This window comes from Athene noctua, chromosome 5 (genome assembly GCF_965140245.1).
Source record: "Athene noctua chromosome 5, bAthNoc1.hap1.1, whole genome shotgun sequence".
Taxonomy (NCBI): domain Eukaryota; kingdom Metazoa; phylum Chordata; class Aves; order Strigiformes; family Strigidae; genus Athene; species Athene noctua.
The window spans coordinates 13,212,045-13,500,402 of record NC_134041.1 but is presented as its reverse complement, the minus strand read 5'-3'; the positions used below and the strand labels follow the sequence as shown (position 1 = coordinate 13,500,402).

General features: G+C 38.1%; 1 protein-coding gene across 1 annotated transcript; it reads right to left on the bottom strand.

The window, feature by feature from the left end:
* Positions 1 to 64,929: 64,929 nt before the first annotated feature.
* On the bottom strand, positions 64,930 to 284,533 carry ST6GALNAC3 (ST6 N-acetylgalactosaminide alpha-2,6-sialyltransferase 3). Its single transcript, XM_074906404.1, has 5 exons — positions 284,393 to 284,533; positions 181,826 to 182,020; positions 135,385 to 135,794; positions 66,825 to 66,932; positions 64,930 to 65,232 (listed from the first exon to the last, which is right to left on the bottom strand). Exons 1-5 carry the CDS (start codon positions 284,408 to 284,410, stop codon positions 65,046 to 65,048), a joined length of 918 nt encoding a protein of 305 aa, XP_074762505.1. The 5' UTR covers positions 284,411 to 284,533; the 3' UTR covers positions 64,930 to 65,045.
* Positions 284,534 to 288,358: the final 3,825 nt, after the last annotated feature.

The following is a 288,358-nucleotide window of genomic DNA, read 5'->3' as shown; positions in this document are numbered from 1 at the left end:
GTACTCTTGTTTCCCAGGGAAGTCAATAAGAATTGAAGGAGGGTCTCTGCATTCTGGTGAGCTGCCTGTTAAAGACAGTGTTGGTTCCAGCCATTTGCAGATTCAGACGGGGATAGATTTCTACTAGGAGATAGCAGAGATCATGGGCCCAGGGTGCAGTCATTTTAAAGGTATGGAGATAGTGAGCACGTTTATGTGGCTTGCTTAGTTAATTGCAATCGAACATGGAATCTGTATCTACAAAAGAGTACAGAATGGCTATAAAAATATTTCCTATGTCTGAATCTGGTACTGCAAACTACCCTAGACAACTATTCTAGACAGGATGAATAAGCGTTGTAGGAACTAGCCTGAAACTGTGGGAGTTTCTTCACTGCAATAGATACCTAACTGAATGCTTCAAACCAGCTGCTAGAACAGATGGATTGTCTTCCTTTGCGATGTGCCGGGTCCTTGTTTAAACATTTCTGACATATTATTGATATTTGTCACTCTTAAACAAATACAGAAAACAAGTCTTCCCTGTTTCATACAGGACAGATATCTTGGGTGTCTACTGGCATCCTCAGATCATGGATTAGAGCAAATCCATGGCTATATACACTCATTTTTCTTTCTTACACTTCAGGGCAGAGGACCAAGTTCAGCTCAGCTGCAGAGCTGGATCCAACATTTCCTGCAGCAGCTGTACTCTCCTTTATTTGAACTGCTATTAATACTTGTTATCACATTTCCTAGCCTTTGTCACCACCACCACCTGCCTCATGCTTTTGATTCAAGTGACAGAACTTTAAAAAATCCTGTACTTTTCCCAATCATGGTAAACATTTTATTCACAGTGATGATTATATATCTATTCTCTCCCATAAACTACAGTGCCAGGAACATACTGACTCAAGTTTTGCTGCAGTACTTTTACTGCCTTCTAATGATTTCCTTGGTGGGAATTGCATTTGGCCTTTTATTTTGCTGAATTTCTCCAGCAACCAAAGCATTCTTATCAAACACTCATATTCATCTAAATGCTTTATTTTTTCCTTTTTGTTTCTGATTTATTTCAGTTTAGAAGTGATTTTTTGATGTCTTCTTTCTGTACAATAGGGTTTTTTTTATTTGTTACAAAAAGCCCCCAAATTCTATAAGGTTTGTTCAGTTTTTCTTGTGATCAGTGCTTGAAATGTGAAGCTAAGCTCTGTAGGGCATGTGCTGTTTCTGTCCTGAGTTCAAATAAATGAGGCCTTAGGCCATTTATGGTTTAGACCATAAATTCAGATGTCAAAGGAACAGGTGGTAACGTGACACAAGCTGTTCTTGCTCATTGTATGAGTTTCCTCTGCTCAGTCTCCTACTGCTTCATCTCTGTCACAATCCCGAATCACTCTCCAACAATGGCTACTCCATTTTGGCGGGTTCAGTTTCTGTCCATTGATAAATGAGAGCTTCTCTGCTTCTAAACAATATCAGTCAGGAAATTGTGGAGCTTGGAATCTAAAAGCGTGTCTATACTGGCACATTAACTCAGGCACAGAACCGCATTACTGTGAATAAAACCTTCTGGGATAAAGCTGGCTCACATCGCCCAGCTTGAAGCCTGTGCTCAGGTCCATCTGCACATCAGCTCTGACTCACTAGCAGTTTGCTAGGTTGAAGCACTGTGGGTTGTAGCTCAAGAACTTGCAAATAGTAAAGAAGAACAAAGCTTACCAAAGAAGTGAAAACAATGGGCATGATCCATTAGTACAAAATAATGAAATAGTTGCTCAATGTTTATTCAGTCACTATTTTGGAGATTTTTTTTGTGTATTATTTGATATCCTGCTGGTGAGCAAGTGTAGACAGTGTTGGACTTTCTTCCTAAGTGAGGAGAGAAGGAATTATCTGCTAGTCTTATTTGGGTAGCTGGCTCAATTATTTTAGTCAAAGAAACTGGTGACTTTGTCAATTTCTTTATGATCCTCAAAAAATTTTATTGTAAGCACTATTTGTCTTCAAGCATTGTCTACACACTAACTAGTCCTCACAAAATCCATGTGGCTTCATCACTACTTTCAGAAGATAGTTGTGTAGTGAAGAAAAGGAATGCTGCTCACTCAACCTATGAATATTTAGTGCCTTGAATACTGAAGCCCACAAAGCCTAAAGCTGGGCACTGAAAATTAGAAGCCTCTTTTGGAAATCTGAACCTTCTTCTCAAAACCATGAGTTCTTATTTCTCAGCATCACTTGAGGATTGCTGCAATAGCAACATCTCCCATCTCAGCTTGTAGTTAAAAAAGTTTCAAGCAGAATTGCACAGAAAGTGACCTCATACAAATGCTGGCTTGGAACATGACTTGATTCTCTGATTCTGCACATTTCTAGCTACCATAAGTTATGGAACATGACAGTTTCTCCTGAATTACCATCAGCAGTTATCAAAAGCCGATGAGACACATTGGAGACTAATGGGTCATTGGAAAAAAAATGTGTTCTCTTCAGTCTTCCCCAAAAGGCAAAGATGGACTATGCACAGGCTCATTTCATGAGAAACTGGGCCAGCCTCTCTTAGCATATATGCTAGACATATGGTCCAACCCTGATTTTCAGTTTCCTTTTCTCATCTTCTGCAGGGGACTTTGCTCAGCCCTTTTTGCTTTGCACTACCTCTCTAGCCAGCAAGGCACAAGGACCTACAAGAAACTACACAGAGCTGAACCAGGACTGTACAGGAGCCTATGGTCACTGCAGTACTTTCAGATTACTCTGTACTGATTGTCCTGACACATTACACCTGCAACTAACACCTGACACAAACTTTCTCAAATCTCCCTACTCTCATCTTGAACTAGAACCATGTGCATTCATTTTTTTGTTTGTTTGTTTTAACTGTCTCTTTTCCAGCCACTGAGTATCTAGACTGGGTCCTCCCTGGCTACTCTTTCACACCACCTACTCCTCCATATACTTACCCGGTCCATGCAGAGCTCCAGGAGGTAGCTAATGATGGGGCTGCTTGGCAAGCTGCTTTTCAACAGAGCACTGGGTGATTGCTAGCACAGCTACTTATCTGTAGCTATATTATTACAGCATGGGTTTTTTAATTAATTAAAAATGCATCACTGTAAGTTTTGGTTTCACAGTCTGGATATTAGCAACTAACATGCAGAAGAAAGTGTCATTTTTTCAGCTTTACATATCTGAAGGTGAGAGAGGAAGGGGAAGGGATTAGAGGGAGGCAGAAAGAGTATATGCAGCAAATATAGGTACAGTGCAGGGTGGGAAGCACTTTGGGGGGGTATGTCAGGAATAAAAAAGGTGTTAAGACATCATCACAGATAGTCAATAAGTCAAAAGAGATACTAAGAAAAATATTGTCTGATCTGCATGGTTGCACTCACACAAACAGAAAAGAAAGGTTTGGGGCCTAAAGGCTGCTGACATTTCAAGCCAGCTAATTAGGATTTAGCAAGGGAAGTAGAAGACAGTACACAGAGAAAGCATGGTATGCAATGGCTGCTCTCTGAACATACCAAATATAAGAGAAACATAATTTCTGAAATTTAATAAAGAAGTTGTGTAAAGGGCAATAACATCTCTGCCTCACTTTGTTTGGAGCTCAAGATCTATGAAGAGGGAGACTATGTATTCAAATCTGGGTGATTATAAAATATATTCCTAAACTCAAACCTAAATATTTCTGTATAAGGATGTTACTTCTTAGAATTCTGTGCTGTCTTGAAAATAGAGCTCTGGATCTAAGCTGGATCTTCGTCTTATCTTTCATCTCGCCCAAAGCTGCTTAGTCTTTGTGTACATGTGGACTGACCTTTAGCTTTTCCAGTCTGTTGCTATTGAATTGTTCATAAATCTTGTAATCATTACACAAGGTTGGCCTTCATATTTCAGAAAGAGAACTTTTTTTTTTTGCAAGCTGATGTTGACTGTTTTTTGCATCTTTGTAACAGTAGGTTATGCAAACCAGGTGCTGACCCAGAGATACTTCACTGACTGTAGGGTGCTGATTGTGACAACACTGAAACAGACTAAAACACATAGAAATATGGGTTACATAGATCCATTTTATTTCTAAATGCAGGTATTAACAAATTGGCAAAGTTATTGGCCAATTGACTCAAAGTATAAGCATTAAAATAATTCATCCTGAACAATGCGTGGGTTTATTTTATGTTTAGTACAGTAGGCTCACCTGCATGAATTTGCTGTGCTTATTTAATATCCTCTTTAAGATGAAAAATGATGCCAGTCCTGTGGTAATAGCATCTTTTGACGCTGAGAAAGCGTTTCACTGGATTGAATGGCAGTTTCTCTTTACTATGATGGAAATTTTAACATTTGCTGTAAATATATTGCATCAGTTATGCTATTCTGAGCAAGGATGCATACTAATGTCACAATACTATCTCAATTTTGACTTCTGAGGGAGACTAGTCAAGGGTGCCCACTTTCAGTGCTATTTTTGCTAATGGAAGCAAACCAGTCTTTAAAAGACTAGGGAGATTGGGTGGAGACTCTAAAATAGAATGCATTAGAGCCGAGAGCTTATATTTGCAGAACTGCCCTTAAAACGGTGTCCCATTTTGTTATACATTAGTCACCATTTGGAGACTCTAAAACAGATTCTGCAGGGAGCTACAGTTTCTAAACAACCTCCCAGATATGCAGGCAATTAGGATTCAGTCAAAGATTTTGGAGCTGAAGTGATGATAGCTGTGGAACCGCTGTGAGTCACTTGTTAGTCATTAAACTGAAAACTCACAAGTCTGAGGACCTTCACAGTGGCCTGCATGGGGTACAGTGGGGCTTCAAATGAAAAAACACTTTACTCCAGGTTTGGATTTTCACATGATTTTAGGAAGGAAGAATTCCTCAGAAGCACTATGGACTGTTCTCCCATGCTGTGACCACTGGGGTGATGTAAGGAAGAAGTGTCTCCTGCCCTTGCAGCAAAGCACGTCATTACGAAGAAAAGGAGAAAATCCTTATGAATTCTCTGAAGGCTATACAATTTCTTTATTACTTTTCCTCAGTGTTCTGAAAGAGTCAGACAGAAGTATGCCAAGCAGTATTTGAATGAAGCCTTTGCCTCTACAAACAGAAAGAAAATACCTTCAGTCAAACCAGGCATCGTGTTAGCAAATGTGGTACAAACTCTTGCTCCATTTCCTGCCTTCCTGCTTCCCTCACATGAAGTATCAGAACCCTCTTCTATGATATTTTAGACGTTTCTTGTACTGCTTTGCTGCATTATGTTCACATTAATAATGCTGAGAGAACATCCTCCTACACTGGTGCACACATCAACCCTTACTTGAGTCTTTCCCATCCCTAGTTTCTGTTACTGTTCTCTCATGCACCAGATGAGTTTGGAGCTTCTTGCAGATTGGTGTTGGCAAAGATCCTTCCACTGCCAGCTCACTCAAAGCTGTAACCTGTAACCTCCACACCAGTCTCAATGCTACAGATTTGGAAAGCTAGAATTAATCCCTATAGCAACAGAGAAATCAGCAAAGGACAGGTTAAATGGTGAGAGGTACCCGATGAAACTAACTAAACAGCTGGTTCCAATTTGTCACAGGCTTCTGCAATTAAGTGTAATCAGATCATCATTCCCACTATGATAAAGATTGTAAATACTGCATGGCCAATGAAATAAATTTCTTGGGTGGAATGTGATCCTTATGGTAAGACACAGGAGTGTCTTACTAGTGAAGGTGATGAGATATTTAGTTGTCCCTGAAATCGGCAATATGTAACTGCCATTAGTTCTTGGCAACCCTTGCCTTTCAGCAACATGGTAGACTGAGGTATCTACAGAGGGAAAACTAATCTAAAATCCTTAAATACGAATTTTCCATTCTTACACCTGAAAGAATGTTGCAACTGAAGGAACTCTTTGGAAATTCATTACTCTTATTCTCCTCTTAAGTTATTTGTAATTATAGACTTGTAACAGGTTTAAGTATGTGGTGATGTAAATTAAATGCACATCAAATCAAACATTTAGAAATAAAGCTCTCTAGTTACAAAAACTGAGATTTCACTAAGTGCTTAAAGTTAAATACAACATCAGTAAATAAAGTTTAACAAAGGTAAATTGAAAGGCAAAATGAACTCACTCTGATGAGTTAATGTAATTCCCTTATGGAATGCTAGTTTCCCTACTATAATTAATTTTAAACGCTAAACCAGTATGTCTGTTTTTTGATAATTATAAAAATGCATTCATCCATGTCCTTGCAAATTATTAATGTTTATCATAAGGAATATCTGTAGACATTAAGAATCAAGGGAGACACGAGTTTTTAGCAAATTCTTACACTTTACTAAAACAATAATGGAGTTTTACATACCTATGAGTCCAAAGCAGAGAGACACACAGGGCTAAGTCCTCAAGCCTCCTTCCTAGCATCTACCTCACAAACCACTCAGACAAAACTTGCACTGAACCTCAGAATCAAAGATTTCAGGACTGCAAGTGTGTGAGACTGCCAAGTATCCTATCTTACGTGCCTACTTCATTCGAGTTCCACTCCTGGGAGCCAAGAGTATCAAGTGTTCTAAAAGGATGAAGCCATAATGATGTTATAAAAAGATTATGAAAGCCCCTGTAGTTCTCCTCCATTTCAGGGATAACTTCAGTGATAAGGAAGTTGCCTCATGACACTTTTGAGTTACGTCTGTGACATTTCAGCAACACTGATTATCAGTACTTCTGTTCATGGATATTTTAAAGCCTCCCAGCACATTTGGACCTAAAGCTTCACACTTGTAGGAACTCAGACTCATCATCAATAGCAATAAGAAGCTTCCCTTAAGCAGGAGTCAGTGAGGATTCTGCTTGCATATAAGCTGCTGAATCAGATGCATGTGATCTAGTTATATGTTGGCTTACTGGTTATGATAAACATGAAAAGCAGAAAGTGGAACCAAATATGAGGCATAACATTTTGCAGTTTCAAAAATTAGGTTTCACCTAACTTTTTTTTCCATCAAAAAAACCAAACCCCACATATCTCACTAATTTCTGAAATGAAATTTGACCAGAATGTGCAAAATATACCCCAATTCAGAGGTAGGAAACAGAGTAAATTCATAGAATAACTGATTTTAACATACACGTGTGTGTGTATTTATACACACATGAGTATACACATTAAAACTTCCTTTGGTGATAGGTTAGCTTTTAAGCTTTAGATAATCTAATTTGTTTGAGTGAGGAAGCAGAAACTCACCCACAGTAGCAGCAAGAATTACAACCAGATCAGTAAAAACCACTGTCCCCTTCCAAAATTATAAGCAAATATCAGCTTACATGTTCATGAATTAGTGGACAAGTATCATCTTCACAGATTAGGAAAAGGGAGCTGAACTTTGGTGAGAATATCAGAAAGTATTGGTAACCTTTTTGTGGCTAGTTCCTGCAACAGACTGAAGGAGCTGGGTTTTCAGAAGATACCCTGAATTTTTCTTTTTTCATTTTGCTGAAGCAGAGCAGCTCAGCTCTATTTGTGATAGGGATTGTGAAAACACAAAGGAGAAGATGAGACAGAGCCAGATAAGAAAAGACGTGTATTTCTTGCCCTATCTCTACTCAATAACTAAAGGAGGCAGGAACCATAGCAATGTCAGTACTGGCAGATGTGCATTACTCCCCATGCAGAGTGATGATGCAACAACATGTGCTCTTACAATGCAAATTAACTTACTACTGTTTCATATACCGATAGAAAGACTTAAACCAGCAATTTAGGTAACATGCTAAATATACCTATAGGCTGACCAAAAAAATTATTAGATTTAGACTAATCCAAAAGTATCAGAAGTATACAGGACAACCATCGTAGCGTAAGACAGATGGGACAGGTAATGATGTTTTAAGGATGAATAGTTCTCACCTCTGAAAATGAAGAGTTTTGTGCTCTCAAACTTTGATCTGACATTCCCAATTTTGTTCACCTTGCTGACCACCGAGAGGAGTGAAGAGACTTAAGAGTGTGTGATTGTAGGGTTCTATTTTTTATGTCAGCATTCTTCATTATTGAGTTGGCTGTTTATGCTGCTGATGTGTAATGTTGTGAAGCAGATGAGCTGGTAAAGTATGAAGGGTATTCTATAACCTTTGCTATACTTTCAATTACCTTACAGTAACTTAGAATTCAGGAAGGCTTCTCTGAGCAAAATCAAAATACAATAAGATAAACTCCATTAGGAACTGAAGCACTAGGGCTGTTGTTGAAGGAGGGCAAAATGGTCTAATTAATAGTTATTGCATCAAACTCACGCAGCAGTTGCAGTAATGACACTGATGATATTGATGGCATTGAAGATGGAGTTTAGTTCAGAATGGAAATGAGCAGAGTATTCATCTTCAACTGCATATTGCTGTAGGCAGTGGAAGGCCTCAGAGCTTCTTTGTTTTGTTGTTCTGTTGTTCAGCTGGTTTTCTTTGATAGTGAAGCTCCAAGCGATTAATATATATATTTACACAAGACGGAGCACATTCATTTCATTGGAGCCCCATGGCTGACACTTGGCCATACTGAAGAATAAGCATTTATTGGTTTTTATTCCTGCTGTCTGGTTTTTCAGTGACAGCTACATGTAGGTGGATAGTTATCTAAGGGGGTCTCCCAACTTCTTTATAAATTTTATAAAACATTTTTCTCTCTTCTTTGGTTTGTGAAAGCTGTTGGCAGCAGGGAATGCCAGCTCCTGCATCCTGAGATAAGGTTTCATTCTCATCAGTATTTGGTTTCCGTTCAGACTCCTGTTGATATGTTTTCTTTATTTCACTTTACTGATGTATCTGTTTGGCTTGTATTATTGTTCAGAAATAAACACATCACAAAGTCTTCCAGTAAGCAAACTGATTTATGTAAGTAGATGAGGTCTTCATCAAGTGTCAGGGTCAGTGAAGCTCCTACCCATTCTGATATTAATGCCCACTGTCTTGCAAACACAGTTTATTAATATGAAACGCCAAATCCCAGAACTGGAACAAAAATCAGTGAATAAGACCAAAAGCTAACAAGGGAACCCAGAGCTTGGAATATACCTCAGGAATTCATCACAATAACTGATGCCCGTAACAGTAGCACTTTGATTCTGAATGGGTCATGCCATATAACTAAGCTCAAGAGAGCCCTGTGATCAAAAGAAGAGAGCCAGTTACATATACTGGATAAAATATTTTTCCAGTACCATTGAATTTGATGGCAAAATTATTCCTGACTTCAGCAGAGAGAAAGATTTATATCCTTGCCTCTGTCCAGATTTCACTCAGCTGCCATGTAAACTGGGTTGCAAGTGCAATCCCAGGTGGGACAGGTGCAGCCAAGCATCCTAGGAGTTTACTCAGGTAAGCAATGCTCAAATGCCCAGATGGACAAAAGCCTACCACATAAAGAGCATGCCAGGCCTCCAGATACACTGTGCAAAGCAGCTATAGCACCTGTTTAGCTAGACACCTGCAGGTTCTGCTAATTAAAGAATAGTCCTCTGGTGAAGATCTAGTGTAACAGCTCTGAACTACCCACTACGAAAGAACCTCTTAAGAAAATGGTATTCACTCTAAATACCTCCCTGGCTTCAGGAATGGCCACTTGTGATAGAGGCCAGCCCTCTGGCTGTGTACCTTACCTTCTGCCTCCCTCAGCAGCAGTAAAATGCTGGGTCACTTGGTGTTGAAACTTCTCCAAGCGAGTCTTATCTGTTGCCTCAGGAGCAGACTTACTACTTGCTTTCTTTATGTTTTAATTTACTTTCCCTAAAGATAATGTTTCAAAGCCGCAGCTAATGTTCTGTAACCTCTTTACTGGTCCATCTTAACACCTGTTCATTCATTTACAAAGAGAAACTCTGTCTGTGCAGGAGGAGGAATGTAAATATAGGAAGTATTGTAGAGGCCTGGACATATTCCCAGGTTTTACTATTAATTTGTATGTTTAGCATTAGGAACAATTGTAGGTTTCAGTCATTCTAAGTTGTGAATTTGTACAATGCCTCAAATGAGTTATACAACTTGTTCTTGATGCTGCACATCATGAAAACTCCACAATCCTTTAGTCCAGAGCTGCTGATAGCACAGCAAACTGCTCCATTTAACAGGTATACATGTGACAGAGCCTGAAAATTCACCTTTCCCAGGAACTCTCTCTGTCATTCCCTGGCTTTTGTCATGAAAATGTTTTCTTGCAAGGTTTGTCCAACCATTGGCATAGATCAAAAGCAGTTATGACTGTTGCTGAGAACCTAACACAGCAGTAGAAGCAGAGACACAGAAAACGTTCATTTCCACATAGCCATGATTTCCATGGTTGTCTTGGTTTGTAACATCCAGTCCCAAATTACTGAGTACAGGAGAACCTCTATCTCAGACTCTCAGCAAATGTCAATTCCCATAAGGCCATCAACCCCAGAGCAGCGAACCATAGAGAGGATTTTGCTCTTAACTTTCACAAGAATAGAGAAGGCTTGTTTTTCAACAGCATTTCTGTTAGTACCTCGTCTCAGCATATATAGTCTTACACTGATGTGTTAGTATGCGGTCATCTGTTCAGCATTTGGATTAGGAGTGGCTGGCAGGTGTCCAGTCTGGATTCCCCCATTCCTACTGAGAAAATGTTATAGGCTTTGTTGTTCTACTAGGTAAGAAGGACATGGACCTGTTGGAGCGAGTCCAGAGGAGGCCACGAAGATGATCACGGGGCCAGAGCACCTCCCTGTGAGGACAGGCTGAGAGAGTTGGGGTTCAGCCTGGAGAAGAGAAGGCTCTGGGCAGACCTTACAGTGGCCTTCTAGTACCTAAGGGGGGCTACAGGGAAGATGGGGAGGGACTCTTTGTCAGGGAGTATAGTGATAGGACTAGGGGTAATGGTTTTAAACTAAGAGAGGGTAGATTTTGATTAGATATAAGGAAGAAACTCTCTACTGTGAGGGTGGTGAGACACTGGCACAGGTTGCCCAGAGAAGCTGTGGCTGCCCCCTCCCTGGCAGTGTTCAAGGCCAGGTTGGACGGGGCTTTGAGCAGCCTGGGCTAGTGGAAGGTGTCCCTACCCATGGCAGGGGGGTTGGAACTAGGTGATCTTTAAGGTCCCTTCCAACCCAAACCGTTCCATGACTCTATGAAACCAAAATCAGACCTGGATCCAGGGAGTTTTATTGTCTCCAATCAACAAGTAATGAACAGGGCTAATATTGTTCATGTGATATAGGCACAATATGTCCATAGGATATGGGAACAGCATTCAAACAAGGGGTCCAAACGTAGTTTACTTTCATTTCCTTACCTAATTTCATTTCCTAAGGAAACACTGAACCGGGACTGAAGAGATTCTGTTCAGTTCTTCAGCTCAACCAAACATCTAGTATCTGAGTGGTGACAAATTCTCTCACCTGACCTGCATAAATGGGAATGATATTTTGCTTGGTACAGGTTTTACAGAATAATACCTTATACTGGCTAAGGCAAAGTTTATGAAAGCCAAAGAAGTATTTAATAGATAATGTTAGACCTTTATAGATCTATGTTCTCCCTCAAGACCTGAGCAGAAGAGGTGCTGAAATTTGGCCTCCTGCCCTAACATGTTATGACTGAAGTGACCTTCAAACTCTCCAAAGCTTCCTCTTATGTGGGACTCAGCAGAAGAGTACCTTTTTAACAGAAAGTCTCATTACATTAATTTTATTAACTGATTACTAAATAGCTTGCACTAACCCTTCTTTTCAAGTCTACATCTGCTCCCATTTATTGCCATTTCTTAGTATTTTATGCAGTATTTACTTTCCTTTTTTTTAGTGGGTATCCAACACACCTAAGGCTATTTTGCTGTACACACTCCTGCTTCACTGTTTTTTCCCTTTCTGTGAACTACAGAACATTTGTTTGCAGAATAAGCTTCATGGGTGAGTTGCCGCATTCAACAATATTTTTCCCCTCTCTTCTGCTACCACACGCAGGGTGGCCATTCTGTCTGGCCAAAGTAAATGCAGCAAAGCCAAGGCTGCCAGCTAGCAATTTGTGTTTCGTTTGGCACTGCTGGAGCAAGTGGTGATGTGTGTTATCTACATATTAAGAGCACCTTCAGGGTCAAAAACTGGCTGTTAGAAAGCAAGGATGAGTAAGAATGAACAAAAGTTATCCCAAAGTCAAATGTTTTCTAAAACTGCATCAGCTTTAATAAGAAATGTCAGCTCCAGGCACCACACACGTATTTTTATACTGTCAAACATAAATGCACATGATTAGCAAGTAGCACCACCAGATCTGCCAAGAAATTTGTGCATCTGGCCAAATAAAGGCTGGTACAGTTAGGCAGTACAGACACTGACTCTGGCCCTTGGCACCTCTGAGCAGTAAACCTTTGTCCTGCTAATAATTGGTAAAGCACAATGGCATTTTGGTTCACCAGCATACAGTCAGGAGCAGCAATATCTCAAGTCCTTGAAAAGAAGACTCACTCCTCTTTTTACTTCTCCATTCTTCTCCAGTATTTCCATCACTTTTTAGAAAAATAATTTCATGTTCTTCTCCCTACCCAGCTAGTAGTATACTCCTCTGTTACCAGTCATGAGCGATATTCTGTGCACTGGAGTGCACAACCCGTTTTAATGAGCTTTGGCAGAACATCAGATTCATTCCCCCTCCCCCTGTCTAATTACAGTGTGCCATTTGTGTCATTCTGGTTCAGGATCTATTAGCAGATCTATTAGAAACACCTATTTCTAGGGATTTATAAATAAGCAAAAATAATGGGCTTAAAAATGATTGAAGAATGGTATGCAGCTGCAATATTTTTGGATCCTTTTTACACTGTTTACCCAGTTGGTTTAATATGTTTTTGAGGTCTTACAGCCCTGTGTAAAGAGCGAAGTTTCCTGCAATTAACACATGCTGTACATTAAATCATTTTGGTACTTGAAGGTGTTTCATAAACTCTTGTAAAACAATTCAGTGATAAAACTGAATTTGCGAAGTTTCACCCATGGTTCAAAGCCCTCATCCTGCAAGGACAAATACACATATTTTACTTTCTGAAATTTAGCAGACATGTTTATATCTAAAGATGACTGATGTGCTTAGACTCAAGCCTGGCAAAAGTCTTCAGCAGACATAGATCTGCAGTAACAGGCTGAAGCTACTTTTGGCCCTTAAATATCGATAAATTACTTTAGAACAAAGCATTTGAAAATTACTTTTAGTTTTACTCATTTGCCAGCCTTGGTTTTCTCAGGCCTCAGATCCTGGCAGAAAGATAAAGGATATATCTAAGAGTCTTGCACGTGGACCAGCCAGGGACATAAATTGCTGCAGTGCAATGTTTGATATTCTGGTGATTAAGGACAAAACTTAGCCATCGTTTCTCAGTTCAGGAATTTTGCTTGAATAAAATCTGCATACAAGCTGATCAACATGGTGCTCAAGCTGCTTTTGAATTTTCTTAAGTTTTATGGATTGAAATACGTACACAGACACACAGATGTGTGTACAAAAAATTGCTGGTTTGATTTTTCTAAGCTGTTAGTCATTCTCTAGTAACTGTAGACTGTAATTCAGGACAAGTCAGAACAAACCCTTCCTGCCTATAGAGATGGATCCTAAAGTTTTTTAGCGTTATAGAGTCATCAGCTTACACACTAATCAGATCTTACAATTTTTACTGTCTGCTTAGTAAGATTGATTTAGGGTCCATTTAAGAGATTTGGCAAATAAAGGTATCTATCTTCAGAGTTGTTTTCTTGCTTTAATACAGGAATTGTCTGGATGGTCCCACTCAAAGAGTTGTGGTCAACAGCTCAATGTTCAAGTGGAGAGCAGTGATGAGTGGCGTATTGGGACTGGCGCTGTTTAACATCTTTGTTGGCGATGTGGACAGTGGGGCTGAGCGCACCCTCAGTGAGCTTCTTGACAACACCAGGCTCTGTGGTGCGGTCGACGCTGGAGGGAAGGGATGTGCCATCCAGAGGGACCTGGACAGGCTTGAGAGGTGAGCCTGTGCAAACCTCATGAAGTTCAACAAGGCCAAGTGCAAGGTCCTGAACATGAGCCGAGGCAATCCCATGCACAAATACAGACTGGGCGATGAGTGGATTGAGAGCAGCCCTGAGGAGAAGGACTTGGGGATATTAGTGGATGGAAAACTGACTGTGAGCCAGCAATGTGTGCTCACAGCCCAGAAAGCCAACCTCATCCTGGGCTGCATCAAGAGAAGTGTGACCAGGAGGTCAGGAAGGTGATTCACCCTCTCTACTCCGTTCTCATGAGACCCCACCTGCAGTGCTGTGTCCAGCTCTGGGGCCCCCAACATAAGAGGGACATGGACCTGCTCCAGCAGGTCCAGAGGAGGCCATGAAGATGATCACGGGGCCAGAGCACCTCCCCTGTGAGGACAGGCTGAGAGAGTTGGGGTTGTTCAGCCTGGAGAAGAGAAGGCTCTGGGCAGACCTTACAGTGGCCTTCTAGTACCTAAGGGGGGCTACAGGGAAGATGGGAAGGGAGAGTTTATCAGGGAGTGTAGGGATAGGACGAGGGGTCATGGTTTTAAACTGAGAGAGGGTAGATTTTGATTAGATATAAGGAAGAAACTCTCTACTGTGAGGGGTGGTGAGACAGAGAAACAGGCTGCTCAGAGAAGCTGTGGCTGCCCCCTCCCTGGCAGTGTTCAAGGCCAGGTTGGACGGGGCTTTGAGCAACCTGGGCTAGTGGAAGGTGTCCCTGCCCATGGCAGGGGGGCATTTTAAGGTCTCTTCCAACCCAAACCATTCTGTGAGTCTGTGGATGAGTCCAGTACTTTGCCCATCCTTGTTGTATGATACATGTTCAACTTTCCTATAAATCAGTCTTAACTTCACCTAGTGACTAAGCAGGCAACTGCAATATCTTTTTTATTAGTCCACTTTCATGACAATTCTGAAATCTGAACTCCAATCTGGAGCTCCCATCAGGCCCCAGGAAGGAAACTCAGCTGTGAAGTATGATATCTAGCCTGGCTCCTTAGAAAAAAGTCACTGGGTGATCTACAGAGCTCACAAGCTGTAGATCTGGAAAGAACAGGTCAAACATAGCTGTGAGGATGGTCAGAAAAGTGTCACTCCCCATCAGATCCTTCACCCGATTTCATGACCCAGCTAAATGTAAGTTAATGTTTTCACAAATAATTTGTTTCTGCCTGGGATCTCCTTCCAGTGTGCTGAACAACTTCAGGGTTGAGAATACAAAAAAAGATAATAGCTAAAATGAATGGCCAAGACAGAGTGTTATAATAGAGACAGAGGCCTAAGGCTTGGGGAGTAAGACAGGAATAGGAAAAAGAGAACTCCTTAAACCCAGATGTATAGTATTCCCTGTGACCATACTGAAACAATCCACATGTTATGTGGTTCCATGCTCCATCATTCCTGTGTAGCTCCCTGAGCATCTGAAAGGCTCCATGGAAAGTGACTCTATATCCACTCTGTATCCCTTTACCCTTCCAATGCAAAACCTAGAGGGATCTCTGCACTAGCTCCCCATGTCACTGTACATGAAATCACTTTAATTTAAAAATAACAGGAACCCATGGGCTCTACATTTAGCCTTAGATGGTTCTGAATTTGTAATATACTAAGAATCAGTTCTCATCTTCAGACACCTGATATTTCAGTCATATGTATGACTGAACAGATAAAACATGTAAGAGCTAATGCAGATCTGCAGTTCCTACTACCCACTCATGTCTGGCTTGACTGGATGGTCTAAGTATCATTGCAATGCAAAGAAAAATAAATGCAATAGTTCATTTAAACATACCTGTTCCTTCCTTCCTGTTACACTGAGTGCACAAGAAAGACAGCGGTTTCTCTTTTTTCCTTCTACACACAGAATTATCAATACAGCAAAGTGGATAATCTGAAGAAAGAGGTACTCTATAGGAGGTCACAAATGCACAGCAATTTTTATTACTGCAGGTTCACTTAACTGCATACAACTATTTAACATGCTTTTTGCTTTGTTGCTGTATTGCATTTTCCAGTCTCAGCTTTGTCCTCTGAACGCTGAATGTCATGGCTCATGGGCTGACTTTGTCATCCTTTGCCCACTATCTCCTGCTTTCATCTACATAGCTCTTTCTGGCCGCATTATCTGTAACGTGTTTCTCAAGAGCTAGTTTAAAAGTGGATGATGAGGTATTACTTCCCTTATCCAACACACATGGATTTTCCCATAGGACAATGCACAAGCAGTACCTTTCCCGTTTGCCACTCTTTCTTTGCTTTTGTAAAGCAAGAATGTAATACAGTTCATAGTTTTTGCCTTGTATGCCTATTTACATTTCTACAGTTAAATAACTTCCATAAATCAAAGGGTCCGGGGGGCATTTTGAAGGCTGACGAGTTCCAAAAGTGGCTACTGTCCTACAAGTGAAGGCTGCAACAGCTGTAAAATCCCAAGAAGTACTACATCTATTAAGTTTGCAGACAATGGTATAATGGTAAACACAAATGTGGTAAGAAGTATGTAAAAAGCAAAGCAGAGCAGCTCCATCCAGTACCTGATGACATATACCTCTGCATCTTATAGTTTCACCTTTCCTGCTGCCTGTCTTTTCACAGATCCCTAGGGAAAGTAAAAACTTTACTCTCTAAACCACTCAGTCATGAGTATCTACAGTTCCAATAAATTGCAGGTTTTATTAGCTGGGACTATGTCCCGTTTTCTGCAGACTGACTGACATTGTTTCATAAAAGGGACAGCAGGTGCTAAAAAGGTGGTGTTTCAAAACGAAGTTAAAGACATTCAGAATGTGTTGATTTTGTCAACCTTCATTTTTCAGTTTCGTTACAATTATCAGTAGAAGCCACCTGTTGCTTCTTGTGGGGATGGAAGTAGGACTCACAGTCGCCACATCCAATTAAATGTTTTTGTTGTATTTAAAAGTTACTTAATTTAATTCCATCTTGAGGTATTTTAACTCTCAATAATCTGGAGTAAGATGTATTAGATAAGTCGTCACTTTGTGACTGTAAGTTAGGGTTCCTATAGACCTGGGATTTGCTGCAGAACTTTATGACTTTAAGCATGACATTTATCTGGCACTCAGGTTTTCTATTTAGAAAGCAGTAACAGTGGCTTCATGAGAATGGTGTGTGGATAGACAAATTTAATGGCTGTGAGACACTCCAGTACTTTTGAGAGGTGGCCACAGAAGAATTCAGGTAAAATCTATACTGGAGTGATCCAGGGAGGGTTATGGTAACGATATACGTAAACACTTCAAGCTGGCCAAACACTTCCGGATGACTGGTGCAAATTAATGACCAGCCTTGGTTCTCCATTTGGTTCTCTGATTTCTCTTTATTGGAGAAAATTAATGTGAAAAATGCAAAGAGGGGTTCACACTTTCTCTGTTTGGTAGCTGGCTGAGGGCTATTTCTTCATACTGCTTTAACCTGAATCTTATTACCCACATCAACAAAATAGTGACAGTTAAAATGACCTGCAGTGTGGTTTTAGAATATCTCTCTCCTGACCTTCTCTATTTACAGGTAATATTTTCTAGGGCTTGGTTATAGTTCCTGAATATATATATAAGGATATATAAAGCCTGGATATAGCTCCTTTGTATTTGCAAGGTGGCAAAAATAATTAAAAAACTGGCCTCATGGAGTTTCACTCTAAATCTGAAAATTAAATTATACAAAACACAATTTCATGAGTCATAAAAGTAAAGATTCCAGACAAAGGATGTTCATCATGGATCTAACTTTCACTACAATAGTTTTTCATGCTATGAACTGGTTTTAAATAATAGGGAATGCTCCCTGGTAGTGTCCATTAGTCCTTTGGTGCATGCTAAAGAATGGATTCATGGAGTGGTAAGATATTGAAGTTCAAGGATGCTTTTTAACACAAAAATGCAAGAAGCTCTCAGACTCCTGAAAGGTATCAGAATGCAATATAATCCTGCTGATAAAGAAAGGAAAATGCCAAGCAGACAGTACAACTTCCCAAATGTCTACTCAAAGAATGAAGGGCAGAGAGAATGTTCTGGAAATGGAGAGTTATATATAAATGAGCAGAGCTGGACAAAGATAAGAGCAACCAAAAGTGCACTGAGGTAATTTTAGTTAAAGAAGAAACAGTGAATAAAAGATTTGAAGACATCAAGAAGAAAAAAATACGTTAATGAGAAATCAGACCAGTTAATGAATGATCAGGAGGATTACCTTACTAATGATTCAAAAAATTACTAAGCTGCCTGCACTGTGGGTTTGGTTTGATTTAAAATTTGGTCTGTAAAAAAGATAAATAAGAAAAGGTGGTATGGATAGTTAGTAACAAAGAAAACTGTTCTCTCCATGTGTCTGGCTGAAGAGCCCAAGGCTTTGCCACGCATCTCTAGACCAGATTCACCTGGAGGCAGGCATGTCTTCCCCAGGTCTCTACCTTCAATTCAGGGAAAGTTTGCTGAACCCAAAAAGTTTCAATGAATTCTTATCAATGAAATTTGACTTCACTGTTTGTCTACAACAAGCTACACTAACATTTGCAAGAGGGGTCTTGAGCCTGGCTGGGTCATAAAATAGAGTTTGTATCAAGTCAGACCTCTCTGACAGTTTGTATTGCTTTAATCCTGAAGGTGGGAACAGAACTGTGCATAGAGAAATATGAAGATATGGAGCTAGACACGGCTCAAGGAGGAGTTCTCCTTGTATTGAAACAGGATCAGGAATAGTTAGCTTATTTTCCTTTTTCCAAAATTTTCTGGGAAAAGCTTGCACAACTTTCATAGGTAGCCTGCTCCCAACCTTTCATTCTATAAATTGAAAGGTTTTTCTAATATCAGAACAACACTATGTAAGTAGTCACAGGGAAATAAAAGACCTGTATCACTGTCCTCTTCATTACATTTCTCACAGTTGATTATTACATTCAGCTGCCTTTTTTAGCAATTAGCTCTATCAACCTTTCATTTCTAAACCTTGTATTTTTCTTGTTAGCATTTCCTCTCAGCTTTCTCAGAATTGTCCACATGTTTTAAGTGTGAAATTGCAAATGGAGTACAGTGGTCCTGGAGAGCCCTAGCAGTACTAAATTCATGGTGTAATTAGATCACACTCCTGTTCCACACTTCAGAATGGCATTTGTTTTTTTTCATCCAGCACCACATTTGTGACTCCTATTCAGTTTATGGCCAGATAATTATCTGCAGTGATTTTGCATAGCTAATCATTTCACAGTGTGTTGGTGTTTCCATCTAGAGATCGGTCTGTACTGGATGTCACTTTACTGATTTCAGAATGCTTTCCAATTTATCATCACCATTTTCAGTTCTAATCTTCCCCTTGCAGATCCTCCCAACATTTTGGCCTCATCTAAATTTTTTTTTTTTTTTTACCCTGTTTCACAATCTCAATCAATAGTGAAATGCTTATACAACCAGACATAGGAAAGATCCTTGTGGGATCCCATTTGTTATGTCTTTGGAGCTCGATATACCAACAGACTTAGCAAAACACCTCTCACAAAATCTTATTAAAAATGTATTGAAATTATCTTCGATATGATCACTGTCTTAGCAACAGGATGCAAGCAAAAATTGTTATGAACAGGAGGCTAGCATGCTTTATCTACAAGAGTGACAATTTAAAGGAAGTAGAAAACACATTTCATATATCAGCATATCATTTAATAATAAATTTGGCACTTTTATATTCTAGTCAATGACAGAGAAATCATACAAAAGACTCTTAAATGTTAGAAATAAAAGTAAAAATAATAAGAATTAAATTCTTCATCCAAAAATAAAAGTCATGCTTTGTTATGCTTTGAAGCAGTGCAATTCTATAAAGAACATAGTGGAAAGTCCAGAGAGACAGACAAGCATGGAAAATGAAACCTTACAGTCAAGAGCTGAAGCAGCCAAAACAGCAACTGGCTCTGGGTTGTAGAAATACTGTAACACAGCCCAATGAGGTGATCATCTTTCTCCTTGTGTCTTTGGTGGGACTGCATGTAGAATTCTGTACATAGCATCTGGCACTCTAATACTGGAAAGGTGTCAGTGAAACAAACATAATTCAGAAAAAAGTCTGAGAGATTATGTGTAGACTAGAGAGCATACTGTTGAAGAAGGATTAAAATAATAAATTAAGATTGCTAAGGAATGACTATAGGGAATATTATAACATCTGCAAATATTTGACAAGGAACAAGTGAATTTTTTCAGAGTTATACAACAGATCACAATAATGAGTTACAAAATGAAGTCAAAAAAGTAAATGTAACCAGAATACTAGGAGAAGCTTCCTAAATCCGTGGCCAAGATACACATCTACCAGGAATTAATGAAACCCCCTTTAGCAGCAGTAGCAGAACTTCCTCGAGGAACTTGACAAAAGCCAGGAAATGGATGTCACCTTAATGAACTTTCTGAGCATATGACAGAGTGTTATTTAACTTCCATCTAACTTTCTATCTCACTTAACCATATCAGAAACTAGACTCCAGATTCAATTTGGAGTATGGAGTCTGAAAAATAGGATCTCTTAGTAAACCTTTCCATAAGGCAGCGAAAGATGATCGAGTCAGGCAAAACTGCTGTTTAAGATGTCTCTCAGACTTAATGAATAATCATTACTCACTACCGTTAAGAGACAAATGGAATGTTTGGTTCTGTTCTTGTCTGAGCAACTGATCAGCAAAGGAAGTTACTAAAGGAAAAAAAAGAGTGTCCTGGTCACATGCATGACAAGACAAGATCACATTCAGTTAGATTACTGGGAATCATGGAAAGATCATGATCCCTCTCTTAGATGACTCCCACAGCTGCATTCATAGTAATGATCCTGCTTTTTAGACTTCACTGAGAATTTCTCTTAACTCCATCCTTCTTTAGGAGATTTACTATTTTCAAAATGTCTTATTTATCTGGAACTACAATATACACTGCTAACAAGCATGATGTGGCAACAGAACTAAAACCTGCTGGAATTTCTACATACAGAATTATATGTTTAGCTTGTGAAATATTCTGCTTGAGGCAAAAGCTACAAACGGTACTTTCACTGGAAGATAACAAGTTCATACTTGTATCAGGTGAGCTCAGATACTTCAACCTGAAATAAAGAACATCCTACCAAATAAATGAGAAATGGAATTTTAAATCTACGGATTATACCCCTTTCCTTCTCCATAAGTGATCCTCCCTTTGTAAGTGAGATGGAGGTCAACCGGTGCATGTCATTGTATTTGGTATCCATTATGTCTTTAATTACTGCACCCTAAGAGTGTCAGGTGCTTTGTAAACAAATAAGGGGACAAGACCTGAGGAACTGACAATCTAAACAGGTTACAACTGTTAACATGATCCCTAGCAAAGCAGCCTGAGGTGCTAAGTAGAGGGATTGACCACAGCTGATAGAACACAAGAGCCCAGTTGATTTTAAGAAGAGAAAGAATGGACTTTTCACGAGTATGCATTTAGTATCACTCATTTTAGTCTGGGTAACAGGGTGCAACCTGTTGGACCACTCTCATTGGGAATACAACATTTGCAAGTTTAAGTTTGCATGTTAAAGGCATAGGAGCAGGCCACATGCTGAAAGTCAAGCCAGTGGGGAAGATGAACAGATAATCTGTCTGAAACTCAGGAAAAAAGGAGAGTTTGCAACCTTTGGAAGAAGGGGCAACTCAGGAAGACTGCAAGAATCTTTTGAGGTTATGCAGGGAGAAAGTTAGAAGGGCCAACTAGAACTTAATGTGGCTACTGCTTTAAAAGGCAATGAAAAATGTTTCTATAATGCATTAGCAGCAAAAGGAGGGCTAAGAGAATCTTCATCCTTTACTGGATGCAGGTGGAAACACAGTGATAGAGGATGAGGAAAAGGCTGAGGTAACTAGTGCCTTCTTTGCCTCAGTCCTTAATAGTAAGGCCAGTTGTTCTCCAGGTATCCAGCCTCCTGAACTGGGAGACAGGGATGGGGAGCAGAATGAATCCCCCATAATCCACAGGGAAATGGTTAGTGACCTCCTACACCACTTAGACTCATGCAGGTCTATGTGACCACATGGGATCCACCCAAGGGTACTGAGGGAGCTGGCAGATGTGCTCACCAAGGCACTTTCAATCATTTATCAGCAGTCCTGGCTAACCCAGAGGTCTCAGTTGACTGGAAGTTAGCAACGGTGACATCTGTCTACAAGAAGGGACAGAAGGAGGATCTGGGGAACTACAGACCTGTCTGACCTCAGTGCCAGGGAATGTTATGGAGCAGATCATCCTGAGTGCCATCACATGGCACCTACATGACAACTGGATGATCAGACCTAGTTCAGCATGGGTTTCTGACAGGCAGGTCCTACTTGAGTAACCTGATCTCCTTCTATGACAAGGTGACCCACTCAGTGGATGAGGGAAAGGCTGTGGATGTTGTCTACCTAGGCTCTAGTAAAGCCTTTGACACTGTTTCCCACAGCATTCTCCTGGAGAAACTGGCTGCTTATGGCTTAGGCAGATGTATTCTTAGCTGGATTAAAAAACTGGCTGGATGGCCAAGCCCAAAGAGTGGTGGGGAATGGAGTTAAACCCAGTAGGCAGCCAGTCACAACTGGCGTCCACCAGGGTTCAGTACTGGGACCAGTTCTGTTTAATATCTTTATCAATGATCTGGATGAGATGCTTTGCTAATTATCAGGCCTAGCATAAAGGACACAGTCAGCATAGAGATGAACCAATAACCAAATTGCATTTGATACAAAAGGGTCAGTACATGGGTGAGCGTTGGGGGTACAAACAAGTCAGTCATTATACATGATCAACATCAATCCCACTGACCCCAACAATGACACTACACAACCAACAATGGGGGGAATAAATGGTGACATGCAGCCTCCCATAGAAGGGACAGGAGACAACCAAGTCAACAAGCCAAACACATAAGACCAAGGAAGCCACATACTGAATCTCTGCACAGCCCACATTTACAAAGGCCAGACCTGACTGGAGCCCAGTCCCAGGGAGGCAGGAGGTCCTTCCCCAACAGGGAACTCTACACAGGGCATCCACCTCACAGACAGACACTACCCCTCCTGCAAGGGGTCCCAGCTTTTATCCCTCAGTGGGACACCTGACCCTTGTTTACTGAATGCAGACACCTGGGGCTCATTTACCCAACGGCTCTGTCTGCAAGGCCAGCTGCACCCTGGAGGGAAGCCTAAAGGCAAACTCACCCCCCCTTTGCGAAGGGCTGTGGGAATCACCCAATTATCAACCTTAATTTGGGGCTTGGGGTTGAAACCCCAGCATTTCAGGGGATCAAATGCACCCTCAGAAAGTTTGCAGATGACACCAAGCTGGGTGGCAGTACTGATTTGCTTGAGGGTAGGGAGGCTCTATAGAAGGATCTGGTGCTGAGGGCAGCTGTATGAGGTTCAACCAGGCTAAATGCTGGGTCTTGCACGTGGGTCACAACAACGCCACGCAACACTACAGGCCTGGGAAAGAGTGGCTGGAAAGCTGCCTGGGGGTGTTGGTTGGAAAACGACCTGGGGGTGTTGGTTGACAGCTAGCTGAATATGAATCTTTTAATCTGTTTATGAGATTTCACTGAGTTATATTAAATTGGCAACATCAAATCCAGAGACTGCTATCTGTCTCTGACAGTTATCAAAATCAGATGAAAGAAAGCTGTGCTACAATTGTTAGGCAGGAAGCCTGGCCAGGTTTTCTGCCATACTTTCTGGTGAAACAAAAGCTATAGTTTGTAGAAAACAATTGAATATTTCCACATGTAATGTCAGTAATAGCTTTCCCTGTAGAGGAGTGTCTCTTGCTTCCAGCTAACAGCAATGCTAGCTACCTAAATCTGACAAATGGACTGTGTTCAAAGTTGGCTAATTGGAATCTCAGTAGTGTGGACATGACTTTAGTTGCTTAAAGCTATCAGAGTTCATCTGTTCTCAGTGGTAACTTAAATAGAAAACACAGACTATTCTTTTGTCATTCATTGCTATATAGTCACAAGTGCTTGCTGTCACAATTATCAATATATGCAAAACAGAATTACTGTGAAAATAGTTTCCATGAATTCTTGAAGAATTTGAGCTGATTCAAAAAGCCTCTCAAACATGAAGACAAAATAGTATGTTAAAAGAAGCTTCTATAATATCATTCTTGAAGCCTAAAACGAAAATAAAATTAAATTAAATTTTGGTAAATTTAGGATTTGGGATTGTCAGAAGTATGCAATAATTTCAATTATTTTTGACTCTTAAAATAAATACAACTTGCACTTTTGCAAAAAGGTAAGATATGGAGGAGCCACATTTAATTACTCCATTCAATACTATATTTTCTCCTAAAATGTGATAAATGCTGTCAATAACTGATTGTTTACATTGATTTTAGACTAGGCCAAATGTTCACTTCCCTGACTGCTTTCAGCTGGAAATGTATAATGGCAAATTAGCAGACAGCACACTCATCTGGATTATGCCTGTTGCACATGACAAGGAATCCTCATTAACATTTGGGAAAAGCATATTCACAGTCTACAGCATAATAAACACTGAAAACACACCCCAGTAAGCTTGATTCTGTTCTCAGTATTACTTCAGTTAGGCAGTGTACTTAGTACATAGTTTCAAGAGGTAAATGAGCAGACAAAGCAAGAAGATACAGGAAACAGCTGTAGGTACCCTACAGACAACATCTGGACTTCAGATAGTCTGATCTATAAACTAAAGATAGGAAGGAGATGATGGGTATGTATATTTTCAGGATCAGCATCTTTCTATTGGTTAACTCCATTGAAGTCAATAGAGTTGAAGCAACTAAAATGAAAATGTGAACTGGTATTTTCTTCTTGTAAAATCTCAGATGCCGGTCTGTTAAATTCAAAATGTTCAGAAAATGGAAAAAAAAAACTTTTTTAAAAGGAAAAAGGAAATGGAAAAATGGAAAAAAATCTTTTTTAAAATGTAATTTTTACAGCCATTTAAAGTGTTCTACAAATTAGTTATAGCAGAATTCCTGAAACTTTAGAAGAAAAGATGGGATAAACATGGCAAGAGACTCTTACTTACAGTCTATTGAAACTGAGCTCCCACTCAGAGACCTTACAAATATTTTCCGTAAATACATTTTTTTATCCAGTGCTATGGCAAATCATTGCTGAATGTATTAACAATTCCAGTAACCACTTATATATGCAAGTTCATTTTCATATGACTCATCACTATCAATATATCTCAAAAATGAAACAGAGAATAAAAAAGATTGAGTTGATTTGTAATTCATAAGTCAGAAATAACTTTTTAAAAAACAGATTGTGAACAGTAGATTTTGTCATAGTCTCAAACCAAAAAGCCTTCACCTCATTCTAAAAAGCAGAAGTAAAATAAAAATAAAAATTCTGTATTTTAAAGGAGTGTCTTGGCAAGCAGTGACTGTATAAAATAAACTTATTTTACTAAGTCTTCACTGTTTCAAGGCAGTAATTTCTACTCTATGTTCAGCCACCGCTGACTGCAGGACTAGTCAAAAACAAATCAATGCAAGGATTTGACAAAAAGGGTACAGCAGTTATTCCTCCAGTTTCTCTGAGCTGGCTTGCAGTAGTCTGAACTAGTATCAGGTCTGAACGTGACCTAATACATGGCAAGGTAGATCTCTTTTTATCCTATCATCTTGTTACTGTCTTTGCACTAGAGACTAAAGACTAGATCCACTTCTAGAGTAGTCCAATTTCCCTCAAGATCTCTCAAGAAATCAAACCACTGGCTATAAAAAGGCCATGTGAGGCAAAGCACTATGTCTAGGCTGTTGGTGAGTTAGTTTGAGTTACATGCTTGAGGAATACTGCAAAAGTGATCTGGCAAAGCTGTTGAGGATTATCATAACCCTTGTGCATCTATGCTGATTAAATTCTGAAAGGCACTCATGTTTGCAGAAAGCTCAGTCCTGTATGTATGCGTGTATGTCCGTATGTAGGGATTAAATTCAGAGATCACTGGCATATAAAATACAAGTTTATATTAATTGTCCACTCTCTTATAACACGCGTATGCATTTACACCTGTGATCTGAAGTACTGGTATGTGAAAGTACTGGGTCTGATTCTCATTTGCACTCAGGTAATTTTACCTGCTTTTGACCATGTTATGGGGCTGTAAATGGGCGGTAAATCTCAGCATAGCAAATCTTTTTAAAGACTCCTTTTCATTGTTCAACAGGTGTCCTGTAATTGTCTAATGTAAATTAGAATCAGGCCCCACCAAAAAACAGGACTGTACATATTCAGATAACTAATAACCACAGTTTCAATGCATGTCAACATCCATACGGAGATAAACTCATAATGTAATTAAAACCGTTCCGAAATTCAGAAAGTGAAACACTATATTTGCAGTTTGATTCACAGTAAACCAGATTAGTGTTATTTTTCTCATCTCACAGAAAACCTTATTTATATTTTTTGAAGAAGTGTCTACACAAGCATATTTTTTGTATAGTTCATGAAAATAACAGATGAGTAAGGCCATTTATTAACTGGAATCTGACAGCATGTACACACGTTGTCTTATTTGCATAATAATTCTATTTATCTTCAGTGGAACTACAGACATGAGCAAGCATCTCATGTCTTTAAAAGTTCACAAGATCAGCCTGTGTCTGTTTTCCTCCTTCAGTATTGTTAAATTTGGCCCAGTGTAACTACATGAGTACTGGGCTGCGTAAGTATAAATGAAGGGCAGATGTTCCTTCACATACTGGTTTATACTGTAAAATAATCTTTATGATCCTATAAAAATTCAAGAAAGAATGATCCTAGGCATGGTATTTTCATTACATTAAAAATCTAACAAAATAAACCCCAAATCCATTTTTTAAAAAAAGTACGAATATGTACACTCAGATTCCACCATAGTGATATGGTAAGGTAATGGAAAAAAGCAGTGCTTCTGTATGTAGAAGTTACTATTCTGCAAGTAATTTTTGATATTTTTGCTATTATTTTGCTATTTATTCTCTAGAATTTAGATTAGAAATTGTTCATTTTTATTCTTTTACACCGTCCTAAAGAAAATCTGACATGCGTCACCATGCAGTGAAGATATACACTGTATACAGGACTTCCATTTTGCTTTTTTCATTTAGCTAATACTATCAGAGAAACTTTTTAGCTTTGGATGAAAAATCACATCTCAATGACTTTACAGAGTGTCAAGAACTGTTAGGTTAATGTAACAGATTTTTAGCTGCTTGCTCTTATTCTCCTGCATATAGCTCTCACTACCCCTATTTTCCTTCATTTGATCATAAGACTAGTAATAAAACTTCACTTCACCTTAATAAAATGGAGTCAAAGCATCTCATTTCATATATTTCTATTTTATTTTAAATAGACACTGATTACTGATCTGAAAACATACCATCCTATATTGTTGCACCTTCCTGCCTCATTTTTCCATTTATATCCATTGTTGACTGTGATGGAATTATACTAGCAAAACAGCGTGATCCCAGCCTTGAGAAGATGTCTCTCTGCTAGGTCAAACAATTTGCCATAATGAAAATTGCAAAAAGAAAATAAGTGCATTCACTAAGCAGCCGAGAACACTGGCCTTTCTTCTCCATGCCTCATGATAACAGATTGGCCTTGCCAACTTCCATCACAAAAACATTTTAATCTGTAGAAGATCTTATAATTCTTGTTTTGAGTGATTGCTTTTAGATGACACATAGCAATAAATATGAACTTTATTTTATTTAGTGACCAGTGCTTCTGAAAGACTGCAAGCCAACTAGAGCAGGAGAATATTGAATACATAAAGCTGCTATTAAAGAAGGTTAAGGCTGTGTCATAAACTATCTAAAATGTTATTATTATTTCAAGCTCAAGCTGATATGTTGGTGTACTGTTAGGAGAAAAGAAAAGGATCGAAGAGCAGGAGTGAAAGCACAGTCACAGTCAGAAAAAGTTGCTGTAATAATGACTTTGGGATGACTTCAATACAAACAAGAGCAGATCCACTGTGGGTTACACAGTCTACACCAATGATACCGTATCAAAGTCATTCAACTCCCAAGCCACAGGAGAGGTTTTTTTTCAACTGTCTAGAAGATGCAGGGACTGGCCTCATTTACAATGAATACAATGTGAACAAGAGCTGTAATTTGGGAACTGAAAGTTAAACTACGTTTCCTCTGTCTCTTCTATCTCCATTACTAACAAATTTACAGCTGGAATGTAGTTGATGGTGTTCATGCAGGAAGGTCCTATTAAGTCCACAGATAGATAATTCAGTTGCATTAACAAGTACAACTTGTATTAGCAAGTACAACGTGTTGTACAACTTTACCATTCAACTAACAAAATTCCTATGTACTCATGCATTCCCCTCCCTCTCCCCAGCAGCATGCTAAAGCACAGTTTTTTTCAGGGTTCTTTGGCTCTTAAAGCCAAGAATCAGTGTCATAGAAGCATGTTCCCAGACCACTGCTGTGTCTATCTTCGTTCACCACCATGAAGATACTCCCATATGCCCCATCTCTGCTTTTCAATACTGACTTCAGCACTAGCTGGTAGGAAAATATGCATTGTTTACCTCTTCCACAAAGTCAAGGAGAAGCCTTTTCCACCCGTAGAAGCCTTCATACTTTCACAGAGCTTGGCCAGAATAGAGCCTACCCTAGATATTTTTCCTAGCACATTTTAAGGATCGTGATAATACAAATCTCCATCCAGAATTTAAATCCCAAAGACAAAGCACTCTGCTCCTCAACTTAGGTAGCATTTTGCCTTCACATTTATCTTGTGAATGGTTCTACTGTTTCAGTAAAACTTGACCTATGAACTGTTCACTTGAGACTTAAAACAACAGGAACTTTTTAATTAATGTGTGAAAAAAAGTGCAAAAGCTTTGCGATACTTTTCAGATTATGCTACAAACTAATCCACCAACCTCATAAACCTACCTACCACTTAAAGGTGTTAGAAGAAGCCTAAAGAGCAGGGGCAGATTTATGGGCTGCACAGTCAGCCAGGAGAAGTTTCAGAGTGTGCAGCCTCTTCTTGCTATGACTGCTGAGTTCAGCATGCAGCTGACTCTGTTGAGAGTTAAAAAACCAAAGTAGGTAATTCCACACAGGACGGGGAAAGTGCTGTCCCTTTTTTGGACCATTCATAGCCATTACCTGATGGATAACATGGGAAGTTTGCTAATCTCAAAGGACATCAACAGAACTTAAACTTTTAGCAGCTAGGCAGCTTTCTGGACTTGCAGCAGAGGAGGCACCATTCTGGGGTGGATGTTTAGAGGAAAGAAGACTCAAATTTTGACCTTGAAGTGAAGTCAGATATGGCAGCACCCACCTTTCTTCATCAGATTGTTTGTTTTTCTGCTTTGCTCCAGAAATTGATTTCAATTCCATTCCCTGTCACTTGTGAGGATGTCTGACGGTGAAACATAGCAGAAGAAAAGCCAATATTCAAAGGTTGGATTTTCCAGAATAGATTACACTTGTAAAAAAATCCAAAGACATTGATCAGGTGATATTACACAATTAATGAACACAACAATGAAGGCCTTCTGTACCAAGTTATTTAATCTATATCCATTTTATGAAACTTCATGCTCACAGGGAGAAAAAGTGTCTCCTTTTCCTTATCTGGCTTTGGTCATTAATGTAACTTAAAACAATCTCATGGGCTTTATCTAGTCAACTTCTGGAGTCCAAGCAGAGTGAAGGCATTGCACTCAGAGTTCCCAGATATACTATTTCTACAAACCTCTCCAGACAGTCAGAATCAAACCTGAACTAATCATCCACTGAGCTGATAATGACCCTTCAGGAGCCTTTGTGATTTAATCCACCTTTTCCAGATATCTCCACTGGAAGATATCCACTCATCCAGTTTACAGAAAATTTACATGATAAACATAATTCACAAAGATTTTTTAATCTGAAAACGCTTCTGAAAACACTGTCTCTTTAATTCAACAGCACAGGAAATGTTTAGATTTGTGTTCAAAAATATTGTTGTATGCACTTCACTCTCTGCTTTCTCACTACTGGCTGGGATAAAGCCCAGTGGAGTAACCCATGATCTTTCTATGACCCTGGAGCTTTTTCAGCCTATCTTGCTTAGTAGCCTTTGCTGGTCCTGCAGCTAAAACCTATTTTAGCAATTTGGTGTACTCATTCATATTGCCAAATAAAATATAGCAATTTTATACTATATTTTTGAAACTATGTAATTCCCCAGCCAGGCATAGATACAAGTCTCTCCATTAATGTTGAGATTGGCACTGGCTCAAACATTGAAAGATCACTGAAAGAATCAAACAGATGATTTCTGCACAATAGTGCTGTTGTAGCCATGATGGTTTGTGGGTATAAGAGAGAAGATGATGATGCTTGTAACTACTGTTACCAAAAATGTAAATGAGAATTATTTCTAGCCTGTGTGAAATACAAACTGTATTTATTAACTAAGTTATATGGCTTGCAGAATGACTTATGATTTATGTGTGAATCATACATCTGGTTGAAATATTTGAAATTCAAAATCTGATAATCTGCTGACTGTGAAACTCAGTTTTGGCTTGGATTGTGAATAAAGAATATGTTTCATTTTTCTTCTACCCAATGCCCCAAAGAGCTGAAAACAGGGTAAAATTAATTGAATAAATATTTTCTGCTATTTGCTTAGTTAACACTAATCACATTGTAAAGTTTGGTTGGTTTGGGGTTCTTTCCAGTTTACTAGGTGGTGGATTTTTTTCTCTCTGCTTTTGTATCTCCTTGAATTTTACAATCCAGGGACCCTGGAAAGTGAAGCCTGTTCTGTAGCTGTAAAACTGACATTTACAGTAGAAACTTGCTACATCTACTTCGCTCAAAAAGACTCCCCCATAAGAGAACAGAACATCTGACTGGCATCTTCAACACCTTGGCATATCTAGTGTAACTGTAATCTAGTGCCAGACACTGAAAGAATTAATTACCCAGTACCTCAGTACTGAAAACATGATTATAACAAGCAGATAAATGTCATGTACACAGACATGATGTGGTAACAACTTTCTACTTTGATAACGATGTAGATTTGAACTGCAATGTAGAAGTAGAGATTATGATGGTTTTTCTTTGCCTTCCTCTGTGGAAAGTCTATCTTCATACAGAAGAAAAACAAGATTATTTTTTTTTTTTGGTGACCTCTTTTCTTTTGGTTTCTATCTTCAGTATATTTTCAACAATATGGGAAGGAATCTGGATGAGAAAAATGTTTCTCTTTAAAAGTACTTAAATAAAAATCTCTTTTTTCTGTAAATCAAAGATCTTTATCACCATATTATTTTTGTTATAATGTATGAGGTGAAAAATATGAAATACTGCATATACTGATACAAAATGGTGCAATTCTAGGTTAATCACTGAAAAAAATTATAGCTTTATAATAAGGTTAAGAATGAAAATGTGGTATATAAAAAACGCTTATGTGATATAAGTTTCAAATGCTGTTTTAATCAACCCCTTATGGAGGAGTGTGAAATCTAAGTAATAAAAATGACATACTGCCTATGAGAGTTTTAAAGTGACATGAAGTTATATCCTTAAAAGAGGCTGGATAACCTCATGAATAGGGTTATTGGGCATGGGATATCAACTTCCCCAGGAAATTGATTGGGGCTGACAATTGCTACCAGCAATTTTCAGAACAGCTCCTCCATGCTCATCAGCAACAAACTAATGCAAGCGTTAGTATATGTGTCTTAAAATAATTTTTCAGTGTCATTATTAAAAGACTAATTGGGACCGGGTAGCATACACAAACTAGATAGAGCATGAGTGTTTTATGAAAGAAAGAGAATTACTAATGATTATAGACAGTGCTAACTGTAAGGGCTTTTGCTTATTTTTAATAAAGCTTATATATCAGGTCCAAATGTAACATTTCAAATCAACAAGTCCCTCTCACACAAATAAGTCGTAAACCCTAGCATACTTATTAACTTATCTAGAAATGTCAAGTAATGAAGCCAGGGGCATTAAACAGACCATTTTATTAGCACGACTGTAGCTAACACAAGGAGTGAGGCTTCTTTTACAACAAAGAAAAAGCCCAACAAATTTAACATGACAAAAGATAAATCAGTGCTCTCAAAAAGCTATTAAGCCATAAGTGTTAATTTCCCTTAGTTAAATCTTTGCTCCATCACCTTGTTATATATGAATCATTTCATAAAAGTGAAAAAATGGTGCTTTAGAAATATTAAAGTCACAGCTTTATGTCTTCATGAATAGGTCAGGTTCTTAAACTTTCAGTAAAGGGTACCTAAATGCAGCTATCTTTGAAAAAGCTAAAAAAAGACGACACACATAGTGCAGTGGAGAGAATCTGTGAAAAATCAAGAATACAGACATGTCTCAAAGAGATCTCATTGACTTTTAGAAACACTTTGAACAACAGCTGTAGCCACTGGGGTGCTGTAATGACATACCCCATTATAAAATGTAACACTAAGTAAATGTAGGAGTGGAAATTTAACAATTGGACGTTTAATGGCTGCAATTATGGCAAAAGAATAATGAACCTATTAGACAGAAGAACTGGCAATTACTCTAAGGCTTATTGCAATACAGCTGTGAAAAAAGTAATACAGAAGCATGCTTAAAAATGGTTATTAAAGGGGGATAATGCATTCTGTTTACCTTGACAGAAGCAATTTTTCTTCTGAAATGAAATGGAGCTTTTTGGCTATCAGACATGGGAGCTCAGATGTGATGGATCCCGCTATTTGAAGGTAATGTATTTTCAGATATGCTTTTCTAGGTATAAATGATGTCTACACTAAGACTATAACAGCTAGATTTATCAGCCAACAAACAGACAGAGGAAGATGTTTAAGAACACACATAAATGAAAAATAAATAGCATGCAAAAATTTAAGGTACCCTCTAAGCAGTTTAAATAGCTAGTCTTCATGAATGGAAATGTTAAATGTTAGTTGTCTCCTATCAAGACAGATTAGGTGCCAGACCCATTAGGCACCTTACAAAATTCCCACGTTGGGATTCAGATATAATTTATTTGGCTTGCTTAATTTTCATCTCTACACATCCCAGTGAGTGTATAAGCGAATGGAAAGAATTAAAGTATGTTAAATATGAAACAAGTAAGACTGTAGAAGAAAGCCTTAATTGTCTAGTATGGAAGTGTAATATTTGATTAAAGCAGGACATAATTTTTTTAAATTTCCATTTCCTTTAGATAGCCAGAGTCAACAACTAAGGGTAGAAAGTCCATGAAAGTGTTAGTAAATGAAACAGGGTATGTTGCTTGTCCACGTAATTAGCAGTCTGACAGAAATTCAGAGGATAACCATGTCAGCCTTGGTCCAGTTAACGATTTAACTGGTGGCTCTATGTTAAGAATCATGGAAAGTTAAACGTTCCACACCAGTCATGGCAGTGTTCCTAAAGCATATGTCTCAAGCCCAACTAATAATCAATCTGTGTTCATCAGCCTTCTACTTCATTCCGTGTCTCATAAGGGATTTATTAAACACATTGCAGCTCTCAGCCATACGTTCCCACAAAAGAGCTCAAAACTTTAAAATGGATCTAAACTGGGTGGCAGTGAGTACAACTAAAGAAATGGCCTCAGGGCCCATATCTTGCAGAGGGTTAGAAAGAAATGAAGACTTGCCCTTAAAAGGCAATGAAAATAGGATCAAATAATTGAGAAACAGAGTCTTAGAAGACAAAAACCACAGTGCCTTAAGAATGGCTTCAAAAGGCCAGGAACCAAAGTAATCAAAAAGTTACGCACTAGTAAAATTCTCATCAAGGGCTTTGCCATAAGCTTGCTTACATCACAAAAATTGATATATACAAAAATAGGTTTACTCTTGGCTTAAACAGCAGGACTAGAAATCTGTGTATTTGGTTCAGGTTCTGGGACTGGCTTTGGCTGCTTTAGGCAGCTGGAAAACTGCTATAAGGGACCATAAAAGTGTTCCAGTTTGCTCTAAATTATTCAATAGGTCATTTAGGCCCAAGGCCAGTACATGAGCATGAGTCGGAAAAGCAGCTTTGAGCTATGGCTATCAGCTTCCTGCTATGGGAATTAATTTTGAGAATGAAAGGGATGATGTTGAAATTTGACCTACTGACTTAAAAAGATTTTTGTTTAAGAGCAACATGAAATGAAAATCAAGCTATTCATAATGCGTATCAAATAGCCACCTGGCACTGTGGCACTTTTTTGTTACATATGTTGGCTACTTTATGGATCTAACTCATTAGTATACATATTCCCTGCATACTTTCTTCAGAAAGTGTCAGTTCCTGAAAATAAGTTCCCCAGATCACTGTGAGAGCAGGAGGGCTACCAGCCTAGAAGGCTTTTGAAGCTTGGGAGAGGGGAACATATAGGCTATGGAGAAACATGTTACGGACGGAAGCAGAGAAGACTGCTAAGGAGTTCAGTGGTAAACATAATTTTGTATTACTTGTCCAGAGTCAGAACTCCATTACTTCTGAAATGCAGGCTGTTTATTTGTTCTTAAAATCCATAAATATATATATTTTTACAGATGACTTGTGGGTGCTATAGTGTGAAAATACAGTATAATAAATCCCCTGAAAAATATACGCTTTTTACTTTAAAGTATACCCTGAAGTTAGTGACACTTATACCATCATTCCTTAAGCATGCCTGCCAGACAAAATGTCATGATACTATAAATGATGTCTCTTATCCCACGTACACTTCCTCCTTGCTTCCCTCATCTTTGCCCAAGACACTGATGTAGAGGTTTTAGACCATACTTACACCAGCAGTGTATTGCATCAGCATGCAAATTATACTTACATCTTTTGATGTGCAAGTGGCTGTTTTACCAGCATCTAAATTATTAGGCTTCTCTTTAGACTGCAGTGTATCAGTGGCACCTCTGGCTGGCAAGGTAGTGTTTTCACACATTCAACCCAAGCATGACTAAGAATGTAGCTTTAAAAGCACAGCCTGTTTGATATGTGTTGATGCATGCATCAGAAACCCGTAACAAACAGAAAATCCAAGAAGGTGAGTACGAAGGAAAGTGGAAAAAAAACATGCCATGAAAAACTGCCATTAAAGCAGGATGTTATCCTCAGTTGTCATCTGCTGAGAATATATTTGTTCACCAAGTAATAAATAAACATATCCTCAGATTCTCTGCTTCAAAATGATGCTACAGAAATGCGCATTCCTACTATAATCAGGTTTAGGCTATCGTTTTTGGTTTATGGCAAATAGATGGTATTAGTTAACTATCTCTGGAAGGAATGATTCATTGCAGAAGGAGCAGTGTTTTGAAGACCTCCCTTCAAACTTCTCAGCTCCCCAGAGATGAAGAATATTACACGAGACTAAAGAAGAATAGAGACTGTCTTTGAAGAAGCATTAACATGCAGTGCCATCTTTTAAATGTTTTAATTGCTGGTATTCAGCATTTGTATGAGTAAGACAGTCTGTTTATATCAAATTTCTCTTTCTTGTTAACTTCCTTGTTCCTCAGAAATTGCTGAGAGGAGTTTGTGCTTTTTCTCTACAAGCTGTACATATTCATCTGGGTGCCCCTGTGCTCATTCTCCTTCAGAGAGAAAGCCCTTACTCTTCTACTTCGTGAAAGTTCTTACAAGGTGTGCTTTTTGCAACATGGTTATCTTTCAAATATTACAGAAAGTCACTATTAAAAAAATAGAGGTACTGTGCAGGAGGATAAAGCCAGACTGGTTAATTTTGAATCTTCTTGAATGTGGTGATATAATTGATTTCTTGAATTCTAAAAATTGCCATTCGGATAGTCCATACGCTAGGGACAGACACTCGGGATAATCTTGAAGACCTCCCTTTAGTTACTCAGGATAATGATTATCCTACAAAGTTGTCGTCCCCCCCCCCCCCCTTTTTTTTTTTTTTTTTTGTTGTTTTATTTTCATGTTACATCAGACCTTTTTTTAATGAGTTGTAGGTTTGCCTGGTTCATTTAGCTCCATCTGTTTGCTTCAAAAATGGTTTTATTATGTGGTAGACTGTCTACAAGTGTCTTCTTTCCACAGTAACCTTTTAAATTAAATATGTTAGCAGTCTGAGATTTTTCTAAGCAAGGATTTGTCTGTTTTCCTGAGAAGTTCCTCAAAGAAAAATTCTCTTTTCACAAAAAATTTGCAGAAATTCTGCTTACTGTGTTGGGGCCTGTCAACTCTGTGCAGCGAAATACAGGACAAGTCTCCGTATTAGTGGCGATGCAAGGCTGATAGCAGGACCATATAGATGTAGTAGCTTGGATCTAGAAGCAGAATAGAGTTGATCAAGTGGCCCTGTGACCAAACTAAGAATCTCTGCTGTGATGCTGAGGGAATGAGGTATTTTGGATCCAAGCTTCTTTGTGTACACTAATGTAGGTGTTTCTAAACTGTAGGCCAGAAACTCTACAATGTAAGATACATCAGTCAACATGGCTAAAAATGCATCCAAAGGTATTATCTGTGAAGACCACAGCACTTACTGAAGAAATGCTTTAAATGGGCTAAGTGGAATATCCACAGTATTCTTGCCATTAACTACTCAGTAAGATGAGTGGGGAACATCAGCTCAAACAGCACTGACTGTGTGACACACTCTCAGGTCTGGTTCATACAAGTTAAACATTCCCTGACACCAGACTACAGCATAAAATTCCTAACTGGAATAACTTATAAACCCCTGAATTCTGACTACTGGGGGGAAATATATGTGAATAATCAGCTCGCATTTTTAATGATAGTCTGGGTTTTGCAGACAGTAAAAAGTAACTATGCACAGTTACATTTCTTGAGAGTGCAACTAGGCTGTATTATTTATCAAAAAAGGACAGTACTTGCTTAGCTTTTGGAAATCTGTGCTTTAGAACTGGACTGGGATCATCATAGTCAGCACTGAGATGTTGTTGTTTAAAAGAAAAAAAACAAATCATGCCTCCCAAAGACTCAGAAACTTGAAGTACATCTGCAAACATCAGAAAATGTTTAGAAAGTTTGGGTAAACTCAAATTTCATGAGAATTGTTCAACCTTAATTTGCATGCATGAGTCATGTAATTGTCAATGAGTGATGAAACAGGGAAGCAGGTGGCAATGTCTGCACACTGGGTTATAAGTGGAGTGTTCTGAGGCAGGATGTGTTTCAGTCTGTAGAAGAGTTACTGGGAAACGTGTCAGACCAAGTTCTTTCAGTTACTGGACAAACAGAATAGATCTGAAAAAGCAGTTTAACAGGCCAGGAAGACAGATGCTCTGGCTATGTTAGAAAGTCTGTTACAACAAAAGAAAGATGATTTCTCAGATGATAGATGTGAAAATATTGCAGGCTCAAAAAATACAAAGCACTCTGAGGGTTCCTGTTATAACTAGCTCATCCAAAGATAAGAGAATAAGGAAGATCAGAGAGATATATTTGCATTGAGGAAAAAAAAAGTTACACCCTTTTTATTCTGCTCAATGGCCTCATTAAAAAAACCAAACTACCTTGTTATAAAATTGAGATCCACTGTCTGTGTTCTCCACTCTAGCACAGGCTGTCATATTGCATGACATTTGCATATTCCCATCAAATTTATACTGCTTGCAGATCTTTCTAAACAGCATTATACCACAAAAAGTAATGTACTAAATATCCAGTAATACAGCATCCTTTGGACTAAAGGCAAGAAAGGGAAAGAAAAACAGGTATATATTCCAAAATATTGTTTTGGAAACTGTTAAGACTATATAACTATGTCGTACTTCTGGAGTATTTCTAGCCACTAGTTTTTACATGCTGCTATTTTGGCTGCTAAGAGATCAAAAAAAGCCAAGACCAATGAGATGGAAGTTCAGCTTCTCCAGTTCAGCTCAGGATTGGTTCAGAGATTAACAGCAGCATGATAACTGGACATGGGTACACACATGATGTAGTTGTAAACCCTGGGAAAACACTGCACTGTATTTACAGTATAAAATTCTCCACCTGTCACAAACAAAGCAATCCTGTACACTTGTGGACAGCCACACCACACTTCAGATTACAATGGACAGAACTAAAGTTCTCTTAATTGCTGGGTCACTAAAGCAGAATAATGAAAATTAGTAGCAGCATCACTAGCTGCAAAAAACCTTCAGAAGTACTCTGACATTGAGATCAGCATTTCTGACTTGTCCATTTTGAAAGATGATAGCTCTGTACTGAAAGCTAAAGGCAAATGTTTTGTCATTGGCTTGTTGCATTACAAGCTCCATTTAGGACTAAACCATCCATACTGTGCTGGGAGATAGAAACCATGTAAACCACCACAAACTTGAGAGTCATTGTCGGATCTGAACTGTATGTCTCCTCCTCACTGAAATACAGTTTCATAGTAGTAAAGTCTTTGAACACACTCTGGAAAGAAACTGGCATGGGAAAGAAGTGAAATTCTCCAGTGGTTTCCTCTGAAAGCTGCAGTTTGTCTACCTGAACACTTAGCTTGAGGAGCTGTCTGAAAAGTGAAAGCCATTTTAGTGCAACTAGTAAGCAGAACTAGCTGGAAGAAAAGGCTGGAGGTATCTATTCAGACAAAGGGTGCTAAGCAGAATGAGAATCAAAGGTGAAGCAAGATCTATCAAAGAAACTTTTCTTGTTTTCAGATTTTCAGTGCTCTAAGCTCTTTGAGATAAAATGTCCCTAGGATGAAGAAATGCTTTGCCATGCATGTTTTTGTCATTATTGCCTCAGTACCAAGTAATGAACATACTGAAGTTGCCAGGTTCTGTCATGTCTTTCCATGCATTAGTAGATCAGTGCAAAGCGAATTAAGTCCTGTTCTTTGATTTATATGTTCATATGTCTGTTAGTGAACAGGTTAACAAAGCCAATTCATATCCAACAAAGAACAGCCTAACAAATTCTAGCATTTGTGAAGTGTCAAGTAAATTTGTGTGCTCACAGAATCCAGAGCATATTTCTAGACACTGTAATTCCTCCAGGCTTGGAAAATAAGTAGGATCACAACAGCAATAGGCTTTAGGCAAACAGACAGAAAACCCACACTCCCATGGTGGTTATAAGTCTCCAGTACCATACCTGCCAACCTAAGTAGCATTCTTCTGCCACTGTTTGCTTAACTTATTCATACATTCATCTAGGAAATATAAGCCTGACCTATAAAATAACCTGGATGGAATGAGAATTCATACAAAACACCAAATTACTAACCATCAGTGTTCAATCATCTGCTCTGATCCTTTATTTCTGATTTCTTCATGGATAGACTGCTGTGATCAACATAAGTAAGAGCTATTACAACCGTGTCTGCAGGATGAGCAGCACTTGGCAAATAAAACATTCCTTGAGACAAGGTGGTTGTAAAATTGCATACAGGTCTATAGTTTTCCGCTCTTCACTACTGCTTAGAAGTAGTTCTCTTTGGCTAAATTAATTTCTTAATGACAATGAATTATGATACTTGTTGCTGGTTTATATTACATTTTGCAGATTTCCAGTTTAGTGCCACTGAGATGTAAACTTCCTGACCTTCAATACATTAAGCTAATGTTCTAGCACATTAATGTAATCAGATGATCACAGCACTTCCCACCATCTGCGATTTAGTGATCGGTGTACAAGCCATCATGTTTCAGTTGTGTTATCCACTATAATAACAATCTCCTTGCTATGTAGTTTTTAGTTCATTATTATAGCGCAGTCATATTTTTCACAAAAAAGCTGGTGGCTATGAGAAAATTTAACTTGCTGAATACAAAAGTAAAGTCAGCTTTTATGAAAAATATAAATTTGACACGCTAAGGAGAGGTGATAGCTTCTATTATACAAGTAAATACAGCAAGGACAAATGGACCAGCTTTGGGTGCACAAAGCCTTCTTCAGGTGAGGGGTTTTTTTCCCCTCAACAATTATAATAGCTGTTGCAATAATATATATGACCTGCCTTATTTGTATTCTTTGGCCATCATAGCAACAACAGTTTTTCAGTATATGTGTATACAAAACTGAAACCCTAGGGATCTCTAAATTATTTGCATTTTTTTTCCTGGATGTTGTAGTGTTTATGCACTTTTAAACCATAAACAGTTCCTGCATGGAGACATAGGTGTGCAACACAAACTGCATCACAAATATTTGATACAGGAAAATAAGAAGTTTCCTATCTTAGAACTAGCAGAAAGAATTAGGTTGGAATGCGATGATTACAAGAATTGAAAACTTAGTATTTTTCCAAAACTATGCATGAGGTCACACAGGAGAGGAAATCCTAAAGAGGGCTCACCACATGTCAGAATCATGTACTAGCTCCAACAGTCTTTAGGCATCTAGGCTTGGTTTGGAGGCATGTGCTCCCTCCAGCAATGGAGGTGACAGAGCACTGCAAACAGGAAATACATAATAAATCTGCATATTTTATAAAACTCATAAGCTTATCTTACATGATATATTCTCTTTGAAAACGTTATAGATAAACTTGTGCCAGCCACAGTTCATCAATTTTATGAAATTATATTTAATGAATGCAGCAGATTCCTATAGCATAGGAATAACTACAGAACCATTATGAATAATGAACATAATGAAAGAAATATACCTCCAAGCACAGAACAAACTACTGACTGCATCATCAGATTAAAAAAAGAAGGTGACTTAAATAGTTATTTGCAAATATCATTCTGTAAACAAATTTGAATATAAAAGCCACACAGAGTTTGTTACTCTTCAAATTTGTATAAAGGATTTGTCATTTCTGAAATGACAATCCATTCAAAGTACAAAGACAAATGTGCTGAAGGTGCCAGTTTGATTTACCAAAACCGCCAGGAAATAGGGCAGAATACAGCTGAGCATAAATTCCTACCAAAAGTTATCCTCAAGTGAGTAATCACCAGGGAGTAAAATGCTTGTGCCCCCACTTCATAGAGATATTGGGAACAACAGTGCACTTATCACTAATCAGTACCATTGCCACTGTACTCCCGAAAATTGTATTTACAGAGCTTTATTGCTTCCTTTATTTTACTGTCCTCAAATATAAGACAGACTTCGATCAAAAATGATTCTCACCTTTCCCCAAGCAGAAATAAAAATACACACAAAAAATCCCCAGATCGCTTGCCTCCCCATTCAGACAACAGTTTGAAAATAAAAAGAGAAGGATCTTCCTTTTTTTTTTCAGTGTACTGCATACCATATCAGGCCAGTATCACATGTTGAAAGATTATATAGTTGACAGTGTGATCACCTGACAGAGGTGGCCGAAGGATAACTCTAAAGCCTGTACTTACTACCCAGCTCAAGTTGTCCCCCTCTAGAAGTTTTCAATCTGAACCTAACAAAGTGAGGGTCTGAGACTGAACCCACCAGTGTTAAGCCTTCTTAGCAAAAGTAGCTTTCTCTATCATCTTGCTGCATTTAGCATCTCTCTGCCTGCCTGCACTGCTCCTCATTAAAGGGGAAGTGAACTCACAGAAAGGAGTAGGGAGAAACAAACATCCAGAATGGGTTGACAGCTTTTAAAATACTTTACAGGTGTGGGAGAGGCAGCTCTCACAGCAGAGAGTGGCTGAGAGCAGCCCTTAAACTTCATTCCCAAAGTTAGCTGTGTAGCCTCACTTCGGTGTCAATGTAAATAACCACCTGAGCAGGGCAGGTGAAAGGAGTCTGGGTTTACCTCCTCCATCTTCTGAACTAAACAGGAACTGTGCTTCAGTGGGAATCTGGGATGGGAAAGTTCCTCCCTTATTCATTACAGCACCATAAATAGCAATTTTTGTTATATAAAAAATGGTAAACAAAACAGTAAAGACACAATGCTGGATCTCACTGTACTGCTGTTCTCAAAGATAATTAGTAAAAACTCGGCAAAATCAGAAAAATCACATGTATGGTCCTGTGTCTGGTATGAAGTTTGGACATCCAGAATTTTATAGAGGGTGGTTACATTTCAGTTAGTAAGTCTCTTCAGTTGGTCAGAGACATAGTAAGGGAAAAGAAACTGACTTTATTTGGAATCTACTGTCTCCTGTGCACAAGAATTATCAAGGAGAAGGTATGAACTTATGAGATACACCACGATAAGATGGAAAAATTGGCACAGAAGATGAAGAAATATAATGAAGAAAGTAGGAAGCAAAGTAGTACTAAATGAGTGATGCGGATGTTAATTTGAATACAGAAATGTTTACATTTTTAGGGTGACTAAGATGTGTTTTAAGGGATTTCAGAATTAATCAGAGGTTTATTCATGCAAAGCAGTGGTATGCATGGGGCCTAGTATCAGTAATTCTGCTTCTCACTAGCTTTTTTTTAATGTTTCAGGAAGCCAATTAAAAAAACCACAATTATAAGCAATCTGGTTATGTCATTGCATTTCCCGGATGGTAAGTCTGTAAAATGATGCTTGGACTTCGTATAATTGGGCCCACAGATGTCTCCCGGAGGAACTGAAATGTACGTAGAAAAGATACATGGTTTTTTGTCTGGGTTCATTTGGAATGAAAAGGCACAGCCCTACTGCAAAGCATATTTGTGAAGCTGGGGAAAAAAATAAATGTGGTTGTTGCCATCTGGCTCTTTCAAAATGATCCCTACATAGATCTGTCTCTGTCTATTTATACTATATCCATTGTCATTGTATCTGACCGTCCTGTGAGACAGCACTCTGGACAAGAAACATACAGGATGAGACTCTGAAAATTATGGAGATGATTCTCAGTGAAAATCAGCATAGCAAGATTAATGAATGAAGTACACGGTTTATACCAAATGAGAATCTGCCCTTATGAATGAATTGCCTGTTTTTAAAAGATTTTAGAAATACACTTGTCAGGGCTGTTCTCGGTGTGCTCATTCTGCCTCAGAGACTGGGGATAAGGTAAAACGGCTTTTTGCTTTCCTCTTCTGACGAGCATTTCTATGTATGTACAAATGTAATCTCACTCACACTAGTATTCATCAACCCCCTATTAAGTGTATTCATAAACAAATACATATGATATCAGAAAAGCTTATATATCCACCTCTGACATTCTCTGTAAGAAGCAAGGTTAATAAGACCTTGGAGGGACACTGAAGAAAGAACAATTAAAGATAAATATCTGTAAGTTAAATACAACTGCTATATAGCTATTTCATATTTAATATTCAGGAATACAAACAGAATATTGTGCTCCTCTGAAGGCTCTTCCATTTTTATCTTTTGCCTGTGTATCTCCAGCTGCACTTTTCCTTTATACTGCTGTCTCTCCTGTTTTAAGGCAATAAACCCCCTAACAGGCCCTACACAAGGCTCACTTTCTGATTAAAAGCATTGTGGTCACTCAAGGAACAGGGCCATGTGAGATAGACATCCACTCATACCATTCAAATGTTAATTGTTCACAGTAAAAAGTCCATGAGGAGGGCACAGGAAAATGTGTTAACAGTATCTCAACAACTAAAGATACTTACCTGATTTGGAGAGAGCTGGTTTCAACAATTAAAAGGGGGCCACATTCAGCCCATCAGTTTCTCCTTTCCTAACTTCATATCCCATCCAAACGATAAAACTGTTCAAAACATTTGACCAGCTGGGGGAAAAAACCCACATGAATTCCACTGAGTTTCTTGGTACAGTATAAGAAATGCGGTAAACATCAAGGGTTTATAATAATGTTCCGTCAGTCTTTGTAAACTGTACCACTGAGACTCTCAGAAACCCAACAACCCAACCTCAAAAAACCCCTGACATAATCTTTAAAACTAAAAAAGGGTTCTGAAATCTTGTTTTTTCTTATCAAATCCAGTCTAACCCAAGGCAGAAGGCACAGGCAATTGCATTACTCACATACAGCATTACTTCCACATCCTACCCTCCCAATAAAGGGTCTCTCAGCTTTTAACTGTTTAATGATTTCTGAAAACTTTCAGAATTGTTTTCCATCTAATATCATAGATCTACATTACTACTACTTAGGCATGTAAAGAAAGCATAAACACTGCTGGTTTAAGTTTCCATAATATGCCCTAACCCCCTTCTCACCGCTGCCAGTTTTCTTGGCAAAACACTGCTAAAGAAATCCTTGCTAAGGTACAGGAACTTGCACTGAGGTGAAAGAGAGGTGGGAATGTGAACACCCCTGACAGTACCTTTACTGAACTCTTCCTGGGCTCCACCCCACAGCAAATGGTCAGATTCTGATGCACTTCTTAGCATAAAAGGGTATGAAATTTAAAAAAAAAAAAATCAGGCATAAGATTTTCTCCTAGTGGCAAATCCACTCAACCGTATTCGAAGTAGGAGGTATTCCTAATTAATCCACTAGGATTTTCACCCTAACCACAGCTGCCAATTTAATAAAAACACAACCTAGTTCAGGGAGTATGAAATATGGTAACAGTGATAGCTGATACAGGTGAACACCACGTTAGTCTTAAAATCTTCACAGGACCTACTCTTGGAAAGGCTGTGAAATGTGAATATTTATCTGAGCCTGAATACACAGTACACGCCAAGTCTCTAGTATATGAATTTTTCTTCAGCATTTTGCTATAAGTAACTCCTCTAGAGAAGCCTGGTAGCTGCTTCTTTCCTACCTTTCAGCCACCTCTTAGAAGAGCTTCTACTTTCCACTCTTTAGGGATCACTTTTATATCTTTTCTTCTCATCACATCTAGCTCCTTTGCTGGAGGTTGAGTTTTCCTTCACATTTTTTTCTTCAAGAGAAATACCATTTTTCTAACTGCGACCTTTTGTTCCTCTCTTCAAGTCACACAACTATTATTCTGCAGCTTCCTCTAAAACCCCTTTTATTTTATATAATTACTCATAGATCAAAATAGCAGAAAATGTCTTTCCTACTGTAGTTATTTAGAGTGTTTCTGATAACTACATGAGGAAAGGCTTTGCACTATACTTCTCTTGTGTCCTAGATGGATATTACTTGTATTTAGATCTTGACATAACAAGAGCTTGAAATTAATTTTCATGAATATTTGTTGTAAAATGAAGACCCATTTGAAATTATAATATTTGGATTCTATTAAGGTGCAATTGACCAGCTTGTAGACAGCAGAACAGAGGCTCAGAAGAAATTACCTAAAATCCTGCAGGACTCAACATTCAGGGCCAGATCCTCTGTTTGGCTTCAATGGAGCAATGCCGCTGTACTCCCACACACAATCTGGCCTTGTTCTCTGCAGTGCTACTGCACCCAATGCTTTTTTTTTTTTTTTTTTTTTTTAAACAGGTTTGCCTTTGTCTGATTCTAAGATTTTGTTTATATTCAAACAACTTTATTTAAAAAAAATAAATCTCTGTGTTTAAAAGCTCTAAAATGCAACCAATAAACTCTGTGTCAGACTCTTGGCTTGCTAATTTTTGATTCAGTCTCCATGTGCAAACTCAAAGACCTTCAATACCTATTTCCTTTCTGATGCATCTCCCACAGATGCATAATATTCCCTGGAAACTCTTCCAGAGAAAAATGTGCTGAAATTTCACTGTGTAGGGGTAAACTATTACATTATGTACTATTGAATTTTAGTCTCATATCAGAGATTTTCATCTGGAGATATTATACCACCCAAAAAGTAATATTCCAACTTCTGTATTCAAGTGTCAAGTATTTAACTGCCAAATAAATGCTCTGTCAGCTGGGCCCCTCAGGAACTTCCAGTGATATCTGGAGCTCATCAGACAATTCTCAGAAAATTTTTTTCCTGGGAACTTCTTAGGGAAGAATGTCAAGCTAGACTGTGCCTATGTAAAAGCAGCAGTCCAAAAGTAAAACAGTGCTTGCATCCCATATGCCTAGATAAAACATCTTCATGGGTTTATTGTCGAATATTCTGCATTAACAAATATGAATGGCAGGCAAACCCCAGAAATTAGTAAGATCTTTTCATGCACTTGTCTACAGGGAGTCTTCATTAACATTAAAGTTGAACCTCTAAAGAGATGGCGAGACATTCTGCATGGCACTCCTCCTGGCCCTTCACTTATGGTATTTTATTAGCACCGGCACCGAGATATTACTTACGTAATAAGAGTTTATGACAGCACAAGTGTCTGTATGAGAGAATTGCACTTCATTAGAACATATTTTCCGACATCTTGCATTCTTCATTAACTTTTAAACATTTTGCTAATTAGGTTTCTCTTTATGAAATGGCCACTAAGGAGGATGGCTTTTATCCTGGCTCCTACTCAGTGAAAAATTACGGGATTGTGGTCAGCAAACGTTAATTGAATATACAGAGGTAGCTGAGTTCTGCTGCTGCCCTTCTCTTCCTGCTGCCCTTTTTGAGACTGAAGGCTGCCATTATTGTTTCATTCTTTTGACCTCTCATAAGGGCAGCACAGAAAGGTCAGGCTGCTCTTTTCTTTCCTCTCCTCCAGATCAGCCAGCAGACCAGACCTCTTCAAATCTCTTCCCATAGTTTTCTATTACACAACATCTCCCTGCACACTTCTGTTCTTACCTCTGATTTATTGTTCTAGTACTAATACATCAAAAATTAGGCACCTTTAGCTCCCCAGGCACCCAGACAACCTCTTATAAAACACTTGCCATATGATCAGCTAGGAGCAAGACACACACCTAAAGCAAAATGTGATACAACCCCTCAGCAGTTTTACCAAAATTCTCTTACTGCCTCCTCTCAGCCCATCTATCCCTGTGACCAAAGGGGAACCAAGCAATCTGCCTTGCAACTGGTCCTGAAGGTTAACAAAGATGTCCACAGGAATCAAGAGTCACTGCCTCTGTCTTCCCACTTATTTTTCTTTAACCCTAATGTTCTAATGCAATCAAAGCTTATTGATCAAAGACACTGCTTGCTTGCAAGTCTGTCTGCTTCTGCTTGGTAACTTTGGATTTCACTGGATAAATTAAAACTAATTTCGGAGAAAAACTAGTTTCAAATACAAACATGAGTTTCATGAAGTTCAGTAGCCAGTTAATAGGAGAGATCCCCTACTAGCACTTCGAATGAAGGAAAGGCAGGAACAGTTTAAATTGCCTCTCTTTGGTTCAGTTTGCCCAGAGGTTGGGAGGAAGTACCAAATAGGTGAGTCAGTACGCATTTATTAAATGGACCAGAAGTCTACACATAACTTTAAACTAAGCAAAGCATGTTTTCTTTTGACCACCAGACAGGGCAGAGGTTGGTAAAGAATATGGGAAAGAGCTCTGAGGCCACCTTAACTTCAGAAGTTACTGCAATGGGAAGTGCATCTGGGGACACAAGAAAGGGACAGGGGTAGTGTGGAAAAAGGCAGAAAACCCAGAGATATCACAGAGTCTGAGGATTTTTAAGGGACATGGGGGAAACCAGAGCTGAATCAATGAAGAAATGCAAAGTATTAAGGACAAATCCATTGCTAACCAGAATTCATTGCTCCCAGAACTAGTAACAGGGCTATGGCTTATATCCCTTCACCGTCAACAAGTACAACAACCATATCAGACAGAGCTTCTAAGGATTCACTCAGATCGTTTAGCTTTCTAGATCAAAGTCAACAGCTTCAAATGAATGTGGAAGACAATGGCATGAATGGCCTTATGGGCTAACAAGAAACTTCAGTTTCTACTGATATCAGTGAAATAAGATCAATAATTGCAGTCACATAACCTTCAAAAGCTCAGGCAAGTCTAGTTAATTAATTATAAATGAGTGTATCAGCACTTGCTCTGTTCAGGTGTCAACATTTTTAGGTTGAGATAATATACAGAATTTACTGGTAAAATTTCTACTGTGTTCTCTTTCTAAATAGCCTGAATACAGTATTTATGCTGTTCTCTAAAAGCACAGGGCTTCCAGAGGACCCTTGCCCAGGCCTGATAAAGGCATTTGTAAAAACTGTCCATAGAAATCTCTGCATAGAGAATCAGGCTGATCCTGGACAGTAATGGCAATGTCCTTATTAATTCAAACATTTTCTTATTAAGAGATTTTAGTACTCTCATTAACATTAATAGCAGAAGAGCAGTATCTTGTTAAAAGGAAATACAGTAGCAGAAGGAAGAATACTCCAGAGAGGAAGATTTCCATGGGGCTTAAAGATCCTTGGCACAGGATACAAATGAGAGTGACTTCTGCGTCTCAGAAAAGTTACCTCATTTTGCCACCAGAAGCACGGCTGACTCTGAGTTCAATTAAATATTGCCCTCAGGCTTGATTCCTATAGCCAATGAGTTTGATGTTAGCTATTCCTTATGCATTACAAGTTATGAATGCACTGATTTTGTATAACTTGGATGTGAGTACCACTGCTTTGGAAAATCCAAAGCAAACATGTGGTCTGGATTTCTCAAATATCTGAATACAATTTGCAAACTTGTTGAACAGAAACAGATAAATCTGGAATAAAACTCTAGGAAAAATTATAGGCTTCTTATTTGTCCATCTCCCGGTTCACAAGCATTTTCAGGCAAAATATTATTGAGTTATATTACACAAGTAAATTTGGATCATCAAAGTAAGAAGACAATCTTAACATATCCTGAATCACCTTTTTGTTTCCACAAGTTTTAAAACTTTAATAGTGGGGAAAAAATTATACCCAACAACAGGCAACTGGGGCCTGATGCCATCTAATCTAGTGCCTGTTGTGCCTATACCAAACATGACTCTAGGCATACTGGAAGGTGTGGCATGGGAGAAATTAAACCGATTCTTTCATGTCTTCATAGCTAATACCTTTTATCTAGTTAGTATGTAAGCTGATCACAAGAAGAGAGTTTAAGTACTTAGTGACTTGTCACACTGGGGCCTTCAACTGTTTGAAATAGTAGATTATTTTCAGACAGTTGCTGCTGTTCAATTATGCATTTTTGTTTTGTGATGCATATAATCAGTCACCATATTCACAAATTCAAGATCTCCCAGTGGGAAGAGTTTTAAAGGTAGGACTTCTATTGCTTTCATACTTTATCAAAATGGAGGCAAGCAACACATGTTTTTAGCAACAAATATCTTGGGAAATATACTAAGGGCTCAATCCTGCTGTTCTCAGAAATTTTAGGATTTACTGCTACCGATAGAATAATTAAGGCAGTATGCTAAGCCCAGCTCTATTCTGCATTCCAGACAGAAAACTGTTTTGAGGGAAAAAAACAGGTAGGCTATCAAATTCCAGACCAAAAGAGTAATACATACGTCAAAAAAAAATTACGCAAAATAATTAATCTTTGTTTCTTTGGTTTACACATTATCAACCATTTCTGTAACCAAAACAGAAAAAAACCCCTATAATCAGGGCTAAAAACTGTCTTCCTAAGCACTGAAAGAACTTCTTCCCAGGTAGTTTTGCAGTTGTCCTGCTCAGAATCTGCATATCCAAGACTGTGACACGGTCATCAGCAGTAGCTGCAGACAAATGCAAATGGTTGCACAACTTCTCTAGCAAACAACTGACCTTGGTGCCTGCACACACCTTCTTTTGTCCCTGACAAATCTTATGCATTTTATATGAAGTAAAAAGGACACCATTTGCAGGAAATCCACCGAGATTTCCCCCATTCATTCCACTACAAGCTTAGATTCTTTTGATATATTAAAAGCAGAAATACATTAAGTCACTAACAGACTGAAACATAATTCTTGATATGGAGATGTACAGTGACGTAACATCACTGAGGCCCAGACAGTTTTGAAATGTGAATGCAAATCATAAGCCACTTAGCTCGCTAGGTGTGGTAAAAATAGTACCTAAGATTTCAAACCTCACAGAATTTAAGGGAAAAGAATACCGAACTACAGATCCCAGCTTTGTCTGGTACATCCACCTCTATTAATACTGTGTGGGAATATTCCCACAGGATGAGGAATATGTCAAAGATAAGCCTTTTGCTTATGCATCATTTCCCAGAAAAGAAGGGTATCAACAGTTTTTACATTTCAAATCTTTGTTTTCCTTAAAATCAAAGTTATTTCCAGAGCCCCCCTGTGAGAATTAAGACATCATTACCCTGGGTGTTGTAGAGACAGTTGGTATATAGCCTGATTTTGGCCTCATTCTTCCCTTCTCAGACAAGATATATGTAGCTAACTTTGACAATAACATTTTGTGCAATTCTTTTTGATTAGAAATGTGCTCAGGAAATAGTCCATTAAAACTGAAAGGTCAAGTCTCCATTTGGGTAATTAGGTTGTTTTCAAGAGTGATCAGAGAGAACTATGGCAACATATTGTGGATTAGTATCTGCCACCATATGGCACTTCAAAATAACAAAGAGGAACAATGCATATACTTTGTTAAAGGAGCAAATTGTAAGCCACTTTAAAAACTGTTTTACAAAATCAACTCTTGATATTAAATACAAGAAACCTGTGGGATGTTTTGTTGTGCTCATTGCTGTTCAGGTACAGAAGTATCCAAGACCATCAAGTCCTGGGCAATTCTTTTTCTACTTCTGATTATTTTAGACTTTTTTCATTTGTATTATCTAAGAAATCTCTAAAGTATCTCTAGCCCTAAGGAAACATTAGCGTTGCTTAAATACATGCTTAAAAAGTGAAGCAAAGATACCCAAGCACCAAGGTTGAGTACTTAGTCCTCAAAAAAAAAAAAAAAAAAAAAAAAAAAATCCTAGAAATTTAAATAGTTTTCAAATCAGGATTCCTGCCAGAAAAACATCCCAAATTGAATTGTTCCTCCTCCCCACTGCTTCCTCTTTCTGCAAATCATGAGATAGGCTTAAAAATGACGAATACAAAAAAAGCCCCACCATCTTTTTGTTTTTTTACTTTTTTCTTTCAAACTGCTGAAATGTACGCAAATTAGTTCTGAGCTTTTTCTGCAAGATGAACTACAGGTTTTCTGTGGGTTTTTTGTTTTGAAAGAGAGTTCTCATATGAACCAGGTCTTCAGGAAAAAAAAAAATCACATCTTGTGAAATATGATGTCTTCAAGAGCTCAGAGCCATGTGCAATAGTGGGCCTTGGCAGCCTTGGACAATGCCCATCTGGAAACTGTGAGATCCTGCTGCCAGGAGATGTTGAGCAGAGACGGCAGTGCTTTGGCACACAAGTTTGAAGAATGTTTTTTACAAGGGTGCCATGTTGCCAGCATCATCCTTCCCAGCTGTGCCCAAGCCAGGAAAGCTCTCCCAGGGCAACAGGTGGCCCTTGGCCTGCAGCCACTCCACATGGAGCTCCAGGGTGGAAATGGCTGACTAGAACTCTCCAGAACAACCTCTACTGCCCTGCGAGCGGTAAACACACCTATAGCAGGTCCTGGGCACCACCCAGCCCACGTCAGCTACCAAAAGCTGGATCAGAGCTGCTACTGCCACCAGCCACCACAGCGCCCATCTTGTCTGCCCTCTGCTAAGGGGCCTGTCTCCCCCTTCAGAACCACCTCCTCCAATGAGAGGCTGGTAATGAACAGCCAATCCTTTGCCTTTCTTGGAGAGTGGCACTCCTCTTATCCAATGAAAACCCACTTCTCTGTCTGGCAGAGAATGTCCCGCCCCAAAGCCAGCTGGCCAAGGGCAGGGGCGGGGGGGCTGCCTCATGCCTCAGCCTTTTGGCGGGAACGTGCCTCCCTGCTTCAAGCTTTGCCTCTCAGACGGGGATGGAGTAACTGAGACAGACAGAAACTTTCCCCAAACAAAACAAACAGCTGTTTCGATCAAAATATTGCAGAAACAAACTGTGCGAACAATCACATGGAAATCATTCAGCATCTCCCCTACCTTATCATTTCAATTACATTCTCCTAATCTACAAAATTGAAAGGTAATGAGCAGTATTTCCTTAAACCACATTAAATAACACTGTCAAAATGCAAATTTATTCATTAAGTATAAATGAGTGTGTTAAATATTCATGAATTGTTGCTTGCAGTATATAATTAATCCCATGGTCTGTGTGTCCAAAAGCATTTAGGAGACAGAGTTGAGAAGACGGTGCTGTAGAATGATAAGATTTAAAGCATGTTTTCAAAAGCAAAGGTCACCAGCCCTTTGGATCCTAAACTATTACCAGTGCTTATAATTCACTGTAATACCTCTTCAGCATGTAGATTCAAGTTTTGTATCCTCAACCCTTGCTGTCTAATAATCTATTCAAGGAAAGAAATACTTGAGAGCGGAAGGTGCTACTAAATTATCCCATTCACTAGCGATGCACTCAAATTAATACAGTACTTTCCACATTTTAAAATTCCCAAGGATTGCAAAGCTGCCCTTGAAAAATGATGCAGTTTGACTCCCTGGCCCTCTTTTTTCTGAAAAAAAGTGCATTCTGACACTAACTTGAACCGTCACTAAGGCTGGTTGCCATTTCAAGTATCATGAAAGATAAAACAAAGGCTTCAGCACCAGAAAGGCTGGCTTCTTTTTTTTCTGTGCTTTATAGCCATTTGCAGATACAAAGGAAAAACCCCAAATCCTGTACTAAGCTTTAAGTTGGTGCTCCCATTGATGCCAATGAGAAGTGCAGCATATAAAACGCTGGGATGTTATCGCTCAATGTCCTTAGCTTAAGTATTCACTCTTTTCTCTGCCTTTCTTAAATTCCCACTGCTTCCTTTCATGTAATTGAAACCACTTTCAGAAACTCTTTGTCAGTCTGCTTCATACTTTTTTGGGGGAAGAATCTTTGAGCTACTGATGAAAAGAACCAATTTTTTCAAGATAGCATGAAGAAATAACAAAAGATAAAATCATTATAGATTGATAGTAATTCCCTCCACAATCACTTGATGATCTCAAGTTGCTTACTATATACAGATTTTAGCTGGTTGTGCAAGTGTAAACTCTGCAGTCTCCCCTTCCTTCCACACCACTTTCAGAAAAAAAAAGTACATGGCAGTGACTTGATCTATGATATTTTAATGTCTGAGATTTCTACCATGTCATTTTGTGTGTGTATGTGAATTAATCAACACAATACCAAAAGTGATTCACAATTCCAAGTAATTCAACCTGTTGTTCACACCACAGGCCATAGAAACTAGGTATTTAAGAAGAGCTGTGAGACTGTGCTCTACCAATTTTTTTTCATGTTTTTCCTTGCACAAATGTAACAAAGGGCATGTTATGTGTGTGCAGGCATGTTTTGTTCATTCAGAACCAGCAAGAGTATCTCTGTATGGCATGGGCTTGTACTTTGCCATGTGGACATATCCTGCTGGAGGATTTAATCATATCATTAAACAGGTAAGTCACCAAACCCCATGGCCTGGCAGCTGCAATCCAAACACTGTTGACACTCAGTTTACAAGACGTTTTTGATAAGTGCTTTTGTTGTAATTAAAAAGCTGTGGAAGTCTACCCAGATGTGTCGTAACCAGTACCTTATCTCCTGTACTAAGATGAGAACAGACCTCATCTGTCAAAGACAATTAATTTACATAGCTCTCCTCTGGAAAGGAGAAGAGTTAATCGGAAATTATCTTGTAGAATGTTTTGCTTTTTCCAGTGAAGAATGCTAGTTGATTGTCATTTAAATCTCCCACAGAAAGATACAGATTTTGATCAATCTTCTTACAAAACAAGCCAGTTCTTAATCTATTTCATTTTTTGACAGTTCCTCTGCTCACTTTACATACTGTTTCAGAAGCTAGACTCCATAGTTCCCAAATTCTGCTGATCCAGAGGAAAGACAGGAGCTACTAGCCCAGGGACTGGGCTGCCCACAGAGCTCAGGTTTCTTTGTGCAACAATAAAAATAAGGGTCCAAGCAGATGTGCTAGAACAGCCTACATTTTCATTTGAAAACAGTTGGCTTTCTCCCATCTCCGATTCACCACTGCCCAAATTTCAGAATCCTCCAGAGGCAAATGTTTTTCAGAAAAGGACAGTCAGGGATCATATGTAGCCAAACCAATTTGGGGAAAAGGCTGGAGATACAAAGATGATTGGAAAGACTGTTTTGCAAAGGAAAAGTAGATAACAGTACAGTGTTTCTGCACAGCCTGGATGCAAGGTATGTCTTTTAAGATTGAAGATATCCAGTATCAGAGAGCAAGGATCATCAGTGATTACACATTAAGCATCAGTGACCCTACTTCACAGTGGGTTGTCTCACAGATCTTAGAAAAGTTCAAAAAATCCTGAATATTGCTGAAGGAGAAGAATGCCTGAATGATCCTCTAGGATATTATCTTTGGCTGGCAAATGATTCTGAACATGGAGCATCTGTCTTTTCATGCAGATGAAAGGACAGCACTGTTTGGGTCATCTCCTGTTCAGCAGAAAGGCAAATGGCCTGCTAGGGAAGAGGCCAAAAATGAGTGCTAAAAGAGGAATTGATGAAGAATCCCAAACCCAACCAAACAAAACCCCAAGTGAGTCCTCATTTAGCATGAAATCAAGATGACAAAAACAAAATTAATCAAGGATGTACAAGTAGTATATTTCCTATAAACTAATACTAAAGAGTCTGGGTAAAAAATGAAAGGAATCAGAATGACCTATTTATAAATTCAGTGTAGCTGGTGTTACTGACACTAAATGGGAAGAACTGCATAACTGGAACATTAAAATCAATGGTAATAACCTACTTTGGAAAGATCAAGTAGAGAGAAGGGGAAGAAGAGTGGAACTCTACGGTAAAAATGTCTGTTTTCAGGACACTGGCAGGTCAGCAGCAAATGATCTTGAATGCAATGGATCAATACTCTAACAGATAAAACACTAGATGGGATAGTAGCTGCTGTCTGCAAATCACCAAATCATAGAAGACAGCAGGATGACTGAATGCCTTTGCACCTTCTGTAATGTGTAAGAGCAAAAAAGCTGCACTATCATCTGAGATTTCAGTGTGCCTGACATATGCCTAAAGTTTCATGATGCTGGTACTAAAACCTCTGCAGAATTTTTGAACATTATATATGAACATTTCTTAAAGCAAAAAGGGAAACTCCAAAAATGAGAAAGTAATGAAAAGAGATCAAAGGAATTGATAAGAGAACTAAGTATTACTGGCTATGATGATAGCTTGGTTCCTCTTTATGGCCGTAAAGAGAATGAAGCCCAAACAGTAATATGGATGGTACAGTCTTTTTACCAAACTGAACATTCTTGTAAAGGAGAATCAGCTAGGACAGAGGACTGATCAATAACTGGAAACTACAAACATCTTATTTAATAGCTGCAAAATTAGGAAAAAAAGCTGTATGTTTTAAAAAAATATCTAGCACAAAGGGTTAATGAAAGCTTCTACGTGGTTTTAAATCAATGGCATGAAGAAAAAAAGTTGATAACACTGAATATAGAGTAGAAATAAGGAATTACATAAATAATTCCTCCAATAAGTGTAGCCAAGTTGTAAGAAGAAATTTATGGCCAGAGAATTAAGGACAGTATTTTTAAAATACATTAGGAATCCCAATAATGCTACCAATTTTTTATCAGACTGAAGTGTAAGATTTGTTAAGAGTAATGAAGACAAGAAAGAAGGTTCAATAAATATTTGTGTTCGGTATTTAAGGAAAAGGCAGACATGCTCTATGAGGATGACGAACTACTGGGCAACAACAAAAAACACAAAGAAAAACATTAAATGGAAGCTACTGAAGTAATAAATATTTGCATACGAAACTTCAGATAACTTGTATCCAAGAGTTGTTAAAGAGCTGACAGAAGAATCTTTATTGTTATTACTACTTTTTGCTAAGTCTTGGAACAATTGGGAAAGTTCCAGAAAGCTGGAAGAAAACTTATGTTGTGTTAATATTTAAGAAGGATAAACTTAATGACCTAGATAATTACAGTCCTGTCAGTCTGAAATTGATCTGGAGCAAAGTAATGGAATGGCTGACAGGGGACTCAATTACTAACTAATTAAAGAGGAGAAATATGGTAAATGCCAATCTAAGTGCAATATGGAAAATAGATACTGGTGAACACATTTGCTGGCTTTTTTTCCAATTGTGACTACAAGCAAAATGCAACACTGTAGATACACTTTGATTCTATATGACATTTGATGTGGTATTCATGACATTAGAGTTAAGAAATCATGATAATACAAGATTGATATGTCGCACATTAAATGAATCAAAAACTGGTTAACTGATATTTCAAAATGTGAATTTAAATGGGGAATGATCATAGAATAGGTATTCTGCTGGGATAGCTTCTTGCGTATACTCTAGTTAATATTTTTATCAACAATTTGGAAGAAAACCCAAAGGTTTGCAGAAGACAGTCATTAAGGAACAAGTTGGTAATGAAAAGATCACTGAGACTAGTTGGCAAGGATTACCAGGTGATCTGGTGCAAACTGAATTAATAAGATGCAAATGTAAAGCCACAGGAACAAAAACTTCAGGGGGATAGACAATTCTCTAAGGGTTTGAAAAGGTCTAAGGGGGATAATTCAATAATTAAACTATTTTTTTACCTGAGTATCTGGTTCTATGACAAATAATCAAATAAATTCTCACTCATATCCCATGCCACTACTATTAAGTATGAAAGTACTTCAAGAGCAATATACAAACCCAACTGTCCTGAATGGAAAAAGGGTGAAATGAATCCATATTACAGCATGCTATTAATATGCATTCACAGCTCACACTGTAATGATTCTGAAGGGAACATTACGGTATATTCAGAGAGTATGTCTGAAAAATAACACACAAATTCTTAACAAGCCCCTTGGCAGCATATCAAATTTGAAGGACCCTCAAAGCTGAGCATGTGAATTGCATTTCTTCCCTTTATTTAGTTTTAGTCTAACCGTAGAAATTCTCTTTTTCCTTCCCCTCCTTCTGGTGGCTGATAAAATAGCCCAGTTTGTAAAGGAAACAAATCTTTGTGCCGTGAGTACCTGACTACTAGAACCTGGACCAAAATTAGATGTTAACAGTTGCTACATTATATATGCCAGTGCTGCCAAACACACCTGGAATCTCCAGTCCTTTCACAAACCCAGCTGGTCTATGTGTTTAATTCAGCACATATAGCCCAAGTTAAAATTTATACATTGTAGCCTGTTGCTTTTTAATCATGTTCTTAGCTTGGCAATAAAAAATGAAAATCAGAGGCTAGTTAGAGGCTAGAGGACTTCTCATTCCTTCCCTCTCTTAGCACCATGGTGTCCACTGCATGATGGAAGAGATGCTATGCAGGTCCTCCTCATACTCTTGTCAATATTGTAGGTGCAAGTAGAGGTTCACACCTTTTCATGAGATGAGATATCTCCCACAGCCCTTCAGTCTTACACGGCTCTCTCAAGCATGTGCTGAATGTCCACTCCTAGGGGTTTCGGTGACTTGACTTCTGAGAGTGCTATGCTCCGAGAGAGTGCTTGAAGGATGTACCCTGTATGGTAGGATCCAACGTACCTTTCCTCCATTTCTGTGTGCATGTGTGTGCACAACGTGTGCTTTGACACACAGAAATTTAAAAAAAGTTATTGTAAGTGTAGGTTTTGTGGCTGAGTTTACTCAGCATTACTGGATATGTTTAGGATAGATACCTTAAAATGCATTTAAAGTCAATTAAGAAGTAATTCAGGCATAGTTTATATTTGTGTGCAGCAGATTATAATACTTTCTAGAACAGAGATCTTTGTTTTTTTGAGTTCAGTGAACTGTCAGGTATTATAGTGGCATATACATAAACAAGAATAAAAGTGTTTAGCACTAAATCAGGTATAAATTATGTCACACAATTGGAAAATTGTATACATTTATTCATATTTTAAAATAACCCAGGCACAATTTTGCAAGTACACAGAAGCACATTCTCCAAATGGGAGTAAAAACAAAGTAGCATATAGCAAGAAAACACATGGCAGAACATCTAAAATAAGTATAGATAGAATGAAAGTTTTCTAAGTCTACAGTGGTATCTACTATGAATACAATTGTCAGCATTACAAAAAGGCAACCAAAGAGTACATGTAATAAATAACATAACATGAATCTTCTAAATAAGTTTATGTTAGCAGCATATAGTAGCAACTGTCTAGGAACAGAAGAATACTTGCACACTGTGTATACATGCGCATATGCACACATACACAGATACAACTGGAAGGCCACAAGAACAAAAATACCCTGGGAAAATGATGAAGGGAAATTTTATGTGTGATGCAGTATATAAAAACAATGCATACATTAGCAAGCATCCAGCATGTTCATGACAAAAACACATCCCCGAGTGGAATCAGAGTTAACTCTTCATCAAACTAAGCACTTTCCATGCTGTACCCATGCTGGATTACTCTGTCCTATCCCACATTCCTGACACCACATTTGGATGCTAATTTCAGGAGGAGTCAGGACCCTTGATTCCCATTATCTGACAGAAGGAATCAGATGCCAGATTTGAAAGAAAAATACCTACACAGAAAAATACCCATGCAAAGCCTGAGCGGTGAAAAAAGCAACAAGGGGCTTCTATTCAACCAAAAGATGTGCTAACAGGAATTTCACTTTCCTGTTCGGTCAGTCCAGCATAGTGGCCTCACTTAACAAGCTTTAGTTTGCATGATGGAGTGTTCCTGAGGATGTGAACTAGATTCCTTTTGGATGAAACTGGAAGAGGTTCTCCAAGCACTAGTGGCATTCAGCCCATGGGACCAAACTAGAGACTGTGCAGGGTGTGGAGATCAGGTCCTTAGCACCAGCAGTTTCAGGCTACTGGTCCGATCCAGCTGAGCTAATTTCTTGGTAACGTAGACATAATGTAGACATGAATCAACAAGTACTATAACCTATATTTACAATGTAAATTAGTCTTATTTGTTCTTACTTGCCACCGTCTGGAAAATGACGACTTTCCCTATAGATACTGCATTTGCAGATGTGTGTGTATGAGGAGGGGACAGATGAACAACCAACAGAGCAGTGAGCACACAATTTTTTTTTCCTCAGAAATAATATTTTCATCAGCGATATGAAAAAACTACAGGCATCTTAGCCAATCTTCTACATGTGCAGTTCCTGTTAAAAAGATACTCCAATAATGTAAAAAATTTGTGATCGCTGCCCTGCCAACATCTTGACACTATCCATGTCAGTAAAGTCATTCCTGATGTAACACTGAGAGATTTCCTTAGAACATAGAATTGTGACTGTGAGCACCTGAGTAGGTTCACAAAAGCAAGTTTAACTATTTCTCATATTTCAAGGAAAAATGTCAAATTTAGTAAATATTTCCTGACTGGTTTCAACAATTTATTTGCTGCCAGTTGCTAATGGCACTTACAGAGCTCCAGCAAAGTCCTCTGGGCAACACATGATATGCAAGAAAGAAAAAGCACTACTTCTGCTGCTTAAACTAAGTTTACACACAACTTACATTATTTATTATAGTGCGAGAATAGGATGTGTAACATGCTATCATGCATAATACATGGTAAGAACATGCATTAGTTCAAGCTTACATTCTCTTTATGGCCAGTAAATCAGAACAGCAGTGCCATATGCTGACAGCTGCAGATCTTGAGGAATTCCCAGAAATAGCAGCAAGCAGTGCAAAAAAGATGCGAAATCAGCTGTTTAAGACACCCATAAAATGGCAACTCTTTGTGAGTTAATCATACAAACAGTAACAAAACCCAGTGATATCTTTCCAACCATGTTCAAAGAAACTGAGTTCAGCACCTAATGTGAGACCGTGCCCCAAGCAAGATCATACTGCTGACTTGAGGGAGCATCTCTGCTCTGACACCAGTCACTCCTCACCTCCAAATTAGCATCACCATTCCCCTGGCCACACAGAAGAGGAGGATGGGGTAGAATTTGTGCAGCTCACAGGCTGTGTAAGCCAGCTAGAGAACGTGCTTCATCCAATGGGGCTGGAAATCTGCAGCGGGGTGGGGAGACGATGAAAGCTGGGGAGCAGGCCCAGCTCTGCCTCACAGATTACTATGGCCTCCACAGAAACCCTGTCTTTCAATGCGGAGAGACCCCCTCTTTTTCCTTCAGTCCCTTTCTGGAGGGTTTGCCAAGGAGACTCCACTCCAGAACAGACACATGAGAGTCTTGCAGATCATGTGATACAAGGTTTACAAAAAGTTTGCTTTTCTCTGTGTCATTAGCTATATATCACAGCAATAGCCAGAAAAACACAGAATTCGGTGGATGGCTATTTACCATATCATTCTTCACTCCCCCATGGTTAAGTCACATTCCTCTGCATCCTCTCAGGAAAGAATGAAAGAATGAGATAGATCTGCTGAAAATGAAACCCTTTCTCCTCAAAGGAACTACGTCTAGTCAGGAAAAACAGGCCTCTTTTAGTAAATACATGAGTCTCTCTTGTACACAGTACATCACAATGCCCACAGACAGCTCCTGTGTGATCCTTTGGCACTAACGCGTAGTTACACTCTTGTGGGTACCCTACCATTCATCATAAACAAACCCCAGACTCGCTCGAGCACAACAAAAGACATATGCTATTTCTGAGATACATGCAGGAAAAAAATGTCAGCAAAATACAAGCGTCAACATGTAAAGTGCTTCTCATTTTCTACATACTAAGGGCACAATCCAGTTATAATTAATGAGTTATCACTTACTTAATTCTTACTTACCTGGACATGTCTTCTGGTTGAGCATCTGTGCTCTGCTGCCAGTTATCTTTGTATGGGGTCCTACTTTTGTTTAGCCCACTAGCAGGTGAATAAAGACCATCTGCATAAGCCCTCCAAGTGCTGGATGGCCTCCTCTTTATTAACTACAGAACGCATTATGCGCACATGGTACTTCTCAGACAAAACACTGCTTACCTTAGCACCCAGGAGTGCAAAGATTTTACTAGGATGGCTGCTGTATTCATGAACTTGCCAAAGTGATTTCCAGTAGTTTTGAATTGAGCCCTCAGAGATTCCTAAATCAGTGAGTCTTCAGATAATTTGTGTCAGGCTGACTTCTTCATCCCTGGTGTTATTTATATAGGAATCTTTAACAACACAGAATTTGCCTCTACTTCTTCCTGTAAAGGGCATGTTTTCCCATTGCTGGTAATTCCTACTGGAGAGAGGAGGACAATAGTTCTACACAGGAGCTAAAGGCATTTGAAGAAACAGAATAATTCAGCAAAGTATTTCCAGGAGAGATCAATTGGTACTCCTCTCTTAAAGCACTTAAGGGGCATTTTTTAGAAGTTGGAACACCATCTGCTCCTGACTAGAACTCTTCCTCAGTCCTTCCTGCTTACTGATGGAACTGATACGAGCAGTGTGCAGATGGAGCCTCCCAGCCCAGATGGAAAGGGAATTTGGCTGGATACATAGACTACTTTTTTCTTTCTGTGAAGAGGCCTCGGTATAAGCAGAGGGATGCGATCTGGACATCTAGTGGGGATGAAAAGGTTGGAATCATGTCTGCTGTGTCTGTTTGGAAAAACAAAACCTATTTTTTAATATTATTCAGATAATTACCTGTGAATTAGTAATTAGCCAGTGGAAAAGATTTTTTTTTTCCTTATGAAAACTTCTGCTCCTATTTAAAACTTTTTTTCCTTGGAAAAAAGATTAAATCAGAAGGTAATGCAACATTAAAAAGTGTATTAAAATTTAAACTTTTATTAAAACCAAGCCTACAGCAAGGCAAAGAATAAAAGCCTTTTTTTTTTCCTTCAAAAACTGTATTTTAAAAAACTAAATTATAAAAGAAAACATTTTGTGACTACTTAGCTGACTGATGGCAAAAAAAAAAAAAAAGCCAAATTATTGGTGAGTATTCCTGTATTAGCAGCACTGAAGACCTATTTTGAAAACCTCAGGTAAACTCCCTGCTTGTTTTATACACGAGTGGTTGATTAAAATAGGACTGCTTGAATGAATAAGCAATTAGGATGTGATTACATTCAGGTAAACTGTAGTAGGCTTTATTTTAAAGAATTAATAAATGATTCTCAGCTGATGTCTTAACTGCTCTCAGAAGGTGAATCATCAAGGTCTCTTACTACACACCAAGTACTGAGATTCTTTCCTCAGTACCACAGTGCTGATTTTTAACAGATTTCAACAAAGTAATTTCTTTGTAGAATAATCTTTAACACAGTGGTCACAGTTCCTTACTCATATAATAAAAATCATGCAAATATGTGTTTAGTTTATGCTAAAGACAGGCTCATTTAAATAAGGAAACTGATGTTCATTTACTCTAGTGTGAATGAAGCCTGCTGCAATGTTTCTAAAAGTGGATCTGCTCTTACTGCAAATCCAAGCAGAGAGCAACACTTATACTTTGCTCTGTGACAACTGCACTCTAATGATGTTGTCAATTTTGCTGTACATTTAGCTGTTCTAAGAGCTGTATTTTTCGTAGCTAGACTTTGCATGAGATATTGTTTCATACAGCATGCAAGAACTCTACAAGGAGCTTCAGTATGAAGCACATATTTTACAACAGATTTATGGTGATTTAGCAAGTCGTATTATCTTAAAAACTTTCTCAGGCTTAAAAACTGCCCTGCATGTGAATACAGCTCAGGCAGAATCCTTATGCTGTGCTTGCTGGGGAGGAAGACTATGCTTCATGAGGACACTTCTCCTGTAAGTCTGTCCAGCCCAACTGTGCTTCCATGTGCAGCACTTCCATAGTGACTTAGACTAACTTGAAGACCTTCTAAATACAAGTTCAATTTGACTGACATTCTCCTTTTCAGTTCCTCTTCCCACAAGGGAGCTATAGGCTTTCCCAGGCTGCCCTGTACAATATACGGGGAACATTCTCCCTAGTTCTGCATGTTCTGCATTCTTCAAACATTGCAGTACAATTTTTTTATTAGCTTTCCATCTATCCAGCCATCCATCTGAACTGAAAAGATGCATATAGTGATAAAACTAGCTCATTGTCTTTTGTTACTACAACTCTTCATCCACCCATGACCCTTCCCCCTCTTGATTTCTTCCCATGCTATATTAGCCTACGACTGATTTTAAACTCCAGGGACAAGAAGCAGCCACTTTAAATTATTTGTGTATTACAGCATTGCCTGTAGTCTGCAGACACTTTGGACACCTCTTCTGCAAGTCATTATATAAATACATTGCAAATGAGAATATCCATCTCATGAGCTTACAAGAAAGTCAGTCAACAAAAGGAGTAGGAAAACACTATTGTTTTCCTTTTCCAAACAGGAAGGTCAGGCATCAAGTGACACAAGAAGTCTGGGACAAAGCCTGTTTTTGAATATAGATGTTTATCCAGGATCATTAGCATGGCCCCAGCCTTTGTCTGACAACCAGCATGAACACTTATAGCACTAAAGTAAGCAGTGAAAGCTGAGCTGTATTAAAAATTAAACCAGAAAGCTGCATTTACAGTAGCAAATAGAAGGGGCAAGAGAGAAGATACCCTGGCATCACCTACCAACAGGAACAAGAAACCAATGATCAGGAGGAGGAGCACTGGTGCAGAGGTCTCCTCCCCATCCTAAGAGTTGCAGCTGCTGATGGGAGAATATATATGCCATGAACATATAAAATATAGATTTATATATACAAATATACAGTAGGAAATAGTCAGTATACAAATACTTACATGTAAAAATAGCTTTTTACTTTCCCCTTTTCATGATTTACAAAAGCATACAAAGTTTCCTGTTGGTTAATGTTTAAGTAGTGTGAGTAAACCCTGTGTGTCATGTTCCACACATGATTCTTTCAAGTGTTCACAGTATTGGCTATTACAGTGTTGAATCTGACATTCCAGATGTTAAAATAATTGTAGGACACATTCTAAACTTAAAGCATTAATTTAAATACAGTTTAAATAAAACTCACATGTGTAGTTGAATTATGGTCATATTACAAATAAGTCTGCTGCAGCTGAAAACTGAGAAAGCTTGGAAATATTTCTACTAGAGATGAGCATATTTTAAAATTCTTGAACTGCTTCTTGATGTGCAGATAATACTGTGAGGTGGTGAGTTCTTTCAACTTCATATGAAGCAATACAAGCTGAGAGAACTCAGTATTACTAATTATCCTCAGTAGGAATGTGGATGCACAGAACAATTCGCCATGAGATCCAGACATGATGTCACTTTCTTCATATACCCAACAGACAAGAATAAATGACAGGTAGCATTGGTTTTGTGTTAAGAACAAATGCCGTATAGCATCCTTCATCAGGAAAGTACTTTATGGACTTAAATTAATCCTCACAGCTCCCTTGTGAGGTAGATAAATACTATCACTGTTTTTAGAGATGGAGAAACTGGAGATGTAAAATGATGATGGCTGCATGGGAAATACTGTCAAAATGCTGGTATTGGGATGTTGGAGAAACTCAAAGGCACAACCAGAGTAAATAGAGCTGTTCATGAGACAACTTCACACTAACCAGGTTGGGTACTGATAGCAGGCTTGGCACAACAGCCAAAGGTCCAGCATGGGCTGCAAAACACAGTCTTTGCTAAGTGCTGTGCTGCTGGAGCTAAACTGTGGGGCAACAGCCTCAAAAAGTACATAACACAAGATGGTGCAGTCCAACCAGGGTGGAAGGAAGCTGCACTTCAGAAGTTATGAATTAATCAGGAGCTTTGAGTAAAGACTCATGAAAGAGTTGTGTACAGTTCAAGAACCATGTTTAGCTCATCTCTAATTTTACCATATATGCAAGTGCTCACATCTTTCAATGTTTTCAAGTGTTTTTTAAAAATTTACTCACTCATAGACCTTAGAGGTCTATATTTTTCCTCCTATTTCTTTTGTGGAAAATTTCTACTAGTACCGCAAATGGAACTAGTGCTGTAGTTAATTAACTAAGGTGACGGACAAGTTTTAAAGGACCATCATGTTCTCTGTGTGCACCTGTATATACAGGAAATCTCATCTCTCTTTAACTGCTACTGCCTTGAAGTAAAATCCAGTTAAAGTATAAAGTGCATTGTGTGGAGTAAAACCCTAAGAAATAAACAATGTGCCTGCCTTCCACAGAGGATTAATTTTGCTTAACAGCTGAACCATCACCCTCTTTGTCTTCCAGTTTTTAGTTTAGTGTTACCTAGGCTGAGAAAGGCCAGCCACATGTAAGCAAAATTACTGTAAACTCAGACATTTTTGTAATATGATGTTAAGGGAGAGTTAAGAAAACCAGTATCAAGACACTGTCCAGTTGGGGTGTGTAAATATTATTGTGTGTTTCTTGGCCCATTTACCAAATACTTTCTTTTCCGTGATAAACCTATGGCCTCCATATGGAGCATTTTCATGCAGAAAGTATTCCTCACACTCATCTCTTCCTGGCTCGTAATAGTGGTAGGGAACTTTACGAAAACCTTCTGACCTAGGGAAAAAAAAAAAAGATACACTTAAGTATTATTTCCAAGAAAAACATTAATATATACTATACCTGAATTATCTGAAATCCTTTTCATGTGTCAGCACCTGAGCTCCTTTGCTAAATTGTAGAAAGGCTTTCATTACAGTGTGATTTGTATCCATTTCCCCATAGAAAATTAAAAGAAGTGTATCTCTCAACATACACTGATCTTAGCAGTTAGTAAGAAGCTGATGGGCTGGCTCTTATGTGTACTGCATGTTTTACTTAACCTGGAGGACTCGGTCCATAAGGCTCCATCTATCTCTAAGCAAGTCTTCTCATTGGATAGTCCCAACTCTTGAAATTGGTTCTTGAACTAGCTGAACAAGGCAGTTATAAGAATAATATATATTATAAGTAGGTAATGCAGTCAGAATTGCAGCTTTAATCCTTCTGTGCTGTCAACTGACTGAAGTGCTATCATGCTGTTTACTGGTTTTACATCAGGGCTATGCAACGCCAGCTTGGCTGAACTCTGTGAGGACAACTTTAGTCCTGTCACCCCTCATCTCAGGGCACCCACTGTGTTTTCATAAACAAAGAACAACATATGTTCGTTCCATCTGGATGACTCAATCAGTGAGATCTGCAAGTTCTAAAAAGTCAGCCTTTAATGTTAAGATACCCTAATTAAACAGCTGTGACTCAAATTCCTCTTTTATTTTTTTTTTTTTAGGGTCTGCCAAGAATGCATCCCACACTAGAGTAACACAGAATGTGGAGTGAGTGTCTGCACAAAGACTTTACTCTAGGAGCTGAGGACCCACTGGACTGGTTACATGCAAGATTTGAACCAGCCTAGGCACAGAAGAATAGATTTGTACTAGTATCATACATTGATTATGACATTTTCTAAACTTTTCTGAATGAGCAATAGTTTTATTTTATATTTTTCTACCATACACTACAGATTAAAGTAGTTAACGTGCTTTAATTGTATTTAGACTTATACTTCTGACAATAGGATTAATCCATTGTCACTGTAAGGTCACTAACAGTAGTTGGTTGGAATTTATGTCAGTTTACTGTGATAAAGCTCACAGGACTTGTTTTATTATCTAATTAGAAACCCCCTACTACTCAAAGGAATCCATATATAACCTAGAAAGTTCAAGTAGGTTGCTCAGTGGTGGTGAAATGTAATTTCAGGTAACTACCCTGGGTTAATCAGTTTCTTTCACTTCCAGGTGTATTTGGCATTCAGAGATCTAATATATTAGTATTTCCTCTAAAGATTTGATTTAGCACTAGAAGTAAGTACATTTTGTCAGAGGAGTATGCACATACTTTGTTTGCAGCTAATTCAGAAACTGCAAAAGATCTTTGATTAAAAATAGTTCCATGTGACATCTGATTTTAGATTTTGTAAATGTTTTTATTTTATCAACAGCAAATGACATATCAGGGCTAAATATGCTGACAATAGTGTCACATTGAAAACACTGGGAAATGACTGCCTGATCCATTTTTTGGATTTATGATATTAAAATCAGTTGTGAAATTTTGACAAGACAGCAGAATTGCAGATGTATGAAAATAATTTCCTGTGATCTTACTTGCAATAGGTGTCATTTATCATCCCATAGACGTGAATTCCATAGCAGGCATCCATAGCCAAAATTAAGGTAAACCAACCCGTACTGAGATATGAACCTGACTGGACTCTGTAAAAATACAACATACACAAAACAAATTGCATTGAGAAATTATCAACACTTTATCAAAGAAATATAATCTATTACCTGGGAGAAAAGGCATTAAACAGCTTGACAATCTGTCAAAACCATACAATATTTTGAATTATTTATATATATGCTTTCATTCTTCCCGGCCTGGGGACATTGTCCACAGAAAAAATACCATGTTAAATATCTGAAGTTAAACAATGCATCTCCCATGAGACAGAAAATAATTTATTTTTACATCCAAAAGATAGCCATTAGTAGAGTGTGCAAAATGAGATAAAGTTCACCAAAAAACAAACTATTGGCAGAGTTTGTGCTGTGTGCGTATGAGTATACACCATCTTCTTCCACAAGCAAAATCTTAATCTGCAGTGTGCTATCCTCATCTTGAAAATTCACATAGCAATGAAACTTTCAAGGACACTTTGGTAGAAAACCATCCAATACAAGGCTTTGAAAACCAAAATTCTGTATTTTCCTTTACATAAGTTTGTCTTACCATTCTTTAAGATAATATAAGAGAGAGAAAAACACAAGAGGACAGTGCCCAGATTGATAACTTTTGCTCAAATAATTAGTTGCATTAAATCAGTTCAAAAGTATTACTTGCATTTGTGAGACCAAATGACATGTGTAAGGATTCGGCTCACACAGTGGCTATGTGAGCAAATGTATGCATTGTTAATTACAGATCAAATCTTGTTCACTCTCTCACGCAGGTGTTACCAGTGGGGGACTAAGAGTCGGTAGAGATACCCATATAACCTGAGCAAGCAAGACTTACTGCTTTAAAACCTCATAAGTAGTAAGAACACACTTAGGCCTCATTGCTTACAAACTGGTTGAAGTCCAGCTTTGTGCCTGTATTACTTTCAGTTTGACTAAAATAAATGAAAATAATTACCTTAAAATTATAACTAATTTGCGCAATTTCCAAAAAAAGATATCACAAAAGTAATAAAAACATCTTAATAGAGCCCCAACTTCCGCTCAGTTTGAGCGAGTTGAGTGCAAGTGAGAGGACGGGATAATTTGTGCCACATATTTTATCACTTAGCTTTTGGGTACAGCAGGGAGCAGTCTGTTCTCCATCATAAGTTAAAGTAGCCTAAGGTTTGCACACAATTAAGTTTTGCAGCAACAGAACTCCCAGGTATGCCTATGTGCAAATCAGTTATCCCCATCAACAAAATCTTCTGAAAACATTTTCATCCTGGGGTAGGAATAAAGCTTTCATGTGGAAAAATAATGTCATATAGCAACTTATCCAGTCCATAAACCCTAACTTTCCTGCAAGACAGAAGAACCAACCTCAGGTGCTTCTTCCTGATTCAGAGCAATACTACCGTCTCCTGCCTTCCAGGTAAATCTGCCAATCAGTGGCTTTGGCTGGGATTCTGTGTTACTTCCTTGCTTGTGCTTGTTGAAGTTTGACTAAATGCTAATTAAGATCATGGGTGAAAAAGTAGTTGTACAACCTTTATAATGACATTTACCTGACACATACAGGACTGAGACTCAAACTCCTTCTCTGATGAATACCTTCTATTATGCATGGTAGAAAAGCTCCAAAAGCTTTACATTCCTAGAGAAACTCCAGTACACTCCAGTTTAAACAAATGTTTTCTTCTTTTAGTGAAAAACAATTACTTCAACTCCCACAGAGTTTCATTGTACTCAAGAACACTGAAAGTAGTTTGGGCTACAACTTCTTTTCCTTGCCCCTGTGTATCATCCTTCATGGGTTAGCTGGTGTGAACTTCTATCTCTACCTTTCCTGAAGCATCCATTTCCTTGGGAAAACTCCTAAGTATCTGTTTAGCTCCTTTCATAAAGGACCATTCTAGAAACAGTAAGTAAAGGGTTAACAGCATTGTGTGGGAGAGCTGAGCACACACACGACCAATGTGATCAAGCAATAGTTTATTACAACTAAGAAAGCCCTTTTATAATGTTCTCCTGCACACGTGAGTAACATGCAGTACAAATCCTCAAGACTGGACAGTTAACTTAGCCCGCACTTTAAACCTTCTTATGATTGGATAAAAAGTGCCACATCAGCCTTGCCAGGCTTCCTGCCTTGTGGAACTTCCTCTTCCGTCCCAACCCCTTCCGGGGGTTGTTTGTCTCGTCAAGTTTCTCCCCCCTCATTCAGGGTCACATCCTTATCGCATTCTTGCTCACGCTGAGGCTCTTATCAGTCTTGTTCTCATGCAGGATTGCTCACATGTCCATTCTCTCACAGACAGTCCTCTTGAATCCCAACAGTATTGAAGAATGACAAGTGGGAACAAAAGTCAGGGTGTCAAATACCCGTTTCATTAGGTGGACACCACCTAAAATTGTGCTTCTTGATGCCTTTATAGTCATGAAACTGTACATCTGTTTATCTGTCCTGTTAGGATCTTCATTTCTTCAAACAGAATGTTCTGCTACTGTCTAGCAAAGAGAATTCCCAATCCGATTCATGTTATTTCAGAGTAACATTCTGTCATGATAAAAAGCTGCATTGCTTCTAGCTTGCTTTCTGCTCTTGCACCAGAAGAACACTAGCCTTGAGCTTTTAAAGCCATTTAGAATCATAATAACCATTTATAAGAACACTATGACTATCAGGACCCTTCCGATAATGGAGGTTTATTGGAGAGTACTACATTGACAGTAGCATCTGAAGTTTGCTATACTCAGGAGGAAAAAGGAATTTTAAAAAAGAATTAATCAATATTTCATGCCTTGTTTTAACACCATTGGACCTTAGTCCTCTCATCTGTACACTACACTGGCAGGATAAATAAAAAGAGCAGAGTGAGTTCCCAGATACCTTCCCTGGGAGATGAAGTACATGACAGAATACAGATTATATAGTTTAAAACAAAGCATTCCTCCCACTTTTTCCTCTGAAGATACATAGGGATACAGGGGAATATACTTAAGCAGTGGGGATTCTGGATGTTTTGGTAACACCTTAGAATACAATCTGATACTGTAAACATACTTTCAACATTGTAATGAAAGCAATATTAGAAACGTGAAAACACTGTCCCTAAAAAGTCATAAATCTCTGAATGCCTTTTAAAATATCATCCCATAAAACTGTAGTGCAAAGCAATGTCTCAGCCCTTGCTATTATGCTAACACTGTGCACTTAATTTCTTTCTCTACAGGAGAGTTTTACATGTTTTCTGACCAGGGCATTTTGAGACTCATTAGAAAGAGTTCCTCTTGTTACTGTAATTGCATTCAAATTTCAAATTTTACACATTGAAAAGAAAAGAATCCTCCATTTATGTGTAGCACAAGGCCATGGTACTGCAAAGGTCTGAGGGAAGGAGGACATTAATCCCAAAATAGGGAAAACTGGAGTTTCTTAAAAATGATCCATAGAACTACTATAGGCAAATCTATTGTAATGTATATGTGTGTGCAGCTAATCCAAAATTGTTCCCTATGGCTCACAGTGACTCTTTCTTATACTCTAAAATTAATGGGGCACCAGAACCAGGCAGGAAATTGTCTCAACAGCTCAGGAGAAAATAATGCACTATTTTTCAAAAAATGCATTTAAAAAGATGGTTTTGTGTTCAAGGCATGATTTACAGTTGGATCCAGCAATAAAAAGGCAATGCTCACAAAAAGTTACTTTGTCTGTTTATCTTGAAAATGAAAGCTTATTTTGCATACTTCCTACATTATTAGGATTCTTAAAGAAATGCTAGTTATTGGGATGTAATTCATCCTCCTAAATACCATCCAGCGTTTCAGAAAAGTACATAGGCATATGCTTAACATTAAACACATGAAAAGACCAATGGAATCAACTTAATTAAGATGCTTGAAACAAAGTATATGCTTGCCTATCTCGCTCTTAGTGAAGGTTTAAGTGCTTAAAATGTCATTATTTAATCTCAGAATATAAAACTAAGCTCCAAGATTAACAGTTACTTGCAAGTTTCAAGTCTCAAAACATAGAATTTGCATTTTTAGTAATGCTTTCCATAAACTCCAGTAGAAAAAATGGACTATAGTTTCTCCACACCACCTTAAAAAGGAGACTTGCCTTCTATATTTTAGAAGGAAATGGTAAAAAGCACGTTTAGGATTGCTAGAATTGTAATGTGTAATACATAAAGCTTTAATTTAAAAATAATTAAAAATAAACAATTAGGGTTCTTTAGCCTTAGCTTTCTGATATTCTACAAAAAGCATAAGAAACTGATATAAAGAAGATGGAATAGAGTACCCTGTAAAAATGTTGGTGACTAAAATTAATCTTTTTTGACATCTATAACCATGCTCTGATGTAGGCTAAATGAAGAGAAAACTAGTTCCTTCTCTCATCAAGGGAAAATGGAGGAACATCAAATATTTTCTTAATGATCAAGGGCAGGAGAGTTCAAATTAGATAAAAGTTTTGTTGTCACTTGAGTTCTGATTTTACCATGGAATTCCAGAAAGGTCTTTGCTTTGTTCAGTTGTTCCCGTATTTTTATGCGCACAATCAATTCTAGCTCTATGGTTCAATGGACTGTAATTTCCAGTGGGGACTTCAGTGGTAAAAAAATAAAAATGGAAAAAAAATGTTTGTTAAGGCGGAGATGATCTATAGACTAGCAATTTCATGTCAAGCTGATTACAGAAAAGAATTTAGAAGCCTATTCTTTAATTCTTTACTGGAAGAAATTAGAGAGCACAGAAGGTCAATTAAAAGTCTTAATTAAGATGAAAAACGAAGAAATTTAGGACTTCAAGAAGCTATTAAGTAACAGAGAGCTTGCCAAAAGCATTAGCTAGACACTTTTCCTTTTTTGCTTCATTTCAAAATATTGCAGTAAAATAAAATTCAACAATGACAGATTGAAATGACAAGATTCTTCAGGCCAATTAATTGACAAAAAATTTTATCTTTTCATAAAGGCTGTTTACAGACTCTAATCCTCAGATGACCCTCCTACCAAACTACTGAATCAGCAGCAGCTCTATTTGCAGCAGCTTGTCAGGCCCCTTGATTAATAAAGAAGTATAAATAACGGTATTGGTCTAAACAAACAAAGAGACTGTAAACCACAGAGTGGAGGCTTCATAATGTGAGATGTCCTTTCAACATGCTCAAAGATTTGTAAAAATTATTCAAAATAACCAGAAATATTTTCAAGAACTGTGTCAAGATTAGCTTAGGCTATCTTCAGGTAGACACATCTCTGGTCCTTATTTGTATCCACAGTGCATCAAGATACCGTTATATCTCTGAGAGGGAGTCAGTATACTCTGTTTTTGCTTGTCTCTCTGCTACTGGCCCTGTGTCAGCCTCATCTCTGACTGACTCTCAGGAATGAGAGCAGAAGGTACATGTCTCCTCCGCACTCTCTTGTTAAAGACAACTAGCTCTTTTTCTCCACGGATTACTGTAGGTTTTTGCATTGCTGAATAACAGTATGTTTCCTTACAACTAAAAATATGGAATATTTATCTACCAACACCAACTGGTGGTCCATTACTTAATTCTATACAAATTAATGCTACCATTGTACTTATGTTGACTGAGATTTCTCTTTTTTCTGAGGAAGCATCTCTGAATATAGCCACTTAACAACTCTTTGCCAAATTAAACACCCACATTCCCCAAGTCACAACTTAGGTCTATGCCTTCCTCTTCATATCAAAAGTAGATTTGTAAATGACAGATTAGAATGAGGTGACAGAAAAATGCCCCCACCTCTGAGAGGACAGGAAGGCTCATTTTCCTAGCACCTCTCCTTTGAGGAGCACATATACTTCTCATGACAGCAAGCTGTTTTCTTGAGAGGAAGATGGGAAGTATTACATTTGATACAGGAAAAGGATAAGACTCTAAATGCTGAAGAGTATTAGCAGTAGCCTAAATTTAATTCTGTTTTCTGTAAGATTCGGTGCTTTGTTGCTAATAATTCCATTAAATACTTTCTGCAGAAAAAGTAGCACAAGAGCAATGAAGATGCAAGCACAGAGAATTGATTTCACCTGGTTAAAATGGTTGCTATTTCTGCATTATAAAGATACCTGTTAGGCAGTTGTTTATCATAATTATTCATTCTTTTGTACGTGTGCGTGTGCACGCATGTGCTTGCTTTGCATTCCATAATGATGCAGGACATCTAATAATAAACACCCATGCCCCTCTAGCAGTGAGCAGACTGTCTCACACATCCAAAAGCCCACGCAGTGCTTCAGGTCATTCTGAAAAGTGAAACATTTATATATGGACAGATGTTTTATTATCCATCATGTGTGGTTTTATGCAAAGCTTAAACAAGTGGAATGCATTACAGACAGCACAGACCACATTCCAAATTCAGACAGTGGCTGTGCCCTGCAAGATGTACCTGGGAATGGAGAAGTGATGCACTTCTGCCAGCCCAAACTCTTGGTAGATCATCCTTACTGTGAATCCTGAAAATAAATGGCAGTCAGGTGGCATACTGTCCAATTAACCTCCAGAAATATAGGCTTTCTATCTATATTAATATCACACCAATGGAAGACAGAGGATGAGAGTCCATTTCAGTTGAGTTTGCTACAATCGCACAGTAAAGGATACTCCTAGGTCATGAACTAGCCCATGAGAACCTCCCCTCACAATCTGATGTAAGAAGAGATGTAACTATTAACAAATCCTATGTCAAAATGGCCTTGAAAAAAGGACAGGAAGGACACTTGTGAATGATCACAAAAGGGAACAGAGAAATTATGGCTTTGTATTTAACTTCATCTACCCCCTATTTGACTTACTATTTACAATTTTTGACAAGACAGGCAAAACCAATATTAGAAATGATGAAGAATCTGTTCCTGCAGTTACTGAAATCCATGTGGCATCTGTTTGGGTATGTAATTTATGCATATAGTTCCAATCTTTGTGTTGTGTACGTATTTTTTTTATTTATTTCCTCTCTTTCTGTGCGCTATTCAATACATGCATGGAAACCTGAAACGAAGGGGGGGGGGGGGGGGGGGGCAAAAAAACCCTTTAAAAGAAATTGACTTCTACTGCACAGGCTTCAATAGTTTCCTTATTTCCGATTCCTTGACCTGACTTTGATGCATCTCAGCTCAGTCGTGAACTCAGGCAACAAGAGAAGGAAGTTATTTCATCTGGGCAGGGAGGGCTCCTTCAGATGCCTGGGCTGCTGAGCTCGGAAAAGAAAAGGAGAATTCCTGTTTATCAAGTGATCATAGATGTCCAGCTTTCTGCAAGTACAGAGAAGAGTAACAAGACTAAAGAATGATAATTGTAAACCCTGCCTTCCAACTGAGATACATACACACACACATATATATATGTATTATTTTGAGGTGATTCTTGTGCAGGAAAACCTGTGCTAATCTTTTCAAGCTGAATGGCATCCCCCACAGAGAACAAGAGATGCTAGCTAAATTTCTTACAGCTATTTGGCTTCTGCAGCTTGCACTGAGTCTTCAGATACAAACTGTGCTCTTGGTGCAAACTGTTTACACAACAATCCAAATCTTTTTTCTTCCCCACTCTCTTCCTTAATCCTTCTGTTTCCAGAAATATATATTCTTTTGAATCAAGAATTTTTCATTTCCCTTTCTTAAGTACAAACTGTGGTCTGAAGCACAGCCCATGCTATTGTATGTGCTCAGGTTATTAGTAAAAGACGCCTTTTGTAAGCGCCCTGGTTGCAGTTGCCACCTGGGATCTGAAGTCAAGCAGTTTATGCATGATTACCTTGACCCACTGGAGGTGCACTGTGCAGAAAGTGAAGGGTATGGCTCCACACATCTCCATTTGCACTTGGATTTCATTGATGAGCAAATGGATGGTTAAATTGGAAGAGGTTCCACAGAAGTGTCAATGATTACAACTATGCCATTATGTTTGGAATGAAGGGAAACTAAATTCACATAATCAGATTTGAGGGCTAAGATGTTGGCATCTTTACACAGCCATTTTTCTCGTCAAAAATCACCTGAGTAAAACTCATTCTACCTTTAAGAAGACTGAGCTTATCAGGAAATACAACTCTTCTGGTCCATGCCAGCATTGCACTTGCTTCATAGGACAGTTACTTATGCTTGCAGTGGCTGAAGCAAATGGGAGGTAATGCCAAATCTGCGTTCCCTGGACAGTATTCAAGCCTGGAAGTTAGCTGTGGCACCATGATATACTTTTATCCCACCATTCTCCACTTTCCATTGGCCTATGCTAGGTCAAAGTTTTACTGCAGTCCCTGATGGCTGTGACAAAGGGAGTGATGGCTGAAACCTTGGCGCAGGTTTCACAACTTGTCCCACAGGCCTCTGTAGGACAGCGTTATGAACTCTTCACCAGTAGCTGCATTGCAGTTTGTTGAGCGCTGGTTCCACATTTTCCCACAGCATGAAAGGGAGTAGAGAGGGATTTAGATTTTCATCCTTTGTAACCAAAAATTAATCAAAACTCAAAAGTGTGCCAAATGGAAGGAAAAAAAAAAAAAAAAAAAGACAACAGTGACTTTTTCCTGCATCTTCACTTAAATCAATACTTGATGTTTTGGGTCTGCACATTTTTCTCCAGGGAGGATGTAAACTAAACAGAGCTGCAGTTAATCCAGGATCCCCAAAGAGACTTAATTAAGCAGGCTTTCCCACCCTTTTCTTTTGGTATTAAAGGACACTGACTACTCCTAGCTGCATATTTTAGTGAAATATATTGTCTGTGAATACAGGAGAAATTTCTTGATTAGCTCTTACCTTGTCAAGCAAGATGCTGAAGGGAGTTCATCTAACCTTGGCTGAAAGCAGCTTAAATTCTTCATAAAAACATTTTCTATTAGTTTAGGGGTTTTTCTATGTTTAAAGCAAAAGTATGAGATAACTTTGTAAAGGTGCACATTGTATGTCTGTGACATTAGAGATGTGAGCAGACTTTTATAAAGGTATTTTGTTTTACTGCTGTGGTGAAAATGAAAGAGCAGCTAGCACGAGATTGTACCCTAACTCTATTCATTTGAGTGGGGAGAACACTGGACCAAATATTCAGCTGATAGAAACCACAGTGATGTACACCAGCTGATATCCTTTTAAATTTTCTGCAATCTGCAGTCATTGTGTTAGTTCAATCGCTACTTCTTTGATGTTCACATGGAAGGGAAAGCAATGTTACATTTTTCTTCCTACATTTCACATTCCTCTAAGAACTTTGCTTTTCACGAGGATGGATGCTCATCCAAAAAAACCTTATGGAGGGCCAGCCACAACATTAATGGAAAGTTTCATTTCCTAAAGGAAACTATTCACTGAAAAAAAGAGAACTCGAACCGCACAGATAAGGCCTTCATTGGTGCATATCCCTCTATCAACAACTGTCTCTCCCCAGCTGTGGTATTCATGAGACTGTTCCCAGGTATTCTAAAATTAATTCCTCATTTGTTGCTAAATTACTCACTGATTATTTCCATTACAGCAGCACTGTGAATCCTCACTGTGGAAGGTGTTCACATACTACAGTCCTTGACCCAAAGAGCTTAACTGTCAAATAATCAAGAGAAACAGATTTTTTAGAGAACATACGTATCCTTACCCCTAGTTCTCACATACTGAGAACTGATGCATACTGAGATTTCCTTCCTTACATTTAAGGCAGGTATATAAGTAGTAATTTAACATGCATACGAAAATATCTCCACCAAGTATAGCAGGTAGAATGGAATAAAATAAATGCAAGATTTGCTATTACTGTTCCACAGAAACGTCCTACAATACTGCATATAAATCCATATTTTCCAAATGTGAATCTGGAGCCACAGTGCTCTTCTCCACACTGCCTATTTGCACAACCAGAAGTTCATTTTAGATTATGGAACATCAATATTTTTAGCAAAAATGAAATCTTAAATCCAGACAAATTATTCTGATGTGGAAAAATGGAGGTAAAAATAGAACTTGCGTGGGTCTGAATTTTAATTCAAATGCAAAAGGCCATAATATAACCCATCAGTCAAGCTTTGAAGATGAACTGCTAATTAATACAGATGTTGCCTTCCCTTTTTACTACTGTAACTTCCTCCAGATTAACTTTTCCTCAAAGTAAAAAAGCAACAAAACATTTCTCTTTCCTTTTATTATTTTGACATACAATTTAATGAAACACGCACACACATATAGGTATCACATTACAGTTTAGTATCAATATTATGGTCTTGCTGACTCTCTATATTCCATCCAAATGTCTCTAGCCTTTCACTGCTTTCTTAATTATCTCACCTCTGTTCAGCTACCTACAAAGAAGCAAATAATCCTAGCTTCTGAGCTACTGAAACTTCCCCTATCTTCTCCATTGTTCTGTTCACATTGTAGCTGGCTTTCTGATGGGCACCTCTTGCTCATGTACATTGTGGACAGAAGAGGCTGAGGTCTACTTAAATCTCCACTTAAAATATAGGGTCCCAAATCATCAGGACATGCAAGATTAGTTTTTGTCTTTCCCCTTCTGTTCACTAAGAGCCACTACATTTATGCATCAGGGTCTTCTGAAGGCTAGATGCCTGCAGCCACCAACACAAATATGTACACTGAAGGTAGCACCTTGATTGCAGTCAGACATATTCAGCAGAACAAAGAATGGTTCATTTTTTTATCTCAGATGGCAGCCTTTAGAAAAGAGCGCGATACAGCAAACAATTTAGAAAAGCAGAAGACTGCCACAGAGAAGCTCATACAAGGAGAAACTATGGATTAGAGTATATTCCCTTCTAGCCCACTGCACAGTTCCTTCAACACTGGACAATTGCAGAGTATTTTCTTCTCATATTCATTGAATGGACTGCAGGAGGGTAATTGTATGAATGGAAGCTGGGAGAAAAATCTCCATACTTATTAGAATGGCAGTGAAATGCTCTAAAGGAGAATTTTTATGGCTTCCCTGCTATCAGCTGAAGTAGCAAATTAGCTAATTTTCCAAGTCTTTCACAATCCAGCTCTTTCAGAATAGTAAACTCAAGAATTATTAGACTAATCATCTAGCCAGCTCACTGTCAGTGTAAGCTAATGCCTAGTTATCAAGTATGGTGAAGAATTCAGTTAGCTTCAGGGATCTGATATTTCCAGTGAACCAAAGTTATTAGAACATATTCATGAAGTAGGACAGTGTGCTCTGATTTCTCTGTCATATATTATACTGCTCTTAGTGACATCATCTTTTCAGTGATTCCCAGTATCATATAGTTAAGACTTGGATATGTTGCCAATGGAAGCTCTGCAGGCAAGCTGCTCTTTAGAAGGCCACACACCTGACAGCATACATCAGAGGAGGCTGTTGCTGCTCTCTGTTCAGGACATCACAGTTAACTGAATTCTTATCTATAAGATTTGCATAACAAACATTAAAATCAGCTCATTCATTACACTAGAAACTACAGCCCACTTGCTACAATGTAGATGACTCAAGACTACATTTTTTAGCACCAAACTGTAAAATTTAACACTGCCAAAAATCTGTCATATAGTTACTACAGGGAACCACAGGTAACACTAGTAGCTACATAGCTGGAAGGAATACCAGATTAAAAAATTAAGAGTTCAATCACACACAATACCAGAGATAGCATCACAATTAGCTTTACAGAACAACATCATTCTTTATGAGGCTTTTTCTTTGCCTCTTCATGCTATTTGCCTGATAAGCCCTTGCCAAGAAAGACATTATACTAATTACAATTAGTTATACAAAGTGTGGGACAACTGAAATGATTTATTGATTTTTTCCTCACAAAATAAACCTTATTTTGAATTCCAAATATACAGTAAGAAAAATAAAGCAGAAGCCCCAGATGGCATGTTTACTCCAGACATGTATGAATGTTAACATACTTACAGAGACACTCGATCCATTTAAAACTTTAATCATGCAGTAGTTTGGAAAACTCAGTGCAGAGTAGGTTTTATGAAATTAAATTCCTTTTCCCCTCAGCAGAGACATTTAAGGTACAAAGCCAAGAGCTGAGCTGTTTTCAAAAAAACTTAGAGTATCTTCTAACAATAGTTTAAAAAAAAGTGTCTAGCCCAACAAATAAAAGTATGCACATTTGTCACGCAATATTAATGCGGCACTATGTTTGCATTTGATATAATCTATCATCTACATGCAGTCTGAAGAGATGAAAGAATATGAAGCTGTGTTAAAAATCCTTCTGTATTAAAAAATCAATCTGTGGTATCTACCACTTTGTATCTAGGATTGAAAACAATTAAGGAATCTTCACTTTTTTGGGGAACTCATTCTAAGCATTTCTACAAGACATTTGTCCTCCATGCTGCAACATCATGAATGCTCCTCAAATCATACTGAGAATCTGCTCATCCTATTAACATCCCCAGTGTTCAAATGTATTTCCATGAAGGATGTGCATGAACTGAGAGTCTGAGCAGAATACAGCTCTTAATCCTTCAGGGGGACCTTCCTCACAAGTCTGTATCTTAAAGTCCTTTGAAGTTACAAAAAACATACCTAGACTTACTGAAAAACAAATAGCTGATCCAATTTGATGTTCTCCCATCCCCATCTCTAGATCTCCAACTCCCTTGAGCACTTACATATGAACCTTCCATAATACAGACAATTAATATATACAAATAAATAGGCTTAGGTGTAACAGCCACACTCACGAACCAGCAGGTTTGGTCCTTGATGCCTACAGTGCCTTTTGCCACCACACTAGTCATTTTGTCCTCAGTCTTGGCAAGAAAAGGCATAGCACTTGGGCAAAATACATTTCTTCTCTTTTTTCTGGTCTGCAAGTCAGCATTATCTGATTAGGTCTACTTCCTACAGCTTGTTCAGTCTCGCTTATCAGACACACTGGAAAATATTTCCAATAATAAGCCACCAGAAATCTGCCTTCATATCTGGTGTCAGGCTACATATAACAGAAATGTTTTCATTTTAGTTTTAAAGTATTGCTTCATTCAACAAGCCGACTGCTGGCTGACACACAATCTAACCTAAAGGCTATGGATCAGCAGGTAAATGCAGAAATTCTATTAGTTTTCAGACCTGAGGTTTACGCCTTTCATTTCAAATGAAATCAAAATCCTACACATGAATAGGTAAAGCACAGAGTAAAGATCCTTTCTTAAAACCATCCATTACCTATTACATGAGTGCAAGGAAGAAAGCAGTTTCTGCATCTTGTAGATACTGAATTTCTTGTGCTCAATGACTCTGGCAAGGATGGTTAATAGCAGACATAAAAGAGATCCATTTTGAGGAAAAATTAAAACCATGATGAACATTATATTAGGCAATGTGAAATGCTGCAAAGGTACAAAGACAGGCATATTCAGATATGCGTGGTATTAACAAAACCTCTCCAAGCTTGTATAAATTGGATTTTCTTACCCAAATCCAAATTTAAAAGTCATGGCAAACTTGTCTATGCTTTAGAGGTTTTGGAAATGAACATACACATTTAGCACCAGAGGAAGGAAATAGCGCAAAAGTGCATATTACAAAGTATCCAGAATATTTATGAAAATATTAGTATTTCTTTTTCCAAACTGAAAGAAATAACATCAACAAAGAGAGATTTTATTCCTTTGTTCCTTCTATAAGTGTACAAACTTGATATGTAATCAGATTTCCTACCCAGCTTCATATATAAATACAAGAGATTTATGAATGATTGACACCTCACTTCATTTTACCTTTTGCTCTGAAGACCTATGTTCACTGTAAGTTCTCAGAGCACGTGCATCAGCATTTTGACACAGTATATGGACTGAATCTCCAAATTAATAGCAGTGAGCGTAATTCACTTCTGGTGTGTTCAGGCAGAACTTCACTGAAGTCACTGGAACTACTTCTGCCAGAGTTGAATTTCTCTGTGAGACTAGTCTATTGTCTGGTACGCAGGCAGAAGTACCTTTTGGAGATAAGGCCCCCTAATATGAGGCCCACCCTAAATCTGTGGTAAGAACACATCTAGATTGTAGCTTTGTGGCTCAGAAATTTCTTTATTATATACACAGTTCCTGTATAGTGATGCCACACACTGTTTTCCTTCAAAACAGTGGATGATGATTGTCTTAGAACAAGAAAATCAACTGTCATTACCTAATCACAATTATGATCACATTAATAGTGGTTTTTCTGCATGTCTCATTGTGTGCATTCAGTTAAGGAAATTGTTCCATAGTTTTGATATTTATTCAGGAAAAAACGCAGAAAAAAAGCATGACTTTTTGTTCTTCGAAAAATTAACTGTAATATTTGTCTGGAGTATGGCATTAAACAGTAAAAAAAACTACTCAGTTTGTTGGGCTCCTTCTGTCTCATTTAACAAGCTTACTCACATCTTTCATTTGTATTTCGTGTTTATTTGTATTTAATCTCTATTTTCCTCTGGCAGTAGATTTGATAGCCTCTTGTTTCACTTTGCACTGATGCTATCTTATAGCTTGATGATTACAAGTGAGTTGGTGTTCTTTACCATAGCTCTTACCTATTATAATGTTCAGTCCTCACATATGGATTTCCCATACATTTTCTCTAAAGGAGGTAGAATTGTAACTGTTACACAAAACTGAGAAGAAATAGAAGTCTACAAAGTGTGAGATTTCACGTTGTGTTCACTTGGATCAAGACATGTTATGTCAACTGGCTTAGAGTAAAGCAAACGGAAACCTCCAGATGCAATGTCCAGGTCCAGCTCTCAGTTAAGTCCAATAAACCAATTAAATCACATCTTACAAAGGAACAAAAAATAGCCATCATCAGTCTGTTTTATCTCATATAAGATCATAATAGAAATGCTTGCCCTTCTGACAGGTACATGCCAGTACTTCTCCTGATTCTGCCTAAGAACTTTTGAAAAGCAAACAGTGCTCTATGCACTCCAGTAAAAGACTGACCTAAATGGTGCTTCAAAACTGACATTCTGTTGGGATATACTAAAATCAGGGCTGCAGAAAGCTAATATAAAATATAGTGTCTGAGCTGGCACCATTGCTTATGTAATACCTTTCATTTCAAAAGGTTCTTGGTAGACCACATACACACTGGCAAATGCCAGCCACCACTTGTGGGGGAATGTGGAAGGTGTTGAACAGCATGGCAATGATAATGGACAATTTAGGATGAGGATGATGAAGTAAACTCCCCAACAGCATGGGGGATGCTTCTTCAGTGCTGGCAAGAGAGGAATATTGATACGGAGCAGTTTTCTAATGCATTCTTGAATTATCTAGGAAATCACTCATCTAAGTATTGGCTGGATCTGACTACATTTAACTTGTTTGATCTGATGAGATCAGGTTGTATGGCTGCAAGTTTGTGATAAGAAGCCAGTGTTAGAAAGAAACTGCAGATCTCAGAAAAGCAAAGCAAGAAAACTCACAACCCTGAACTATTCATATGGAAATTACTCAATATAAACAGGTAATTTCTTCTTGAACTGCTCATATCCATCTATCATTATGAAAACTACATGGATACACAGATTATTATCATATGAAACAATGCAGACATTGTACGCCTCCTCATAGGTTTACTAGCATTGCTCAGGGCTTTGCTATTTTAGAGTAATGGCATTATCCTTTATGCTGTACAGTATTGTCCTCCACTGTGCGGTATTCATTATTACACACTTTGTCATGACTACCTCTGCAGATGTATATAATAGGCACAGATGAAGCTGATTTACTAATACCATAGACATACATTGCACTTAGATCTAGCACAGGTTTTCCTTATGATTATAGACAAAACACATGAATTATCTTTTATATACTAGAGGATCACTCTTTGTAAATACTGAATGATTTTAGTGGTGACATTATGACTTTGTTTTCCTTCAATTTGTTCCTAAGAGGATGTAAGAAATAAAAATTTACTGGTAGGCGGAAGAAGTATAAATTGAACTATTTTATGAAGACCATTCCTTAAAATTACTCAGACTATAATTTCAGCAATTGTTCAAGAGCAAGAGCTTTTCTAAGTACCTAAGAACAACAATACAGGTGGAGGAAGAAGAGAGAAGATCTTCAACTGAGATCATTCAAGTCTGCCATTTACTTGTACAAGCATAACCAGAGAGCTGCTCTTCAAATAGGGAACTGTCACTTCTCCTCTAGGCCTTGAGTGATGTTTTGCTCTTGTTTTACCTTGTATTTTTATTTGGTTTCTTTAGTGCATGCAAAGGATTAGTCTGAAATTATCCTTGTTTTCACACACAGTGGAATGAGTTGCCCATTTCTAACTTGAAAGCTACAATGTGGACCAGACAGCCTCCATAACATTTAAACAGATTTTATAGAGGCTGTAAGAAGCAGCTGGAGTGGAAGTGTTTTGTACAGAGCAGTGTTTGAAAAGATGCTACATATTATCTCTCTCAGTCCTCAAATACCACAGTAAATGAACACAAAAGACAAACCTCATTTCTCCCAGGAAGGGTTTTTTTAACTTTCCTTGAGATTTCTGGAGTTTCCTTTTATGAAGAGAGTCTGGGATGAAGGCATAACAAATACAAAATTACGTCTTCTTGATAACTTATTTTATTAGTGCATAAATTGCATAAAATGCGATTCTGTATTGCATGAATGCGTGAAACTTAACCATAAGAAAAATGCATTTTACACTGCAATCCAGAACTGAAATATACATTGCCAACATGCTTCTTTCTAAGCAGTTTAATACTGCAAGTAAACGAGACCTCACAGTGTTATGAAAGGTATGCAAGGACAAATATTACCAACAAGCAGAAAAGCTAAGACTTGGGTGGACAAAGCTAGGTCTATAGAGCTCAGTTAAATCTATGCTGAGTTTACGTACCATCCTCACTCATGTTCAGCAGCCTGTCAGACACTGCCCTGAATCTAGCTGTGTGGTGGATGATGTTACAGCCTGTCAAACACTGCCTGAATCGAGCTGTGTGGTAGGTGATGTTACTGCTCCAACCGTTAATCACCAGCAAACAACTGGAGGTTACTGATCCCACAATTCAGCAGCACATGATGCAGGTCTCTAACCTGCTTCAAGCAAAACAACCAGACCAGACCAACTCCTGTACATCAGAAGCACAACATCAGATAGCTGACTTGGCACTGGGGAGTTAGGAAGTGGCTGTGTCTTAAAGCAGTCCAGTCAGGAATATGTATCTTGACCGTCTGGGAATGTGCATTCATGAGCTTCGATAGAGCTGCTTCCTAGAATTTTCTATTAATAGGAAACTGGGAAAATAAACAAATCTGAGGAGAGCAGAATATCTGATATTCTTCAGATATTTAAGATATTTATTCAGATAATTATATTATATTCTGAATATAACATATTATATTAAGATAATTATATATTCAATATAATTTTGAATAATTATATTCAAAATAATTATTTTGAAGTAAATAGCTTCAAAAGACTTTGTGCCTATAAAGACAATTATTGGAACCACATCTTTTTCAAGCCCGTATCAAAGCATGCCTAGTATCCACATACAAAGATCATCGTTGTAATGGCAATTGCTTTGCCACTCCAGGAGTCCACTCCAGGAGTCTGAATAGCAGACACAGTTATGATTAAATATCATCCAGTTCACCTCTTTGTATCTTTTACCTGGCACCACATCGTTATTTACCTGAACACTTGTTATAAACCCCCACAATTCAAATGTTATACAATGCAACAAATATTGCAAACTTGAGACAAGACCACTAGTGAAGTACTCCTCCCTAAGCAAATAATGGTGAGAGCTTTTCAGTACTTTGCCTTAGGTGCTTAACTTTGTTCGGAAATAATCACAAGGAGAGACAGAAAAGATATTTGACAGAGTGTTTAGGTGGAGGCTTACATTACTATGGATTTTCATTCAGCAGCAACAGGTAGAAGATGAGTTCAATGCACCTTCTAGAAAATGATCTATCCTTTCCTTCCCTCCTCTTTGTTTAAAAAAAAAGTTTCAATCCAAATTAATTTTTTTCACAATGCCATAAAAATGAAGGTTTTTTATGTTCATTGTGATCTCTTTTGGTTTTTGTTCTGACATTACATTGTACTGTACTCATATACAAATGACTTTGTGGATAAAGGGCCTCAGCTGCCCAAGTGCTAAGAATTAGAATTTGCACAAAGTTGTACTGAATTATTAGGTTACCTTCACATTTTTGAGCACTCCAAAATAAATAGCAGTTTCAATTTCTGTTCAAAATACTTACTGAAAGCAAAAGGATTTAAACTATTAGCACACCTGTAAATTAAGTATGCATTCTGAATTATTAACAGAAGATAAGTGAGATATCCAAATGGCTTGCTCTTGCTCCCACTGCAACCACCAGAAGTACTCTGATCAGAGTCATAGGATCAAGCCCAGAGTAAGCAGCAAACTGACAAAATATAATTCTCAGCCAATTGCATTAACAACACATAGTAGACTATAGGACAACAGGAAGACAATGTGCCTAGCAAACACAAGTTGCACAAAGCAACAACTAATATGGCATATCCCACAAGGGGTATGCAGGCATTTGCAACACGACTACCTGTACACAATTTTTCCCAGCAGTTCCTGAATGTCCCCCTCACAGGCAGGCAATGTGCCAGTAATCATGCAATTGTGATGGAAAAGCAATCGGAGGTCCATTTAAAAAGTGAAAATCCCTGTCTGCTCCTGCCCCTGAATCTCAAGCAGACCTGATTAGCCTGATGACTCCCTATTAGGAAAAACATTTTCCACAAATTATGATAAAAAACTGAGATATATGCTAGTTTTTGCATGCAAAGAAAAACCTTCATCCTGGCTTGAATGAATGGAGAACTTTTCAAAGTACAGAATTTCAAACAAGATTAAACCCCAGTAAATCCTCGTTCGGTGTGCTTCACCGTGCAGACTGTCCTTTCACTGAACACAGGTTTGAAATATAGGTAAGCTGATTTCCCAGAGTGCCATCCTTCATTGGCTCAAATTCTCAGAGGTTTGTTTTCTCAGCCAACCCTGCACATTCCTCCCACCACCGAATGCAACTGTACTACAAAACAGACATCAAAGTGATTGCCATGCCACAGAATCCAGGATCCTACAAACAGAAATAGAAAAGAGCCAGATATTGTTCAACCCCTATCTCCAAAATGGTGCAGAATTCCCGTCAATAAATTGACCTCATGGTCTTGGTGGTTTTGTATTTCTTGTTCTCCATCTTTTCCAAAATGTCCTCTTCAATAAAGTTTGAATAAAACTTCAAAAATAAATAAACTGCACTGGAAAGGGTAAGCAATCAGCTTTGAAGCCAAAGGAAAATAACCACTTTTCATTACAGAGTTTATATATCATTCAGAAACAGTATCTTAATTTTAACCTATATGGTGTCCACAAATGAGCTTCGACCTCACCTGACATGAACAAAATCTTCCTGAAGGAAAAAATGTACCTATAGCCTTTTTCAAAGTTCCAGCTTTGAAGTTAGAAAAGACAAGAATTATTTAGAAGAAAAACAGTGCAATTATTGTAAATATTGAAAATATTTCTTTGGTATGAAGCAGAAATTATTTTATAGCTTCCCTGTGAGGAACAGTGAAACCCATTTTCTTATCCTGCAAACAGAAGTAAAAATCTTCTGAAGGTCTATAACTATTAATATTACACTCTAAAATATGTATTAGTCACAGAGATAAACTCTCCTAAGAAAACAGTAAGAAAAAAAAATTTAGTCAAAAGTTTCTAATCATGAAACAGTACAATATTAGCCTTCTGGTTTCTTCTGGAATAAAAATAAGTATCACAGTAAGTGCAGAGGAATAAAATCCTTAGAATCCCAGATGTATTCCCATGGGTTTTGCTGAGCCATTTTACACCTTCTCAAGCATCTGCCAAGAAAAGGTCAGTTGAACTAATCCGTGCTTACACCTTGGCATCTCCATTGAAACATGTCATCTCTCCACTGTAGAGTTATTACTTGCTGCCTGTGACACTAAGTCTCAGAAACAGGCTAGACTTGATCCTGAATGGAGGTGTGACTGATGTGTCTTTCATAAGCCAAAGAAATCTATACACTGGGTGTCTCAGGAGACTAATAGTCTGACTTCCTTTGGAGTATTTTCCTCTTCTGTCTGGCTTTCAGCGCACTCCTTTTCCTCAGACAGTAACTACAGAGTAGAAGAGGAACCATCAATAAAAAAAATCAACATCAAACAATTAACTTTGGGGGACAGAACTCAAAGGAAAGTCAAATGTATTTGCGTATATTCATTTACCCCAAAACCAGGGCTTAAACATTCACTACTAGTTGTGAATTCATCTTCTCTAACTGTGAAACCACAGTTTCCCTGGTTGGTCTCACAGGCTTTTCCCACACAAAGCCATCTCTTCATAAATTGGGAATCCTAAAATCTCACAGTGAATGCCTGGCAGCGAACAAACAAATGAAACAACACATCACAGAATAAAAGCAGCCATAAAAAAAACCCTCATGTATAAAAATTAGTTGTCAGGTAGCTGACAACTCCATTCTGTCTTCCTGTAGCTTGTAATACCCAGTAAACAGCCCTCTCACATTTATCACTATTTACCAATACTACTCTCCCAGGTCTCAGAGCTTGGACCAGCTACAATTGCCACCCACTCCATATTCATGGTATCCATCTCCTTCTCATGCCATCTGTTCTTTGTCCTGGACTAATCAAGATATATATGGCAATATGATTGCTACCTGCTCTGAACGCTGCTCCTAGTATCTTACCATCGGTTTCAACACAATCACAACTATGAGTGTATTGTCTCTAAACCCCTGGTGTAAAACCACTGGAGCAGAGAGGCAGGTTTTAGGACTAGCACTTCTTTCTGCACTGTTATCACTCCTTGTTCAGTTTCGGAGGAAAGATTCTCTCTGATTTCTTACCACAACTATCCTTCAAAGCTACATTTGGTGCAAACAAATCTAGTTGATAATGGCCTCTGTAGCATAACACAGGATCATGTTTTGAAATTGGACTTCGAAAGGACTCTAAGATTTACCTCTAAAAATTAGGCTTTGGTTGGCCTATTTGGGAGTAAGGCTGGTTATCAGTGATAACACATGCACTTAGACTCTTAAAGAAATCTGACAGGTGACAGACATAAGAAATTATCATTTTCCTCTGTGAGTCTGGCTCCATTACACACATGTTCAGATCCCATTTGTGTTAGCCAAAGCCCTGTTTAAAAAATAATTTTACAGGATTTAAGAAGCCTGTAGTAATTTATTCAGAATTTTTCCTTTTTATTTCAGTCAGATATTAATAGAACAGCAAAGAAAAATGTTCCTCTGGTTTAAAGAACACATTTTTCTCTATATCTGCCTCTGCTTACACGTGAGGCTCTGATAATCTACAGTACAAGCAGGAAAGGTGACAAGGGAAAACTTATCTTTTAAAATGCTTTCCTGTTTTACTTCAGGTGAAACAGGCAGTTAATATGCTAGAGGCTGTTTTCTGTGTAGCCTGGAACACTAAAGAGAAGCAGCATGCCAAGTATCATATATAGAGCCTGCATCATAACGTAGCAACTTAGTTACTATAGGAAAATCTGTGATAACTTGAGATGGATGGACATGAATAAAAGTTTAACCAGTTTTGATGTAATACATTAAATACCAGTAAAAATGTTTCTTACTACCTGCCCAATATTAACACTGAATAATTCTAAAAACTACAGTGAGGGTAATATATGCAGTAAACCACACAAGACTTTACCCTTGCAAACAAAGTTTGGAAGCATTTTTGCTCACAGGAAAAGCATCTTAGTTTGAATTTGTATGATAAGTAAACATTCCCACTTCTCTGCTGGCTTGGAAGAGAGGTTAATAGAGGTGAAACATTCAACCAGCATCTCTAACATACACATTTTTCTGTGCAAGAAATCGTTATTATTCCCGCTTCATGATTTTATCAGCCTGGATGTAAGATCTGCAAAATGGAGGAAGGTTTACAAAACATAAAAATGACTTTTAGAGCAAAATAGAATTGTATATTTATGTTTCTGGTCAGAAAGTAAGCTAGGGCAGTCACTTCATTGAATAAACAAAGACCAAGTCATCACCTCTCTTTGCTGAAGTCAAAGTTGGGATTTGCAGATCTCATCCACTGAGACTTGGATCTTCAATCCAAGATTCAATCCAAGCAGTAGTAACATTTAAGTGGATTCTATTTCTGTTCTGCTTGAATTAACTGTCTGAAAGATTCATTACTTACATTGTTCAAGGCTCTGAACAAATCTGAATTAACTTCATGGGTTCATATTCATAGGACAGAGTTAGTTTGTACACAAGTGTGATCTGGATTTTATCAGTGACTTAGGCTGGTTTGATATGGATGGGACAAAAAACCTCTAAGGTACTTGAGTATGTTAGAACCCCATTTCCTTAATTCATATTAAAACCAAATGTGTAGAGTATTGTAGTTTAAAAAATCTTTGATGTTAATAGCACAAGTGATAAAATATGGGTCTAATCAAAATGACTCAGTATTGCACATTAAACCCTGCAGTACCCAATTACTCATTGCTGTTTCTGGTGAGAAATGTGATATTCAAGGGTATAACCTAACCTGCAGCCATAAATAACATATATATTAAAAAGAACAGGTTGATGGCAGGGCTACTAAATGCTGTTCTTTTACTGCATGATCTCAGCTTTGAATCCATCGGTAGTAGTGGTAGAACAGTAGTTACATGGTACAGTTTTATTTAAAAGCAATCAAGTCCACAGACTCAGCAAAACCATAAAGTGGTTGTGCTTGTCAGAAAGCAATATTAATAAGCTTGGGCTTGGTATGGGGACAATCTTCCTTTAAAAAAAGGACACACATGTTTTGTTTTGAACTTGTCACTTTGATTTGTCTGGGAGTCCCTTCTTGATTTGCCTTGAAAAACCTGACGAGGGACAAAGAGAGACCTTTTTGGGATGTCTTGTCACATGAAAAGGCTTTATCTTACTGTCCACCCAGTTTGCTAAATAAGCAACCTGTCATGCTTGTATTAATTCAGTCAGGCCAAAGCTGAAATTCATTTTGAAGCTTGTATTTCAGCATTTTTCTTCTTGAATCTATTGAGCTTGTTGTGTACAAACACAAAGCTGTCTGTCATAGAAAGGGAAAACAAGGGGAAAAAAAAAGAAAAAAAATTTGTCATATGATTTTGGGTTCGTATTTTCCCCCTTTCAGTTCAAACAAGTGTCTGTTTTGTGCTGCAGAGATTGGTACACTACCTCATCCATTTCAAAAGAGAGACTGCTTTATGAACTCATGGAAAACGGTTATTTTATACAGCAACTTGCAGATATGATCCTCTGACAAGCAGCACTCGTTAAAAGAGCATCAGCTGGCTCAAGAAGTAGTCTTGGTCGTTACTGAAGTAAGTCAGACACTTGGGGATTTTAACACCATTTGTTCAACAAACAGTCTCATTCTGTCCAGCTGTAAAATAGAAAAAAAAAAAAAAAAAAATTTCCAATTTAAAAATAAATCTTTTGTAATGGGCTCAAGGAAATGTACAGTATGGGAGGATTGAGAAGTTATCTATTATACAGGCATTCTGTTCACATCCAAGATGATTCTGCCTTGATAAACGAACAGTGACACTATTGGCAAACCTGGGATTTGAAGTAATGGTTCATTAATGCAACTGCACACTAAGTAATGTACTTGGGTGTCAGCATTCTGCTAGGTTTTCTTCCTCATTGTAATGCTCTTTTTCCTGCTGGATATGCTTAAAAAATACCCTGGCACTCCTGTCAATATATTAGTTTGAAAAATGTCACCACGGGCCTAGAACTGTTGTGTGTGTATGTAACTGTGCATTGACACATGCATTGGCTTGACGCATTCTGGTGATGCGAGTTCAGTCTCCTGTAGAGATCCAAATTATGATACGATTGCACTGAGCTTACAGACTTCTCTCATGCTGGGATGGAGATGGTGTGAGGAACTAAATTCACAAAACAGAGCAACGTGCTTATACTGCATGGTTTGAATAGCTCTTCCAGCTGCACACAGCACACATGTCGCTTTTCTTCAGAGGAGTGTGGAGATTAGATATGGCTGAGCTGAGGATGTGAGGTATTCAGTTCTTCCCCTTCACTAACACAATCCTTCTCCTGATCTGAGCTTCCAACGTTCCTTCCTTCCCTCTTCTTTTTTTTTTTAAATAATATGAAACAGTTGCCACACCTACCTGTCACGGACCAAATGTGTAATACAATGGCTTGTATAGCCCATGGGTCTGTTCCAACAGGGTGAGTGCTCAAAGGCCCTGGCAAGAATATTTTAATGTGTCGTTTAGGATCTATTTGAATAAGACAATTGGAACTGGTACTGTTGGTAAAACAAGGTTTTAAAGTGCATATAGAGTAAGGGAGGATTCAATATCAAGGGAAATGATATCCAAAACGGACAGACTTAGTAATTCCTTCCATCCATAACCTAAAGATGACAGAAAGTTGATTAAGCCATCTTTGTGCTATCAGAGGGGAAAAACACATTTTCAGCACAATTACGTAGCATCATATTTAAGTATTATCATATCTGTCAGCAAGAACTGCTCGTCATTGGAGGGCTTACATAAATTTATTGTGTGAAGAACTCAGAAAAGGTGTGTGTAATTGTTTCAAACATGTTTCATAAGATTTTAATTTGTAGACTGATGTGTCTGGTGCAGAATAAAGTGACCTCATGCTTCCTGCCCCAGGAAATTCTTGGAAATTAGATATTTCAAGTCAGTGGGATTCACAGTGCAATGTATTTTAAATTACAGGAACTGATTCTTTTGCTTGCTGTTGTCCATCTGCGTTATATTCTTTGATTTACTCCTATTCACAGAATGTATAGATTGCTTCTTATCTACACAGCTTAGTGCATCTTATACACAAAAATCAGGAAGGAAATCTCAAAGGTAATTATGTTGGAATTAAATAGCTGCAAGGAATCATCAAATGCATTCTGGCCAGACCCAGTGGGAGTGTTTGAAATAGTTTTAAGTTCATGTGAAAACTCACCTCACATGGACTTTTTGAAGGAAGATACAAGTCTCTGGTCAGGATTTTTTGAAATTTTACAGAACTGCTCAGTCTCTCCCAGTCCTATGAAGACATTACTAACAGTCAGCAGAGCTCTCCTTTGCTTGTGGCTGCTGATTGTAATCCCTTTCCCCTGCCCCCACAGGTAGGGAATGTGAACAAATATCCACTGCAGTTAATGGGATCATCTTAAATCCTTCAGAGGCAACTATCCTACTCCATTAACCCACCAGGGACTGGTTGTAACAGAGGCCAGAGCGTGGTTCAATTCCTAACCTATCTCAATTGCCACAATATTTCTTAGGGCACCATTTACAAATGCATCTTTGCACACAAATGAGGCCGAATGCACTGAACCAATGAAGATTACCTACTGTTCAAACTGTAAAGCACATCAAGGAGCATGCCTAACTAATTCCACCACTAGGCTAAGATCATGCTGTATATTTGACAGTAAGCACAGTCTTTCCAGCTTGCCCAGGGGAACCTCCGCTCTTATCATTTTGGCTTTTGATGTGCGGCACCTATGGAACAAAAATACTTAGCAAGTTGCAAACATTAAGGGTGCACTTGAAAACTTCTTGTTCCAAGCCCACATATCTGATATTGAACATGCCCGTTAGCACATTCCAAGCAAGAGCAATTTTAAAAACTAAACCGAACATACTATTATTGATCGGATTTTGTCTGCTGTGCAAGGTGCAGTCTTTCCCCCTGAGGTACCCATGCAGTTCACATGGCTGAAGGCCACTGAACTAGAGAACAAGCTGATTGATTTCCTATTTATGTCCAACAGTACTTCAGTGGCATTAAATATTATTTAATGGCACTGATTACATTTTAATGAAATTATTAAAAAAACCTCAAACAAAAATAACAACAATCACTTCTCCCCTAACCAGTAGCATTGTTCTGTCTCTGAAGCAAGCACACTGTCTGGTTGTATTGGAGGGTCACATCTTGATTAAGCAGAGTGTCAAGAGTATTGATAGCATCTTTTCAGTATTCTGGGGAGCAGCCATCAATAAAACCCTAACAGAGTACAATGACTTCTACTCTCTTTTTATTAATCATGAAAATATATTTACAGTTGGAACAGAAGTGCATTGTACAGAAGCACCAGTCCTCTCTGCTCACATCCACATTGCAATCCCCTTTCATTTTATGGGAATTGAAGTCTAAAATGGAAGTCAGGTCACATGAATCTTCCTGTTGCAAACAATTATTGTTACCAGAAATCTTCAAGGAAAATCAAAACAAAGCTCACAGGCAAATCAAAATGACAAGTTCAAAACAAAAGCACATTAAAGCTTAAGAAAAAAATAGATCTATTTCCTTTACCGACTACAACTTAATAAAGATGATTCTGACACAGTCCTGTTATATATACAGCTGCCTGAGTCCACATTACCGATTGTTTTATATGAAACGGTGACAAGAAAGTACCCTTTCAATAGTACTAAATGGGAAACATCTCAAGTGTGTTTACTTTAAAAATCAAATGCAGGTGAACAGAACAGTAGTTTAATTTGTTTTCTATGGTAAAATTCCTCTCTCATTTCTGGGCTGCAGCTGTCGGCTTGTTTGCTGATTGTTTGACTTGTCCAGAGGTTGCAGAACATGGACAGAATCTCAAATTTTCAGGGCAGAGCAGAGGGGAGAAGTTTTCTCCTGCAGATCAATGGTATGTGGTGTGGGTCAGATAGGCAAGTTTGCCTGTTCATGGAAGCCATACAAATAAAAATTTTTCCCCTAACTATACAGAGAAAACCTTTCTGGAAAGAATTCACTGCAACCCCTCACTGCCTGATCTCTTAGTTACTTGTTTTACCAGTCCCAAGAGCTGCAAGTCATCTCCTGGGATATGTCAAACCGCTCACATCCCACTAGGGTATGCAGCTCCTCGTGGCAGATATTCAGCATCTCATATGATTTGGCCCTTAACACACAGAGGCAAAAAAAGAAGAATAAAACTATTTTAGTTGCATGGTTCATGTACATGAAACAAGGAATCCTGAACACATACTGCAGAGGGTGGGCAGCTAGTGAGGTGGAGCGCCTACCTAAAAAGGGAAAAAATATTCTATTTCCTATGTCAATCCCATGGCAAATATTTGCAAGGACTAAGCAAGCATACTTAATTGGCTACTCTTTCTGTAAGCAGAAGCCACAGAAGATGTTTATCTTCAAATCTGATTTCATACCTTAGCTGTCACTGAGGAAATTAAACATTCAGCAAGTCACTCTTTGTCAAATATGGAGACACTTGGCAAATGAAGGCCATAAAGCTAGAGATTAATTACTGGCTGTATGAATTGTTGCAGTTTTCCTCTGTCAATTACGTCATGGTTAATCATGGAGTGAACTCCTGAGAGTTTTTTATCATTCCTTCCTGCATTTTTTACAAATAAAAAGTAAGCAAATATAACCAGAGGTCATTCTAAGCTCTCTTTATCCACCGGCAGGAAAAAAGTTCTGGGAGTTGCAGCATATCTCTCCAAGAAGATTAATTTAAACATTTTAATTTCACAAGATGACTTAAAACTAAGATCAAGACATGTCATGATTTATTTTATGAATTTACTTCATGTAAAAAATGTTCTGGTTACTAGTTGGAGGCATTTCTTCCTCTTTTGGGCTCAGAATTGTTTACATTGGGCTATCTAAGACTTGTCATAAATAGTCCAGAGCAGAGTGAAGTAAAAGAGAAGAATGGAAGGAATATATATAGTGTAGGTCAGTCACCTTAGTAATAATTACTGAGCTAAGCATTTCTCCCTCTGAGGCTGCTCTGGGCTGGGTTTCCACCAGAAGGATCAGCTATATCAGATAAAAGCTACATTTAATAAAAAGGTAGAAGTATGATTTACTATTAAAAAAGGGAATATATCTGCCTATGTTGGTCAGCCAGCAGCATATCAGTATTCCTCTAGCACTTTGGAAAAGACAAGCATCCCAGTTTGCTCCACAGGGTTTTTTTAGAAAATGCGTTATTGAAGTTGAATTCATTAAATAAACCTAGATATCAACATTAGCCAATATCTACACAGAATTTCCCACAGGAGACTAGATAAAAAGAATATTGTAAAAATGTCATTAAGGTACGTGGATAGTTGAGGGAATGAAATCTTCACAAGTACTAATGTAGGACACTAGAAGCACAGTTTGAAATTAGTTTGCCTTGAAATGCAAGGATGGTCTAATCCAATTCCCATCTGAGTTAAGGAGTCTCCTTCCATCAACTTTGACACATCCACCATAAGCAGATACCGAAGGAAACTATTCACGCCAGTTAGTGTTACCCATCAGTTCCTTCCTCCCTACAGTTAGTTAGGGTCACACTGTAATTAGCACAATGTCTACCAATACTCCTCAAGATATAATGCTTGTAAGCACTATTCTCACTTCTACCTTACAGATCCATAAATACCTTCACAGGAGTATTTTCTTCCTTTCATCTGACACTAAGGAATAGTAAGTTAAAAAACCTGCTCTCGACCAAATGACAAGTCTTGCTGACAGAACCAAAGAAAGACCTTAATAATTTTGATTTCAAATACAGGAAAGCCCTATGTACTACACTTCACTTTAAAAATTGTTAAGACTGTGCATTAAGTAAGAAAAACATGACAATTGCATCTAATTACATGATCAAAATTATCTTTAAATGCGTTAGTTGGTTATGGTTTGCACTTGGCACTGCTCAGTGATATAGCATGGGTATAAGACAGCAGACTTCACATCGTTCTGTGTCAGAACAAGCCATTTGTATAATTTGAATCATTTGAATTGACTAAGATAACAGCGTCTCAGTCTTATACTGGAAAGACTGGCAATGTGTGAGATAAACAAGACATGCTGCTCAGATAAAGAATAAAAGCCAGCAGTTAGTGAGGGGTTGTTATTTGAGTTTGCTAGACATAAAACTGATTAAGAGCATCACCATGCTTCTCTTCTGCATCATAAAAGCTGACTGGTGTAAGATATCTGTTTTTTCTTGTGTACCAGTCCAGGGATATCGCATTTCCAAACAGTTGTGGGAATAGAGGCCAGTGTCCGGAAGGTGAATGTACCGGAATATCTTAAACATGTAAGGCTGTTACAGAGGTTATGCAAGTTCTGCTGGGGGGAGGAAGAGCTTATGGGAAGGAGGGGCCTTTCTTTGCATAAACAAATATAAAAGAAAGAGGCTCAAAACCTAGCAAAATACTTTCAGTACAGTTCAGACACAGATTTGCCATAGTACACAAACCCCATATTTTGCTACCTATGTTTCAGTTCAGCTCCTTATCATCCGTCTAGCCACCTCCCCTGCCCTCTGTGGGACTCAGCAGCTACGGTTCTGGCACTTGTTTTCACTGAAGGGCATCGTGATCTGACACGAACCTCCTTTTCGTACCTACTTTCTTTATGTGATTACAATTAGATCTAAACCTCCCTGCAGCTGTTTCAGAAATTCAAACCTTAGCATAGATATTCAAAACTTATACATAATCTTTTTCTAAAGATTGTAATTCCTGTCTCTATAGAGATTGATAACCTCAATTTATAGATACATACATTTTAAAGAATATAATGAATTTAATTCTTCATTAGGGTTACTGATAACTGAACAAATAATGGGTAATAGTTCATCTGGAGTAAAGAGGCTGTATTCTGGGCAGTGAGGGATATTATGACATCCATCCTCTCCTGTGAACTGCATATCCCCAATTTGGTATGGCAGGAAGTATGTGGCATTTGGGCTACAACCAAATGAAGATTGGAGTATTCCCATGCATGCTGTTATGACTGTAAAAATAATTAATTGCTTATTAACCTGCAAAGGATTATTTTGAACCAATAGCTGGTCTTGAGCCATTTGATTACTTATTACTTCTGTTTACAGGGAATTGGGGACTACTGCTACTTACCCTGTCAGTCATTATGAGAAAATTACTTTTCCAATCAAGCTATTAGGGTTACATGGTTTTACTTTTTCTATTTACTGATAGTATGAATTACTATAATATTGACATAAATAGAATATATCTTTTTTTTTTGGTCCTATATTAACAATTGGGCAAGCTTTCAGATTTGGCCATAGGGCTGTTAAAATTAACTGCAATATGACAATAGATGTCATGGAATGTTATGACAAGACCAAAAGCAAAACACAGTAATATGCGATAATAAGGCTGAATTATTGTAGTGGTAAATTTGTATCATATACAATCTGAAAGTGATACCTGGCTGGTTACATTCCTGACAGGCTTATGCATAACAAATCTTCAGTCTATGGTGGAGAGAGGTACACTGGTTATTTCTAATTCATTTCTAATTCTGAACTAGATCCATGCAATTATTTGCAAACTCTGTCTGCAATAAGCTGATTGTTTCAGCACCTATTTCTTATGCAGCAAAAAAGTGAGGGAAAAAAGAAACAACATAGAAGTGACAATTTGATGGGATTGCAAGCTTACTCAGTCATCACTGGGATGCCTGAAAGGCCAGGCACTTAGCTTTCCTTGATATAGATTAATTAGCCAGCTGTGACTCCTAGATCTCTATCTTTAAATAATAAGTTGCATAAATCTCTGGAGACAAGAATTTACCACTGCTACATTACACACAACCATGGCTGCAAGGTATTACTACCAGTGGAAATTCAGGTTTGCAGGAAACTGATGTAATGTTTTCCCATGAAGAGTAAGAAAGTTAACCCTGACACCTATATAATTCCACTTGGGTTCACCTCGATTTCTGATATAACACTACAGTAAATTGCATCCTCATACTTCTCATACAACCATGGAATTGGCAATACTTAAAAATCTGGCAAGGTCCCTGTGTTTTAGCTAGAATTAATACTTCTGAAAAGGGAAAATCTCAGGAAATGTTGCAGTAAGCAATGGCAGGTGAATTTGTCCCAAGGCTCATGAAAACTACATTACACACATTCATACATGGATACTTATACCTTCAATGAAGGTAAGCAGAACTATTTTTGCCATTTTTCAGATTGTTTTTGTATACTTGTGCTTATTACCATTGGGCTCACAACTCTCATTCTGAGCAGATGACTGAAGTAGGTTTAACTACCTGCAGGTTTTAGATAAGAGTTGTTCCTTTTACCAACTCAGGTTTGAATTCCCTCAATTCATGTAAAATTTCTGTCTGCAGTCATGGTAAAGACAAAGTGCAGGATGAAAGAAATAGCTGCCTGCAGAGTGATCCTCGATAACTGCATACCACAGGATATTGTCGCCAGCTAGAGTAGCATTCAGGATTCAGGTGTCATTCATAAACGTGTTTTTTAGCAAAATGATCGTCAATTGCCATAACACTACAGTGGGGAGAGGGAGAAGACATGAAACACTCCAGAGCTGATCTATGCTGCAATACTAAGTGAATTACCAACATTTTGCAGTAGGTTTGTCTCAAGGAATACAAAAATAACTCAGCTTTGAAACATCCCAGTAGTTATTTAATAGGTGCAAAAGATCAACAGATAATTACAGTGTATTTTGGTAATTACAGTGGATATGATTTATGGTATATTTTAATTACCACAGAGAGCCTAGCATGAAGGATGAACACTTAAAAGTCAAGATAAATATATGAATACATCGCCTATAAAAATAAATCCATTAAGTAACATGTACTTTACTGATATTTGCAAGAAACTGCTAAGCTACATAAGAATAGCCCTTTTCCATTTGTTATGTAAATGGCTGATGAGTTACAGGACAATCTCTCACTGTTTGCCAGATTCGGTAAGACAAGTTATGTTCCCCATCCTGAGCATATACCTTTAAGAAGTCAAAAGGAAAGAAAACACCTAGTGCTTCAGTTTAAATAGGTGACACCAAATGCTATTTTCTTAGCATTATTTCAGCCTTATGCTAATGAATTCCAACACTGTTGTAGGTGAGCTTCTCCTCAATTATGCAAACTTTGGTCTTTAGTATAGAGGTCATTATGTGACACACAAAAACTGTATAGTAATGAGGTTATTCACATTCTGTTACAGTGCGTAAGAATTGAAAACCAAAAGTGAAATTAACTTTTTTCCTGGTCTTTTTTGTCTTCATAGATTTAGGCTAATAACACAGTGGTATTGTATGACTGGGATACGAATATTTCAGAACACAGCATCATACCGGTACCACAAAGCAAACATCATAGCAGGGAGTATTGCATTAACACCCCGCTTCTGAGCTCTATGAGATGAATTTTATATATAATACAGTGTGATGTTTACCAATTCATTACAATGACCTGGCTTGCTACTTCCTCAGAAAACTGCAAAAATGAAAATGTCACACATATTTGCATTCAGAAGGTTACTGTGTATCACTGCACACTTCTCATGCTGTCTAAACAAAAGTCTGTTTTCTGCTGTCAGTCTAATGGCTTAGCTGCTAACCCAATCTGAACTGCCTTTGGGAGGCATCAGGGGACTCTAGATGCTGGTAGCTTGAGGCATGAAGAAGATGAGGCACTTTGTTCCCTAAAGAAAGAGAAAAGCTACTGTTAGGACAGCCCGTGTGCCACAGGATTTTCTTCTGGAAATTACTGGAATAGGCTGCAAGTGTGACTACAAGCAAGGAGAGGCAGCAGAGGATGGCGGACATGGGAATCAGGAACTAGTTTGTGCATAGGAAAGAGGTTTGAATTGATAAGAAGAGGATTTCAGATTAGGAAATTTTCTTAGCTCAAACTGGTACAGAACACATCTTCAGGGGCAAAAGACCGTATTTGGTACATGCATGGATAAGGACAGCCACATGCTGGTATCTCAGCTTAAACTCTCTCTCTTTCGACTCACTATTGTATTGGATCTTTTTATACTTAAAAGAATAACTTTGTAAAATGTGTGTAACACATGGTCCTGGTGTCTTTAAAACCCTTCTTACTCTCTAGCTATCAGAGTAAAAAAAATAGTTTTGTGGTTTTTTCCCCCCTAAATGCCCAGCAAAGATCGCAACTCTACTTCATAGTGATATTCCAGTCTGGACAAGGCAAACTGCCCAGCACCCTCATTTTGTGGAATATCCAGAGTGCTGTAGAACACTTAGTTCCCAGAAGAAAGAGAAGAGCTATGGTCAGGTTAGCTCATAGTCCACAAGCTGTCTTTCTTGTCTTTCTGGGAGTGATAAGTATGCGCTGGAACAAAAAGACAGGGCCTGAAGTTGATTTCCATTTTATGGGAATTTTTGACAGACCAAAATTCAATTTCATTACAAAGTAATAAAGTTAATTTCCAAAGCAGAACTCTACAAGCTGTGTCATCAGCTTTTTTTATCCTTAAATTTCCATTTCAAAATTAGTTTTCAATTTTCATTTATTATTTTTCCAGTAAAACAGCAGTAATATCTGCTATGCACTATTTTGAGTGTAATGCAAATATGACCTATAAGAGTCATGCTATATTCAGAAAATGGATACGGCTGATTAATACTCAGTATTCCTCTGCTTTTCTGAATGAAGCATACACTGTGTAGCACAAAGCAGTGCAATGCAAAATGTAGATACTCAACTTTAGCTAGAGAAGCAAAGTGCAAACAGGTTCTATGTCTCTTGTCTTCATAATAATAAAAGAGTGCAAGAAATGTCTATCCAAGTAGCCTGACCTTCTAAAGTAATAAATACCCAGCAGCTACCAGTGAAGCTGCTGTATCTCAGAATTCATTTGAACTAAAGGTATTATTAAGGGGAAGCTTTTCACAAGGAAAACATGCAGTTATGGGAATAGAAATGCCACATGTACCTTGGGAAATCTCATCATTCTCACTCTGGAGTGACCATCTAACGTTTGGTACCTAAATGTGCAAATCTTAGTTATATTTTCATTGTGTTTTATACACAATGGCTGACAAATGAAAAGTAATTATTAATTTGTAGTGACACTTAGTAACTCTTCCAGGCAATGCTGAAGTCAGAACTCCTAATCCAGCATTTATTCTCTCCCCAGTTCTTCTTTTGCAGGGGATTTGTGGCCCTGCCAGTATGTGTATAAAATGTCATGATGTAATCCTGTTACATAAAGCATTCTTTAAAAATTAGTTCTTCCAAAACAATCTCTTTTGTGACTTTCTAGGAGTCACAAGGGGAAGAATTCCATCATGTCTTAATGCGCCTTCCAGAATTTCTCAGCTTTTGGGAAATAATAGATGTTCTCCAACGCCTTTGTGTGAAACGCCAACATATTTATGTTGAGATCCAGGGTCTGAGGTTGAAGCATTATTACAAAAGCGTGAAGTAGCAACAAGTTCTAAATGCAATTTTCTGTGAGACAGAAGTACATTCTGTTCCACGTTTACATTCAATGATCTTTACATGCTGAATGCAATACCATTATCACATCTATTTGAATTCTTTTTTCTGCTATGGCACAAAAGAAATCATTCTTAATCACACAGCCAACTTAGACTTGCAAGTTATTAGAAGACCAAAGTTTCCTTCTGAGCTGAAAGGGCTGCATCATGAGAGATGCGGAGGTGAAGGAGAGCTATTGTTTAGCTGCAGGACAAATCCTGTATTCTACACACTGCAGACTGGCAGAGTGCCCAGCAGTGGGCTGCTCTGCTCACATGATCAGTTCCATACAGCTTCAACCTGAAAGAATTACTCTGGATCTGAAAAATAAACTTCTTGTTAAGACTGTGCCAGTTGTTTAGCATCTTGCCAATGGTGCTGAATGTGCCACTAGTGAGTACTTGAGGTCTGGAACAACAGTATGTGAATGAAGATACAAAATTAGTTGTCTCACTTGACTGTATTCTTTACCTTTACTTGGCCCAGGTAGGTTAGAGGAGGGGTCTACCTGTTGTATTTGCAAGAAAGGATCAGTTTCCATTAGGAAATAACGTCTGAGATTGGCAAGCCTGTTTACTCAGGTGCAGGTGCAGCTGAAATTTGGAAATGAGAGAATGCATTGCAATCGCATCCAACACTGAGGGAGGGGCTTCCAGGGAAACCTCTGCCTGTGCTTCTCCTTCCAGGGTGGGAAGCAGCAGAGACTATAGCCAGTGCTTCCCATTGCTCTCATCCCTGAGGATTTTTGTGCAGGAGCTAGAGAAGGGATAGGGTCTCAGTTCTGCACAGAGAAGCAAACATAGCTTCACTAGGACAAAATCCGGGTATAAACATGCTCTGCTGTTAAAAGTAACTTGGATCAATGTGGGTTTCTGTACTGTCAAATACCAGCAGTACTGCATTGCACCATTTTCTCTGGGTGATCCAGCACAGGCCAGATGCTATTTCAGTACTACTAGAGGTAGAACTAAAGCTAATGGTCCATACTGGTATTGTGGAAGGAGCTGACAGTGGGGACAGGGAGGCCCTATAATGAGCAGCTTCAGGGCTTCTGGACTTAAATGATCCTTTCTCTGAGTCCAGGGGACCGGGAGGTGCAAAACTCATATATCCAGAAATTAAGGTACCTTCCTCATAACAGAACTGAGTTATATATTATGTATTCAGTGACTTCTCAGGTGCAGTCCATCAGAGATACCTCCCATTCCCTTCCTATACCTAGTTCTAAAGCTTCAGCCTTATGTTTTCCTTAATTACAGTTTTGGGAAGAATGGCCTTAGTAGCTCCTGAGCTTTAAAAATTCTTAGTTCAAATTATGTCTCGAACTTTCCTAGTCATTCACTTTGTCATTCAAATACATATAAACATACATATGTGTACGTAATCTGAAACATTTCTTCTGCAAATAACTGTGATGACATTTCCAGTATCTTCATTACAATTAAAGAAGCTTTAATTTATTCCATCACACAAGAAAGGAAAGACTCCACACTCCAAACATGCACCCTCTTTTCTCAAGATCATGTTTGTGGGGCAGTTTCACTACATGGTTATGAGTGCAATCTTGAAACCTCTGAGATGAACTTTTTCCCATCAGTTCTGAATTCTACCCCACTAGTGGTATTAATGTGCAAAAAACCTGCTAGAACACGCAATTTTTATCACATCCATTAATGAAATGCAACATCATAAACAATAAAGTTTAATTAGTAACTAAAGTGTCTATGGCAATTAAATAAGAAGGAAGTGTTCTGGAACACAGCAGGATGGATTATACTTTGAGTCATTTACATTGCAAATCGATTTTAAAGATGTTATTGATGGAAGTTTGGGGGAAATGAAGATTTTTAGAAAATAAGACATTGACTCTATGACACTCAAATGCGTAACTTGGCTTAGCATGAACTTGGTAACTGAAACTGCAGGTGGAAATAATGGGAGAAGTTACTAATATGAAATGCACTGAAGAAACATTAAAAAAAAGCTTAAAGAGAATCAAGTGCAATGACATGATTCATTAGTGTCAGGTCAAAATAGCACTTAAAGAATACACGTTCAGTTACACAGTAAGGAAAAAACGTTAATGTATTTCATACCTGAGTATTAGAAACTGAACTCAGCTGCTTACTGTATAGTCATAACTCTACCCGAACCACTGTAATTATTTAAGATTCAGAGCAAAGGTCCTATTTCAAGACAATTTGTGAATAACTTAAGTGGACAAGTAGTGAAACACTGTCTACTTGTTTCAACTCACAGTTATTCAACCTACAACAGCAAAGCTGGATAATCATCAGGAGAAGGCTGGGTAAGAACAAAAATAAAGAGGAAGAGAGCCAGGGAGCTCTGACTTGAGGCCAAGATTTCTCCTCTGCGACAGGAAGGTAAAGAAAGCATTAGTGTTTGCTCTTTTGCAGAAAAAGTCAGTGAAAGCTAGATGGGGAAAGAATTACCACGGGATGATTCTCTAGGAAAGTGAGTTTTCAGCTTTGCACAGGCTGCCCTGAAAGCAAGTGAATACTCTTGGGTTTGCAAGAGGACAGGTCACCTCCAAACCTGGCTTGTCCTCATGCACCTTGCTACACAGTCTGCATGAAGACTCGGTGTGATCCCCCTGGGAACGGGCACTCAAGCGTGCTGAAACATTGCTGGTCTTGGTACAGTGACTGACTCTGCAATCTGCACCTGCAAGCCTCACAGAGGCTACCCAGCTTTGGAGCTATCCATCAGGATATATTTAGGAAGAGGCAATTTTTTGGTTCTTCATCTGCAGGGTACACGAATTTGAATTGTTCCCACCGACAGTAGCTATAATATGAGCAGCTGAAGATTCATTTTTATGACAGTAAAATGGAAAAATACTGGGTTTTGATTCTTTCCTTTCACAGGTTTCAACGAACTTGAAATGTTTTACTTTTCCAACCAATCTAATCTTTAAAACATTGTCTGCCATGTCTAATTGCCCTCGTGTTCAGGGATTTTTCTGTTGTTTTCTCATGTCTCCTCCACTATCCCATGCTCAACATATCAATCAGTGAAATTTAAGAGACAAGATTCCAGGCTTTGGTGCTATATTAGAATTTCAGTTGGTTTTATAACAATCCTTGGTGTTCTCTACTTCCTCCTTAAGAGAAGAGGTGAGTAAACAGAGAAAAAGGTATTTGTCAATAGCCTCATAAATAAAATCCCTTGACACTTCTGCTCCTACTCTCATCCCTCTTTGTTTGCATACTTACAAACATCCCAGCATCAAAAGAGAGGATTTTCAAAAGCATTCAGCTCATTGTTTACTTTGCTGCTAGTGCAAGAGGAGGTAAAAGTGCCCCTTACCTAATGGGAGCCCTGATAAGCCTTTGCTGATAGTAAATCCCATCTCCAAGGTTTTTCTTCTCAAGAATGTTTGTGGAATAAGCACCATAAGAAGCTCATATCTGAGCCAGGGGGATGTGTGCTCTACAGGATAGTTTCTCCCTGGAATGTCTGCTGCTCTCCAGTGAACCACAGAGAGGGTTGTTTCTGCTACACAGCCATAGCAGGTGACAAACTTCTCTTTCTCTTCCTCCTCAGTATTACAAGGAGACACTGCCAGTAGCTTTCTTCTGTTCTGAGGTACAGTGGGCAAAGCGAATAGCCACATATACTTCTGAGAACTGCTCGGCACTCCAACACTCCCATCTGTGCAACATGAAAGCAATGCAAAGGCATAAAACCAGTGAAAGCAAAAAATCCGAATGTGTTATTCAAAGGCTTGAAGTTTTTGCTTTATGCTATTCTAATAGCTCTGAAATGAAATGACCCTAGATCTTTTTAACTGTGTGCAGAAAATCTGATCTTGCAAGAACTGGCTGCTCCCCTCCTGGTGCTCCATGCTTCCCCTATTGCTTTAAAACTCCAGCGCTCAATGCACATGATTCGTACCTGCGGGACCAATCTCATCATTTTTATTTTTACTACTGCAAGGTGAAAGAAAAAATGGAACTCTCAGAGTTTGTATTGTTAACGCGTAGAGTGGCCATGGAGCTGACTTTTGGAGCAAAGCTTAGCAACTGGAGGGCACATGCAAATGCCTGCATACTAAGAGGCTGAGAGATTGTTTTTCCTTGAACTCAAACTTCAGTCAAATGACATGACATATGCAAATGGATCCTTCAGGATTGGCTCATTAGTGCTCTTAAGACCTCTGATTCACCTACCATTTTAAATGCAGAAACTCCTGTAAGTTTTGTAAATATTAAGATAATGGTGTGCACACAGATGTATGGGCAGGTTTTCAGAGAGCTTGGTTAAAAAACACTCTGTGCTTGTTACCACAAAAAAGCACCTTTTTTCCTCTGTGAATGTCAACTTTGTTGTGGGTTGTGGTGAATTCTGATACCCAGAGACCAGTATGTGCTTATTCAGGCCTGAGTGGATGAGGAAAAACAGCCACATATGAGATCTAAACCAGGAAACATTCGCATTTTGCAAAGGGTCTTGGATATTTAAAATGAGCCAAATCTAAATCCTAACTCTGAAAAACACCTTTGAGATATTTGTGAACAGGTTTGCCCAGATCAGAGGTCTACAGTTGGATTTTTTTGGTCCCTGATACCTGCGCTTCTTCCCTATGCATAACAATGCAACAAATAGGGAAGCAATGCTGCCTTATAATTAGAGCACAAGACACAGCATGGGGAGAGAGGATATTCACACAGCTTAATTGAGACAGTTTTCCCCAGGCTTTTCCAGCCATTGAAGAGAGAGAACTTCACAAGGCAACTCAGAGCCCCTAAGTAGGCCTCTATTTTTAATCACCTCTCTCTCTGATGACTCTGGAAAGGACTCCCATAGCTGTGAAAAGAGGCTTTCTCTCCAATGAATACAGAAGGAGCAAGAAAGCCAAATCTCCTAATGTAGGTTTCTGAGTAGGAGTTTAAATCTCTGTTTTTGCTTGTTCTACAACTGTGCCTGACAAAAAGCAGATGCCTCAGTTTTTCCATCTACAAAATGGGAGAGCTGGTGCTCCTTCCACCCACCAGCTCCAGGGCTGTGAGGCTAATGTTCAAGCCTGTAAAGCACTGTGGTAGTGCAATGGGACTAGAAAAGGCAGAACAAACAGGATGCGATGTTTCACGTCGCAGCACACCAGATTCCATCCCTAACAGCAGATATTCACAGACAACCTAACTAGAAGGAAGCCGGCACTACCAGTCCTTGACTCTATGTACAAAAATTAGAATATGAAGAGAGGTGCTGATGTAAAAGCTGTGTGTTGCATTGAGAGGCAGTTTTCCCAACAGTAGTGCTATCCTGGATGTAGCACAGCTATTTTAAAATGTTTTATGATTTTAAAGCATCATAAAGGTCGAAGTTTAATAACTGTGGCATATAATTCCCTCTACCTTTAGCTCTACCTCTAGCGTTATTAACTTATCCACAGTCGAGACATAATATGCAGTGCAGCAGTTTGAGCAATGCTCTGCCAAGCTGACAGGATCAGATTCTCAAGGGATGTAAGGGTAATTCACCCTCCAACTTTTCTGAATCCTCTTTGGACCAAAACCTGCTAGTTGAACAAAAGTTGCCACAATGTGTCATATGCTACAACATATAAGAGATGGGAGATGTGGCGAACATTTGTAATTGAAAGCACACAGCAGAGTGCAAGAAGCAGCTAGCTGTATTTCAGAAGATGAATGGGATGGTTCCACATGTATAAATAGCAGTTTTCACTAATGTCATCCAGCTCCTAAGAATAAAAGGCTTGTGGGTTTTTTTGTGGTTTTGTTGTGTTGGGTTCCCCCCCCCCCGGAAGCAGATCCAGGCTCTAAACTGATTACAATAGCCACTTTTCTTGGATTACTGTAAGAGCAAAATCCAGCCCAAATCAACCTGTCACTGTGGAGGGATCCACATTCTCACAGCATCAACACAATCAGCCCCCCAGATTCAATTAAAATAACAATTTATTCAACTAACTTGGGCTTTTTTCTTAGCTATGGATTTTCTCAACTGCATCCATGAGGACACTGATCTAAAACACACCCAAGCCGACAAATGGCTACTTCTGGCTTCAACAGCTTTAAATCAGCACCTGTTTCAGTGAACTTGGACAGACTTTTGCTCTAAGAACTGATCGCACATATTTAGTATAAAAAGCCCAGCATTTTTAAGTTGTTACATAACAAAACTGATTATCCATGTAGGTCAGAGAAACTTGTGTCTGGCCCACAAGCAGGCCATGAATTTTTTCTGCATTCAAAATTAAAACTCTGTTCCTACAAAAACTCATACATGAAATATTGAAATTTACTTTCTGCAAACGTTTATACCAGATGTGATTGCTTGACTGTTTGCAGAGTTAATGTGAGAGAGTGAAGTAAATTAATTTTAAAATTAAAATGAATATTCATAGAAGTTTTTAGTTCACATTATTCATCCAGCTCTGTTTAATACAGAGGCCAGGGAATGAACGTGAAGGCAAGAACATAATACCAGTTTCCTTCCCTTTACCCCAGTCTTTTACACTTTCTGGGCATAGCCTGCTATTCTCCAGTTCTCACAGTCAGAAAACCTCCATTAGTAATAACATTTATATCAAAAAAGAAAATAATTTCATTTTGCCCATCCTGAGACACAAATACGGAAGAAAATGTGGCATTTCTTCACTGAATAAACATTGTACTGGGGATAACATCCCTTCCTGTGCTTGAGTCTATCTTCAGAATTAGTATTAATGCCATGACACCATGAAACAGACATATGGAACTGTTATTTGTTTCTCATTTAGCAAACAGATAAGAATATGGAAATAGTTTCAGTCCATTTGTTTGATGAGCTTCCTAAGCCAGTAATAAACAAATCAATACAATTAGTTTTGGCTCATCATCATTAGAAACCTCCACTACTGGGATACAATTTAATTATACCTCTTGTTCCACAGCAAAGGAAAGCCTTTGAAAATGGACTACTTTGCCAACTATCGAACCAGGAGGGAGGAGCGAGAGGATACATCAGTGATGGAGAAGTTATTATCTAAGCAGGGTGTACAACATATAAAGCATATTGTGCAATACAATTTCCCTGATTGCAAGTCTAAAATATTCCTGCCATTAAATGCTTATGAGCAATGCAATGTGAAATCCAGCTGTAAAATGACTGTGTATATGACATGCTTCATGTGAATGTTGCAATTAATATGGCATGCATCAATCACTCTTGGACTTGATTACAAACCGCACTAATCCTAATTGATTAATTAAGCTGCAAAGTTACATACAGTAATGTAGGTTAAAAAATCCTCACCATATGTGTGCTAATGTCCAAAAATACATTTTCATTGTGGAGATTAATGCTGTTACTTTGCTCGCGGCTGTGCATCTAGAGTCTAATGAGAAGGACTGCGCTAAACATGGATATCCCCAAAACTAGAAATTCTTCAGTATAGGAATGCAGCTAACTATAACTGACGTAAGGGAAATAAACATTTACATTCAAACCCTCAGAAATACTTTTGGGAGGAAAGGGCTGAAATCTAAACCTGACTTTCCTGAAGAACTCGTGAACCCTAGTTCTGCTGTGGCAATTCCTGCTGCAGAACAGTCTTCACCTTGGGGGTGGGTAACAGAAAATCTCAAGTTTTAGGTATACTGAATGCACACTTAGAGTGGCAACTCTCCAACACCGTCAATCAATGCCTCAAGACTTTAATTGGTATTTGCACACCATCTCTTCTGCCACAGCTGCAGTCACTCTTCCCTAAACCATGTCTGAAAGACTTGAAAGTGAAAATTACTCCAGAGAGGGGGCAGCTGGGGTAGAATGAACGGTGCCATCCTGCGTAGGGAGAGGGGCCCAGATAACCTGTAGCTGGAGATGAAAGAGCTACACAGGAGAGGAAAGAAACCTCTAGCGACCTCCCCATCACGTCACCCTATCAAAGGCTAGGTTTGCCAGGCTTTTATTTGCCATGGTTTTAACCCTCCAGGGAAAATATCTTTGTGAAATCTAACTGAATACATAAACAATGCAATTGGGATCACTCGAAAAACATTACATTTGCTGCACATCCAGTGCAAAGCTCACTATTGTATTTATAACAATACATCTTTGAATGACACATTTTAGATCGACTTATAGGAACTTTTTACACAATCAATAAATGTTATCTCCAAATTAATTGCTTAGATGTTTAAAAGTCTATTTCTGCTCAGTACCCAGCACCAGGCACTGGTAATCAATGCACTCTACTGTATAATTATCATCCTAATTGTAATGTTATTTTTGAATGGCACTAAAAGAAAAAAAATCATGTTTTTAAAATACAGAAACTGCTACATGAGTACTTTGAAAAACTGGGGTATATTTTAGGTTTCTGTATGGAGACTTAAGATGCTAACTTCAGACAGCCTTTTTTAGGTATCTTGCTGTAAACTGACACATAAAAGTTACAGTAGATTGTCTTAGTTGAAATTCAAGTAAGTATCACAATCACAATATGAGCCCTGTAAGCCACTGAGATGCAGTCTATCTCAGGCTCTGTTTTCACAGTACGTGAAGTTGGTTTTTAGTTTCAGCTGGTCTCCAGTGTCATCAGAAAGGACCGATTCATCCTGGAAAATAGGTATGAAAGGAAAATTACCCTACGGTTCCCCAGTAATGCCAAAGTGACACTGCCAATTCAGTATCGCAGCAGTACAGTCCCAGAGAGAGCATCTGAAGATTTCCAGAAAATAATAGGATTTTTTAAAAGCCTCTTATACAGGCCTCTATATTTTGCTTGGCAAAGTCTGTGAAAAATAATATGGTCTGTTTCGTGTTTCTTTATAGTTACCTTTGTCATAAGGATGTGATGCAGTAATGTATTTTGACTGCATACATGTATACATTTGCCCTTCCTAAGGTTTAACACTTTAGCTTCTCTTTCATCAGGTCTCTGGATCATAATCCAAAAGTAATGATCTAGTATCACTTTAAATTGTCATCTGAGTACAAAGCCATTAAACACAGCTGAGCTGACAAAAGGAAAGAAGCTACCACTGGTGAAATGTATTGATGGCTGAGCTCTATAACCTATTTATCAGTTTCTTCCATAATGTATTATCACTAGTAAGTGGTGTGGCAGAGTGGAGAGGGTACCATGTTGCTGGAGCAAGTAAAATCCCATTTTCTCCTGAGGAGTTTGCACTGTTTGGATTAAAGTGTTCTGCTTCGCTGTATTGTCTTCGTAACACCTTCCTCAGCCTCCCAGGACACTACACTGGCTGCAAGCCAATAAAGCAAATCGTACAAGAGGCTATAGTTAAGATGAAAGAGATGTGAGCTTGGGGGAGGAAATGCAAATTTATTAGCATAGTCATGCCTGAAGAGCATGGGGAGTTGAGCCTTTGGCACAGTTCAAGGATCTCTCAACAGGCCTGTGCCTGTCTCATTCCTTGCCTCTGCTGAGAGTTCAGGGGAAAAGCCAGCAGTAACCTTAACCCGAATGACTCTACAGCAAAAAAAGGAAAGTTAATCAAATATGGGCTGTCACGTTAAAAACACAGAAAGACAATTTTCCAGGATGTCTTATCCTCTACAGTACAGTAAACCATCCACATGCATATAGCAAAACTTAATCCAAATATCCTTTGCTTTGATGGCAAGATGCCATGCTCTAAGATTTCACAACTTTATTTAAGTTTTACAATACTTATCATTCTTTGAGCCCCACTTTCTGGAATCAATTGACTAGATGGGAGGTGCCACTTTTGCTAAAACAGAAAAAATTTTCTAGCCATCATGATTTCAGAGAACAGCCGGAAAACATAAACTCTGGAAGCTTGAGAACAGGAGCACAAATTATTAATAGAATTCCATGTTTATCCTTCTGAAATCTCATAATTTTGGGAGGCTCAGCTGCAGCCTTGAACACCTGGGAATGATGCTATTAAGACACTCACTGACACCTCAAACAAACTCCTGTTCCTGGCCCAGAATCTACACAGGGACTCAGAGGAGAAGCTCCACAGTATGTGTCAATGCAGATGTGATGATGAGCACATGTGCCATTTCCAAAGAGACACCTTCTTGCAGCATCTGGTGTTTTTTCCAACAGTACTGTTTCACTGCACCAAAAAACCAAAGTTCAAAATGCAAGAAAACCAACACACTTTGGGACTTGAAGGTAAGACAGCTGACTGAAGCGGTAACCTTGCATGCCAGTGAAAAAATATAAGGCTTGTTACGACATGTCTAGAAACTCTTTCTGAAAAGAAAACACAAGTGCATTTATTTCAGTGGGCATTCATTCAAAAGAATGCACACACTTTATGCATTTATCTCAACATCTCATTATATACATGCAAAACAATATTTGATTCTGTCATCAAGTGGGCAATTTTGTTGTTTTATTGTTTCTTTAAAAACAGATAATGGCTGCAAACAGTGCAAAATCAGGCTAAAAGCTTTAAATGCACAAAAGCTTACCTACGCATTTTCTATGGTGCATCACTACCTGACAGCTCTTCACTGACTGAGTCATTCAGATCCACAGTTACAATGTCCATTAGGATCTTGCAGTGAATTCTACTATAGGATAGTTCCAACATTCTAAGAGGATAAAGCAGTATGGCCAAATTCTCTATTTCTAGAATGAAGTTATAATAATGGGCCTATAAGTCCTACAGCAACCACTTAGCAATATTCAAATGCTGTAAAATACTGTAGCTGTGAAATCTAACAGTCATAACTTTGAGACCCCCTCAAAATTTCTCCGTTTTCCATGATTTAGTTAAGCTTATCTGGGAAGTTCATGCCAATGGGAATCATACGTGTTCATCTGCAGAAGTTAGTTCAAGGGACAAATCTTATGATTTCAGAATATATTCTGCCATTTTAATTGAACCCAGGATGTGGAGAGCATGCTGTAAAACTCAGTCCCTTTACAGTGTCATTATTTCCTCCAAAACTGAGTGGTTGATTGTTACAGAAATGAATGAAAAACATCAAGAGATTCTGAATTTCGAGTGGTCTGCTCCTGATATCAGATCAGACTGTATTCTAATATGTAATTAATGGTGTATCTGCCCACAGTGTACTCAATTACACTGCTTTTATAAACTGAAATAAATATTTCTTGTATGTATACACCCAGATAGTTGACTTATATTAGCTGTATGACCCATAACTTTGAATAGCTTTATACGCAGATAAAATCTCAAGCATACTGCTCCATCACTATAGTTTCTTGAATTTAATATGATAAGCAAGTAACTTAAAAAATATTTGAGATGAGAGAAAACAAACAGTAAGAATTTCACCTAATCTAAATATCCAGTAACAAGGGAAACTGTTGGTTTATAATCTTGCTTCAGAAGAGAAAGTCTTTCACATAATCACTTGAAATTTTAATTTCTGCAGAGAATGAAATTCCAAATGGTTTTTGACAGTCGTAACTCTTATGCAAACCTATTTCATTTTAGTAGCTGAACATCAATTCATACCATAATGAAAAGCAAATCTTCAAAGTTTTCTCTCTCTCTCTCTCCCCTGGCATTTAATACAAATCAGTGACACAACGGGACCGCTATCACAACATCTCTCCTTGCAGATTATTTTCTTAGTTAGCTTCACACATTTAATCAACGATGCTAAGATACTAAAATCACTTTGCTGCCTTTTTTCAATTTATCAAGACTCAGTCTACCTCCAACTTTCAGTCAGCATGTAAGTTATACTGGGTGAATGTGGATTGATTCGAGGGTAATAGTTATATACGAAATAGCATGTACTTTATTTAAATTTAGTGATCTAATTTAAGCAGAGGAATTTTTGAGTACGTGTATCACAGATGGTGTGGCAGTTTATCTTTCATAGGTCTCCTGTTATAAACTGTAAACTTCACTCAACAAGCTCAGCAAAACATTTTATATATATAAACTGACTCCTAATTGTGTGCTGACATTTGTAATAGTGCAACAATCCCACGGATTTTTCTATTTTATTTGGCAAAGTGCTCTTTACAATATCATTCGCTCTCTTTCTCTCTTGAGAAATATAAAGGTTTAACTGGAGCTCCAGGATACACTGCACACGGTCAGAGAATTCATCAACAGCTAGCCAACCTCTTTATTACTCCTCCATTCCCTAGGTTTATGAAAAGGGCTGTTAATTCAGTAGGCAGCACTCCTACCTCTGTCCTGGTGCTGCTGGAGCGGGCCCCGATTCCTCCCGCACTTGCACTGTTCTAAGTCTGAAATAATTCCAGTGAAATCATCAGTAAAACTGTGAGAGGAAAATGAAGCCCTTTATCTTTCAGAGAGTACATTTTCTTACAGGAAAATAAGTGCTTTTCCTGTATTGAAGCTATTAAAAATGTCAGAGTGCATCTTGCAAGGCTACAGACATTTTACTTTTATAATTATTCAAACTGGAATTTGGTCATAAGAGCCAGTTAAAAATATGTTTTCAACAAAAAGGGGCAACATTTTCATGAAAACATTTTCCTTCCATGGTGCATTTTCCCCCCCTGTGTCAAATGCACATTTGTTCTTTCCTTTCATTCCTAAATGTCTATATGCTGTTTAGCAGCCATCGCATTTCATCCTAGAGGTGGCTGCATTTCACAGTGGATAAGAGAGACCCTTTTATAAATAGTAAAGTTAATTATTTCATCTTATTTCTTCATTTCCACCAAGATTAGCTGTTATAAATAAATACATTTACAGTCATCAAATACTACTGTCTAATTTCCCATTAGATTCATTCTCTACACTTCTTTTCCATAAAATCAGACTCAGCTTTTTTCATACAAAGAGGGCACATGATTTTTAATTCCACTAGGATTATGTCTTTGGGTCAAAGCATAATTGCCTACAATAAATAGAAGCATAAAAGAGTGACTTGGAAATGGAAAGACAATATGCTGGACCCGTTTAAAAGACATCTGGTGTCCCAATTCACTGACAGCAATGCTGAAGGGCATTTGTTTTCCCCTGCTATGTGAAAATTCAATTTCCTTTGAACTAGGGGAAAATCATATTTTTATCGATTAAAGGGAATGAAAAAAAGCAGACAGATACCCAGTTTTGTGGGTATCACACGGAGCATCTCTGGCCTTGAATATGGTATACTACTGCTTTAAATAAAATATTGTTGGTCTTAATTTCTTTAGACAGCGGCCAAATCTAGGAAGCCAAGTGTGCATCTGTGGGAAGACCAATGAAGAAACAATTCCAAATCTTTACTTTCAGAGTTAGCCTCAGACTCTTAACTATTATTCAGTAGAGCAGCTTGGCAGGGAAGGTATATAATGTTTTGTAAGGTAAGAAAGGGTGTCCATTCCCTACCCTGGCACCAGATGGAACTAATGAACTACAATTAAAGTAATGTTTGCTCCATTCACAGATGAACTGACAAGACTAAAAACTATGGGGATGTATGCTCAGTATTGCTCTGGAAATGAGGTGCAAACAGAGCTTTCAAAATCCTAATAGTTGTGTCCTAGTTAACCTCTTCACCCCTGCCACCAGCTCTAAATTTTCCCGAGCTGCTGCAGCTACCTGCCAGTCCCGAAAACACCGCCAAGAAGCTCTTCTCAATGCCAGCATCCTCACAATAGCTCCTGGACACACATCTGGCACTGACTGTATGTGCTTTGCACAACTGACTTTCTGATCCCTCAAGGTTATTCACATGAGGGGAGTAAATGCCTTTTAAATCAGATGTAGAGCAGCTGTGAACAGCTGGAACAATGAAAGACAGCCTGCTAGAGCTGGATCCCCTCCATTCAACTATCCTACCACTGTGGCAACACCTGAAGCTCCCAAAAGCATGGGAAGGTGATGGAGATTCAAGTATCCCCAACTACTGTGGGGCAGCTGCCATCTGCTGGGCTGCTACAACCCAGCAATTGCTCTTTGTTATGAGGGGTGGGCAGCAGGGGGTCCTGGGCACACGAGCAGAGAAGGCAGCAATGTCACAAGGATTTATTGCAAGCCCGTCCTGACGCCTCAGCCTGGCCAGTGGGCACACTCTTGTTAACAGCTTTAGCACTGGTGAGCAGCAGGAAACATTGGAATAGAAACATTCAGAACTCAAATCTGCTCGTGACAGATGGGAAAGTTAATTCACTCCTGGACAGCAGACGCCACAAAAGGTGAGTCACAGGCACATAGGTCTGAACAGGCAATGTAAATACAACTGAGCGCCAACGTAAGGTATCTTACACTTTGCAAAGAGAGTTTCTTTTCTACCATCCCCTCCAGGGGGTTCACTACTCTGCCCTTGGTCACACATCCCACAGGGAAACAGGTAACAGCATTAAGTGTTAGGTAGAGTCACAAAACAGTCTACAGACAGGTCTGACCCAGCTACAGCTCTATAGGTCCCACAGGGTAAGATTACAAGGTCAGGAGAGAATGTGCTACAGAGCAAGCAAGCTGCGTCCGCACTCATTGCTAAATTATCAACTTACTGGTGCACTAAAGGCTTACAATGTGAGTTCCTCAACAAACACGCACTTCTCAGTGCAGATACTTCAGTCTACCTTTTAGTTACAAAGTTACAAAGTTACAAAGAAAAGGCATTCCTCCAAACAAACACAATTAGTTTTTGCCCCTTCTCTTAAAAAAGAAAATTCAGATGTAGTGAAAAATAGTTTACATCCAACCAATGCTTTAAGAACTGAGAAGACCAAATTTTATTCCACCAACGGGGGGAATGAACTTCAGAAGGAAAGGCAGTCACCTAAACTGCCCACCATACTCACATACTTAAGTCTATAGTACTATTGGCTTGGATGTCCCAGCTGAGTTTAGGCACTACAGAACTAGAACAAGCTATTTCAGCCATTTCTAAACTCAATTTTTGCACTGGAAGGATTCCAGATAACTTTAGACAGTAGTCTCACTGCAGTGAGATATGTCAAGAGTTTTCTACATCCAAGTGAACTCTAATACATCTAGCATGTTTTCAGGACTTCTGTATAACAATTAAAAGCTTCCCCATATTGTTCATTATAACCACTTCCATGAAAATATACCTAACAGTTATTCCTACACTTGGAAAAGGCACTCCAGCTATCTGGCAAAACTTTCTTCTGGTACCTCTCTCCCTCACTTTTCTACGTCATTTTTTTCCTCTGTCCCAGGGTGGAATTAATTTTCAGACTCAGTTTTATGTTGCCAGAAATATTCTTAAAAACCAGGATGGCAACCAGACCAAAAAGAGTATGATACAGCAGATAAACTTCCTGTTGTACTAAGAACATGAAAGATACCACCTCTGTCCTGCCTTTACCAAAATCTTGAGCTAAATACAACAGCATGCTAAACAACTACATGTACCCATTAGAAGATATAACACATAATCATAAGACACTTAACCACTATCTACCTCACCTTCCTTTGCTAATGAAGCGTTAAGTCTCTAGGCCAGGCATCTAGTCTCTCTTTAGTCGACAGAGAAGGGGCAGAAAAGTTGCTTCGCCTATCTTTAGACAACTTTTTCAGAAAAATACTTTTCAGAGATGCTTACTGGAAAGTGCCTGAAGGGAGGTGAGAGAACTACCTAAACCAAATGCCTATCCTCCACACTGCCACAGCGGCCCACTGAAAGTCTACCTGCATTAGGGATTTTACATCTCAACCTTATGTCACTTCAGTGAAGTTCTCTCTATTTTATATTTAATATGTTAAGAATACAAATTCAGTCAGTTAACTATGTTTAATGCAAACCTTTGGTTTTTGCTGGGTTGGGAGCTCTTGCCTGCAGTAGCTATCTCCTTTTACATCAGCATTCTGTGTCAAGAAGCTGCACCCTATGACATTAAGGGTCTAAAAGTTTTATGACGGTATTCTGTAGCACTAAAATCAAAGAATCCAAATCAATGCTACAGATCATAGAACGCATCATTGGGAGTTTCTCGCCATTAAAAAAACATGTCTCATATCTATGTCGTAAATACACACTCAATCAATTTTTAAAACATATATTGCTCTGAGTGTGTAGTGATGGTAATGTGAATGGCAAGCATGTCACTGAGATATTCCTGCCCAAATGTCTCCCCTGAGTGGAAGATGTTTTATTGAACTGATATGTGAAACTATCAAGACAGTCGTTACCAATATAGATACACACAGTTTGTTAGTTACAGCCAGACTCTTTTGTAGAACTGACAGCTAAAGTTATGGCCACTAATAATGATAAAAACTTGATTCTGAAAGGGCAGTATTTTGATAATCCATAATGATGCAGATCATATGATGAGACACAACTTATCTTCATATAATCTTCCACACAGAGGCTTATAAATACATTTTTCTTCTGACAGGTAATGTAATGATTCAGCAGAATTCTGACATGCTCCTGAAAATTTATTCAATCAATGATGAAAATCAGGCTATTGTATTAGCTTTGATATTACATGGGTGATTACAGGTCATTTTTTTTAGGAATCAGACAAGAAAGCAGAAAAGAAAAACCAACCCATAAGCCAGTCTGAATGAAAGCAAACCGCACCATTTCGAATTCTCCTGTTCAGTGCTACTGTGCATAGGAACGTAAGAAATTAAAACATCTGTTAAGTACAAGGTGGGAAAGGCTGCTGACCAGACTACTTAGCACGAAACAAAGTGAGAAGGGTCTAAACTTTCTGCATGGATGTGCAGCCCATTCAGTACCACTCAGTGCTAGACTGACACAACTTCTTAAACTGTAACATTGTAAGGTAATTTGGAGTTCAATTGTACTTTAAATAGAGAGGGCTCCTCTAGGAATTAGAGAAATGAATTACTGCATATTAGACACAGCAGATATAACTTGTGTGAGCCTTTAATTTGAAACCAATAGGCTTGGTCCTCAGTAGAAAAGCAGGCACTTTGTAATTTTGACTTTAAACAGTATTTTCTCAGAAGTTTTTCAGCTGAGATTCTCTGTATCACATTGCCTTCCTATCCACTCCTTGCAATTCATTGCTTTTGCACATCAGAGACCGATTAACACTTTGGAGTCTTTCACTTTTAAAGCAATGACCGAACTGTATACATTGCTACTGCAGATTTCTTTAAAACGTTTAAAGATACTACTAAACAATAAACCTTTACATGGGTTTTTTTATACCAGTTTTTTAGTCCAGAGACTTAAGGTCAAATCCATAGCAGACAAACTGGTGTAACCTCATTGTTTCACCAGTCCGTAGTAGCGCTTCATGCACATAGTAAAAGACCAGTTTACATGAGTTGCACCAGCAATCTTTGCTCAGGAGAGAAGCCAAGGCCTGGGAGAGCAGTGTTATAGTGAATGGGGTCTGACACAAACTCACAGGATCAGTAAGCTTTTAGCAGTGGTATGACATTCTGTCACTGTTATGGGCACTCAAATTATTCAATCTATTTACACATAAACTAAGATTTCAGAAAGTAAGAAGGATACAACTTGCCAAAGCAGATCAGGAATCTAATCCCAGTTTACAGGGACAGAAAGTCATTATTTTTAGATGGCTGACTGCATGTAAGATGAATTGTCTGTAGTTGCAGAAAGCAGGGAATGTTCATATCACAAAATTACCATGCCTCTCAAAGTACGCTTTATGATAGCCTGAAAAGGAATGAATGAGCAGAGAGACCAAGACATTAGAAACAATGTTTTTTTGCTGAAAATAATAGTATCTAGATATTTAAATGCATCATTTTGCTGTGATATTGGAGTACGTTACTTTTAGACATGGACAGGATACATACACTGCAAAACTTCAGTCTTCAGCATATTCCCAGCATAACCACCTTTTAGTTACTATTACTAGCATTTTATAATACTAAGATACCTGCAACACCAGCCATCATGCAGAACTTCATAATCGTGTTTAGGAAAAACAGCACAAGAGTTTTAGACAAATGGTACCAGAAAAAGCTCTGCTTCTTTAACTAATGAAAACATCCTACAGTAACATTCCAAATATTTCTTTCTGGATATTTCATGGGAATTCCAGATGCTGCAGTAGAAAAAAAAGATTCAAGATACCTAAATTACTCATGAAACTGTTTAATTTTCGGATGTAAAACAGGCTATTTGGTCAAGGAGGTGCTTTGGAAAATGTTTTTCCCTGTATTCGTGCCATGATTATAAACAGTAATTACTGATGATCAAGAAATGTAAACAGGAATAAAACACTGGCAAAACTTAGCTGACAGCTCTCAAATTTCCTAGAACTAATTGAAACATCTTCTTCAATTTGAAGAGAGAAAGCAGCTCCTGATGCAGCATTCCTTGTAGCAATCTTGCCTGTGAACAAAAGTGCAACACAAGGTCTGACCTCCTGACTTTGGTGGGGAATGTGCATGTTGAAAACCACATTAAAGATCTACTGTTCAGACCAGGCTCGGATTTACAGGGATTTGGTGGCAGTGAGGAGACGGGAAGAAGGTGGTAATGGCTGGCTGAGAAAGCTGTAACACGGTTCAATTCACAGTGCAGGTGAAGGGAAATCTGCAGCGCACAGCAAGCACAGCTTTTCCACCTTTCCTGAAATGAAAGTTTGCATCAGGTTCTATTAACGCGATCTGGGTGCCACTGCAAAGGCATCTGAGCTCACAGTTTACCATGTTGAGTAGGAAGAATAGCAGCATATTGTGGACTATTTTCATCAGGTTTTCTTCAGATAATCTCATTCCTCTCATGGTATAGATCACTCATAGCAGCTCAGAAATGCCTAATGAAAGGAGAAATAGTGTCTGATTCCAGACATGCTGTTCTAAGGGAATTAAACGGAGTCATCATTACCTTAAACACTTTCATTCAAAGTGGGTTTTATGATGAGCTCAAGAAAAGTAAATGCTGTTTCAAATAGGAACTTCTATATATTAAATCAAATAAATGAATGATAAAGTACTGGCACTTTTTGGCTGTAATCCTGTTATTGCTTAGAGCCATTTCTAATGCAAATGAAGAATGGTGTAGCAGAGCTATTTAGCAATTTTCTTTGATGGGCAGTGCTGACTGCTGGAAAGTGGCAGGAATGCAACTGTTCAGATGTGGAGTGCTCCAACATCTCTTGTAAGATCACTCCCCAAATCTAATGGATCACCCCTCCCTCCTGCAAAGTGTGATCTTTAAACAAAGCTCAGCTGAGCAATCCAAGCCTGTCTTTGCACAGAGGCCAAGACACAAGAAGTGGATCTAGTCACAAAGAATTTTAGGAAATGTGCTATTTCAAGTGAATGCACTTAGGAAGTTCCACTTCTGCCTGTTTCTAAAAAAAAAATGAAGTTGATAGGGATTTGATCATCACTTGGTCATCCAGGACTCCCTCCCAGGTAAGCACGAACTTACATAGGCAAGAATACATTCTTGTGCTTTCCGAATGTCAGGGTAGTGCATCGGGGCTGTCTGGGAACCCTGACTGAAGGACATCTTCATAGCTCTGCCACAGACTTGCAGCATGATACCTGTGCACAACTTGACAAATTAGTCCCTACATGAGTTTTACAATCAGGAAAATGGGGAAATTAAAGCTGATTTAACGTCCTGTGGTGCTTTAAGGTCTGTGGATGATAAGCAATATGAAATGCTAAATATTAATGAAATCTAACTGGAGGAAGAACACTAACTTCAGTCTTGGGAAGTTAGGCTTGGGAACTGTCCCTCTATTTAATAAAACATTGCATAAGGCCAGTAGGAGGTTGTCATCAAGTAAGAACATACATATAAAATGTGGTATATTATATTTCTACTGTAAATTCAAGCACAGAAAACTCCTTTAGAGGCTGCAAACTAACTGGACAATGTGAAATGGTGCATAAACATCAGCTTTACAATGGAATTGCATGGGCTCCCTTCAGGATATATATGGGAAAAGAATAAGCCACAGCTAACCTCAATTTTTTGGGCTTTGATGTTTGTGTCTCATGAATGTGGGATGTGGCACTGACTGGAAACCCCCAGCTACCAAGATGCAAAACCGCTGGCTGCAGCCCAGATCTCAGACCTTCAGACCCAATAACACAACATCAGAAGAGGCAAAGTGTTGCAAGGAGGTAGTAAGGAAGAAAGACCAGACCCCCATGTCTGCACCAGCCACCCTCAAACACAGAACGGCCATCCTGCTAACAATATCACAAAGTAGACATAGTCTTTTGTAGAGTGTGTAGCTGGGGGCACTCTGAGAGAGGCCCGAAAGTACCTTCCCCAGCTCTTAGCGAACACTGCTACACGCTGAGGGGGAGCAAAGCCATTTATACTGCTGTATTCTAGGGAAAAGTGAGGCACGGTATCCTGAAGTGAATGAAAACATCAATAAAACCACTTTCACTAGGATAGCAGAAGGTCTGGAAAACTGGGCAGACCTTACCGAAGAAAATGGCCAGGAAAAAACCCTAAGAAAGTTGTTTTCCAATCAAACTGACCAGGTTTGAAGGACACTACCCAACATTTTTGCAACAATATTTTACTATGTTTTTGCTCAGACTTTTCCACCTGAGGAATGACTTTGGAAATGAAGAAGCAGGGCTTGCTGAGATCCATATGTTGTGGTGAGAAGAGGTGTAACTCCAAGCTTTTTCCACAAGACTGGGCAGGGCAATCTGTCCTCAAAGGGCATATTTACAGGAAATCATCAAAGATAAATTTGTGGTTTCCACTTTCCTGATTGGGGCGGATGGTGCCATATGATTGCTATTCCAGGTTCTCAGGTTTCCTGCTGTTTTCAATAGTTTGCACTTTAAACTGTCTTACAACTGACTTTGGTCTTATTTATTTATTTATTAAAAAACACATCCATTTAACTAGTTAATGCTTTCGCAGCCCTCTGAAGTAGTAAAGCATCACAAATTTAGAAACCGTTCTTAATAATCATTTGGACAAATGTATCCAGAAAATCGCATATTGATGGAAGGAGTTTATGTTCTTTGCAGTCAAATATTTCCTCACTCATTTCATGCAAAATTGCTTGGCCAAACAGATTTTCCCAAGGCTCTCTCAATAATGAATGTAACTTTCTTTTGTTTCTGGCTCTTCTCTGAACCCATCAGGAAAGGGTAAAGCATAATGACATAGGTCTGTTGTCTCCTGTAACCCTCTGGGACTGTTTTCTCTAATGTGATTGTTTGAAAATCAGCAGTTTTCTGCCAGGAAATAAAACAACCCATTTTCCTTCCAAGTAACACTGAAAAAATCTGAATGCCACAGAGCCTGCTCACTCATGCAACATTAATTTTTCAAAGAATCAATTTTGTAATCTTTCAATTACGGTTTATTATAATGATAATAATCACTGAGAAATCAGGTTTTTTTCCACTGCTGGTGCTGGTGGCTGTCATCAAACCCCTTTCAGCAATGCTGAAAACACCTGCACTAATAAACCAGACATTATTTATTTATACTTTAGTTTTACTTATTTAGAAACTTATTAAACATCAATTCCCTTAGCAGTTGGTGATGTTACAAAAACTAAAAGCAAATAAATTATATCTGTAGCACATAAAGACCTAAAAGTCACTGCTAGTCTGGCTATCTTGTACTGTCACAACGGAAAAATACTTACAAAAAGCCAAAATAAACCACACGGACCTCGCTCATTGCTAACACTATGGAACACATGAAGTGAGCCTCTGCGTGAACACCTCTTGTGCTGGAAGCTCACAGAAAAGCTGCCCTAGCTCCAGCTGGGCAGCTGCATACCAGATCCCTTTTCTTTCCACACCAAAATCACACTGTGCTGGGTGTTTGGTACACTTGAGCACCGACATGAAGTATCTGTGATAGCTCATATATACATATATACGAGTTGTCATATAACAGCTCCAAGCCTTTATCAATGCTTGCATATACAGAGCTACATACTCGTGTAACAGGGAACAGAGAACATGCATTCTTCATACAGCAGGTCATGCCAGAGCTTAGCATTTAACAGCATGAGCACAATGGGTTTATGTTACGTTCACATTTTACAATAAAAAGTGTACAGAAAAATCACTTGGTTTCTGATCAAAATCTGAGCTCCCTGCTGTTTTAATTCCTGTAACCAACAATCATCAATAAATAATCATGCACAGCTTCTACATCCCGCTGTTATATTTTGTTTTTGTTTTAAGTACTGGATGTGCTGAGTTGGGATCTGCAATTCCAGATCAGACTTTCAGATGTTCTGCTCCAGGATTCAAGTGAAAGAGCAAGCACACGTGCAAGGGCAAGGGCACAGAGGGGAGAGATGTTCTTCATCAGATACCTTGCAGGTCTGTGAGCTGTTTTAAATGAGACTCTGCTGAAAACAGGAGGTGTGTTTGAGGCAATGTGTTTCACAATAAAAGGACAAAAGGCTGAAAGAAGAAAGCTATATAGATGACATAGTTACAAACAATGAGGCAGGGAATCAAAGAGGGAAAAATGTGGAAAATATCAGTAAAGTAATGATAGAGAAGGAAAAAATATTTGAAGGAAAGCAAGGAACATGTCAAATGGAAACAAGTATCCCATTAAAGAGAAACACGAACAAAGGTTTGTGACCGAAGTACAGTGACAACATTACAGCCTGTGGTTTGAGTTAGCTAATCCAAACGGAAGAGTCTGAGATGGGTGTAAGGAGAAGGCACAAATGTTGAAATGCTTCAGGAATTGGTTGGAGCCAGGCCTCACAGACAATGTATGCCTTAGTCTGCACTGAGCTCTCTGGGCATCCAAAGACTCAGACAGTAACCAGGCTCTGAACACCACCATACAACCATGTACACTGTGGCTTACAAATTCAACCCACCATTTAGCTGACTGGAACAGAAAATTAAACCCTATCTTTGCAAAGACACAAGAACTGTCACCTGCTTGGAGACGATCCAGTAGATGGATGGGATGCACCAAATAACTCAGCTAGCCTCCAGACTTACTCCCCTCTGTGGCACTCCCACCCCAGCAGCCTAGAGATGCCTTAGAATTCCTATCAACTATGGTCAAGAGCAGCAGGGAATGTGGTAGAAAGGTCGAAGTCCACAATCCCCTACCCTCGATGGAAAAGGCTTCTCTAGCTCCTTGGCGGGGAGGCCAGGCTGCCATGGGCTTCTGGCAGTGGTGATGTGGGCAGCTTTATCTGTGGCTCTCCTCAGCCTCTTCTATCACCATCTTTACCATCCAGTCAGATCTAGAGCACTCCCTGGGTATATAGGGGATAGGACACCGGGCAGTGGAGAAATGGCAGAAGGCCAAGTTGTTCATTCATTCATGGAATAAAAAAATCAAGCCATTTGTTTCTGAAATGTAGGCAATTAACATAAACTAATTAAATATCACACTGTTAGACCAAAGACATTTTCTATTCATGTCATTTGGTATAATACCTAGAAAAATCAATGCAATTATATTTTTAATGCCTAGTTCATAACTGCTTAATTCATATCTCTTAATTCTGTTTTGGAGTGAAATGGATTAGGATGATAAAATTCCCACTGCCATGAGTTTGACATTTAAAGGTAACATTCAACCATGCCATTATGTTTAGAAAATATGCAAAGTATTGAAAACTGGAGGACAATCTTACTGCATCTTTAAAAATCAGCGTGGTCTGATCTGGATATACAAATACCAATATGTCTTAATTCTAATTAATTTTCTTGCCATTAAGATAATTTGGGAGCTCTATCTATGCATTCCTGAACTAAACACTTTTAACTTTGAGCTCAATATCCCAATATAAAAAAATTAGAGGCTTCTCTATCCATGTCAAGGTACTGGTTTTCTATTTGTTCTTGCCTGTTCCACCTCTGGATACAATAGAAAAGGAACTCGCTCACGTGCCTGACAATACCACTCAGTCATAGAAAATACTAAAACAAAAGCGCCACAGATGAAAATACATACATGTAACATTTCTCATTCACCTGAAGAGAGATGGTATTCTACTGACTGACTCAGTGTCAAGCTACCTTAATTTTGCTAACACATCAAACCTGAAGGACCTAAAATTATTTTTAAACTTTTGTTCAATGCAGCCATGTTGCAAGATTTTACTACCCCTGATAACTTAATTTCAAAAATGTTCTTTGTGAAGACTGTATGTACCATTTGATAAAAAACAACTTGTAATCACCGGTTTTAAAATAGTCATATTTTGAAGTACGTAGAGAGTGGACACAAACTTTACTCAAGCATGCAAATCTACAATTATGTGCAAAATGTCCTCTTTACAGGAAGTGCAATAGTATTGTAAACTGTAATTAGATATAATCTTCTCTATTTTAATTAGCTATTAACATTATGTAAAGATAAACTAAAGCATAATGAGTCTTTTCATTATCACATAATTGTTATTTTAATGGTTACATTACAAGCAATATAATACTATACATACTTCCACCTCTCATATTAGTGGGCAATTATTTTGAAACTTTCTATTATAATCTACCCACAGAGACCAGCGTATTAATGCCACCATTTTAGTATAATGATGACCATGGTTTTGAAATCAATATGATAGCCTCAGGGAAGAATGTAAAGTAATAATGAAGAAAATATTTATATTATATGCTAGTTTCAGTCCTGGCACACAGAAGTTGTTTAAGGAAAACGTGGAGTTGCTCTTGCTACTGCTATCCTGAAACTGGTCAAATACATATGAAACCAGTGAGTATTATTTCAAAAACAGAGGAGAACTTTTAAGAGTTACAGAATTAAAAGCTTGGAAGTGAAACTGGAATAAGCCTTCACCGAATATATCATCTCTGAGTACCATCCTAAACCATATCCAGAAATATTACCCTAAATACTCTATTTCCCACTGATAAACAATGAACTGGCCTTAGTTACTCGTCCATTCATTGCCTTTCTCCTAACCAAGCAAAGCAGCATAGCTTGGCAGAAAGCCACTGGTGCTCAGACAGCTTGAGGATATACTGAGAATATCCTATATGAGGATATACTGAGAATATCCTATATGAAGTTAAATGCAGTTTCATACCCGCAAGCGACTCCATGAGCGAGACCCAAAATGCCTCAAGGAGTGAGGAGGCTCTGGGATGCCATGGCAGCTGAGAGTTCCTGGCAGGATCTGTACAGTGGAGCTGAAATCCAACTCTGTTGAATGCTGTGCTTTCTTGGAAGAGGAGGTAAAAGCAATTTAATACCATGAAATAAGCCCAGAGAAGTTAAGGATTGCTGCTTTCTTCTACGCCAAATATGAAACATATTTCAGCAGCATCATCACTAATATAAAATCAGAGCAGCACAGAGAGCGCACAAAAATCCACAACCACTAAGCTCCAGCAAAGACACAATTCTCCCTTGATAAAAGAAAAAGCTACACATGACAAATGCTAGTCACATTTCTTAATGGAGTGGAGGAAGGTGTGGAAACAATGCCAAGATGGATGGACACAGGATAGGAAAACAAATAATACTTTAAAAAAGTGGAAACTAAAATCCTTGTTTTAGAGGAATACTGCTTTGCAAATACTGTTCAGACTATCTTCTTTCCCTAATATTTTGATTGATTGTAAAACGTCAAGAGACTACTGCTAATTTCACGTAGAAGGGAGTGCTGGAACCTTACCACGTTTGGCTGAAAACAGGTTATAGAGCAGCAGAGACTGGTTCCATTTTGCAGTTCCAGACCATTCCAACACAAAATTAGCACTGTAAGAGATTGAAATGCCCTCATGGTAAGCATACAACATTCAAAAAGCCCTATGGGCATGAATTTCTGCACAACAATAGCTCCTGCTTTCCCCCAGTGTCCTTTTCTCAGGGAAGTCAAGTTGTAAAAAGGAGATAAATATTCCTTGCCTCACAAAGGTATTTTGAGGCTTAAGTGATATCTGCAATATTTTCATAAATGCTCTCACAGAAAATTTTTGGGACGCTCCTTGGAGACGGGAGCACTAGCATCTCTAATGAATGTACTTCAAGGAAAACTCTGAAACAACATATGGAGAGCAAACTGAACACAGAGCACATATTTCTGACATTTATCTTTGTTTTTATTGTTAAGATAAAAGCATGCTGTTTGTTTCTTAGGATTTCATCTGCTATCACTTTCCTTTCTCTGTGTCTAGTGACGTCATCTGTAGCAATTTTGAAGTTTTGCAGCAAATCCTGTGCTTTGGAAGTTTTAATGAGTCATGTAGAGAATGTTATTAGACAGGGAGTTCATGCCTCCTTTCTGTAACCAGTATGACTCTATCAGAGAGGATATGCTTGCTGGGATAACTGACTTTTAAAAATAAAAACAAGTCTCCAAAGATCAGGATGGGATAGCAACAGCAAACTTGCAAAGAACAAATATGGGCATTTAGAAACCTTTTTTTCTATTGCAGTTGCATATTTACTGAATACAAACATGCTGGATAGGGTTGCTCAGGTTCTGAGATGACTGGTGTCTCTGGTATGCAGTCCCAACTGTATTGAATGCTACTACAAACAAGAATTGCTTACAAAATCCTGAAAACAGAATGGCTGAATCTTCAAACATTTGTGTAAGAAAGAATTCCCCTTCACACCCAAACTCAGCTACATGCTGATCAATATCCAAGATGTCAGACAAACTATTTGAGGACACTCCTCAAGATTCATAATAAATCCCCACAGTCAAGGTTATGTTTTTCCAAACTGTTACAGGTCTCAAAACCTGCTGAAGATGTGAATGCATGAGAAAAATTGTATATGCTGCTCTTGTGCATGCTACTCTTTAAATGCATAGCTGCCTCACTGTTAAAAGCTCAGAGATTTTGAGTATCACAGGAACCGTAGAGGATGTAGTCAGCGATTGTTTCCTAAACGCAGGTTGTAGCATGTCCCAATAGCACATCAAGTTCTCTGAGAAGCGTGGCTGTGAATCCCGAGTTACCTTCAAAGATGTGTGCTATAAATCCATTTGTGCACATATATATATATATATCTGTACAGTTTCACTGTTCCAAAATCACAGCCTGAATTCTTTATATGGGATACATAACAAAGATATAAATAAACTAATGTAGAGGTTCTGTTTTGGTTTTATATGGGTAAAAATACATATCGAAGATGTGCATAAGTGCCTAGTTAACACAGAGTTCTAAATTAATTTAATGAGACACAAAATTTCATCATTTCCCCCCAGTTTTCCTCCCACCTAAGTCTATGAGGCCTCACACAGGCTTGATTTCTTACCAATTCAATTTTCAGTGCAATATTTGTTTACTAATCTTTCTGCATTTTAAGGTACCATACTCCAACGTCAGGGTCAAGCTAAATTGTTCCTACTTTCCGTTTTTCTTTTGCTGTGTTGCCTTATTGTTCAAAGCTTTAAGACAATATTTTCTAGAAATCATTCAGTGACATATTTGAAATTAGTTCTCATACACCTTTTCTTATAAAATCTTTTCTAATATGTTTTACTAGCTAGTGGGTGGACAGATGTACATAAACTCTCCTCTATCTGAAGCACCAAATCACTGTAATGTTTTATTCCCTACCTCCTAAAGTTGCTATCCTCGCTTGAACAGCAACTCTATAACACAAAATCTCCCAGTACATCTCATGCAGTTTGACCGCAGTACATTGTCTTTTGCTAAACACTGTAAATATGGCTCAGTGCACTTTAGGGAGCTTCCATTAGAAAACCCAGTTATCAGTAACCAACAGGTATCATACTAAAGTAATAGAAATACTGCATTTATTTTCTAATCTGTTTAATATATCTTAGAAAAGCATTGCTGTGTGACAACTGGGGATAAGTACAGACCTCAGTGCTAATCTGTGTTTTTAAAGACAACTGGCAGCAAGGTTGACTTAAAAAAAATAGATTAATTTCTTGACTTTTTACAAATTAATTCTGTTCCTTTAAAATTTTAAGCTCTTTTCTAAAAATCGACGTCTATTTTAAATACTGGGATCTGAAAAATCAAAAAACATTGAAGTATGGAAGATTACCCAGTGAAGCTTCTATGAACACCAAAGGCTTCATTCAAAATCTGTGCCTCTTCTAATTTTTCCCTCCAAGACTTCTGCCTTTGCAAATATCTTCACCATCAGCAGCAAAACTGGAACCACTGTGATGCACAGTGCTACCAAGACTGCTAGTATATGACTCACTGACTTACATACTCCTTTGAAAACGTTCATGGGATGCAAGAAAAGTCGAAGCAGAATCTCATCTACATGTGCAATCCCAGTGCTGCTCGTGGGAGATATCAGCAACACTCTCATGACCATATAAGCTGCAGAATACTTAAAGGACAAGATGGAAAAGGTGTGCGTGTAATTACAATACCAATCACTGTATAAAGATTAACATATGGCTCATCAGGAGCAGAAAACAGATTCAGTGGCACTTAAAGAAGATACAATAAATTAAAAGCAATTAATTCGAAGAACATGTGAAAATGCTCAAAGAAAGTAGATCCTGATAACGTATTTCTTGTCTTATATCATTAGGTGAAAAGAAATCACTCCATGGCTAAAGTCAGCAACTACCACCGAATCAATAGGTCTCTGAGCCCACACCAATCTATATGCAGCCACAGTTTTATCACAAAATACTAGCTAATATTGATATTTTTTAATAAAGTTTCACTTCACTATGTAATTAGTGTAATGAAGTAGGAGCTGTGTTTCCTAACAAAACTGCTGGTGCTTTGTACAGCATTTACTGGCACTTTAATAAAAAACTGACTTTTTCTATTGAGTTCCATCTGCCTAATAGAGAAAAATGTTCATCTTAATTAGGAAAATCTTCATAAAGAAATATAAATGCAGTTGCTAATGGGCTGCAGGGAATAAATCTAGGACACTCAGGAACAACTGGTGTTTTACCAGGAAATAGAAGAGTGAATATAAACCCCAAAACAGTTGTTAGCTGTCAGCTGATTGACCACAAATAGCAATAGATGTTGAGGTTTTAAGTGTTTTATAATGAAAAATCTATTTATTTCATTAAGGTTTCATGCTTTAGACCCTTGTTTTTTCAGGTAATAAAGCAGTCTTAGCTGACAATGAAACTATTTAAACCCTCTATGAATTAAGATGGACAAATCAATTACCACTTTTTGAAGGAATTACTTTATAAAAAAAAAAAAAAAATAGAATTGCCAAGCAGTGGTTCAAGAAAGATCCACCATCAAGCACTTGAAAAATGGTCACTGTATCAAACATGTATTATAGGGTTTGCTGTGATGCTCACAGGCAGTTGAGAACTTTTTGCTGACTTTATTGGTGTAGCAGCAGATGCTACATCATCATGCTAAAAACTATATCAACATGTAAACTACAATTCATTTTTGTCCAGCAGGCATTATACATTTCCTCTGTCAGTCTGAATCAGTTTTTCCATTATTTTCTTCCAAGACTCCTGTAATTTAAAGATGCTGATATTTGCTAACTCAATTTCATTTTGAAAGGAAAATGAGCAAACTTTTACTCATCTTCCAGAAGTGGGTTTTTTTTAGAAAAAGCGTGTTAATACAAAGCACTGATGAGAAGTACTTCCCAAGTCCCAGAATCTAATTCTCTGAGCTAGATTCAGTGTCAATGTTCACAGCTTCCCAATGAAAGGCTGCTTTCTGCAAATATTACCTAGCACTAGTTAAGATTTTATATATTCTCTGAATGGCCTTTATAGGGAAAATAATAGGTATACATAAGCAAGTGAAAAAGTGAAAATAACATTACCATAATATTTCATTCAAGCTAACAACCAGAAATATGGCATAAACCTGACGTTCTGGCCACTGATAGCTTTACTACCTTAATTCACAGAGGATATCACCAAACAATAGAAGTTGCAACTACTTCAGCCTCAGAGAATGTAATTTCATTTATTCATTTCAATGACATTTTTAGTAGACACAGCTTCATGCAGATTAGTCAGACATCAAAAACCACATATTAGCTGAGGTGAAGCTGTGATGACTGCGGTTGTCTAACAGCGTCAATCCAAACTTTAGATTAATATAATTTGCCAGCTCTAAATGACAGAGATATAATATAGATCTCATATATCTCCAAAGTAATAAATAATTAGTGAGCAGAACTGAGTAAAATAGCAGGTTGAGCACACCGCCAAATTTTGGATCTTGATTCAGGAGTCAGTGAATAGAATGATCCATCTTTCTGCCTCGAATGATAAAACAGCTTTCTCACAACCTAACACATAGCACCATCTGGCACGAACAGAGGAAACGAAGAACTTCTGGAAGAGAAGCACAAAAGCAATTTAGTTTCTTGAGAATTGTTCCAAGATATTAACAAAAATCCTTCAGAAACAGCCATCTGACTGCAAATGTGGTTCAGTGAACCTGTGTCCTGTAGACATGCTCGTATAGCTAATAATCTCGATAAAATGTTGTTGAATTCAACTGAACTGTTTGGGTATGGGATGGGTATTGTCAGAGTTAGGATAGCGTGTGTGGAAAGTCTACTGAACTGGCTGGGTTTCAGAAGATTATCTCATGTCTCTCAATGGGAATTTTAGAAGCTCAGAATACATCTCAGCAAAGCTCAGCAGGCTCTTTTTGGTAGTTATTTATAAGAGGAGTGACTACAAACACCACGTTAAGCTGTGCTTTGAGTGATATCAGTACATGCATTACTGGCTGTTTGCTGGGGCTCAACGTCCTCCATGTGCAGTGGGACAGGAGGGGTCTGACCACAGCGTCAGCCCCCAGGGGGATGTGGAGCTGTGCCCTCAGAGGCACTACTCTGATGTACAGTGCTGAGTGCTTAGCCCGAGATGCTTGTGGTATAAACACAAATAGAGTCTGCAGTCTTGATGGCATTATACACTTTCACTGATATTAGCACAGATTTATTCTATCATTGCTTTTTGAAAGTGACTTTTAATGCAGACTGTTTTCTAAATGATCCTTAAAAGACACTCCTTTCTTCCTCATCACCTTCACCTAAGGCAATAACATCCAGTAGCATTGATCTATTTGCTGCTAGTTTTCATTAATTTTACCCTCCCTAAGGGTGGTGCAGCTTTGGTGCCAGCTAATTAAAACCTATTTAGGGCTGTTCAGTGCACTTTATCAGACCAGAATTAGCTCTGCTGCTTTAATGAAGACTACAGTTTTCTCTGTTATTACCAATTAAATGTTGTTATATCATATTGCATTTTATTTCTAATGCACAGCAAAGATATAGATGGCTTTAGAACCATTTACCTGGATTGAGGTACATACAAAGATGCCACATTTAGTAATTACCTAATGTTTCTTCAAACCCTTTCACTTGACTCAATACATATACCAAAACATTAGTGAAGTACTGGAAGAAGCTGCCAGCTTTATGCTCCCTCTAGGGAAGTACCAAGTAAAATGCATTAATGAAAAATTGTGAATGTCTGGTAATGAATATTATTTATGTACAACAATTATTCAAAGTGGATGAACATTCACCGCCTTGAACTCAAATGCTTTACTAATGAAGACTCCCAGAAAGAACATATGTCCCCCAGATTCATAACACCACATGCAAGGTTAATTCTCCAGTGTGGATAGCCTGTATCAGAGAGTATTTTGTACTGCCGTAGAATTAAAATAAACGAACGTCTTCGTTAGAGGTTAGTTGTTTAGAAGCAATTTTTGTTTCTCCCGTGAACCAGTAACAAATCGTTTGTCAATACCAAAGCTATGGGTTTTGAACCTCTGCTCAGTGAAGTCAGGGATGAAGCTCCCACATCAGTGGTGCGGGACCAGAGCTTTTCTGCAGTAGAGAAGTGACTGTAGCACATACCTGTTAGCTGCTTCTCATAACATCTTTTAAAACTTGAGCACCACTAGGGTGAAACTACTGAAAAGTCCCACTAATCACCTAAAAAGATGGTACATCAAAGAGTAGAAATAGAAAGCTCATTAAAGGCTTGACAGACTAGAAATCTGTTGCAATCTTACTATGCATTAGTAGCATACACTGTACATAAGGACAGTATTTTAGGATTAAACTAAAATAGATGTGGTTACAATCCACTGAGTACATTTTAAAATATGAGTTGAACTTGGTTTCCTTCCAGAATTTTTGCTGGGAACATGCTGAAACAGACCTCTGTTCAGTCTAATATTGCAAGCAAGAGTTGATGTTTCTCTGAGGAACTGAAGGAATATTTGGCTGAAGAACCCGATTCTGTCTCAGCATCATAACAGTCTGGCACAACACGTGAAACTATTTTCATCACCTACAAATCCCTTGTGCTCTCCCTTTACTCCTTCCACAAATGCCACATACCTCTAACAGCCTCGTGACCCTCCCTAGAAACAGCAGTCTGGTCCTGTGAATTGAAGATGTTACAGAAAATGAAACAGTTTCCAAACTGAGGTCCCCTGATTAGTAGGGAACTGCAGGATGTTTTCTTGTGATATAGAAGGTGTTGGCTGATGACACGTCGACTGTTTCCCTTGCTTCTGTCTGACAAGTGCACTAAATGATGTTAAAAACACCACTTAGTATTTGATGTGGAAAAGTAGGACTAAAATTGAAAGTTGCAGTAGATACAAGGATGTTATCATATTGCCACTGTGAGAAGTGGTGAGGGTTTTTTCACAGTCTTAAAGGGAGGCATCTGCAAACGCAATGTGATGTGGGTTAGAGGCAGGCTCTTTACAATTTGTTCGCAATGTGAAAATTTCAGTTTTAACAGTTTAAGGAGAAAGAAATTGACCCACTTTGACATTAGGCTGCTTAAGAACTTTGTTCATTGGACAGTAAAAGTTCAATCTGCCTTTGACATGAAAAGAAGAATTTGTGTTGTGTTAATTGTGTAATAATAAAATCTTGTAACGTGTTAATCTGCTGAAGAGGAATAGATCAGGCTGCAGATGAGGGTCCTCTGACACTGGATGATGAAATTTTTTGATATAGAATACTAAGGTCTGGTGTCACAATAAGGATTCTGATAAAGTATTGCAAAGTCACTGTAACCTGACTGACTTAACATGGAAAAGTCATAAATAAATTTATGTTTAGCAATGCAATAATGTACCCATGATCATATTTAGCTTGATTAATATGTAAACTGGATTACTTGGATTATTAGAGGTCATTTTTGAAGAACAGGTCTTGTGTATTTTCTCTATTAGCCTCTGTTCATCAGCTTGTTCAGTTAAATTAAAAAAGCCACGATAATCTCGACACCTTTATGACATATAGGAGCTCCCTCTGATTCCAGAATTGCAGCAGCAACGTGCACACATGGTAAACAAGCTGAGGGGCAAGTTATTCCCTGTGTTTCAATAATTTTAAAAAAAGGAAAAATCAACTCTAACCAAGTTTTGAGAGTTTCATAACAAAGTGAATCAAGGATGTTTAAGAGAACGAGTGCTTCTACTTCAAAAGCTAAGTCAAAAGTTCGGACTAATTTAAACCGTGAATATCTGTACTTTTAATTTAGTCAGAATAGCTACAGTTCTTCACAGCTGCAAATTCATGATTTGCAAATTCAAAAATTAATACTAAGGCACAGCAGTGATCTGGAAACTCCTTCCTAGTTAGCTCCAGTGTGCATGCGTGACAGGTGTTCTTTCACACCAAAACACAGATGATCAGAATTTTTGCAGCTCAGTTACAAAATCCTGCAATTTGTGGTCTTAATTCCACAAATCCAATTTCTGCTCTGAACATGCTAGCCAAAACAGTGGCCCTCACACTGTCATCTCCTTTCAGTCCTCACTCAAGCAACATAAACACGTTCTCAGGCATGGAAAATAGAATTTCAGCATAATTCTGGTAAAAACCTAAATCTATTACAGTATCACTGATAATCCATTTTCACCAAGAAATAGAAATAATGCATAACCCTGAGGTCTGTGTTTGAAGAAAAGCTACAGTGACTCTTAAAAGAGAAGAAAAGACAATATCCAGAGTTATCCTGAGGTTGTGAATTTGGAAATGTTGTTTGTGTAGGATTATCCTCTTCAAATAAAATGTCAATTTAATCAATAGTAAATTGAGCTGAAAACAACACACAGCTTTGAAAACGTTTCAGGAAGACATCCAATATTTTTGGGACTCGAGCCAACAGAAATGGAAAGAACAGAAGGTAGCGTAGGTGGGGTAAATGGGGCCTAGCTGCTGCCTCATCAAGTGCTTATAACAGTCAAAACCATATAACAATCCATTAAAAACCTATCTGGGGACTCATTTAGAAGCTGGCATCCGGCATGGACTTCTCTCATGCATCTTTTGTCAAACATTATAATTGTTCTTCACATTTAGGTCTTACCGGTCTTTTCCTGTCTCCTTCTTAAATACGGCATCACAGTAACTCATGCGCTTTTCTGTTGTCACATAGATTTTGGCAGTTGGGTAGCTGTCAACAGTTTTCTTCAGCATGTTGTACACAATGCCATTTCCATCCTTCCTCATATTTCGAAAAGGTCCCCAGATCACGTAAACAGTGTTGTTAGTTTCTTTGAAAAAGTACTCAGAATTCTTCAGTAGGAGAGGCACGCTTGTGTGAGAGACCACTCTTACGGTTGTCCTCTTCCCAACATCCTCCTCATAGCCCTTTGTGGGAGCATTGTTCATCCTCCATATGCAGGAAGACCTGTCTATCTCGGCTCCCACCTTCTGGCCAGCCATCTGTCCCGAGTTTGAAACAATGGCACAGAGGTCACAGTCAAGTTGTAGAGGCTGGAAGAAAGAAAACAAAAATATATGGCAAGTCTTTCTCTGTAAAACATGAAGACTGAAAATTCAGTTAAAAGAAAGATGGGCACAGTCCGACAAATTGATTGCAATGCTTCTCTTTAAAAACAACTAACAATCCCCATGTGGTAGAGCTGGAAGAAAACCCTACCACTGCAAAGCTCTGAATGCAATCCTTTTTAGTGAAATAGGCAGTTCTAATCTTTTCCTTTGCTCTCTACCTTGCAAAGTCAACTAGAAAAATAATAATTTAATTTTTTCCCTCTAAATGTTGCTCTTTCCACTAGAAAACAATGAAAGAAAGAAGCAGCAGAAAGCAATATTTAGATCAATGCTGCCTTCTAACAAGGTGTTGTCAGCAATAGGAAAAAAATACGGAAAAAGTAATGCTGGAAATTTAACTAGACACTGTTTATGTGTCTGAACTAATAGTTCCCAAATTTGTGATAGAAGTCAACCATGAGATATAACTCTAAAAATCAGTGCAGTAGTATGAAAATCCTGCAGTTGGAAAGGAGATGTAGACAGAGGAATACGTTGTTCTCTCCAGAGGACGGTTATGACCCATGAAAAATGAGAGGCGGATGGACTGGTGACACGTGAACTTAATCCTGGGCAAACTGAAGTCAAAGACAGTATTTCCTGAGCACATTCTAGGGTATTATTCCTCCAGTATGAATTGAAAATAGGAACAGTTATCTGTCTAACAGAGATATAGGAACCTATCTGATGTTCTGTTTGTCAGAGTATAAATAGTAAACACTTTTTGGTTCTTTTGTACCAACAGACTAAAAGGAAATTCCCTGTATTTAAGTTGGATTGTATGTGAAGTTTCATTAGAATTCTAAACCAAATGAAAACTAGATCCAACAAAAAAACCTACAGAAGACAGTTTAGGCACAGATCGTCTACAATTTTTTGTATGGTCACAGACTTGATCTTCTGTTATGCTCCCAGCTGGGAGCCAGCGACTTCAGTATAACGTATGTTAGGAATAATTTCCTTCATGTTCTTCAGCATTAGCCCGACAGGATGCTAGGTGCTTTTCTCATCAGACTTGCAGTTATTTCCCTTCAAAATCACATCTCATTTAGCTGGTGTGGATGAATATCCTGGCTACATTTGACCACTATAACCTTAGGACATGGTGTCTGACAAAACATCAAATTTCTTTGATAACAGCTATAATATCTCATCTCTGGGTGACAAATGTTGTAGTGAGCTAAGCTGCATCCTGTGAGACTTCCGCAATAAATCTCACAATTGCAAAGGTTTGATTTCTCTATGTGAGGGGTTCATGAAAACAATCTTTCCTCTTTTTATCAGCACTTAAAGATGCCTGACTGCATGCAAAAGCATTGGCAATGTTTCCTTTACAGAACACCATGTATTTTTTTATAGCTGTTGTAGTTTTAGAGAGCTGTCCCGCATAGTGCTCTGACAGCAGGGATGAAATCCCAGGAGATGCAGCTGAACACAACAGTCTTTCTGTTTACCGCTTAGTTAGAAAAATCCTCTCTAAGATACATTATGAGGACATGGCTGGGTGACCTAAACAAATCCATAAGCATAACTCATATCCTAACATGAAGTGAATTGTTAAAGTCCCAGAAGATTAATTTATACTTTCACGGTGAACTTTCAAACTAACAAATGCTGAATATGAAACTACTAGATAGGAAAAGCCAATCTGGTCAAGAATCTGGTCCCATTTAAATCTGTCTCAACCTCGGTGGGTTTTTTTGTTGTGGGGTTGTTGTTTTGTTGGTTTTTTTTTCTCAGAATATTCTTCCTTCACCATTAAAATGGAGCTGCTCTCTTAAATTTGGAATTGTTTGATTTTCTGACCTTAGTTAGAAATGCATTGCACATTTTCTATTCACTGAGTGTAACTGTTCTGCTCGAATAAACTGAGTACACTCACTCCTGCAATTGTGTCCCCTGGTTTTCTAGCTCTTTTTGTTGTGATTCATTTATCTTGCTCCAATTTATAAAGTGCTTTCATAATATTGAATGCCTGCAATAGGTCAACATATAATCTGCTCTTCTTCAATAGAGGCAGAGGCTTAACCCCTCCCAGCCCTATCTCAGAATAAATATTTTTTACAATGGAGAGAAATATTACATGTCCTAATATGCGTATTTCCCAACAGAGATCCCAGAGGGAGTTGATACTGACTGACCTGTGACAGACATTCCACTGACTCCAGAGTCATCCATTGACTTCAGTCACTTTTTGCATCACATCTTCCTCAATGTATGAGAAAACACACATGAATAGTCATTTGTGGAACTGCCATATGGAGACAGGCTTGAGGCGTTGGTTTATAAGTGTCACAGACAAAAGGGGCAGTTTCAGTAATCCACATACAACAGCTTTCTCACTTTCCGTATTTAACATGACATTCCTGTTTGTTATTACGCCCTAGCTCAGGTATGGCTGTCCCATCACTTTAAGACTCAAAAGCTGCTCAAATGTAGCTCCTCTGTCAGGTGGCTTCCACAGGAGCTATTCAGGCACAGGGAATTGGGCACTCCAGGAGCCAGAACTGGGAAGCACCTGGGTAGGGTATTTGTGACTGCTACTTATGTTACTCAACTAGGACACAGCTGACAGCTCCCTATGAACCTTGAGGAGTTGGGGTGACGTGCTGTTGTTCCCTCTCACCCCATATTCTGGAGTCCTACATCTCTCACATCCTTTTCCCATATGCAGATTTTTGTCTGCAAGGTTGATCACGATAGCCCTAACCTGTAAGAGAAACTATCATTTTTCCATTTAACTTACTGTATTGTTTTTATTAAGGATGAACAGAAGCAGAGAGACAATTCTTACACACAGAAACATGAATACAGAGAGATGAAAACTGGAGAATTAGAGAAAATGTGCCTTCTTGGTGATCTGTTTTGCAATTAACAATAACTGTTTACAGTGTCCACATCACATCAGGATAGCAATTAAACACTAACTCAGCAGCAGCCACCTTATCAGAAAAACCAAAAATGAGTCTGGCAGACAGTCCAGGCTGCCCTCTCATCCGTAGGGATGGTCCAGCAGCAATGAGATCGATACAGATTGGCAGGACCATACAGAAACCTGTGCTGTTACTGTTTATGGTTTCTGGACCAATGTTCTGGGTTTGGTTGGGATAGAGTTAATTTTCTCCGTAGTAGCTGGTACAATGCTGTGTTTTAGATACAGTATGAATATAACATTAATAGCGACAACTAAAACATCAGTGTGTTAAGTAGTGTTTACCCTTAATCAAGGATTTTTCAGTTTCCCATGCTCTGCCAGAAATTAGGTGCACAGAAAGCCAGGAGGGAGGATGGCCAGGACAGCTGACACGAACAAGGATATTCCATACCAGAGAATGTCATGCTCAGTATATAAACTGGGAGGAGTTGGCTGGGAGGGTGAGACTGCTGCTCAGTCTTTGGTTAGTAGGTGGTAAGCAATTGCACTGCGCATCACTTGTTTTTCTTGGGTTTTATTTCTTTCTCTTTTTTCATCCTTATTATTATTATTAGTTATTTCAATTATTAAGCTGTTCTTATCTCAACCCACAAGTTCTACTTTTTTTTTTTTTTCTGATTCTCCTCCCCATCCCACTGGGGCTGGGGGGACGAGTGAGTGAGCAGCTGTGTGGTGCTTAGTTGCCAGCTGGGGTTAAACCACGACAACCAAAAATGTCAGTTATAGGTTTACCTGTACCTTTCACAAGATCTTCTTTCACTTGCATTGTAGATATATGAGCTAAAGGAAAAAACATAGAGAATCATTCACCTTTTCTTCTCTTTTCATGTATTTAGACACGTATTTCACCTCTACACACCATGGGGGCTGAGCTATTATTGCTTCTAGAAAACGATTCATTTTGTCGCTGACCAGAAGGATGTGGAATTTCTCAGCAGAGCAGCTGGGCATGATTCTGACAAATTGTCCCATCTTCTTCCTGAATGATACATTGTAACTGTTGAGGAGCACTTATATTTTAATCAGTAAAGAAAATGAAATGTCTGACCTTTCCATTTCCTGTGCAAGCTTACAGACAATAGAAAAGATAATTAAAACTGTGAATTAGAACTTGCAAAACAGTGCCGTTTCTCTAGCAAAGAGAAATAGCTGTGTAATAAAGGTCACTTATCAAACAGTTCTAGTTATTAAATCTTTGCATTTAGCACTGAAGTGGCTTCACAGAATCAAAGGTCAAATCATTAAATAACAAAACCAGCCAGAATTAGAAAAGGTCACAAGCAAATCTAACTAGAAGTAGGTCACAAAACATGATTCTCTTCCACAGAGGATTTCAATATTTGGAAAATTGGTTACTTTCCAATTTGAAACAACTCCCTCATCATTTCAAATGTCTCCACTAAGAGACTGAAACTCCAGCTACAGGACCACTTGCATGGGTGGGTTTCCCAATGGCACAGATCCTGGATGGCCAAGTTTCCCAACCACAGACCTGCGGGTCTGCTGAAGTCCCAAGCAATCTCAGTGATCTCAGGCCAGGTCTCTTAACCTATTGGCCAAAACTTCAGCACAGGTCCGTGGAACCTAACAAAACAATGTCTTGACAGACCAGTCACATGCCAAGCTCCCACCTTAGCAGAGACTGCCAGATTCACTCTTCAGTTGGACCAAATCTATTCCAGGACCTATACAGATGTAATTTATACTAATGAAAAGTTGAATTTCTCTTGCGACTTCTTAGCATTATAGCCTGGTGGTGCGCTGGAGAGCTCACTCCAACCACCAACTCTGCTTCACTCTGTGAATCCCACAACTAATCATACAGATAGTTAAGAAATTCAGATTAAAGTTTCCCAATTGTTACTCTGACAATATGATTGTAATTTTGTAAATTGGATGCAATGCCCATTCACTACATAATGAGGCAATTATTAGCAGCTCGCCACATATTAATTTGCTCCTTTAATGTTGAAACAAATGAGATCTTTTCTTATAATCATCCTATTTGAGTGAATTCTAACAAAGCCGATTGAACAAAGCTCCAGAGAGACTTTCTTTATTTCAATGCCATTTATTCTTCTACTCTTCTTGGATGTCTTTAGAGTTTTAGAGGATACAACATTTATAATGATGCCAGTAGGGAATAGATTTTGCCTTTATTCTTCTTGATGTTCATTTGAGGTCTTTGAAATGAAAGGTACAAGAGAGGCATTAACCGTCTGGCATTGTTTTTATTGCTTTCCTCTACTTTACAAGCAAAAAATGTATTTTAATTTTTCCTGTGTTTCTGTGATGATTAACCAGTTTTATCTACACTTACTCACTTTCTTCAGACCTCTGACTGGGAGGAAAGACTTGCTAGGCTTCTGGAAGACAAAATTCAGCATATTTAAAGAAAAGAAAGATAGTGCTTGTGTGTTCACCCAGCAAGAGCTATCAATTTAATACAGCACTCAGAAGCACTGTATATAAATCACATTATATAGCTAACATCAAGCAATAAAACCAAAAATGATAAAAACAACACAGGTCTGATTACCCTGAGTTTGTGGTTGTTCCCCCTTCCCTCCTGTGGTAGTGCTGTGGTTTTTAAATCTTCAGCAGTTGATTTTGGTCCCCGCCCTTAGCATCACTTCCCAGCACACATCTTTGTCTTCATAAAATTTAATGTTAAGATTTCATAAAGATTTTAATATTTTGACATTATTTTGAAATAAGCCCTTTGTCAACATGCATCCCATTTCCAAATAAATAGAGTATGATCTGTCTCTTCATAAGATTGTTCCTGAGACTCAAGTGCCTGGGATATTTATTCTTTAGGTGACTGTCACAGATATGTACATACACACTAGCAGGAAGTTTTTATTTAAATTGAATGGATTGGAAGGGAATGCATAGGAGCCACATAATAAGACTAATCTTGCAGTAAGAGACTGAATAAATAACCATCACTGAAATTCTTTCTATATACACTGACCTAGTTGTTACAGAACTGCTATTTGATTTGCAGCTCATGTTACAGCACCTCAAAATGGTTGTATTAGCCCTTTGCTTGAAGAAGTTCCTTGTGGATTCCTGATGTTAGTGGTAAAGAGACAGAAAAGGGAAGGAAGCTCAGACTTTGGGCAGGGGTTGAAACTTGCATGCCAGCATCCTCAGTACCATCTAAACTTTCATTCAGCAGGTGTATTTTTAAAACATTTTAGCTTACTTTCTCACGGAAAGGAAAAAAAAAAAAACCACAAACCCAAACCTTCCGAACACGAACCACAGTGCAAAGTGATGCAGTGTCATCTTTCTCACTTTCAAGACAGCTCCAGTTACTCCATGCCAGCTCATACTGTTTTCAAGATAGAGCAAATGCTCACCAGAATGTTGTTGATTTTGCTGCTGCTATTGGGAACAATATAGGCAGATTTGGAACAAGGCAAGAATCAGGTACATTTCATGATACTGAGAACTGAAAAGTAAATAAACGCCTCAAATATATTTGAGAAAACTCTGAGTAGCAACAGAGTCAAGTATATGACCTATGAAGAAGAAAACCAGGTCTTTCTATGTATTGTCCTCTATTCTAATGTAAAACTAAAATTAAAAAGTCAAAGATAGTACCCCTTTTGATAAATCCCATAAAATAAAATTCAAGCAAAATCAGGTCCAGATCAAAATATTTTAGCTTTCTATTATTTAAAAATATTATGCAAATAGCTTTCTAAAACCGAATTTAAATGTTCCTTCAGTTGAACACTTTCCTGCATTATGAAAAGCGATGGTAGTTCACATTAACAGAACAGTCCCTTTCCTTTTTTCCTTTTTTTCCTGATTTCCAGCTGAAACTTCATTGAAATGGACACGTTTTAAATAGGCCTACACTAGTAGTTTCTTCTGGAATAATAAACTATTGAAAGAATTCTGATAGCTCTATTTGTAAAAGAGACTTAAAAATACAAAGGTGGTGGAGAGTAAACAGAGAACAGGACAAATGGTTCTGTCTCTACTTGGAGGGTTAATGAAGGAAAGAAGCTGCCCGATTCAGTGTTTCAAGCACAACAGACAGAGCCAGCAGAGGCAGAGAGCACTGGAGGACTGATGGTCAACAGCCCTGCAGGACTTTGAGCACTGGGAGAGTGGCAGGTGAAGAAAGTTTTGCCCTAAGGCATTGCCTGGAGGATATGTGAGGACCTGACCTGGGCATGCAACTCTCGGTTCGTAGAAGCTGCATTTTAGTTTGCGTCTCCGGTGGTTGGTAAATTCTCCTCTCCGAAGGCAGAATGGCAGAAGGGACGTGCTCTTATTAACATGAATGAATAAGTCACAAAAAGGGGAAGGAAATAAATTGAAGCAGGATACCAAAAGAGAAAAGAAGACAGAAAAGATTTCACAAAAGAACTGAAACAGGCTATGAAAAGGTAGAATATCATTTAGTGTTTAAAAGAGAAACATGTGAGGGGAAAGAGAATTTGAGAGAAAGTCAAATACTGATATATAGACAGTAATATAAACCATAATGTTTGGGAATGAAATCTAGCAAAAGAGAAGAAGAAAAACACCTAAAGATATTTGTTAAGGTATAAACTAACTGTTGTGAAGAAAGCTTTATCAGACATGTCAATCTAATAACTCAGCATTAGGCAGAGAGAATAGCTTTTTTCCTTTAAACTGCAACTGCCCAAGCAGAAAACTGATGGAAACAGATACATTCATTGCAGCATATAGCACTACAGCTTGTAGGTAACCAGAAACCCTGACATCTGTAGACATACAGACATCTAAAGTTCCAGATCCACATAATTAACACCTCTGAAGGGAAGAGGGGGCAGAGAGGAGAAAAGCAGAATCTTCTTGGCATATAAAGTATCAGGATAAAAATACAAGTCTGACCAAGAACACATGTGGAAATGTTCATGTCTAACACAGTTGAGGATCGAATGCCTAATTGTTATGGGAGGGAGGCAAACTCCATCAGGCACATGCTATACCACAAGTTCACAAGGTAGGCACTAAAATAACATTCACTCTAACAAACAGGCTATGAGAAAATTAATTTTACAGTTGTTCAAAACTGAAAACCAAACGAACTACATTAGTTCTAGAGTACTCTTAACTTCATCCCAGTGGTTTAGCTGATGATCATAAATAACCAGAATGTTTGTGACACTCCATCTATCATTTGCAAATGTACAGCCTTTGAAACATCATGGCATTGTAACAGTTCAAAAGCCAGGAATACTTCCAACCAAATGCTGCTTGCTGAATGCTGAATCCAATGAAGTAATTTATCTTCACATCCACCACATTGTTCACTGACCCTCATTAACACTTGATGGCTCTTGAATTTTGTGCACAAAAGTTACTGGAGTAACAATTTAAGCCAGGCACTGTCCATCAAATTTCATAAACAATTCTAAACACAACACAACCAGCAGATCTTAACTATGACACCCCTTTTGTCAGTGTACTGCAAAACTGTATTTGCAAGTGTGTTGGCTATCAGCAAAAAATGTCATCACTTGATCCAACAAGTTATTGATATAATAATATTTAGGTTTACCTTATCTCCTCAATTCTCTGTTTATATTGCATTTCTTTTCTGGGTTTTCTATGTAGGAAGATAAAATTTGTTTCTACTCTACACAGGCATATTTGCTTGGCAAACGATACAAAACACAAGGAGGTAAAATGTCACTTACAACTCAAGAAGACATAAAAGGGGGGAATGTACTATTAGCACACAGACTGAAGAGTGAATGAATCACAGTACAAAAAGACAAAAACAATTTCTCACATCCAATACTGTGTATGGCAGTAGAGCAGAGGTAACGTGTAACATATAAACCTTCCTCACAGAGTTGACTTTAGAATAACATCCTTGAAAGCAACCAAGGCCAAAAGGACTCTCTCCACAAAAGCTGTTTTATCTTTGCAAATAATAATATGTATCTGTGCAAAAAAATTAATGAGAATTTTTCACTATGAAGTTGCCTACTACAAGACTATGTCTAAGGAATTCTTTGTCACATGTGCAAAATACTGGTTACTCTGTAACCGCTGACTTTAATTTGTATTTATTATAAATACCCACAGATGGCGGTAAAGTATATAATGTATACAGCAGATTTGTTCCAAGTTTGCTTTCTCTAATAACCTCCTATTATCAGCACTCACCATTAATCATGGGCCATTATCTAGGAACTTATTTGGCTGAATCACAGATGCAGGAATGCCTGTTAGGCCTCTAATCTAAATACATTTGAAAAAATTACACTCACAAATAAATTATGGGACTTCTAATATGAAGTTTACATCTTATTTCAGGTCAATTTAGTTGGGATCTGATATGGGGAAATTATATTGAGGTAAGCAGCAAAAACTGTCAGAAAAACTACCTTGTGTTTCCCCCCTCTTTTTTCCTATGAAAATCCACCTAACAGGCTGGAAGCCTAACCTCTAATTTATTTTGGTTCCATGCTGTCTAGACCTATTATTTAATTTTGTCTCTCTTGGTGGTCTATCTGTCAAATTATTTGTATGCATGGAAGGAAAGTGATAAGCTAAAATGCTAATTATCCATTTTTCTGAAATTAAAAAAAAAAAATCCATGCCAGGAATAACAATAAGGTTTATTACAATAGCATTAAAACCAGTGGCATTTTTCATTTGACAAAATAAGCCTTAAGAAGCTTTCTAAGTCCCGTGTTTTTAATTGCAGGACGTCTTATCTAAAAGAGAATACATACTTGCTTCTGGCCACATTCATTTCTTTTTCCCTCATTGGTATATTGGGAATATTTACTGTACCACTTTGTGACTGTCAGCTTTACAAATCTTTAAAATCTTCTGTAAAAATGTCATTTCAGGTTAAAGCTTCACTTACAAGGTCCTAGTCCAAAAATTAAATTAAGTATCTTTTATTTTAAGATATTTAAATCATTTTAGTTGCAGTAAGATACAAGATTAAATCACCATTTTCCAGATATCTGAACTTTCAAACACTATGGCATGGGGCACTCAGAAATTTAAACTGGATTGAAGAGTTCTGCTTAAATAATTAGGAAGATTTATTTTAAGGTGGTTTAAGTCATTAATGGAAGTTGTTGAAGCATAGCTGAATATTTTAAAACTCTGAATTAAAAGGTCTGATTCAAACGAAATAAAAGTACATGTACTCTCTTCTGATTGCTTTTACATCATTTCCTCAGTGTGTATGTCCACTAACCAAATTTTAATTAGTGCAGGTTTCATTGCAGGCACTAGATTGTACCATGGACTAACACTACCTGCAATAACTTTGTAAGCACTCTCAGTAGGAACTACTGGGTTAAACGATTTTTAAAGAATTCAAAGGTCGTTCTGTATCAGTTCTCCTTCCTCACAGAGCTTGATGGTGTAGCTTCTGCTACTACCATGGCCCACATCAGTCCAATTTCCCCCTCACTTAAAAGTCTTTGCTAAAGAAAAGCCCCTGAGCACAGTGGTCTCTGCCAAATCTCACTGAAGTCAGCAGGGCCTCGTACAGGTCTGTGCGTGATCACTGTAGAGCTCAGAACAAGGCCAAGGCCTGAGCAGGCATTGAATAACACACACACACACTGAGGTGGTATGTTATGAGGTGAAACATATTAGAAGTAATTGCAAAACAAAATCTTATTAAAAAATGAAAATAATAAACCCTATCAATCTTTTCTTCACTATATAGCCTGGCCTGACAATGATACAGTTGCAAAATACAAACAAAACTACCTCAAAAATGGATGGTTATAATCATATAGCTCTTCTACCTATAATTTACATTTTTAAGAGAGAAATTGATTTTGAGTCCTTCACACACCTTAAGGAGAAAAATACCACTGTAATGTAGCTATACGCTGACTTTCCAGGAAAATCTATGGCACATTCATAGCCTCCATTACAGCCAAAAGCAAAACTCCCACTGAGATCACTGGAACCATGACTTCACTTAATCTCTGAATTTTGGAAAGAGAAATTTGGATTCTCAGTTCATAGATGGAAAAGCGTTCCATCTGTAAAGAGATTCAGCTCAGCAGCAAGAGAACAGCAAGGAAACTTCTCATGTGACATGTCCAGCTTGGGGTGACAATCCATGCAGGGCCAGACTCAACAAGACATACTCTACTCTGAAAAATAAATTTAGACATGGGACTATAAAATGAAATAACTCAGAAAAAAATGTTCTAGGCATAATATTTGCCTGGACTCAGTAGAAGCCTCTCAGCTATGATTCTGCTTCAACCTGTGAAAAGGATGTAGGGTATTTTCTTGATGTAAGCTATCTACTCACAAAGTCAGGTGACAGTCTTCCTTCTTTGTATTGTGAGCATGCATACTGATGTTCTGTGCTATATGGACTTACCTGGTGACTAGTGAAACTATTTCCCCTCTAAGTCTTTTTCTGGGATGGAAACCTAGGAGGCCATGTTAGCTTTCTGCTCTTTCTGGCATCAAATGGGTTAAGACAGAGTCTACCTTTCAATCCTGCTTGTGAGTGCACAGGGTTTCTTTAGGCTGTTGGTTGTTGGGTTTTTTTTAAAACATGTTGACTTTAATGAAGCTTTTGATTCCTTGTTTCAAAGGACTGTAATGACAGCAAGATCTTTATTGTCTGACAACTTGAAAAGCAATCTTAAAGGTCAACGCCAAAGCTCATCAGCTGCTCTGTAACTCCAACTGATATACCAATGACTACTGTAGTTCTAACAGAACAGGTTCTTGGGGACAGCAATAAGGAGGGAAACCTGGCGCTCTCCAATGGTATGTACCTGCTGACCGCTTTGGCTTGCTGGCACTATGAAAATGGCGAAATACATGTCAACTAATGGCCTAGCAAGATAAGAGATAATGGAAGACTGACAACTGCCTTCTACAGCAAACAGGTTATGCCTCTCTTCTCCTCTTTCCAGAACAATGCTGCTCTGTGCTACAGGCTCTGTTGGACCTCTAGCTATCAATAGCAAAACCACCATGACAGACTGAAATGTCCTATGACTGTCTCAAAGCCTGCTTGTGTCTGTCCAAATCTCCAAGACAAGCTGCTGCGGCCTGTGAATTGGTCTGGGGAATGTCACCCAGGGAAGCGGGAGTGTATTGAAGGATGCACACCCCCCCCACTTCTTTCAGGTTGCATTGTTGGACTCCTTAGACAAGCCTTAAAGGGGCGGACACATACTGAGCTGGCCCCATGGTGTAGCCATTTGTGGCTCTATTTTGTAGGCCAGACACCATGCCTGCATTGCTAATGAACCGATAAGAAGCAAACTAGGTTTCTGCCCAGTAGTAGAATGCAACAAAACCTGTGGAACCAGAGAAAAAAAAACTAAAGGTGAGCAGATACGCTAATTAGCAGATATGATAAACATAAAAAGGCAACAGAAACTTCGCTCTGTGTGCATCCACCATTGAAGCCAGATCCATGTGCACCCACCACTGAAGACTGAGGACCAAGGGGACGCCGTGGGATACATGGTGGATCCCACGGTGTCCTCTTGCAGCCCTATCCCACATCCTTGCTTTATTTCTGTCTTTTCCTTCCATTGTGTCCTATCGCTATCCCTCTTCATTTTTTAAATAATAAAAACCTGGTTTGAGTATACAGCATTTGACCTCGTTTGTCTTAATCTCACTCTTGGGATCATATAGAAACTTTCCCTGACACTGGATCAGGACAACCACACATTGGGAACTGGAGAGGCTAAGTTCCACCTCACTGCCACAAAAAAAGTCTGAGGGACTATAGTATGCAGCTAAGTAAAAAAACAAAAATAAAATATTCCACTGAAGTCATCAACTAATTATAAAATAATCATCCAAAAAAAATGCCCACCCAGGTCACAGCTGATGTTGAGAGAAAAGCCCAGAGGACAGCAATGAACCTTGGCTTGCATAGAAACAGCATTTCTTCATTCCCATTAACAGTATATACTGGAAAACTTTTCTATAGTCATGTAAGTTCTATGTTCTCTTGTCTGCTTAGTGACTTTAAAAAAAGCATATATATATGCGTTAACAAAACTAAAAGCAGCAAGAGATAGATATGGAGTTTAAATTAAGTATTAATTCCCTTATAAGCAAATATTTACAAAGCAAATGTGAAAGCTTTGGCATCTCCTCTCTCTGAGTCATACAACTGAGAATTATAGATGCAGTGTGAAGAAAAATGTGTGTGTGTGTGTCTGTCTGTCTGTCTGTGTTCAGCTACTCCATCATACGTGGTCTCAGACATGCACAGTGTTCCTTATGGCTAAAAAGGACCAACGGAGATGAGCTAATGAAGGAATACTGATGGGCTACATCTGTCCCAGAAAAAAAATCTCGTTTTTTCAGGGAATGCACCTTTGTAACAGAGGGCAATTAAGCTTTGGAGCAGGTGCACAGAAGATTCTAGAGGTTTCCAAAGCCTGACGAGATACAGACCTGACCTAACCTTGGTGTTAGTCCTATTTATAGATGATGTTGGACAGGATGGATTCCAGAGGTTCATTGCAACCTATTCTTTTCAATAATTCTATAATTCTATCACTTTAAGAGCCAAGGGGAAGTTGAATGAATTTTAATAAAGATGACAACACACATTTTTAATAGTGAAGACTATTCATCACTGAGGGAAATAAACCCAACAAAAATAAAAACAAAAACACAACAAAAGATTGAACGTTGAACAATTAGTGAAAAAGTATTCTCTCTTTCCCTGTCTCTTCTTGGTTCTTTCTACTGCCTGTCACACACAAAATCACGTACAAAATACAGCAGATGAGAGAAACATTCCTAAAATGAAATGGGATAAGGTTTGATATCACAATCCCACACAGAACCTACACCAAATAAATCTTATTCCTGATAAAACATTATTAGGCACAGTTACAAGCCTGGAATCCAGATTGACCTAAGATCATAACCACCAGTGCACTCCAGCTGGTGTAGCACAGGGTATGGGCAGGCAACACAGTGCCATTTCCTTCCTGGCATATGTGAACCAGGTCCAGGACTGCTAAACTGGCTGTTTCAAACGGCTTAGGTTCATTACTTCATGGGCTATTTGTAGTGACTGTAAATTTTAGTTGAGTCCTCATCATAGGTCTTCTTTTTAAGGTTTGTTAGCAATGAATATGAGGTGATATATACCACATCATGCCTGGGAACCGATACTGTGAGTTCTTGTTACTACTTTTAGCTCTACTAACAGTGGTGCCTCAGCCAGTAATGGAACATGGCCAAGATGCAGAAGTGGTAGCTCTAATGGACTCTGGGGTTAGGAGAGGAGTAAAAAGAAGGAAGAAACCCCACTGATCCAGAATGAATAAATCTGTTCCAAAACAGAAGTCAAGACTGCTGTCATGTAGTAGTGACCACTGAGCAGTAAGCTGTAGCTTCACAGGCTGGGACAGAGGGAGAAGAGGTATGTTTCAAGAAATCAAATGCACATTGCATTCTAGAAAAATGGAAAAAACTCCCATACAATCAGACCTGCAAAGTTCCAACTATAACACAGCAGAATTATAGCGGCTACAAAATGTAGGATGATGAAAATCAATTCTGAAAAAGTATATCACAAGTGAATACTGTACTTATCCCCTCCCCTTGGAATAACCCCACTGTAGCAGCAAAACCATTGTTAGTTCTGTCACAAGATCCTTGCAAAAATCCTGCAGACCCTGTTTTTCAAAAGAGCAATAATGAAAAAATAAAGTCCTGTGGTGCTTTTCCTCTATCAGCCCTGTTTATGAATTCATAGCACAGCATGAAGGTTATTAAAATCCCATATGTGAGAACCACACACAGCACAAGGAGATATGAATTGGCATTCCACAGAGATAATGCTATCTAATGGGCAAAACAAGTAGCATGGTTTCATTCTTATTCAGAGTATATTTGGAAAGGGCAAAGCATCTGGCTGCTGCTCATGGATAGCTGACCAGACACAAACCATTTCTTCTTACCTGTTGATTAATAAGTTAAATGTAAAGAGCATGGCTGTTATCTTGCTGGGCCTTGATTCTCCCAGGACACCCTTTTACCCACAAAACATTTGACGTGGGGTGGATTAAATGCTATTTGGGCAACCCAGATACAGTAACTATTAAACACATTGCCGTTCCACATACACACATTTCAAATCAAAATGTAATTAACTGTGGAGATAAACAATACACTTCACGAATTAATTCCAGAGTTCTGCTATCTAATAATTTAATTATTTTCCAAAATTAGTCATTTATTTCCCACTTTATTGTTGAAACAAAACAGTTAATGCTGTGCTTTATTTTGCTGCCAGGAATGTTTTGATCCCAAGTAGCACAGAGTTATTTTGAACATTATCAGCAGCTGGAAAAACTTCAAGAAAAAAAAAAAAATCCAACTGTTTTGGAAAAAAGGTTTATGAAAAAAAAAGTAACAATGCATAGACATGCACAAAAAGTTTCCCCAGTTTACAAATACTCTGAAACTTTTGTTAAAGACAAAGCAATCCCCAGTCCACAATTCTAAAAACCTTGAGTCAAATTTAATGTCTAAAACATACTCCACTTAAGGACAACGGTCAAAGATTTGCAAGGCTGTTTTTCTGTCCTGCATGTATGATCAATCAGCCGTTGCAGTGAGACCACAGGTGTCTGATGGTAGTCACCTCTAATGACACAGATGGAAAACACTCCAAAATTGGAAAAGCAGGATCTACCATGAAGTAACATGAGACAAAACTGTCTTCTCTCAGGATTAAAATCCATGTGTTTGCTTGGTACTCTGCTATGTTGCTGAGGAAGGGTTTCCTTCTCATCCATATCTCTATGATCACACACTGCTCTCTCAGTCTCCCATGCTTGAACAATCACTGCTGAAATTCAGAACCGGGATGATGCTGTGAAGTTTGTGTTCAGATATGAACTTTCTGTAATTTCAGGAGTGTTCAGACTCAAGATTCTCATTTATACCAAATTATACACTCTCAGCTGCATCTTCCAATCTTGTCACTATGTGATAGGCCCCATCACAATATTATACCATCTGTTTCAGCTGTTGGATACTACTTACATGCTACAATCAACATCACTGTCAGAAATTATAATCTGTATCAATATTTTACAGAGTCAAAGGAGGGAAGACGGTGAAAAGAAATTAAGTTTCATAACTAAAATGAAAAATCCTTTCCCTCTAATGACTCCTGCCTTCTAAACTGTCTTTCTTTATGCATGAGACAATTTGACTTGCGATTTTCTACCTGACTAGGATTAGCTACATACTTTGGAACAGGAGCCCCACTATGAGAAATACATAAAACATACTATGCTACATTTCTGTAGCATACCTTTCCAAATAGAGACAGTTAACCTTACTATCACTCTCACAACTAAAGCTACAGTCAGGTATTTAATTCCACAATGAAGAGCTTTTTGGCTTGTATTCAGCATGCAAACATGAGACTACTGGCTAAATATTTCAGGATCTTTGTTAGCAGCCAGTTCCTTCTGTTGTTGGTTGCTTTTGGAGTATTTTTGTTGGGTGGTTTGCATTTTGGGTTTGTTTTTGGTTTTTTTTTTTCAAAGAGTGAGCAATAACAGATTTCAGGCAAGAGCTGGATAACATTTTTGTTTGCTCTTGAGCGCCAAGATGAGCTTTGTAGATGCCTCCATGATCTTATGAGCATTGCCTCATCATCTCACAAATGCTGATATATCTAAGGCCAATCTGAAAAGAAATTTAAGTGATCTTTATGTAACAAATCAAAAAACACAAACCCTTATGATACCCACTACCTAGCACATGTTCAGACTTAGACTTGCAAGGTTTCTTCTGTTTTAGACTGAAATGTTTCCTTGGTAGCTGAAGTTTCACATGACACCCAGGATCTTCCTGTGGCACCAGTCCAAATCCTCCATCCCAGTGACATCCAGAAATGAGACTGTGTTGTAAAAAACCTGAATCCAGCAGAGATCAGAGAAGTGCTGTCAGAGTAAAAATTGACCATTTGTCCTTATTTTTTATTTCCTATCACATTACAAATTCACTAGCACAATAAACTTCCTTGTTATGCTGAGATATTTCATTTTCTTCAGAATCTTTAGAATTCTTAAATAAAAAAACTTCTGATTGTGGTGAACATTTATTTTTAATTCATCAGTTTGTTTTAAATGCCCTCTGATACTGCTTTCTTTGGAGGGATGGAGGTTTTTTGGTAGAACAGATTATGACTGTTCTGAGCCTCTGATGTGGATACTGATTAGTATTTAGAGCACTGTCTGAAGAGTAACAGCTGACATATGCAGACACAGGAGACCTACTGATACTGGAGCTCAGGAACACAGTTCCATGGGCATTTCCAAGCCTTACAGAAGCATTCAAGATGCAAAGTGGACTTCTTGCCACATGACATGATAAATGAGACATCTAGTTTGACCTTAGTGTCAAAGGAAAACATATTTCTATCTGTAAATATGTCAACCTGAATTTTAGTCTTGCTGCATTTTTTATGTGGACACCAGAACTTCACTGCTCAACACAGAAACTTACGTACACTTGCACCTTTAGGACATCCTTCTTTATTTCATTATTTTTACTATTCCCACCTTACACCAGACTGCATGTTTTTGTCACCATTAAGTATTCTGTGGTTTCTCCAGTGACAACTCATTCTATGATACAGGGGAATTCATAGCCCAAATGCTGGGGCTTTGTATTCTTACAAAATAGTCAGGAACACATAGCTAAGTCTTCAACTGTCTTGAAGGGAGAAAAAAAGGGGTGAAAGCATCTACTCCTAATCCTGGCTGCAGATAAGAATGGTCCAGCTTCACCTGAAAATTGGAACAGCTCAACAGAAACTTAATTTCTGAAGATTTCTGGTAGGGAAACCAATTAGTGACAGCTATCTGGAAAGCCTGGCCTAGGAATACGCATTTACTCCATAGGGATATCAAAAATTTATTGCCCAAACATGAAATGAAAAGGCTGATGGTAGTAAGCATTTTTTTTCAGATTCATGAAGGAATAATTTGCAGTTTTGAAAAGGCACAGGTACAGTGTAATTGCATTGTACAATGAGAGCCCCTGCACTCTGGAGGAGGTGGAAGGTTAGGTCACTTTCCAGGACAGAGCAAACAACCTTTTTTAAAGAAGTGGACAAAGAAACATGTTCTTCAGGGTTGGGGAGACTTTCTACATGCCATTACCTTCAGGTTTGAGTTCAGCTCTGAGGATACTCTGTCTCTGCACAATACTTGTGGGTGATCCCACAGCAAGTCATGTCAGTTTAAGGTTCTGATGCTGCAAAATACTTAAGGTCAGCTGTTCTTTTTCATATACTGTTGGATTATTTTTGCTTTAATCACAAGCTCACAGTTTTGTTCTTTGCTGAAAATAAGAACCCATCCTTGTATTTTTTTCACTACTACCATTACAAAACATGAGGAAAATAACTCCATTTTACTCTTGCCTGGGATCTTCTAAAGAAGTCTCACTGCATCTCTAACAAATCAGAATAAAAAAACCAAAAAAAACCCCAAAAAACCAAGGAGAAAAACTGACTTTTGTTCTTCTGACCTTGGGAAATAAAAATTCACTAGAGCTTCCCTTCATCTTCCCACTCCATTTCTGCCAAGTCACAGAACAAAATAAATATCCAACAAAAAAAAAATCTTCTATCAGTCTTTTGAATACTTTCGGGACAGAAATCACTTAGAAGTGATGTGTCAGGGTACCTTGTCTGTTTCTTCCTCTCTCCTTCTCAGTCTAAGAATGGTATTGAAAAAGCAAAAGCACTTATAAGGGCTGTTTGGGGCATAAAATCCCCTGCCATCCATCTCTCACTAGGACAAATTTTGAAAAGAAAAGCACTTAGACATCTTTTTTTGTCTCCATCTACATTATTCCCTTTCTCAGATGTGTTTTGAAATAAAAATAGAAATGAAATGCTATTTTCACTGTTTTGATGTTCAAATGAGGCATGTCTCCTCTAATTTCTTCCTTCAGCATTTGCTCTGTAACAAATATCAGATTTGGTGTATATTTCATTCCATTTCTCTCTCTTTTTAATCTCAACATTCCCCTCCCAATTCAAGTAATGAGATTATGATGCTATAATCTTACTCTGAGCATGACCTTTGATATCTGTGGATTTCTATTAAAAAAAAAAACAACATATATTTTGCTGGCCAGATGACAGCAATATAAACATTTAGCTAATTTAATTGATGCATTAACTTTCTAAAGTGGGGCAACCTTCACTAACAACAGCAGTCATCTCCTCAGCTACAAGTCACAAAAGTGTGCTCAGGCAGAAAAATCATCAATACAGTTTTTAATAACTAAAAAAGCAAACATAATCCTGAGACATACATAAAGGGTTTTGAAATCATCTTTTCACTCTATTCAGCAGTGATGATAGTAAAGTCAGTCTGGGCATTTGACTTCAGCACAGATTTGGATCAGCTACTGAAAGGCTGTAAAAAGCAAAAACAATCATCCATGCCCTAGAAAACTTAACCAGCAATGGAAGAACTGGGTTAGTGCAGAGAAGAGTAAATGGAGGAGATGTGATAAATGTTTCCAAATATGTAAAACATTCTGCAAAGGATTCTCCACGTCTGTTTTACATGAGCTGGGTGGTAGAAAGAGAGATTTGGGTTAGACTTCAAGCAGCCTTCTAGCAAGTGATATACTAAAATACAGTTATAAACAATCTTGCCAGAGGCACAATTACAAACTAGGTAACTCCTGACGTCCTTTCTTACCCTATTTTCTGTGATTCTGTGAGTTTTAGTAGGCTGATATACATATAGCGCTTCACAATTTAGCCTTCTTGGGAGACACTAAAGAAAGAAGGTGATACTCTATGCTGTATAGTAGCAGTCTCTAGCTCAGCACTGTGCTCTGCAGTACATGGAACAGTAACTATCCAGGTATCCTTAGCAAAAAGGTGGATATGTGTGTAAGTGTAACTCATACACAAGCAAAGCAACCTGCAATTTAACAAACCCTAATACCCAGATAGAGAAATCAGTAAAATGAGGACAAATCTAGTTCTCCATGATGTAGTAGCAGTAATAATAACTTCCAACTTTCTAGAAAGCCAAGAATATTTTGTTAAATATTAATGGTTGTTTTAAAACACTGTCATGTGCTTCTGACTTTCAGTTACAAGCTACAGCGAAATGAAACTGAAATGGAGGTATTCACTGGCCCATCACCTTTTAAGATTTCTGCTGAAACCCTGCTTAAATGCAACTGGAGAGTTGCAGTCAAACTTTCTTGCCTCTAAATCTGTTCAAATGTTACCTGAAGTATTCCTAGCAAATCCCCACTTCTTGACAACAGTAGATACAAAGCTGTCTTTGAGTAAAAGCTGTACTTCTTAGTTTATGATAGCTTTAGACTTTCTATCCTTTTTTTTTTTTCCTCAGTAGAAAGAATAGGAGTAATTGTGGAATAAAGTACCACTCATTGTGAGTAAGGATGTCAGATTCTGTTCTATTGTAAGCCCTGTCAAAAGATAAGCAAACAGATCCTGCTTTTGAGGTCACTTAGATAAACAATATTTTGTATAAGTTACTTTTCAAAAACTGCCTAATGTACATACAGGCTGGAAGAGTGACATGTCTATCCTGACAGTGGTGTTAAATGCATATTTCAAGTATAAGAATTTCTATCTGTGCAAAAAAAGTTGTTTTTAAAGTCAACGTGAGGGTGTGCATTTTCACATGTTTCTGATCAGCTCTTCACTGTCGCTTTTCTAAAACTTTGCCATATTGTCAGCATCATTTTCATATATAGCTGCCAGTGCAAAATGGATCAGACACTACAAATTGCTCAAGAGCAATGAAAGAACCTTCTGCAGAAAGTTCCTGAACACAGAGCCTAAGCCTGCTGTTCTCTAGATTTCCTTGGCAGGATTCTCCTATGAAGGCAAACATTTGTTTACTGCAGAGGCAGCAAACAAGTCCTATGGTGAAGAAATTCTGGTTTGTGGCCACTACATTCAATAACTTATTCACGAAAAATATAGCTATGAATGTTATAAAAACATTGCTAAGTGACTGAGCCTACTGACCTACAACACACAAATTAAACCTGTGTTTCATGTTTTGCTTGGTTCCAAGCTTTTCCAAGCCTACATGCTCACCAAATAACTGTTCCACTTGAAAAAAACAGAGAATGGGGTTCCAGTGGCAATAACCTGTATAAAACATGAGTGTATTGTGTGTAATCTCTGATGCTCCCTGCATCAGATAGGTATTGTAAATCAGTGACATTCGGTTTAACATCACAGAAAACCCATCACTTGTGGAAACACACATGTAGAGATTCTGCTGCAGTAGATTTCTATATCCATTGCCACAGCTGAACTTGTCCAGTGAACTACAGATTGGCCTCAATATATGCAAATCAGTTTAAGTACTGAACAACTCTGACAGAGATCAGTCTGCCTACTCCATTTCCCATACAGAAAGCATATACTGCAGTCACACAGAGCTCACTGGACACAGAACCACTTCCACACAGCTACACAGCAGAGGGGCTCTGCCACAACAAGGAAGAAAAGGTTATAAAGCAAAATAAGAACTACAAGCTTGGGAAAGACAGACTGTAAAAGCTGATGTACTTTAATTATTAGCACTGGGATGCGAGAGCCAGATTCCTAATAATTTTTTGTGCTGTCTTTGACTTTACACTTGTTAAATATTAAACGTAATAGCCCAACAAGGTCACTCTATTCAGCACAATGATGCTGAGATTTTCTCTATGATGCAACCTTTGGACCACTATTTTATTTATTTACTTACTGCTTCAGCAAGATTACTCATATGGCCAAAAAGATTTATACCACTGGTAATTAAAAAAAAAAATTCCCAACTTCGTACGAGTCTGCTAATGCACGCAATTTCATTGCAGTGTAAAGGAACAGAGGACCTCATTCTCCTTTCACATAAACATAAACCTGAAATCCTGGGTAAGCCATTTATGCCACTGGTGGAAATAAGAAACATGCCCTGTGAATTGTAAACAACTACAGAGAGACCTAAACAAAGGAATGTAAAGAGACTGCACAAGTTTTTGCTGAAACACTGCTGTGTTGAGGGAAGATACTGCTTCTGGTTTATAATTGTACTTTTTTTTTTCGTCCTTGTTGCTGAGCACAAAAAATACCAATTCTGTTCCCCAAAAGCATGATACATGAGAAATAATAATGAACAGAGATATCCAAGATTGACTTGTTTAAAAGACCTTTGTTATAAATAGGTGGTATTGTTAAAGGGGTATGTAGGAGTACAGATGAAGGGTAATTAGGAGGGTAATGAAACGACCCCTGTGAAGAAGCAATAAACAGCATGGAGTGGAAAAGCTTGAGTCTGCCTGTGGCTGCATTTTCAAATTTAAGAGTCTGAACTTTGGCAGCCATAGCCATTTCTGAACTTCTGAATTGGTGGGGTGGCCATCAGGGCTACTTCTAATATCAAGTTATTTCTCAGAGAAATATAATTTTTTCTAATCTTGGAGCAAATGCATAACAAATGGTGTATAATCCACACTACCTTGGGCTCTAAGCTCAATAACGTCACCTCAAGTAGAGCTTCCTTCTGAATAGTCCTTCTACAGTCAACAGCATTACTCCTCGAGTGACCTATTGCTTATGTTCACCAGACCCCAGAATATTGCAGTTTGAGGCAACATTCATTCTTACACAGTTTTGTTTGTGCTGTGTAACATTTTCTCTCTCCTATGGGGAGACTCCACCAACAGATGCAGGGAGGAAGAAATGGGAACAGAAGTTTAACAAGGCAAAAGATAGGCAGGGGTAGCAGAGTCCATATAGAGCCAAAGTCTAAAAGACAGCTAACAATATATACCTTGTGGATCCTGGCCAAGGGGAGCAAATCTGAACAGACAACTTTTAAAAAATGGCAAGACCAAGACTTTGTTCTGTTTTAAGGATCTGGTATAAATACCTGATTAGGGTGAGTGAGAGTTAAGAAAGCAGAAGTCTTCTCAGTGGTGTCCGGTGATAGGACAAGATACGATGGGCATGAACAGAAATACAGGAAATTCTGTTCAAACATATAAAAACTTTTATATTGTGAGGGTGGTTCAACACTGGAACAGGTTGCCCAGAGATGCTGTGAAATGACCATCCGTGGAGATATTCGAACGCAACTGGACAAAGCCTTGAGCAACTTGCTCTAGCTGACTCTGTTTTGAGGAGGGAGGTTGGACTAGATGATCTCCAGAGTTTCCAAACCCAGAGGCAGATATCCTGATCAGCCCCAACTGAGCTATGTTTACAGGAAAGATCAGTCACAAGAGCTTTTTTCTGATTTTTTTTTTTTTAAAAAAAGGAAGGCTGTGTGTAAAAAAACTTGCTTGAAATCCTCTCACTGTTCAGCAAAGAAAAAGGTGTAAGGCTGGACATATTTTTTCTGGATCTCAAAAAATGATTTGATACTGCTTCATCCAACAGATTGATTTCTAAAGTGGGAAAGCATGGCATTGAGAAAGACAGAACACAGAGCGGGTTATAAATCTTTCCACAGAGAAGAAAACAAGGATGTCTATAAAAGGAACATTTCAAGGTTTTAGTGTAGAGAATGTGTAGTGCCATACGGGTACCTACTAGAACCACTTAAGCTTTTTTTTGTACCATTTGTCACCATTACAAAGAAAATGAATCAGAGCATCTAACGTAGGTCAAACATAAAAATAGAAAAGGATAGTCAAAATTTTCTGCTGAGGAGAAACAAATGAACTGCAACATACTACGTCAGCCAGTGGGTCTGTCTTAGACACAGTGGGGTAATTTCCAGTGGAACATGTAGTTTCTGTCAGTGATCAGCAATATATATCTTAGATATGCAAATAACACAAAAATTAAAGTCTTCACTACATCTTACAGTTTCTGCTACATGTATTCTGCTGCTTTTTATTGTTTGCATAGAACTAGCAGTAAGCTGTGACTTTACAGAAAGTTGGAGAGGAAGATTCAGCTCCACAGGAGGTGATCTGAGTTGGCTACTTTTAAATGCAAGACCACTGAGAGCTGAAATCATAGTTTTGGACAAAATGTCAGCAAGCTCTACATAATCACTAGGCAACACTGGCAAAGTGTTATAGCGCCCAAATATTACCATCTTCTCTGTATCCACATTGTAGATAATTATACCAAAACAATGAAGTATGAGGGGTAACAGTTTATACAGACTGATCTCGATTACTTTGTCTCATGGTTGGTTTTTTTTAATTTACAGTTATGTATAGGTATCAGCCCACATTCTGGTGAACTAACACAGAGATCAAAATATGTAAAGGCCACATGTATCCGGGTTCATTTTGACAGATTTAACCTATGTTTTACAAAAGGGTTCAGAAAGAATGGTATGGTGAAGTGTGAGCTCCTGAGATGGAATGGTAGTTAAAAATTATATAGAATAAATCATAAAAGGAAGGAATGAACAGTACAACACCCAGAATAAGGAAAGGATTTGGAGGTGATGATAAATTATACAGTGAGACACCTGTGCAGTGTATTTGCAATTGATGTCACTTTCTGAAACTATCAGAGAATAGGACCACCTTAGAAATACTTTAGTAAGCAGCTGGAGCTCTGTTATTTGCAAGAAGGAAGTTTACTGTGTATGAAAAATACAGCAGGAAATCAAACAAAATTATGGGTTTCTGTGGTAGAAGCAAATTGTTTAAAAAAGAAAAAGAAAGAGAATTAAGAGAATTGTAGGAATATCCTCATGTAGTATAAATATCTCTTAGCTTCACTGCCTTCACTGTACACCCATTGACAATCTCACTTTAAAATTTTATCTATTACAAATTGGAGGTGATTCAGCCAATACAGAATTTAGCATGTGCTTAAATGCTTTGGGAGTCATTCCAAAACACATGAAAAATCATTGTCTTTATTTGGTTTTGGATGGGGCCCCTGTTAAATGTATCTGGTGCTAAGCCTGAGCTAAAGTGTTTTGCTAAACAAGTATCAGAGAGAGAGATCTCACAGAGGTCATTTCTGCCTGTATATAAACACTTAAATGCTACTAGTCTGTCTGAGATACCAAGTTTTAAACAATGTAAAGTGAAAACATTTGGACACATCACGAATAGCGTCTTGAAGAAGCCTAAATGTAGCAGCAGATTTTAAAGTTCTGGGTAAGTACTGAGCTTCGCATGTCCTTTGACTTGACCTGTCATCCTTATTTTTTATCATCAGATCATCTATGTTCTCCATGTTTCTGATTGTAATTCACATGAAATTGTGACTCCTCAACTAGAACTTAGAAAAGTGAAAAATGTGTCTCAAAATTCAGTCATGGAACTCAAAATAACAAAGGATCTGAAAAGCTTCTGTAATTTACATATATTCCAAGACTGTCAGAGCCTGCACCAACCTAAGTCTTACAATAAAGATTTCAAATGACTTCACAATATGAGATAAAACAATAATTTTAGGCTATGCTATAACATAATTCATTGCCAAATGATTTCCATACAGTTTCTAAAAGAGGGAGCTTTGTAAGAATAGAAAGCTTCGTAAAAGTCTGGCAAAATTGATATAAAAACTGCAATAAAAGACTCAATATAATTTCAGAGTTAGCCATCTATTTTCACTACTACTTTAGGTATTTTGTGAAAGGCTTTCACGGTCTTAGAGATTTTTTTAATGCACCATTCCTGAATACTAAACAATCAAAAGAAAAAAGATGTAACTAAAGACAATTCCAATGGAAAACTAAAATAAATATTAAGTACTAAGTGCAAGTAAAAGGTCACTTGCAGCTTATTTTCTGTCATTAAAAAAAAAGTTATGCTATGCTTCTTTTGTTCCACTACTCTACTAAAATACATTTCCTTAAAGGAGAAAAAACCCACCCCTTCATTCCTGTGCATTGAAGTTTAATTATAGCACATTTGACTTTAAGTCCAAGAACTACTAGTTCTGGAAAAAAATACAAATAGTGCTTTAAAGACAATGTCTGCATGACTTAATACATAATGTAGACACCTCCATTCATGATTTCTTGTCCCCATGATGACAGCTTTTTATTTCAAGTAAAATCTTAGGAAGGGGAAGGAAAATAATTGCATTATAAGTCCATGAAGAGAGCAAGATGAAAAAAGGCTGGGTTTTTCAGGCTTTCTAATCCTTAACCTATCACCTGAGTTTGTATTTTGATGCTATTACTAATGCTGAAGATAACCCACCAACACAACATGTCCCTTTGGTATGAAGACAGATTTAGGATGAGTAAGAATATAGGAATGTAGTTTTACAAGGAAATGGGACTGCTTTAGCTCTGCAAGCTCTTAGACTGTGAAGGTGGACGTGTACTGGAGCAAAGGAGGTGCCTTTAGGAACGCATGCTGGCAAAGGTGGCTCTAACTCAGATGTCATTACATTCCAATATCCTCCTTTTCACCCCTTGGCTCTGAGAGGTAGATAAAGGGGACCCGGTGTCTGACAAGAGCAATTTAGACATCCAGGCATCTCATCTCAACCAAGAAGCATAAGGAACAAAGCCCTTGCTCAACTCCTGGCCATATTCATATTCAAGTGAAGGCATATTTCAGAATAACAGCATCCTACTTCAGTGGACTAGCTACAGGGTGACTGTAGAGGCATAGCTCAGGAGAGCAGCATCCCTGAAGCACTGAAATAATTTATTTGCATGCACAAGATAAATTCTGGATAAACTTCTTTGCTTTTGTCTCCATCATTCTCCTGTCCCACTCTCCATTTTTCCATTTTTATGTTTATTGTTCTTAAATTATATTCTGAAAAGTTCCAAATCACACAAGCTGTTAATGCCAATTAGAAAGCTGCACTTTAGAACCAAAATATCTGGCTCCAGATAATATTATTCCAAAAGGAGAAATGGATGAAACAAAATTATCTTCTAAAATGCGGGCCATAGATAAAAACTGCTCACACTCAAGGGAGAGGAGTCTTAGGAATACAATTCTCATTAAAAAGATGTTTCATCCACACCATCATCAGTAAGCCGTGAAGAATAAACGTAGAAGCAGAAACAGAAATAATGTAACATAGTGTGTAAGAAAGGAGACTGCACTGAAAACATAACTAACTTCTTAAAAATAATTATGCAATGAAACCAAATTCATCACCACTGATGTAAACCCTTCAAAGCTCTGACAGCCTGAAGTTTCCTGCTCTGCAGTATGATATCCAAGGTTCATTGCAAACCCCTGTTTATCCAACTAACTGCATTTCTCAGTAGTTCTACCTAATTAACAGTTTGGCAATGAGGGAGGCAATGGGGAGCATATATATGTAAATACACCAAAAATATGCTAGGGAACATTAAATGTGTAAAATCAAGCACTGAAAATTTAGGGAAGTGTCAGAATTAAGGTTGCTGTGCAGCCCTAATTGGGCAACCTTGTGTGCATGCATTATGATACTGTCTTTAATTACCCGACCACCTACTATTTTTTCCACTGGACCCCTGCCTGCACTGACTGACATAATGAGAAGCTACTCAATGCCTTTGTTTTCTTGTTATTAGTCAACGTGTCCCCATGCCTCATTTATTGAGCGCTATTCACACCCTGCTCTGAGACCTATTAATTTCTGCCTGGGCTGTCATACAGTACTTATAGTAGCTCCTCACTTCTCAAATACCATTCTAAAGAAAGACAGGAAAAGATTGTATTAGCCCTCTTCAGCAGAAGGGGTCTGAGAAATTAAGGGGAAAGTTATAAATTAAATTAAGCAGCATAACTCACTGACACACAGAACCTGGAGCAATTAGAATTCTTTGGTAATTTGTATATTCAAATAATTTTCATTGACTTGAGCTATCTCTGCGAAAGATCAGCGCTTCATAAATCAGACCCAAGGGTCTCAAACTAAGCATTCAGAAAGTAAATAACATACAATTAGTAAAAATATGGCTTGATTAGATCAGAATCACACAAATTCTGTAACAGAGGCAAGAACAGAATCTAGCAGCTAGCATTAATGCTTAACAATCACAGCCTTGCCTTCCATTCCTGCAACATCCCAACTCTTCCACACTTTGCCATTTCATCAGCAAATGAGGCTGCAGTCCTAGCAATCTTCCTTCTACAGTTCCAGATGGCACTAGAAATGGTAAAATCTGGACAATGAATGAGCCTGAAGTCATCCCACTATGCACAGCCGTGAATGCATCAGAGTCTGAATGAAAAGCTGACAGGTGATTTCAATGATGGCATTTCCCAGATCCTGAACCTTGACTTTGCAACCCTACTAGTATTATGTCAGCTTCAAAGGTACAAAAGCATACCAAAAAACCCCAAGAAATCTGCCCACAGCACGAGACTGACACCTGTGTTGCCCATGGCAGGGCCAGAACCTTGCTACTCACCACACAGATTTCAGTCACTTGAACAAACATAGTAATAGTGGCAACAGCAGAATACCACTCTCTACCTCAGCAGCCACACTATTTTTCTTTTTTAACTATAACATCAGGATTGTTATCGGGAAAATAGTTTTCCAGTCAGCTGCAGTGAAAATAATGTATGTTCTCCTGACCAACAAATAAGTCATTAAGAAATAAAATATTCATATTAAAGAAGAATTCAAAATTTTGAGTCTAACAAGCATTTGTATTCCAAAATTCATTATGTAAACTAATTAAGAGGTATTTAACAAGACTCTGTTCTAAATTGCTTTTTGTGTCTTTCACCCACCAGTTCTCCTTTAGGGAATATAAATTATTCAATGGACATACAAGCCTACTGCCCCGCAAGCATATAAAAATGAAAGTCTACGGGTCAGAACAGTGACCTTGGACTCAGGAAGCCTCAACCATGGCCTGGCTTGTTACTGACCTGCTTTGTGGTCTCAGGTAAATGACAACATCAATGTCTCACTTTCCCAATCTGCAAAATGGGATCAATACTTGATCTCAAAAAGAACCGCATGAACTTGTTATATTACTGTTACTGGAAAAAGCCTCCCTACCTCAAACCTCTCCACATGTAAAACTGTGTGTGAAGGCGAAGTGTTTAGCATGGTCCATTTAGTTAGAGAATTATCAAGTATCCTGCAAAACCCCCATTTGCTCCCTGCACATGCAGATAGTGGAGTTACGCCTTCAACCTTCCAGGTGTCACCCTGCGGGTACTGGAGAAGAGATGGGCAGATCAGCGCCAGGGAAGCACAGCGGGGGAAACCAGAGGCACTGGCATGCACTCCATCAGCCAACTTTAAAATGAATTAAAACATCTTTTTACAAAGACCTCTTAACTTGTGGATTTAACTCCTGGTCAGCTCTAGACATGATGCAAGTAAATGCAAGGATCCTACAAGAGAATGATGGATAAAGTCAGTCTCCGGTGCTCGTTTCCTGTGCACAGCAGGTGCTCAGATTTTAGAACTGAAAATTTAAAATAGTAAAATCTAAAACTCTATGTAAATATACGTTCTACAGGAATGATTTCAACTGACTATTCAAAAGTATAAAAAGGTCACCTCACTGCTAGTAAAACATAATTAGCAGAGTGACATACCTTTTACTTATTAACTCTATTTCTTTTGTACTACACAGGAACTGTAGAAAAAAAAAATTATAATCAGCAAAAATCTTTTCTGATGACAGGTTTTTTTCTCCTATTAGCTCTGCAAAACCTATTAATCCCGGAAGAATGATATTTCCTTTCAGTTTTGCATAGCAGTGTGTACAAATAAAAATGTTAACCGCCAAGACATAATTTTCAGTATGCTTGTCTTACTTCAGATGTGTGTTTTCTATTTGGAGCACAGCTGTTCATATTTCCCAACATGAGCTTCAGTGCTGTAAATATCTTCTCTATTGAGGGCTACATTCCCAAAGTACCGCACAGGGGCCACATGTACAAATTGTGTTAGTGCTAATGTAAGCTGTGTGCATGAAAATCCATGTACAGCACTTAGAAAATGTGGACCACAGACCTTGACCCCACCACTTTGCCACTGAACCAGAATTGCTCTACTTAATGCTGTGACTGTGACATAAATCAGGTTTTTCAAAAGGCTTTTATTCAGCTAAAGACCTCGTTCTGGGATAAAATTTAAATAGATAGTGCTGCAGAACTGCATTAATGAAGCAAATTACTCCCAGCAACCTGGAAAACAAGATAGTTTTAAAACTGAAGGTAAGATTGTCTGGGGTTTATTGCCACATTTTTTTCAACAGTAGAAGTCTGTGTTGTGTTTAGCTCAATTTCTTTACTTCTGTATTTCAAAAACAGGTCCTTTGCCTGTCAGCATAACACAGCTGGCAGCACTATTGCCTCTGTGCTAGAAGGTCAGAGATGCACATCTCTGACTGAGACGTGGGCTTGTATCCAACGCTGACGCTGCAACAGAGCGTTTGGGGGATGTCGTTGCACAGTTAGAGCTGCCTGTGTTCAGATGAGACATTAAATCAAGGTCATTTCTGCCCATCAGTGGGGACCACCTGGGTGAAAGGTAACAATCCCATGGCAATTTTCACAACAGTAGGACATAAGCACGATGGTCTTAACAATATTTGCTCCTAACAAATAGCTTCTGTTATCTGAGATTCTTTGGAAGCAATTGTTAAGCAAAATAATAGAAATCCATGGGACTACCCAAACCATGTCAATGATATTGACCTCCTTTCTCTGCAAACCTTTCTTCCTCTGTTTAGGAGGAAGGGTAGCCTACTTCTAAGCACTATGAGAGTACTGAGTCCAAGCACACATTAAAACATTATGTACAGATGTAGCATATACTTCTAGGTTTTTAAAAACATGGGTTCATGAATTTCCAGTTCCCTGAAGGCAAATTTGCAACAATAATTATCAAATTAGGTTAGTATCATTCAGTCAGTCTGCTGCTTTAGGAAAAAGGGAAAAAGGCAAGAAACGTAAGAGTATGGGAAATAAAAGCTATTTCTGCACCATTTTCCTCTGAGCTCAGCAGGGGAATTCATTCTACAGCTGCTGACAGAAGCGGTGGTTGGTGGTCATCTACCCTCTCTGTGCCCCAGCTTTGTTGACTACAGGGAGAGAATCTAACGGACAGACATGGGCATTTTGTAGCTTTCATAGGATCAATCTATACTGTAAGATCAAGATCAGAAAGAAAGAATGGTACAACTACTGATGGATGTCAGCCTGTTGCTCTGAAAGTGGTGAAATATCACACCTTTTAATAAGAGCTAGAACAATACAGAGATAACGTAACAGTATGGCATGGAAGCATGTTGTACTGCACTTGGGCTGTTGCAGAAATCTCGCATTCTGATCAAGAATTTCACCTGTTCTTCATGGACCATAATCAAGCAAGATTTTTTTTTTTTTTAATTTTTTGTTTTAATAACCAGATAACTGTCTGAACCAAAGATGAGGGGAAATCACAAACCTATAAAGAAACCTTTGGGTACAGCATGAGATTTGATAAAAAAAAGAAAAAAGGAATCTGAATTGATTTGCAGGCAAGAAATTATAAAGCATGTTTTCCATTCCAAGGAAGCCCTCAAAAGGAAATTGAGGGGACTTGCATCATTTCAGGTATTGATAAAATAGGGCTTTTCATTGTGTTAATTTGAACAATCCTAGGCAGGTTTCAAGGAAGGAAATACAGTGCTTTATTCTTTCAGGTGATAGGGGAAATAAGAATGGAATAATAGCAGATGAAGAGCCAAACTGGACTAAAGTTATCTTTGACCAGAACTGAAAGGGAGCAGCAAAACCTAACATACACATAGTAGATAGTGAAATAAAATTAAGCATACAAATAAAAATGCTGTTTCTATAAAAATAAGAAATACGCATACACTTAACATCCATCATGGGAAAAATTTCACTGAAGTTACAATTAGATTTTGAGAGTAATTTTAGTAGCAACCTATTTCATTTCTATAACACGATAATGATTTCATCAGTAACAAATTCTCTAGGTAGTATCACAGTGGAAGGTTTAAGGATGGCACCATTAAATAGCATCCATAATTGTTACAATCAAATGCATATTACACAAAAGGGTGCATTTGTGGATGACAGTTAATGTACCAATTTGCCAGATTAGCATTTTGCTGAAAGTAAGACTGAGCCTTCAAGAACCTATTACCTATGGACCAAAGCTCACGTCAAGTCCATTTTCTGCTGCAAAATGAAACTTGGCATCCTTTTGCAGTAGAACTTATATTACAGCCACAGATGCTACTGATTACCATGAAAAGATCAGGTACGATGGGGCAAAACATGGGTTTTTCAAATGCCACTGAGCATAGGGCTGGGTATTAACAGTTGTCGATATCCAGATGTTTCCTTGCCTTGTTTTGGTCTCCTTTGATCTAAACTGTTGCAGGAAACTGTGACCAGAGCTTTGCAAAAGGCAACAGAATTTGGGCTGTGAACCTGACAAAATACCAAATTTATTTAACAGGAAGAGAGTCTTGCAGACACACACAGGTTCCACAAAGCATGAGAACCTGAGGTTTCATTTATAGTGATACTGGGAGCAAACCTAAACAAGCAATCTAGAAACACTTCTGCCCTCCCAAATCACCCAGATCATTAAATAATAGACACTACCTCTACGGAGAACACTTTTTAAAGATTATCTTTTCTCAAATACAAAAAAGTACTAGAAATCGAGGACATCCTTAGCTAGACAAACGCTTCACTACATTCAGAAATAACTAATGGTTATATATAGAGATACCCATATTGGAAAGAAACAAAAATGCTACATTCACGAATCCTCTAGCAATTTAAAAATTCAAACAGATTTTAAGACATATTATGCAATAATATCTACTCACATCTAACATAGAAATTCCTGTTAGTGAGTGATATGTAGTTGCTAAAATTATATTTATGTTTATAAAGATCTTGCCAGACAAACTAGATTTTTCAAAGAAAAATGACATGCTTAGTGAGTGAAGGGAAATTACTAGAGGCATTTTTGCATTTAGTAAAGACTGATTTTCAGGAATTCAGAATACAACTTCCTAGGTAATTGTACAATTAATCTGAACATACAAGAACTAAAAATTTATATACAAATCAGGTGTTTTGAGCATAAAGTGAACTCCTAATTTCTTAACAGATCTGGCACTTCCATTATGAAAGCTGTTCCTCTAATGAACACATTTAAACTGCAAGAACGCTACTGCAAACTGAATGGAAAAAATGATGGCCAAAAATCCCATTTCCAAGAATAACTCAAACCGCTGTAAGATTTCTCACATGGCCTGAAACAAAAAAAAACCCAACCCACAAACCAAAACCAAACAGTTTAGTTTAGTTGTAAACCTTTTTTAATTGGCCTCATATAACACACACCTTTGTGATCTTTTCCTTGTTAAATCTGCCTTATCTTTACAAACAATCTTCAGAAGAAAATAAATAGTATTTGCAAAAAAGAGCGGAAAAGCATGAGGAAAATAACAAGCTGGGCATTATCTTGGGAAACCATGAAGTGATTCATCTCATGAAAAAACATCCAAGACATTTTAGGGAAAATGGTAATTAGATATCTAGCAGCAGAAGTAACCTGTTAATGTCATCTCGTCTCTTCCATTACAGCTGAATCCCATGCCAAGTTCTCACAAACTGAGACAGCAAGAAGTGAGGAGGGGATGGGCTTTTGCTATGGATTAATTAAGAAAAATAAAGAAAAGTTTTGCTTGATAACATGGTGATAAAGGTGGAGATGCAAGTGTCTGTAATACACTGAAAGAAAGAAGAGAATGAAAAGTGGAAATATTTAAGAACTTTGAAGAAGCGGGAAATAAAGAGCTATAAACAGCTGTAATATTTCCCATATCTCAGTCTGAGGAAAAACTGAAGTGGTGAACTATCAGGCCACCGCATGATCTTCCACGGGATGTGGGCAAAGGCCCAAGAATTGCAAATACAAAAGCAGATAGGTTAAAACCTGAGTTAATGTGGAATATGGGTCAATCACGTACTAGCAGGGAGATGAGCAACCAATTGGCTTTTTTCAGCTCTAGATTTTATTTTTTTGTATATTTAGTACACACTGAAACTAGCAGAAAAATATATGCATTATTCATGCTATTCATGGTAGACATGCACTGTAGTTTCAGTGAACAGGACTGGAAGTAATACCAGAGGAAATAGGGGCCTTAAAGGAAGACACTAATCTCAGAAACCTCAGAGTGTGACTGTAATTTTTTTTTAAGGATTCTGTTATGATAATAGTTAGGTTTGCAGAAAATGATTTCTGCGCTATTCAGATAAACGACCTCACAGAAGGCCATTTCTTCTCTGGGAAATGACGAGTGGATAACACCCACCAGAATGGAAGCAACCCATTTAAAAGCAAGTGGAGGGAGCTCCACAATTCTGGTTCCTATGTGATTATCAACAGCCTGAACATAACAAATGTTTTAGATTTCATGACAGAATTTACCTTGCGTTGTGGCTAGCAGAGGTGGCAACTCATTTTAAACAGGAAACAATATCACCTCCATCCACTGCTTTAAAATGACTTCTCATCGACATCTGTCAGTTTTGCCTTCTCATTTTCAGCTATCACAAGCCTCCATACCCACAAAAGTCCATTTCTCCTTGATTCTTGTGCTCAGCTTCAAAATAATTTATTAGGAGTTATACATGCTTATCAAAGACAGACAGAATTCATGCAGAATTAATGACAGTCTATGGAAGTTGCTATACATCATTATATAATACATGTCAACACTGCTGTCACAGTACCTGGATTGCCTTGTCCTTTGTCAATCAGAATAAAGCATTAGTATAGTGCAAAGATTATTTTTGTTGTTGTTCTGACAATGAAGTTCTGGCTGTAATACAACAGTAATAAGTGATAATTTATCAGGGATAGTGGATCCCCAATCATTTTATGACAGTCAATTTGACTGCCCCCCTTTTACTTTTGAACATCACCCGAAGTAACTTGATCCAAAAATGTTACTAGCTCTTTATAAGCATGAATCCTTTACAAACACGATGAACCTGAAGCACTGAAGAGTACCTTGGTCCATGCAGCATGGATCAAAGACAAAACCGAGGATAGTTTGTAAGAGTTCCAGCCTGTTCCTCTGCCCATTCTCTTCTGACTAAAAGATCAACACCAATCATCATTATTTGCCTTACAATAATGTCATCAGCTCCATCAGTTATCACTGATACTGGTGATGACAAGGCACATCCAACACCAAGGACCAAGTGCAGCTGAAATTAACAGGAAAGTTCCAGAGTGGACTCACCTGAATGGGGGATCCCACAGGACAGTCCCTCTACCTCCAGGGCACACTCTGGTGTGTAGGACTTCCTGAAGGTCTGCCATTGAGAGAATTAATGCAGAAACACCATCTACTACGTGTCTGAGAAAACGACATTTCTCTGGCTTCTAACTAGGGAGCCTGTTTAGCCTCAAAAACAGTGAAAAGTGCCTGTACTCAGCCATGCCAGTGTCTTCCAAAGGCTGCAAATAAACTTTGTAGGAACACACTCCATTTGAGAAAGAAGTTATGCTTGAAAAGACATCGGAAAGAAACTTAAAAATGTATGTGAGCTCTGACCTCAGACACAACTTTGCTATAGGTTCTTCTGGTTTGAAATCTATTCCCAGTTGCTTTTTCCAAAGCCTGTCACCAGAAGATTGAATCAATATAATGCATCGTCTTGGGGCTACATCTTGAATCCATTCAGGAACCAAACTTTGTGCAGAATGCACAAGGCTTAAACTGCCTTAAGAACAGCCTCTCGTCTCCTAAATCTCCAGGCTATCTATGCCTTCAAAGCTGTCCTAAATGGTAGTATATTTTTGGAAAAGAGATAATCTGATGATCTAGTGAAAGAAATTTTGGGCAGTGAAGGGCAAGCCAAATAGGAGAGGAGGCTGAAGAAAGAAATCAGCAGTTTTGGACAACATGCACTGGATCTTAAAAAGAAGACCTAACAGGGAATAGGATAGACATTGCAAATCTTTTACATGCTAGAAATATGACGACACAAAAACTGTGTTGTAAGCTAGGAAATGTTAATAAATCAATAAAAGTAATTACATAAAAAACACCTGAGAACAAAATTGTCAGTCATTGATCATTTCCATAATACACTGTATATCATCAAATATAAACTTTATCCTAAAATAGAAATTAAACACCAAGGCAAAGAATATTTGCCAGCGTTGATCTATGCCTTCAATGTACTGCCCTGGAACTTCTTTGGGGTAACTCCTGTGCATGCAGTTGGGCATTTCGTAGGAGTCTGAGGCATATGAAGAAAAGCTTAGAAAAATACTTTTTCAACTCAATACACTTCAGAAATTTTATTTTCTCTTTACAAACATGAATCGTAGGCACCAGTACTCAAAAAGGGAGAACGGAGGGAGGGTGGTAGCATTAGTGAACTAGAACCAGGAAATCAACACAAACCAACTTGCCCTTTCCCTGGTTTAATATTAACATGAGGCCCTTAAGCATTCTTTGCACCCTCTAACTGGAGTAAGCAGGTTCTGCCCCCTGGAGAAATATTGATCTAAGACCTGTGACATTTCCATCAATTTCAAATCCAAAACACTGGTTCCTAACTACAAGAGACTCTTAACGACAAATTCAAGAAGCTGTACTTCAAAAAATGATGCTATTACTTGAGGAAAAGAGGACTGGACTAGTACGAACAAGGTAAAGGCACCCCTGGGGTTGAGTATAAAAATGGAGGATGAATTGTTGTTATTAAGTGAACAATCCCAAAATCACTCTAGTAATTTCTCTGCACTCGTTTGGGGAATTTCATTTAACACTGTATTTATTCATCTAATGTGCATGCCAACTGCTTTTCTGACAGGAAACAACAGATTACTGTAATCTCCCACTGGCTGAATATGAAAGATATATCAAATGGAGAGAAGAAAAAATAAAGATGGAAGAAAGAAATACTGCATATAACACAGAGCTTCATTTTCTCACACCCCTCCCCAGATTGAATTGGTTTTCAATTTAGGGTGCAGCCCCATGGACGAAATTTACCATGAACTTTTCAACACTGGTGGTAATATCACTTATTGGTTTAGAGGTAGTTAAAAAATGATTTATGACAAGTAGACAAAATTTACAGCTACACCCACAGAAATGTCACTCCCTCTTACAGATACTGTAACTCTATCAAGTAGAGCTCTAAGATGCACACACTGCCAGCACAGTAATGCCAGTAAGGGGCTTGAGGCTTTTGATATGACAGTCACACAGTCCCTCTTACAGACCAGATAACACATATTTGGTAGTATGGATTAATGTATTCAGCCAGACAAGAGAGACTATCCCAAGAAAAGCAATTACTGCTGGTGCAATCTGCATCTGCTCTAAGAGGGTCTCTGAGCTCATTTCTTTCTATGCAGCAGTTACAGCAGTCCACCTGTTTCAGTCTGGTCTGAGAGCAGATAGCACAGATTAACAGCTCAAAAATGCATTTAAGGTTCACATTTTAATCTAACAAAAAGCCTAAGAGAGAAGGCTCACACGGTAGAAACTTTCCACCAACTCAGAGAACAATAAAGAAAGAACAAAACTATGTATTCAATCCACAGAGCTTTGCAGCAGAACCTGAAGCTGCCAAACGCAGGCTATGACAGATGGCCATGGGAGCAAACTTGGAAAGCAAAGGCTTTCAAGGAAGATGGCTGTGCCTTTAAAACTAACTAGTAATTGTCATGATTGTCAGTGTTGGGAGTCTGCCTCTTGAGCAAGTTATATCTGCTGTGTTTATGTGCACACCCATGCACGTACGTGTAACCGTGTGTGTGTGGCTGGCACGCTGCTCCCCTGCAGGGACGTATTAATAGCCTCGGGTCAGCTCAGTGCTGCGCATCTCTGCCAGAATAGCTATGCTGGGCAAGAGCTCAAAGAGCTAAAATCGCTGATTGCCACAGCCAGCAGAAACCCCTTGTGTAGAAACAATTATATGAGCAAAATTCCATTTTCACTGGCTCTTTTTACTCTGTGGTGTATTTTATACACCAGTACAAAGTGTACCTTAGCCATCATCACTGCATCCAAAGCTAGCAACACTTTGCTGCAAAGGATACCCCGAATCTCTATGATAAATAAGACTCCGGGTATAAACTCAAGAGGGTGACACTGAATTTAAGATGGAGGCATCTTAATTTTTAAACAACAGTAGTGGGAGGATATTCAGTGAGTAAATGATAGGGCACTGCTCTCCCAGCTGATGAAAAATAACACCAAGAAGACACCTTGCTTGCTATTAATGCAAACCAGCTCATCCTTCATTTAGCAATTATTATTGACAAAAGCTAAAACCACATCATGGTAACAGAATTCAGTTCTCATTCAGAGTAAGAGCAGTAAGTTCCTCCATCCTCCCTTTGACCACAAGCCCCACTCTCACCTGTTCTTTCCACCAGTGAGCCCACCTTTCCCATCTTCCCCAGTGGTTTGGTCTCATTCAAGAAGCTATTACACCAAACCTCTGCTCTTTTCTTTTCTTTACCAGTCTAAAGAGTACTCCCTTCACTTTGGTCCATCTGCCGTTTAACTAAAACAAAATTTTACTGATCACAGTTTGTCTATCAAGTTGGCTAACTGCAAAACTTACGTTTGTCTCTGTTTTCCAAATGGTCTTGAGTCAATTTTCACAGTGTCATATCTCTCATTTGGAGAGACATCGTTCACACTTCTTACATGGAAAACACAACTGGCACCTTCTTGTAGGTAGTCTAACATTATCTAATATAAACCTTCCCTTCGCTAGCAGTAAAGAAAATCCTGAAGGAGGTGGGAGAAATCTCTGGAAATTACACATAGCCAAGGTGTATGGCAAATCGATGACACCAGGCACCTTTCCCAGTATAACCTGTAAGCTCCGTTCAACAGATCAATCCAGCCCATGACTGTGCATCATAGACATTTATTTCTATCAGCCCAGATTCTTTAGGGATTGACTTTAGATGGCACAGCTCACTGGCTGATAGTAATCTCTTCTCAAGTCCCTTAGTCTTTTTTTAAAAAAGCAGAGCTGCCACACAGGCAGCACTGCTTGACTCATCACATTCAGGCTCTGTGTGGAGCAGATTTAATTCCTTTGTATAGAATACTTGATATATTTATCCTGGCACTTGACTTTTTCCTCATGAGACACCATCAGAGTTGTGGCAGCTTTAAAAACCTAAGCTAATTCCATATATACAGAAGGAAAAAAGCTGAGCTGGCAGGATTTACTCTACTGAGGACACACATCATCTGTGCTCCTTTCTCTCCTGTAGGTTCGTAACAGCCTGAGTGGTTTCAAGTGGACCTTGCAGCTTATTCTGATGGTCCTCTCTTCTCCCAGGCAAAAAGGGGGTTGAAAAGAGGAAGAGAGCAATGGGGACTCCAGTAATAATTTGTTTAGTGAGATCTATTTCTGTACTATATGTGCTCCTGGAGTTGCTCATTTGGTGGTTAAAGTCTTCAGAGTGTTTGCCTACGGCTCCCAGAGCCAGGAATGGGAACTCTGGTATAGTTAGCAAACACAGAGGGGCGGACAAACCAACAACCCACCACAGAAGTTGGTCTCAGAAGCGTAACAAACAATGTGTGTGTCATTAAAAATGTTAAAAAAAACAATCCTTCTGTAATACTTGCAAGAAAAGTTGTTCCAGAAAATTTATATTGCAGAAGCAAAAAAATATCCAGAAGAATATATGGTGTGTTTAGTTTTAATTCATTATTACTATTATCAAGTGATTATTAAGGCTGAAATAATCTGAGCAACTGATATAAAATTGTGTCTTAGAAGGGATATAAATGATAAATTACTATGAAACAGATGACCTTTTCTTAACAAAATATCCTATGAATACTTAAGCTGTAACAATGAATAAGATTCCAGAGGAAAAGACAGGATGGAAGCCAGGAACGTGTCAGACTAAAGCAACTTTCTGTCACAGTGAGTTCTGGTTGATGCAGCTTCTTAGTGTCTCTAGGACCCAGTTCTTCCCAGCAAGAGTATAAAACAAACATCTCTGAAGTTAGCTGAATACACCAGGCAAGTTCACAGTCTGGTACCTTCTGTTTTGACATGAAGCCCAGTGTTATTCTCTTAGTTTCTCTTCACAGTAAGTGTCATTCTGCATCCATCACTAACCAACGCAAAACTTAAACCTTCCCAGGTTGATCATTAGTTTTACTTATTTTCAGTCCTTTTAAAATTTTTTCTCACTTCCCATATATGGAAAGAAACCAGTATCAAAATATCCATCACATTCTTTGCTTTCTTTGTGCATTTTTTAATTTCGTTATTCAACTTTTACAAGAACATGATCTCTCATGATCGGTATGGGTCCTTCCTATGATTACTCCTAAGATGTTTGACAGCTATGCTTTTTCTATTGTTGAAATGGTACCTGCCTTATCTTAATGTCAGATAGCACATCACATAGCTTGTATTTCTGCATGTTATGTTTTCCTCTATACCTCAGGTGCTGGGGGTTTTTTAACAGAATAACTACATTTAAAAAAAGAAAAAGGACTACACAAATACGTATAACATTTCTAGCCTCCCCCTATTTTTATTCATGTCTGAGATATTTCATTTGTGGAAAACTCCACTCATTTCAGCTGAGTTCTACAACAGAAATCCTGGCAAAAAGAAAAAAAAGAAACAAGACTTAGGCTGTATGTTCACACATACGTATGGCTGTGTATGCCACAGCTGGCAAGCAATTAATGCACAAGCATTACTAGTTTGTTCAGGTTATAGAACAAAATAGTATGTGATAATATGATCCAAATTTATTTCTTCAATTGCAACACAGTATTGATAAGTTTTTCAGTTACAACAGAAATTTAAAAAAAAAAAATTAAGTGCTACAATGCAGTCCCCTTTTATCTGGTGCTTACCACTATACTGTGAGATTCTTCAATGTTCATGACACAAAGGCTCTTCTCTCCCTCAGAATTCATTTTAGATGAAGCCATTAGATCTCGCAGTTTAATGTAGGGATTTTAGGTCATCTCAGAACTTACCCTTTTCCAAGAACAGTTTTAATCTTTGTATAGCACTTGAATATACTTCTTATAATTATGTTTCAAGTGTTATTGCAGCTATATTTCAGATTTAACGTATGTAAGAAAATGCTATATTGTTTTAATACTGACAGTAGAGTAAAAATCTATTCAATATTCACCTTTCAGGAAGCACAATCAAATATCCAAGAACACTATTAGACTTGCCTAGCATAAAGTTTCAAACTGCTAATGGGTTTTAAATCGATGTCATAATGCTGCAATTTAAAGACATGATGTTCATTAATTTTGCCAGAACTCTTTGTAGAGTGGGAGTGGTACGAAAAAAGGAAGGTTATATTTTCTGTACCTGCTTCTTTTTATCTGCTTGCCCATTTTTGATACACAAGAAAAATTATTACATCAGCTTGGTTTACTCAAAAGATAGTAGACTTCAATTAGGTAACCACCGTAGAATTGTATCATAGTAATATTTTCTCTGAAAAAATACCAGGAAGTAACTAACACATGATAGACATGACATTTTTTAAAGATTAATTTCATGGGACTTATCACCAAAAATCCGTAAGTGCAAAGTGGAGGAAATAAGGGACAGAAAGGTCAACTTGCCCATACATCTCCTTTTCAGTGAAAGGTCAAAATACATGTACTTGAGAAAGACAGCAAAATAGGCAGGCATAGTCTCTTGCAAATCTAAGGGAGTCCCCTCAAATGTGAGCACTGAAAAAGAGGCCACATCATGGAGGACTACTAAGGGATCCTCTTCTCTTGAAGGGAGGGAGAGTGGGCATTGGATACAAATTTTGTAGGTGAAGAATCATCTCTTTGAGAAATATCTCAAAAGTCAACTAAAATGTGTCTAGACATAATGAGCCAGTATAGTACAACACTTCACATCTATTTATATTTCAAATATAGTATGTTTACTGTACATAAAGTCATTTTTTCCAAAATTGTTGCTATAGCTACAAATCAAGGAAACCATAGCAACAACCCTGTATGCTAATGTACAGCATTAATTAGAGATTAAGTTATGTCTCTCTTTGCATTTTATATTAAATACTCCCATACAATCCAGTTACAGTATTTTTTTTCAGACTTTTTAATAATAAAAATTCCATAGTATTATACGCCCTTGAAATATATCCTTATGGCATTATTCTGATCATACCTAATAATACACGTCACTGTTTTTTACATGAGCTAAACACAAATTTTCATATCACCGTATTTCCTGGTCTTCTTTAATACAAATCATTGATCTCTTCAGACTTAATCACCAAGTAACTGATTTTCCATCAACTCATAAGGTTTTCAAGTCCCATCCCACTCCACCTTACCCGAAAAGAATCCTCCTAACTTCAAATTTTTCATATAGATTAAAGTCTTGGGTTTTTTTTCCTTTTTCCTCAGAAAGTAAATATGCAAGGGAGGGACAAGAAAGATAGAATAGTAGTTCATCTAGATTTTCTGACGTGACAGGGAAGCTAGATGACTGACTGAGTTGGTGGTAAATTACTCTACTTGATTTTGTTGACCTTTGAAGTGCTAAGGCTTGGACAATAGGCCCAAGCCAGAGTTGACCTATAGATGAATCCTGTATATTGCATAACTGGTAACAATTATGCCAACTGGTATTATACGAAGTTATAATAAACCACCTATCCTGATGTAAAAGGTGGAAGTGTTGAAGCGTGAGCAACAGGCCCTGAACTGAAACTGTTAACCCGGAACGTAATCCTTAATGAAATACGCATGGAGAATGTAGCTACCTTGAATGTATCCTTCCCTTCCTTTGTATGTGAATAAAATAACAGAGTCATGGAGGCTGGTGTCTGCCTGCATGACCTGATGTGATGTAGCTACCTTGAATGTATCCTTCCCCTCCTTTGTATGTGAATAGAATAACAGAATCATGGAGGCTGGTGTCTGTCCCCAACACTTGATGTGAGACCTTGCGCGTAATTCCATCAGATAAGCAGAGAAACTCCTTTGGCTTCTTCCTTGAGCCCTGGCCAGGCTCTGGGGGGAACCTAATGTGAGACTGAAACCAGGTATTTCCACTTAAAACAAAGGTGCCAGCTCTTCTGGCTTGCTGATTTTTGGGTATATAAGGCTGGGCCCGCTCACAGTGACTTTGGAAGCCTCACCTATGGGTGGACGCACCGCGCAGGATTTCCCACTTGCAGGGAAAGATTCTCCAAACCCTCGCTGTAACCAGGGCTCCCCAGCGACTGCGGATCTGGATGATGGTAAAGTATGCAAGTGGTGATGGATCTTTCTTAACCACTACTCTCTTTCTCAGGTAGTAATGATTTGATGCATTACACGGTATTTTCCTATTTTTACGCCCGTTGTTCTGTTCTTTCTTACTGTATGTTTTCTGTATTGTTCTGTTACATTATTTAGTTATTTTAAGTAAAATACGCCTGCTCTTTTCACTCTGGTGTCTGAGTTTAATTGGTATCCCTGATCAGCAAAACAACCTTGTATACGTACTGTTTAAGTACACTAAGAATTTGGGATTAGAGCACCCTGGCATACTGCAAGTAGCCAGGCCTCATTGTGGAGCCTGAGAGGAACAGGTAAAGGAGAACAGAGAACAAATGTGAAGAAAAGAAGGAGAAGCATGCTGGAAGTGGATGAGGAACAGGAAAGAGTGCTATCAGACAGCAGGAGACATGTAGGACACAGTGGGGTGACAGGCTTCAAAGGACACTCTAGAAGACTAGGAATACATTCAACAGGTGTGCAAAGATTCTCTCAACAAAAGAGCAAAGAGAAAGCCAAAATTTTTGTCTTTTAAAAGCCTTCTAACCTATCTTCCCTTCCATCACATAATTTTCTGGTAATTCATTATGGTATAGTTTCATCACTCATTTTGGTCCTTGCCCATTGATGAGATGGCATGTGTCCCATTTTGCAAAAACCTTGGCCACATTTGTTAATGGTATTAGCTGCACTCACAGACTGGACCTTCTACTGATCTTACATACCATAGCAGCTTAAAAAACTAGAAAAGAATATCTTGATTCTATGAAATGAGCATACATTCAATGTATTTGGCACTTACACAGAAATGAGAGATCTGTAGTTTTAATCTCTATGAACAATTGAGAATTGCTAGCCATTTTAATACAAATAGTACACATGCGTTTATTTTATAAAGCAATCCATGTTATAAAAATTGTAGTGTGAGAAAGCTGTTAAGTGAGAGTTAGGAAAATGAGCTGTGTAAAAGCTTTTCACATGGGCAGCACAATAAAATTTCCCTCACACAGGGAATAATTAAGTCAGAAGATAGTGCATTCACAATTAGCAAGGCACGTTCAGTTTCTTCATTATCATTTTAATTAGCAAATATTAATGTAATCTGCAAATACAAGGGGGAAAACAATTAAAATTACTACGTTTAAGAAGTCCTTCATGACCTAAGCTAAATTGAGACAAACGTCTTACTAATCGATACTGGTCACCAACTTTCAGGACATTCATTTCCATTTAGTGTTAGAACTTCCAAGTGTGTTACCAAATTTAAGAATGAATTAAGGCTCCCACAAGCTACATCTAACCCCTGATGAAAGCAACGGTGAATAAAAATAGATTAGCATGCTCCTCTCCTCTCCAGTTATCAGTTCAGACTGATAGTGATCAAGTGACCGTGGCAGGTCTACCTCATTCAGATTCCATGCCTGCCACTGTGGCAATAACTCAGGGACATGCAGAACACACTGCCCTCTCATTTTTAGTGGGTTCCTTGTCCTTTTGTATTTAAGATATGCTGGATGGAACCTTAGCCCTTTTGAATTCAACAGCAGCTCCCATTCATTTTACTGGGTCTGGGATTCACACCCTGACTCCAACAGATTTCCTTTCAGGTGTTTGTCCTTTTTCTGCTCTGTAGACAATGTACTTTGGACTCCAATATACTCAGTGCTGCATTGTACATGGACAATAATTAAAAGCTACATAATTTTAAAGGAAGCTGCCTCCTAAAAACTATCACCTGTCTCCTGATTTTCACATTTAACACACTAAAGATAAAATAATATCTAACTTTTCCAATACACCTATAGGACTGAATATAATGAAGTGCTAAAGTATTTTCATTCTCTGTAAAAGCCATTATGTGAAAGAATTTCATTATAAAATTGCAATTAGTTTATTAAAGAAGAAAAAAAAAAAGTAGCAGGAAGCGTAAGCCTGACAGCATTTCTCATGACTGACAGTGCTACAACTGCTCAGAAACAACTTTTAGAATGAGTTAATTTTTTTATGTTAGCTTATTTTGCAAGTTTCTACTATATAAACGGGAGAGAGGGAGAGGGAGAGGGAGAGGGAGAGGGAGAGTCTGTGGAAAAAGCACCACTAACACCAAAACCCAACAATGTCATTAGATATTTTGCAAACTGCAACAGTTTAAAGCAGGAGTCCCTGCAAAATGTAATTTTATCACACAGCAAGTACTTTGCAAAGCAGATAAAGGACAAAGCATTTTAAAATACAGGCTGGAAATACATACCTGGCTTTCCAATAGCTACCAAGTGTTAATGTGATAGCTTCAGAAAAATCTAGTAAACCTCTAGCTATATAAGTTTTCTACACTCACATATATTCATTTTGCAAACCATTCCCTTTTCCTCTTCCATGCACATACAAATAAACTACTTCTTCCTTGGGTATCACAGGCAATATTAAACAGTTTTAGGACTTTAGTACAAGCACACACAAGAAAATTTCCCTTTGAGTTAAAGGGACCGAAGGCTTGAAATTAATCTGAAAATTTTGCTTGCTTGTATAAATATTGGTTTTCACCACAACCAAGCATGATTTTGAGGCCAACCCACTGCTCTCCCCACATATCTCTCCAGACATGACAGAAATTTTAAAAATTCAATGGTCATTTAAATGGTAACACACTTTTTAAAAAGACATTTTGCTCAGAAACACTGCTTGCTTTAGTTTTTACGCTAGCAGGTTGGTTGAAAAGCAATTATGTGGGATCAGAGAAGAAAGTCTATCTACTGTTTTGCTGTGCTCTTGATACCAGGTCTTACCTCTTGTGTTTTCACATTTATATATCCATAATGAGTTCTCAGAGGCTGCCTTTGCCCATTAGAAAATGGTATCCATTTGACACTGGTTTGTCCAAAGCAGTTTAGGATCAAAGGGAAAGTTACTTCATTTGTGAGACGAATGATGATAAGACAGAGGAATGCTGCAATGAAACTCACAGCAACAATGGACTTTCTCTGTAATGAAAAGAAAGAAAATAAATACATTATTAAAATTAAGAATTGATTTTAATAGAAAATACATATCTTTTGTAGGATGAAGGAAAAACACTTTAGAAAGCTTTATGTTAAATTATTTTTATGGTAGTCATCTTGCTGATCTTGCAGGAGCACAAGGAGACAGGTGACTGGATCGTTTCATTTTGATAAGTTTTTATTTCAGAGGATTTGAGAGTTTCCTTTAGAAATGGTTGGAAATTAATCAGTTTTGCTCAAAAGAAAAATCAGATCTTTTTTTGAGTTTCAAAAAACATCTGTTGGTTTTAAATTTTATTTGTATTTGCAATAAAGATTTTATGTAAACATGCACACCAAAGTCTCCATTCAAAATCATCAGTGTTCTAGACACAGGACAAATACACAAAGTGACAATGCCATCTGAAGCCATGCCACACCAAGTTTATTGTGAAGATGATCACTACAGACTGTATTTATTGTGCTTTAATTTTAAGTCATTCCTGTGCAACAGAACTCGTACTCTAACCATAAATATTTTAGAATAAATTGGTGAAGTCAGCACAACATTCTGCGTTATTCCAGGTTCATTAATTTACACTTTGTAAATTATTATTATTATCTCAGACAAGGTGACCTCTGTTGTTAATAATGCAACAGATCTGAAGCCTGTATTTAATTAGCCTTTGCTTTCCACCTCTAACCTATCTGGTTGGATGGGTGAATGTAACCACAGAAAGATACCAACTTTTTCCCTGGATAACTCCCCAATCTGAAGGAGAAAAACTTACAAAAAATATGATGCTCCCCTAATTTTTAGCTGTCTGTTAAATACTGCAGTCAATTACTTCTAGACAAGTTACTTAAAGACAAAACATGTTAGCCTGCATATGTAAAGATGCTAGGTATGATACTCTATTGTAAAGGTTATATTTAAATTTTCCCTGAGGGAATGGAACAATGATCATTTACACGTGTTTATACAGTACTTTAATTACATTCTAGCTTTACCTGATTTGCCACAGTTTAATCACCCTATTGAATGTAATCCTATCCCTCTAAACAGTAATATATACAGAAAATAGAGGTGAAAATACTATTTGCCTAAGGGTAACTGCTGGATGACAGAATCCAATCACCCCAATTTCTACCTACAAATACCACCAACTGACAGGAACCATCAGAGTACACATTTAAGACCACTTTTGTACATGATGGCAATAAGATCACACGTGCTGCAATAGTGATGGAGGAGTGAAAGGCAAGCTCTGATTGCAACCATATAAGGTGAATGTGTTCTTTGCCTAAAGGTTTAGTTTCAGCAGAAACTAAAATTCAAAATGTTGAGCAGAAGAAACAACAACATTTACACAGTAGACATACTGGGAAAGCCATAGTTTTACTGAACGTGAGCACACAAGGCCTACGTGCCCATGCACAAGGCCTGTAGGCACTGCCGACATGCTTTGGTACAGTGTCTGAACACAGAAAACAGTGAGAATCACAAAGAGCAGACAGCAAATATGAAGGGATATGACTGCATTCCCACACACAAGAGTTAACAAAATGGTACGTTATGCATGGTTCTATCTGTTTTGATGTATTAGGAGGCTGCAATTTCTAAGATAAAAGCAGCAAAAGACCAAGATGGAAAATGTAGGTGAATGAGGTCACTGTGAGGAGAAAGGGAAGAGGATGATGAAGAAGAAAAGCACTGTGGCAACGTGACTCGGTGAGGAATCTTCGTCAGCTAATGGTTGTGCAATGTGAAATTAAACCCAGCAAATCAGAGGGCAACACAGCCACCAAAACCCAATCACAGCTTTCAGAATTCAAGGAAGCCACTGCACTTTTCATCAGCTGCATTATAACAGATTTACATAAAATTGCAATAAACTGGCTGGGGAGCACTCCTGCGTCACTTCTCTTTGTACCAGATGGAGTCAGAAATGTTTAGCTACATATTAGGCCCTTTTAAGTGGTAAGAGCAGTCAAGATGTGCAGTGCAAGTGATAATCGTAAAGTAATGAGAAGGAGTGTGGATTAGTCATACTATTTATTGCAAATCAGAATTAAAATATTGCAAATATTTGGAGGGGAATCTAGAGTCTCATTCTACTACATAAGCATCCTTCAATCAAAATGTCCACAGCAGGAAGCAGCAGTACTGCCCTGTATGACGCTCCTACCTGATTTCCACATCTTCCCAGTTTGTCGAATACCATTTTTTACTTCCTTTATTTTGTGCAGATATGTTCTAAACTTGAAAACATTGCAGTCACTTGTGTGTGCTTCTCACAGAGAGCCTCTGCCCTGAGAAGAATTCAGATTGTGTAGTGAGATTTCTTGGCCTTCATTATGATGCCACTTGATTGTTATATTCATTCTCTTTAAATACATCATACTACAGGAGGAAAGAAAAAAGTGTGGCCGCCTTTTGTTTTCTTATGTAAGAAAATATTGTTTGAAAAAGAAAACAGCAAAGATTTTCCTGTGTCTGTTGCTTAGCCAGAAAGAACCTGCACTAACTAGAATAATACAATGAGAGAAAGGAATTGTTACAACAGAAAGGAATCAAGGCATCTGTTATAATCATTTTGGAAAAAAAAAAAAACAACCTAGACATATGTAAACACAATGTCCACTTATCAACTTGTACAAAGGAAGCTTGTCTTAAGGATTCAGTTCTCCTGTAATTTTTGTTAAAGGCATGAGATCCAACAACATGTATTCTTTGAGGGAAAGACTATTGCAAATTGTCATTTCAGTGGCTGTACAAATTTCACTGTAAAAATATTGAACAACAACAAAGCACCTACTTGTTCTAATTTTAGGCTTCTTAAGTATTAAGTAAGGCAGTCTGCTCAGTGGCCAAGACTATTCTAAAGGGCACCTCTAAAAGTAATTTATTCCCCTTAAGTTCCTCCCTCCTTTACCTGCTGAAGAAAAAAAATAAATGCAGGCGCTATTTCTCAGTAAGTGCTTCTTGTAAAATCTCCCGTTTCTGCAGATAAATGGATTTTGTTATCTTTCCTCTGATAAAACTTAAAATTTAGCATTGGAGACTCCAGGAATTGTACATGACATTAAGATATGACAGAGAAGTATGAAACTATATACAGGGATGAATATCAGACTCTAATTTGTCTCAAAATTTGTCTGCATCAACATTTTAAATACTTACACATCCTACCATTTGGGAGAGCTAAACCAATGTTAATTAGCCAGTCTGCACAGAAACAAATCTTACTCCTTCTTAGTTTTCAGTTTTCATGAATGCAATTAGTTTCTTAACAAAAGAAATGTTTCCCTAACATGGAAACGTTTCCTGTATAAATCTCAATCTTTATATTTTTCCAGCTAATTTAATGTAGATATTTTGATGTTGCCAACATTTAAATAAAAAATGTATATTCAGTTATAAACATGCTTTATACATACTCAGTGAAGAGTAAACAATAAGACATATTTTAAACAGTTTCCTAGCTGGACGACTTTCATGGTATTTTCATGGTATATTAGCTTTTGTAACATTTTATTTCATTCACTGTAGTACATGACTAGTCTAGATGACAGTTGCAAGAAGAAAATTACCATACTTACAAATACAGGATCCTATAGCAGAAGATTGATAGAGTTTACTATTTGTTAATGACATGAAGTCTAAGAGCCTGCTCATTCATGGTTTAAAAAAGAAAAAAGAGAAAAAAAAAAAAGAGAGGGAGAAAGAAACGTGGACATGATTCAGATCAGAGTACATGTACTGCAACAGCTGGGACCTCACCAGGAAGAAAGTGCACACTAGAACTGAACAGTTTCTTCTCAACTATTTTTACTCAATCTATCCATCTATCCAAAAACATAATCCCAGTATCGGTTTCAGTTATTTCTCAGACATCAGGTTCATTCTGTCTATTGCGTACATCAAAATCAATAAACACTTCTAAAGCTTCAATTTATATTAACATGGTTAAGAACTGAAATAAGAACAGGAGTGTCATACTACTATGCTAGTTGGGATTTCATTAAAAACTTCATGGATATAAAACAATAACAACAGTACTTTTATAGTGGTGTGTGCATATATATATACATATATATTTGGCAACATGGTCTCTAACACTATTTATAACCTTCACTATCACCGGGTTTTGGCTATTTTCCAGTGCCAGCATGATTCATTAGCTTCAGTTTGGCAAGAACTTGACAGTCTAAACAAGTTTTAGTCATTTTTCTTTCATAATGTGTTAAGAAGTTTGAGATGACAATACCATTTTTTAGAGTTCAATAATGCCTGATAGAATAATAAGACACAAACACTTTTTGTGTTGTATGTAGTTGTCTAGCAGGGAGAAAGAAATTTATTTTCAGCATAAGAATTTCATAAATTGTGAATTTTACCGAGGTATGCACTAAGTACCTTTAGACTACTTTCTAACCCAAGAGCAACTGCCCACCACTTAGAATGTATAATATGGCACTAGCTATCAAACCACTTTACAAGCAGTAATTAATCCCCATCCTAGTGATCTTAACAGTAAAAACCCATTTCACAGATGCATAAACTGGGGCTGAAAGTGACTTCCCTAAGATCACAAAGAAATCAACAGAAGCTACTCCTAAATTTTTATTCTAGACCTCTGTTGGTTTCTCGGGTCTATTGTTTCTATTATAGCTAACTGCCTGAAGTTACTGAGTGCTGAAGTTGAATATGGCATTATGGAAGACTCTAGTAAAGAACCCTTGGATCCAGTGAAGTTCCATATTCCCAAACAGTAATTGAAAATAAACCCTTTTTCAGAAATTTTTTTTTTTTACATTATTAATTTTTTTCATTAGTTTCATGGATACATGATAATACTGCACTTGGAAGGACAAATCAAAGGTAAAGACTTACGTGAGGGCTTTGAGTCTCTTAGATGACACAATACACAGTAATATTGTATTAGTTTCACAATGCCTACCTTTATGAGCATACTGAACAACTCAATCACTTTTCTGATATCTCTGTACATTATACTACTTTTATTACAGGACTGATGAGGTTTTTAAGTTTTTTACTCAAGTATAATACCAACTGAAACAATAATGGCTACACTTACTGAATTTGTTTCATTTTGTAGACCACTATATGTAAAAAAGTTTTATTTAATTTTCTCTTTTATAGTCATGATCATCCCTTTCAAATGATGCTTTCTGTTACAACAGAGAATAAAATGAAATTCTTTCAGCACACTAGTTCAGTATACCTTACTGATTTCACTGGTATTGGAAATAAATATGCCTTCCAGCTATTTCTTTTGTCCTGAAACTCCCTTTAACAGGGCTGCTGGAGGGATACTCAGGCAGGGGTCCTGGAAGTTTTCAAAGAGGGAACAAGACTATATAGCAAAGATCCTTTTAGAAATAGACATGTGTCAAACAACATTTGCATAAAATCGGTAGCTGAAGATTTACTTTCTTCTCCTCCAGAAGTTAAAAGTTAACCTGAATATGTTCAAAGGCTCCACAGGAGATGGCTGTCAATGTTTCTTTCTCAGGATAAGAGAACAAAGAAGGTAAGGGTTCTACAGATGCACCCTGAATCAGGACTGTGTTCATAGCTTATGATGTTTGAGCAGGCATGAATAGAAGACACATTACTTCTTGCATGCATCCTCTGTAGGAGTTCTGGCCTTTTTTATAGCTAAGGCAGCTGAAGAGCTCTCAAGAACACAGCTCATTGTACCTTTTTTATTGTTGTTATTTGTTGAAAATTTGTTACATAATTCAGTCTTCACCATGATTCACAATGCAGTCCCATACGAATGGTGGTGTATCTAGATTCTTAACAGCTTGACACAGTGTTTTTCACAGCAAAATAAAACATATTCAAACATCTCCTTCATTAAAGCCAAAAATTTGCAGAGAGTACTCAGGCTTACTGGGGTAAGACCTGAGCAATGAACAAAAACAACAATCAGCACAGTATTGTCCAAACAATTTATGGAGCAGCAGCTGTCTATATTAAAAGCCTTCACAGCTTTACGTAGAGGAGGATTATTGCTATTGACATTTAGTCTCAGGTAACTGCGTAATGTTATTACATACAGCATTCCCATCAGAAATAGCACATATATTTGGGTAATAATATGACATTATGTAAGGTCAAGAACTTCAAAGTTTCAAGGAGTAACTGTTGAAGTATTTTGAAAGTCTCCCATTTGCTATCATGCATAAGAAGTTACTACATTTGAAGAGTCCCAGTGATTCTAAGCCCTTCAAATTGCAAAGTGTTGTCAGATTTCAGGAATTAATCTGTGTGACTATTCCCTCTTGCCCTAAACTCAAAGCCTGATAAGGAGGAACATTTTTTTTTTTTTTGTCTGGAGATATTTTTATCCCTTCGAGTGGTTTCAGGCTTTCCAGCACTTTGTGTTCTCCATATCCTATAGTGATTGTTTCTCCCGCTCCTTTCCTGCTTACACAAAGCTGAATTTGTATTTCCTTCAGCAGTCTACTTCTGGCCCAGGGTTTCCTATACAAGCAGCCTCTCTCCCAACAAGGCACAAACACATCATTAGCACAGATCCAACCTTCACAAACCACAAAGTCACAGCACCACCAAGCCACGCTAAACTTCTGAGCAAGGCATGCCTTTGGCCAGTCTGCTACTTCATTTTATACCTCAACTGAAAGCTGTCCAGTAGCTTAAAAGATCTAGCCCCTTAAAATGCCCATGGCAGAGAAGCACACTTTAAATAAAATTGTTGATTTTTCATTCTGTAAGATCTGTTAAGAATATTTAATCTAAAACTGCTGTTACCAATTCATCGATGTCCTTCACAACTAGGGCAAACCTCATCAGTAGCTGTAGATGCATATTATATAAATACTAATGTAGTCTCTGCATGATAAAGTAGTATTAAAAAGGAAGGAAAAAAGCCTCTGCGGTACAGCTCTGAAATAGTGCTTTTTTTTTTTTTTTCTTTACACTCTGGATTATTGCCCAGCTCTTCTTATCAATAGCTTGGCAAGCTTTCAGACACACACAGAGGCTGACGTACGCTTCCCTATAATAGAACTGCTGGTACAAGATTTTGTGATCTTTCAACCTGGCAGTTGGTTGTTACTACTTACTGAAGTACCACCTGATTGTAGCTATTTTTCACCTGCTGAGAAAAAGTTCAAAGAAAAAAACCACCCATATGTAAGTATTAACTCTCACCCTGCCAGATACACCTCTGAACTCTCTCTCCCATTTATAGAAATATATTCATGATAGGCAACATCATAGGAATGAATCCCTAATTGAGCAGTTTTCACAAGCATTCTGAAAGACACCCTATAGCTGCCGACATTTTAATGAAAAATCCCTTTCAGAAAGTTGATTCTTTCAACCAGAAATAGACTCAAAAATGCATAAAGCAGAAGAAAAGCAACAACAAAAAGCCCCACAGATGCATAAAGATTCCTAGAAAACAATAAAATAGCAGACCTCTGGTCTGCAGATCTCTATATATGAAAAAATATGTAGTTATTGAAAGCTTACTGCATTTCTTTGATATTTTATAGGCAATATCAGAAATACTAAATTTCTAGTTTCAAAAACTCACAGGAAAGGGAATGTGACGGCTTCTAAAGTGAAAGTGTGATAAATTCAATTTCTGCTCCTAGCAGTAAAATCATCAGTGCATTTGGTTCGCAGCAGGAGGAATGGATGTTAATCACATACTTGTATGTTTAGCTAACACTAAACTGGGATGTAACCTCTGGAAGTACTAACTTTTAGATAAGAAAAAAAAAAGCAGACAAATGAAATTAAACATATGACAGCGGTCCAGGGGCAGAAGTAATGAAAAGCAAGTAATATGTTATAACAACCCCATATTCTCAGTATTCTCAGGCTGCGTATCTGTGAAGAAAATGCTTTTTGCTGGAAACCTTCACATGCCTGCAGCTCACTTCTACCTCCAGGGGAAAGTTTTTGCTATAGAGCAAAAACTGTATAACCAGAAATTCACACAAGTGAAATGTAATTGCCTGCCACCATCTGGACAAGCCCAAACTTCCATTTTGCTCCATAAAGATCCCTGACTGCCATGCTGGACTTGAAGCTAACAAAAATTGGCCACATGCCTCAGTTTCCATCTAAAGGCCAGATAACTTTGGAAGACAAAATAGATCTTGCCCAGTCTGTCACTTGGCAGAACTCTTGCTCTGACCCTTCAAACCAGTTTCATCCCATACTGTTCTCTGAGAGGTCAGCACTTTTGGAAAGTTGCTCTGGATGCTGTCTCTGCCATGGTGTACGCAGCACACCTGCTATTCAGAAGCATGAAAAGGAAAACAGAAGCAGGTGGTCATTATTCATTTTAGTCTTGTGTTAGGCACCCTCAGACAGCCAATGCACCCTAAACACAATGCAGATTAATGTCTTGTTCCAGCCACAGGGATGCAAAGTGTGAGGAGGTATACAGGCTCTTTCAAGGTCTGGCTGAATGGTTGGCTCTGCTCTGAAATATAAGATACAAGTACTGAAGATAAGGGTTAGAGACCGTCTTCACAGCTACCAGGCAAAGATTCAAATTCTGAGAGCAGAACAAAAAAAGTTTTTTCAAACCGCTCTTCCCATAAAAAAGGAGGACCACTGTGAATTAGCAGGAAGTTAAGTGGAGATGATGTTCTTCAGCCAGCCTCGAGTTGTGTAGTTGGGGTTTTTTTGTTGTTTTGCGCTTGATCATAAGACTCCCCAGCACAGCCATCCCGGGTTGGCAGGGCACAAGAACAGCCTCCATGGACATCCTTTTACATAAACAAAGTAAAACTGGGCTCTAAATTGTTTTGGCAAGGCCCTTTCCCTTCATCAAACACAGAAATCTCCCTGTTTCCTTTGGATAAACCTGTTCTAGCCTACTTCATCCATACATCGTTGCCACATATGTCATCAGAAAAGTAAAATATATTATTCAATGCCTCCAAGCATTGTCTGTTTCTGGCACATGAAGTAACATTTCAATAGGCATAATCATTTATAGATGATAAAAAGCAAGATAAAATTACTGAGAAGTCTAGGCTGAGACCAGCTATTTCATAACGGGAATTTTAAATTTTCTGTCATGTAGCTGGGAACATACTACTTTTAGTGAGGAAAACACTGCTTCATTCTTGTTCCTTTCTTTATGCTCTTTTCTCGATTGGAAGCTTAGAAAAAGGGGCTTGGGGAAAAAAGTAAAATAAAAGGGATTGATTGATAAAGAAGCTAGACACCAGCATGGCAGTGTCATCTCTTCAGAGATATTCAAAGTCAAGATTTAGATGCAGACATTAAACTATTTCTGTGGCATACAACCCTTCAGGGCAGCAAAATTTTAAACAAATAGAGGTGTGAAGGATGTATTTGCTGGGATGGTGACATCAGGGTTCATTCTATCCAATGATTTAATTTTCCAGTGCAAGAGCAACATGCCCTCTGCAGAAAGCCAAAACGTCTTGCTAACAGTGAATTCATTTCTAGGGTGGGTTTTTAGGGGGTTGGTTTTGGATGAAGATACGCAGAATTCAGCAAGGAACTTTCTATAGTATACATTAACAATCATATTATTATCACAGCACTACATCATAGAGCTTTCTATCTAGCATGCAGATCAACTGTGTTAAACACTGTACAGTCACAGCAGCGGATCCAACAATTTGATGATCCAAATGAAAAATAGAAGACAGCTCTACATTTTAAATCTTGTTTGTAGGAGAGGCTGCACTGAGCAATGCAACATCTGTACCAACACAGAGGGGCAAATGGCCTGTACATATTTGGCAGAGACTTTCCTTTCAAGTACTGGCATGACCTGACCTCACTTTACTTGCTTCTACTGATACAATCGCAGGAAAATGTTGCAAACCAGCAGGAACTTAAACAAAATTTCTTGCCTGTTGAGTACGATTGTATTCTTTCCACATGTAGGAGTCTGTTCATTATTCATCCTCGGATAACATGAGCAAGAGGTTATCAGAAGCTGCAACAAGGGAGGCTCTCCAGATACCAAAGAATATGCAGCAGTATAGTTACAGAATATAATGACTGCTCACATACTGCTTGAGAAGTTGATGACATATCCCTCAGTTGAGTAGGGAGCTCCTTAAATCAGGGCACTGAAACTCAGTAAAAGCACTGATCAAAGCAGTGGCCTCAATTTAATGATGAGTTTTATTGATCATGGCTTCTCTAAAAAAAAAAAAAAATTAAAATAAGAAGGAAAAAGAAAGGTGTCCATGAAGCACTGAGCTTGTGGCAAGGCCTGGTGGGACACTGCAGAACAGACTCCTTGGCTGTTCTGACAAATCTCTAGTGAACAATCTTTGCCTTCTGTGCTGACCTCTCACTTATAGGAATTAAGAAAATAATTTTATGCGAATTAGTTTTCATCAGAAAGAAGCAAAATACAATTTTACATTTACAAGAAAATCCACGATCTAAGACCTATTTTGTGAATACACAGTTGAATGGTATACCTGCAGTGGAATAGCACCCAAAAGCCACAATCAGAAGCCAAATCTCCATTGTGCTAAAAGCTATAAATTCTTTGGATTCATTATTTCTGCAGAGTTTCTTAATAGGAGCTAGAGGAAATCATAAAAATTGATAGTTTTCCAAAAGAAATTCTTCCAAGCAGTAAAGTTTAATCTCTCACTGATCTGTTATCCTGATAGAATAGTACAGGGACAGTAACATATATATCCTACCCAAACACACATTCTATCATCATATCACACTCCTCTCATGCTGGGTGAGCTAACTGAATTGAACTTGACCTTCAAAGCCCTTGGAATGCAACAAAATATCTCTGTTTCCTGACATTTATGTGTGGCTTTTCTGCATGGCTGCTTTTATTGCCTAGAAAATAATGGTGAAAGCTGTGTGTACAAACCTACTATAAACACTGACAAATCACATGAAAGGAAGACAGATTTATTCAGTGTAGATTACTCCAGAGCTAATCTAATCAAATCCAAGATTTACATTTTTAAAGCAGATCAAAAATTCATAGAGTTAGCATTTTGATACAATAGACATATATTACAGTTTTATTTTAATCTGCAAGTGTAATTGAACTGATTTGGATTTTCTGTGCTTTTATTTTTGCTTTAAAAGGCTTTATGTTTTTCATATGAAGATTCATCATTGAACTAGCACACGCACAATGAAAACCCTATGGAAAATTCATACAGAAGATTATCAATCTCTGTCTAATAAAGCTTAGATAAAAGTACATTTGGACATGAATCTATGTTAAAAACTAAAAGTGCTAGATGTGAAAAGGCAAATATATCCTACTTGTGGCTTTCTTAAAAGAGAGCACTGCAAGCCACTCTACCAGATCTGATCCAGAACATTCTGATGGAAGAAATGACACACAAATGTGCACCTAGCAAAGCTTTCCATCCTTTAGTCCATGAAATATAGAGGGACTGCCCAATGTTATTCCAAACCCCTGTTCCCTGTTTACTTATTTAAATGCAAGAAAAACAATAGTAAAAAACCCCCAAAACATTCAAATTATGGTTAATTTTTCTATGGTTGTAAATGAAAATGACAGTGGTGACAGCGCCTCATTCAGCCTGTGGAATTTTTTCTGGAAGGCAAGATGGGCTCCCCATACAAAGGATGCACCTCTACTATGGGACAGACACATAGGGCTCTTGTTCTGCTGCCTGACCTTGGGCAAGTCACTGCTACTCTGTTCCTCATTTTCGCTGTCTGTATATGTAACCTAACAACCACTAGGGCATATTGGTTCCAAGTAAGAGTAAAGCTTGACCCCATTAGAAACAAGTATTTTCACCAAATATTTTAGTCAAAGACATAATCTACTGTCTGGGTACTGGGTTCTATGGCAGCATATCTAGCTACCTACAAAACAAACTGTTGAATCCTGTTCCTCCTTCATTTAAAGATATCTCTAACTGATTTACAGGAGAGAAAGAGACAGAAGCACAATTAAATTTGAAAAGGAATAGTAAAAATAAAATAATTATAAAATTTTATTCTTATTCCTTCCCAGTGCCTTTGTGTATCAGTTACTTGATTTGCAAACTCTGGATCCCTCGACTGCCACTTGTATCAAGTCTGGCATCACCAAACCCAGCTCCTGAATGCTCTTGGTGAGGTCTGTGGGACTGAATACTGTGTCTTTATAGCTTACAGCCATAAAGAAACTTCCTTAACTGCCAACTGTGAAGCCTTGGTCTGGATATGAAAAACAAGTTCTCATCTTCAGTCTTGCTGCTGATGTAGGAAGCAGGTTCTGCCCACAAGCTTTCTGTAGGATATAAACCTCACCCACACACTAACTGCCTAGAGGCCATTTATTTTCAATTCTCTTTACCACCACTCTGGTCTAAAGCAGTAGAATAAGGCCACTCAGACCCTAATGAACTCATCACAGTGTCTCAGGGGTTAAAAATGGGTGTTTTCCTTTCCATCAGGGAAGCTGCCAGAGACACCAGTAAAATCAAATAATGTGCCCCAAGACCCTTTGGAAGTACTAGGCAAAGCAGAGTTTTCCTAAAGTTCATTTAGAATCAGAATCATACTCAGTTATTTCTAAAAAATAAGCATTACTTTTAATGTTGGAGTGTCTAGGATCTATGATATTCAAAAAATATGAATAATGAATGCAGTGATGGTACTCTTACATTTACTGTTTCGTCTGTTTTCAATATTTTCCATTATTTTTCTCAAAGGTCTTCATTTTTAGGTAATAGTTATCAATTTTTAGCTCTAGTTTTACCCCAGTGCTGTTTAAAGAGCAGTTATTACAATAATAAAGGAATTCATCTGGACAGGACAGAGTACTCCGCTGTTCTATGGCCACATGTGACCCACCACCATTCATGGCGCCAATGTTCTCAGTCAGAATATTTGGGTTTGTACAGGTAGTTTGGGTAGTTTGTACAGTCATAACAAGTTATGAGAGTTTGTGATCTGTTCTGATCACCACAAGTCCTAAAAGTTATCCCAGTGTGCTGAAAAGAGCAGCAAAAGATTCTCTCAGTGAACTTCTAAGTCTTTTGGCCATAAATCTCAACAAATAACGTTGTTCATTCAGTTTAACACTGCTATACAGATTAATGAGACAAGTTGTCCACCAGTCAGGGGAGGAACACAAAGATTCATCCTAACATTACATTTTCGCGTTTATTCATTGTAAGTGTTATATAATTTGACATTCACACATTACTGAAGAAGTTAAAAGAACAAAATGCACATCACTAATCAGCTTATCATTTTTCATTTGATTTTAGATGCCAACATTAATGACGACCTTCCTTTTTCATTATATCCCTTTTTATATACTTTGTTTCATTAAATCAGAAACTGAATATGCGAGCAATCAGAATATTTCTCTGCAATTTCCTTGCTTTTGCACACATAAGTAACCCCACACTGCTAGAAAATAGATTTAATCAGTTTAAACCATAGGTCTGTTGGGACCCCAACAACATTTTTGGCTAGAAGATCCAACTTCAGATGTTAATGTTCCAAGACATTAAAACATGATACTTTCAGTTTCTCATTCTTAGTTACTCATCATTCAGCACAAATGTCACCATTTTCAGCTGGTCTTATTCCATTTCATCTTGCCTGAAAGTTTATTACGTGCAAAGCATTTGACACTGTCTCACATGACATCCTTGTCTCTAAATTGAGACACATGGATTTGATGGATGGACCACTCAGTGGTTAAGGAATTGGCTCAATGGTCCAACTCAAAGAGTTGCGGTCAACAGCTCGAGGTCCAAGTGGAGAGCAGTGGCATTCTTCAGGGATCGGTACTGGGACCCGTGCTAGTGGAACTGAGTGCACCCTCAGCGAGTTTGCCAACAACAGCAAGCTGTGTGGTGCGGCCGACACACTGGAAGGAAGGGATGAGCCATCCAGAGGGACCCGGACAGGCTTGAGAGGTGAGGCTGTGCAAACCTCATGAAGTTCAACAAGGCCAAGTGCCAAGTGGGTCAAGGCAATCCCATGCACAAATACAAGATGGGTGATGAGTGGATTGAGAGCAGCCCTGAGAAGTACTTGGGGATATTAGGGAATGGAAAACTGACTGTGAGTCAGCAATGTGCACTCACAGCCCAGAAAGCCAACCTCATCCTGGGCTGCATCAAGAGAAGTGTGACCAGCAGGTTCAGGGAGGGGATTCTCCCCCTCTGCTCCGCTCTCATGAGACCCCACCTGCAGTGCTGTGTCCAGCTCTGGGGCTCCCAATCTAAGAAGGACACGGACCCACTCGAGTGCATTCAGAGGAGGCCATAAAAATGATCAGGAGGCTGGAGCATCTCCCCTGTGAGGACAGGCTGAGAGAGTTGGGGTTGTTCAGCCTGGAGAAGAGAAGGCTCTGGGCAGACCTTACAGTGGACTTCTAGTACCTAAGGGGGGCTACAGGGAAGATGGAGAGGGACACTTTATCAGGCAGTGTAGGGATAGGACAAGAGGTCACGGATTTAAATTGAAAGAAGGTAAATTTAGGTTATATATAAGGAAGAAATTCTTTACTGTGAGGGTGGTGAGACACTGGATGAGGTTTCCCAGAGAAGCTGTGGCTGCCCCCTCCCTGGCAGTGTTCAAGGCCAGGTTGGACGGGGCTTTGAGCAGCCTGGGCTAGTGGAAGGTGTCCCTGCCCATGGCAGGGGGGTTGGAACTAGGTGATCTTTAAGATCCCTTCCAGTCCAAACCATTCTATGATTACTTTATTGAATGTTACAACACCTAATTTTATATCCTTTGAGCATTCTTAGATACTCTAATTCTCAAAAAAGTCACATAGTATTTTCCATTTTGCTGTGCTGGATAGTGCCTCTGCTTCATCAAGTTCTTGCTACCCAGCAACACAGTTTTCACATTCTCCTCTTTTATTGACCTTAAGGAATTGCCATCTTTAATTCTTTAATCCCAGTTATGCCCCAGCTTCCCATTTAAGTTTGAAACCTTCCTGAGAGTTTCTCCTTTCATAACTGTTTTTAAAAGTCTTGTACTTAACCATTCTTCGTTTATATATACTCCTCTGTCTAGCTGACTAATTCCATCCCAAATTCCCTCTCAGTTAAACATCTTTTATCTTCTATTAATTCTTATCACATTAAATAATCTTTCCCTTTCTGGAAACAGAGACACTTTCCTTCTGCAGACCAGTACATCAGCTCCTTTTTCCTGTAGTTTAGCTTTTGCTTTTCTGTTATGATACCACTCCTGTGGTTGCTGTAATATTCATGGGCTGCTGTATTTCAGCATTGTTAATATTTTTAAGCATTCATTACCGAGATCCAGATTTTTTGATTGGTGCTGTATTAAGAAAAAAGATGCTGTATTAAGATACAGAAAGTACTGTTCCACTTAGGCCCCATGAAGAGCCCTCTCGTGGCAAGAAGTATGCAGCTGGAAATATATAACACTATAGGGAAAGAATGTGCTTTGGGGGATTACCCAGGACACCCCCTTTTCATGATGCATTTGCCTAGAAAATATTAATTTAAATGAAAGGTCAGTAGACTAGAAGCAGTTTTATCAATGACAGACTGCATTTAATGTATCTAATTAGTTCTATCCATTCTCAGAAATTTACCTTTGATGTAGCTCCTCTCAACTTGCTTTAGCAAGCTAACTGAACCAAATTGTCCTTCTGTCTTCCAGGAAGCAGGTCCTCCACTCTCCTGATACACTAGCTTCTCAACCCCTGTTCTTCTGCTTTCAGATCATCTTCCTTGACTGTACGTATTGCGTTCAGTCTTTCAGAATAGATCTCACTAGTGGGCATGTATCAGCTATAAAACTTCCCTGAACTAAGGTTCAATTTTATTTAGATTCCTGATCATCTTGTGAGCATACCCATAATGAGTCCTATGACATCTGTTTCCAACCAATGAGCTGCCAGTATATCAAGCACAGTGGCTGCTTGAATCCATTGTTTTTCTAGGACTTGTCTAATTGATAACTTCTAATTTTTTTTTTTTTACCTTGCAGACTATCCCTGGAGTTTTTTGTAAGTATAGCTTTGGTAGTAACTGTAGGAACCAAATGACCTCCAGAAAGCTTTTACAAAAAGACTTCCAGAAAAGCTCAGGTCTCAGTAACGCTGAGCAGGACAGAAGAGGCTACAGCAGCTAGAATAATAGGAGCTGTTGGATTTAGGGTCAGATTTTTGGAAAGCTATCTCCACTTTCTGTATAAGTTACAGAAATGGGTCTTGAAAACAGCATCACAACCTATTTTAAGTCGACACTACTTCAAAAACAGTTTGCAATGGCCAGTCTTAACTCACATTACTTTGGAAGTATCTCAAGGAAACATATTGTGCACAGGCTGCACCATGACAGAAAACCTACCACAGTCAGGTCACTTTACATAAGAATATTCACTACACATTTTAACAGAGTTAAGAAGAAATTTCACACTAAATGATTTAGCTTCTCAAATTTTGATCAAGATTTTATCAAGGAATATCATATGTTGTCCACTGAGGAATAAAAATGTACAAAACATTAGAGGATGAAGTAAACCACTAAAGTCATGAACATTTCAGTTCATCCTTCCACCTTTTTTATTGAGCACCAGAGCGGTCATCTGCTAAAAGCCTCATACTGTCACCTCAAAGAGACAGCAGCTGACACATCCCTTTAAAGTGAATAAAAGAAGATTTTGTGACATCATAAAACCAGGGATGATAAAATTAGTGTAAATAATAATAAGTACAGAAAGATATTTGCTGCTCATCTTTCACTTATATCTCTTCTTCTTGTTATTGGATGCTCACAGAAATGGAGAAGTAATGCAGCTTCCTCTCTTACACCCAGAGTATTCTCCTTTGGTGATCCAAAGACTACCGAAATCTATAGGAAAGCTCTGCATTGGTTAAAAATCTCAGAGTTTTCAGTCTTCCCTGACCACAGGACAGATTGCCTACATGACATTTATACATAGAAAAATCATGGATAAATTACTGGACTATTTTACTGCACAGGGAGATAGGAGAAAGGAGAATCAGAGGGGTTTTGACAAATCAAATAGGCAGGAAAAAAAAGAAAAAGAGCAATCAAACAACCAGTCCTGGTACACAAGCTCAGTTAGAGAGCACCACAAAAAAATAAAGACCTTAAAAGACACCCTTCACCACCTGCAGCAGAAGCATGCCACTGCAGACTACATTGCTGACTAGGGTGAAATGTTGTTATTCTATTATATAGGGGTAAATGGTTTGCTCTTGTTTTAACCACATTATAAACCCAATACAAGTGCAAATAAAGCTGTTCTTAAGAATCAACAAAGTCAATAAGCTGAAGTAAAAGCCCATTAAAAATTGCGTCCAAGGTAAAGAAATGATACAATAATAGTCCACTGAAGTACAAATTCAAAATCAGTCTGATCAAAACACAAAGCAGTTCAAAATTTGTCAGTTACACAAACTATCTAAGTTTCAAACCAGGTAAGGCAATCACATCACTAAGAAAGCAAAATTTGATTTTTTTAAATTATGCTATTGTCTGGTAATGAATAAATTAAGTTTGATTCATTTTATTCTCGCCTCCTATGCAGCACAATTACAACAGCACTGAAATGAGAATTTTTTTTAAATTACCATTTCATCAAAGGTTTTTAGTACCCATCTATGATTTAATTTGATCATCAAGTTTGATCTATAAAGATATTAATAGATAGAAAAATCCATAGTAGAGTCCATTATTGTTGAACTTTATCATCTTTTTAGAAACTACAATAGTAAAATTATCTATTAATTAGATTAATTTCAAGGAAGTGTAAATCATCCTGACCCATGATACTTGCAAAGCTTTTGTGAGAGAATAATTAATAGGCAATAGTCCAGGAATATTATTCTGAGCAGGCACGAACCTTGAACTTCCACTCAGTAGATTTAAATTCTAAGAATACATCATTTTATGAAAACTCCAACATCCTAGAGCTTGCAAGGAGAAGAAAAAAAAAACCTTAAGTAGATTGTTGTTGTTATATATAGTCCACATTATTGCTTAACATGACCATGAAGTAAAAGTGGATACAAGTAAAAATCTCTAAATTTTAGAACTTCAAGGTGAGAAGGACTGTGTTGCTCAAATAATGGAGCTCTACATAAAGAGAACATCTTACAAGTCATTTCATTTGTAACCTACTCTATTGGCAAACTGTATGGCCTTGGGCAAGTATTTAACCCTAAACAGTAGCTGGCAGTAAACATATACAATAAGGAAGACAAATAAAAGCACAAGCACTTAAGCATAGGTTTGCAATTTTTCCTCCCCTTTCCATCATGTGAAATCAATTTTTACAGATTCTGGATTAGATCTGTCTCAAACATATGTCTGATTCCTAGGTCCTAGATTTAAAATATAATTTTAAAGTCTTTATGGCAGCAATAGCATTCACTAAACAACGCATGGGAAGCAATCAAGGCTCGAATCTTGTATTCACATGCAAATTTTCAATGGAAATTAGTCACTATTTTTTGATGAGCTGTATGTCACATTGCACTATCTGTCTAACAAACTGTAAAATATTTTCAGTTGTGATGGATTAAGCTCTTATCTGTAAAACCTCCTTATAATATACTGAGAGGCTATCAAAATGTTCTGTTTCAAGAGCTGAAGAGATGACAGAATTGTTTTCATACACACACAGACTCCCAGGAACACGCTGTAAGCACAGAGGGATGGAAAGCGCTGTTCTGCTCTGCAACGGAGTTCCCCCACGTGATGATACCTGTATTGTGTTTTATAACATCTAGGCTTTGCAGAACAAAAGCAGACCACTGAACTGAAAAACCTAGAAGTGTGCATCCCAAGACTTTACTAAAGATCAAAATGACTGGATGTACACTTCTAGTATTGTGACTAAAAAGGGTGAATAGAAGACAGAGAAAGAACCTTCTTCCCACTCCTTGAATTCTCAGTTAAACTCCTATGTAGTGCAACGTATGGAGTAACAGAACATGATCAACACCATTGCTTTCTTATGACAGCTTATAGAACCAGCACCAAGCAGTAACACTTTTTCTTGGGGAAATAACTGCATGTTTCTGACAGACTATTTGGCAGATGCTAAAAGTGATGAATTCAAATGAAACGCATGCATCAGAGGGTCAGTAGAAGGAAGACCTCACAGTATGGCCCTTGATCCCCAGTCCAAAGTATTTGGTGTGGCAGTATGTAAGGTGTGGAGTTCTTTTATTATAAAGCTTCAAGAATAAACTCCACCAAAAACACATCCTGTACTGCTGCTATCTCTCTGGGAAATCTAGCGAAGTGAAATTGATTTTCTTTTTTATTAGAGAGGCTATTAAGCATGAGGCACCAAGAGATGGATGGAGAGCAAGCCACATAAAGAGACAGAAGCATCTGAAAATGCCTTTTATTTGTTGCACAGTTGCTTTTTGAGAAGAAATACCTGCATGAGTGGAAGATCAATCTCTATCCAGACTCCACCGGCAACACACAGTGACTCTAGGAGCCTGCATGCATCCAGACATCTGCAGGTGCAGTAAGAGGCCACTACAGAAATCTGATCCTAAATTTGTCAAAAGAACAAGAACATTTCTCCTAACTTCTGAGAGTCATTGTAGCTCACTAAAGACTGTTCCAGTAAAAGCCACATACTGCTGATTATACTGAACAGTCAAAGTGGACAAAGAAATTTAAAACAGGGGCTTGCAGATGAGGTTTAAAAAAGTCATTAATCACACCTCCCCCCTTTCTATCCTCTTCTGTTAAACTCATATCCTTATTGCTTTTGCTTTTATTTTCTCCTTTGATCATCCAGAGCTCACAATATGGGTTTGTTCCCTAAGTCATCTTTCAACAGAAGCAGAAGTGGCAGGAGAGCTGCAAAACAGACCTAAAAGATACAATGGGGTACTGAGCTCAGCTCTGGCCCCCAACATAAGGACATGGATCTGTTGGAGCGAGTTCAGAGCATGAAGATGATCAGGGGACTGGAACATATCCCTTAAGAGGGCTGGCTGAGAGAGTTGGGGTTGTTCAGCCTGGAGAAGAGAAGGCTCCAGGGAGACCTTATAGCGGCCTTCCAGTACTTAAAGGGAGCTACAGGAAAGATGGAGAGGGACTCTTTAGGAGTGTAGGAATAGGACAAGGGGTCACAGTTTTAAACTGAGAGAGGGTAGATTTAGATTAGGTATATGGAAGAAATTCTTCACTATAAGCACGGTGAGCCACTGGATGAGGTTGCCCAGAGAAGCTGTGGCTGCCCCCTCCCTGGGATTGTTCAAGGCCAGGTTGGACGGGGCTTTGAGCAGCCTGGGCTAGTGGAAGGTGTCCCTGCCCATGTCAGGGGGGTTGGAACTAGGTGATCTTTAAGATCCCTTCCAATCCAGCCCATTCTATGATTCTATCAGTCTGATTTTTGTTTTTATCCAACGCACTGGTTTCCTGTCTGGTCTTTTAGACACCATGACAAAAATACTGAAGGCATAATGTTTTATTTTCTAGTAGTAGAACAGTTTGGCACAAAGTGACAATGAGAACAAAGGAGGATACACCCCCACCTCCCCACCCCCCCCAATACATGCACATTTTAAATGCACTTATGGTCCTATGAGAGCAGAATGGATTCCTACAAGCAGAATTAATAGGATACCTTATTCTTTAACATCTGAAGGAGACAGAAGTAAAAGAAAAATGAACTTAAAGTGTCTTTTATTTCAAACAAAAGGAGGATTATTTAAACAGAAGAGTCTCATGGGAAAGATTTTGTATCACTACAAACAGCACATTTGTTCAGAATATAATGGCAATGATAACATTACTAATGGAAGTAAGACGTCCTCTCAATTTTCATGTGGATTGCAAATTAGAGAAACATACGAGAGCCAAGATATCCATGTATGCATGTGCACATGCATGCACACATACACCACTCACCCTTTGCAATTACTTAATTGTAATGTAAGACCAAAAATAGTCAGAGTACAGATGGATGATTTTTCATCTGCATCTAGCTGTGGTCTTTGTTTGTCATTGGGCCTAGGCGATAGCACGAAGCAATATTACACTCATTAGTCCCTGGAGGTTTCTGCAGTTTATGATCAAACAGAGATGAGTTTTCCATCTTCCCACTGCTTGTATATCATTTAGCATTACAAGATGTTCCATGAATAATGGAAATAATGAAACTACATCCTCTAAGACACTCTCTCCAGGCCAGAGACAGCATACACTGTAGTTACTAACAAATTATATACGCATTGATTAGCTGGCAGCTGCCACCAAGCAGAGTGTGTATTACAGCTCAGCTTTGCCTGCCTTTCCTTCACCTGGGATGTCACTTTGCAGCCTCTTCTTCAAAATGGTCACTAATGTTCACAAAACTTTTAGGAATGTAAATAGCTCCGAGATGATCAGGAAATGCAGAAGTTATTTGGAGAAGAGAACCAGACAGACAGATGAACAGGCAGATAAGCACCATGGCTGTGTAAGTATTATTTCTGATAAAACTTAGATAGTGACTGTTCTTCTAGTTATTTCCTTTTAGCTCTTGAACATCATAATTTTAAAATAAATAGTAAGACAGACTGAACAACTTTTAAAGTATGGGCTTTTCTCATTTATCTACAAATGAGGACAAGAATCAACACTACCTGTTCTTCATAAACATTTACTAGTATTTCTCGGCAACCTTCATTTCTTGGGAACAGTAAGACGGGATCCAACTGAGTGTTGAATAATTTTTTTGTAGCACTTAAGTACAGCATAACAGCAAAGGTCCTTGGAGACTTATTTAGTAAAGTAGGCTGGAATACTCTAATTCTGGATCCGTGATGGCTTTAGTAAACTCTATAACAAATCCAGGGTCATGCAGGAATTCACGGTTGTAACTATACTGAGCATCTTGGATATAAATATATCGTGCTTTAAAGCAGCTAAGATGGAATTTAATCCTTTCAACCCACAAAGGATTTTTCTTGAATTGTTGCCAAAAATGAATTCATTTTACACTTGAATTTAAATTGGAAGCATATCAACGTTAACTAGTTCATATAGATCACTAGGATCTGTAGGAAGTAAATATCTTTAATATAAGAACTCACTGATGAAAACATGCTAACATCGGGGGTTTGGGCTGCGGGGTTTTTGTCAGGTTTTGGGTTGGGGTTTTTTTGTTAATACCTTGAACATGACTTATCTGTCTGCTATCCCTCCTTTCTGGCCCTAGTTAACTGAGGTGTGCATTTGCAAATTTCAACAAAATCAGAAAGAGTGGTAGGCTTGTTTCTTATCTAAGACGTAACTAAATTCCTGAGAGAAAAAACAGCAGTTGATCAGATCAGCACCCAGATTTGAGGTCAGATAGGCACAACTCAGCTATTCAACGTTTTGCTTGACATTTTGCTGGCTGACCACTGTATGCACACAGCTCCAGACTTGACAGATCGTTTGCTATCTTGCATGCCAAGAATACAGCAAGAGAGAGCAGGTGAGCAGGAGTGTACAAGGAGGATAAAGGGCATATTAGATCACCACTCTTGGAGAAAAACTTGCTTACTCAAATATCACCGATCTTGTAAAGAAATTCTAAAGCTCCCTCAGTACCTCATTCAGACATGATTAGCTGAAGTTAGAACCCTGTGTTCCATTACTCATGCATACCTCAAATTTACTTCAGAAGACACTTTAATGCAACAATGCTGGAAAAGGCAAATATTTGTTAGATCATGCAAGACAATCCCACAACCACACTGCACTGACAGAGCCTGATTTTCTCTTCATACACACCAGCTAACATGATGTATCACAATTCATGTCAACTGAACTATTCCTAATTTTCATCGATGTGAAAAGAATTGAGTTCAAGGTTAAGGAATAATTATTTTTTTTAAAGCCCATGAAAGGCTGAAAGATATATATACTAGAGCTTTAAAGTCACTGATCTTTATTAGACTGTGTTATCATTTATATCAATGGTAAAAGTTACAAACTGATAAATAGACCAAAATACTTGGTTAGACAATCATACTATTCTGACATCTCACTAGAGATGAAGAGCAAAATACATTGCGTAAGGTTTGGGTGCATGAGAGGCTTATGCAAAAAGCCAAGAATGGGGTGGAGGTGAACAAAACAAAGTATTGAAATTTAGGGATATACAATGCATGTGGATATAACTACACAACTGCTATTCCCAGGGATGCACTTAAATACCTCCTCAAGGCAGCAATGTGATTACAATGAATTGCTGCATTGAAATGTTCTGAGAATGGAAGCTGATCCAGTTCAAACAAGTAAGAAATGATAATGCTGCAATGTTGAATATTTAATTAATGAAAGAAAAACAGAGAAGATTCACTAGAGACAACTGTTCTGCATTCCAAGGCTTTGGCTAGCTGGCTTGAGAAACATGTCCATTGTTAAACTCAAGTTAAAGAAAGGTAAAGAGATAGATGCATGCAAGAATCTGATACTGTTTCATTAAAATTTTGGTTTAAGATTTTAACAATAACATCTTTTAAAAGCCTGTTTAATGTCTAGGAAAATGTCTGCTCCTGCCTGGTTTGGCATGTTCTGGAAATACTGTCTGATTATACCTCAGCCCAGAAGATCGAGAAAGCTGTCTTAAAGGATTACAACCTAAGGACTTACATTTCTGATTTGTACAACTGCTGGAGGGCATCGCTGAGTGAAAGCATTTTGTGAGGGTATTGTACAGAATGTGCATCTCAAGTGTTTTACACACATGAATTCAGCAAACCTGCCTTCCTGGAGAGCAGTAAAACAAGGACCCAAGCATCTTAGAAAAAAAAGGGGAGACTAATACATTATCTATTTTTTCTCTATTTTGTCCTGTGAACACACTCTTCTGCTAGTGCAGAGGTCTGGTTGGATAAACAATTTGATTGATAACAACTGTGCCGTTCCTCTGAAGAGTCCACATGAGTATCACTGATGGTGAGATAACTTGCTGTAATTTTCTCAAAAGACCACTGAATCAGGCTTTCAGCCTACATAGCAGTCAATAATTTCCAGTAAAATTCACTAAAGGAGATCTTTTTTCTTCTAGGGAAAGAATTTTGTACTTGCACTTCTCAGATTTCTATTACCCCAGCATCCACATCTCTACTGCAATGCTGGAACGTGCATACACTCAGCATGTTGAATACTTCTGCCCTGGTGATTCCGAGTGCACATGTAAGACTAATGTCAGATTTTAACAGTGATAAAGAAGTAGGGGGGAGGAAGCAAAAGGGAAAAAAAAACAGGCAAAAATAATACAGAACTACAAGTGACCTAACAGATGCCTGGAAGGCTATAGAACTGAGGGTCTAGTCTAGTAATCACTTTGTAATATCTTTACATTATACTGTACTAGCTGCGTAATGCAGTGTCATTTTGTCCCGCTACTCAGAGCCCAACTAGAATAACTGGACTCAATTACATTTAGAGTGGATTCGTGGGGTGAGGCATCTACAAATAAGCCAACCGTATTTCACTATACCAAAGGCTTAGATAAATTGAAAAAAAGCCAAGTACAGCATTTCTATGATCCGAGCTACTCAACTGCAGCTATCCCTTAATGTTTTAAGGAGTTTGTACCAAATACACCGAACACAGAATGGATGAGCACAGAGGAAACTGTCAATTTGCAGGTGCACTATGGACTGTAAGGATGTACAGGAGTGTCCCATAACATCTAACTAGAAACACTGACAAATATGGGCCCTCAAATTACGTACCACTCTGGGTCTCAGACAGCCTTCTGCAAACTCAAAAAATAAGCCTTCTGCTTTAAGAAGATTTTATTCCTAGTTCTCTAATAACCAGCCCTTCCTGTTTTATCTATAATATCCCACATAAGGCAAGGTTATACCAAGCCAACCTTCTATTTCCAGTGACTCTTTACATTTTCTAAACTGTCAAAAGGCAAAAAGACTGTCTAGCCACTGACTGAAAAAACAGCACAGCTGGATTCGAACATCTCACTGGACTCGGGTACTTACTGTGGTGAGGGAACACTATACCAACATTCATAGCTAGTCTGGGTTTGTTACTTGGGAAATGAATAAAACATAACTCAGTTCTTGTAACTCAAATGCTGCAGTACCCTTGCTTCCATGAATCTTATCGTTTCCCCGGATAGCACAAAACTTGGGAGTGCTGAAATCTGCCTGCCAGCGTTTGTCTCACAGGTATATCCCTCTGCTGCCTCTTCAGGCTTCCCACATGCTCCCTCTTCACAGAGAACCTAAAAGCATTTTCACTGACAGCATTCTTGGAATATGGACAAAACTGGCTGCTTGTCTGCAAGCCTCCTTCCTCTGCCATTGCGTCAGCAATCTGTCTGAAGATCCTGCTTTAATTCCAACTCTCACACTTTTCATTTAACTGGCACTTAGTTCCGATCTCGATGGCTTGCCTCTGGAGAGTTCTTTCCCTCGGGAAGAAGTGCTGCAGCTTCATTGATCGGCCCATGCTCTGTGTATAGCAATTTCACAAGAGCGGACTGTATTGCTTGAACTCCGTGGCACAATTTCCACTGTTTTGCAACAGCTTTGGGGCTCTCAAAATGGTCTCATCAGCAAGACAATTATCTGTTTAAAAGGCTGCACTGCTCTTTGAGTACTGTCATTCGGTACGCCCACCTGTGCTGAATGGAATAGCATCCTTGTTGCAAGTTGAGGTTTTGGGTCTTGAAAAACAAACAATGCTTCAACTCAAATATAGAGCTCCAACTAAACCACCAAGGCATCTTTTTAGCCCTTGCTGTTTTTAATTGTAGCTGATGAAATGCCATCTAAATATTTTTGCTGGTAATACTGCCCGGGAATTTGCTTCCACATTGGGAAGTTTGAAATAGTTTCTGCTACAACTAACTCCTGCACAGAATCCCAAACTAAGATGACTAGCTTTATTGACTATTTCCTATGCTAATCTCACTTTCAATTTTGTGAACCAAATTTTTAAAAATGTGCTCTTTGGATAAGGAATTGTCAATCTATAATTTTAAATTCCTTAAAGATTCTGTTCCCAGGAGTGGGAATATCCAATCTTTCACAGAAGGCTGGCTTTTAATTTCCTTCCTGCTTTCTTGCAGTTATATTTCAGACACCTTTTCTATAAAACTGTTTCCAAATTGTCTTTTTTTTACTTGTGTGAAGTACTTATACTGAATCTTCTATGGCAGCTGCAGTCAGCTATAGCCTATAGGTAGATTTTTTGAAAGGTCACATATTCACATTTAGCCTTTTCTGCCTGTTGTTTTTTTTGGTTTGTGGTACACTGTGTTACAAGAGTTACACTCCCATGCCCACAAGAAATATACTGAAGTTAGTTATCCAAAATAACCAAACAGCGCAATAATAATTCTTTGCAAAACAATGCAAAAGGTAAATTACTATTTCAACAGAAATGACACCAACTTAGTATTATCTAAGTGAGCAACACACAGTGGGCTACTCCCAACATTTCTGTAGTTTCAGTTACAGCAAATTTCAATGACAGAAAAATTTTGATTAACACTTGTAGAAAATTGGTCAGCTGTGCTTTGAACCCTTTCAGAAAATGGTAAGTTCAGAGCATTTTTTAAAAAGTCAGGAAGAGTTATACTTTGACCGCTTGACGTCAAGAGATGCAGGATAAAATATGCAAGAAAGTAACATTAACTGTTAACTGGATCATCAGCAGCATCTATCCATAACTGTAATCACTGTATTAGATGTAGCTGTATGTGAAGAGCAAAAGTGTAACCTGACTGGAGCAGCAACACAAGTGACCTGCAGCCTTGCCTCTGTGCAGGCATTCCTGTCACCCAGCCACAGAAATGCACATTCCTGAAGGATCAGAGGCATCCAACTGCCTCATGTCCCTGGCATGGCAGAATGGTATCCTTCCTACAGAGCATCACTTAAAGGTAAACTGAATGAATAGACTTTGATAGCAATGTACACATGAAATGAGCAAATTGCAGATTTTAACAAGCACTTTGTCCATTCTATGGAGCAGGCAGACCCTTGCTCAACACTGTGCAGGTACAGCCCCAGTGTCCCTTATGAGGATCTTGGAGACCTTTCAAAGAGAACAGCATTAGAGTACCACTAACACATACCAGCACTCTGTTTTCTGCTTGCAAATCTTAAGTTTTGTCACATCAGTCTGGGAAGGCAAGAGACACCATTCAGCAACTTCAACCTGGTTAATACAGTTTTCTCTCATTACAGTTGAGTGGTTTTGTTTCTAGGACAAAAAAGTTCTCGGAAGAGTTGGCAACCATGCACACAACTGTGCTGAGGAGGTAGTTAATTGACCACCTGTTCAAGCATTCCCCATTCCAAACAAAATGGTTTGTCACACTTATAGCTTGACTATTTAAGTCCTACACAGAAGCACAGGGCTTCCCCACAGGCTTGTCCACAAGGTTATACCCCCTGAGAAGGGCACTGCCTAGACTCAGACACTAGGGAAAGGAAAGTAGAAGCCAGACATCCCATGAGTGCCTGTCTCCTGATGCTACCTATATGCAATGATCCAGTTTTTTATTAGCGTTTTCTAAATCCTAGGCAACAGTTTTATCTGTGCAGATATAGAATAAAGGAGTTCTTAAGAAGTGTACTTATTAAAAAAGTCAGAAACTGCACCACCAAAATCTGTGTGTGAGTGGGGAAACATCACTCATCATGCAAGCTCAAGTTTTTCCCAGGTTACTCATTAGGAGCACAAAATAATTCTATTTCATATTGCTACCTAGAAGCTCCAGCCTTTGAGCCCAGTTCTTGTTGCTAACAATAATGGCTGACAGGTAGATGGAGGTTATAACGGCTCCATTATAAAGGAAACCCAAAAGGATACAAAGTTATAAGGTTTCACAGCTCACCAACTCTGTCACTGCCTAAAGTTTTGGCTTTTGAATTCTTATCTTTGCATCTTCCTTTTAACATTTTTATAGGACTTTCAAGCTGGACTACCTATTAAAACAGCTATGTTACTTGCTGGATAAAAATCTAACAAAAGAGCTCTCTTTAAAACAAAGAAAAATAAATGCAACAAACGTGTAGTTCTACTCTTGCCCTATTGATTTCAAATCTCATAGGAGTTTCGCTATTGTATCCTCATTTACATGGTAACTCAGGGTAGAAATTGTTCAGTGAAATGCACTGAGGTTCACCTTGGGACCTGACTCAAGTTGGGTTCCATCCTCCTGCATTTTTGTTTTGCCTTCAAGTTAAGTATTCGTTCTTAAACTGCACCAAAGCGTACATATGGCTCATGATAAAATTCTCAAGAGGAGGCCCACTAGTTTTAGGAACAACAGTGGAAAGAATACAAATAGAGCTGTGAGAAAAGAAATCTCAGCAAGGCTCTGCCCGATTGAAGTCTCTCCTGCATTCAACATTTGAATTTTCTACATTATTTATTGCCACCATCAAAAGTTTAATCCTTAAGGCATCATTCTGCATGCAGTTGCCTTATAAGCACATGAAACCCTAGGTAGCTTAATTTCAATACAGTTATATAAATTATTAACCTCATCTCCAAATATGATGTGCATTTCATGTGAGAAATTGTCTGAGATCCAGAACTTTAGTGTGGAGACCAAATTTCTTATATTCAAGCTCATTTTCAAGAGCTCTGTTAAATGATCTTTCACTTGAAGATTATATTGTAGACAAGCGCCATTTTGTAAACTGCAAGTAAGACTAAGCAAATATCTCCAAATCCAAGCATTTACCTAATGGCATCCTATTTTCAACCTACGTTTCTGAATTTTTCTCTCCAACTGACCAGACAAACATTCCCCCCACCCCACTAAAAATTCCAGGCAGATTAACCTACAGTTGTGGCTAATTATAAGGTACCTTGAGGTAACTTACTACTTTGAGTGCATCAAACATGATAACTTAAGACATGACAAATCTCGCAAGAGAAAACTCTCTGCAAGCACCACTTCTATTATTCATTCCCTACTGTCACCCTGAGTGTTCTCAGAAGAGTTCTCCAAATGTCACCTTCCCACTAACTTTCACATAGCTACATGCATGCAGCTAGAAATACAGTTTCAAGTATATCCCAGTGTAAACATTCAGTTTCCACATACACAGAAAATGCATTAGTTTGTTCTAAAGAAAAAAAATAGGGAAAAGAAGAAGAAAAACAAACAAAACAAAAAAAAAAGTTGTGGCCACAGAGCCAATACATCCTTCTATGTTATCCTCAAAACTAAAAGTAGATAGAATGGTTATTTTTAACATCAGCAGAACTCTAAAGAGCTTCCTCCAAGGGTCACTGAAGTACACAGGAAGGCACAGGCTGACTCTTCTGCAGCGGTCCTGACCTTGCATTGAGTCCATGACTGCCTGCTCAGTTTGCCTGTTTTAATGATTCAGTTGGTATTTCCCTCCAAAATTTGCATCTGAGAAACAGTAACACTTTATGCAAATATCTATTTTCTTGTACATGAGGAAATATGCATATTCTTTGTTAATATTAGTTTTTATTTCTACTTGATAAGTTTTAGCCATCTAGCTAAGAAAAAAACCCAACAAAATAAAATAAGCAGTTGTCAAGTAAAATACTATACATCAAGCAAGGGACTATTTGACTAAACTACTGGTAAGTACCACTGATAAATCAGCACAGATCAGAATTCACTGTTTGCCCAAAATGGGAAGAAAAAGCTTTGTATTTTGTACAAGTGAAAGAAAGCAACTGTAATGCATAAATATATTCTGTAAATATCCTCAGATCTGTTAAGCAGGAAGAGAGAAAGCATTCTAAGATTCGAGAATGAAAATGCTGGTAACAGCTGAACCCATTTTAGGATCTGATCCAAAACTCAGTAAGTAAAGACTCAGTGAGTTTCCATAGGGCATTAAGCTGTTGTTTCTACAGGCAATCACCGATAACTTTGCTGCTAGTAAGGAAGGAGTGGTTGTGAAGCAGGCAGTACATATCCAGAAATTGCACTGCCAATATGTGCATTTAATTTTTTATTGTATCATACCCTTTGGACATAAGGAGTTTGGAGAATCCGAACATTACAAGCATTTTAAGTGGACTTCTAGGTTTCCTGAGCTAGCCTATTACAACAGTAGTCTCTGAAATACTAGATCCCTTGAAGTCAATGAGTTTATCCTGCCTGAATAAAATGCTCCTCTTCACTGATTTTTTTTTTTTTTTTTTTTACCTTTGTCTTGAGAGAAAAGCTCAGATTCTCTCAGTAGCTTCCACTATCAAGATATTTACTACATTTAAAAGTATTTATACTGCCTGGCAAGGTAAAAAAATGCTTCCTGCAACCAAAACCTTTATGAACATTTTTAATTCTGTTCCATTCCAGTCTTAGTGATGTGGCTATATATATTACAATCTGGATTTTGAAATGAGGGAAACTAATGCAGCTAGGTTAAGTAATCCAGACAAGGGTGGACATCTGAATACACCAGATTCAGCACACAAATCACAAGAGCCAATACAGTTTATTAGTTTAACTGTTTTCAGCACAGCCTTAGCTACAAAACTGTCTGGTAAAATAAATGCAAACACCACTGATTTCTCTTGCATACTTTCTTATTTAAAAAAAAAAAAAATACCTTTTTCCTTAGAGTGTAAAAGAAGTGTGTTTCTTCAACTTTGCTTTTCATTAGAAATCAGGAGTAGTATCAAATTTCCTTCAAATTACTTTTAGAGACCACATTTGGTTAGTTTAATTCTTCAAAGATTTCCTTGCTCTGTCTCCTTAGCTCTTTTTTCCTCTGTCATACGTTGGCTCATTTTATGTCTGACAGTTCTTTTATTACCAGATTTCATTTTGAATTTGATCTCCCCCCTGTCTCATTACTTCTGTCTTGCTCTCTGTTTGCTCTCTTTTTCTTTTCCTGTCTGACAATTCTTTTATTAGGGGATTTGGTTTTGCTTTTGTTTCACGCTTTCTGGTTTTATACTCTTGTGTCTTATTTTTGCTTTTTTATTTATTTTTCTCCTGTCAAGGCCTCCCTTTCTTTCTGCCTGTTTTCTCAAAAGGTATATACTTAGCTTTTGTTTAACATTACTGGATTTCAGCATGTTGTGGAGTTGGTTTATTGTTAGATATTGCCATGCAGAAGGAACCAGGTTTAAATCTTAGGTCCTTCAGCTGTTTGGTCTAAGAGCACAATCACTAATCTAAGTGTTTCCACAGCCATTAGCTCAGCTTCTCAGCTACTACAACATGCCCAAGATCTACTGGGTTAAGAGCAAGGACACTGCTCTTAAATTCATTACTTTCTGCCAGCATTCTCTATAAGACATTAGGTTCCCTCCAGTTAGTACAGAGGAAAGGCAACACAGAAGCCATGCCTTTGCTCTGCTCCTCACAGGTTCTGCTAACATGATCACTACAGCAAATGAATACTTTCCTGAAGCACGTGAACAAGCACAACCAACATTACTCACAGTTCCTTCTGTCTCAGCTCCTCCCCAGGGAAACAGTTGTGTGTGCATACCATGCAGTCTTGGTGTAAGACGTTTCAGAGTGAAAGTGAGAGCTTTTGTGCACTTCATTGGGGAAAAGGTGGAAATGCTGCTATTAGTGAGCTTTACCCAGCTTGTCTCCTAATCCCTTAAAGAACTTGCTGTACCACCAGGATTGCATGTGTTTTAGGCTAGCGAGCGCCCACTGGAGCAGAGTGACCATTTCCAAGTAGCCAGGGCCCTGAGTGAAAGACCTTGATTATTTGCCACCTGGATTGCTAATGTGTTTCCAGTGCCAGAGTTTGAAGCTAGACCATGAAAGCACTACTGGGACCAGGGGTTGATCTGAAAGGAGATGCTTGGCCTGTACTAATACTTGGGGGTCCACTTATCAGTGGTATATTTATTTTTACAGAAGTAGAAAACACAGTTGTGTGAACTTGCTGCCATTGACTACAAGGAGGAGGAGAATATTGTCTCACTGCCCCTTCATATTGTTGTTCTGGTGTTTTTCAAATTAAAACGGAAATATTACAGTCATAAATTTTCTTCTCCATGCTTATGGATGGAGAATTTCTGCTTCCAAAGGCACCAAGGCAAAGAGTTTTACTAGATTTCTGGGTGAGAGCTCAAACTGATTTATTATTTGTCAAGAGACACATTAAATAAACTTGGCCTTTTTTGCTGTCATCAGCTGTCTGAAAGACAAGCTACAAGCGTCAGAGTTTCTTTTAATGCTACAGCACTTAGAGAAAGCACAGTTGAAGCATCGTATATTTGGAAGGAAAGTGTGATGTCAGGGATGAGTATTACTTGCTGGGGCTTTTTGTTCCTCAGTGGGGAACTAGCTCCTGGGGAGTGTCTCCTGTACATGTTTACAGTGGGGGTGAACAAAGTAGTAAATTGACTTTGGTTAAAATTTGGTGAATCAAGAGGAGGATGAAGTGCCATGTCATTTTCATAGACTATAAAGAGGATCTCCATTAAGTGACTCGGCATCCCTTTAAAGGTCATTACTGCCCAAGTGCAAGGAGCACACTTCCATTCAGCTATTTTCAGAACACAGCCTCTCTTATTGCCACCAAAGAAATTTTCAGGTCGTTTTTTTGTTGACAGGTCACAGGACTGGACTTTCTCACAGTTTCCAGTTCTGAAGACTTAAAAATCATAAGCAGTACTCTATACACAGCAGGGCAGACCATCAAGACAACGATTTCTGCTTAAGCCTCTGAAAACTAAAGAAAAAGCAAATTGTGTGCCATGCACTGTGGTCTAGGCATACTAGCACCCTCTTCCATTTGCTAATGAAAGCTAAGAAATCAAAAGGATATAATGCATACAATGATATGGGGCAGTGCAACATAAAATGTAAAGGCATGCAGCCATGCAGCATTATTTGCTGTATTTAAATCCTGTGGACATACTAAAAACTGCAGCTGTGTGAACCAGATACCAACCCTTCCTTGCTAGGCACAAATTCTGTATGCTTGGACCAGTATCAGATTCATCAAACTGAGTCCAGGATGAGGATAATAAATAAAATAGAGAAAATCCTCAGAAACATTCTGTTGGTGGGGCAAGCTTTTTTTTTTTCTTAAACAGACACATCTGCACCAATTTCTCAGACCACAGCAAAGATGATCTGCTGAAGGAAGTCCATCTCTGTTCCTGCAAACCCTACTCTTTCCTTTCCATATGACTTAAGCTTCCTATCTTGTGATTTAAATAAAATTGGGACTAGATTGCACACCTTTGGTACAGAAGTCCCACTAACATTTCAATAACTGTTCACCACTATAAATAAAAGCTCCTATTAGTGGTCTTTGAGTGCTGCTGAATCTGACATAGCACTAAACTGCAGCAAGCAGATTGGGATTAGAAATTTCAAAGCCATTTAGATGCCTTAAAGATGCACTGTCATAATTTGCCTTTGGGAATGATCTGCCCTCATAGAAAAAGCTAGCATGTTAGCAACATACTCCAATTCTCACAGGCTCTTCTGCAGCCTAGTTATAGCTACCATAAAACTCATTTCAGCATTCTCCACTATCTATGCTAGATTTAATCACAATAAGCACCCCAGGTACCCTTCCCAGGACAGCCAGAATCAGGTATTTGTAGACACAAGCTGCTTTTAAACTAAAACTACATGGCATAGCTTCTCTTTTTTCCAGCATCCTGAGAAATGGAGCAGTCAAAGACAAATAAATTTCAAAATAAACTCAAACCTGTACCCCACAGAAGAGGCTGATCTGTATTCAAATGCAAGACAAACTCTGTAGACCAGCCATAACTCTACTGTACCTGTTAATCTCCTACTCCAAAATGAGACTGGGAAGAAACACCAATATTTGCCTGTGCACCTCAAATATTGGCAAAATCCAAACAATCCCAAATGGAAGATTCATAACAGATCCTGGATCCTCAGTTTCTCAACCTTTGTGGCTTGAATTCAGGCCAAAGCAGTGACTGTTCTGAATCTGAATGCTTATCTGGAGTCACGAACTGCTCCTAAGTTTCTGCCTGAAGCCCATCTATACCACGTTCAGAGTAACTGCGCATTCCAGAAACATCATAGACTCTGTGCACTTCTGCCAAAACTCTATCTACTTCACTGGAACTTAATTCAAACAGCAATTTGTTATAAATTTGCTGGGAACTATCCCCTAGTAGCTTATCAGCAGGAAGACAAAAATTTAAAATACAGTTTATATTTTCCAAGGCCAAGAATCACTGGCTTTATAGTAACACTGTCAACTTGCAAATAAACAGTAAAAAGGAGGGTAGAAATCTATCATGCAGGATAATATAATTTGAATATTTACGAGAGAGATGTCTACCTAGCAAATAGAGAGCAAGCAAGGCTTCTTAACCACTTACACTTCAATTGTTCAGAAAAATCCTTGGACATTGTTAGCAGATAAAAGATAATAAATTGTTAAATTAATATCCTTTCATTTCCCTTTCACTTACTTCACATTACTTGAGACAAATTACCTCAAATGCATCCCTTACCAAAACAAGGATACGTTTCCATGCCCTTAAAACATATATATTTTCAGTTTACATTCTTCTCTTCAACTTTTGTCAAAGATGCACACAGTACCAGTATTTTCCCTCCTGTCCTCAAGAAAAGCGTATGTTATACCAAAAGCAAGTGTCAAACAAGGACAAGGTTTGGGCCAAATCTATGTATCTTGGTTTTTCACCATCCACTTGATCATGTTTTCCACAGAGTTCCGAAGTATTTAGATGCAAGTGTCAAGTTAATGCACATGAACAGAATACTTCAAGCAAAAAGGGAAAGCATCCTATGGGTAAAACACAGGATTGAAATATTTCAATACATATTTCAAGACCATACTTCAAGAAAGCTCCCCCTCATAAAGCTTTAAGTTTGTCAGTAAAAAATGCACCCAGCAAGTAAGCAAACTCAACTATTTCAGAAGGCAAAGACCAACTCGCTGCCAATTTCATAGCCTGGCAACTCCCCACCAGGAACTCTTATGACTGAAATAGTTTGTTAATTGATAGTATTTTGCTACTATAGAAGCACTTCATCTACACAAATGTGAGGCAAGCACAGAAGGCTGACTCTGAAGATGTCACCTTTAAAATAGGTGTCCCTTCCAACTTCACACCACCAGGTTTCATCATTCTGGTGTTAAAAGTTGTTCCAAAACTTTGCTGGTTTGATAATACATACTAAGAGACAGAAATCGCAAAGTGGGAAAGGCTATACTATTCCTATAAGGCAAGATAAACTGAAGTCAAAACTATGCTCTGACTGGTTTTTATACACTATTTTCAAACAAAAACCTCATTCTTTTGTGGAAGATAATTTCTGATCAATTGGTTCTAATCAATTGTTTCAAACCCAATGACTGAATTTTGTACAAACCATGGGAAGGTTGCCAGTGAAGTCTATGCCTCATCCCTTGTAAAGCTGTTTTATGAGCTGTCATATTCTGCAAATCTCATCTAAAACTGAGCTCTGCCTCTGAACTATTTAACAATTAGATGAAATGTTTTGCTATAGTTTCAATTGAGATGAGGGTTTAAGTGAAACAAAACTTCCATGCTATTTATACCCATCCTTATATTGCTTAAAATACCCAAGACCACTTCCAGCAAAAATTTCAATTGCTGCAAAAACTTAATGAGCCTTAACATTCATATACCACAGAGCCAAACACAGACAGACAAACTACAGGTTGATGTTATTTAGAATACTGTAGGACACCAAAAGAACACTCCAGGGTAAAAAGTTTCCTGCTGCTAATAGTCTATGTTTGAGCTGACAGCAGTGACATACATATACAGGGTGAGAATTCCTGGGGGCAAAGTCATGATATAAATGAAACACTCTCTTCAGAAGGGGGAGGCACAGATTCACTGGTAATGCTTATTGTGAATTTACACATGTAGATGCAAATAAAAAAAGGTTACAAAGCAAACTAAGCTAAAAGTTAACTTGAGTAATAAGGAAGCTGAAGTGTGAATTTAGGATACCGTCTGAAAACAGAGAAGGAAATACATGCATGTAGAGGGGAGAAGGAAGAGATGCCCAGAGAGAGGGACAACCTTACTTGGCCAATTGGTGGATGTGTCATTATATTCACACTTGACCCAGTTGCTTAAATATAAAGAAAAATCATGAGTCCTACCTAGCCCTTTCTACGAAAACATCAGTTACAAAAACAAGTCTGTCGGTACAACCTTGACTAGTACAGAAGGCTCTTCATACTTGCATGAAACAAACAGGAACCAATTGAGTCTGCACTAACACATGAGATTCAGCTGATGGGCCACTAGAAGTGGTGACCAGCATTGCATTTTTTTTCCGGCATCTTCCCTCTCATTTGTTACTTTTAGCTGGCTGTTCTAAGAAAAGAAGCCACAGACAACTATATCCTGACTGTCCATTCACCATGTTCAGTAATTGCATTTCCTTACAAGTTTTGTGGAAATCTGCTTCACAGGGAAAACTCAGAAGTTATCCACATTCACTGCACTTCTGGTCCATACCAATACACACAGACTAGCCAGCTACCTGGGGCTCTTACAGTTTAGGATGTGTCATAGCACTGATTTGAGAGTCCTGTTACTAAGGAAAAGAGCTAGACAACAACATGGGGCGGGGGGGGGAAACAACAAACAGAGGTACTGCAAGGAGATGCCATTTCATGAAGGGAAGCAGACAGAAAAGCAAGAGATATTGCAAGGGAAGCATACAATGACATAAGATCCCCAGCCTGAGGCAACCTGGTTGTATGAATTCCACTACTGATGGAATGACTTTTGACTCATTAAGAAACTCACTTTAGATAGTCTGTTGGAGTCTGATCTGATTGTTTCCAGGACAAACAGATTTGTTAAGAGGTTAGATAACAATATGTCTATAAGACAAATGAGTCAATGTAAAGGTGTTTCAATGTCTGCACAAGGTCACAAGTAAAGCACTCAGACTTCTATCAGCAGTGCAATAGCTGTTCAACATTGCCCACCGTAAAGCAAGTTCCAGAGGCACCATGTGCATAAATCAGTCAAATTCAGGGCTTATCATGGCCCAGCACAAGTCAGACAAGACTACTAGAGCTTTTACATAAATACGTTACCTATTGTCAGGAAACAAAATACTTCCATGGAAAAAGCGTAGAGATTTTTGCTTACAGCAACCCTAAGACATGAGAGCAAATTCACAGAATTCATATTTGTGATAACCCTTTTTGACAGAATTCATTAGCCAACTCAGGAGTCCTGCAGTTTATTTTGATTAGGATGAGAAATTTATGATAGAACCAATTATCTCATTCAATTCTGTCTGCTAACAGAAAATTTTTAAAAATACAGACTTGCCTTGAACGCAACAGAAATTAAAGTAAAAGGAGATATTTTCTTTACCCACACAGTACCAAACTTTTTTCTAACATTGAATCCAGAAGGATTTTTTGGCTTTTCCTCTGGACTAGACTGCCAAGGACTTTGTGACTCCATCCGATGCTTTAAATACAGCCCTCTCATTGCTCTAGTACTCCTTCTACCTTCTCTTACCCATATATCCAAGCCTTCATAAAATCATATGCAATGAAACCTTCTGCCCACACACCCCCCGTGCTTGCTCATGTTTGAAGTGGAAGCTGCTATCACTCTGCCATCTGTTCTGTAAAAGAGCATCGCTGTTTCGTAACCGTTTTCCCAGATGAAGGGCAACTACTGTTTCCCCACTGGTAGCAATAGTTTCAGTCCAATTCAGAACAACATCTAGTAGCAAAAATACAGGGCAAAAATACTGCATGACAATCTAAAAAGACAAAAAAAAAGTTTAAATACAGTTGCCTAGAGAGCAACCCAAAAGATTCTGAAGAAACTAAGGACAGACAGTAATATTACACTTAAGTGTGTGGGTCTGCTCTGTTTCAAACCCTTTAAATGGAACATTTTTGATGGTAAAGAAAAGTGATAGCATGAAAGTGTTTATGGTAAAAGGCCAGTTTAAAATGTCCTTGGCTCAAAGGCCATCCAAGGCCACCTGTCTTTGCCTTTTTTAAACACATATCTCCACACTTCATTCATTTATTTTCAAAGCATTACTGGAAGTGCAACCCAGTTGTGATAATCTGGGAATGAATTGTTTAATGAAAGTATTTCAATTTTGAGTGTCTGATCCTACAACTTTAGCCCTATATAAAATAATCAGTTAAGAAGGTCCTATTTTTTTTTCCTGAAAAACAACTGCTCTTCAATACAGTGTTGTGGTGTTTCACACCCATATGACCACTTTTCTCTCTTGTTCAGGCCAATATCTCTGTTTAGCCTCAGTAGCTTTCCTCTCTGATCCATTAGCAGATATTATGGATTCCTTGCACTGTGCATTTGTATTCTTTGGTCCCTAGCTATAGACATTGGATTTTTTTCTTTTTAAAATTTTCTTTGAAAAATTCTGGTTTGCTGTCCATTTTTAAGGTCAGGCTTACAAAACATGCACAACCTACCTGTGCTTGATATAGCTTGTTAAATATTTTATTTTATTTGTGTTTTTATTAGCTGGATACAGCCCTCTGGGGCACTTTTATGAAGGATGCTTTTGAAATGTAAATGTGATTGATTTGATATTACAGCTTATATTATTCTACTTGCACAGTGCCTTTGGGAACAAGAGAATGGAGTTTCTCTTTTTACTGATAAAAAGGTCCTATGGTAGGTATTTTCCTCTCTTCTACACAGAAACACAAAAAGCCTACTAATTCCTAAAAAAAGTTAGCAATGTTCATATGCTCATGCCAACCAACTTTTTGTGCTTCTTCCATTTTCTGAACTGTTTTGGATAATAAAAACAATAAATTTGATACTCCCATTTAAGAGGCAAGTTCAAATTTACATGTGATGCAGACACAGCTCCACCTTTAACAGACTGAATAGTACAAACCATACATTCTTATCACAGTTTCTAATGAAAAGTGCATAAAGCAGTACAGCTATGTGGTCTAGAACATGCTGCTGTGTTTGCTGTCGCAAGAGAAAAGGTGTAAGAGCAAAAGAAAAGTTTGCAAAACCCTACGATTACTTGCTCATGTTGTGAGAATGATTTGACTACCTTTAAAAAGTAGTTAAATAAATGGCCAATTCCTTTACGTAGCACCAAGTCCTTTAAGAATAAGGTATTCCAGGAGAACATACAAACACCTAGAAATTATGGGCTAGCAGATTTCCATTTGAAACACTGTGTTCCACTTCCCCCTGCCCACAAGGGGGTGGAATGGACGTAGCAAACATATTTTCTGTAATGAAATCTTCTCCGGTTTCAAAGGAAGCATGTTTGTATGACTTCTACAACTTACAACATACTTTTGACTGTAATAAACAATGGAAGCCATTTCAAAATAGTGATGTATTGTCTGGGGAGATATTAAAAGTAAAGCAAGTAACTAAGAAGCTATCTTCATCTCACACGCACAGTGTTAAAACAGACCCACAAGAAAAGGCATTTGTGTAAAATTTAAGCAATATTAAGCATGCAGTTTTTCCAGTGAATTGGTACAGCTCAGAAGATGTAACTAATTAGAACAGAAGGCTGCAACAGTTAGACTATTTCAGAAAGAATAGTTAAGGTACGTTGCCATATGGTTCTGAAAATTCATTTAATGCAATCCAAATAGAAGAACATGCGCATATACCCCTGTGAGTTGCCCAAGCATTAATAGTGCCTTTTAACTCAGCCATTTAGTACTGGCACAACTGTTACTGAGCTGCATGACTTTAGACAGTGAAGGTTAAATTGAACTGGAAAAAGATTACAAAAGCTGTGAAAGCAGCATAAATCAAAACAAATCAAATATTCACCTATGTGTTATAAGACATATGATTTTCCATTCTGCTGAAACATATTGCAGTATATAGCAAGAAACTCTATAACTTCAAAGGAGCGACCATATCTTTGCACAAGCTCACAGAGTGGTTAGGACAGTGTAGTCATGCAGTGGATCCTGAGGTAACAGACATAATCTATATAATATCTAAATTGCAAAGCTACATGCTCAAAATACAGAAAGAGCCACAGCTAAAAATCACTTATAGAAAAAGCCTTCATGTTTGAAAGTATCAGATGCCATCTGTTCCTATTCAAGTGTGCTCCTTGAGAAAAAAAAAAGAAAATTTTTGTGTTTAAGAAAGAAGCTGGCATTACATTTACAAATCTAAGAAAGAAGTAGAGTTAGAATTTGAGAAGATAACATTTAAGACCTTGACCAACAAAATTTGGTTGTCATTCACTCATGTGAAAGTGTAAACTCTTTTTTATTAATGAGGAACCAGCACTGTTGAAAGTTAGTCTTGCCTTTAACTAGGATGTTGCACTATTGATATTGATCCAGAAATAACACCAAAACCAGAACTTTGGCTCTTCCTCTGTCAAACTTTGAGAAAGTCTGGACCTCATTTAAATATCAAGGTTTAGCTCACTGCCTAACATATGTTCATCATACTACCCTGAAAAAAAAAAATACAAGAACAAGTAGTTTGAAAAACTTACTCTGTCTTCTGCTGGAGGTATTCTCACCTGCCGTGTCAAGATCTATCATTGTATAAACTCTTTGAGTGCCACTTACTTTTACCATTGCACTTACCATGTCTTGGGCATCAAATAATACACAAAATAGGCCCTTTTACTGAATCCAGAAGAAGAATGGAAGACTATTTTTGCTATTGTTTAACAAATAAAACTGTCTCACATCCATAATCCCTGGCTCATCCCTTTGGAGGCAGAATATAATCCCCTGTGAGGTTTCAGTAAAAATGGAACTGTGCTCCAGTTCTGTAACTGGTAATTGCCTTCCACGAGCTCAGTGCTGATGCAAGGACACTGTGCGCAGGAATAGCTGTTCTGCTCACACCATCAGTGATAGGATAATGGCCCTGTATTCATACCTGTTCCAGTTCCTGAATCTTAATCACCTGGGGCCTGAAGACACTCCCTTAATTGTGTATATTTTACAACCAGTCAATGCAAAATTAATTACTAACTCTCCCAGTCCTCCAAGACATTTTAAAAGATTTTTGGATCCATACATTTTTAAAAAGCGTCCTCCATTGATCTGTGTCTCTGCCATAGATCTGCGTGCTGCTTTCTGTTCTCTTCAATCCGCGTCTTGAAAACAAGGTACCTTTTCTGAATCCCAATGCCTAAATGTATTCATTGACATTTAGTAATATGTTTTATTACTCTGGCCTTTGAGTATGTTGTATTGCAACTGCCTGGTCATCCCATAGTTTCCCCACAGGTCAACGATAGTTATAAGGATGGAATAAGCAGAATGCTGTTTGAGCTAATGGTTATCACTTTTCTATTGCAATGCCTTTGAATTAAAGGTGGTGAATAACAGTAACAACACAAGGCAGCTCATTGCTTTTGGTGTCAGCTCCCTTCAGAAACTACTTTATTGCTACCAATGAGGCCACAGTCACAACAATGGACCACAGAAGAAAGCCGCATTGCCACTGCTTTTAAGGAGACAATAGATTTTGCAGAAAGTTGATTCTGAAAATAACGTGGTTGTAAACAAGATTTTCTGAAAGCTGCAGCACTTATTTTGAAGAAATCTTTGTCAGACAGAACACAGAGGGAAACTGCAAAGAGCATTAGCTTAAGAATCATTCTTTTATGTCAGTTCCCTGATTGGTAACATTTAGCTAGTGTGAAAAATGGCTATTCAAAAACCCATACTTAAATGTGTAACACAGATATTCAGATTTTTCATTATCCCAAACACTGAAGATTCTTACTAGTAGAACTCTGCATCACTGAGCAGTCTTCCAAGACAACAACATTAATATTATACACGAATTTATGATTTATCTTTACCCACTGCTTTAGAGACTATATTCTTATAGCATATTGAAATCTAGCCATCTCTATAACAGAGAAACTAGCCATCCAGTGCCCCAAACCAGCGCATGTTGGGAGAAAGAAGACAGAAAAGGTGCCAGAACAAACATTTGAAAAAAAGGTGTCATAGGGATTTCAATTCTGTAACAAGAAAAATATACTTATAAAGGACTTACCTGAAAGCCTCTAGTTTTATGGGAACAGATTCACAAAACTATGCCATGAGGGCACACATCAGAGCAACAACCAGACTTCTTAATTATAGCTAGGTAGTTTATATATACAGTGATCAAAGCTTTCTTCCTTGAAATTATCAGGAGAATTCCTATTGATTTCCATGAGGACTGCATTTTCCTTCCCAAAGCTGTGTTTCAATAGGGGAGACCTTAAGGAAGGATGAATAAAAAACTGTTTCTAAGAGGAAAATGCCTCTTTTGAAAATGATAAGTAAAGGCTCTTCTTTGTTCTTAATACCCTTTTCTTTCCCCCTCCACAGAAGAAATCAAAATCTGTTTTTCCATCTTCTCAGATCAACATTGCCTGTTGCTGCAACTGTACCAAAGCGGACTGATTAGGTTTGATTTTTCAGTCAGCTATTTCCCATTAAGAGTCGGTGATTTTTGTCTATAGTATTTTTCAGAACAAATTAGCTGGACATCAGCTGCCCAAACACATGTGTCTACCACCATTTTACGAGCCTTAATCTGTAGCTGACTTTCCAGGCAGGCTGCGTCATACCTACCAGTTGAGTGTGCATGCTTTTGTAGTCCCAGAACACATGCAACGGTGTTAGACACTTATGTTGAAGTGACTGAATCTGTTTGTTCCGTACAGACCTTATCAGACTGATGTAATATTTCCTGCTTTGAAAAGACCTATTCCAAATTCAGCACCTGGGTCAGGACAGATGAAGAGGAACCTCAAAGCCTGAGGTACTTTTGTATACATTTTAATTCCACTGTTCTCTTAAAGGACAGATTCTCCAAAGAGCATCTCAAACTTACAGATTTAAGAGTAGTGTATCCTATAAATTCACTGTGCACTTGGGTTTACATATTAGTCACTGCTATTTTGTAACAGTAGATAGTTATAATAATAGTATTTCGTGTTGTTTCACAGTTAGGGAAGATAGAATAATCATTTGGGAATCCACAGGGGGCCAGTGAAAGCAAGTAAATGTTTTGCTATTCAAATTGTGGCACGAAAGCAAAATTTTTCATCAAAACTGCTGGTATAGATTTTTCAAAATCTCTTTAAATACCTTTCCTACAAACTCTATCATAATACATAATAATGTATTCTCCTGACTCCCAATCATGAAATTAATCACTGAATTACCTAATGATTTCTCAGAAATCTTTATGATGCTTATCACATTCTTTCTACACCTGATTTCCCTTTGTGTTCTATAAGCAAGTGACTGCAAGGAAATATTTTAAAATGTACATTACATAAGAATAACAAATGATCACTTTCTGCTAGCAGGAAAACACTGCAACAAGTTGCAATATTTTGACTGAAAGCTGAACTGAAGTTTGGATGACAATATTCTGATTTAAGCAGAAGAAAGCTGGGTGAATTAGAAAAGAAGGGAACACTAAATGTCTGGGAAGAAGTCAGGGAGCTTCTTAATCTCCTGTTCAGAAGTAAGCTTGGCAGCTCCTTGAAATTTGAATGTATGTTTACACTAAGCACCAAATTACAATTTGTCATGTGTGTTTTAGGACCAAAAAATTTAGGACCAGCAAATTTCTCTAGAAGAGAAATGTGTTAAATCATATTTCAAAATATTTCAAAATCTCTGTTCTGTTAGACTAGGGAGACCCTGGTGCTTTGTACTACTAGTGTTGGTGCAATTGATTTACTTCCACAGAAATCACTCATCTATCAGCACAGAAAACATAAATGTCAAAACAGCTATAATATATGTGTACCAATAAAGTAATGTGTTATGCTTTAAAAAAAAAAAAAAAAAAAAGGCAAATAGAAAAAGGCTTCACCAGAACTAAACCTTCACCAGAATTAAACATGGATTTTTAAAACAAAAGATTACTGAGTGACTTCTACCCAGGAGTCCTTCAGAAGGGAGAGAGAGCCTAAGGTGTAGGTGAGCTACCAGAAACTGCCAATGCCTTTTCTGGCCTTGGCGCTATCATTTAAACTTCCTTGCCTCAGTTTCTTAATACAGGATCATAAATAACAGTGTCATAATGCTGATGGATCTACGAGGTCAACTTATTACTACAGCTAATACCATCAGTAAATTTAGCTATAAAGTAGTTCGAAGGGAATTATATATAAACATATGCACACATATCCCGGGAGAACAGACAATCCACAAAGAAGCACAAGTCACTCACTTTCTCCATTTTTTTCTAGCTGCTCCCAAATCACTTTATACAATTTGTTCAAGCATCTCCAATTTTCATTTTCCCCTTTAGCTAGTTTGACTAGATTAAAAGAAACAATCAAAAAAACCCCAAAGTGACACACACAACACAAAGAATTCCCTGCAAAGCAAAAAAAAAAAAAAAGGAAAAAAAACATACCCCCAAATAGAATAGCTCTGTGTGATGAGTTGAGAGACAAAGTTAGAAGGGAATAAAGAAATCCACCCTCTGACTACATCACAAGAATGTGGCTCTAGCAAGGGCTCATCAACCATGCTCCACATCATTAGGTGTTCCAGTAGCAGTTGCATGCTGAAAGGTGGGAAACTTGGAAAAGAAAAACAATATGATGTAACCACTTCTGACAGTAACATGACTGAAAAGTGCCTAAGAGCAATGGAAGTTCATGTTCCTTCAGGAAAGACCCCATCCACCCACTCTTGTTCACACACCATACACGAAACACTGTCTGTGTTAAACTGGTGACATCACAGGCCTAGCACAAACCCTCGGCAGAACCCCAAGATTATGTCCCATGTTTAGTTTTAGTTATTGTTCACCAACTGAAAACAAAAAATAACAAAAGATAGACCAAAAGATGAGGCACACAGTAGGAATGCAAGATTAATAATATTTTAGAAATGGTCTAGAGTTGAAAATTTCAGGACAAAAAGATTTTTGAATGAGGAATCTTTACCAACATTCAAAGATTTAGATAGCAATGTATGGTGAACAAAAGGACCCTACCCCAGAAAAATATTTTAATATCAAAGTTCCATTTATAGCTGAGTTAAACAACTCTCTATTTTTGGTCCCATGTGTTTACTATTAAACAATATCGTTATGACAATTCAATTTATTTAGAATCAGTGGTGCTTGTAAATTCTTAACTGGTAGGGATCTCAAATTTTGTAGTAGACATGCACGTCTGTAATACAACAGATGTTAAAGAGAACATATTCATACAAAACAGGTATAACACAGGCCAGAATATGTATATGCTGCAAAATAAAGAAAATCATTATTTTGCGGAAGACATTCCCACTTTCTCCTACACATCCCCTCTTGGTGCTCAGACCAAGAGGCTGCGTGCCCAGGCAAGGGAGCCTCAGGACAGAACATGAAAATCCTACTGCAGGCTAGGGAGAAGGAATACAAAGGCATCAGAGATCTGTAGTACAAACATTAAATTTCACAAGTTGTTACATAGAATTTATTCAATACTATGATATTGTTCTCTTAAATTTTCACTCCATGATACCACCATGGCACTTTACTGTCAATGCAGAATGCCCAGGAAGTATTTTTGCGACTTTTGGTGGGAATAAGACCCCGCTAACTCCAAGATAAAACCCACACACTCTCTGGGACACTCAATATAGAGAAAAATGGTAAGTTTAAATGTATCTTCCACAAATGAAAATAGATTTTTAAACAGCCTTACCAAATATGATGAAGTTCACTTAGGCTAATCCTGTTCCAACCTAATTTATTATTCAAAATCCACTTACTTTAGCAGGTTAAGAACTAGTGTCTTTTCAATACTATCAGTTCTTTCTGGTATGCAGCTTCAGGAAAGCTCTATTGCATCGCACAAGATCATACAAAAAAACTGACTTGATGTATCACAGCCACATATACAAGGAAATGCAAGGCATAACATAACAAGGTATTTTAAATATCTAACTTTTTTCTCAAAGGATCTATTCAGAATATAGTTTCTGCTCTGGAATACCATACATTTAGTGCAAGACACTGATACAAAATCGGTGAGATTTTTTTTTCTTTCATTGTCTCAAACTAAACTGTTGTGGACCTCTTTATCGCCGAGAAAGAAAACAGGTTCAAGTCACTAAAAGTTTAATCTTTCTTCATGGCTATCTCTCATCTCTACAAACTAAATACACTTTAGGCATACACTAAACATCTTCCAAACAACGAAACAAACAGGTAAAGCAAAAACAACAAAAGAAGACAGACGAAAAAATATGGGTTCTTCCTTTAGAACATCGAGAACAGGAATTTTAATTTTGTATCCAATGCCTACACATTGTGGCTTACAGAAACATTAAAAATGTATAAACAGAATTTGAAATCGCTTGAAGAACCACAGAATAACACATCTGTTAAACAAATTGAAAGTATCTGAAAAATTAAAGAGGTTGTGGAAATCATTTGTTTTATTCTTTTGCATTGAACACAATCATTATGCGTTCTCTTCTATTTGAGTCCTCTAAGCTATGAGTTTAAACAAACACAAGTGTCCAGCCATAATGTCTGTTTATATCAGTCTTTGATCAAGCCTAACTGCAACAAATTAGGAAGAGTCTTTAAGTAGTAATTAGCAGCATTATTACAAAAGAGCAACAAAATACTTGCATAACATATTTCTCTCAGACCAAAACTAGCAGCAATAGTAAGGGAGGATAGTCTTAAACTGCTTTTGAAGACCTCACAGTATATAAGAGCATGAATTGAATTATCTAAGTACCAGGGTAAGAGAGGTTACATGCTAAGACTTAAACAAAAATAAACCATTTTTTGAAGACTGTGTTCTTCATGTAGCATTTCCCAATCTATTGTGAGGAGGAGAGAAGGATGGGCATGAGGTCAGCAAGAAAAGGGATGTAACCACAAAGGGAATATAGGAGGAGGGGAATGTCTTCGGCATCATTGGACATCAATGACATGCATAACACTACTCTCCTCCCTCCCTGAAAAACAAAAAAACCCAACCTACATTGCAAACCACATTTTACTGTTTGCATAGGCTCCATTTGGAGGTTGTCAATACACTGAAAGAAGCCACAAGAAAATTAATGTGATACTGCAAACCAATGAGAAAGGTGTATTTTTCTTCTATGTCTTGTTCTACTTCATTAGCCAGCAGGAGTAAAGTCTTGGAGCGTGCAACTGAACAATTTGTCTGTTGTCTCAGAAACATACCAAACATATTTGATATGCTGGAGGAAAAAAAAATGAAGGAAAAAAATTTCTCTCCTTGACTTCCTTATTATTAATCCGCATCTGAGATGTCATGCAGTTTTCATGCATCTGTACCCAAACAGCCAACACAAGCAAGAAAACTAGATAGTTATATCACCAAAGAATATAGACAAGTCTTTCCATTATTAAACAACAACAAAAAATAATTAAAAAGAGTCTAGAATCAGGCCATGGATCAAGGAAAAGATAAACAGTCTTTTCTATAGTACATTACCGTTTCACAACTAAGGCTAAAACAGACACTACCACTTCATAAAAGAGCAGATAATTTATTTCACTACTACCAGAATTTCAGAAAGAAATCTATTTTTACTTCTTCAATGCCATTAAAATATGTCTAAAGCCAATCCTTGTTGAGATCTAAAGGTAGTTTTTAAATTACCAGTTATGATGTTAATTCTTTGCTAACAAGATTTGTGATTTATATAGCAAGCACAATTTAATGTAACTATACTTTGCCCTCCTGCTGCTAATTGATGACAAAGCACTACATACTTTCTTTTAAACTTTAAAGAAAAATTAAATATAGTTTTCTAGTGCATTATTGACCTTTATTGTACACATACTGCTTTAAATAATAATGTTATGATGGTCTACAAACCAGTTCTAGATTACCTTTAACTTCCATTCCTTGAATACCTCTGCTACATACCATCAACCAATTAACATAATCTCTTTCTTTCCAATGTGAGTATTACTGGAGGAAAATGGAGGATAAAAAAAAATACACAACCAGAATAATGTGGGTTTTCACACATTTTGCAACTTTGAAACTTCGTTATTTGTAATTTTGGAAAAAAATTACACTGCTACACATGCACATATAATAAATATAAACCAAACCTTATTTAAAAACAAACAAACAAACAAACAATTTCCTTTTAGTTAGTTTACAGAGATTTCCACTTCCCTTAAAGCACTGCTTTTTATTTTAGCTAGCAGAAATTCTGGTAAAGGTAACCAATGTTTGTTCCTTGACATTTCTGCTGAGAAGAAAAACAAGGATTTGCTCATCTCGCACTCTGAATCCACAGTACATGTGTGAGAAATAATCAATAGATCTCAGCTAATACAGCAGAATATTACTGCAAATAATCACTGCAGTTGTAATACTTGAGCCCATAGTCAGGGGGTCATCTTTGACTCTTCCATCTCAAGTAACCTTTCCAGTGTCTCAAAGCTACTTCCTATATAACATTTCCAGATCACATTCTTGTATAGTAGGCACATCAGTACAAACTAATTTGGGTCCCTATTATTTCAGTTTTGACTATTTTTGCTTCACACAGCTGCCAAAAATTTATGCGTTTCAAATGCCCCCAAAAAGCTGCTGCCAAATTATCTTCCAGTTTCCCCAAAGTTTTTATTACTTTGTTTTCCATTGGATCCTCTTCCATCCAAATAAAAAAGAACCTACTGTTACACCCTGCAGAACTCAACTTCATTCTGTCCTTGCAACGTTCACCCCAGCTTTTCATTTAGAAACCCTGCTGGCAGCTAACTCTGTCCCTTACCACTTCATCTGACCATCGCTTCGTTCTCTTCAGGACTCCATGCAGCTTTGAGGCCTACAAAGTCTTGTCTGATAGAAATAAAGTAAAACACCTTCCTTCTCTTTCCAATACTCCCAAGTTCCTTGATCTGCCTTTACACAGAGTTCAAATACTGACAATAATCACCCTCTAACTCCCCCCACGTAATTAAGTTAGACCAGCTCTTTGCAGCTTTCAACTGTAATAAGACCATTTCAGCCACACTTGGCCTCTCTTTGGCTCTTCTGCTTTGTGTCAGCATTTCGGAGATTATCTTTATTCACAGAAATTTTAACAAAAAAACCTGCAGTTTTCAAGGCTGCATACAACAAACAGCCTTTGTACAATCCATGGAATGCTCAAATCGTCATAGGGATGGAGAACAAAAGTGACGGCATGTAACTCTTCTGACAACATAAGCAAGCTACAGATCAAACCTGAAAATAGCGTCTTCCACATTAAATGCTTGTACAGAACTAATTGATCCAGTCCAGGGAATATTCTTTAGTAGGCATGAACCGATTTTTTCTCTATTAAGCCAAAAAAGGAAAAAAAAAAAAAAAAAAAAAAAAAAAAAAAAAAAAGGAATAAACACAGTAAAACCCATTATGGAGCTCCTCCTCTTTGGAAAACATTTTTCATAGAAGCCTAACATTAGCACACCTCTGAAGAGAACTTTTCTAAGAAATTTGTATTGTCATTTTACAGTTTATATTCATTTTTAAATTAATATAAATACATAAAATTTTCTGTTAAGTTTCCAGGAACCCGCACTGCACTTCTTGCTCTTTATTTGAAGACCAATTTGAACAAGAGGTTCTTGTCCTTAATTAAGCTTAAGGTTCTAGAGTAAAACATAATTTTTAACACCACCTCAGTTTAGATAGAAAAAGCCTTAGCATAATGAAAGTAGTAGAGAACTTCACCCTACAATCCAGAATACAAAGATAGCACCTTTAAAATATAATACTTCATGTAGTACACACAGTGGGAGAAACCTAGAAAATTATGAATGACATTTACATGTTTGCAACTACATATAAATTTTGCAGCCACAACAAGTTAGGCTTTTTAACTAAGGCATCTTTGTAAAACACAGGTACTTATTTAACAAGGTAAGGTTAAAGCAAATGTCTTCAGTGAAAAATAAACAATCCCAGTTTATTTCTAACACACTATTGAAGATACTATTTAAAATTAGGGGAATACCTATCTGTAAGTGTACTAAATCATGATACCCAGATCATTCATACAATTCAGAAGAGAGACTTTTATAAACAGGCTCAGGCCAAGGAAGTTAGTGACAAGTGTAATTCTATCACACAAGTTTACCTGTATGCATCAGGGAACCACAGAGTACTTAAATTAAGGGAAAGTGCTCTCTTAAGATCAAAAAGAAGAACAACAAAATTGAATTTGCTTGATTAAAACAAATTTGATGTATTTCCAGAAGGAAAAAAGCAGCTCCTCTCTGATCAATTGAGATTCTTTGAGGATACTGCCAAGATGAAAATCATAGCATAGCTCAACCTATTCATTTTTAATAAAAAAAGGAAAAGGAAGCACATCTCTGAGGTGAGCTCTAAGGTGAGAGCTTAATTACAGGGATAGAGAATTATTTTTAGGCATAACTAACTAAAATTTGAAGAATGGCCAAAGGTTACAGAATAAGTAAACTTTTAGTAAAAACAGCATCTCTTCCTTTCCCATTTCTGATCATGGCCACAAGTGGAAGAGGACCTATACAAACTCAGCCCTGCTCAGTGGGAAACGTGGGGATCAGGCAGCTAAGTAAGGTTTAGTACAGGAAGGCAGAGTTAGAGCATCCCCTCCCCTCTGCTACACTGTGATCAGGGCCTCTGTACATGGAACACACACTTTGGGCCATATCCTCCAACAAAAGCTGTCTATCTTCCATTGTATGTTGCAATTGTTATGAAAAAATGTCTTGCCCTCATTCAACAGGGCACAAGGATCCATGACAAACAGCTTCTGTAATCCACAGGGTCACCTCAGCCTTCAATCCAAGAAGTGCGGAAGCTAAAACCAGTGAGAGCTCTGGGTGGAGCGGAGAGAAGGCGCAGAGCCTGGGAATGGGGGGACAAGGGACAGGGCAGGGCACAGCCTAAAGGCAGGCCCCTGCTAGGGATCCTAGGGCCCAGCCAAGAGAAGAGGACACAGACACTGGAAGACACTCCAACTTTACGCTCACGTAAATCGCTGGGGAAAGCTTGGACCTTTCTGGAGATTAACCTATGCACAACATGATCCAGCAGTTCTATGGAATTAGGATCAATACTGTCAAGTGGGATATCAGTGTTAAACAGGTAACAGGTAAAAGATTTGCCTTTTAAAATACTCAGTGGTTATAAATAAGTGAGCACTGCAAATTATATCAAACACAAAAGGCAGCAGATCATTTAAGAGCAGGTGCACAGGCTAACAGGTAGTAAAGCAGTTCAATAATGGTAAGCTTCAACCAATATGTCTTACAGCAAATGGAGAAGAAATTCTTGCAAAAATCTGTCCATAAACAGATGATAAAGAGGCAGAAATGTACCTCTAACATCCCTAAGCCAGTGATGGTGGATGTTGGGGATTACAAAGGAATGCTGCTGCTATTGGAACAGAGTGATGGGCTACATAGACCATTGGTCTAACTAAGCAACATATTTATGTTCTTTTAAAAAATGCAAGCTGTCGAGACTGTTGTGTGCAGAGAGAAAGTACAGGAGAGGAGGGGAAACAGCTCAGTGTGCAGCTGCAATAATAAAGCTGAGTGTGAACAAAGACAGCCATCACTACCACCAATTTCGCAGTTCAATCAAGTTTTTCATTCACAAGTCTCCAAGGATTATACAAATGTTCATTAATGAGGTAACCAATCTCTTTCCAACTCATTTTCAAATGAGTTAACTAAAAAAAAAAGAGATAATAAAAGCTAGTTTCCCAAGCTTGCTGGTTTACGATTATAATGCTCCCCAACAGGAGATTTTATGGCATATTCACATATAAAGCATCATCTAGAGATCTCTGCATTTAAAAAGTGCTTGATGAGATGGGATAATACACAAACAGAAAGGAAAAAAGCTCAAGTTTTAGACTCCTTGGCTCCATCTCCTTTTATTCTCCTGCAGTGAACCTGGTGACAGAAAGGATTCAGCTCCTTCAGATACCTAATATCAGAAGCTAAGAATACTGAATCTTCCTCCTGCACACACACAAAAAGAGCCAGCAATGATCATGGCAATGTACCAGAGTCCTGTCCCTGAGCAGACAGACATGAAAAGGATTTAGTTAGAAATTGGAAATCCTTCTAATCACAATGAAAAATTGCAGTGAAGCTAGACAGAGAGAACTAGAATAAGGGCAGCCACATTATCATCTATAATGGGCAACGGCTGACACAGGCTACAAACAGCATTTGGCTTTTTCAGCATAAACCAGGGGGATTTATATAAAATTTTAGAAGCATTTTCAATCCACAACATTCATCATATGCCAACAAAGCGTAATAATGAATTTGGAGAAAAAACAGATTGGTAGGTTGCCAATCTGCATGAAACAGTCAATTCATATTATTATGAAATCTTAAAAAGATTAAATAATGTGCAATAGATAAGGTGAAATAAAAATACAGGAAACAAGTAAGAATACTCAAGAACTCTATTATGACCTACAGATACATGCAAAGGTAGTAAGCAAGGCCACATCCAAACACAGATGATGTGTGGTACAGGCTGAGAGTCCATTCATCCAGTACCTCAGAAGGTAAGCAAGCAAGCAAAAAGCAAATGCGCAAGTACAAAACACAGATGACCTTAATACAAAGACATGTGGGAATCAGGAAGAAAAATACCCAAGATAAAGCAATGTTTTGTATAAGGGGTCATGTGCACTAACTGCGGTAAAGGAAATAATTATGTCACAGCTTCCAGACAAGAAAATAATGCACCATATTGAAGTAAGGAGCAACAGGGTCAGTGGCTTGGAAGATAATATTTTGCATGTATAACATTAATACAGTGCCCCATTTGCAAAGCAAAGACAGCACTAGGTATAGAGAAAGAGATGCACATACACAAAGTCCAAAAATTAAGTGCAATATGAACGTTAGTCCATGTAATACACCACGCAAGTTTCCTCAGACTTATGCAATAAAATAATGCAAAGCTACTGTCAGACAAACCAAACTAAATAATCATGAAACAGAAGCACACAGGTTACAATTATATACAAAAACACCAAAGAATAAATATACACACTGAAGTTTCAGGAAGTACAGACAACACAATCCCTGCCTTCAGTTAAAACAAGTGAATAGGTGCTCCTAGCAATGCTAAAACAAGCAAAATATTCCTATGAGAGATGTAGCAGATGCAAAATAAAGATGTAGCCTAAATATGTCTTTCAGCTTGATACAGTCATCAGAGGTAGTACGAAGCTTATTACCAATCATCCCACCTTGAAGCACTACGTGAATGAAAAGGCAATCTCACAATATGATGTCAGTGAGATGGGGCTTGAAGGACCATTCCGGTAAGAGGGACAGTCAGTACCTTGTGTGTGAAGGTCACTATCACCACAGGAAAAATATACACCTGATTGAAAAGAAATGTCTTGCAGTAGTGTTTGCATGTGAAAAGTTTGGTTCAAGGACAGGAAACCATTCTAGTGGAAAGGGATCATAAATCACCAGCACACTGCATTTTTTTTTTAAAAAAAAAAAAAAATGACAAGAAAAAAAAGACTGAGATATACATAACTGACTTCCCATCCAGTACAACCTTGCAGCATTAAAATATGGCAGTTCAACAGTAATATTAACTCTTCAGTTTGACAGACTCGGATGAAATAGTTGATATCCTTGATATGGGCATAAAGGGAGATACTAGAATGAATCAAAGAAATAATGAAAAACAAAAGTTTACCCAGTCTTTCATCCAGTATCTTTTTAGGATAATGTTCCTTCCTAATAATACAAGTTCCCAAGAACAGAACAACCTTCCTTCCCTACATATCAGAGCTATGAGGTAAGGGTACAAGGCACAATTAGATGTGGTGGTAGCTGAATCTTGGTGAGAAATTATTACTGAGCAAAGAAATTATCTAAATATTAATTCACATATCTTTTGTAATATGAACAATGGATGCTACACAGACCTCAGGCATGACAAAAAGATACCTGAGCCCAGTGAACAGCAATAACTCATATAACGGTGTCCAGTCTAAACAGACGGAGAAACATTAGGACAATGTAGGAAGAGTCCTACAGATTGCTGGCTAAATGGTCAGGCATTGTAAAATTACTCCATACTTGGCTCGCAGCAAAACCAGAAGTTGAAAATTAGAACAAAAAGATATATTTTGTTTTGCATTCCTTTGTTTAAAGGCATTATGATGAATATCAGCCCTTAAAGGAGAAGGCCTAACTTCAACTGCCTTTGAAGACAGTCAGTCATTCAGGGCAAATCACACAGCAGCAAGTCTACATCTGTTTAACAGACATTAACTTATTTGTAAACAAATTGCAGGGGACTGAGATATTTTTCACAAAAAAGCAAGTAAATTTATTCATGACAAACCAAGACACAACTGGGAACACTGAACAAAATATGCTCTTGAGACTTGATCAGCAGACCACAAATGGCAAAGTTTTCTAAAATCCTATTCTATCAAGAATTTCTTCTTGTCTGACAGGGAAGAGTCAGACTTGCTTTTAAAAAAAAAAAAAATTAAAAAAATAAATTGGGCCACTAGCAGTTTTTCAACACAAATTAAACTGTGAAAGATTAACACATTCAAAATCAGATAGGTTTCCAGCCATTAAAGCACCAATTTGTTTTGCCTTTCCTTCCCTTGCATTTATTATATAAGTATTCAGACACATTTTAAAAGTGTAATTAAGACAAAATGAATGATGCATTTTTTTCAGCACTGCCATTTCAGATAAAACAGAAGGGCAGGACAAGTTCCAAAGAGAGAGTGTTTTAGTAAGATAGTATGGCTGTATTCACAGCAGGGTACAGGGATCCATCCCCAGTCGGGGTTCAATGATGGGAAAGCATAAAACCTGGCTAAGTACACGGTCCTGCTAATCAGTGTATCACCACTGTAGGTTGCAGATCACAGGTGCCACCACACCCCTCTTTGCAGCACGGGTCTCAAGTACAATTCCATCCTCTGGTGCTGGCAGGAGTTAGTGGTTAGAGCTCACTACTGCTAGAGGAACTCCTCTTTCGCTTGAATTACATAGATTGTGCTTTGGGTGCCAGAGGTCCGTCCCACTCCAGTCCCTGCTGACTCACATCATGTCTTTTCTTTAAGCAGTTATGGTTCATTACTTATCAGTCTGCAGGGTTCTTCTGTTCACATCTCTGACTAACTATTAAAGCACACTAATATGGAAGATTTACAGGAAAATGGACTTCACTGCCTTGAATAAAAACAGTATTAATCATGCAAAGATCTTCTCTGTGCATTTGTAAATGTTGCAGGGAAACCAAGAAGTCTGGCTGTGTCCCAAGAATGTGCTTATAGCACTAGAGCTATCTAGTTTAAAATCTCACGTTCTAAGTACTAGATTAAATAAATACTGCAGCCCACAAGTGGAGAAATTTGAAGTATTTTCCAAAGCTCTTTTATAATATTAAAATGTCATTTATTATGCAAGAAACCTTGAGTCTGTGGAAGGCCAAGTAAAGAAAAAATTTTTAAAAACCCACCTTGTCATACTTCCCAAACATACCCAAATAAGACAGTTTAAGTATAAACATGAGTTGAAGCACAAGTAGCTTCCAGTAAGTCCTCCAGCTTCTGCATGCAGCACAACTGCAAGAAAAGGACCAGGTTTGAGAGCTTTTACACAGCAGAAACTGCAACTACCATGTTTTCTATCCCTTTCATATTATTATAGTGTTAAAAGATCCTCCTCCTGTTGAAGCAATTTAGTTCTCATCCATTCAAAATTGCTTCTGCAGTGCTGGAAGAAAAGTCCAACTTCAGAAGCAATGTGCAATGAGTAAGACATGGTTTTCTATTTGAAAAAGTTAAATAGCTTTCTCAGCCTCTTTGGTTGCTAATTTAATCCCTCTGTTGGCAGATATTTTTGGTTAAGTTGCTGGAAGAATTATTCCACAGTCAGGTGGAAAACAATTCTTTGAAGACATCTCAGTCTGAAGAAAACAGGCAAAATATTAACTTTGTCCTTGGAATCATGATAAGGATTGGACATAGGGGGCTACTTGAGTGAGACTAATCCTAATTTCACCTGTCTGAACACTGAGAGTCAGACTTGTAAAACGTTAAAATTCTTTTTGCATAGCAAGGCACACATCTTATTTGGCCACGGCAAAGCTGATCTTTTCTGACCTCTGATCCAGTCTGACCTTTACGTCATATACAACTATGTTTCAGCCAAATAACCTATATCAAGCTGAAAGACTTGAGTTATGCATTTTAATTTAGGAGGGAAACACTTAGTCTACTATAACTACAGAAAGAAAAAGCCAAAGCACCAATGTTACACAAAGCTTTTGCAATGACCAAGAGCTAACGAGCAGAAGGAAGTCCAGACAGTTCCCAAAGCCAAACCACACATCTGCAGCACAAAGTTGAAACACTCCCAGAGCTCCTGCCAAGCTAAGCCAGAGGAAAAACCTGAATGATCACAGACCTGCAAGCAAATCACTTCTGAGACACACAAGGGAATTCTCTGCACCAGCTTCCTGGAGATTACACTGACCTGACCCGCTTATTATCCAGATGCCAGCCACGACCTGGTTTTGATGCTCACAAGGAACACTGCTTTCACCAAAGTCGAAATATGTAAAAGGAACAGACAGAGTGCAGGAGAGAAATTCATTCCTGGCAGGCAATTAGCAGAAACCCTGATGCATGAAATATAATATAATCATCATATTAATGCAGAGTTCTTATGTCATAAAAGCTACCCCTAATTCCTTTCAGGGTTCACTGAAGGAAAGAAACAGGCCAAAGGCAACTTCAATTCCATACCTCCAGTACATACAGATGAAAGAGCATCTCCCAAAACTGGAGCAAAGGAGGTATTTCAATAGAAGCAGCCAATTTCTCCTTGAAAACTCACAGTGATGCAAGTCCATTGTCTCCCTAGGGCACTCTTCCAACACTCCATCCCTTGAGTGCAGTGAAAACTAACAAGAGTCACTAATGACATGTTTGCTACAAAGGCTAGGTCTGTTCTTGGTAATATTACTAGACTTATTAGCAGCATTTATTACTGTTCAGTAGATCCCACTGCATTGCTGAGTAGTGGTGATCAGTTACGTATGGATAGTTCTGTTCAGAATTGGCTGCAGTCTTGCTTTTAGTTGGTGAAAGTGAATTCATTCTCTCACTTTACTGGGTTTATGCACATAGCTCACTTCTCCCCACATGGATTTTAAGGCCTCAGGGCAGGACATATTTCTTTCATGACTTCTACTTGTTCTACATGAATTCATATGCATACTAGTAAAGTGTATCTGAGATGAATACATAAACACATTATCTAGTCAACTATGTGAGTGCTAGCAAATGATGAGCAACACAACTGAAAGGTGGCAGATCTGACAAGATCAGATACATATGACACAACTTTCCCAAAGTTGTGTCTCATTTAGTTTTCCATCTCTGCTTTCCTACTTTTATTCTGCCACTAAATTGCATCACTTCAACTCCCACTCTCAAATCCTCCAGCTCTTTCTCCTCCTCTCTCAGAGTCAACCAAAAGGCCACCTACTTAACTCATGTAGTGGGCTCACAGCCTTGTATTGCCTTTCACGTTTCTGCTACATCAGTTATCACTCAATCTCTGCAAGGATGAATAATACCAAAAGTATTGTGAAGCAACTAAAATGAGATGATGGGATAAAAAAAAAAGACAACCAAAAAACGGAAAAAAGGATGATATAACAGCCCCTATTTTTATGTGAAGCATAAGGCAGCTAAACTCAGCACTGTGACATAAAATCAGAATGTGTGGTCTAATCTCCATTGGAATCCCTAGTACTCAATCTGTCAATCACCACACACAGATTTAGTATTATTAATATAACTAAGAAAACATATTTTTGATCAACTCTTTTCACAGAGATGTCCTACCTTGGTTTAATTAATAAAAAGGCAGTCCTATTGACTAAAAGTTTAATCTTACCCTAAGAATTTTGCCACTGTGACCACAGAAATATCTCTGAACCAGACTCAAATGTGAGGCTAATTTCTCATTAAAAACAAAACCAAAAATAAGCCTCCTAAAGTGGCAGATAAGAACCAAATCTGTTTTTCTGTCAGTGTTAGGGGACTTCAGCAGGGTAATTTCTGGGAAAGTTTTCCACCTGTGGACCATACCACCTTCTCTAGTTCAGAATAGCCTTGAAATTTTACTCTCTGGTTTCTTTTGATTACTCTGGGTGTAGATCATGAGTTATAACAAGAGAGTGTGCTCCTTAGCCACATCATGCAGGTGAGCATTCATCCCAAGCATTTGCAAAACAAAGGTTTCTCTTTCCTTCCTACTGTTGTTTTCCTTTTAGAAGGTGGAAGAGTAAGTAAAACAGATGGCTGTACAAAGGAAAAAACTGGGAAGGATTATTCCCTTTAAAAAAGGACAGAAAACAGTTACTCTGAAACAAAAGTAAGTAATTACCTCCAGACTCCAGTTCCTACAAGAGATCTAAATTGGATACAGTTCAAAGAGTTTCTTTGCTTTACTGTTACTAGTGTCATACAAATAATTGGGCCAGAGGCCCCATTCCTCCACTGCACTAATGAAGCATCAACTATATTGAGACTGTAGTGCACTGAGCACAGCTCACTGGAGCCCACTTGCAAGAACCCAAGGTGAAGAGAGTAGCACTTTAGCAAAAACACTGGCAGCCCATGACTGTGCGAGTGATAGCAAGAGAAAAACTTCCAGGACCATCACCATATTCAGATCTCCTAATTTCTAGGATGACCTTCCTGAGTATTGTTCGGGACTATTCATAGCGTATTTTGAAAATGCTATATGGTCTACACTATACTGGCATTTCAGGACAAAGGTTTTGAAACTTCCATAAAAGTTACTTTTATGAGTTACTTATTTTATGGCTGCATCCCTCATTAGACAATTTAGCACTGATTGCCACTGGTCTTCAAATTTCTTCCTCCTTCATTCACATTGTCAAGGCAGAGATTGCAAGGAACTGCATCCCAGAATATGGCAGTTCCTTCATTTACTAAGGCAGTCTCATATGTTTTATTCTACTGAAGTCAAATGTCTTCTCTATCTTCTCATTTCAAAAGGTACAAACAGACAATAAATGTTTTCCAGCCAATTCTTGGCAGAGCTCCTTTAAACACTACAAAGTCATTCCACTTGCCAACTAATCTACCAGATACTTTCTTTGGAATTGGAATGACCCTCACTGCAGTAAATTTTTTAATGTAAATGTAGTCGAGAGACTGCCTGTATTTGCCAAACTAAGAGCTATATATTTATGAATACTTCTGTTCAAGTAAGCAGAGAATGAAAGACTAGGTGTTTATTTTATTTTTATTGACAATAATGTTTCTGTCTGATGGAAGGCTAAAAGCTTAAATAAAAAGTCTCCTTGAAGTGAAGGTCAGCACAATCAGATACTCAGAACTCAAGGTTTAATTCACCATATGAAGATTAGTAAAGGAAACCATCAGAGACTACTTTGCACTAATGCAGAAAGGCTAGCATACCAATTGCAGCAACATATTTTTATATAGGGTTGCTGAAACATTTAGAATGTCAGCACAGGATCAATTTAACTGTCCAGCATCCAAACAATTATAAAGAGCAAGACTGCTTGCTAATTGTGAGCTAACACAGAACCTCAGCACTGGATTCAGGCAAACAGACCTTTATCACTAGAGAAACAAGAGGGAGTGTTGTAATCTTAGTGCCTACTGAGGAAATATTTGTCTTGTGCTAGACTAGTATTTAAAAACAAATGCATTTTAAAAAACGATAAATTACAAACAAAATTACTATATAAGAACTACAAGCATGAACTCAGTAAATACTATATTGAAAGGTTTCCTTCAAACACCCTACACTTTCAAATCAAATAAAAAAGTTATGTGCTTAATTCTACTCTGAAAATATTTAGAAATCATTATCAACTGCATGCAAGCTACATTTTCACAAACCCAGGCTAGTACTGTACATTACCAGTGTACTTTTGCCTGGAATAGCAAAGATAAATAACAATGCTGTGCTTCAAGATGTCCCAGGACTTAGTTACAAATTAAATAATACATCACCTTCTTCAAGGAGAAATCATGTAGCTAGAACTCCATGAAATGTTTGATCTAGCTACAGACTAACTGCAGATAGACATCTCTACAGTGTTATTGTTATTGACAAAACTTCCACAACAGGGACACAACCTAATAAACTAGAAGGATCAATTATTTCTGCAGTACATTCTTTACCATCTCAGTTCTCCAAGCCCTTTAAGTAATTTCCTTAGGAGTTATTCAAAGCAATGGCAAAGAGTCCTTGGAAAAATGTGTTTAACTTTATCAGACTTCTGGAGACTTCTATGAGCTAAGATCTGGTATTTATCACTATATTCTGCAGTCTGTATAGCACATGCTTACATTAAGTACTAGTTTATTTTCTCAGCAATTCTTCTATGAAAACACTTTTCTTTTGATGACATGGGATTATTTCAGCATCCCAGGAGAACAGCATTCCCTCCTCCCCCACATTCTCCCCACTGCTTACATCCTCAGAAGCTGGCTCCTGCAGAAACACAGCCCCAGTGCATCCCATGCATCAACTGGTAGGAACAATTGGTCTCAGATTCAACTGCTTCAGACACTGTGCCTGCATCAGTATGCGGATGCGTTACCTCATTGAGAGCTCCTTCAAAGCAAAGCACTGATAGAATACCAGCTGTATGTCATTAAAAACCTGTCTTCATAAAGGTATCTGATCCTACATATATAAAATGCTGCCATTTTGCCCCACCACGTACAGGTTACTAGTAAAACACTTTATTAGAAATACAAAAGTATTTGAAAAAAATTTCATTTACAAATCCTTTCTTGCACAGTGACCAATTCACATCACAGTTCTCTTAAACGTCGTTTTTTATCAGTCCACTAACTTTATGCCTTTTTTTTAACTGATAAAATATGGAGGCCCTCTAGACACTGTGTCTTTGCTGACTCACAGAAGACAGTACAGTCAACAAAATTTTCTAGTTTATCTGAAGTTACTGTGAATTTTGTCAACCTACCAATGAAAGTAGAGCTGCTTGGAGCAGACCACATCTGACGCTTCAGATCTGACCACTAGAACATCCACCCAGCACACGCAGCAAAATAGCATAGTTGGAAATACTGGAATCAGGAAAAAATCTGAACACCATACACACAATGGATTCTCACAGACACCCTTCTGGATGGCGTGAAACTGCAGCAACACTGTTTCTGAATTTGTAACCCCAGAGAGAGAATCCCGTACCAATGCATATTAATAAAAACCTAAAAACCTTTCTTTAATAGAGGCATCAAATTTACATTTCTTTAACCAGTAAGCCAAAGTGGGTATTTAGTGATGAAAGTGTTAGCTATTTGATACTCCTCAGAATTACAAGCTTAGATCCTATCAGCAATCTAGTAAATATGCTCAAATTCTTGATATTTACTACAGGAAATCTTTCAATAGAATCAAAAAAATAAAAAGGGGAGGAGCACCAGGAAGGTAGTTATAGAAGGTAGGAAAGTACGTTTGCCAAATTTTACCCAGTTTAAACCACCACTCTACTCACACTGATATAGAAATTAAATAATTGATCATCTTCCTAACAATGCCCAAGAATTATATTGATTGTGCCATTTGAAGAGACAAAAAAAAGCCATCTTAATTCTTACAGTGAACATAAAGAAGGAGTAATTACAGAACTACTGCATGGAAAACAATCACAGTATTTTAGTTAAAGAAGCTGAGACTAAGTAGTATAATGTACTCATCTGTTGTCTGTCATAATGAAGGCAGTAATTTGTTCCATACCATTTAAGTATCTTAAATCATTTGGAATGCATGGTAAACTTCACAACAGCATTGCAAACATTTAAAAAGCTATAATTTTGTTAGGAATCTGAGTTCAGGATTCGGGTGGCAACAACAGGGTGTGATTAAAGTGAGACACTTCACTTTCAAAATTTCCAGGAGGGGTTCAGGGGCAGGGGAGGGGATGCTGTTTCCTTGGAAACTAGTCTACATGTAGAGTTGCAGTGTTTAATATGGATTAGATGGCATGGTTACTACAAAGCAAATGTAATTATTTTTCTTTAAACTGAACAAATCTAGAATACAAAAATTTCCAAACTCGAAGAAACATAAAAAGATGCTCAATAGGAAAGATCAAACAGCAAGAGTGCACAAACCAAGCAGAAGAGAAGAGTCACCAGTGTCCAGGCTGTAAAAGTAATAATAAATTCCATGTATGTCCTCCTTTGTGATGAATGACTGCCACAAGCACAGTTCAATCTTTTGTTTGTTCTCCCTAGTCATTATTGGTAGGATACATTTCACTTTAGGTCTTAGAAACAGGCTGCATTTCAGGAGAGGAAATCCATTTAAAAGCTGTATAAGGAACACACACAAGATATTTACCGAGAAGCAAACTTTCAGGGGAGAAAAAAAAGTATTTATAAAACACTGGCCAATCATCTTTGGTTTTAGCTTAGCTAATATTTTACGGGTACTCTGGAAGCCCAAGGCCCTGTTCACTTGAGGGATCAGCTAGGCAGGACTGCTCACGTGATAACTTTCAAGTGGTTTTTAGACAGAATTTCCTGAGTGGCCATAAGATCTTCCATAAGTTACAGCTACAGAAGGTGTATATTTTAACTGGATATATTTTAGCTCCCAGAAACATCTGGTCCTGACCTGGAACATACTTATGAATGCCCTTGATTTTATGATCACTAGGGGTCTCTAACGTCAGCAGAAGTACTGCAGCAGTCACTTGCCCTGCAGACATCCATGCCCATGGTTAAGTCTTTGAATATGCACTCAACACAATCCCCACACGGAACACTAATGGAAATCAACTGAAACTAAAGGCTATACCTAAAGGAAAAAAAAAAAAAAAAAAAATCTCATAGAGCTTACACTGAAGTCAACCACTGAAAAATCATTTTTAAAAAGTCTGCAGTTTTCATCATTTCACCTCCACTGTTGAATTACAGGAACCAACAAAAAGATTAGGAGAAAGAGAATATTTAAATCACTGTGGGTTTTTTAAGCACCTGAAACTATTACAACATCCATGAAAAAAAAAAAAATATAGAAGAATAAAGCTGTTCAGGTTTTAAGTCAGAGACAGATCAAAGTCAGCCCTGGACTGAAAGTCTATTTAAATCGGCTGTTGATACAATAAATTAAATTTTCAGATGTAGAGTGTAAAAATCCGATAGAAAAATTGATCTACAGAACTAGATCTGTTACATGAAACATTCCCTGATTACAAGGCACCTAAATAGCTGTCAATTCTCCTAACAACTCCATGATAAAAGATATACACTCATGACAGAACAAAACCACCACCATCAAATTAAATCCAAGTTATAGGCCAGTATGCAATTAGTGCCTTGCCATTCCCCTTCTTTTTTTAAGGCACATAGTTATTTAGTAGAAGGTATTTGATAAGGAAATACTGAATAAATATTACAAACAAATAGTTGGTGAGAGTTTGTTTGCATTTTCAATGTGGGGTAGGATTTTTTTGTTTTCACTGATCAACAAAGTACTGTATTTTAGTGCACTCTATTAACAGTGCCAAATTTCATTAGACTATGAAATCTGAAATCCACTTCTCCTTATGCAAGAGACTCCATGAAAGAACATAAGCAGTATACCTCATGATTTGGAAAATATTCTCCATAGTCTACTAAAATTTGTAGTTTCCCCATCACAAGTAAAAAAAGAAAAACAAAACCAAACTACAATCTTTATTTTAAAAGTGTGCTGATAGAAAATAAAATACTAATTTAAAATTAGTTCTCTATAATCACAGGATTCATCAATAAACTTTTAGATGTACTTTTAAAAATTGCTAGCTTTTAAGCATATTAAATACTGAAATCTAAATGCAGCCAGATAAATTTAGACTTGTATATTAAGAAACTCTTCAGCATCATTTAAAGCAGTTGCCTGGGAGCAGAGGTGTATCAGTATGAAAACTATATTTTAAACACAATCTATATAGGGTTACTGTCCAGTTTATTTATTAATGTCACCATGATACATGGTAGTATGATGATTGTCCTAGTCACAATGGAGTTGTCATATTACTACAGAAAAACATAATTTATAGTAACTACACATTTTGCATTTTTAGCGGTGATCTAGGACAATGTCTTACTAGAGTATAATTCTTGCAAAATACCGCACTGTTGATGCCAAAATCTAATGCAGAAATTTCCAGTGATTTAAACTTAGTCTCAGATGGCATTGAGTAAAGAGCTCTAAATAAACTGAACTTAAATAAACTCCTCTTAAATATCTATCATTTAAAGAACAAGATCAAAAAGAGGAGAAAAAACCCCCAAGATTTATCAAAGGTAAATGGGCTTCAGATAACTTCAAATACTCTTTGTGCTAGAAAGACACCACCAAGCTGGAGATGTCATATATAAAACCAGAGTTGTTATTTATAGTTGCACCTTCTCTAAATTTAAAGCCTAACCTTCCAATGCAGAGATGTCATTTAGAAAGATAAAAAAATGAACCTGAACTGAACATGTCCCTTTAACAGTTCTCTTCCTTTGACATGCCCACCGGTTAAATCCTCTACCACCAAAACAACAACTGACATCTCTGCTGCTGGAACAAGAGCTGCACTTAAACAGCAATTTATTTAGTCCATATATAGATCATCTGATTATCCCTCAGGCTAATTAACAAAATTCAAGAGGCATTTTAAAATATAAAGTCAAAAAGACAGTAAATCTGAGCAAGACATCACTTGCTCACAATTATATGGTAAATTAGTAGAAAAGACATTATTTCTGGCAATAAGTGGCAAAGCTTGTCTAAAGGACCATATAAACTCAACTTTCATTTCCTCCTCATTCTTAAAATATTCTGTTTTATGAGAACAAAGTGGCAAAGGTAAACAGAAGTTACTAGAGGTATATAATCCATTACAGCCATATTTAGGGTTTTATCATTGACATATATGTAGATATAAAAAGTTGAGTCTATGAAATTGTTGTATCTTTGGTTTCAAAACTTCTAGAAGTATTTTTTACTATTCTGGTTTAGTATCTTACCACACTTCTCACTGTGCATCGGTCTGTACTAAAGTTGTTCTGATTCAAATGTCGTAGTAGTAAAGTTGTGCAAGTCACTAAATTAAAGCAATTATTAAAAATAAAGGTAACTAAAACACTAATTTATAGGTACACACTGAATACAGAGTAACTTGCTACCTGGAAAAAAAAACAAACCAACTAATCTATCAGTCAATAGTAATCCATCGGGTTTGTTCTCTTGTGGTTTTGGTACTGTCAAAAGCATTTAGGAATAAATCCAGTGATGAAGCCAGAGGAAACCCTTCCAACTTGTCTGTGTCTGTCTAGTGAACACATCTCAAGTAGTAGCAAACAAAAACTTGCACAGACAGTTTAATTTGAGTTCAAAAAGCACACAAAAGTAGTAGTCAAACAATGGACAGAGGAAAACAAACAGAACAACACTCAGATGATGTTCCTTATACCTTACTAGCTCACGATGAAAACAATAGGTTTTTCTGACTGCTGGGAGCCAGAAATGGAGAACCAGAAGGCCCCTAAATAAAGCCTAATAGAGATGGAAATTATAATTTTTGTTTGTCTGCAACTTCATGTTTTCTTTAGATACCTTGTCTCTCATTCAAATTTTTATGGGCTTTCAGTTTATAAAACTGGAAGAAAATTTCTAAATGAGGACATTTCAAAAATAAAAAGCTTCTTGTAAAATTTGACTTTTTGTAGGTACATTTTAGTGTCATCTCCCCTCCTATCCCCCCTTTTCATCATCCCACACCCATTTGGGAAAACACATACAAGCTCATAAGTTAATTCACTGTCATTAAATCTGTAGTTTTCAATGCAAAGTCAGCTTTCGACATTCCCTAAAAGGAGCTACAATTGCAGGGAGTTCTGGATATGCAGAGAAATCCCTGCTCTTGCAATCTTTGTCCATAAGCAAGGTAGGTTCCTCACTGGTGCCATGGAATACAAAATGCTTCATGAACCTTATGATGCTTGGAGTAAAATTTGAGGTCGTGCCTCTGCTTATGCCTGTTCTCTTCACTGTTCTTACTTCAGCAAACCTCCCACTGGAGTCAATTAGAATTTTGCTTGAGTAAGCACTGCAGGATATGGCCTGTTGGCATTAAATAAGTCATCATTTTTAATTGGCATTTTAAGTTCCATCAAACTACAGACTATACCTCACACTGCCTTAGTAAATGTTTGCACAGGGTAACAATTTGGATCATGCTAATATTCACAAGTGATCCAAATATACACTGTACAAATACTGACATTAGGTGAGTTATTTCAGGACAAAAGATATCTAGATCTATTCTTCTTAAATTAGTATGTATTTTGAAAGTCATAAGACAGTCCAGTTATTTATTTTAAGGCATGCACATATTTCTTTTAGATCATTTGGTCCAGTGCCAGTAAGTACTGTATAGTGAAGACCTTATAAAAGCTTGTTTTATCAGTAAATTCATCCTAAGCCTCTTTTTAAGTGTAACATTATTCATCTTGAAAAGGCTGTAACAGCATGCTCACCACTTTTCATGATTACACCAGCTGCTATCAAAACACCCCAAAATCTCTCATTATTAGGATTTCTTGTTGGAACTTTTTCCCTGATATCACTCCTTCTCCCCCTTCAAAAGGGGCCTTAAAACAAGCTTTTGGTTTGTTGTGTTAGCTGTATTATACACTCAGGATATCCATTCTTTGAAGCACTTCAGGACTAGAATTTGCATGAACCTCAACAGACATTGTAGAACATATCATCAGATTTTTTGTTGTTTTGTTTTAGAATCCTAAACCACTGAGCATAATATTATTCTGATATGTAAAAGACAAACTCTACACTGATGAACAGCCTGTCTCACAATTCCTATTCAGATGTATGCTTCTGTTAGCTTCTACAGAAATACATGTAGGACCCTAAACTACTCTAACCTTCAAAACCTAATTTTTCCCCCAGTCCCTTCAAAGAAACACAGAGACTTTTAGAGTCTTATGACATATATCTCAATGCAGAAAGCATTTTTTTTCCTGCCTTCTTAACCCTTTTGCAAGCCTAAATCATACTTATTGGTGGGGAAAAGAAGTCCCCATCTCTTGGAGCACTGATTTATTTCAGACATTCCCATGTTCAATTCCTGATGCATCTTCAGGATTAATGACAGCTAAAATATAGAAAATATTGAGCTTGTGTAAAATTAAGTCATGCTTATAGAGAAATGGGTAACTAGAAACTCAAAGGAACACGTGAGCTTATGTAAACTATGGCTATGTACAGGCAGACCAAAAGTGAAAACACTTTAAGAGCCAAATCAAGTGGATTGTGTCTATAGTATCCTAGAGTTAAAAGGCAAATTACAAGTCCCTCAGTAAAATTGAATTTGACACCTCTTTTCTATTGAGATTAGGAATTATCATCTTGCAAACCTGTACTTCAGAGCATCAGTGTCAACCTGTCTGGAATGCAATTTAGATTTTTCAGTAACATAAAATGCCTACTCTTCTGTAGTCATTAGTGCCTGGCATAAACAGTCTGACAGTATTATAAATGAAGGCCCCAACAGTTTGCAACATTAATTCAATATTTTGCCAGTAGCTCTAGAGCCCTCTGAGGGGCGGGGGGGGGGGGGGGGGGACGACGGGACAGGGACGGGACGACACACGGCACTTCTTTAATCAGAATCTCTTTTTTTTTATTCCTGAACTGATGGGTTTGGAAATCTTTTTGTGGGACCAACCCGATTTCTGTTGAAGAGCTAGAAAACACGCAGTGAAGTTCAGAACTACAAACATTTATGCACATGCTTAATGTTCTTATAAAAAAGATGACAATATAAATTAGCAGTTATTTCTTAGAGATGACTAAAACGTATGAGGAAAAAAACCCCCACGTTTCTTTTGAAATGGATACAGTCCGAGATCTCTCTTTCCCTCTAGTGGCCACTGAAGCTTAGACACCAGATTCAAGAATGCATGTGAACGGCATCCTTTCATTTGATACATGTAACTAGACTGAGCTCTGCCGTGATGTCGCATTTTAAGTAGAACTCCCTGAAGAAATCAGTGGGGAATTCTGCTTAAAAACCGGTGGCATATTAGGGCCTATAGTTGCCTAAGGAAGATTTCTTCCCATCAGGGACAAAAATGAAGGTCATTCTCTAGGAAGAGAGAACACTAGGGCTGGACTTAAAGTAATTTAAAATTACATTAACATTTTGATTGTTTCTCGTGTGTTGCATTTGCCTGGGCCTCAGATCAGAAAATATAAAATAAAGATACAAGAAATATGAAACAAGAGAGAACTGATGCAATTGGTGGCGAAAGCAGGTAATGTAAAACAAATAGAAAAAGGCGAGCTGCTTTTTAACCAAGATCCACTTTGATCTGACAGATCAAGAAGCTGGAAAACCTTCTGTCTCCTCCTCCTTAAAACATGGAGATTTTTTGTGTGTGTGTGCTTATTGCTATGTTTAAAACTCCATTGAAATGGAAGAACACTCATCTAAGTAAAGAATAGAGCAGCAACATGTGAATATAACAGCTAATTATTTAGGTTAAACAAAGAAGATGGCTAGGTACTACAGAAATTTCAGTCATGAACTCGATACTCCCTATCAAGATAAAGGTAAATTTTGAGGAGTGTAATATATGCAGAAAAGAGTAATTCAAACTATTATTGGTAGCCTCCAAGTTAACTACAACCAGTGAGGGCAAAAACCAAAACAAAATCCTGGATTTTACAGTTCCCATTCATGGTAGATTAACGAATAAAGATAAATAAAATTATATATTTACACTGTGCAAGGAGTGAGAATTACAGAAAGTATTAAGATGCTATTAAACTGACAGAAAATGGTACAAAGTCAGTTCTGATATCCCCATTTTAGAACAAATAGAACTGAATTTCTAGGACTGGAGCTCATGTAACTGATTGAGAAATTTGCGATTAGCTGATTTATAAAGGAAACTTAAGACTAGACTCATCAGACTGTCAGTTTGATTAAGAGCATGAAAATAGCAAAACTGAAATAAACTTCTATTAAAGGTCTAAAGATTATTTTGGAATTTAAAATTCCTCTGCCTTGAAGGAAAAAATAAAAAGAATAAACATCATACAGCATCTCTATGCAGAAGTGTCTACAAAATACTTCTGTTCTTCTGCGAGACTAAAATATCAGCTAAAATACCATTCTCGCTTCTGAGCATCACACATCAAAAAACCCTGAAATGAAATAGGGAATCCAGACACGATCAGCAATGAGGATAATCAAATCAGAGATTTCAAAAAATGACGAAAGGCTAAGATAAATACTTCGATTAATTCAAAGGAGAGATGACAATGTAATATATGCTTCAAATACATAAAAAGCTATGCCTGTTGGACAGTATAACCAGTTAAGGGATTAAGCTGCAGCAAGACAAGGACAACATTTTCAAACAGTAATGAAATACAGTAGTTTAGCCTGCAAGGTCTGCCTTGTTGAAGGTGTTAAGAACTAGTTAAGACAATCATCCTTCCAAAAGGAGCAATATAGCTGATCTTGCCTTAGGGCAAGACCACAGAGGTGATCACAGAGGTTCTTTCCAGACTGTAAGTCTATGAACAGGGGAAGAACAAGACCAGCCACTGAATCTGAAAGACATAAGATAAGAAGCAAAACAAGTGAATTAACAGCAAATACTCTTTAACACATTAGCTTACTAGGCCACAGAACTCATTACCAGGGAAAAATAGAGGTTGAATGTTAAATACCTTACTACAAGCAATCATTTATTTTTATAGACACTGAAAAATATCCTCAAACTTACCAGCACTGTGCAGCTGTAGCACTAGTAATGTGATTATTTATGGCTGTTTACATGGTAATTTTGCAATACAAAGAATAGTTCGCTGGGAAGGTAAGCAAGGATGAGACTGATCCCCTCCACAATTTCCTGTCCTAAAAGACAGGGAACCAAACTGCATGCCCAGACATTAAGAAAAATATTGCCTGCCTCAATACTCACAAGAGGTCCAGAACAATACTGCATTCCAAAACTGATGTGTTAACATCTGTTTTACTATGGTTTGTACACTGCTTAGCAAATGTTCTCCCCTTAAAAACAGTTCAGGTAGGAGGTAAGAAACTCATGGGAATGTGCATTTCTGGGAAAGTGGAAGAACCTGTTCCCATAAGCTCCAAAAAGCTAGTACCTGATTTAACACATTTGTCTTCCCAGAAAGTTGGCATTCTTTCACCAACATTTAACATTTCTTACCATGGAAACCAGATATCAGAGGTTGATGCTAATGACCTACACTGCCATTCAGCCTCACGTCATACAGTTTGAATCATAACCAGGCTAGTAAGCATTCAAAAATCATCATACTTAAGTGACAACAGATGAGATTAACTCAGTAGGAAATGGAATTTCCACCTTTCACAAACGTGTCACCATACTTTACAATTGCATTACAAGTTCTTCAACTACAGGCCAGATGTTCTAACCTGTTTTGACTGTACCCAAAACAGTGACCTTGGCTGAACACACTACTTAAGTTAAAATAAAAATAAATCCTTACAGAACAACCCTCACGCTCTGATTTTCTGCAGAGATTCTGCTGTGGTTTTTTTTCTTTTTTTATATATTAGCCTAAAAAAAAAGCAGGTGCTTTTCTCCAAGTAATAGAAATGTAGTAATACTTTGCCAATACAAGGATTTGCTTTGTCAGTAAACTAAAAGTGGGTCATATTTCTGACTGATGCTATTCAACTATTACATCTTATGCAAGAGTGATCACCCACTATTTACATAGCTGTTATCAAAATCTGCATGGTTATGCTGTTCATATTTGTTGCAAATCATCCCTTCTCACTGAGTGGATTTAGTTGTTCAAAGTTGCAGTATGAACAGTTACTTATATTAATCATTGTGAAAAATATAGAAGGGAGACACCACCTTCTAAGGTTCTGAGACAGAACCTCAGTAAATCATGATAGTTCTGAAATGGCACATTAAAATATATATGCATGTAAAAAAGGCCCTAATAGAGCCTAATATTTCTTTTAAAATTCCAAGAGCGCCCTCTTGTGTGAAAACTGACAGACATTACACCGTACTCAATGGTGAAACACGTAAAATGATGTTCTAAAGTCTGCAACAACATAATTACATTCCTTCTTATCACCTCGTAACTTTGCCTGTTTCTGACATGTAATTTTTTCTCTTCCAAGCTGTTTCACTGATTTTCTATTCTCATGGACACATGAGCAGGCAAAGTCAAACCCAAATCAGTGCAAAATAATCTATTCCTTATCTTGTCTCATAAATAGTTTCCTCCAGTGTTTCCCAACTCAGCTCTGCAGGAGTGATACTTCCTCCAGGCTGCAACACTGACAAATACCAGACCCTAATAAAAAAATAATAAGAAAATATCAGCCAACAATTTCAAGCTGATAGGAGAAAACTGAAAAAACGTAACTAGAACTGTGAAAGGTGAGTGAGCAGGGGACTCAGCTTGATTTTCATTGTCCATCTTCAAATCAGACAGTTTGCAGTGGGAAATACCCAGAAAATAATGGCCTATTTACACTGGAATGTCAGTAGGAAAGCATCATTTGGCACAGAGGAACATGAAAACTGAAAGGCATTACAGACACTTGCCCGAAGGTAACATACTGACTAATGCCACAGATTTCAAATTGACAGGTGCTGATTAAAAGCCACAAATGCAAGCAGCCAGGGTGAAGCCAGGATTTACTAGGGAAAATGGCACATGCTGCCTGTTAAAGCTGCCATAATCACCAAAAGTAGAGCAGACCCAGAGCTACTGAGGAAGAGTGGGTAAAAGTAAACAGGCAGAGGCACAGATGGAAAGACTAAAGCAAAGGTAGAAATGAAAGAAGAAAGGGAGAGGAAAGGAGTTACAAGTTGAATCCACATAGAACACGAAACCCTCATCGCTTGGGTTACTCATTCTTTTAATTTTGTGCTCGCCTTCCCCTAGCAATTAAACTGAATGTCCTTGACAGTCTGGCTTCTGTAGCAGCACAGAACTGAAACAAGACATCAGCTTCAGTCCTTTATGGTCCCCATAGTATTTTAATTTTCTAAATTGGAGATTTATGGAAATGCTGACATTCATCTCTCGGTTAAAATGCTAGCATGTTGCTTACAAACACAGACTTTTTCTCCTTTTAGCTAGAAGGTTGACAAGAAAGACTTAGCTGCTTTCTAATCTTTATCCTGCACATGACAGGCTGTGAATTTTATGAGCTTTATCATCTTACTGTTTATATCTCTAAAAGGTCTGGTCGCAGACATACTTTTGCTCTCTGTATTCTTTAAACAACAGTGGTAATAATTAGCAACTGTGAGCAGTGTGATTATCATATGAATGGAGAAACAACTGAAAATGCAGAAGAATTAGGACCCATCAAACATCTGAGTCTTCAAAATTACAGAATCTTTAGCAACAGATGTCATTCAAAAGTTACCTTCCACTACACCATTACCTTAAATGCTATTAACAGTAGGCTCTAAATTGCACCACAAGACTTCAGGTTTGATAGAAGAGACTTCACATTACTGATGACCTATTTTCCTATGTAGACACTTAATAAAGGGACTCGAAACCAGGTTAGTATGTTTTCAGCAGACTTACTTATTATTATTTCTAAAACTATATGCTTTTTTTCTCTTAGCATTCTTTTTTTGTCTCTTCTCAGACACCAGAAATTAAAACGTGATTAGTTCTGCATATACATTGACAAAACAACTAAAAAAAAAAAACTTTGATGCGATTGAGAATCTACTGTTATTAGAAACATTACTGTCCATAAAAGTGAAAGAGAAGTGACAACCAATCATTTCTTGTATCTTAAAGAAAGTTCTTATGACACAACTAGAATGCTAAACTGTCCTACTGAAATGGCTTCTGTGTTGTGTCTACAGAAGAAAGTTTTAAAAAAGGCAAAACTGTTCACAAAACCAAATATGAAACATCAATACTTTTAACTCTGCTTTAATTATCCTCAACAGAGTTAAACTGAGTGTCATTCTGCAGAACACTGGTAAAGGGTTAAGAAAGTCTAAAAGAAAATGCAAGTTCTGATTGTCAACATTCACCTTCATAAAAAGGCAATGAAACCATACCAAGAAACAAAATCACTGCACAGACACCCTTTCGTGCAAGAGGCTAACCGTGAAAATTAGATGGAAGAAAACTGCAACTGAGTATGGGCTCTTCTACATGAGAATGAACATGCCAAATAACTACCAGCTACAGCCAACAGCATACACAGACTGGATCTAATGAAAAATAATGCACAACTTCCCCACAATATGTTATGATATGGGCATGTCTGTCAACAGTGGGATTCCCAGAGAGAAAATACTACACATAATCACAAAGGTGCGTTAAGAGCTATTTATAACAAAAGGTGTTATCTATTTTACAAGTGTCTCCATATGCCAGACCCACTCACTGCCTTTCCAGAATCCTACTTTAATAACATGAAATTTCATTAAATCTTCCAGTAACTGCTGGCACTGCTGGCCATAAGCCAAGGCACTAAGACATTCCTCTCATCCTGCTAAGGAATGAATCCTAATGGAGCATGTGTGCAATTGTTAACCCATCAACAGTCTTTCCTCTGTACCCACATCCTCAGTGTTGTAAGCAAGCCAGAAGTAGGCTGGGATCAGTCAAGAGTATTTCCCTACCTTTCTCTCATACACATATCCTTCCCCCTTCACTACATGCTTGTCGTCCAGACCATGGTAATATTTACATTTACTGTTCCCTATGTGAACATCGAGAGGCAGATAATAGCATATGAAAATTATTTGTCAGAAACAATGAAACTTTATTTTTTATTAGCAAATTCATAATCTTGCTTTTTCTCACAAGCCAGAAGTTCAATCCGTTTACCAAATGGTAAATCATGACCTCAGAACTTTCAAATTTTATTTGCAGAGGTAGTCACCCAAGAGCCATAGCAATATTTTAATATACCTCTGAAAATGGCTTCCTGCTTTTGCTTCCTGATTGAGACAAAAGACAACAGAAAAAAAAGGAAAAATATACTCAAAAAAAGAAAAAAAAACACCACAGCAAAAAAAAGAAACACAATGGTTTCCCACCCATGGTAATTTGTGAGTTAGTTTCAGCTGCCGAGTGTTCTCATTCCCCTCACAGCTTCAGCAGTAGAAAAAGTAAAAAGAAAAAACACTCTTCAACACACAGCATTTCTGAAATGTGCACAAATCCATGATAACATTCTTCCAGAACTTTGGGGATCAACAGACAGCACACTGCAAGCAACACCCACCACTTTTTTCTCTTAACATTTTTAAAGCCCAGCAGTGCCACTGTCAGGTATTAACATCCCAATTGCCAGAAGAATAATTTCCCTGGCCTCCGGTCTCCTGCAGTACAAGGTGCAGAGCTGTCACATTTCTCGTAGGTTTGCTGCCCCAGCAAATTCAGTTTACACTTTTATTTGCTTATTTTCTAAGCAAAATCCAAGCTGGATCACTTCCCCAGGAAGAAAAACTGATGTTAAAAACCACCCGAATTTGTCCCTCCTGACAATACTCTAAACAAGGAGTGAAGAAATAATTTTCCCTTTATAAAAATGAGGGAATTTAAGGCTTTAGTAGACAGTAGTTTAGATCATCCCAACAATCAATCCCAACCAGCAAAATGTAGGTCAGTGAAACTGAATGGAAGTTAGAAGGCTCCAAAGAATGAAACATTCAATTGATAAGAATTACAGAAAAATTGATAAGAATTACAGAAAAAGCCTAAGATCTGGTTAGGACAAAGGTCATATTAAAGCTGCCAAGTGGAAATACAAAAGTTATTTGGAAAATTACCTCTTTCCAAATCCTACATGCAACAAACAGAGTTTGTCTTGAAACATGAGACTTGGCAGGGGAAAAATAAATAAATGCAGCCATCTTGGAGCTTTAAGTACATATTTATTGCAGTGATCACGGGCTTCACCAAGATGTTCTCTGATATCACCTCAAGATTAACAGAATTAGATCCAGTATTTTACAGTTATGAAATTTCTAGTAGGACAGAAAATAGCTGTTGTTACAGACAGGTCTCCCTGGCCTTACAAATGGCTAGAAGCAGTGTAAGACTTAAAAGTTAAGACACGTTACAGTAAATGAAAGTAATATGCATTACTTCATCTTCCTTCCTGCTGCTCCAGGAATGTTAAACCTTCCAATTCTGTTTCACATAAAGGATTACAGACCACTCTGTGGAACTGCTCCAAAGAGTCTCTGCTCAACTTCCCTGAATACAAAGCTCTAGATGACCTACAAATGCACACAGATATTGCATATCTCACACTGATCACGAGTTCAGAAGTCAGAGCTGCTAACAGGACTGTTGACAGAACATCAGCTACTAGAATCTTGTTAGTTCTCTGAGTACCTTTAAGGATTCCCTGTCCTGGAAGGTGAACTGAATTAAGTAACTAAAAATCCCAGTTATTAAGAAGTCCTAACTGGTCCCTACAGCCCTTTAATAATTCTTAAGCATGATATGGAAATAATGCCACACCCACCCCCACTCCCCAATTAAACCTACAAGTTACAGTTAATTACTTATGTGTGCTTAGATGGGGACGGGAACGACACCCATCTACAGCTATCTTTTTAATTTTGCTAATGGAAAAATGGTACCTCAAAAACCACTCCCTGCAACAAGAACAAAGCTCTGAACTCCGAACACAACAGGTACAAAGGCTCATGGATTGTCAGTATGGAGTTTGCTCTACTTGGAAGCAAAAACCATAAAGTCCTTGTGCTCCTTGAGTTTCTTTACAGTACAAAACAGAATCCTGCTGACCACTGCTCTTCAGAACACCTGTGACATCTCCAGAACCCCTCCAAAAGGGATCTGCATTGCAAGGACAGGGTGAAGGGCAGCTTTTCTTGAACCCTCAATTTACATGGTACAGAGAAAAGCTTTGGAGTAGGCAAGAAGTGAGAAATCTAGGTCATGTCTTGCAATGAAAAGTTTTAGACATTTAAGTGATAGACTTTGATACATTCCATACTATTTTAAACCATGCCTTCTGTGAAAAAGATCTTCAGCCTGCTCACAAGCAAGATGGAAAGAAGCTACTACTGTGCACTGATCCCGCACTGTTCTCTCAAAACTTCTCGGGCATTTGTTCGGGGTTTGTTTTTTGGGGTGGTTATGTTGGGTTTTGTGAGTTTTGGGTTTTTTTCAGCTGAGCATTGTCCTCCAGGAAGGACAGAAGATAAAAATTTGAGACCAAGAAAGGTGAAGTCACCCGTCCATCCACAGAGATGGGAATAGAGGACACCTCTTCTTGGTCCAGAGCTAGGTTTTAGTAAGCCTAAACTTGCCATGGCATTAAAACAAATGCATAGCTATACATCAAACTGGAATGGAGAACATTTGTTGTGGACACGGGAGCTTCAAAAAGTATACAGACAGATGTTCAGTTAACTACAGCCCTATTTCAGACACATCATCCTTGTTTCTGGACTGTATTTTTCATCAACAAAACTCTTCTGCCAGGGATGTGATCCAATACTAGTGGGTATAGTACTAAAGATTGATTTCACAGCAGAGTTTAATTTCCTTATATGCCCAATAACGTCTATGTGCTGTCTGGAAAGCTTAAGGGTTTGGAATGCTTAGAAAAAGATCAGAAAGTCAGACTTTAAGGGGCAAGAAAATATATTTTCTAGATAACAGGAGGCTGTGAACCACTGCTCACAAGCAACAGATATTGATATTTATCTCTTTATTTATTACATCTGGCACTGAAGCATTTAAACCATTACATGCCACAATTTCATCTTCCTCAGGAAAATGAGACTTGAAGAGACAGCTTGAAGGTTGTAGACACTACTTGCAAAAGCGTTCAACAGAATAATACCTTTTAAAGTATTCCCAATATTTAAATGTAATATACTGCCTATGCAGTGCTCTGCTATTTACTATAAGGTCTTCTTAACACACGCACACATGCAAATAATTTAACATCAGCATTATCAAAAATACTAACATTTAAAAATAAACAAAAAAATTAGCAATAGCAAACTTACTTAACGAATGCTCTTACATGTTTACAAAATGCTGGCTGGTTGATTCTCATAGTAAAAGAAATTATTATTCTTTAAACAGTATTTTAATGTTTTTAAAAGCGAGAAAAGTGAATACAAGCACATTGGCTCACATTTGGGAAAACAACCTGAATAAGGATTAAAATGCAGAAATTCCCATCTCCCAACCAGTACAAGTAATCAGAATACAGGTTACTAACACAGCAAGAAACAAACTTCACATCTCTAATGGCCACATTTATGGCTCTGGAGAGCAACAACCTCTTTAAACATAACAGATCTACATAACATCTAGAGACGTTATCCAAGTAAGTGACATATTTAATCATATGTAACACTACAGTACTGTTTTCCACAGTCAAAGTTTCTAAACTTACATCTTTTACCAAAAGAGAAACTTCATTTCATGTAATGGTAGGCTTCTTTAGACTGTGCTGAAAGACTATGCTGAATATCTTCCTTCCCCAAATAGCCTGGGAAATAGTATTTGCAGTGGTATGGAGAGGCTGAAGGAGGGTAGTTTTTCCTTGTGCCTTTCAAGAAAAGAAATAGGGGGCATCAAGCAAAATTAGAGGTGCTTTCTGTGCATGTGGCTTATTTAAACTGTGGCACTCCTTGCCACAGTATGCAATAAAACTATGTGGGTTCATGAGAAGACTGCAAAAGTTCACGAAAGAAGTTTTCATTAAGGGCTATGGAGTAAACAAAAACCACTGCTGGGTCGGGGGGCCTCCCCTCCCACACTGTGGGGAGCTGGGAGAGAGAGGAAGCATCATCTGATGCTTGCTTTAGTCTTTTACTTCAGCCAAGGTCTCACCTTTCACCAGTCTTATATGTGCATTAGTATCATTTACATCCTCATTGTTACAATGATATTCAGAAGTCCTTATGAGGATCAGAGCATCATGCTGGAGGAGCACCAGCCTAGAACCACTTATGACATGAAAGGGCTCAATACCTTGCTGGTAGCCCTAAAGCACTGCACAGAAGTGGGAATGGGAGAGCTCAAACGTCCACAATCTCACTGCTCAGAGCACCCCACACAGCAATTGTAAAATGCTTCATCATATCTACATGTACCTGTTTAAACCACCTCCTTCAAGTAAACACCACTTCAGATAAGATACTTGAAAAACAACTCAGAGGTCTTGCAATCCTTACAAAATAACACAGAGACTCCTATGACCTAAATTCTCACTGACACCAAAGAAACAAAAATCAGGCACCAAGTCTACTTCTTACTGTGTGCCCAAATGTTTAAAATGCTTTTCAAAAATGTGACTGAGTCCCAACAGTCCTGTAAAAAATAAAAAGTTTAAATCCTGGGTAAGATAAGCTTTTGAAATGTTACCCTTTGGGCCAACAGGATGCCATCTCCAATATTTATGCCCAGCCTTATCAGTCCTGGCAGGGACCTCATTTCACAGCTTGAAAAGCTGTGCAGAGACAAACATCTGGCAACAATCTGGACGTGCCTTCTCTTCAGCTGCCTGATTAACAGCACACGCTGGGTTTGGGTAGCCACTATCTCAGACACCTCCTTATGCCTCTAAACAAACTCCCTGAAGGAGGACAGTAGTAAACCACAGAAAACATATCCATAGACCAGTCTCTGGAACTGATTTGTCTTTTTGGTCAATATGCTTAATTTGTAAGATTCAGAGCCTGGATTGCAGGTCTTCTGACAGCAACAGATGTGTGACTGGCAGAAGCAGGTTCACAAAGAAGGAAAAAAACCAAACCTGTTTCCCACAACTGTCCCCACAACTCCCTTTATCCATTATCTGCTACCAAGACTCTCTGGCAAAAATGGCTGACAGATTACTGGAGGAAAAACAAAAACAAGCAAGCAAACAAATACCCAACCCAACAAAACCCAGAAATTGCAGTTTGCTATGCTATGTGTCTTACATAACCCAAAAAGACTAACATCACTGCCAGCCATCTTCTGGGCCATTCCATAGCAGAAGGGAAGCTGTTGTGACACAGATACACATCTACTAGAAACTGGACAGACAGGAACAACACAGATTTTACCATTATACTGTATGGAATGAGACTCAAGAGCTTTCACATGATGGATGTCATCATGTTCCTGCGTGGTCTCTGCCATCAGGAACCAAAGAGCCTTTTCTCCAAGTCATCACTAACCTGGTTAATTCTCACATTGTGGGTTTTGGTTTGGGTTTGTTTTGAGGGGTTTTTTTGTTTGTGTTTTTTTTTTTTTGGGGGGGGGGGGGGGGCAGGCAGGGGGAGTAGTTGTGGTGTGGGGTTTTTTACTTGTTTGTCTGGTTTTGGTAGAAACATGGCAAGTAATAGACAAACCAGAAACCAGGTCCAGGGAAAAGATCAGTGACTGAAAAATCAAATTGAAAGTGAGAACAGCTGCAAGACAGATAGGTCTGTAGCAAATAGGAATCTTATTGTAATGTCTGTCAATACCACACAATCTTAAAAAGGGGAGAAAGAATGGCAGAGGCATAAAATAAGGATCAGAGGCTTCTGAGATGGATACAAAAAAAATTAATATAAGGCACCTGGCTAAATCTAACCCAAATAATGCATTGAGAAGAATGGTGCACACACAGTAGCACTGATACTGCCTAAAACACAAGATGACAAATCTCCTAATATATTAGGCACAAATATTTTCTCATGCAATATCAGACATGCATGACTTCTTATCCCATCGATTTCATTCCCTTTTCTGCTAGCAAAAGGATTGAATTAAGATCCAGTCCAGTCAATAAGCTTCTTTCCATTGACTTTTGTGAGCTCTGGCTCAAGCCCATACTTGTCAAGGCCAACACACAGTATACAATATTTGTCTTGTCACTGTCCAAAGAGAAAATTATTTCAGTGTTTTGCATATCCATTTGCTGAATCAGAGAGAAAGCAGATTTTGCTAACAGCAGTAGAAAATAGCTGGGAGGAGAACAGACAGAATTAATTTTGGACCTTAACAAGCCAAATGACTGCGCTATTCAGTCAGTAATTGACATGTTGGATTATAATAAGGGGTCCTAAAGACTCTGAATGCACTCAAGTCACCTATATAGCCTCTACATTCCAGTGGGAGGGGAAGGGGGAACAGGGTCAGAACAAACCAAGCCAGCCTTGCACATTCATAACCAGGCTTGGTATCAGACTCTTCTGAAGGCTGGACATTTTGTTTTAGTGTACCAGGATGTCATGTATTAATTCAAATTATGACTAAGACAAACGACAACAGGTCTAATAATTTCCCATGTGCTTACAGAGCCACAAAGCGAGCGGGCATCATAGTGCAGCTAAACTAGAATTTAGAGATCTGCGCAAGAAAAATTCTCCTCCATGCTTGAGCTAACTCATTAACTTATAAGAGGAATCCAATCTTTTAGAATGTTATTGTACCTAAATCACTTTTCTGTATGCAGATTTCAGGACATCACAGTCTAGAGTCATTAGTTTAACAAAGGGTGCAGAAAATGTGTACTAGCAACTGCTTACTTGCGGGAAATGTAAAAGAGAAGGAAAATAAAAAAGAGAGCAAAAGCTACTGAAGAAGCTCCTACAAATACACAGTGATTAGTGGATGCAATTATAACGGAGTTAGTTTGTTCGGTTTTAGAGCTTTTTAAGTAACCACCGGATGGAGGCAAAAATCTCAAATACCTCATTATTCAACTTAATTTCAGGATTGTAGACCACTTTTTGAACACTGAATGGTGTTCAGAAATTGATTCATCTTGCCTACCTGTGCTTTGTAGTCTAACATAACCTGCTAATACAAGCATCTTCACTTTTATCTGAAGGAGTGAGCAACCTTCTGCTCTTCCATAGTCACTTTCTCAGTAATAACAGTGCAACACATGATGCTTCCAACATTATCACTGTCTGCTGCCTTCCTCTTCTTCCAAGGCACAGTTAAAGAGAAAATGTTTCTCATGTTTACTCATTTCTTGTCATGCACAGAGTATAGCATTTTACACTTCCAATTTTATATGCTCTCTCCAGATACAGTCCTTGAGAATGTATTTTGACATTTGTTTATGTTTCCATACTACAACTCTGAATGACTTTTCATCATATTTTGTTTTTTTAAAAAAACAAAACAACCAGGGGGACAACCTACATGCAGCCACACATTGAGGATACTTTCAGCTAAGCTTTACAATTATATTAATTATTAACGTGCGAGATACCACCATTTTGCAGAACAACAATCAAAATAGAAATGTGATTTTTTTTTTTCCCCTTCTATTTTACAGGCTACTTAAAAATATCCATACTTGGCTCTGTAGTCCCTTATCCTTGCCTCAGTCAAAGCCTTTCAGTGGGTTTTATGATGACCACAAAAATGATTTTTTGCATCCGCAGTATGCTTAAAAGCTCTATTTCAGATGCCAGCCCCACATAGAAAATCCCATTCATGGAGCTTTAATCAGACACAGTTAGCCTCCACAGTGAGATAAGGGCACACTGGCATGGTGATGAGACCAACTGCCTGAGAACCAAAATGGTTTGAGAGTCAGCCAAGGAAAAGTAAAAATTGAACATGTTATTTCATGACATCGCTGGAAAAAGAAAGCCATGAGTGCTAGAAAAGAATAAGGACCCTGGCCCAAAGCAGTCACTAGGCAGCTCACAGTCCCATTTTTCCTTACGTTTCTGAATGTCTATAGGTAGTTTCTCTGTTCCAGGTTCTTGTTTCTTTCACCAATATAATTCTGCCAGACAAACCAGCTATTTCGATATTCACAGCCCAGCTACCAGTAATACTAGTAACAACCAAGGTCATCAGCTTTAATGTAGGAATACATATTACTTTCTCTAACTAAAGATTGCTCCAGTCATTAAAGCAGAAAAAAAACACATTTTCTTTGCCGACAGGCATGCTATACAAAAAAAAAGGAAACGATTTTCAGAGAAAGGTAACAACCCACTTCCAAATCTGAGTCTTAAAAAATATGAAGCACCCATCTTAGGCTGGAATATAAGGCAAAATAACTTTCAAAATGTCATAGTGCCACACGCATTGTTTTCCTAGACGGATGGTCCCTATGAAGTAGTTTTTACAGTCATCTTTTCCACAAGCAGTGTTGAATTCACTGTTGCTGCCTAAGAAAACAATACTATAGTATATGGGAAAAATCCCCACAAACTGCTTTTACCAATAAAGGTGACTTACAGAAAGCACCACACTCTACAGACTGAATGTAATGTTTTAAAAGTCATCTATGATGACTTCTAAAGAGCTGTGTATAAAATAAGCATTTTCTCATGGTGTTTCAGTAACTTACAAACACTGCTCAAACAATTTACACTGTTAGCAATTCCAAGCCCTACTAGCAATGCATTCATTGTGAGACTAAACTGGTTTACATATGTTCAATAAATCATTTATAATGAACTGTAAAACCCTTAGAAAAAATAAATACAATAAATTAAGTTCATTTGGTAAATGCAGCTATTGACTATTTAATAAAGCACTCATAACAGACCATATGAAGCACCTGTCTATAGCACCACATGCTTACTATTCACCACTGAAATAGGGAACCTTTAATAAAAAAACATTAAATTTAATTCTAAAGATTATTGACCTGCTCTAGTTGTTGAATACATCATTCACACATTTAATTAAATTTATTCCAAGCTATGCAGCCCTCAAAACAAACACATTTACACAGCTGTTGAAATAGCATCAGTCATTTATGCAGTAACTACTTCATAGTTTATGACAAATATATTAACAACTTATAGGCTACCCTGAGTAAATATAAAAAATAATAGAGAGGACATACACTTAACTATTGAGCAGAACTGAACAACAGGAATAGAGAAACATCACATGAGCACCATGCCCCTGGCAACTTCCAGAGTAAAATCCCTGCTTTCTTCAGTCCTGGAAGGATGCTCTAAAACACGGGGCTGGTTCTTACATGTCTTTGAACTTTTGCAACTACCTTAAGGCTTGCTAGTTTCACCTGCAGATTTTCAAAGCTTCTGTTTCTACAATGTATTGAGCAGTGAGCAGTGTTTTGGACTCACTGTGAGAATGGGAGTTGGTGCAGTACATTTATATATGACACATTACAGTTAAAAGGTCAAGGTCTCAGCACTTTCAAGCAGCTTAAAAAGTTAACAAGGAAAACCATTTTCTTCATCAAGCAAGGCAAAATTAAACACCTTTTCTCTGTTGTGTAAAATTATGATTTGCATGTAATAATTTGATTCTTCTTTATTCAAATGTCCCCAAATAAAAGATGCAGGTGCAACCACTGCTACATTTCCTGCCTACTGACAGCCACCCACCTTGGCCTTGGGACATGGCTTTGTTACTACATCTGATTTCAATTAAGCTATGCTTTTTTCCTTGGAAATGCTGTACAGAGCATTAGCTTGTTACTTTGCAGCCTCAATAAAGGGAAAGCCCTGCGGATTCAATTCTGCTGTTTCTTATTCCAGTGAACCCTTGCTGATATTAATGAACTTGTGACACTTTACCCAGAAATCTAGTTATTGGTAGCAGATAAACTTTGTTGCTGTATATATTTTATCTCCTACATTTTTAATGATGTCTGTGCTGCATCATTTAAACCATGGAAACATTTGCTGGTTTATAGACACACCCAAGCCTGTTTGCAACACCTCTGCAGAGTGACTCAGTACTGCTCAAAATGCCCGACATACTTATTTCTCTGTCCCAGCAACATTCTGTCCCTATTCTCTTCCTATGTCCAAAAAAATGTTGTGTTTTCTGGAGAACAGTTTACTTCAAAAGCAAAACAAGAACGTGAAATGGCTTCAAACTCCTGTATGGCTAGTGAAATGCTTAAGGGAAACCAAATTCCCTACACCAGGACCACTACTACTCTCATTACTGAAACTAAAGAATCCTTCGTATATCTGCCCTGGAAAGTCATTGCTACAGTAACACAATCCTGATGATTCAACAATTTTGAAGAAGAGTCAACAGATCAACAATTTGTTAAACTTTTTTTTTTTTTTTTTTAACTAATAGCACTGCTCTGTTATGATACTCCTATAAAAAGCAGTGCTTAAGAAAGAAGTAAGATACTTTCTTCTGGGCAGTATAGGTCAAGCCACACAGAAAACAGACTAATTAATCCCATTTGAGTGCAGTCAGAGCTGACCTCACACAAGTCTCACAGAAATATGCCAAAGCCTGAGCAAGAAAAATGCAAATTAATAGAAGAGACTAAGACTTCAAATTCTTGTGGCTCATCAGAAGTTTCTGTTGTTATAGCATTCTGCAGTGAAAAAAATGTAAACAAAGTATCTGCAGTCTCCAGTTTTCCTAGATTATAAATTTAACTACATGGCTCAGAAAACAGCAGATTATTCAAAAAGACCCTTCTGAGATACTGTCCTTGACTGCTGAGTTAGACTTGCACTTAATTAAACCACTTGGCAAGTGTTGTTTTGCTTAGACAAAAACCAAGAGACAATAAACTGGATTTAAGACAGGACATTATTCTGATTTATGTCCAGTCTCTGCTTATAATTTGGTCAGATTTGGTTTAGTAATTATCCTTTAAAATACCAGAGGGTGCTGAAAGAGACAACAGTATTGTTCAATCTGGTTGTAAACTAATAATGACAATAGAGCTGTTTCAGTTATCCTTTGGTTTATATCTTTTACTAAAAGGAGATATTAAAAGATTCTGGAGAGAGGAAAAACAGTATCAAAATCTCTGGTTATAGCTCCTGAGTAGAGAAACCAACAGGGAGTTTTGCCTTAAGCCAGAGCAGAAAAAATTCTGATCTGCTAAGCACAGTAACAGCAACTAAACCAACAAAATGAGAGAAAGGACTGTTTATTTAAAGCTTCTGTAAGGTGGAACACAGTTGAAAAAGCTGGAATATTCTCTGCTTTTGAATATGGAGGTCTGAACTGCTGAAAAGAAAGCTTTATTCTAGTCATGCATAGTAATTCACATATGAACTCAAGCCTATCAAACTCCAAAAATATTAAATATATTGTGTCTACATCAGACAATGTCTAAGAAAGAAAATTAGGAACTGGGAAAAGTATTGAAAAGCCAGAAAGTACAAACAAAAAGAGGATATGATATAAAGTGGGCAGTTTACATTTGTGCTTACCCTCTGTCCACCAGAATGTGGACACACATGCAAACATACACATTCTAGGCCAGTCTTGCAAACAGCGATCTATTTAAAACTGTGCCACTGATAGTGGGCCTGCAATAATATTCCCTGTAGTAAAATCAGATCTGGGACTGTGAAATGCTTGCAATAAAGTCTAGAACTTGCGTGTTTGTTTTCCATGTTTGTACCAAAGCAAAAAAAAGTAATTTCCTTTATGAGTCAGAGGATTCAAAGCACACTGACATCTACCATCTCCACAGTTTGGCTGAGAACCTGGACTAAGTTTAGCCTTGAATCCAAAGAGATGAAATGTGGCAGCATATTAGACATAGGGTGGTCATTTGAACCTCTCCAAATTATATTATTTGTTATATTTGTACTGCTAGCAGAAGGGCCAAAACCACACCGAAGTAAAGAATTGCAACCATAATGTTAGAATTAATTCACTTTACAGGCACCAGTGAATTAACCTTTGTTTCCTACAAACATGACAGAATAATTTTACCAGTAGGCATTCTGGCAGGCAGTTGATTTTAAGCTATAGAAAACAAGTGGTAAATAGAAAAAAGGAAAAAAAAAAAAAAAACAACTTTGACAATACATTTCCATCATAATCCTCAAGAAAAAGGTAAGATAAGAAAGCAAAGCATCTCTCTGACTCCTCTGAAACCTGTAAGACCAGGTTTGGACACGTTTAGCAGATGTTCTCCATGAACAACATTGTACATTCTACCATTCCAGTAAAAATAATGTTGTGAAATACAAATAGCACAGTCTTACCATTCACAGTTCAGCTGAGCAGAACTCATGACTGCACTACAACTCTTGAGAAACAAGGGAAGGTGTGGATTTCAGCAGAAACAGACAGCTGGAATAAATCACCCCTGTTCATCATACTTAGCTCTATTAAAGGCATATGTATCAAACATTCCCTCACTTATCCTTAATACCAAAAAAAACCCACAGAATTTTCATATCAGTAAGGCATAAACCTCATTCAGGTAGTCTCTCCTGTATAATTACATAAAGCTTACTTTCTTGGTGAAAAAGTTAATAACCCTGAATATAGGTTTTAAATAGGGCCTTTGGGAAAAACAGTGTAAAATGAGTCAGTGAATTGCAAAAGAGCTGAAAAGAGATGGACCGAGTTTGCACTCACTCTCTCACAAACCATCAAATTACCAGAAGCTTATCAGTTTGGCTAGATTTTCCAGTCTAGTTGAACACAAGCAGAAAAAGAAGAGTTACACTCCACATTCAGAAAATCCTCAGCTGAGTGCATTACGCATCAACAAATTAAATTTAGGCTCTAGGACACAAAAAAACCTGCCACATTAAAGTTTGCTGCCAAATACAATCCTTCAAGCTTTCTTAAGAGTACTGCAAACTGTAATTCCTTTCAAGAGAAGCCTTCACTTAATTGCAGAGACCTTAACTCAAGCCCAAGAATGCTACATTCAGGATAACCAGTCAATAATTTATTCATGTCCTAAGCCAATGGGTAAATAGTTCTTCTACTTCATGACTGAAGGGCCACCATTTCCAGATCTTCAATCTACCCCCCTACGTGTAGAATAATTAAACTTCCTATGTTTTTACCTTCTGGAGGTAACACTATGCCACTTCAGCAAGATTAAAGAGAAAACAAAAGATACTTGACCTGCCCATAGGTGAGGATGATTCTGTTAACACAGCTATTAGACATGTTTCAGTAAACCTGCTACATATGGTATACTACAATTAACTTTAAGAGTAGCAGCAGCAGCATTATAGAAATCATAAAGTCACACAATAATTAAGACTGGGAGACCTCTAGAGATCACCTAGTCAAACCTCGTACTTCAAGCAGGCCTAATTTCAAAGTTACATCAGGTTGCCCAGTGTCTTGTCGAGTTCTGAGTATTTCCAAGGTTGTTTATGCCAGGCCCCTGTGCCAGTATTATTCCAGTCTTAGTGTAATTTTTTTCTCCTTATATTTAGTTTGAATTTCCCTTGTTGCAATTTGTGGCTGCTGACTCTTTCCACTATGCTCCTCTGAGAAAAGCCTGTCTCCATCTTCTCTAACACCTCTGGAGGTAGAAGACTACTAGAAGCTACTCCCTAGGTCTTTGCTTTTCCAGGCTAAGCAAACCCAGCTCCCTCAGACTCTCATAAGATTTTTCTTTTCTAACAACTAGGACATCAGTGGGTGGTTATCTGTCTCCTGCTATTTTTTGCAAAGGAGAAACCTCAGACTTTGGGATTTTTCAGTTTTAATTTTAGTTCCTATAGAAAGAAAGCATGCACACACCAACATCCCATACAGACATACTTGTTATTTGTTCTAGAGGATGAGGACAGGGGACAAACTTGCCTGGCACTTGATCCAAGAAATCCCTTCCATCTGCTTTCTCACATTTCAGAACTACTCTCAGCCTGTGACAGAAAAAGAACAGGGACATAAGCCCTGATCTCCACTGAGTGCCTACATTTACCAGGGAAGAGACAAGCTTTAAAAATCCATACAATGGTTAAAGACCTCTCTTTTGAAGAGATACCTTAATTAAGCCAGCTGACAGGCTGTCTTTACATCAAATGCCTTCAGGCACCCCACTTAGCCAGCCAGCCCAGGTGCAATTCATTGTTGGCTTTCAGAGAGTCAGCAACACCCCCATGGTCCTGCTCCCATGGCAAAGGAGCACTGCTGCAGCAGATCCCTTCGCATGGCCACAGCTTGGGAGGCAATCATGTGATGTCACACACCCAGCCCTCCCACAGCTGGCTTTCATCGAACAATGTTTCTCTCAGCTGAACAAGAAACAAAACAAACAAACTGTTTGGATCCTTTTTTTTGTCACACACCACACAAACAAACAAAAAAATTCTAGTGTTAAAACACAGAAAGGAGAAGCCAACTTTCCTTCCTTTCACAAGGAAGAGATCAGAAACAGCTGATAATGCAGCAGCCTATTGTACTATGCATACACTGCCATAAAATCCCCACCTGTGGCATAAATTATCAAACACTCTAAGATACAAATTAACCCCAAGAAAACAGTCGGAAGTGCAATCCCTTTCCCAGTTCTGCAGTAAATTTTACTCTCCTGACCCACACTTGTTTTCATTCAAAACAGTGCGTTGCAGTTCAGTATCAACAATGAAATTAAAGCAGAAAAAAATATGGACTACCATTCCGTTATTTCTTCCTTATGATAGCCATCTTCCAGTATATAGCTAATCACATTTTACCACTTCAGTGCTGGAAAGTCTATATACATCCATATATAACCAGGGACAGCCCCTGCTTTTCTTCTCAGTTCCTACCACCGTGTTCAGCCCATCAGCACATCAATCATCAGCCAAATTCAGAGAGAGATGGTTGTCTTTCACAGCTCTTACTCCTATATTTTTCACTATGTGGGTCTGGGAAGAAAGGGATATCTCACACCTAGCTACTCTGGAATTTGAGAGAGCAGTTAGTCGGTTGAGATACTTGACATCTTTCACTTAGAATCATTGTGCAGGTGGAAAGAAATTACCAATTCCGAAGCACTAAAGAGTAAGAAAACAACATTTCAGATTTATGTTTCAGGTTCTCCTGTTTGAATCAGTTCTGCAAAGAAATAATGCATGTGCACTGTAAAAGCTAACTTTATCTCACCTGGGTTTTATGCAAATTTCATATTCAGTCCCCTACACAACAGCAACCCATATCTTTTCCTATTTATTGAAGATTTAAACTCCTGATGTAAAACTGACAGAACCTTTAAAATTCGTAAGAATATTACAGGACAAAATTCAAGAAATCTTATACCTGCTCAAGTTACATTTCTAAATACAATGTAATTTGATTTCAGAATTATTGATAAAGTTTTTCCTGTAATTTCTAACTGAGGGCTTACTTATCACAGCTAATGATGAAGTTGCCATCATAAAATACCTTCAGGGCTAGCTCTGGCTAATTCCCAGTTCTATTGCAGTTGTCTGATAAGATGCGGACAATACTTTTGGTATTTCATTTCTGACTGGCAAAGTGTAATAAATTAGGAAGCAGAAGTGACATCCCTTATCAAAACTTAACCCAAGTGTCTATTATTAGACCTGATGTCCAGACTCAGGTTTCAGAAGACAGTTTCATATCACTTTATTTAAATAACGGTTATACTTATCTGTTTGCAGGCTAGCATTTCAAAGCACGCATTGCCTAAATCTGCTTTGAATTTGTCCTTTGCATCTGCTATGATACTTCAAAGAAATTACTTCAATTAAGTTTAATTACTTCCTTCCACAGCTTTGGATACAGCCCTTATTATATTTCATTTGCCTTTCCTCATGGACTGCACAGAAAATAGAGGACTAACAAAAGCACTGAAACAAAGAAACTATTGAGCAAGTACATTACATATACATAACAATACTGTACATATACCACACTAATTAAGTTATTATCATAGTCTGCAATCTCATAAATGGAATATTATCACACAAGATCAGCAAAACCTGGCTCATTCTCTGAAGTTTTTAATACCTTTCTTACCTAATTTATACATAGTTTCAAATTCCTGAAAGGAAACAAGCCCATTAAAGCACAGAAATAGTTTATAGTTTTTACTCAAAGAGTACATTAAAGAACATCATCCAGGAAGCAAGTCAGTTACCAGTTACAGTCCTCTGTACTCTGCTTGTCTAGTAGTTGCAGAAGCGTGCAAAACAGCTCTACCCTTTCTAGTCATCTGGAATGCCATACCCATGATTCGATATGGATCCTATAATCTCACTTTTTTTCCAACTACAGGTGGTAGAAAACATGAGGTAAAGGAGTGGTAGTGCTATGTAGTAAAGCAATTCTTCCCATTTCATTTGGATGAGGTCTCAAATATTTACTTGAGAAACAAAGCATAACTCATTTATATAAAATTGTTAATGACTATTTTGAACCCAGTTTAAAACAATCCTGTGTCCACTAAAGAGAACACTAGATCAACATTATCATACCATTTGTGGCCCAAGCAATGTGATAATATTTAAAGGTCCTTTTTAACCCAAACCATTCTATGAAAACAGATAATTTTTTGTTGTTAGTAATGAAATATTGATAAACAATATAACTAACAATAAAATGCACAGCTGTTAATGGAACCCTTTACTGAGTAAAGAAACATGACTACTCAGCACACACAGGCTGCTAGAGCTGCAGACCTTGAAGACTGAACAATTTCAAAACTCATTTTCGTTTAGTAAAAAATAGGTATGTTTCCTCCCAGTTAATAATTTTGAAATCAACTGGATGTTAAAATTTTTATTATACTTCAGTTCCACACACACCCCGACCAAGTAGACTTCCCACAGTGTTATCTACACTACTGATGAGTTTTCCATTTTCCTTCTTACAAGGATGTTTATTTCCATAAATGGATTACGTTTTCCCATAAATTGCTTTAGAGCACTTTCATGCAATGCTTCACAAGACACTTTATAAATACAACAACAGTGGCTTAATGGTGCCATTAACAAATCATGACAAGCCATGGTACCTTGCCTTGAGGCCCAGAAGGAAATTCAACTCTCTGACCTTATTAACAAGGGGCTGAGGACTTCTTTTGAGAGCAAGATTTGGCAAACAGACAGAAAAAAACTAAAAGGGAGCAAGCCTGTCAAATTCAATTTTCTTTTCAGTGTCACTGATAATGTTTTTCTGCAGATTTTGAAGATAAAAGCAGCTACAAACCATTTCCACATGTCTGTGACCTGCACGATATCTGCCTTTTGGGGGATGCACTGTTCACTGTACAATTGTTCCTCACTGCAATGGCCTCAGGCAGATTTGAAACTGATGATCAGAGCTAAAATAAGAGTTTGTAGCTCTAACAGCTCTTGCAGTTTGCATTCAGAACAAGTACACCAAAGTCAGCTTCTCCCACTGCAATCAATGAATGGTAAGCAGTAATAAGGTCTCATGCAAGACCTCAGTGAGGAAAAAAACACAGTCAATCTTCTGGTTAATTCATAAGTGACATCAAGCATAACATTAGTTTTAGCAAATACTGAAAGCTGAATTTTCAGAAACATTCATTCTCCAACCCTCACCTGAAATACCAGACACACCAAGAGGCAAAGGAAGCCATGCAAGCAAAGCTTTAATGAAATGCCATCTGAGCTTCACCTCACATACCTCAAAAGCACAAGCACCCCCAGGGGACAGCAGATGAACCAACACACTTCCTTCTAGACACACACTCAAACCTGGAATACCTATGGCATTTAGTAAAACAACAGGAAACAAAATATCTGCGGAGGCCAGCAAGATGCATGACCACAAGCAATTTTAATATTCTTTCTTTATCTGACAGAAATTCAGTATCATTCTTTCAATAAAGACCAACTACAGTGCAGTCACTGTTGTCTCTTGGTCCTGTAGGATCCAACAAGGAAAAATTTTGTCTTATTTGGCCACATTATGCAACAAACTGAAGTAGAGTGGACTTCAAATGGCTTCTTCAAGATCTCTGACTGATACAATTGTCGGTAATCATACTTTTGATCAAAAAAATTTCATCTGTAGGCCACAGTGATAGAAATAAAATCTATGATCTTCAGAAATACAAAGCAGAAAAGAACCAAAACCATTTTAGGTATATAGATTATATATACACTCATATGCTGAATAAGAAACCAATTCTGATGAAATAAAGGGCCTAAAAGCATAAATCCAAGAGACATGGTTACTAACTGTCTATTAGGCTGTTTGAGTACAATTACTATCTACAACTATAGTATTAGTGCTATTAGAATCACTGCTGCTTCCTAAATAATTCAGACTTACCTACAGTCAAATGTAGAAGTTAAGCAATGCAATTATTTTGTGGTACCTGGAGTTCGTTCAGGACTGCTGGCGGGCAGATGGTGGCATATACGGACACGGAGATGGCCCAGGTGAATTGTTCAAAGGTAGAAAATCTAGATAGCATGCAGCCAGCTCAGCTGATCATAACTGGAAAAAAAGTTACAGAGGTATCTACAAGTTTGGGACAAACAGTGATCTCCATCAGGACTAGATGAAGTATGGAACAACTCCCTTTTTCCTTTCTAGGCACACTAAAGCCATATTCCATGCTCAGAAGGCACCAATGTAATCAGGCTGGACAGGGGACTTGACACCTTTCTAACTCAGGGCAGCAGGTCATGCACATAATAAAGCTGCATTTTTGCTACAGAGCTTCCCATTTAGCTTCACTTCCTATTTAAATAGAGACTAGACCTAGGCTAGGCTTATTGCCTATACATTAGCAAGCAGCCTTCTACTGAAGGGCAGACAATTAACAGTATGGACTACTACTACTGCAGGAAATTTTTTGGTAGTAATACCCACATAAAGATTTCCTGACCCCTTATAGGCTACTCTCATGCTTACACCACCTCCTCAGCTGGGCCCAATGCAATCTCCGCAATACTCAAGAAACCAGTTACTCTCAAACATAACCCTCTGGAAAGCAAAAAGAGTTATTCTAATCCAGTTCCATTTTCTGCTTCTGATACTGCAGCCCCACATACAGCTATAGCAGCAAAACAGAGGGGAGAGCGAGTAGCTGTAGGTGGCTCTTCAGAGGTGCCAGTCTCTGAAGCCAGAGCTACCTGAGGAAAAGGCGAGAGGCACTGACTGCTCCCTGGGACAGCGACCACACGTTGACTAGCTGGCTCTTGGATTACACATTTGGCCCTGGGATCTGGGTCTGTTCTTGTGGTTAAGGCAGCGGTTACAGGCAAGGAGACCAAGTATCTATATTTAGTAATCTCAAGAGGAAGTGTGGTTAGACAGGGGAAGCTTCTATGGCATTTCAACGTCCTCAGTTCTCCAATTTCTTATGAAGTGACCTGGTAAAACCACTAAGATATATTTCATTAAACCAATTAAGGTGAGTGGGCAAGTGGCAGCAAACACGAAGGAAAAACATAATTTGGATGGCATTTCATAATGAGGGTTGTGAACTGCAGAGACAGACTGCCAGGGCTCAGTAACAGGTACAGAGCTGTTAGTGCTGGCTGACAGAACATGCACACTAAAGTAAGGATAGTGTTCAAGAAGTGCTCCTAAATATGCCATTTCTTTCATCTTGTTTGAAATGTCCAGTGGCTCTTTTCCCATTTCCCTACTCAAAAACCCCCCATTTAGTAGTGTTAAGCTAATTTTTCTGTAAAAATATTTTATGCCCTGTGGAAGAAAATGAAAGAAAGATAGAAGAGGGATAGAGAGACATGCAGAGACAGCTATCTGAAATTCTCTCATTAATCATATGGAAAAAAAGTTACAAAAGTTTTTCTTTTGGCAAAATTTCCATATTCCAATTACAAAAGATGAGTCTCCAATCAGGTTTTTTCCCCCACGCTACACATTCCACAGCTCCCAAGGATCCCACAGGAGAATGAGTCAGTCTCATTCTCCATTCCTTTTTTTAAAATGTGAAGGCTTCTTTTTTTGTCTCCACGTAAGAAGCACTAATAGAAAGCTCCCTTCTGTTAACAGTTATTACCTGACTAGCTTGCCACAGATGAATGCAAACACAGAAAAATTACAATAAATCAGCTGACATGCAGTAACTTGTAAATAACTTATTCACATGACTGAGAGGACCAATCTAGAAAAGCTTAGTAAAACTGTAATGAATTTTAATAATCACATAAGCCCCAGCATGGACACATGTAAATTGGAATTAGAATCTTTATTTCTCTGCCGAATCAGAACAAACAAAATCATATAGGAAATTTTTTCTAGTGTAACTGCATCCCACAGCAGAACACATTAAAGCATGAAAACCTTCTAGCCTTTTTGGATTAATCAAAAAAATAAAGTGACTTCCACTCATGAAGAAGCGCCACATCTTGGGAATTTAGAGAGTACATACATAAACCGCAAGCACATAGTTTCATAATCTAATGTAAAATAATAATTATTCAAAGTACACCAGGTGGTGTTCTACTAGCCTCAATAGGTTTGTAATAATAACAGTATGTATACTAAAGAGCTAATAAATACACATTGTTATTTCTTAAATGTACTATCATTCCATCATTCTAAGAAGAAAATTATGTTCAAATCTGAGTAAACAATAGATTTGGACGAAATTAAAAACTGATGATTAACAAAAGGTTGTGAAACTTGCAATGAAAAAAGTGGTATTCGGTTTCTGGCTTTTCCTATTTTGAATTAAAACATCAAACCTCATGGAATGACATCTCATGTTGTTACATGCTCAGAAAGGCATTTCCTTTGCCAAAGACCAAGCAAACTTTTGGTAGTAATGAGATTATATATAATTTTAAGAAAAAAAAAAATTAGAAAGAGGCAGAAGATACCTAATCCTACACGAAACCAACATGCAAGGAATGCATCATTAGAAGAGACAGGATCTATAAATAATTCATTCTGAATTTCTTCTGTACAAATTGCTATTCCCATGAAATAAACATGTTTTTCTGATTACTTCCAACTGCTCTACACCTGCATCTTACCTGCCTAGGCTAGCATTCTACTGCCTATTGTTAATGCAAATTGCTGCAAAATATACCTCTCATAAGAAGCTACTGCTTCATTTAATTATTAGCAAGTGTGGTGCTCCCATGTTAATTTTAAAATGTCACACATGCTGTACAGATAAACAAGAGCTGCCTAATAGGGCTGCCTTTAGACGACACAAGCCATTACTCCTGAACCTCATTCACTTACAAAATTTCATCTCTCAAGCCCTTCCACTCCAGTTCCTGCCTCACCTTTGTTCTTCTCAACAGTAAAGATGAAAAAGGACATCCAGCATGATATTTTATCCAATTTCAAATACATAAACTGAGAATTACCATGTTTTCCAGGTGCTTCTGCTAAAATGATCAGAGGCAAGATAACTGTCATTATTTTAAATACAAACCCCATTTATATAAATTTTGTACCAATAGCAAAATTTCCGTTGGTTGACTGATTTTAAAAAATAAAGAAAAATAGTACAGTTATATGGCTCTTAAAAAGCATATGAATGCACCAATATATCTTACTTGATAAAACTTGTGACACTACTGTCAAAATCATATTTGTAACAGTGTAAAGGCAATATTTGCATAAATCTTGGGTGTTCTTGAAGGGGGAGGAGCGCAGAGGAGATTCAGTTCAATATTTAACATTGTCTAAGATGACACAGAGCAATTCACACCTCATCCAGCCATGTTTTGTTCTGTCCTCGGGCTCAGAAACACAACATGCACACCTCCTTTTTTAGGCAAAGTTCCCCATTCTGCAGAAACCAATGAATCCACTGGAAAAGTGGTGGTCTTCCTTATCTCAGCAGTGCATGGCTTATTTACAAGAACCACCACACAAAATGCAGTAGAAGCGGTTTTTTCTCCAACAGGAATAGCAAATTCAGCCCACAAGTGTTGATGCTGACAACAGTGAGACAACTGCTCTCTCAGCTTTAAGAGATGAGAGTGATCAAGACAGAGTTTTACCTTGTTTCTTGAGAATACATCCAATAGAGTCGCCTTTACCCACTTATTTACAGATCCCCACAAAGAGCAATTCTTCCTAGCTCTTGGAGAGAAGTCTCAAATGCTACCAAAATAAAATACACCTTCACCTCTGTTATGTATGTGCACACTTCTATGCTACGAATCAGACCATGGATGGAGAGCAACTGGTAGGCAGAATGAAGTATTGCAAAAGTGTCATGGGTAACAACTACAAAATAAACCATTAGTTCAATATCTGAAAGTCAAACTAGAAATTTAAAATAAATGTACAATCAATAATTTAATTTTTCTTGCACAGAATAGCTCTTTATTTTACAGTAAAAGCTGCTCTGGGGAGGAGATGGTCCAAAAATTATATTCATCCAATAACCACCAGGAAGATAAAGAAATTTACTTTCCATTCCATGTGTGAGCATTTGACCTTTCCCTTCCTAACAAATACACAGAAAACTTCTTTTCCTCCCCTTTAAGCCACACACACACAAAAAATCTCTTTTAAAAAAGTCAACCTGCCGCATAGATATTGCTTCCTGCGGAAAAGATGAAAGAATAAACCCTGGACTCCAATACTACACTTCTGGAAGGTGCACAGATACTGCTGGAATGAAACATGGCAAAGGGAGACAAAAAATGCTGAAAGCTCTGCCTTTTCAGCACAGATGTTGTGATTATTGTGACTAAAACTTAAAAAATAAAATAAGAAATGGGATATTTTAATCTGCATTTCAGACCCACTTAAATTAACCACAAATGTTTAGTTATTGCCAGAAAACAAAGGTATGCTTTCCTTTTGGCTTTCATCTTACCAGAAATAAGTAAGAACGCATCTGTCCTATATCTCCAGGACTTTGATATGTTACATCAATGTTTAAGAATTTGTCACTTCATATGATGTTTTATGTCACACTATGACATGCCAAGTTATCTGGCATTCATGACATGTCAAAATGAAAACTGAAAAAAATTAACAAGACAAAACACCGAAGCTCACACACAAGTCTACAGAGAAGCTGAATTTTGATAAGATTACTTTTAATATGCGATTCCATACCTGTGATAATGTGCACAACTGTGTATTCCTGGTGGGGGGGAAGCCTAAAACATCTGGATGGCACATGCTTCATTGCTTAAAGATGAACTGCAAAACTAAAACCTTTTCCCCATTACTGCTTTATCACACAACTACTTAGATATAAGACTCTGAGACAGCACCTAATTTCATGCTGGTTTTGTGGTTTTAATTTCTACACCTCTAATGAATTCAGACAGGAAACTCCAGTTTTAAATCAACTGAAGTGTGCTTACACTGGAGATTGTTTTGGTTTAGCTACATGGACATCAAATTCAAATTCATTCAACTAAAGCAAGTCCTCTTGTAGGACTAGACTGCTGTCTCCTTCTGCTTGGGTGGGGGCTATTATATTATCTTTAAAGTATAATTAGTTTAAGATCATTGCAAGAATCAAAAGTGGTTTTATACTTAGAATTTAATTTTCCTTACATTTTCAGTAAGTCAACATAATAAAAAACAATTTACAAAATTCCATGTACTACACTCCATAAAATCTTACATGGTAGTTAAGCACCACGGTACAGCAAATCCTAGCCCTGAACATTGCTGGATTCATTAATTCATCTTCATTCACTTTGGATCCATTTATAGGTAAACAAAGTAGAGCAACAAAAAAATGTCTTTTAGTTAGAAACAGAATCATTTTAAGAAATTTATTTAAAATAGAAATATCCAGTGTAGAAGGAGCATCAGAAAGAATTAACTATGGAGTTTTGCTAGGCAAGGGGGAGGAGGAGGGGAAAAAAATCTGTCATAGCAAATAAGGATGGAGTGATCCAACAAGAAACCTGTTTAGTGCCTCAGAAATCCTGATTCTTTTCTGTAACTCCTTGTTGCATCTGCCTGTTACTTTCCAACTCATCGGTGCATACCTCATAAGGGGCACCTTTGCATATTTACACCTTCCATCCCTAGAGATATAACCACATGCTCCTAGGAATGACTCCAGTTACAGCAGAAATACCACAGCCCACAAAACTATTGATCATCAGGTTAAGACAGGCCTAAAAGAGAGTTTGCCTTACAGTGAACCTGCAGCAAATTCAGATGTTGCTGTGAAATGACCCACCAGACGGGCATCTTCCCTTAAGGAGGGAGGTCACCTTTGATCCTTTCCATAGGATCTCTCCATCTCTTGTCATGTCAGAGGAAATAGCAGAGCATGAGAATCAAACAGGATCCAGGTACAATCCTCAGCACAGGAATATGGATGGATGCCATGCATAAACATTGCTGCAGTCAATTTAATAGTCAAAGCAGTATGTGAATTATCTTGGACCTGATTCAAGCAGGATATAGGGGTCAGCTCTATGGCAGACCTTGCATCCTGCAAATCACTAGCAGCAAATGGAATTATGGTGAGACACAAAGCCTACCCTGCAAAACAGAGCATAACTGAAACAAGGAATGTGCTTCTGATCACGTAGAAACTTGGGACAAAATAGCTACAATCTCCATCATGTACGTAGGGGTTAAAAAAAAAAAATCTAATTAATAACTAAGTATCCAAAATGACAAACATCCAAACACCATGACCAGATCCTTTTAGACCTTCTGCCTCTCCCCTCTGAACAGCTACTTGCCAGGGTGGAAAATTTGATATAATGAGATCAGCTTCGCTATTTTGGTCTCAAAAGTGCAGATGGAGCATATGCCTGCAGATAGTAATGTTATCTGTATTACTGCAGTGTCTGAGGACCCCGATCAGACGCAGGCCGTTGAAAACTCAAAGAAAATTCACGCCAAAACCAGTTTACAATGTGAACTAAAGGGAAAATGAAACCTGTGGATTTAATTAAACCAGCTGAGATAACCCCAGAGAGGGAACATGCAAAACAATCATAGGTGAACTCACAGGTATGGTCAATTTAGACAGCATCCTACAGAAAACTGTTACAGGCGTGTGCTGAAGGGTTTTGTTTGGTTGAAACCTGTAAGTTACACTTTGCAAAACAGTTATTTTGATCTCCTTAGAGGAAAAATATTAAAGAAGCCATGAATTTTAATTGGCCACCTGATTATTGTGCGAGAAGAACTCAGAATCAGCTCTGGTAAGAACAACATTGCTTCACATTATACAAATACTATTAGACCACATTAATTTCACTGAAGGTTTCAACTCCCTTGTGATCGCTGCTGGTAGAAGATCATGTCCATCTTATAGGCACATGAAATCTCTTTTGGTCACTGCATTGTAAATACACAGCACACAAACCAGAAGGAAACCTATCTAGATTTCACATTTAGTCGTCACTGTATGGGCTCATCACACATGGACTTTTTTTATTAGATTCTAACACATTAAGCCTACACAGTTAAAATTGTACATGACGACAACATAATCCACCTCCACCATCTTCTTCAAAACATCCACTAAAAAGAGTTCATAAAAAGGGGAAGACATAACCCCATACAAAGTGCAGCATGCGTGAAGTTAGTTATCAGTTCTATTTCCTTTAAAATATCATGATCCATTCCTCAGTGGAGGATACCAACATTTTAGAGAATATCATTATCATTCACAGTGTATTTATTGTAAGACGATAGGTACACTGAGGTATCATTTTGCAGTTATGTGAAAACTAGCGTTTCTTTGAAGTAATGTATTGAATAACATGTCATCATTTAAAGGGTTAGTGGTTGATAGAGTATAAGTTAGGGTGTTCAACATCTTTAGGGATAATAGTGACTACATAAATAGTAATCACTGTTAATCTAGTAATCAGCAAGGTGGCACGTAGCTACCATAGTAACAAGCATAAAATAAACTGCTTCCAAGAAATGCCTACACTTCACTCAGATACTCTGCCCTGATTTTTAATTACATGATGGAAAAATAAAAACGATTCCTGCATCTTAGAACTCACCTCTTTCCCTGCATTTCCTTAACAGAAGAATTTGCAGAAGAGAGTTTCACTGTTTTTAAAAAGAATGTCCCACTACTGATTGGGAGACAAAGTTTCTGGAGCCGTGATCAGCAACAGCCCTACCAGTGCACAACAAACATCACAGAAATGGCATGTACCCTAGGAAGAATCACCTTCCCAAATATTTCTACAAGGGCTAGTATTGCAGTAGTCATAGTAAAAGGAGATCTTGGTATCTAAAGATTATACACTTTTTCTAATATGATCTTAACCATTTTAAGTAACTCCAATTAATTATTAATAACCACCTCGGTTCTTTGCATTTTACAGACATCTCTATCCAATGTCCTTTATATTAATATCTCACACATACAGAACTCAAACATTCCACAAGTGTCAGTATCTGGGGGGGAGGAATTTAAAAATCTAGGAACAGAGGCAGGGCAAGCCAGAAGGCAGAGCCAAAGAGGCACTCTGGGCTGAAGTGGCAAGGATGCACAGTGATTCTGGCTTCCCACCAACACCGTGCCACCACCTAGTTAATATCTGTACCTATAGCACAGATTATTTTGTGTGTGTGTGTGTGTTTCCACACAGGCTACTGACTGAATAAAGAAGACAGCGAGGACAAACCTAAGAGAAGGAAGAAGAGTATAACTAACAGGTTTGTATTTTCAGTAAAAAATTAAGACTGACATCACATCAAAATATGCATATTATTCTGAATTTCCTTGTTATGGTAAAAGCTTGAGTACCTGTAGGCATTGCATTAAAAACTTATACACAGTTAAGTATCTTGATCTAGACATTTAAATTACTCCTGTAGGATATCTGTCCAGCCTGCCTTATGGCAAAGCTAATCTTCACATATCTATTTCACTTTTTATCCTTGCACCTGCCTGTATTTACAAGATTAAGAATTAAGCTGGCAGAAGGCTGCCTGTCAAGGAATACTGATTTATCTATTGATTTAATCATCAGAATTACAACCACATGGAACCCAAGGCCTGGGCAAAGGGAAGGTGTTTATTGTGTTATGATTCAAACTCTAAAAGAAAGACCCTGCAGAAGTCATCCTTGTGGCGGGCTGTGTCACCAGACTGTGCAGAGGCAACAACTGGGAGGGGGAAAGAGACACTGGAGTTTTATTGTAAAAGGATATTCTTATTTAACTGTTAGGGACAGTTTTGCATGTGATCTCTCCACATAGTTAAAAAAAAAAAAATCCATCTTCTGGCTCACTTGCAGATCCAAGCAAAATTATTCAGGGAGTGTTTAAAAAGGAGTACACATGCTTATCTTTGTGAAGCCAGGCACCATTCATGAAGCTCGTATCTCCTTATCCCAAGTCACAATTTAACTATCAATTGCGTCAGTGCTGTCTGCCTAAAGGAGTTTGTACCACCTATCTCCAAGCAGAACCTGTTAGTTCAGGGAAGTTTCTGCACTTGAGGCAGACTTTGCCATATTTATTAATATAAGCTGCCACAACCTACATGCTCACAAAAGAAATTCAAAAAACCATCCATGAACCACAGACCCACTAGCAGAGAATGAATTGAAAGGGAAAAACAATGCAGCAAAATAAGTCGCTTTTAAAGTTGAACACCCAAAAAAGTGATAAGAATTAGATTCAAGGAGACACAGGAACGTTTATTATTTGGGGACTGTTTTGAAGCTTTGCTGATATGCTGAAGGCAACTGCTATGAGAGGCCATCCCAAAGTTGGAGATAATCAACCCTTTGTTAAGAAGATCAGGCTGAAAATATCAAAGCATTCACAGATCAGTTTTATTTACTAAAAGGAACAGAGCACAAATGTATTCAAAATATACACAGAAAGGAGCAAGGCAGATAGCAAATGAACCTGAAACAAACCACTTTCAAACCAGGCACAGGCGAGTGACTCCCTGCATGTGACAACACTGTAAGGAAACAAACGCTGTTTGTTCTCCACTGACCGCACTTCCGCCTCCTCCCCTTTCATTCAATACTTAGTGCTAGTGATGCTCTCTCCATCTCCACGACATGCTTGTCGCAAATACTTTTATCTTGGTGAGGAAAGCAGGTTGGAGAAGGCATACGATCACACGGTAAGTTTACGCTTATATTTGCTGGCGTCAAGGGGAAAAATCCCTCCATCAAATATGTCACTTAATTAGTAAATGCGATTCGATACTAAGTATAATTGTGTGGAGCATGTGGATTTGGGGTAAATTCAGCAGAGGAGTGTGTGCTTAAGGAGCAACTGGGACAGCTGTGTACATCTGCAACCTTTGCTTTAAAAGCAGTAAATGCTGCACAGTCAGGAAAAAAAAAATAACTTCCCCCGTTTTGTCCTTTGTACTTGCAGTCTGTTGCCCGAATGCTATTGCTCCTGAAGGAATTCAGCTCAAAGTCAGCTGAAACAAACCAGAGCCCCTCACCCCCTCCTATTATTCGGTACACTGTTCCCGCTAGCTCGCAGTTCTGACAATGCAGGGAAAGAGGAAAAGAATGGCAGAGGGAAGCAGAGCACAGCTATACGTTGCAGAATCTCTCCATATTCATTTGCCAGACAAAGCCAGTATTCAAAAAGACAACGAAGATGCAATAGGACCACACTGAATCCATGCCTCTGAACAGCGAGGGGCTCTCTAACAATGCATTCAAGCAACAGATAGAGATTTACCTTCAAAATGCAGGCCATGTTCTTTCTCTATCCTTCCTACCACACAGCAGCAGGATTCTACTTTGTGAGCAGCAGTTCCAGTGTCAGGCAAAAGGCTGGTAGAGCTGCAGAACTGCTAGAGCCTACATTCCTGTAGATCCAAATAAGGGTACCACGCATCCAGGATCCGTTAGTCATATTAGTCTTTTTATGCCCCGTTTGTTCCACCCATCAGCTCCTGCCACTGGCTGGGAGCCAGCCCGGTACCTCCCCTCTGTCACATGACCCAGTTTGATTCATGGCTCCAGCATGTTTTTCTGTAAGCTCCAGGACGCTCCTCACACAATACTATACCTACGAGTGGCAATCTATACCTTGCAGATGTTTTGCAATGATTGGAAATCAAGCTGCGTGTTTATAATTAATCTCTGTGCAACTCTCTAAATGTTCTCAGGAGACCGTTGCTGCCAGTTGGTCAGAAAAGTCCAAACTCTATTATTTGGGCTCTAAAAATCCTTATACTGCTTGTTAGTGTGATGTATCAGTTTATGTTCAACCCTTTTCATTGTACAGCGGGCTTCCCTTTGTCTGAAGGCTGCAACTGCCTCCCTATGAGAGATAACCATACTCAGCAACCAACGCAAATATCCCACCAGAGGTGCCTGAGTCGTGCTGCACATGCCTTTTTGTGTAAAGGACTGACATACATCACAGGGAGTGGAGAGTGGGGGTTGGTTTGGCGGTTTTTTTATTTGTGCAACTCTGATAAAGGCTCTCTGAACTTTCTTTGGACTTTCCTACACTGCAGTGGGATTGGCTGCAGGTTAATACATTCAGCTGCTGAAGAAATCTTTCACTTTACATCACCTCATCAAATTCAGATTATTCTCTTACATATCATACTCTATATATTATAACGGTTTAATTTAATATCTGTCGCTTCTGCAGTATCTTTCTCCCCGTTACACTTTCCCAGTACTTCTTACTACTACATCTTGGAACTCTTTGTATTTTCTGTACTTGGCACCTTCTCTATATTCCTTGTGTGCTACATTGCTTCATTCCTGCTGCTTTAATACACACCAAAGCTCTCCCTCTTCCTTAATAAATTCCCTGTATTGGATGTCTTCATCCTCTTTGCAGCGACTCAGGGTACCTGGTAACATGCAGCCAGTACACTCCAGTTAATGTTATGAAACTGCTTACTGCGGAGCTCCTTAACATGTGGAATCCAGAAAGGGTTAGTACTGTGCTGCACATTTAATAGCCAATACCATTCCTGGCCTGGCAAGCCTCTCCTATCCAGATACAATCCCTCAAGAAAATAAGTAGGTTGAAACTAAAGGAATTAGTTGTCCTCATTTCTATGCAGGGGCAAATCATCCCCAGGAGCAGAACAGAAAGGGAGTGGGGAGGCTTTCTCCAGCTCACGCTCCTTGGCTGCCTTCCTGTACACTCCCAAAGATGATGCCAATTTGTGTTTGGCCTTTGCATTACCCCTCCAGAGCACTATAGTTTTACATAGGTCCTGCAAAATCCTCAGCACCTCTCACCACTGGAAATCACCTCTTTGCTCAACTACAGCCACAAGCCAAAGCTCTTGAGCTGAAAACTGTAGTGTTGTTGGGGAGACTAATGAAAAAAAACTTAGTGAAGTTTTTAACTATGAATTATCCAACATAAGGAAATACCTAAACAACAGGTCAGTGGAAGAAGCTTGTAGGGGCAGGACCTATGGTCTTTTTTTGTTAGAAGCTATGACCGATCAGTGTTACATCATTCTGGACTGCAGTTTATGCCTCTCTAAAGACTAGTTATTCATAAGGAGTTATGTAACAAACCTCTGGTTTTTAGTAAGATACACAAATTTTTTTCCAATTAAAAAAAATAAATTGTGTATTTCTCTCTCCAACAGTCAAGCATCTATTTTTTCTGGGACTGAAACTATTCCTTCCGTCTGTGTGGTGGGCATGAGAAAAGTTTCCAATTAAGACAAATGAAAAATATTCCATCCCCTTCCCACCCCTCACCTTTACTCTGTAAAGAACAAAAGGAATGAGGCTTGGAGAGAAACTGTCATGAAAAGGTCAACCATTTCAACACATCCAAAGCACTGAGGAATTTACAGTGAATTATATTGCTTAAGGAAAGGCAGAGATGGGGGTAGGCGTCTTGTTTTAAACATTTCTCTTAGATTCTTTGACTCTAAACACCACGTCAGACAAAATATGATAATCTTTAACTTTTAAGATAAATGTCCATATAGAAAAAGTCTAAAGACATTTAATCATTACATCAGTCCAGCAACAGCCATCCTTCCCTCCCTCCCTCTGTGACTTACCACAATTCACCTGCCTGCTGGGATGCTTGTATGACATCTTTTTAAGGGCATAACAAAAGTAATTTCTTCAATTGTCCAACAGGCAGCTACAGCCCCTCTAAGTTTTCTTAGGTAAGTGAAATACAGTCAAATAGATTTTCTGGAATATTAAAAATGCTCTAAGTGCCCATGAGTTTCTCACAGTGTCTGGCAGGTCCCACAGCTCCTGTTGGCCGTTCCCAGCCAACAGGAACCCCTGCAGCAGCAGCAGCTGCCATTTCAGAAGATGCTCTGCTGGTGCTTGTAAGCAAGCCACATGAAACTCTGTTCTCTGCAAATGCAGGTGAAGCCTGAATTTTTTATTCCAGAACTTAATTTAGAGAAAACTTAAACCCATGCCTTTCAGACAAATACACACTTTTCTTTAAGGAGAGATATGAGATTCCACTTTATTTGCCCCTAGGGACAAAAACTGAAGGTGTGACTCTAGCTGAGATCACCGTGAACAGTGGCAGAAAACCCAGCCTTAGGCTGAGCTAATTTTACCTCAGAGAAACTACATGAAGAAATGCATCCACCAAATTATAAAAGCAAATAAATATTGCAAGCACATCTTTTCCATGAGCCTTATGAAGTGTTTTACTTGAACTTAAAATGCTCTTGAAATCAGCTTTAGGTCAAACATAGCTCGTGCAAATTTCAGTCATGCCTGCAAATTTCTGTCCAAAATTAACATGGTTGTTGTTGCCTGGTAGGGACGTCAAAGGCAGTATGGAACTGCCTTTCAAGTCTGAATCATTGTGACAGGCCACACAAAGTCACTACTTCTAGTTCTGAGGACAAAGACCTTACATATTTTCCATCCTGTTCAAACCCTTCCAATACATTCCTATGGAGATGCAACCGTGGGGAAAATATGGCTGTTTGGGCAGCAACCCTTCTAAATTCTAGGTCTTAAAAACTAATTCTGTCATAAGAAATGAATCCTTTGTGGAGAAGGCTGATTAAACCTTAATTTGCAAAGATTAAAGCAGCTACATAATACCAGCATTCAAGTAAGAGTTTCTCTGTACTGCCAATGCGCTGGGCTGGGCTGTGCCATGAATATTGCTCAACTGCTTGTTAGGTGAATGAACATCATGTAGCTGTGCTTTCACCTATGGTAAGAGCTTCAAAGTCAAAACCTGAGAAATAGGTTAACAGATTTAAACATTATGTTAATTTGTTAGTTCCATACTCTGTATTTTAATGCTTAGAGAAAGTCTGAAAACTATAATCTTCTAACTGTTGAAATCAGACACTAGCTCATCTAGTGAAATGAGCCAAAAAGGGATAAACTATTTTTACGCTTTCTGCCACTACAAAGTTTTATCAGACAGGGATGACACAAGATGGCATTTCTCACCCTTCAGGTGCAACCTGAGTCAGTGGTGGAGTAATAGATCTGCTCTATTGTTATCCATGCATCTCATCTTCCCAACATGCTGTATCAATTTTTCCTTACCTCATGTAACTCACCATTAGAGGTAAGCAATATAAGCTACTCAGCAGGCCAATGGCATGGCAGAGGTAGAAGATCAGATGACAGAAAGACAGCAGGCTATGACTGAACAGGAATTCTTACCAGGTTATTCAAATGTTACACGTAATTTTAATTTAAGCCTTTT

Bases quoted from the DNA above. Each gene is read 5' to 3' on its own strand.
- ST6GALNAC3 (XM_074906404.1), bottom strand. The intron at 135,795-181,825 runs GTAAGACCTGGT...TCTTTCTTCCAG, and splicing joins TAAATGTGAAAACACAAGAG to CCTCTACAACTTGACTGTGA. The intron at 66,933-135,384 runs GTAAGACCTAAA...GTATTTTTACAG, and splicing joins AAGGAGACAGGAAAAGACCG to AGTCCAGTCAGGTTCATATC.